At 45.7% G+C, this 287799-nt stretch overlaps 3 protein-coding genes and 3 long non-coding RNA genes across 12 annotated transcripts in view; 3 read left to right on the forward strand and 3 right to left on the reverse strand.

The window, feature by feature from the left end:
* LOC130524339 (receptor-type tyrosine-protein phosphatase gamma-like) overlaps positions 1-109777 on the reverse strand; it is a 129866-nt gene extending 20089 nt beyond the window's left edge. The window contains exons 1-13 of one of the 3 annotated variants that reach the window (XM_057030368.1): positions 109274-109777; positions 87430-87515; positions 34135-34342; positions 30252-30400; positions 18643-18738; positions 16034-16100; positions 12029-12186; positions 10006-10198; positions 8765-8949; positions 7136-7244; positions 6983-7032; positions 6064-6781; positions 543-690 (exon numbers count right to left, since the gene is read on the reverse strand). In XM_057030368.1, the coding sequence (XP_056886348.1) occupies positions 543-690; positions 6064-6781; positions 6983-7032; positions 7136-7244; positions 8765-8949; positions 10006-10198; positions 12029-12186; positions 16034-16100; positions 18643-18738; positions 30252-30400; positions 34135-34342; positions 87430-87515; positions 109274-109367 (2261 nt within the window). In that variant the 5' untranslated portion in view covers positions 109368-109777. Of the gene's footprint in view, positions 1-542; positions 691-6063; positions 6782-6982; positions 7033-7135; positions 7245-8764; positions 8950-10005; positions 10199-12028; positions 12187-16033; positions 16101-18642; positions 18739-30251; positions 30401-34134; positions 34343-87398; positions 87516-109273 lie in introns of all 3 variants that reach the window. The other 2 variants (XM_057030367.1, XM_057030369.1) reach the window with 2 other exon arrangements.
* LOC130524351 (uncharacterized) lies at positions 65362-85426 on the reverse strand. Its single transcript, XR_008950111.1, has 2 exons — positions 75541-85426; positions 65362-68337 (listed from the first exon to the last, which is right to left on the reverse strand). It is a non-coding gene; the product is annotated as an uncharacterized LOC130524351 (long non-coding RNA).
* On the forward strand, positions 94811-95718 carry LOC130524350 (uncharacterized). The gene is made up of 2 exons (XR_008950110.1): positions 94811-95483; positions 95553-95718. It is a non-coding gene; the product is annotated as an uncharacterized LOC130524350 (long non-coding RNA).
* An 8410-nt stretch (positions 109778-118187) lies between the features above and the next one.
* On the forward strand, positions 118188-241156 carry fhit (fragile histidine triad diadenosine triphosphatase). Of its 5 annotated transcripts, none has more exons than XM_057029390.1 (7): positions 118188-118313; positions 160499-160615; positions 201112-201257; positions 204277-204306; positions 213224-213292; positions 240847-240957; positions 241063-241156. In XM_057029390.1, exons 2-6 carry the CDS (start codon positions 160513-160515, stop codon positions 240952-240954), a joined length of 456 nt encoding a protein of 151 aa, XP_056885370.1. In that variant the 5' UTR covers positions 118188-118313; positions 160499-160512; the 3' UTR covers positions 240955-240957; positions 241063-241156. The 5 variants fall into 5 exon arrangements, with proteins under 5 accessions (XP_056885370.1, XP_056885369.1, XP_056885373.1 ...); XM_057029389.1 differs by lacking the exon at positions 118188-118313 and adding an exon at positions 119241-119271; XM_057029392.1 differs by lacking the exon at positions 118188-118313 and adding an exon at positions 120548-120570.
* Positions 129983-138792, forward strand: LOC130523822 (uncharacterized). The gene is made up of 3 exons (XM_057029388.1): positions 129983-133467; positions 133527-133704; positions 135258-138792. Exons 1-3 carry the CDS (start codon positions 132469-132471, stop codon positions 135302-135304), a joined length of 1224 nt encoding a protein of 407 aa, XP_056885368.1. The 5' UTR covers positions 129983-132468; the 3' UTR covers positions 135305-138792.
* LOC130523824 (uncharacterized) lies at positions 204622-208006 on the reverse strand. Its single transcript, XR_008950021.1, has 3 exons — positions 206222-208006; positions 205270-205485; positions 204622-205189 (listed from the first exon to the last, which is right to left on the reverse strand). It is a non-coding gene; the product is annotated as an uncharacterized LOC130523824 (long non-coding RNA).
* Positions 241157-287799: the final 46643 nt, after the last annotated feature.

A 287799-nucleotide genomic window follows, 5' to 3' on the forward strand; every position in this document is an offset into this window, starting at 1 on the left:
CGACCTGAGCTTTGCTCTCCAATAGGATTATAAACACCAGCACCTGCTGACACAAGTGTGCATGTGTGCGCACGTGCACATCCGCATATGTGTGTGAAAACAGCTTCTTTGGTGACTCAAACAGTACATATTTATATAGTTTAAGTTAGCCCACAGGTCATCATAAGAGAAAACTGGTCTGTATAAATAAAATACTTTGTTCTTGGTTTTTTTGTTGTTGTAATCTGAACTGGAAGAAGGTGTCTGGAGGGGGTTGAAGAGGCTCCATGGAACATCAACAAACCCAGGTTCCACAGGTACACAGCAGGAGCCTCGTGGACTCTGAAATCCTTAGCAGACACAGTCTCACTGTCCCTGAGGAATCTCATACACAAGATGGATGCTGAGGGTTTGCTTGGTTCCCTCAGTTTTCCAGCAGTCCAGAGTGGAGAAGAAAGCAGTACAGGTTTATGTGCACTGCACAGTGAAGCAACGGTCACTCACACCAGCAGTCTGCAGGGACATGAAACTGCCTCTCTTCCTTTTTTATGTCTCTTACCCACCTCCAGTAGACAATCACAGCCAGCAGGATGACGAGGCAGATGGAGGTCATGGCTGAAACCACCCCCAGCGGTAGCACCCACTGCATCAGGCCCAGTCTTGACCCAGACCCAGGTTCTGTACGCTGGTTGGTGATGGCACTGGGATGCTCTAGAGAAACACAGGTGGAAAAGTTAAACAGAACAACACACCTCAGGATAATCTGGGCCCATGCGATGCGTCTAAGAAACCCAAGTCCCAAATCCCAAAGTCTCAAATTTCTGTGTGTATGAGTGTGTGTTGGGGAGCCACATCAATTCACATCTGAAACTCTCCTGAGTGATTTAACCTTTACTGACATGGAAACAAGTGGCCTTCATCACCAAACAGAACTGGGATCAGGACCTGGCATGATCTTATAGACCTTGGTCTGAAAACAACACCAGGATAGTCAACAGCATCAGTCACCATGGTGACATAGTCCACTCACACCAATGATGGGTCGGATGAAGGCAACATACTTCAGAATTTATCCCCCAGCCCCAATGTGCTGCTCATGCCACTGTTTCACACAGGCGTGAGGAAAACTGAAGGGATCACACATCTTACATTCACATAATGTCTTGGACCATTACTGCCACAGATTCCCTGGCCTCCAACCAACTTCAGCACAAATGAACCACCAGTAAAACCAGCACAGATTGGTGTTGACAGCCAGTCTGTGTCTGTTCTGAGCCAGCACACCTGCAGAGCACCATGTCTGCACCAAAACACACCTGACTCAGGAGGTCTGTTATATAATAATGTTGAGTCCTGTCCTATCAGCACCACTTTTACTGTTAGAACCACCTACCTGCTTCAGCTGCTGCAGCCATGACGTTGCTGGAGGTGCAAGCCGTCCCCCATGGCCCTGAACCTGCAGCTTGACCTGGAGCTGAATGCTACATTAGCTGGGCCCCTGTGCCACACCGCAGCAGGCTTGCATCGCCACTAAACCAACGTCTGCAACGTTGTCACGCTAAAGAGTGCGTGCGCACACACACACACGCATGCATGCACTCACTCACACGCAAACACACACACACACACACACACACACACACACACACACACACACACACACACACACACAGAAAGACGCTGCCTACCGCCTCTTTCTGCTTTTCTCTCACGGCGGTCTGCCAAAAAACAAATAAATAAATAATCCTGTTACAGCTGCAACACACACACACACACACACACACACACACACACACACACACACACACACACACTGGTACTATAAATGGAACAGAACCTTCCTCTCCCCCTGTAGCTGAGTCTAGCCCACAAGCCTCATCTCCTCTCACCATGTTAGAAAGTAGGCCAGCACTCAGATCACAGCAAGAACGGCAGGGTGAGGTGGGGCGAAGGAAGGGTGGTGACTCAGCACCGCCACAGCTGGGAGGGGGATGGCTACCGACTTACCCCCTCACCCCCACCTCCAACACTTGAAATTTTGTCACTATAGGTGGAGGGCACTATATGTGCGGTTTCTCCGTGGTAGGATGCAAAACCTGGCTGGATTCCAGCCTTCATGGATTAGACTTGTCCATCAGAGGCAATCAAATCCAGTCCTCGAGGGTTGAATTCAAGCCGGGATTTACATCCTACCAGGCAAGAAATGCTTTCAGAATCAGAATCAGAAGAATCAGAAGAAGGTTTATTGCCATTGTTCATGTAATACACAGTATTACACAAACTAGGAATTTGTCATGGTGTGCCGCTGCGACATTCAACATAACACTAGACATCAACACCACACTAGAATAAGATAAATAAAATAAAATAAGACTTATATACAGTATATACATAAATAGTGAGTGGTAAGAAATAGTGCAGGTCCATGAGGAGTAATGTATTGTTCGTGAGTCCGACTGGCTGCTGTACATGGTGCTTAAGTGATAAGTCACTTGGTGTTCAGCAGCCTGATGGCAGAGGGGAAGAAGCTGTTTGTGTAGCGGGAGGTTCTGGTCCGAATGGACCGTAGTCTCCTGCCTGAGGGGAGGGGGGAAAACAGTCCGTGACCAGGGTGGGAAGGGTCGGCCGTGATCCGACCTGCACACCTCCGGGTCCTGGAGATATACAGGTCCTGGATGGATGGAAGCCTCACCATCACCACCCACTCACCATCATCACCACCATTCACCAAGGTAAATGAAACCCCAGGTGAAAGTGTTTACCTGTAGGACAGAAAGTCTGGCTTGGATATGGCCCTCAAGGACTGGATTTGCCCACCCCTGCCCTATGTCATTCAGGGTCTACAGCAGGAATTTACAGGTGCTACATAGCAGGAGGAAACAAATCCAGAACATCAGTGAACTGGGTCTTACCTCACAGTAATTGTGAGAAAATGTGTGCTTGATGGAGCTTGACTTCCTGGTGGGAGTTAATTGAAAGTCTTTTTTAGATCTGGGATTTGTAGCCTTCAGGTAAAGCTTGATTTCCTAACTGGCTGGTAAGAGAACTCAGCATAAAACCTTCTTCACAGAGCAGAAATACACACACATGTGACTTTCACAAAAGTCCTCCAACAGCTCTACACTTCCAGATCTCACAGAATAAAACATGTAACATGTGCCTAAGTGAGTAGATGGAGAAAGTTGTTTCCAACAAGTGCCATAAGAGCTGCCTTTCTTGTAAGAATGTTTGCATTTGTGCTGACACTATCAAAGACCTGGGAACTGGGACTTGGTGGTAGCAAAGCCCCTTTTGCATGCAGTAGGCCTGCTCTGTGCTCATACTGGAACTCTGGGATAACAACAACATCCAGCCAGTTCCTGCAGTTGGTCACTGCTCACTGCCTTCATACTCCAGGATCTCCTGTAATGTTTAAACTATTTGTTTCAGTTGGGCAAGATTCTCGAGGAAACATAACATAATACTAGCGAAAAAAAAGAGAAAAAACTGACAAAAACATCAGGATCAGCTCACCTGTCTAGCCTTTTGTATCTTCTTTTTTATATTAATCTACATTGAATATCTGTTGATCTCAGCACCTCTTGAGGAGTAACACAATGATTCCTGTGATGGGAGGTTATAGCAGTAGGTATTTCAACATCTGACAGCCTCTGTTACCAGTACTTCTGGGACTGTCTGTGTCACATTCACTACATTTGCAGGATTCTCCAATAAACAAATGATTACCTCAATCTGGTTGTAACTGGACAACCAACATGCACATTAACACATCCCACTGATATTATACCATACCTGACTAAGACACCCAGGTAATGCAATAGATCAATTTGTTCTGGCATGTTTGCTCCTTGATCAGTTGTAGATAAGGTGCGTGCTCATGGTCATTAACCTCCATGCTGGAGTATCACCCCGGAACATTCAAGAAAGCCAGGATTAGCATTACATAAGGCATTCTTGTGTGCCTCCTTAAATCACCACGAACACAAGAGAGAGCATCTTATCTCCACAATAAGTAATGGGTACCTTACGTACTAATCAGGGGTGTCAAACTCAATTGCAGGGGGGCCAAAACTCAAAGCACACTTTAGATTGTGGGCCGAACAGGATATACATTTCTTGAACACATTAAAAGTAAATGTTTTTTGATAGAAAGGGATAGAAATAAAAACAGGCAGGAATATTATTCCAGAATAAATAAACTTACATTTTATATTACTTAAAATACTTTCCTCTATATATGTTTCTTGTCAAAATGATAAAAGCTACAATTATGAACATGCTGCAAAAAAACGTGAAAAACTCTAAATATCTTTGAATACTTCTACACTCCACAAAAATGGTCCTGTCAAAATCATAAAAATCCAAAATCAATATCAGCATGGTCCAAAAAACCCCAGGACAAACAAATAAAATTAAATAAATAAAATCAAAAACCCACAAACCTGATCAGCCGCTGTGTCAAGCTTAGATTTGACATCTGCTTTTTGTCTGGACAGAAGACGTCACACACCTTGAGCTTACAGTTCTTCAGAAACTCACCCTCAGTAAATGGCCAGCCTAATTTGGCGAACTCTTCTGCCACGTCTCTTCACTTTGTGTTTTCACTCTGGTGAAAAACATCTGCTGAGATGTCAGATTCTTCTTTAACTCTTCTACTTCCTGTAGCTTCTACTCTGCATTTTGGTTTATCAGCTTGTCTTGATGCTTTCTCTTGAAATGCCTTCTTAGATTAAATTCCTTAATTACAGCCACATTAGCTCCACAAATAAGACACAGATTTACTGGCAATGTCAATAAACCGATACTCAGCCTTCCATCGGTATTGAAAGGCTCTGTTTTCAGAATCAACTTTTCTTTTCTCTATTGTTAAGGGCACGGTTTGATATTACAATTGGTTTGCAAACATTAACATACACTTGACTTGAATGAAGTGCAAATGTTCCCAGGTACGTAACCTATGCAGCTGTTGTGCTGCATTATGGGATCTGTAGTTTGTGTGTTCTCAGCGTTTCATATCGCCGGGCCATTAATAACAATAATAACAGACCTAGGAAAATGATCTTGTGGGCCGGATATGGCCCACGGGCCTTGAGTTTGACTCATATGTACTAGATGAAAAAAGCTTTTTTGATAATCCATCTTTCAGTTGTTAGACATGCTTCTCTGCTGCCTGACTCCAGTTGTTTATTGTGTGACGTAATAGGTCAAGGTCATTGGGCTGGGTCACAGAGGCAGCAGTCTAAGCAGAGATGTCACCCCATATGCTTCCTCCAGCTCTGCTGGGAGGATTCTGAGTTGCTCCTAGGCCATCAGAGAGATATAGTCTCTTTACCGTGTCCTGAGTCTTCCTTGGGGTCCCTCCCAGTGGGACATGCCCCACTGGCTCCCTGTAGAGGCATCCAGGGAACATTCAGGAGGAGCATTGGCTCTACTCTGAGCTCATCCAGGGTGACTGAGCATTTCACCCTATCTGTAAGGGAGACACCCTAAGGAGGAAACTCATTTCGGCCAATTGTGTCCGCAGTCTTGACCTCTCAGTCATTTCATGACAATAGATGAGGGTAGAAAGTGACCAGTAAATTAAGAGCTTTGCCTTTCGGCTCGGCTTCATCACAATGGTTTACATCAATTGCATCAATGCAGAGGCTGCACCAATCAAGCAGACACCCAGGTGCTTAAAACATATTGGATGATCTGGAGTTGCCCAGGCCACTGAAGGTCACTGAGGATCAGGATCATTGTGAATGACTACAGAGGAGACATTGCCTTTAGTTACAGTTACAACCGGGCAAACGTTTGGTGACATGGGTGGTTACCTGTATCAAATTACCAGGTTAAGAATGGACCCTTTAACAGGTTCTCTTTTAAAAGAAAAAAGTTTCTCCTAAAAGTAAGATATTTTTTATTTCCTGAGTGATTGAAGGGGTTCCACCTAAAACTTGACATAATGATCTGGGAACCTCTGCAGGGGATTAAAGGATAACTGTATCAGGGAGCAATAAAACAATGTTCATATGGGTGTTCTATGAAGAACAAAAGACAAAAGTCGCATCAACCTATTCCAGATCTGACCGTGATGCTCACCTCTGGCTACAGAGAAATGCCAGGATCTCTTTCGTTCACCTCCTCTGGGTCTCAGCACCACTGCCCAATCATTGATGGCTGAAAGAACTGCATTCTGATTGGTTGAACAGGTGGTAGGGTCACGATGAACTGTATTGTGGGTATAGTCCAGATGAGCCAATGTGACAGAAGACACATCTGACCCAGTTGGTTTTTTTGCCCTTCTGCTGGAGTTTTCAGTCCTTTCAGTTGGCTCGTTCAGCACTGAGCTGCTGTACTCCTGGCTCCACCCATCTAGACCTCTAGATCCCTTTGCCTTTTTCTTTTTCTTCTCATTGTTATTATCATCTTCATCATCATCATCTTCTTCTTCATCTTCTTCCTTCCCTTCATCCTCTACTTCACCAGTACAGTTTTCCACGTCTTCTCCCAGGGCATTGCCTGTCTCAGCCATACAGGAGGAGGGGTCAGTCTGGTGGCTGGTGCTGGGGCTCTGGGTGGGAGGCCTGCTGGGCCACACAGAGCTCGGGAAAGATGAAATAACTCCCCCACTGAAACCCAGTCCGGCCAGTAATGTGCTTGTCAGTACGGACGCCACCGTTGCTTGACTGCCGCTGGAGGATGGGCTGATGCCTGTTGCCATGGATACAAATGAGAACGGGATGCCTGAGGAGGTCCAGGTGGATGAGCCGGAGGATATGGGTGCCATATCGGCAGAGGAAGCAGGAGACATAGTCGGCTGAAAAAGAAAGAACTTCCTTATTAGAATCTGAATCAAAGGATTATTGATCAATTGCCGTTGTCGTCGTCGTCGTCGTCATCATCATCATCATCATCATCATCATCATCATCATCATCATCATCATCATCCCTGCTAACACCTCTGACCTCTGCAGGACAACTCATGTAAAGACAAGTGATTAACCTCTGCATCACTCACCATTCCAGTTTTCACGATCCTTGTTCCCTCAAAGATCCGGGTGGTGTTTGCTGCATCACAGGAGGAGTGACACAGCTGTCAGATAATCTGAGAGACAGCACTTTGTGTGTGTATGTGTGTGTGTGTGTGTGTGTGTGTGTGTGTGTGTGTTACCTCTGAAGAGCATGCTCTGGCTGAAGTCACTGCGCATGTCATTCATACAGACGGCCTGAACTCGGAACAGGTAGAGAACATCAGGAGAGACTGGAGAAATAATAGCCTCCTGGACCACAAAGAGAGGGACAGTTACCTAACAGACACACACTGGTTTACCTGGACAGCGAGCATGGATGGCTGGTTATACTGGGACAGAGAGGGTAAAGGACTTGTTATAGTTGGACATAGAGGGTAAATGACTGGTTATACTGGGACAGAGAGGATAAATGACTGGATATAGTGGGACAGAGAGGATAAATTACATTATTCTGGGACAGAGAGGATAAATTACATTAGTCTGCGACTGAGAGGGTAAATGACTGGTTATACTGGAACAGAGAGGATAGCTGAGCGGTTACACTGGGACAGGGAGGGTAAATGACTGGTTATACTGGAACAGAGAGGATAGATGACCAGGTATACTGGGACAGGGAGGGTAAATGGCTGGTTATACTGGGGTAAATAGTTGCATATTTGCTTGGGTTGCATTTTTGACAATGCTTCTTATAGTTTATATTCATCTATATTGTTGTTTCCCAGTTCTTTTTTGTCCCTCTGGTGGTTTATCTCAGACACATCCGAAAGTTCATGCAAAAGTTCAGGGTCCAATAAACGGTCTCCTGAGGAGATGGTGTAATAACTCCAGGAGGGCCTGAATTAGTGAGAACACTGACAGCAGATCTTTGTAATTCAGTGCTCATTTAGGTGAAACAGGATTTATATTCTGCTTCATCACAAGCTGCCGTGTGAAGAAAAGAGATCCTTTTCAAACCCTCTTTGACTGAGTTAGCAGGTCTACATGAGGGGGCGGACATGTTCCCCTGAGCTTTTACAGGCACACAGTAGGTTGGATACACAGTTATCACAGTCATAGTTATGACCAGGAACCCCTCCATTACTGAAACCACTCCCATGGTGCATCATGGGTAGACGTGAAGACAAATGTAGACAGCTCAGGAGGTAGACTCTGCCCCTCTCTCTGCCCCTCTCCCTGTCCCTTTCCAATGAGTGTGTTACAGATGCAGTGTTCTCAGGCAGGGTTAGTGCTAAGAGCCCCCTCCTTGTCCCTCAGGCCCACAGAGACCCAGACCTGGACCCTTTAGCTCCTCATTGGTATTCAGCGACCGCAGCGTGAGGAAGCAAGACTGGTGTCTGCTGGACCGACGCTCTCACAGCTCATGTCGGCCCCTGATGACATGTGAAATGGAAATGATGGCGCATATTGCTGTGTGTGTGTGTGTGTGTGTATGAACAAAGGCCCCTGATGCTTCCTGAACTTCTTTATTGAGACCTCTCTCTGCTCTTCTTCTCCTAACCCGAAAGTTGCCAAAGATATTGCTGTTTGCTCCTTGTGTCAAAAACCATTTTAATGATGCAACGTCCAAACAACTAATGAGATACTGCAATTTTCAAAATCATTTTTTTATGATGTAAAGTCATCTGTGTGTTTGAAATATTACTCAAAACCAAACAGATGAAAGCAGGTTGCCAGTCAGAGCGGCCATGGAAAGATAAACCAGCCTTGACAGAGGTGCAACACCTCAACCATTCACCCACCCAGCATCAATCCTCCTCTCCCAATCTCACCAATTTGTGTTTGGGGTCGGTCAAGTGCGTCTCCTCGTAGCTGTCTTCATGGGACGTCCAGCTGTATGACACTAGGAAGTGCAGGATGGGTGGGTGGTAGGTGACCTCAGGACGAGCCCAGCGCACCACCAGAGCGCTGGCATTCAGGTGCTGCACCTTCATGTTGATGGGAGCGCTGCTGCACACTGGGGAGACAAGGTCAGATAGTCAACACCAGTGTCATGTTGTTGTTTCTCTCCTGACCACTGTTTGACAACCAAAACACACACACACACACACACACACACACACACACACCACACACACACACACACACACACACACAGAAGCTAGTGTGAAGCTAAGACAACGGTTTGCGTTGGTGTTTCAGGCCCCTGCTGGATGTTCAACCCTTCAGCACCTCAAACACGCCCAGAACAGGGAGGGGGGGGGCTTACTGGCCAGACTTGAAGGTGTTTCTACCGCTGCAATGGTAGCTTTAAGAAGGTGTGTCTGACCTGGCTAACACATATCTGGTTCAACATCTGCTTTTCGGGAGATGGACGACATCTTGTGTCAGTGGGGCATTGGCTGCAGCTACCAACCAGCCAACAAGCTGAGAGAGAAAATGTGGTTCTTCTTCTTCTGCTACCATGTAGTGCGGCTGCTTTGATTCCTTCTGCATTAGCAGGAATGTTTGGCGATAGTGAGAAGATTCAGACAGAAACGTTGATGATCCTTAATTGAGCAACATCGGTGAATGTCTGCCTGAAGACCAGGCTGCTCCTGGTTCAATGTGAGAGTCAGTTCAGCAGCAGAAGAGAAACGAGAAACGTCAGCTGCTGCTACACAGGCATGGCTGTCCTTTAGCGTTTAGCTGTACCCAGGCCCGGCAAGCCCCTCCCCCCAAACTTCTCTTTCGACTGCTGGAGAGATGGTGACAGTCATTTGTTTAATGCTTACAAAAAAAGTCAGGAAATTGCACGCCTGCACACACACACATACACACGCACACACACACACACACACACACACACACACACACACACACACACACACACTGCTTTATGAACACCTCAATACGTCAACACGTCTGCCTTTAAATCGAGAACAAAAGACGAAGGGGGTTGAGAAAGGAGAACCTGACCCCCATCTTAGTGCTCCCAGTGCTCCTCCAGCTTTTGTCAGTTAGGTTTCCATCCTGCTGCATCTCCACATGTTTCTCTCAAAGGAAAATCACTTTTGGAACCGAGTGTTCTCACCTTTGGACGTCTCCGTGCCGTACAGTCCACCACCACCGTCCGTCAGGTCAGGCATCCAGGCGTCCTTCACCGCCGACTTAAAGACTTGGCGGTTGTCCAGGCTCTGGATGGGCCGGAAGTTGCTGCGTAGATACTCCACCGACTTGACGTGGTCCTGCTGCTCCGTGGTGAAGATGGAGTAGAAGGACTCCAACTAAAAACAGAAGAAAGCAGAACATTAGCTGCACCCATACATCCAGGACAGCAGTGTGTCTGGTTCCCTGCAGCAGTACAAAAGGGACAACAGGGAGACAAGAAAGACAAAACATGTGTCTGACAATCCTGAAACCTGATTGCACAGCTGAAATCTGCAGCGTAGAGTGAGAGGGAGCACTGTCAGCCTGATGGCCTGCCTGATACCTGCACTGTCATGGATGGACTCAACTGTGCTGCATTGCTGACACCAGGACCTGGTTCAGCTCCAGGATAGAGACAGATTGTCTGTATGTATGTTCCCACCTGCGCAGTGAGGAACCAGTAAAATGTTCAGAATCTACGATCAGGCCCAAACGCAGAGGAAGACTGAGCTTTTCCAGGCCTGGAAACACCTGGAAGTAGGAACGGTGACATGCCTCTGACAGATGGAATGACAGAAATAACCCAGTAAAGGAGATGTGGACTTGTCAAGGGCAGGTGTCCACCACAGTCCAAGGCTAACCTCTGGCATCGCCACATTCCAGGCTCCTCCTGGGCTCCACGTTAAGCTGCTGCTCCATGTTAAGGCTAAAGTTGGCGTCTTCCTGCAGGTGGTCAGAAGTGAATCTGCAGCATGTGACTGAAGTGTCCCTTGAATGCAGCATGCACAGTAGCGTGCACAGCGGCAGAGCTGAGAAGTCTCAGGGACATGAAGCCAGATAACAGCTCATTGGTCAGGTTGACTGTATATTTTAGCTCCATTAGCTTGAAGCTATAATTCAGTTAGATGAGGTGGTAAAAGTTCCTGGTCAGACCAGATCCTTCTGTTGGAACCCCCATAAAAAAACAGTGGATTTGCAAAGCTTGCTCTTTGTTCTTCCTTCGGGTTCTCAGTTTGTTTCCTTGATATATCTGATGTCACTCACTTCCTGTGTGTGACATCACATTCTCAATCAGCCAATTAGCAGCCAGCAGAGTGTGACATAATGACAGTCATCGTGCTAGCTTTACCGCAGCGGTTATCTAATGCACAGCCCTGAAACACATCAACACACATCCAGGAGGAGAAGAACCCACATAACTGCTTCTGTTCTGTCTACTGGAAATGTTGGCAAGCTTGTCCGTGGTGCCAGATGGGAAGATTATCCCATGTCCCAGTTGGAATGGCTTCTTTGGAGGCAGGTCTGACAGTGCTAACCCTTTCAGCGGCTCATGTGCGATGCTGTGTTTTCTGTCTCAGGTTTTTAGCGGAGCATCGCTCTCCTCCTGCTGCTGACCCACTGAACCAGAGCGGGAAGCACAGACCTGAATCCATGCTCCCCCCTCACCTCCTGCTTCCACCACTGAGGAGTGACTAATGTTCATGAATACTCCGGAACCAGCCGGAAGCAGCAGGGAACAGGAAGTGGTGCTCTCCTCTCATGCTAACTCTCGGTTCTGATGTTCTTTCTGCTGCAGGAGCTTTAGTAGGGGAACAATGTTTAAAATAAAAAAAACAAGTCTTCGCTGCTGAAACTGGGGCAAGATGGTGGGAAAGCTGCCCCAGAGGACACTTTATCAGCTTTTGATCGCTAGAAAGGAGGCAATTTGTCACATCATCACATTCATTTCATGGAAAGGCAACACGTGGTCACTTTACTTGGCTTCTCTCCAGTTGAAGGGCACCAATAAAATGCAACCCTTTACTTGAAAAGCAGCCATCCAGGCTCTCTACTAACCGGAACAACCCTCTGGATCATATCATATGACAGAGTGAACTCAAACACCCCCGAGGGGGCACTTCCACAGTGCAGCTTCAGCTTGTAGGGTAGAAGACGCAGCTAAACGCTATAGCTGACGTGTTTCTCACCTGTTTGTACGAAACGTAGATGGGTCGGCTGAACACGATCCAGTCCACCACCTTGCTGCAGGGTGGTGTGGTCAGAGAGCCCGTGTAGCGATAGTAGCTCGCCAGGGAGGATGGGAGCAGATCCCTCAAGACGAACGGTTCCAGAACTGTCTCTTTCTCTGTGTGGGAGAGGTCAGAAGTCAGTCAACAGTCCACACTCTGGCTAACTCCTTGTGCCTCCTCTGGTTCCTGACACCGTTATCCAACCGTAATGGCTTTTTACCTGAAAATCAATCTCTGATTATGTACCAATGGCCACCAAGGGCATTTCTGACTCAAACTGATAATGAAGCTACCCACTCATTCTGACCACATTAGCATTAGCTGCGGCTAGCTGCAGGAGGAGGACATTCAACATAACAAAAAGGGACTCAACTGATAATGTTAGCCTGGGGAGCCAAGGCAAGCTCATTAATGTACATTAAGTTTGAAACACCAAAATATGCTACCAGAGGGTTAGCGTTAGCTTCATCAGTAACTCTGTTAGACCGAGAAAGCGGTTGAGCGCTACCGACTAGATATGGTCGGCCTCTCCTCCACACATAGCGTCGGCTTGGGAACCCAAATCCTTGAGGGGGGTTGGACACTCTTCTACGCTGGAGTTGCTCAGGGTGAGAGACGGAGAGCGGGGGTGGGCTTTTTGCTTGCCCCTAGACGCTCTAGTTTGATGTTGGGGTTTGATGTTGAGCGAAAGGGTCGCTTCCCTGCGCCTTCGTGTCGGGGAACAAGTTCTGACGATTGTTTGTGCGTAGGCACCGAACAATAGTTCAGAGTACCCGCCCTTTTTGAAGAACCTAGGATGGATGCTGGACAGTGTCCCGACTGGGGACTCCATCGTTCTGCAAGGAGACTTCAACGCTCACGTGGGTAACGACAGCGTGACCTGGAAAGGCGTGATTGGGAGGAACGGTCTGCCTGATCAGAACCAGAGTGGTGTGCAGTTATTGGACTTCTGTGCTATTCGCAGTTTGGCCATAACTAACACCATATTCAAGCATAAGGTTGTTCATCGGTGCTCTTGGCACCATGACAGCCTGGGTCGTAGGTCAATGATTGACTTCATAGTCGTGTCAGCTGATCTGTGGCCATATGTTTTGGACACTCGGGTGAAGAGAGGAGCAGAGTTGTCCCACCTCCAACAGAGCTTTAATCGCATTCCGGGGGCGGTAGGGGACATTGGAGAATGGGCCATGTTCAGCTCCGCCATTGTCGAGGCGGCTGTCACAAGTTGCGGCTGCAAGGCCGCTGGTACTGGTCGTGTTGGTAATCCCCGTACCAGATGGTGGACACCAGAGATGAATGGAGCCATCAGGCTGAAGAAAGAGGCCTGCAGGTCAAGGCTGGTCTGTGGGTCCCCGGAAGCAGCTGACCGGTACAGGTTGGGTAAGCGGGCTGCGGCCGAGATGGTCGTGGAGGCAAAAATTTGGGCGTTGGAGGAATTCGGTGAGGCTATGGAGGAAGACTTTCGGTCGGCACCGGGAAGATTCTGGCAAACTGTCCGGCGCCTTAGGGGCGGTAGGCGGCAACTTGCTCACACCATGCTAGGTGTGCGTAGGGAGCTGCTGATGTCTCCCGGGGCAATTAGCCGGCGGTGGAAGGAATACTTCCTGTAGCTCCTCAATCCTACCATCACATATCCACAAGGAGGAACAGAGTCGAGAGACAAGGAGGTGGACCATCCAATTTCCAGAAGTTGCCAAGGTAGTGAAACAGCTGTCTGGCGGCAGAGCTGCGGGAGCGGATGAGATCCGCCCAGGGTATCTTAAGGCTCTGGACATCTGGCCTGGCAGACTGGGGTGGTGGTCCCTATTTTCAAGAGTGGGGACCAGAGGGTGTGTTCCAACTATAGGGTGATCACACTCCTCAGCCTCCCTGTGAAAGTATATGCCGGTGCTGGAAAAGAGGATTAGATCAATAGTCTCTGATCAGGGAGGAACAATGCGGGTTTCGACCCGGTCATGGAACCACAGATCAGCTCTTTACCCTTGCTGGGGTGCTTGAGGTGAGTTGGGAGTTTGCCCAAACAGTCCACATGTGCTTTGTGGACTTGGAAAAGGCCTATGACCGAGTTCCTAAGAACATCCTGTGGGGGGTGCTCCGAGAGTATGGGGTGGATGGTCCCTTGATAAGGGCCGTCCAGTCCCTGTACCGAAGGAGCAGGAGCTTGGTCCGGATAGCCAGTTGTAAGTTGGACTCGGAGGGTTGGACTCCACCAGGGCTGCCCTTTGTCACCGGTTCTGTTCATAACTTTTATGGACAGAATTTCTAGGCGCTCGGAGTAGAACCACTGCTTCTCCACATCGAGAGGAGTCAGCTGGGTGTCTCGGGCATCTGGCCTTCTGGACGCCTCTCTTTAGAGGTGTTCCGGACATGTCCCACCGGGAGGAGGCCTCGTGGCTGGCCCAGGACTAGGTGGAGGGATTACGTCTCTCGCCTGGCTTGGGAGCAGCTGGGGGTCCCCCCGGAGGAACTGATAAAAGTGGCCGGGGAGAGGGCTGTCTGGGCAGCAAGCTGCTGCCCCCGTGACCCAGATTCGGATAAGTGGGAGAAAATGAGACGAGACGAGACGAGACGTTCGCGGACCCATGAGACAATAATACACTTGTGAGGGAAAACTATTCCCAGCAGAAGTTTTTTTTTAATGAGACAACAATATCTTCAACAAATTCATAAGCATTAGCGCATTAACACTTTAGCTGTGGCAGAATTGAACAGAGCTCAACCACTAGCTGATCCAGCAGAGGGAGCTAATTATTCACCCGGATGGGCGGTCCAGCAAGGGTGGGAGGGGCTTTTATCCAGGCTGTATTTAATTGTCCTCTGAGTGGGAGGAGCCAGATGGCACGTTGCTCCAGGGTGTTGTGATGACGCATCAATTTAAAAGCTTGCCCATTTGTGGTGTAAATGCTGCAAATATGGAGGGACTGTTGTTCATTTTAATGAGCACATTTAACAAGCAAGTTAGCGCACTATGATAAACACCTAATGATGTTTATGTTTAACAGACATTAATTTTTTTGCGTGATAAAAAAACAACACTTTTCCCTCTGCTGTCAGATTTATCTCAGGAGTTGCTCATCAATCATGTGAAAAATCATAATCAGCACAGCTAATGCTAGCAAATGTATGGCTACTACCACTGTCTGGTGCTCACTAACACTAAATTTGATGTCTATCCTCAAGGCAGTCTGGCCGAGCCAAAATTTGCCTCATACAAATCCAACATATTAGCCACTACAAACTAGCGTCTGTCATGGCAAGAGGAAGCAGCACTCAGAGCATGCTATGTAGATCCAGCAGCACACACACGGTTTCCTCTGTGACTATGATATGATTGTAAACACATTTTTGATCAGATTAGCATTTGAAAAATGTAGCAGCTTCTCACGTAACTCGTAATTATTGGACATTTTTTGTTGTTTGGCAATTTACTTAGCATTTTAATTAGATTATTCTGGCTTCCTTCAGACCTACTGGTTGTAGCAGTTAATTAAAAGGAAAAAACCTTCAACACTCCCATAGCTCAAAGTGATAAGGTCTTCGTTTATTAATGCTAATTTGCCACGCTAATTACACACCCTGCCTGAGTACAATGACAGAATTAGCAAAGCAAATTTCAAGTTCAAACAGGACAGCCCATCCGCGTGCAGAGTGGTTGTGGACCGGGGCTGCACGTGCTCTGCTTTTCAATCCATCACGCCGACAAACCTGTGCAATGGATGGTAGATAAATGTGAGGGAATTTTGAATTTAATTTGTTTGAGTGAGAGAAGTTGAAGTCCTCACAGGAATGCAGGAATCTGGTGGGCTGTGAGATGTTGTTTCAGAGGCTAATCAGCAGGCGCAAAAACAGAATTACAGCCACAATAGCAGCACACAACTCCTGGTTGATGAAGCCTTTCTCCCAATAAATGAACTTTAGCTTTAGCCACATAGCTTAGCTCTCTGTCAGGCTAGCAACACTCACCATGATGGACCACACCTCTCAGACCGTGGATGATTGGGTCAAGGGCAGGATTGTCTTTCCCTCCCACCTGAAGAACACAGAGAACAAAGTCATTGTCATCGTCATTGTCATCGTCGTCATCATCACCATCATCATCATCATCATCATCATCATCATCATCATCATCATCATCATCATCATCATCATCATCATCATCATCATCATCATCATCATCATCATCATCATCATCATGTCAACAGAAGGTCGTTCAGTTTTGGAAGGTTGACCTTCACCTCGTCATCATGCAGACGTTAATCACGGCAAGAGTGGCCGGTCTGTAACTGGGTCACTCATGGTTTTGTGTTTGCGTTGGAAGACTGCTGTTGAGACGGTGTGGTCAAGCGTTTCTAACGGCGACACCCTCGCCAGCGCCACCTGCTAGCCACTCAAATGAAGTCCAAGTCAGTTAATTCCAAAGACAGTGTAAAAATTTTAATGTGAAAACAGAAAGAGAGGGAGTGCGGACGTGAGTGGCTGCAGAGAATTAAGAGCGAGAGACTAATTGACAGAGAGAGGCAGCATGAGAAGCAGGACAGAAGGAGTGAAGGTTTTATTATTAATGTTTGTCCGTGAAAGCCTGCGGGTGTCTCCCCAGAGACCCTCAGCCACCATCATCCCACGCTCCATCTTCATCTCTCGCTCCCTTGCTTCACTCCTTGCCACGGCTCCTTCCACTCTTTCTCTCAGGGAGAAGCTAGCACACTGATTGAAATATAATAAGGAAGAAAGCAGCTAGCACACTGCTTGTCCTCGTGGTGTCTTTCCCATCCTCACCTCAACAGGTGAAAGCTGACAAACTCTTCTGCTGATTTGGTTAGGCCTCATAGCTAACCTCAGGGTTAGCTCTCGTAGCTAACCTCATGGTTAGCTCTCATAGCTAACCTCAGGTTTAGCACTCATCGGTAACCTCCTGGAAGCTGAAGAAACAAAGTTTGAATGATTCCATAGAAGAGGGTGAGGGAGTTTTATACAAGGAGGGTCTGAAGCTATGCCTGAAGGTGAGATATCCTTTCCCTGGTCCCTGTTCTTTCAGGCTGAGAGCTACATGTGCAGTCAGCATTGACATAGCTCAGCTGCTACTAACCTGCTGCTTTGTGTTGTGATAAGCAGCAAATCAAAACCAAACTAAAATAACAGGTTTATCATTTTTCAACTCCAGTCCTGGTTTTGCTTTTGCTGCCACTGATGGAACATTTCTCTTCTCCTCCCACAGAACCAAAACAGATTTAGTGCTGATGTCAGGATGTTTTGGTGGCATCTGAGTGATGGCGTGTGATCCACAGGCCAGCAGTCATTCCCAGTGCGGCCCGGAAAATGCACCTTAATTGACGGAAAACTCACAAAATCCTCAAGAAGGACGGAAAATCACGTTCAAATGATTTGGGTTTGATACTTAGCAATTGAGGCTAACATGTTTTCATGATCTGTACCTTCTCCTGGCTTATGCAGGCTGGTTCCAGAGAGGGAAGTATCTCACTTCTCACTTCTGCTGTGCAGCTGTGCTCTGGACTAATAACTTGTGAACCACGAGGAATGGCTTTGATCTATTATTGATTTAAGATCAAAGAGAGTCCCACTGTTCAATTGACATGAACAGGACACATCCATCAAAACCATTGCAGAACAAAAAGGGTTCCGATTTGTCCCAGAAACTTTCTTCCATACACATGGGCCCCGTGGTGGAGTTAGTTCCCACCCCAGGCCCCTCGCCCTCAAATGGGTGTTGGCTAAAGGCCTCAATGTTTGTCCGTAGCCTCCATAGCACCGTGAGCGTGCTTGTTATGTTAGCAGCATCACTGTGGTGGCCGCATATGTTCTCTCCTGGAGCCCGTTTTTAACCTTCAAGGATCTGCCCACAGTACAGATCTGGGCCCCACAGCCTTTGAGCAGGGCTGCAGGACAGCTGGGGGCACGCCTCAAACTCTGGTTTGTGCGGAGGATAAAAGAGATAAGTGCAACTGTGCGACCACCATGGTCTGGAGTTCCCAGTTATTGAGTTAGAAATCGATGGCAGGTTGAGCAGAAGCGCACACCTGATCATAAATGTGAGGAGAGTGGAGACAGTGCACGTGCCGGTGCAAGTGTCGGGCAGGTCAACCTCTCGTCAGCTGTTGGACGTACATCTTTAAGATGTTTCGTCTGCGAACACTTCCTTCATCGCTGGTTTTGTGGGCTCATTAGCCAAGCTGTTAATGCACTAGAAGCGCGGTTGTTGCTGGCACGAGGCCGTTAATGCACATTAACGATCGTGGACAAACCGCTACGACGTGTGAACCCACCGCCAAACCACACAAATGTGACAACAGAGCAGCTAAGCGACTTGCCTCCGCAGGTCACCAGCTCAGGACCCTACTAACTACCTGACCAAACTGTCCCAGTTCTCAGTATTTATGTTACCATCATCCTACACACATTGCCATAGAAACAGCTGATAGATGGAGGTGTACTGTTCAAGCTCCTACCAGACTAAACTCTGCCAGCAGAAGTGGAGGAGAAAAAGTCACACATCAGTCAGTGCTCCAGCTCTTCTCACTCCTGCTCATAGAGCTCCAACAATCTAGAGTTCCCACCTGGAAAAACACCGCAATGGCCGCGATGATCCTCTTCTCCCGCAGGGCCGCGCTCAGGCTATCAAAGTCATCCGAGTTGTACGTGTAGATCTGCATCTGTTGGAGAAGCAGAGCTTTGTTAGGCCAATGTTCTGTTGCAGGCTCCAGGTCCAAGTTAGCATCAGTGCTAGCTATTTTAGCCGAGGATCAGGATCTAAATCAGGATTATTGATTTTCACGTAAAGCAAAAACGGGATGATGAGCGTAAAAACACAACACCCCCTTGTGTCCACATTTGACATTTCATCCTTAGCCTTCTTTAGCTGGGCTTTAGCTTTTTTTTTTTTTTAGCTGTGATTTAGCCTTATTTAGCTGTGCTTTAGCCTATCTTAGATGTGATTTAGCCTTATTTGGCTGTGATTTAGCCTTTTTTAAAGCTGTGATTGTCTTTGTTAGCTTTGCTTTAGCCTTCATTAGCTTTGTTTCAGCCTTCACACAGCAAAACACAGCGCCACTCAAGAACACGCACGCACGCACACACACACACACACACACACACACACACACACAACACACACACACACACACACACACGTGTGTGTGTGAGAGAGAGAGACATGACTAATACTACAGTAGCAGCAGCATCTTGTGTGTGTCGCTAATCCTTGAATAAAGCTCAGTGAGGGCTGTAGAAGCTGTTAGATGAATTTAGAGCAGAATTCAGAGCCTCAACACAGCTTCCACTAATGATGGCAGAAAAATAAGACGATGAGATGACATGCTTTGCTCAGATATAAATGTAGCATCCACACAAGAGGCGGCACCGCTTGTTTAAATCAGACAGCACTTCCTGCAGCACGATAACGAATGCTTCCATTTTATCCTGTGGCCTATCGGGACTTTTTACACCATACTGGGACTTTTTGCAGTGTACTGGGGCTTCTCATGAACCATCATACCCAGTCCTGCTCCATTTCTCTCTCCAATCTCTGACAGGAACTCTGATTGCTGAACTGGCTGAGCTAGATCACTAGTGTGCACTAGTATGTGACACGCACCTGTCCCTCCTGAGATGTTCACTCCTAAGGAGGTTTTGTTAATTGATTTTGCCAGAAAAATCTTAAAGAAAAAGATATCTTGTGGATGTTGAATGTTAACATCAACGTGAGTCGACACCAAGTAGATTTACTTGATCTGATTCAAATGTTAGTGAACCTAGTAGAGGACCTGGACAGGGCAGATGTTGATGCTAATTTTACAGTGAAGAGCAGCAGTAGCTTTTCTGCTAATACAGGGGGCTTCTGATTCACTCGTTCATTCACTGATTTACTTCATTCATCTAGTATTTGACTATGTCACCTAAGTGCTGGTTCTGACCCCCACCTGATTTACCTGCCAACAGTTAAACAAGGGACTCCCCTTGTTTGCTGGCAGTTCTCAGCTCTTTCCACTTAAAGCACTGTGTGAGAAACTATTTACTTCATAATAATACTTTATATTTCATATTTAGTTTTAGTCCTCCATTGCTAAGTTATCACCATTAAACCCAGGACATTATAAACTAATTATATCAGAGTTTGAGGTGTCGTTCTACTCAAAGCAAAGTGATCATAGCGTTTACAATCAAAACAATAAATAAGAATACACACTTCCAAGTTAGATTTATTGAAATAAAAATAATCAGTGTGCTGATATGCGCACAAGGAAATGTGGGTCCTGTAGTAGTTCATTACATAAATGCACGTGGACGCCATAGCTCCACTAGATTAAGCCCAGTTGTGATTCTACTAACGACTCACATGGACTCACATAGACTCTAGTGCACATGTGCTACATTTCTCTTATATTTCACTGTCCTAGAAGCAGAAGCAAAGGCAGTAAGCAGTTGTGACTTAGTACAGCCAAGTGTTATTGGAAGGACAGTACGTGATGCTAATGTAACTATAAGAACTCAATAATTCATGTTCATGGATTGGGCAAAACCCCAAAGCAACCGTCTGTATCCACCGCGAGCCCGTCGGAAAACATGTTTGCACCATGCTGTGGCTGCTAGCTCACTGGCTAACTTCTTATTGGACCGCTATGGTGTGGCGTAAAGGTCAACTGGTGTGGCCCAACTACAAAGTATAACTGTGCAAATTGCCACCTAGCGGGTGAGAGGTTTATCTTTGTGAACGGATTATCGGTGGCAACCTGACCACTCAGCAGTGGGCAGTCAGCTGCCGTGGCAACCTGCCGTAGCTTTAAATGTCTCTCCAGGAATAGCGGTGCTGCTTGGACAGTGATCATCAGACGTGGAGGTGGTGTCACATTAATATGAGGGAAGATTACCTGCGAGACGGACCATTTGGAAAAAGAGAGGCGATGAATCAGGGAGGTGGTGGAGACACCTTCATATATCATTATTATAGATGTTGGGAGTTCCTTCAGAGGGAGCAAAGCTGCAGTTGATCTAATGCTGACAAACTCACTGGACACATTAGCTGAATCCTTCACATATTAGCTCCCCTGGATGACCATCAAACAGTGCCGCTGTAAGGCTTGCTTTCACACACGGACAGTAGCAGCCTACCTCTAATGATCCCTCCAGCAGGATTACATTTCTGCCTCGTGACACCTCCTGACAACAGAGCTTGCATGATTCTTGTCTATCAGCTTCGAATGAGAAGGAGCCGCTAAATGCTTGGGGTGTCTGGGTGAACTCTTGCTAAACTTGTGCTCTAATAGTCGAGATTGAGGGTCCTAAAGTGAACAGGACGAGCCCCGAGGGAAAGGCGCCAACGCCTCGTTATGTCTGATTACATTGTTGAGCGTCTCCCGTGCACCAGTTTGGCAGTTCTGTGGTTTGGTCTTCTGTGAGTGAAAGTTTAGCCAGAGGCCCTGAGCCATCCCTCTTTACAACCGTCCCATCTGCAGACACATCATCTTGAACCAAATGATGGAATAACATCAATGTACCAATTCCAGCCTTTAGCCCTTGTCTCAGTCTTTTCTGTACTACTACCTACTGCCTCATAGTGAAAACATCTAGGAGAAAGCTTTCATAGGTGACAATCTGGAACCTCATCACAGCTACAACTTACAATAGCCATCATCTATGCAGGCTTGCCCCCCCAGTGAAAGTTCTAAACGCAGCATGTGTCTGTCCTGTCACTGATAAAGAAATCCACCAGATTAGGGAGCCTGGTCATTCAATGGTCCTTCTCGTCTCATGGAGAACATGCCATGTTTGTCAAAACAGTTGCACAATATTAGGTGGGCTAAATGAGGGTTTTAGTTTCCTGGGCTGGAGCTTTGTAAAGGTCCCCCCAGCAGGTGTCAGGTGTGTTTTAAAGTCGGAGGATCATTTGACTCCTCTTGACAGAGTTAAACGATGGTAAAATGGTGTGAAGGGGTCAGTACAACAGTCTAACATCTATACGCACCCACAGACACTCAGTTACTGAGCAGACTCACTTTGATGGATGCTGTTGCTATTTTCTAAACATTAGCAATTTCCCAATGCTAACATTTAAAGAAATTCAACCCAAACAGCATCATCATCAGTCAAACGTCTGAGGAGGAACATCGGCCACAGGAAATGTCACGCAAAACACATGTCCTGTCTCACGGGACAGCTTTGTAGCCTCGGGATGAAAATGTAAAAGGGGGACCGAAGCTGTCATGACCTTGCTGACAGCCCCTGGAAAAGAAGACAACCAGCAAATACCCCTGAGGTTGAGATTACAGGTGGGGTGTGTGTGTGGGTGTGTGTGTGTGAGAGAGTGAGTGGGGGGGGCTACAATGTGGGTTATAAGATATGCTTAGAGCACCTCGTCCAATCTGTCTTAAGAAGCAAATTGAAATGAATTACATGAAAAATGGGCCTGAGAGTCAGCTGTGGCTTTTTCAATTTCACCCTGGTTACGCTTTCATAAAGGCATGGGGGTGGAGGGGGTGGTGGGGGCAATGGAAATATTGCTTTTTCAACTAAAAAGAAACAAAGATGGTGAGGGCTGCCCTTATCAGCAATCCACATTATTAAAAATGGTGTGGAGCAGAATGGCCACCATGGCCTCAGGGCAGCGCTACACATTTACAGGATGACTCTGCTCTTCTGGCTGCTGCGACAACATAACCAGAAATACACCATCAGAGGGGCACCCATCCTCTGGGGAAGGGGGGGTGGGTATTGTGCCTTATATTCAGTAGAGGAAGAGGCATTTTTTACCTGTGAAGGTTGAATGGAATGTCAGTGATGTAGAGAACAAAAGAAAAGTGACACATAGGTGTAGCGGCTACACCTGCAGAGATACCCTGCAGCAGCTGCAGGTAATGGCAACAAACCCACCCTGCTTTCTAATTCTACATGCTCATGTCACAGATCATGCCACGGGGTGATTAGCCAGGGGCCACAGATCTACTGAGCCCCTTCAGAGGCAGTGGCTTCTGGCTCCCATTGCTAAAAAAGACCGTCCATGGATAAAGAGAAGGATTAACCTTCCCTGTCCTGTCACCGTCATTGGTTCCTGGAGTTAGCATGGTGGAGTCCACCAGCTGGCTTGAGGACCTTTAGTCTAGACCAGGGGTGCTTACACTTTTTCAGCATGCGAGCTACTTATCAAATTACCAAGTCAAAATGAGCAACATATCATACATTTTTTAGAAATATATTGAGGATTCTAACAATTTATGTTGATATACGTTGCATAACCACATATGTTGCACAACACAACATAATTAACTATGTCCATTTTTTGCCATTGTGATAAATGACCGCTGTCCCAAAAACTGGGACTAGTTCCTTCCCCTTTCTCAGCTCGCATGAACAGTCCAAAAATTCCGCTCCACATTTCCCTTCTTTGGTATTACGATGGAGGACTTTGAAAAGTGTGTCATCATGAATAAAAGTCCTCCTCCCATTCTGTATGAAATTTATTCTTCTTCTTATTTTTTTTTCTTAATTTGTCCAGATCCCGCACTCATTTTTATATCCTTTAAGTTTAAAAGAAAAAAAACAAACTGACTAGCTTGTTAGCAATGCTGCACTTAGAGCCGTTGTTTGCACATGCAGTGACTTAAGTGTCATAAAAATTCAGTTATCTGACTGGCTGCCCTGTATATCAATCAAGTGACGGGATGGATGATAGGCTGACGTCTATTTTTTTATTGCCATGAGATCTACCAATAGTACCTTGGCGATCGATGTATTGAGCACCCTGGTCTAGACCATAGCATGCTCCTGATGATCCATCCATCTGTCTGTTTGTCCGTCCAAGTGTAAAGGTGCTGTTTCTGGTGCTGCTGAAAAGGTCACTGAGCAGATTCAGAGGTGGACCTGTGTCCCTCTGTTGTTGGCAGGAACCAACTGATCCCAGTTTACAAGAAAACAGCAGCCGTGCTGGCAGAGCAACAGGGCAGGCAGCCACTCTTATCATCATTCATCTGCTGATTTAGGGGCCAGGATGAGCTTTCCATCTCCCATGCTGCAAAGGTTGATGGGAAATAAAATCCATTCATCAATGACACAGCTTTATCTGTGAGACCTGCACAAGAGCAATGAGAAGATACACACACACATGCACACACCCACACATGCACACAAGATGTATGACTACAAGATGACACTGAGGAACATCTACAGGGTCCTGTTGAGCCAGTCTGATCCATTGGGTTTTATTGTTCACTTCAAAACCAGTGCTACAGTCATCATCCAGCATATCTGGAAGCAGGACTTTGGATAGGATGATCTAATCGAACCCTGTCCCCTGAAGGAGCAGTGGACAGCCTGGGTGAGTGAGCTCTCTGAGCTTGACCACCTCGGACTCCCTTGGGCCCACACCCCCTTGTGTGCCAACAAACCTACTGAATCAAGGGAGCGCCATGTCATCTGTGACTCTTCGGATAGAGCATAAGGCTCTGTCGCCTACCTATGCACCCCGAGTAGCAATAGACATGTGTACGCTTCCTTTGTGATGGTCAGATCAAGGGTGGCACCCAAGAAACATCAGAACATATTTAGTCTGGAACTCAATGCTGCTCAGCTTGCTCTCAGAAGATGGTCCTCTGGTTAGACTTCACAACGGTACTCCAATGGATAAGATAACGGGGATTACGATCTGTGAAGACAGCCCTCCAGGAACAAACAGTACTGGAACCAGTGCTGAGCACCATCCTGACTAAATGCTACACCATTTGGATATGTATCTATCTATAATTATGATTTGGATGATTGAGAATCTACACAGACAATTGGATATGTCCTAGCAGACACTGCTGATCCTGACGCGGTCATGCCACACATGCTGTTCATGGAACAATATGACTCTTCATTGCCACAGGCCATATACAATCCCAACAGTGTTTTAGAGACCAACTAGCCAACAAACTTTGGTCAACCTTCATCCGACGATGCTTGCCAAGTCTACATGGCTTATTCAACTGGTGAGCCAGAGCGAACCAGCTTGCTCTGGATCAGGTAGTTCTGATAGTTGACCCACAGGTCCACGAGCACTCTTGGCAGTGGGCAGGATAATTAACACCCACTCAGGAGTGGCCGGGTGGGTTCAAACAGCCACTGTAGGGGTTAAGGACAAGTCCTATGTTCGGCCTGCTGCTCAGCTCATCCAGTTGCCCAAAAAGTGGATTTGCCTGGGGCTGAATGCTGGGCCTCTCGGACTCTCTCTCAACCTGCCAGGATGCGGCCCCCAGGATGCAGGAAAGGTGTAAGATGGGATCCAGATCTGCCTCCACAGGATCGGAGGGGAAATGGTGGGACAGGGTGTCCGGCTTTAGGTTGCGTGAGCCAGGGCGGTACGTAAGCATACACTCCTCCCGGTGTCGATGTTGATGAGCTTAATCTTTTGGCTTCACCGGGCAGTCCACAAGGAAGTGGCCCACGTGGTCGCAGTAAAGGCACAACCTCGCGGACAGCTGGCGCTTCCATTGAGAATGGGTTAGACGGGTCCGGTACAACTGCATCGGTTCGTCGTGAGGGCCTCTGGGGGTGGATCCGGAACTGGGGTTGACGGTTCCATGGGAGCTCCTCTCAGCCTGGACAAACTCCCCGAACTCCTCACTGGACGTTCGCTCATCTTCTGCTGATGTCTCTCCCGTAGCTGGTTGTCCAACCGCGTCGCCAGACTGATGAGCGTCTCCAAATTCCCCGATTCCTCCCTCGTGGCTAACTCATCCTTGTGGTCCTCGGAGAGTCCCTGTGTGAACACCCCTGAAGTGTCGCTTCATTCCACCCACTCCTGGTTGCGAGGATGCGGAAACGAATTGAATAATCCGCGACCGAGCTGGAGTCCTGATACATGGACAGGACCTGAGAGGCCGCCTCGCTGCTCTGGACCGGATGGTCGAATACCCGCTTCAGTTCGTCTGTGAAAGCCGAATAGCTGGAGGAAGTGGTTGTCCGGTTCCTCAGAACTGCCGAGTCAGAGTTACCGTGATGAGTACAAAAACACTCCGACGCTGGCAGACGGGCGCTCTGTCCTTAAACGGACAGTTGATGGAAAATTGTCGGCAGGTGCATCCGCCTGGAGCGCCAGCTGTGGAGCTCCTTCACACTCCCTGCAGGAAGAAACGAGCAACAAGTGACCCGGAACCTTGGAACCCAACAAAGCTTCCTCCCCAATCTCAACTTGGTATAAAACCCAGCCAGATCCATCTGCACCTTTCTCCAGAGGCACCCTGATTCTCCAACCGGAATCATAGTCCATAATCTACTACCTCATCCAGCAGTCACTCAAGTCTTACTGTCGAATATCGGTCATTCGATGCATCTGTTAGCCTGGCTCTAATAGCCTGGCCCCAGCTGGAGACCCAGTGTTCATCTGGGTCATTGGTCATAAAGAGCCTGCAGCAAATCATGACATCACTTTAACAACATTGAAAACTTTCATTTCGTTTCGTTTTCTCCCGATTATCCGGGTCGTTTGTTGTTTGTTGTTGTTTGTGTCCGACAATAAAGTGGTGTTCAGCCAAACTCGTGTGTCGCATTTGGGTTCTCATCTGGTCCCTGATAGTACGATCTGGCCAGTAATGAACCCAGCGCATAACCCGTCCCCACTGGACCGACTGGAATGGATTGAGGAAATCATTCAGCTGCACGAGGAGGCGGTGGCGGCTGTCACCGTGGAGACAAGACGCGCTGCGAAGGCGAACAAGCGGGCGCTCGCGGAGCTTTCCTATCTGCTCAGCCAACTGTCAGCACGCTTGGAACTGGTGGCGCCTCCCGCTTCTTCCGTACCTGTGCCAGCTCCTGTAATTCTGCAGCAGGACCCCGAACCTCGGGTTGGCTTGCCGTCAAGTTGGCCCTGGAGGAATGGCGGCACTGGCTGGAGGGTGCTACGCTGCCTTTCATCATGTGGACAGACCACCGCAACTTTGAATACATTCGAACAGCCAAGAGGCTGAACTCCCGGCAGGCTCGGTGGTCACTGTTTTTCACCCGGTTTGACTTTACCCTTTCCTACCGCCCAGGGTCACGCAACGGCAAGGCAGACGCCCTCTCCCGACAGTTTGCGGGGAAGGAGGACAAAGGCCCAGGGAGGACCCCGGAGAACATTCTTCCCTCCTCGTGCATCGTGGCAGCAGTAACCTGGGGGATCGAGGAGAGAGTCCGGAGGGCAGCTGCCAATCAACCTGGGCCTAGCACCTGCCCCAACAACCGGCTCTTCGTGCCTACCTCCCTCAGGGCTGAGGTCCTGGAGTGGGCCCACGCGTCTCAACTGGCCTGCCATCCTGGAGCACGTCGGACGACGGGCCTGCTGAAGCAGAGGTTTTCGTGGCCTTCCCTGGGGGAGGATGTCCAGGAGTTCGTCAACACCTGCCCCGTCTGCAATCAGCAGAAACAACCACACCGAGCACCTGCCGGGCTACTGCAACCTCTGCCGGTTCCTCGTCGACCCTGGACCCACATCGCCCTGGACTTCGTCACCGGGCTGCCCCAGTCTGCGGGCAACACTGTCATTCTGACCATCACCAACAGATTCAGTAAGATGGTGCACTTCGTGCCCGTGCCCAAGCTGCCGTCGGCAAAGGAGACAGCCCAACTTGTGATCCAGCACGTCTTTCAGCTTCACGGATTACCGGAGAGTGTGGTGTCAGACAGGGGGCCCTCAGTTTGCCTCTGTCTTTTGGAAGGAGTTCTGCGGGCATCTGGGAGCCACCACCTGTCTGTCCTTAGGATTCCACCCGCAGACCAACGGTCAGACGGAGAGGATTAACCAGGACCTAGAGATGGCCCTCCGGTGCATGGCGACATGGGACCCGGCCACATGGTCGACCTTTCTGGGCTGGGTCAAGTATGCCCACAACTCCCTGATCAGTTTGGTGACGGGAATGTCACCATTCCAGTGTGTTTTTGGAAATCAACCCCCTTTGTTGCCGGCACAAGCAGCAGCTTATGCCAGCCGCTACAGGCGGACGTGGGCCCAGGCTCGGGCCAATCTTCTGAAGGCAGGCGCCCGGTACGAGGCGGCGGCCAACCGGCACTGGACCCCGGCCCCCAGATACAGAGTGGGACAACGCGTGTGGCTATCTATGCGGGACCTGCCTCTTCGGGGTGAATCCAGGAAAATGGCCCCGCGGTTCGTGGGACCATTCCCCATCGTCAGAGTCATCAGCCCGGCGGCAGTCAGACTCCGGCTTCCCCGGTCAATGCGCGTGCACCCCACCTTCCACGTTTCCTCGATTAAGCCTGCCCACGAGAGCCCCTTGGTCCCAGATCGCCCGGCCCCACCTCCCCCGCTGCTAGTGGATGGGGGCCCGGCATACACCGTCAGTCGGCTCCTGCGCTCCAGACCCCGCAGCAGGGGTCTCCAATACCTGGTCAACTGGAAGGTTATGGACCTGAGGAGAGGTCCTGGGTACCGGCACGTCACATCCTGGACAAGGAGCTAATGTGACTTCCACGCCAGACACCCGGATCAGCCTTCACGACCCAGGAGAGTGGGTCATGCCAGACTTCAGAGGGACCAGACATGGAGGCGGAGGATGAGGACCGTGGGTTGGAGTCGTCAGGGTCGCAGGAATTCTGACCCCCCCCACCCTTCCCAGGAGGGTGACCCTGGACTTTCTTTGGGGACGTCGGGAGACGCCCCTGGGTGGGGGGTGTGGGTGGGGGAGGGGGGGGGGGGTGTCTGTCACAGCTGCAGGCAATCATGCCCGTGAGCCGCTTCGCCCTGCACACCTGTTGTACATCAGGACTCTATGGGTGGCTCATCTCAAACCCCGGAGGTACACCTGCTCTCTGCCAGATCGTTATTCGTTCCCGATGACTTTCCAGCGTTTTCCTGTTTGCCTGCCTGCCTGGTTCCGACCTTGCCTGTTCCTGACCATTCTGTTTAGCCTGCTCCCCTGTAAACTCTGTCTGCCTTCTGCCCGATCTCGACCTTGCCTGTCCTCGGTTATTCTGTTCTGTTCTGCTCGCTCCCCGGAGAATCCTGTCTGTTGTCTGTGTTCGACAATAAAGCGGTGTTCAGCCAAACTCGTGTGTCACATTTGGGTTCTTATCTGGTCCCTGACAGGCTGAAGATGTGAAAAAATTACAGAACCCCCTGCATGACACCACTATATTACAGTATTATGGTTTGCTAGTTTAATTACAAAGTCATGTAGTGACTAAGTTTAGTTCCAGGAACTCCTTCCTTATCTATCTCCTTGTTCTTTTTTGGTTGCTTGAAAAAACCCCAAGGCTCCCTGAAGCTTTCCCAACAGCTGGTGCAGGTTTAGCTGCACAAATGCCGCTGTGAGCTGCTGCTCACGTCTTAGTGAAAGCTGTACTACAATGACGGTTGCCATCCTTACTAGAGAAAAGTATACAAAAACATTTAAATAACATCTGTGGCTAAAGACATCTGAATATGCTGTGTGAGCAAGAAAAGAAAGTGTCAGCAGAGCGAGGTTTAGTGAGCTTGTCTACACACAAAGCATCATGGGAGTGCAAATACATGAACTCAACTGAACTGTTTGCATTTCACACAGTGAATCACATCCAAATCGGATGTTTGGCCTTCGGCTCAGGTTCACCTGAAAGCTGACAGCTCTCATCAGACTGTCTGAAAGAAAACTCAAAGTGAAGATTCAGGAGTGAAAGGAGAAGACAATATCAAGATGTACCGTCAGCAGGCTGACCGTCCAAATGTCAAACCATACATATTCATCTGTTTGTCTGAGTGCCTTAAGGAGGCGGAGCCCCAACACAGATGCTGACATTTCAGCCAGTGACAGCCGGCAGCTGCACAGGAACAACATTGAAACCAGAAAAACAGGCGCTCGCATCCACAATTTTACAAATTTTAATCCATTTTACTTTTTAAAATCAAATGACTCAGCCAACAAATCAAAGGTCAAAGGTACCACTGGTAACACTCGGTAGCACTTGGCTAATGAGTCATCCTGCCTCTCCTGCCTGCTGAGTATGGCCCCGCTAGCCTGGATGTAGCGGTGCAGTGATGGCTAAAGCTAAAGCAAACGTGTGATGAGTCGGTCGAGGTAAAACAGCCAGCGTGTTTCACTATCAGACATTGGTGACATCTTCGTCACCAATGAGGCCAACAGCCAAAGAAACTAGCTTTATGAATGAGTGGAGATCAGACTTTAGCCTACAGTTAGTTCCTGGGATGCAGAAGTTAAGGGTTTACCTCCACAGGGAACCGCCGGCCGTTGATGCTGTGCTCAGAACCTTCGGAGCCATTGCTTGGGCCCCAGTGGAACTCAACCTTTTCTGCCTTGAACCTGCCTGGCAGCCCCGCGCCGCGAATGAAGTAATCGTCCTTTAACATGATGGCCACTAGAAGAGAAAAACAGAGGAAATGCTAAGAACATCAGTCCACCTCTCAGAAATACATCTGGATTCTGAGAAACCTGGTTTACAGAACAACACAAGTCGACCATGAAGACCATCTGGATGGTTCAGTTCTAGCATCAGCAGCCGATCTGTTGGGGTGTATGTGTCAGTCTGTGTGTGTCTGTGTATGTGTATGTGTGTGTGTGTGTGTGTGTGTGTGTGTGTGCGTGTGTGTGTGTTTGCGTGCGTGTGCTTGTGTGCTAGGAGCCAACACAGGCGCTAATCCACTTTCAGCTCCTCGGCTTCAGTCCGTCGTCAAACACTTGGGAGGACTGCCGAAATGACTGCTGCCAGGTGACCTTCTCTTGAAGGTCAGCTTGTCGACAACAACAACCTACAGTCTTGAAAAAAGGGCACCTTGCAGTGCCGTACGTTCCTGCGGGCCTTTCTTCAGTCTGTGGTCTTAATGAGTCGCTGAAACCCGGGAACAAGGATGGCCAGTTTAAGAAGGCTGCTGTGAAACTCAGTGGGGTTCTTTGTTTCCTCCTTTAACACTCTCTCTTTGTTTTTCACAGCCACACAACAACATGCCTTTTTGTCGCTGGAGAACTGAGAAACACGTCTGGTGCTCTGTCCAAAAATGTGCTGGGTATTACAGAAACCTCTGAGGCTGTGGTAGCTTCCGTTTGATGGACCAGCAGCCAATCACAGCTGAGCTGCTGGCTGAAGTTCCATCCTGGTTGTCTCAGACGTAAAAAGAGAGAATATCATATCTTGTTCCATTTTTGATGATGTCTGACCTGTGGCTGCCAGACACTTTCAACCAGTCTAACTGCATAAGATGAGGCAGAGTGGAGAGGTCCTTGCTTTTTGCTACATTATTTAAAGATATTATGAGCACAAAAATCAGAATTTTATTTGATTAACCATTGTTCCAGCATCTCTGCCTCAAAGGTCAAATCCTGAAGGAACAAAAGTATTTGGGTTTTATCAACCAAAGCTGTGGTTGAGCAGCCCAGACCTCCAGTTATCAGCACTCTGTTTCCAAAGGTCAACTGATGAGCCTTCACACACCAGATGTCCCTCAGACCATCAGCAACCACCACAGCCTCAGTGGCTTTAATAACTGCTTCTCTTTCACTCCTGCAGAGGTGACCTTTCACTTCTGAGTGAAGTTGCTCCAGCTGAAGATACTTTAACTACATTATTGAATGAAGGCTCACAGCTGCAAAAATGATACTTCACACTCACAGAAAAAAACAAACAGACCCAGTTTTTCCACCAGCACATCTCCTTTTTAATGCTCTCTTTGGAAACTACAAAAAAATCAGCACAGACAGGAAATTGTCCTTGTCTTGGTACAGTTAGGATATCTAAAATGCACCAAACTTTAAGTAATGCTGAACTGTTGCCTTCATTCTGCTTCAGCAATGATTCGAGAATGTGCAGTGTTGCTATGGTGACCCCCAGTAGGGGGAACCCAAATTAATTATGTGACTGGGTGCGTGTATGTCTGTGTGTGCATGTGCGTGTGTGTTGCTGAGATCAACCAGGCATGACTGTGTTTAATGAAAGTGTTTAATGAAACTCTTGTGCACGTTTGTCAACTGTGGTGGACACACAGCTGCAACACTTTCCCTGCTGCTGTCGCCACCTGTGGCCCCTCCACTCTGTCCCTCTGTTGGGGCCACAAAAACTTCAGTCTCAATGACAACCTGGAATTATGAAGAGTCCCTGTGGCTGACAGGAAGGCTCCTCAAGAGCCACAGAAGCCTGACCCAGAGGGCCTAGCTCTGATAGTCAGCCACGGTCCTTTATGGCGTGTTTCTTAACATTAATGGGACGTAACCCAGCAAATGTTTCGTAAAACAGCAAATGTTTGACGTACACAGATAAATCCAACCTAGTCTAATCTAATCCAGCCTGGAAGCTCATACTTATAACCAATACAATAATCTACAAATGTTGTAAACGATGGTCAGGAGCCAACCAGACCTTCAGCCCAGCACATCCTGTAAATACACCAGAAACTTTTGATAAATCATGTGATCCTGTTTTGGTTGATGTTCTGAGAGGATTCAAGGCCATTGTTGCCCAAGACTGGAGGTCAGAGGGTGCCCTGATCGTCCACAGAGGAAAAGACCAGACTGAGATCTCAATCGTGTTTCTGCTCGTTCTAAACTATTATGAGATCTGCTTGAAACCAAACTGAGTCTTTTCTCTTGAGGAACAAAGTGAACAAAGTCTGAGTTCAATCTCCTTCTGAGGTCTCATGGAGCTCTACTCTGTTTGCCCTCTCTGTATGAGCTCTATCTGCTTTGCTCCAGCCTCCATCGGTGTCTCAGATGAAGGGGGTCTCCACAAACACATTATCCAAGTGGCTGTGTAGTACTGAGATATTCACACCTGACATCATGTAATGAGACCCCCTCAATATCCAGGGGGGAATGAGAAACTATAAAAATAGACAATGTTCATGGTGAATGCGGTAAGTGTGAGCCACGTTAGATAAACAGCTTGACGGCCTCCCATCGATTGGATTCCATGGACCATTTAGCTGACAACTCCTAACTACAGCTTATCGTGAAGTCCTCCAACAGTCAGTTTCTGTATTGTCACACCATCATGGTCCCCACCACAGGACTACTGACTATAGCAGCTGTTCAACGAGTGTTTATCTTCAAAGCCTTCTTAGTGTAGAACCATCCCATAACTCCCAGCTCTCCCAGCTGTCATTAACAGACATATAGCTGGTGAGATGTCACACATTGTATATAAATCTGCAGCTGTTCTGAGATCATTGTGGAGTCCAGAAATGGACCTTTGCTACCAGATCCAATTCTTTTCTAGTTTGTGAAGGAACAGCTTCTGCTCCTTTAACTCTCAGTACAGTACAGAGCCAAAAATTCATGTGTCGCTCCCTGGAGGTGACTTTTGGCTTTCGCTGTCAGATACCAGACAAGAAGTCAAACCAGTAGCCTGACTTTAGCATTTCTGTAGGTCCCCATTTAATACAGGTCTGTCTGTTCCTGCATTCCAGGTTCCTGATCTTTAAGAGATCTGCATGTTACTCCATTATTGCTTTATTGCTCATTTCCTTCTTCAGTGGAGGCACAAATGGGCTGTTAAAACCCTGAATGAAGACTTACTACGCATGCCCCTGAAGCCTCAGGTGTGATACTGTCTCACCTGCTGAATATGGGCAAGAACACTACATTAAGACACAAATGCGAGGTTGAAACCAGAATCCTGAGTTTTGGCAGTCATTCTCTTCTGGCTCCTGGAGAGCCCTATGTGTTTTCTCTCTCAGATTTTAACTCCTAGATGATTGAACTATTTTGGTTGGGGATTCAGAACAACATTGGCAGAAGAACGGATCCTGGACGTGTGTCACAATACTTCCTGCTACAATGATGGTAATCTGGCAGTTGAGACATGGTGCCCCACAAGGTTCTGTCCTCAAACTGCTGCATTTTCTTACTATAGTTTATATGTATTAAGTAGGTCTTGTGATTTTTACATTTTTTTGCAGATGCCACCTTTCTGTCTCTTTCCAGTTGAAAACCTAGGACTGGTAGGACGGTCTGGTGGGAAGGTGAAAAGCCACCAAGTGATCCCACCCCAACATACTATGGATCAAAACCATGTGTATATGTGAGAGTGAATGAAGTCTCATGTATTTTCTTGGCTCTCCGTAGATGTACAGAAACAAGCAGGGATATTTGTGTAGTTCTCACCTGTTTTTCCCGTGTTCTTCATAGATGTCTTGTTGGAGGACTCGTTATCAAAGCCCTCCAGAGTTAATTCTTGATATTCTGTGGACACTTTGGTATCCTGGTCCAAGATATTGACTGGAGACTGGTTCTTCTCTCTGCATTCTGGGTAAGCCAAAGCCCAGCCCTCATCTGGTCCATAAATACCTGAGGAAGACCAATAAAACAAAGGCTCAGAATCAGAGCTAAATGACATTTTGAACTCTCATGACATCTGAGCTCCAGTCACATGTTCACACAGCACTGAGCAAAATGTGGTCGCTACAGAAGAAAAGAGCCAGAATAGTTTCATTCATGTGGAGAGGAGAGAAAGTCATTATTCTGCCTTTGTGATATTTTCCTTTGAAAGTGAATTCTGTAGCTGGTTTTGGACTGATGGCCACCTTCCTGACTCCCCCTCAGGCACCGTTCTGCAGCCAGAACCAGTGTAACTGCATAATAAAATGACAGTGAATGTCCACAAAGCAGACAGCCTGAGGCCAGAGGACGACAGCGGGCAGGACCACTGTGAAGGAAATGTCACCGCTGTGTTTATTCACAGAACACGCTGCTACTGGGAACACTGGGAAGAGAATTTTGCCTGAGGCACCCCAGGCTCACCCAAGACAACACTAATCTTTGGAAGATGGCACCTTCACTTCATAGTCACAGTACATCCAGGTTAAAGTTCACCTGGATGTACTGTATAGTTCTTACACACCTCCAGGTTGAGGACAGGTTGATCAGATGATGTCAGCATGTTGAAATTAAACAAGCTTTGTTGCTATGAATCATTTTACATCACTTCAGACACTTGAATAACCTGTCAATTGGTTGTTTTTGTCTTTGAATGATGCAACTCAACTGTGCTGTCAAAAAATGTGTCAGCTGGAAAACAGAGCTAGCGTGAGTCCTAATCAGCAGTAATTGCTCTCTCATTCAGCTTTTACCTCCTGTCAGTTTTTCACTTCAAGGATGTTTTCCACTCAGGAACAGCCGTGAACAACCTTGTAATGGTCCCATTAACAGAAACCAATAGATCTCTCCGATGGGAGGAGACAAGGACCTCACTCTTCACCCAAGGCCAAACATCGATGGAGTAGCTAGCTACAAAACAGATATCTCTTTTATGAACCTGAATTTTAGACAACGTGAACCAGTCAGAGAAGAAGAAGCTTCTGGCCTGGACTTGATGCTGCTGAGTTTTTGGTGTGGCATTAGCATCTTCTGCCTGGTGTTTAACCTGGCTACTTAGGTTAGCTTCTGTGTCCTGGAGCTGCTTTTTACACATTAGAGAAGGCATCACTGCAGGCCTCCACCCTCTGCTGAACAGGGTGTTATCTCAGTAATAAAGTATTGGTGAAGGAAAGGAAATCGAGGTTCCAGGAACTGTAGTCTGTGGCTGATTCTGTGTGTCTTGAGGTGTCTAAAAGGCCTCTTTTTGTTCTGCAGGCTGTTCACTGTAATAACTGGAGCCAGTCTATTTTAGAGAACCAGTCATGCAAGTGTAAATGTTTTAACCTCGATGCTTCACTCCATTATCCCCCAATCTACCCATGAATCTGTATAAAGGAGGGGTCAGCCCTCAATTTATCAGTACAGCTGAGTGTCCTGTGGTCTAGCTGAGACGTTCTTGCAGCAGAGCTGATTTTCTAGAGTTGCTGCAAATGAAAACAGACCTTTTTGAGATGCATCATCTCTGATCTGTGCTCTGGTTCACCCTTTCCTGTCAGTGGGCAGAGAGGAATGAAAGGACAGGATGAAATGGAATGAACATGGCATGGTGGCAAAGAGATGACAGAAAACAGATGAGAGTATGACATAGTAAGAGGAACATCAATAAGATTTGATTTAACCACACCCAACCATAACTCCACTCCTTTCAACTGCCACTTCCTGCTTGTCATACTAATGAGACAAATTTCTATGTGACTCTTTCATCTCTTGGTGGGGGTGGGTCATGGAAAGAAGTAAATAGCTGTTGAGTCATTAGCTTTAGCCCTTTTAGAGCTAAATTTGAAGCTAGCAGCTGCCACCATAGCTTAAATAGCATTGTTGATTGGTATGTGAATTTGCATCAGCATTGAGGTATTCTAAATTTCTCTCAGCTGAAATCATCTCTGAGCTAAAGCCATTCTTGGCATTATGGGATAGAAATTAGTCTCTTTGCATCTGGATTTCAGATCAGTTGGACTCCAAAATGATTCCAGTAGCTGTGCTGAAACTCCTCTGATGCAAAATAGTGAATGTCAAGAAGAAGTGATCTGAACTGTGTCTGATGCTGTTCGGCCTACTTGTGCCCCCCCCCCCCTCTAGACCCCTCCCTTAATTGAAAGCAATACTGGGCTGCTGGGCTCCAAAATGAATTTGTCTATGATTACTCGTGCCCCGGCGCGCTGTGAGTGCCAGGTAATGTCTGTTTCATTTAATTAAGCAGCATCCTTTTCTCCTTCCACCTCCCTTCAGTGCACGTCCTTGGCCAGGGGATATTGATCGAGATGGTCCGGTTTTCATATGAGGGGTAGAGTCACCTATAGATCCAGACAGCCACAGCCTGGTGGGCAGATGTGGCTGAAGCGCTTAGTCACTGCCTTTACACAGCTAATTTCCTTTGAAAGCAGCAGCCCGGGGTGGTCAAAAGGTGGGGGCAGGTTACTGTCCAGGGTAGCGCTCACCTCAGTCAGGCCCCTGACTAGTGTGTGCTAAATCTACTTCCTGTGCACATCCTGATGGGCTGCTGGAAATTAGAAATGGAGACTATTAAAGAAGTAGCCAGTGCTGGTAAGATGGTGCACCGTGAGCACTAGCTCTGGAGCTATCATAATTCACAGCCATAAACCAAAGGGGAAAAAGGCCAGACGTTCAGACCTGGAGTGAACACCAAGTTCCAGTGAGTTCTGGTGCACACCCCTCTTCTTTGTTTAATCTTCTCTGAAGTGGAGGCAGACCATCTCCATTTTGATCTCCGCATTGATTTCTGCCATTTCCAAACTCTAATCCTGATGAATTTGGAGCAGGAAGAGAGGAGAGGCACGGCTCTCCATCACTCTTTCCCTCTCATTATTTCCACGCTTGAAGAGACCCTTTCTGATGTGAGCAGTTAATTGTGGGAGATGGACATATGGTGAGACCTTGTCTCATTTTCCTGGACGGAGGAGTGTCTGTAAAGGATGGCTCCCTGTTCTCTCCCTCGCATCCATCGTCTCATTAAGCTCACCTAGCTCTCTGTTATTTGTGCTTTTTTACTGGTAGATTCTGACAACAACTTCCTAACAAACAGGAATTGTGCTCTTTCTTTAAAGGCAGACTGTCCATAATTTCACCAGTGTTGTCCCACGGTACCGTCTCAGCTTTGTTTATGCAGGAAATTAGAATCTTGGTGAGCTTTTAATTGCGAAGCGAGTGAGATCATGGGAGAAGCATCTGCTTCAAAAGTTGCTCTTAACTGACTGAAAAGGTCAGAATCGGCATCCAGGTGTTCTGTTCAGAGGGGGTCATTGACGCAGATGCTGAGTGAGCTCCTTCTCTCCATAGTGCTGCTGACAAGCTGTGATGGAAGTGGCTCCAAAGCAGCTGGTACTCTCAGTCAAAGGGACAAAATTTATCTGCAAGAACAGCTAGTCATTAGCTCTAGCTAGCAGCTTTATTGACTGCTTCCTTCAAGAGGAACCCTGTCACTTAACATTTCCACTCATTTCTGGGTGTGTAACTGTTTTCGTCATGTGAGTCCTCCATGGTTCTATAAGACAGCATCTATAGGGACCCAGTTCAGGCTTCTTAGCCATTTTCATTAAACAAATCCACTGTTATATTTTTTCTAGTGGGACAGTCCACATACCAAACAACCCCAGGTTAATGGGAGGAGGGGATAGTGTTGTTACCCCCCCAGTAAATTAACCCTGAAGATCCATGAAAGTATGCTCCCTGTAGAGGCTCTGGTTCCTCACCATTGCCAACAGCTCCTCACACTTGGGGACCCAGTTATGTTCCCCATAAGCACCATCGGGAGAAGAGGCTCAGATTTCCACCATCTAGCCTTTAGCTCAGCTCCTGCTCTGCAGCCTTGAACGGCTTCCACAAATATCGGGTGTTGTACTCCGTGACCAGTTCTTCTCTGAGTCAGAACATCATCCTACATGTACACAACTTTAACCAAAGATGTGCACATGTTTCAGGTTTTATGTTTCATTTAGACCTATAAAGCTCAGAGTCGGTGCTAAATGTAGCGGCTAAGTGTAGCACTGACATAATGTGAAGGAAAGGATGGTAACGTAAGAATGTTACATTCTTCCTCATCCAAGGCAGTTTTCCTTAAATCTAATCTAAGTCTAATCTGCTTCTGCTTCCGGGAGTTTATTGTTTCTGATGGCTGTCTCAGTGGCTGTGATGAGTTCGACAGTCGGTACCTCTTCAGGGGTGACTGAAAAATTCAGACCTTTGACAAGCACTTTGTCTTCGGTTTGTGTAAGCTCCCTTTTTTTTTTTTACCCATTTCTCCCTCCCACTTCTCTCCTTAACCAGGTAGTCAGGACAAGTGCATCCCTACCACCAGTGCAATAGACACCATCCGCAAGCACCTTCTATTGGACAAGAATCTTCCAGAAAGAACAGCCTTAACACCAGCCCAAATCTTCACCATGCTGGACCTGTGTTTGAACACCACCTATTTCCAGTACAGAGAAGGATTCTACTGGCAGAAACATGGCTGTGCCATGGGCTCACCAGTATCCCCCATAGTTGCCAATCTATACATGGAGAAGGTGGAATCCCAGGCCCTGACATCCTTCACAGGAACTGCACCATGCCACTGGTTCAGATATGTGAAACGACACCTGGGTCAAAATGCTAACACAAGAATTGGAAGCGTTCTTGAATCACCTCAACAAAACAGACGAGCATGTAAAATTCACCTGGGAGGATGTAAAAGGAAACAGTCTGGCCTTTCTGGACTGTGCAGTCAAGATCAATGAGGACAGAAACCTCACCATCGAAGTCTACAGAAAACCTACACATACTGACCAGTACCTCCAGTTTGACTCTCACCACCCACTGGAACACAAGTTGGGAGTGATCAAAACCCTCCAACACCGGGCCAAAGAAATACCCACCATATCCCAAGGCAGGAAGAAGGAACAGGACCACATTAAGACAGCTCTCAATACATGTGGTTACCCAGACTGGTCTTTCATCAAGACCTCAAGAAAATGAGACCCCAGCAAAGAAGAGGAGAGAAACAAACGCCACAGCGTTTCGATCCCCTATCTGTCCGGGGTCTCTGAGAAGTTTAGGAGGATCCTCCAGAAACACGACATACGGGTTCAGTTTTAACCAAGCAATACTCTCAGACAGAGACTGGTACACCCAAAGGACAAGACATCAAGACACAAACAATGTAATGTTGTTTATGCTGTACAGTGCCAGGAGGAATGCAAGGAACTGTACCAAACAACCTCTCCACAGAAGAATGACACAACACAGACGTGCCACCTCTTCAGGTCAGGACTCACCAGTCCACTTACACCTAAAGGAGGGCGGGCACTCCTTGGAGGACAGCCAAGTACGAATAATGGCCAGAGAAGACTGCTGGTTTGAGAGGGGTGTCAAGGAAGCCATCCATGTCAAATTGGAAAAACCATCCTTAAACAGAGGTGGTGGGCTGAGGCATTTCCTATCACCCACGTACAATGCAGTCCTCCACTCCTTCCAACAACAAACCAAACATTCACACCATTTCAGGAGACCTGGTGACTCATCACCATGTGATCGAGCAGACAAAGGGGAGACACCTCAACCGAAACTAGGTGAATGACCCTACCAACGACCCTGCCAAAGACTCTCAAGTGATCACTCAGATCATTAACATGCCAATGGTCCACAGTGGCTATATTTTCAAGCTCAGTCCCCAGCGAGTTCAGAACTGAAGAAACTTTCTGGATAGAAGGCGAAACATCTTCACAGGGAAGAAACACAGTCCAGTTGACAGAGAAAACTACCTTGGATAACAATGACCTGGATGATTGAGAATCTACACAGATACATCGGTCCTCCCTTCTGCTTCACTCCACAGTCTATGTAATTCCATTTGTCAAATATTTTGGGATTTATTAGCGACAGCATTTAGTTGCGAGTATCCTCCCAGTGTCAATAGCCACAGGATTATCTGTTCACATTGCAGCCTGGCTCCCTGTCACAACTTTCAAAAGCAATCAGATGCAGTCAATCAACAAGAAGAGTTGAAGATGTGCTGACAGAGGAAGAGCGCCGTAGCTGAGGATTTACAGCAGATGCTGGAGGTGTTCATGTAAATTAAGTTGTCTGAACAAGGTTAAGGAAGTCATCCCATTACCTACCATCACAGCAGGACGCAGGTCTGAATGCTTTGTTCCTAATCCATTACGACCCGGCTGGGCCTTAACGTTCATCATACAGGCCTGACAGAGAGGAGCTTTCTTTCTTTTTTTTTCTTTCCTCCTGAGGTGCTCCACACAGGAAAACCCACAAACCAGAGTAGTAAACACAGTCACAAGGCTCATTCCTAATGATCAATCAGTAATCACTTAGTGATTAATATTCATGACATGTGGAATCAGTCTTCTAATAAATATACCCAGTGATCTGCCTGGTGCAGCACATAATTGTTTTAAGTGTCTGCCAGTGTTTCTCTCAAAATGGCTGCCTCATTAGCTTCTCTGAGATGTTGCTTGTCACTCAGCGTAGCCAATTACGGCGCTGCGTCAACAGCACAGCCGGAGAAACGAGCCCGCCGGCCACAATGAGGCGTGATCGGGAACATGCCTGTCAGGCGCCCCTCCCCCACCGGACTGCATTATAACTGATTAAACTGTCTTTGTGGTGAGTTTTTCTTGTGTCTCTGTTATTGTAGATGTTCTGTGGTGATGGGAATGCTGAGCTGGAGATCTTCTAACGCCAAGCCAATTTTCTTGACCTGAGCAGTGGGGTTGCTACCAGACTGGGATAGAGCTATGAAGACACTCAGCTGCATCTCTGTAGAAGTTCCAGAGAATCTTCAGTGACATCCGAGAGTTCCTGAGCCTTGATCTTGGAGGTGATGCCCTTCCATGTGTGGCAGGTGTGATGATGCTAGACCGATGTGTCTGTGTGGAAGAGCAGCTGCAGAAGGGAGGTGTCCGTCTGAGGGGGGAACAGCGCTTCACAGGGTCACTGCAACAGGATTATGGTCTATAAGGCAAGTCACTGTGCTCCTCCTTGCGAGGGGAACCACAGTGGAGGACTGGAAGGAGACTGGCACTGAGGCCTGGCCTGATGTCTGACAGCCAGGTTTCAATGAAGAAAAGAGCACAGCAATGTCTGTTTCACCTTGGGACACAGCACAATTATATATTATCATTATATTACTATTATATAAGGATAACATGTGAAAATAGACCATAACACAGTCTGTACTTCTGCTAAAATCCCATCATAGTAAATGAACATTATAAATCACTGGGAGTGATGGAGATGTGTTCAAGAGAAGTAATTAACTCACTGGGACTGAATTGATGGGGAAAATGCTGCAAAACCTAGTAATGGATGCATGATGTCATGAATGTAACAAATAAAAAGACCACACAAATGGTATTGTGTGTACTCTCTCCTGTCACCTTGAAAAAAATACAAGGTCGTGTGCAAAGAGAGACAGTGCAGGAGCTGAGAAGACACTCAATGGAAGATAAAACTCAATAGGTGTGTTTGTATGTGACTGTGTGCATGTAACTGTGTGTGTGTGTGTGTGTGTGTGTGTGTGTGTGTGTGTGTGTGAGCGAGAGATATAAAGAGAGAGAGTGCGATCATTTAAATACAATCAAGTTGACGTCCCTCTTTAGCTATCTGATGCACACTCATTCATGTTTACATCACTACGGAGGACTATGAGCCTGCGTTGAATAATAGAGGATGATGCTAAAAGCTATTTTGTGCTGTACCACAGTAACAATTTTGAATAAATACTTAAACCATTGATAATTGTGACACCTTGGATGTGGTTTTGCTAGTTGTGTGTGAGTGAGGCACAGTGAAGTGATTTCACACCCTGTACCATATCCCACAGACCCTGTTACTCTGAAGTTTGCCAACCATTCATCCCATCTGACTGTCCAACTGAGTGTAAAGAGACTGGAAAACAAGACCTACTGAAACACACACACATGCACGCACGCACGCACGCACGCACGCACGCACGCACACACAGACAGACAAGTAACAATGAAGAAATAAACTCACGGTGAATGTGATAATGCCTTTTCCACTACGTTCCCATCATCTCCCAACAGTCTCTTCTTCGGCGTGATTGCTGAGGTGTGGGCAAATTGATGCTCCTACCCTCAATCAGAGCTTATTTCTGCACTCTTAGACAGTACATTTTCTTTCTATTTAAGGATGTAATGTAATGTACATGTAAAACATGTAACACTGACAGTATTTGGGACCCACAGCTGGGTCCACTGTTAATTCAGGAGTTTCATTTGAAGAGTAAAAAACAATAAAAAGCAATAAAAACTACCCTCAAACCACAACACCTGCAGTAAAGTGGACTTATTTGCTATAGAATTGCACAACTTCAGAAGTGGACCGTGTTCTTATCTGCTGTCGGAGACGTTTGGCTTCTTTGGAGATGAAAGGTTTCCTCCTGACAGCAGCGATATGTCGCCTCCATCTGTAAACCTGTGTGTAACCTGCACATCTGCTGGTCTTCCTGATTGTGTTCTTCTATCTGTACACCAGGTAATGATGCTCAGGCTACAGGCAGAGCAGCTCAGAGGAGAAGGTGTTGTGGCAGTGTTGCCCCAGCTACTATTCAAACTGATTTGCTGGCTAAAGAAACACTGCATCCTGCTTATCAGAAAGAATTTGCATTTATCAACTTCCAGTTTTCCATCTGTAACTATCCGAGACATAACAACTCCAATAGTTTCCATGACAACAGCTGACCTCCGCAATGTCAAGTAAGTTTAAATTGTATGAAGTACAGACAATTGTGGACACGTAGACGCGGGCAGCCTGACCTCTGAACAAAGGTGAATATGCTCGTAACCCTGAGCACAGCTTGATGATGGGATCATTTATTATTAGATCTAGTTAGATGGATGCAGAGTGAATCTTTCATTCAGCCTCTGGCTTGGCAGAAACCTGCTGTTTTACACATATGCTAGTTTCTACACATGATGAATCTGTTGCTGCAGAAAAGCTGCACCCACGCTGCTGACCACCTCGCTCACCTCCACTCAGCAGGCTGCACACCACAGCATGACAACACGTGTTGTGGACGCTCATGAGGCACGTGTGCGTGGGAAGAACTGGAAGTGCTTTCAGCTGAACTGTCATCCCGTGGTTGGACTATGTAGCTCTGACTGACAGAAGGAAGCAGGTTTGTGTCCTATAGGCTCTGTGATGAAGTCGCGTCTACCTTCTGTCCATGTGTGAACTTCTAACTCAGGACGTCCTGAGGTATCCTTGTAAGTGCCTAAACCACTTTGTCATGCTGCTCAGAGAACATTGAATATAATAGCAAACATGTCTGATTGGATCCTATGACAGATCCAGGAGAAGGCCTGCATCACTCAAATCTCTTAACTGCAGCTGCTCTAGACTTGAGGAGGCTCCAGGTCTGAGTCCTCCTGAGCTACACGTGTCCAGGGTAGCTGATGGTGACCAGTATTATGAAGAAAACAAGGACAACATCTTTGCATCATATTGTCCTTCATGTGTGCAGTAGATCCTGCAGCCTTTTGTCTGCTATTAATTGTCGTCTCTGCTCAAGCACAGCTCGCTTTTGCCTGATTGGTAGAAGACGATCATGTGATTGTATATTGTTTACTATATCTACTGCCCACCTTGAATATATGAACCTGCTCGCTTTCAAGGTTTCTGCACGTTGTCACGTGCTCCTCAACGTTGACCTTACCGAACCCCTTGGTGTAGATCTGAGGCTACAAGTCTTCCTCAGATGAAGGCTGACACTTGATTTAGCTAATCAGGCTCTAGCAGCTGGTGTGATGGGGGAAAAACAAATCAATTAAAATCTCTGCTAGCACACAAACTCTGTTACTGGAACCTCTGGTGTTTTAACCAGCTGGTGGATTCTATTGTGTTTGCATCTGAACCGTGCTCGGTTCGCCATCATGTAAGTCATTTCCTCTCGGAGGAACCGCCATCTGCTGGTGATAAAACACCAGTCTTTGGAGGGTCCGCACTTTGGAGCAGAGCTAACTAGATTGTCTCGACAGTCATGTGTTTCTTCCCACACACCTCCAGAGAGACACTTCGTCCCACTCAAATAGAAGTTCAGTCTTGGAGGCATAAGTGTTTCCAGTTCTCATTCTTCTCTTTCTTATTGGAATTTTTATCATTATTTCATTTCAGATGTTCTGATTAACTTACAAACCACAACTATCCTTTCGAACATCTGCTCCTGTTTTTCCCTCTCTTTCTTGTGGTTGATCCTCATCGTCCAGACACCTCGTACTTGTGGCAGCTCTTCATTTTTTATTTTAGATGACACGACATGACACTTGCTATGGTTACTGAAACAGTCTTGTGTTGGTCTTTGGACCAAGCAGTGGACTTCAGTCTGTGGCCCCAGCAAGACCACCTCAGAAGGCTCAGACATCTTTGCTGTACATCACTCCATGAGGTGGTCCCTCCAGTCTACATGTTACTATTAAAGTTGCTCCCAAAGGTGTAAACAGGTGAACACAAAGACTCTCTGAGGAGACAAAGAGGACTAGAGAAGGAACTGTTGTATTGACCCCTTTGGCTAGTTTAATAATGGTTGGTTGGGTGGGAGGAGGGGAAAGGTACTGAGGAAGAGCCTGGACCTGGAGGTCAGCTTTAAGTAAACAGCATTACACCATAAGAAGGCCCATAAAAATAAATGGGTTCAGCGTAGCTATGAACATCTGGATAGCCACCAGGTCAGGATGGATGGATGCTTTACTACCAAAGCATCTCATTTACAAATATGTGTGAGTCAATGACAGGATGAGACAAGGCTGACACTGACCTCCGGTTTAGAGGCCAACAGGAAGTTACAGTCAGAGAAAAAAGTCATCCAGTCATTTCGCACAACAAACACAAAGTTCAGATAACATGTCAGCTGTCGCTCTTCTTCTGTCCAAACAAGACAAGACCGTTCAGCTTTGACCCTCCTTCTTAAAATGTGGACCTATTGGTCGTTCTCACATTCAAACTCAATTATGACCCCCACCCAGTTTTCATGCTGCCAAGTACGCCCCAAATTTGCAGGAAGTCTACCTGCTCTGCCCATTTTGTTACCTATAAATCAGGCATGATGTGTGTGGACTAGGGACAGTTATGTATCCTGGAGGTGATTACAGACCCGCCTCCTCCTGCCTGAAGGCCCTCTGACCATGGCAACTTTGATCGACTCAGGATCTGATGTCAACATTATCGATGCGGATGAAGCCCTGCAGCTTGGGCTTGGATGGGAGCTCTTACCACGGTCCGCTCAAGCTTAGACTTCAGATGGACATGTCCTCGGTACAGTTACGCATTGGACCTCTCCAGTTTGACTTCTGATCTCTGGGAATCATGAAATTCTTCTGTACTCTTTATCGGAACATGAAAAAAGGCCATGGATTCATTTATTAACGATTCACTGGCTGCGGGTCTCATCCATCCCTCTTCTTCTCCTGCAGGGCAGGATTTTTCTGCGTCAGTAAGGACAGGAGCCTGAGGCCTTGTATCGTCTACTGTGATTTTAACTGCATTACCATCAAAAATCGGCACCCCCCTCCCTCTAATCTAGTCTGTTTTTGAACTGCTCCAGGAATCCACCATCTTCACTAAACTAGACCTACACAACACCTACCATCTGCTCCGCACCAGAGTAGAGTGGACAGCTTTCAACACACTAGGGGCACTGCAAATACCTTGTCATGTACTTGGGCCTCACCAATGCTCCAGCTAGCTTCTAAGCCCTGATTAATGATGTTTTCTTCTTCTAAAGATAGAAGACCAACACTCACCCCTCACTTCCCCTTCTTTGGCAGGAGGGTGATGACGGCTCTGCTACAGGACAAAGGCAGGGAACTGGTGGCAAGGCTCTCATTGAATACCTCCAGGATGTCTTGAGAGAGAATGTGCAGAAGATATGTAGAAGATGACAGAAGGCCTTGCTTTGATGGACTATCCGCCATCGATGAATGGCGCCTTTTAGCCCTGCAATGTCTGTAGGGCCAGGTGCAGCTCCTGTGCTGTCAACGGGTGCTCCAGCCGGTGGCTGTTCTCCTTGGAGACCAAAATCATTTTCATAAAGTGAGGTGTAGAGTTGGACAACTCTTCCTGATCTACCCTGCGTTAAAATGGTTAAGACTCCTAGAGAAGAGGATCCCCACCCCAGCGCTGAGGGCAGGCTTTAAAACACCCTCCCCGTCCTGCACCAATCAGACTCATCACAAAAAAATCATCACAGCGAGTTTCCTGTTTCCTGTAAAAACATGACATTGATCTTTTTAAATTCATTGTTTCAAACACTAAAACTCTTTTTTTCTCCTCTCTTCCTCCATTTATGTTTAAATTCCCCAATATAAAAAGTGAGAGATGAAAACAGAGTTATAAAACAATGATGAGACTAAAAAAAGCAGATTAAAAGGTGCATTTCCTAACACCATTAACAGATTTCCCTACTAACTTTAAGAATCCTTTTTTTTCCATTCTAAAAACCTCCTGATCAGTAAAACCTGCCTCAGCCTTGTTTTTTTATGTGGTGTCTGGCTGAGGGATAATGTTCATTATTGACTCCTTTCATGTTCCTTGTTTCTTGTAAATAGGTTTTACCCTCGGCTCTGGTGAGTTGGTCAGCAAAGGCTGCTCTCCTGAGCCTGGCGGAGCCAATTAGGCTCCCTGCGGACACATCTTTATCATATGACCCATTTCACCACAGCCAAAACACTTCATGTGCTCTGATGAAGCGAACAGGACAAAATCAAAGTCCTCCACCCGGACTCTTAAACATACATTCAGATCCTCATTGCAGTTATTGAGGATCATGTAAAGCTGCTGGTGATGGGACACAATGTGCTTCAGTTGTGGAGATTTATATCCAGACATGACTTTTCTCAGAGGAGATGAAACCATGTCTGGATAAATCCCTGCACAGAAACTCATCCGTGATGAACAGGGTGCATGTTGGACAAGGTAACTTTGGTGGCCGGTTGGCTCAGAGATAACAGCACCTTGAACCTTCCACTGACACCGGCCTCCACCAGCCAGTTCACTTGCTACACCTTCTCCGCAAACAAAATCACATCCCTGTTCATCCGGGCAGCTAACTTCACAGACCCATGTCCAATCACCTACCCCACAGTCAGGACAACCTCCTCCATGGCGTACAAAGACCTAGCCAGATGAACCAGCCAGATTAACTCTGGCTGGTTACACGCAAAAAATACCGACAACTAAACTAATAAACTCACACAAGACACCACCAACACGTAAATAAACTATCCTGACAAGGACATTAATGAGAAAATCACCTAAACAGGTTGAACATTTCTCAAATGAGAATGCTCTAAGCTCACAGCACGCTCCTCAAAGAGAGAGCGATAGAGAGAGAAGGGGGGCACCCAGGGTCCAGACAAAAGAGAGGGACAATAGAGACAATAGATTTCACTTTGAAATGGGAAGTTTGTCACACCTAAATCAGGAGTGTTGGTGTGTATGATGAGTATCTACAGGATGTAGATACTCAAAGGTTGGTTTCGGCTGGAATGGTGGCAATGAAACAGCCGGTGGATGAAGAGGGGGAGGATGTCAGGGTTTTGGGGTTGTGTCGGTCATTGTGCTGTAGGGGGTGGTGTGGGGCACAATTGGTTGCAGCTGGCACTGCTGGCAGGCACACCTGTAGGCAATTTACATTGGGCTGCCTATTTAAGCAGGTGGCGCCTGCCTGTCAGGGCCAGGGTGTCTGTTTGTGTTGTGTGGCTGTTCTGTTAGTCTTGTCAGTGTGTCTGTTGGTCTCTAGGCTGTCTGTTTGTCTTCCTTCGTCGTGTGAGGGTGTTTGTTCGGGTTCCCTCGTCGTGTGTTGGATCTGCGGTCCTGGAGGACTGCTTCTGTTTCTGAGTTCTCTGCAGTCCTGGAGGACTGCTTCTGTTCCGAGTTCTCTGCGGTCCTGGAGGACTGCTGTTCCTGTTCCCGAGTTTCCTGTTGCCCTGGAGGGCCACTTTTGTTCCCGAGTTTCCTGTTGCCCTGGAGGGCCACTTCTGTTCCCGAGTTTCCTGTTGCCCTGGAGGGCCGCTTCTGTTCCCGAGTTTCCTGTTGCCCTGGAGGGCCGCTTCTGTTCCCGAGTTTCCTGTGGCCCTGGAGGGCCGCTTCTGTTCCCGAGTTTCCTGTGGCCCTGGAGGGCCGCTTCTGTTCCCGAGTTTCCTGTGGCCCTGGAGGCCGCTTCTGTTCCCTGTGCTTGGATGAGTTCTCTGTGGTCCTGGAGGACTGCTTCTGTTCCGAGTTCTCTGCGGTCCTGGAGGACTGCTTCTGTTCCGAGTTCTCTGCGGTCCTGGAGGACTGCTTCTGTTCCGAGTTCTCTGCGGTCCTGGAGGACTGCTTCTGTTCCGAGTTCTCTGCGGTCCTGGAGGACTGCTTCTGTTCCGAGTTCTCTGCGGTCCTGGAGGACTGCTTCTGTTCCGAGTTCTCTGCGGTCCTGGAGGACTGCTTCTGTTCCCGAGTTTCCGGTGGCCCTGGAGGGCCGCTTCTGTTCCCTGTGCTCGGCTGTCCTGGAGGGCCGCTTCTGTTCCCTGTGCTCGGCTGTCCTGGAGGGCCGCTTCTGTTCCCTGTGCTCGGCTGTCCTGGAGGACTGCTTCGGTTCCCGAGTTTCCGGTGGCCCTGGAGGGCCGCTTCTGTTCCCTGTGCTCGGCTGTCCTGGAGGGCTGCCTGCGTCTTCCTTGTGTTGCTCCCCTTCCCCCGTAAATAAAACCTTGTGACTATTTTACTACTGTGTCCTGGCCTGCATTCGGGTCCTGTTCACCCCCCTCCGTGACAGAGGAGGGTTGACAGGAGAAAATGAAATTCCAGATGATGGTGTCTCTACACAGAAAAGACCCCATGTCACAACTACATAAGGAGAAGTTGGCCAAGCTGCAGGCCCTTAAGGTTCGGTCCCATGGCACCATTATGAAAAAGATCAAAACAAAAGATCACATTTCCAAAGATGAAAGATGGCTCAAGAAAGACAGCAAGACCTAGACCAGTTGGTCCTCCTGTGAAGGACACATTAATGTTGCACTTTGATGAAGATGAAGCACCGGAAGATGCTGAAGACAGAACAGATGTTTCTGATGACACCATATGCTCCTAAATATTCCATCTTTCCTTTCTCTCTCACCATTTTAGCAGATCTGTTGTTTGCCCGTGTGTGATAATATTCTTGTCATTAAAATGCAAATAGGTTTCAGGGACTATATTAACATTTACATTACTTCAGAGCTTCCAGATGACCTGAGAAGATTCAGGGCAACTTCCTGCATAACTTTGCATGATAATTAGAAGAAACATTGATTTATTTTACCTGTTTAAATAAGCTCTTATAGAAACAAGCTGTGATAACTTCCTCTTGTTTGTCCATACATGTACTATAAAACTGAATTCTGGGTTTTTACTCTTTTCACTGGCTGACTTCATCTACACATGATCAGGAGAACAAAGAGTTGGATCCTCAACGCTGACATCTGAATTTGCTCTCAGAAGGTTTGAAAGGAGTTTTTCACACGGTAACACAGCCTGAGTTGAACAGGCGAGCTGTTAAAGGCTTCCTCCATTAATGAAACAGATTAATAATGCATCAGAATCGCAAGATTTCCTGTAGGTACCTGCTTTGGTGCCATCAATGATCCAGCTTCATATCTGCGAGTCGTTAATGCTTAAAAGTGCTCTGTCGATTAGTGTTCCCAGCACCTGACTAGAGGTGCTGACTTCCTGTATGGATGGAGAGCCAGGGTCACGCAGCCTAAAACACACACAGATAACCTGTTCAATGACCATTGGGGTCAACTGTTGGTTGAATCTCTTCCTCCCTGCAGATGAAGTTCCTCCTCAGCTAGTTCTGGAGATTTGCCACCAATGTCAATAAAGGACTTTTAAAAAAAAAATAATTTAACTGCAGCCTTATAAGCCTGATTTAATCATGTTAAAGTTATGTGGATGGCTTTTGCAGACAGGATGGCTTATCATGACCAGGATCCTGGCTCCGCCTCTGGCAGAGGAGCAGCGGTAGCTGGTTTCATCTGCTTTATGGAGCCGTTTGTTCTCTGCTGGGTCGAAGCGACTGTCTCTGTGACGCTCACTAAAGTAAATCTCAGTAAAGACTCTGTTAGAATGAAACGCTGCCCTCTTTTCGCCGGAGGTACTTTCATTATCTTTTATTTATAAGCAGCAAAAGAAACGGAGCCTAACAGCGATAATAACAGCAGAGCAATGCAGGAGCGGTGGCGGCGCCGAGGATTTGTGCAGAGGAAGGTCAAAGGGATTTAGGGCCGTGAAAATGAAATGTTTTTATTTCCACAATCCAGATCAATGCCGTTTGTCTTGGCCTCAAAAATAAACAAGACAAAACAAAACGTGATTGCTCCGTCACGCACGAGCGGGCGTACGACGCTACAGCGGAGCAGTGTGTACCGGTATAGAGACGAGGCCTTTGGGATGGATGCTGTTGTACAACACCAAAAAATTGGGCTCCACCTCTGAAAAGTGCCAATTGGTCACAACGAGATGTGTTCTCAACAGTGCAGCCCTGATGGCGATACGATTAGGTTGTGCTAATGTTAAAAAGCACATCTGTGTAAATGGTTTACCTTTGAAGAAATCCTGTAGTGCCCAGTAAAACCAGTTTCAGGCTGTGACTACACTTGACCCAGGTCAGAGCTGCTTCCTGTTTCTTTTGGCTGGCCCTAAACAGAACAGCTAATATAGTAACTTCCTCTCTGTTCTTCAGCGTGCTGTAGTTAAAACCCCATCAACGCTCCACACTGATTCCTTCTCCGACGTGCCCACCTTTGGTCCTCTACGCTGCACCTACCATAAATCAACACTGGCAACAAATAACATTACAATCACCTGGTAATGGATTGTACCTTTCACTAGGGGTATGTGCGATCCATTAAAATTCAATTTAGCCCCCACACTTATTTCTCCAAACAAGTAAAAGTGCCAGTCATCATTTTGAGACTCAGGCACTTCTGGGCTCCCTGAGATTGATGAGAAGAGAGATTAACACTTCATTTTCAACGCCACTGGAGATAGCCAGACCTTAACGAGATAAATGGACTGGAAAGAGAGTCAAAAGGAAGGAGGGAAAAGTGCAAAGATCCAGGAAATACTCGGGCTGTTTGAGGCCCTGCAGGCAAGAGAGAATATAGGAAGCAAACCGGAACGTGGTTTACAAGAACGTCAACCTGGCTGACATCCACCACTAACTGGTCTAAGTGGGTTTCTGGAGAAGGAAAAAAATCCAACTTTAAATGTGAATTTATACTGACACTGAAGCTCAGTCAGGTGGAACAGTTGTTGCCCGTCTTAGCTCTCTACTGTAGCATCATGTCTGTTTAATTGAGTCCAGATGTGTTGGTGACCTCAGCGAGATGACATCATCCTATCACTTTGATGTTACAGCCTTACTGGTTTTCATTATCTAAAATTCTGGAATTCTTTTTATATTCCCAAGGCATCCTTCACTCACGTGAAGAAGCAGGTGATTAGCAGGAGATGCAGCGTTGAAACGACAGTAAATTAAAGGTCTAACTGCTGGGAGTAAGATGAGGTGGGGGTGCTCAATGGGGGGTTAAGTGAGGGTGTCACCACTCAAACACCCTCTTTCATCTCACAGCAGCATTAATTAATTCAGCCTGTACACCCCACCCCCCAACACACACACACACACACACACACACACACACACACACACACACACGCAGAGTTAATGAGGCAGATCAAAAATCACAACCTGCTGGTTGTTTGTTCTGTCTGTGTGGACTGATCCACTGGTTATACTGGGACATATTCAGAGTGTAGCAACTTTGTTAGACCAGGGCATTTTTTACTTGCCTGGCTCTGGTGCAGAACTGTTGTCCAATAGGCCCCTCCCCATCTGTCAGTCAACCGGTTCATGGATTTATTATGTGTTTGAGTTTTTTTAGAGGTATTGTACAGATTGCTCTACTCACTTGCCACCTCTTTAGACTATCCTTTACTGTTCCTTCTCTGAACACAACCACTCAAACACAACCATTCTTCTCTTTTGTATTAACACCCCCCCACCCCCCTTTAGAATTCTGACCAATCACTCAATGGTTCTGAGACACCAGATGGGATAAAACATCTGTCTAGATGATGTGATGAGGAGAAGCTGAACTCCCAAACCAGGGCTGTCCTGGGAGCCAGAACACATTCCAGCTTCTTGAAGAGTATGTTAGATTCAGAGCCCAGGGGGTTATTTGAAGATTGATGTTTGGGTTCTAACTGTCCACCTGGGAAAGGGTTCAGTGTACAACTTTGCTGAGCATTTTTCCATCAGTTTGTCTTAGTCACCTCTGTATTCTGAAACTTCTGCCAACGGCAGGAAGTCTAAATGGAAATGTTGACCTCTTCCATTAGTATATCTCTCTGACCCTGAGGAAGGTTCTCAGCAGGGCACTGGGCAGCATTGGATGGACCCTAGCTGCAGATCCAGTACAGAGATGTCGCTGCAGTCAGGAGGAGATCACAAATGGGCAGACATGACTATACCAGTTAGTTTGGACTAAGGTTGGCCCAGACCAAAAAGAGGTCCAGACTAATGCCAGGTTTCCACTGAGGACCTTGGTTCTACTGTACCCTGCTCTGCTCTACTTTTTGTACATTTCCACTGAGAAAAAGTAATTTCACCGGGGTATCGAGTGGTACTTTTTTGGTACCTGCTCCTTCGAAGGTCTGAAAAAGCAGTACAGTTTTTTCAGACACTAAAAACATAGATGTAGGCACTTTGCAGACACTGCAATGCTCTGATTGGCCAGATGATTGATGTTACTGATGAGTGATGCGAGAAACAACTTTCACAAACCCCAAACCCACCATTGGGAAAACCCCAGAACAATGATGGTGTATATTTCTTAATCTTGCAAAATAAATAACAAATGCGAGGTAAGCTGACACTCTGGTAAAACAATACCTAACAATGAAAGATAGTCTGAACTATCAGTCTAAAGGTTAATCCAGTCTAAGATTAGTCTTACTCTTAAAGCCTTTAGTTCCTGCAGATGTGTTGAGTTCTGACACCAGTGTGTTTTTTGGCAACAATGTATGTAGTTTTTGCTACTAAAGCTAATCTGGCAAATCTCAGAGTCAGGCTGTGTGTGTGTTTGTGAGTGTGTGTGTGTGTGTGTGTGTGTGTGTGTGTGTGTGTCTACGCTGCATTAAATTTCCACTGCATGTGATGCAACATTCTATCACCTGGTTTTTATTTTTAGCTGCACATCTCAATGGACAAAACCTTCATATCTTCAGCTATAGTCTGAATCATTCTTTAATTCTTTGTCAGCTTCAGGCTTCGATTTGTTTTCTGCTCTCATCTCTTCTTTGCTCCCGTGCGTTCACTTCAGGGACTTATGACCTGATTTCATAGGTAACCTATTTGGATGTTCTCCCATCACCACCACGTTCCTGTATGATGCCCGTTTACACTTCTTTATTCTTCTCCTTCTGAATTCAGCAGCTGTGCAAGTCTGAACCTCTGGCCACTGTGTACGACTGGTTTAGGATCTTCACAGAATGCTACAAAGACCTGCTTAGCTGATGACTAGCAATAACTGACAGTGTGTTATCGTGTTCCACCTGAAAGATGAGCTGTCTTTCACATGCAGACGTTTGTAAAAGTTTGTGTTGTTTGAAGAAAAGCCCAGAGTGGGGAAGGCTTCACTGCCTGGTTGGCTTTAGCTATCGTTTTTGGATATGATGATGCACAGACTGTGGTTTATTGAAGTGTTCACTAGAATGTAATTTAAACACTTTTGGTGTGTCTGTTTTTGTCAGCATCAGTCTCTCTTCATGATCTTCTTCCAGAAGGCAGCATTCCACACATAGGTGGAATATGTCTTTTTACTCATCAGAGGGTGTGACTGTGTGGAGAGAGAGAGCAGGGCTGCACATGCACTCAATCATTTTTATCAGAAGGCAGCTCTGTGTTGTGGATCATCATTAGGCACTCTAATAGCTACACCCCAGTCACACTAATCCCCATAAGCATTTGCAAAGACCGGTATTATGTGAAGCTGCACATTTATACTGGCTGTTGGCTGCCATCCCCTGGAGCCTCTCACCTCGGGTACAGGCAGCCGGTTGCGAGGGGGTATCGACCCAAATCAATTACAGGCCTATTTACTTAATGAGCTCGGTCAACGTGTGTGTCTCTCAGGCCACCCACGTAGCGAGCCACTGACGACACAAGAGAAGCAGAGCTCCTGCTTTGTCTGCGTATGTCTGTCAGGAACCAACTAATCTGGAACATCTTGAATCCCTATTTGTCTCAGATCCCATTGGGCCTGAAAAGCTTCTGAGATCAAGACCTGAGTTCAGGAAGATGTTCTGCTAAATATTGGAGTGCTGGGGTCAAAGGATGGATTCTGTGTTAGTGCAGATCTTAAACCAGACTTGAAGTGGAAGTCTGGTTGGTTCAGGTCTTTCTTTACTTGTGGAAAAGTGAAGAAAAGGTGGAGACCGTGCTGGTGGACATTCCTGTGAGTGTCTGTAGTGACGGACATGGATGTACTGTAGATGCGGTTGTTGGCGTGAACCAGGGTTTCTTGGTGGGAACCCAGACAGATGAGCATCCTTAATTTATCCCTCTTCAGCCACAATACACTGCAGCACACAAGATGAACATTCCTGTGAAATGCGCATCCAAGTCTGATGTGTAACTGTAAAGCAACACTTTCAACTGCAGCTCCAGGTCATTCTGTTTGGGTGACATTATAAAAAGGTAGAATTTACATATTTCTAGACGAGTCATTTCCACAAAGGAATAGAGAACTTTAGAGCTTAAACTGCTGCCTTTCTTCACCCTGAGGCATTCACCAGCGTTAGATTCCTGCTCACTAATAGCTGCATCGACATTAGCAGCAGCAGCGGGTTACAAACACAGTCCCCAAAAATGGCTGCTAAGATAGCTATCAGCGCTTACGGGGATGATGAGGAAGCACCATCCAGGAGAAGGAGAAACTGCAACATTTCAGCAGTGATGAGAGGGAAAAAGGGATTAGAGGAAGGATGAGAAACAGAGGAAGAGGCGGGAGCACTGAGTAAGCACTAAATGGTGTGGATAATTGAGTTGGAGGTGGCAATTTAATGAGGTGAGTCACAGAGCGATCACGGGGAGGCCGAGACTCCCCAGGAGGCCGTCCCAGCAAGTCCGGCAAACATGCTGCTAATGAGAGGATTCACGCGGGAAGAAGGCGTGGAGCGAGCATTACAAATAGGGATGGATGCTCAGCCACAGCGCTCTCATACTCAGGAGCCACCTCACTGTTCAGCACAGTCTTAAATATAGATGTCCAAACCCCCTGCTGGTGGGCTGCAGCATTACTCACTGATATTCTGTATTGTCTGATTTCAGGGAATACTGCAGATTTTGGAGTAAATATAGAAAAGACTTGTTTGAGGCCAGGCTGGTTATCAGTTCTGTGACGCCAAGGCTGGCTATCAGTTCTGTAAAATGGTGATCATCAAAGCAATCCCAGGATCAAAGCGCAACATTTTGTCATCTAGCTTAAACAAGTCTTACCTGCACAGAAGAGCAGCATGAAAGAGGAGAGGAGAGAAAATGTATTAGAATGTAAAGCACAACCTCCTTCACAGATTCCAAAACTGGACGCTGCTGGTTCATCCATTACAGGAAATAATGTCATTCTCACAGGGCTCCGCTTAAACTGCAGCGTATTTTAAGAACCGGGCAGCAACAACATGATCTGTCATGTTTCACACTCGAAAGAATAACAAAAGAAGAATAAGCAAACACTGATGCCACGAGAACCTGAACCCCCACCAGGGTCTTATCCGATTAGCATGTGTAAATGTAAGCATACAGGATTTGAAGGGCTCACGTTGAAGAGGTTAATCGTGGTTCCAGAAGAGCAAAGAGAGCTCAGGTCCTGAGCTTGGTCAGACACACTGCTCTGCATTTACTCTCATATGTGAGCTCCGCGGGGGACCCAGGAGGACCTGGAGGGTTTACCTAAATGTAGAAAGGTGGCATTCTTAAGTCCTCATCTGGATCCTCCAACCCTCCGAACCTGCTGCGATCACACTTGCTGCAGCTACAATTGTGTTGCTAACAATGCTAAAGATTTAAAATGACCAACTGAGTTCCAAACTGTCACACTGCTGGTGCTTTGTGTGTGTGTGTGTGTGTGGGGGGGGGGGGCTCAGAAAGAAGGTAATTAATGTCATCCTACAGTTACACATCCTGCAGGTCTACATGGGAGATAAACTGAGCCATTCTTATTTTACCCAGGCTCTCTGCCCCCCCATAACAGAGGGAGGATAATGGGTGAGGAACAGAAAGATGAAGATGAAGCTGGTCATTGCTACCACAGCGGGCTGCTTTGGTCCTCACAGTGACACTAATTATTTCGGTGTCAGGTTTGTCCTGGCTCATAATGGATGGCATAATTATTTTAAACTGGGCAACATCAGCGGGGGCAGCTGAGCACAGATGAAGAGGCCAACAGACGTTTTTTGTCATTTTCGAACCAGCCAGTGTTTGCATGTTAGTGTGTGTGAGTGGGGGTGTTATTCTGCGTTAGTGGGTGTGTATTAGTGAGTGTGTGTTAGTGTGTGTGTAGGGGCTGCTGAGGAAAGTACATATCTCTGCTTGAAACAGAATTGATGGTGAGGTTTAAGCTCACAGCAGGGGGTGGAGCTACATCAGCCCCCCCCTTATTGACCAGTGTGGAGACGTGAAAAATAGGAGCAAAGAGTGCCAATGGTTGCCGTCACCATGATGACCTTGGGTTTAGTTGTTGACAGGCACTTCTTTTAGTTCGACTTGTGTTGGGTTTTGAAAAGAAAAACATTTAGCACAAAAAAGACATCAAAGCAGAGCCGAGTGATGAGTTGTGTCTTTAAAGCTGGCATCTGCAGGTTGCTCGGCAACGTCCTCATTAGTTGAAGGTGTTCTCTTAATCACACCTCAGCCCAGAAGAGAAGAGTGGAGCCGATGCTGGAAGAAAAGTTTATTGACAAAGCACTCAGCGCCTCTAGCGTGTTCCTGATGGTGGAACATAAAGATTAATCAAAATTAAAGGTGCTGGATGTCAAAGTGTTCTTCTCTTGGCCTTGTTTTGACTGTTGCATGCCTTTCCGATAGAAGCACCTGCTAAAGCATCCTGATTGTTATCCTGTATAGGTGTATTCTCTTCAGTTTATGGTTCAGAGGAACTTGGAGGTCTATGGGATGTGCTGAAGCTCCAGGTGTTTGGATGTGGTCATGGGGGAAAGTTTTGTGTTCTTCCTCTTCAGCCCAAAGTTTACTGTAAAAGCAGTTTCTTTGAGAACTGATTACGGGCGCAGTTTCATTTGCTCTGTCGTCCTCTGTGGTGGAACGTTCCACAGCAGAGCTCTTATTGCGCTGCAGGAGGGTGCTGGCCACAGCACCTCAATGATTTCTTCTTATTGCTCCTCTCATGATGGCATTTCCCATTTTGTCAGTTCAGCTTTTTGCTCCGTCTGATTTCTGAGGCTGATTATTCGGCATCGGCTGCCTCTGATTTGATGAGGGAGCCAACAGAGTTATTGCTTCCCTCAGTCACAGTTATTGCTCTCATAGAGCACCCGATACCAAGGAGGAGGGGAGAAGAGGAGAGGGAAGAAGAGGGGAGGGCAGAGGAGGAGAGGGGAGGGGATGGGGGAGAGGAGAGGAGAGGAGAGGAGAGGAGAGGAGAGGAGAGGAGAGGAGAGGAGAGGAGAGGAAGGGAGGAGCGGAGGAGAGGGGAAGGGAGGAGAGGGGAAGGGAGGAGGAGAGGAGAGGAAGGGAGGAGAGGGGAGGAGAGGAGAGGACAGGAGAGGGGGAAAGTAGGGCAGCATCAGGACCTGAGGACTTGGAGGGTGGCCTCAGGGATAACACAACAGGGCAGCAGGGCTTTGCAGAGGGAACACAGCAAATATGAAGCCTGTGTGTGTGTGTGTGTGTGTTGTGTGTGTGTGTGTTGTGTGTGTGTGTGTGTGTGTGTGTGTGTGTGTCCACATTCACCTTTCAGAATAAACTAACCATCTTTGTGTGATGGCTGGAAGGCCACACCCATCTGCTGCCAGTCACTGTTTAAACATTAATATATAATAACTGCGGGAAACACAGTTTGGTTTTGTACTCATTTTTAACTCTTTTTTAGATGTGAGGACCTGGCTCCAATACCCTCAGCTTTAATACATTAAATAAGAAGAGCTTAGGGCAGAAGATGTTCAAAGATATTCAAAACTAGCATCTGGGTCTCTGGATAACTCATATCATATCAAGACTAGAAAAATGTTTCCTGGATAGAAATCACAGCTTTTGACTGCAGCATCTTCACTCAGTGTCACACTTCTGTGACTGTCTATAGGTGTAATCACATTGACCAGTGTTACTTTGGCACAGTTGGCAGACTGAAAATTGAACCTACAGCTCCACTCAGCAATAAAAGAGGGTAGCAGGAACGGTCCTAGTGGTGTTTTGTGAGTGAGCTGACAGCACAGGTGTCATACAAAAGGTCATGTGACATCTGCCAGCTCAAATGCATGAGATGTTCTTCAGCATTGTTTTAAATGTTTCTATGGAAACAGAAAACAAGATGCAGCCAGTCTAGCTGTCACTTTCTTTGCTCCAATTCCTCACTCTCCATTAGGTCTCCAGCCCCGACCAAAAGAGCTAATGAGGCTAAGCTAGTGCTTCCTTCTGTGTGAATGGAGCCCACTGCAGTGTTAAAACAGATGGTGCTGTTTGTCCGCTCGTAACACATAATAAAAGACATGAGTCAACCATTAATTGGAGGCTGCCCCACTGAATAAGACCAGTTCATTTGCTGAGAGCGTTACAGGTACGACACATGAACTCCTCGCCAAACCTTGTGGATTCATGAGCTGGCAGGGGTATGAGTGAGGAGTGGTAGAGGAGTGCAGAGGAAGAAATACAGATCTCTGCTGACTTTGTGGGGTGTATATGTATGCGTGTGTGAGTGTGTTTGGAGCAGTTCAGCTGTTTAATTCATGCAGTCCCCTTCAAAGCCTCAAGGAGAAGCTGTAATTTATTCTCTGAAGCATTACTGCTACTGGCTGCGCGTGCGCGCACACACATACACACACACACACACACACACACACACACACACACGTGCTCAACAAGGCGGAGTGTTTCTTTAAGTGGCTCTACATTAATTAGTCGTTCTGAGGTCTCCACCTCTCAGGAGGCTCTGGGCCTCCACCAGAAACCCTTGTCCTGTCACCCTCCCACAATGCACCTGTGCCAGTATTTACCCAGCCTTTGTTAATTATAGGGGGCAACGCTGCAGTGCTGACCTCTGGCGTTGGATTTAACATCCTCCTATATGAATACATGTTACACAACAACAGACAGGGTGCACTATAGTGACGACAGGGTGGGCAGCAGAGTGTGTGTCTGTGTGTGGCGGGGATTAATCAAGGAGTGGTCCTGCTGCTAATTGACTAAGAGGTGTGAAGAGAAAACTGCTTGAGTCTGATGGGGAGCAGAGGAGTGTAGAAACTGTTTTCAGAAGCATTTTAATTCCATTTTATTTACAGGAAGTGACACATGACATCTGACCTCCACTGCTGCCATAAAAGTCTAATTCTGATCAAGCCGGCTCAACAAGACCTGCAGGAGAGGAGGACTCTCATTCAGAACACACCTGAGGACCCCAGAAATCCAAATCCTTCTGCTGAAGGTCAGTCTGCAGATTAGATTGGTTTCATCAGTATTGGCCAACCCCATCGAGGTCGCCACCATCCTCAGGTCTGAGCCAGGAATCCACCTGGATCAATTCCTTCATTCTGGAAATCTGGATTAAGACTGTCTAATGTGAAGAGTATGACCCAGGCCTCTGCCATGCATTCCTGACCCTTGACCTTTACCCCCAAATGTGGGGGACTATAAAACAAGTCCTCCTTTAGCCAACAGAACAGAATGTCTGCAAACGCGCTCTGACTTCCCAGCATCCTTGGTAACATGTATTGGTATCATGAAGGGAACTGCAGGTCCAAATGTCTCCAGGAAGAAGAACATCTCTGACTGGTAGTTCCCAACATGCTTTGCTGCTTCTTCATTCAATTCTTAATCTCTAATTTTAATGTGTTTTGACTGCTTTTAGAGGTGTTTAGTGTTGGATAAACACGGATCCGGACTATAGGATGAGATGGCTTCTCCTCTGGTTGGACAGAGTAAGAGGAGAATAAATCCATTACTCTCAAACAAAAGCTGAGGTCATAGCTGCTTCTGAAATCCATCATGATGGTGCTGCTGAAGTACAGGGAAGGAAATGGCGGTGGAGGAGTGAGTTCATCTCTCAGAGTAAACTGTTTTGATTCAAAGGTTGCACAATGATTGGGACTACAGCAAAGGGCAGCGGGTGCTCTGACTCAGCCTGAGGGTTAATGATGAGTTCAGTGCTGCTGCAATGAGATGGCAGGCCGCTGTCGCCGCCCCGAGCTAATTAAAGATGCACAGTGAGGAGATAAGTGTGCAAAAATGCAGCAGGAACACAGATAACTCACATCCTCACACATCAGGTTTACTTGTGGGATTGAACCAGCAGTGGCCCAAACTAGTTAGTCCTCTGGTGAAATCCCGAGTCAGAACATGACTATGATCAGAAATTAGAAGAAAATGATAACTTTGTGGGGGCTGCACCTAATTAAGATAATGGCAGAAGAAGTGATGGAAAAAAGAATTCACTCTGGGCGAGGCTGTATCTGAGTCCTCCCTCCTCACCTCCTCCCTCATTTCTCCCTCCTCCTTCCTCACTCCTCCCTCTTCACCTCCTCCTTCCTCAACTCTGCTGGATAATTACTGTTACCCGAGTCTAGCTCGTCCCTCCACCTGCTGTAGAAAACATAAATGAAGTTTGCATCCAGGCCTTCTCTGTCTAGCAGCTAGCAGCTGTCCCTCAGGTTTGACCCAGTTTGGCCAGAATGTGGTGGTGGCACTTTGTTCAGACGTACCACGAGGAGCATTAACCTGGAGGAATTTCAACACTGCACTATTTTAATTAGCTCTGCTCTTCACATTCCCTCCCTCCTGCTTACATATCTACTCTCTATTAGCCAATTAGCATCCAGTACTCTGTGTGTGTGTGTGTGTGTGTGTGTGTTATATATGTTCCACTCTCTCCTGTGTTTAGAGGGGAAGGAGAGGGCAGGAGGTGTGTTGATGATCACCATTGAGCTGGACACAACTAGAAGCACCAGACTGACCCAGGAGGGAAGGAGGAGCAGGGTGAAATAGCCCAGCAGACACATAGGCACAGGTAAGACACATGAGGGTAATCAAGCTTCAGGCAGAAACAGACAGGTTCAACAGACACTGTTCACACGAAAGAGTCCAGAATTTGAGCTGACCTGATGGTTTTATCTTACCTCTGAATAAAAGAAGTGGTTTGACTGATACTCAGGGACAGGAGTGTGGACCTCCACCCCCCCACTTCCCAGCCCATCTGAATACACGTACATGTCAAAACCTGCAGCTCTTCAGCTGCTCTGTTTGTCCAGCTCCAGACAGATCCACCACAAATCATCTCTGAGAGGAGAGTACAGCTGGATAAAGCAGCAGAACATGTCTGCTCAGGGTCTTCAGGGAACAGAGGTTAAAGGTTAAGGAAGAGCGATGCTGCTAATGAGACACCAAACTACCCCCCCCCCCCCCTTCTTGGGGCACTTCAGAGATGTGGTGCAGTAGCACCTCGTGTGGTTGCTACACAGTGCTGATGCTTTCTTGAGTTCAGCCTGCTCGCCATAAAAAGGGACCCTAAGCAAAAACTTCTGGGATAAATAATAAGAAGTGCAGATGTCAACATGGTCAACGGACAATAATACCTCCAATGATAACTATCATATCCTAAATAGAATAATTTCCACTTTTCACCAGGACAATTTAATTCCCTTCTGGCTGCCCTACTGAGGTCAACACAGGTGAAATCTGTCCAATCACAGAGCAGAAGACAGAATCTGCTGCTCGGCTTTGGCTTCCTCTTGTGGCTTGGTCACAAACAGACTGGTTCAATAAGAAGCATTAAACATGCTTCAGTAGGGCAGCAGGGTTGGTGGGGGCAACATGGCTGAACTGCTGATTTTCATTCAACAGCACACCAACGTGACCTTTTCTTGTTTCAAGGGTGGAGCTGCGATCTTCCTCGTTAGGCGAGGATATTATGGAGAAGGTCACCGTTGCACACTCAGAAAGTTTACCACCAGAGCAGAGGAAATCCATTACTGCCTGATTACGGTGCCGGGTCACCTCTGTCGTCCTCCATGCTAACATTTTCACTACATGTTGCTGTCTGATTTTGAACTCTTCCTTGAGGTTTCAACCCCTCCTTTCTCACTCTCAGAATCACCCGGATTCGCCCTTGCAGCTGCTTATCCCTGCCACCCTGATGACCGTGCTGTTGTGACAGGTCTGGGGTGAAGCCTCATGCTCTGGGTGTAGCCTGGCCAGGCCCCAGGGGCCCCACAGCAGGGTCCAGGGCAGCTTAGCAGTATTACAGGTCTCCACTGGAGTCTTTTAGAACAGCTGGTACTCCAGATTGGACACCTCCCAGGGTTAGAAGTACAGCCAGACCCTCCAGTATCAGGCAACAGGAAATGGTGACGAAAGGACTGATTTACCTGATAAATTGGCTAATTTTTAGTGCCCGAAACAATGGCGTTTATATGTTGGTCCATCTAAACTGGCTGCAGGCAACCGATGGGGCCCATGACCCTTAACAACTTAACCGTTCCAAGGTTCTTCTTCATCAAACTTCTCAAGGTCTGAAGAACTGAGTTGCAAACACCAACTGTTAGCATCTTTTGTCTGTTTTTCAAGCTAACAAAAAGGATAAGAATGACGAGCGTTGCTACCTGATGCGGCACATTCACACCTGCAAGTGTGCACCAGCATGCTGCTGTCACCTGTAACTGTAGTGAGGGCAGCAGAAGGTCACTTTTAAAAAGGTTTCTCGCAGCCAAACTCATGGCCATCACACTGCCGGTCTGGGTCAACATTTCAAAGGAATTAGGATCAGTTACTACAGTCACCGACACTGACGTGATTCCAGAACAAACAACATCAGGATGAGCTGTGTTTGCACAAATATCTCAGACACGTCAACTCATCCGGATTTACAGCGCTGCACTCTGAGGCTCCCGGCCTAAATGGGTTCTTTGTTACAGTAAATGTTTACGCAGATCTTAAAAGGTTCTGTTAAGTCCATTCGGGATCAATAAAATCCATATGGCACACTTGTAAAAGACAAATGCTGGCACCTAATGGCTGGGCCAGAAAAAGCCCTTCAGATAAGATGCATAAATAAGCCGTTGCAGAATTCAAAGGAGGCAAATGTTTCTGGAGTCTGATGGCACCTTGAAGACCACCAGAGATAAGCTGCAGGCAGCTGAATTCTGTGTAGTTCTGATTGACTATAATTTGTTCTTTTGATCAGTTTGTCCTTTTCAGCATGGCCACAAAAAGACATTCAAGCAGCTCAATGTTGCCAGACTGAAGGTCTTATCAGCAGAGGAGTGCACTCATTACCTGCTTTATTTATAGATGACGTCCCTGCTTAATGGCTTTTTATTCTGCTGCTGCTCTAGGCAGCTTCAGGTTCTGGTACTGGGTTCAGGCTGCTGTTTCTGCCTTCAAGTGGGGAGTGAAGAGACTTTTTTGTCATTTTGGAGAAAAGATGCAAGACAACCCACTGGGGTTAGGGGGTGGGGGTGTTGTGTTCGGGGCATCAAAAGGTATCAAAGGAGGTGTGATATCAAAGCGATTTATGTGAACAGCTGCAGGAGACTGATTGTGAGATTTTCCGGCCCCATCGCCCGCAGAAATCCCAGCAGCTTCTGGACTTCTGCCTCAGGGCTGCACGTGCCGAGCATCTGCATGGAGCCGAGTGCCGCTAGCGTTAGCCTTTGAAACCCAAACCCAACATAGATCCACTTTAATATGGCTCCATTGATGCGTGGTTGTTTCTCTGATCACCTGATGCTTGTTGATGAAGACAAGACTGAATCATGAAGAGCAGATGTAGCTCTTCTCACACCACCGGGCTGCTATCAGACAGTAGATGAAGACACCCAGCAAGGCGGAGGGGTTAAGGGTTACCGTATTTTCACGACCATAAGGCGCACTGTAATAAAAGGCGCAGTCTCAGTTACAGGTGCTATATCTGTACAGTGGGACCCCTACTTACGAAATTAATTGGTTCCGGAAGTTGTTTCGTAACCTGAAAATTGCATAAGTAGAGACGCGTTTTCCATGTAAATGCCCTAATCCGTTCCAAGCCCCCAAAAATTCGGACATAATATTTTTTATAAATCATAAAAATGCATCAAAACATGTAACAACATGTACTTGTTACAATTAGATTACCGCACAATTAATGTAGAAAATTAGTGCAAGGCTTCTCCAGGAACAAAATTAACTTTATTACAAGCTAATCTTACATTAGCCGTCATTACTAGCAACGAACGTTAACACTTGTGGTAACACCGCCACCTAATGGACAAACATTCGAACACCCACATTATAGATGGCGGTTGCCTTTTCGCAAATTATAGCCCTGGTCACTGTGTCACCAGCAATCTCTTTCTCCTTTATCCACATGAGTAACAACCTTTCCATCTCATCATTCACTGCTGACCTCCTCTTCGAAATGACAGAGTGCTTTGGTTCATAGCAAATAAAAGTTAAACCTGTACATATTGACGTCCCTCCTAGCCAATAGGATGACAGGAAGACGCTAGGCGATAGGCAATGGCAGAGCAGCTACAAGCATGTTTACATTCGCTAAACTCCGCGAGCTGCGAATAGCAGCGGTAGCGTATTTTTGCCTTTCATATCCTGAATTTTCATTCGTAACGAGAGGAAATATTTTCCTGTTGGGACGTGTCATAACCTGTAAATTCCGCATGTAGAGACGTTCGTAAGTAGAGGCCCCACTGTATTTAAAACATACATAAGGCGCACCGTATTATTAGGCGCATGCTAAAACATACAGTAAAAAATGACAACGGAAGTAAAACGGTGAGTTTCGACATTTATTGAACAAAATTTTCATTCTTCTGCCACAAAACCATCAAAGTGTTCATCTTCTGTATCTGATTTAAACAGCTGCGCTATTTCAATGTCCAACATCCCGAATTCCTCTTCTTCATCATCTAAATCAGACTCACCGACCGGTTCTGCTTCAGCATTGATGCCGGATTTTGTGAAAGCTCTTACAATACATGAAGACAGTATCATAGCCCTCTACAATCCACCCGCCTCCACTGGCATAACTTGCCCGCCACTGCCTCATAGATGTGGCTGGGCGGGGTTATCTTGTCGCAGCAGTAGGTGCGGAAGATGGCCGCCCTCTCCTGGTAATCCGCGGGCAGCCGCTGCACAACAGTTGTCCTTGCACGTATGGAGAGATACCGCCTCCTCATAAAGCGAAAACACCAAGACGGACCTCCTTGGAAGTGCTCAATGTCTATTTCTTCAGCAATCGCTTTGGCCTTTGGTGACAGTAGAGACGCCCCTGTCACGAATACTTAGAACCCAGTGGAATATAAAACAGAAAAGTCCAAATAGTCACAAAGAGGGAAACTCCAAACTCCTGCGGCCGTGACAAGCTCCGGGCTCATCTGACGAACTCCACTGCAGCACACCAGAGAGGACGAGAGGGGGGGCCTCCTCGACGCTCTCCAGACAGGTTTTATACCTGGACCCGTCAGGCAGCCAATCCCAGCAGATGGGCCACAGGTGAGCAGGTGAACATGCTGGGTCGACTGGAAACGCTTGGCACTCCCCCTGCAGGTCAGCCAGGGAATTGCTCTTCCAGCCAGCCCCGACAACAGTGAGGCACGACAGAGCCGTCACAGCCCCTTCCAGTTGTTTGCTGTTCCACAACCAACTGTTACACTTGGTCTTCCAGCTCAGGCCACCTTGCTTTGTTCCCACGGAAACTCAGCTTCGTCTTCCTCACTTTCATTCACTTTCTTGTTTTCTCCACTTTCTGACCATGGACTCATTTACATTAAAATGTCTTGCAGCTGCTCGATTGCCATTTTCAGCCGTATATTCGATGGCTTGTAGTTTAAAGTAAGCCTCATACGCGTGTCGCTTGACCGGCGCCATTTTAGGGGATCCTTACGCATAGGTGTGCCGCTAATCGATGGGCGGAGCCTTTAGCGTAGTGCACCCACCAAAGGCACACAGCAGATTTTGAAACTCAGTCCACACACAAGGCACACCATATTATAAGGCGCACCGTTGATTTTTGAGAAAATCTCAGTGTTTTAGGTGTGCCTTATGGTCGTGAAAATACGGTAGAAAGAAACCCTGGCTTTAAACAGGACAGAACTTGAACTGCGTGGCTTATTTGGATTTCAGGGTTTATTCATGAAATGCTGTTTGCAGAGGAGCCCATGCTAGAGACAACAGCATTTTGTCACATCTAGCATCAAACCATGCTCAAAAAGTTACTTTTGAGGAAATTTACTACCAACAAGTCCTCTTTGAAATGTATTAAACAGTTCAATGTAAATATTGAATGTTACACGCAGATCTCATTCTTTTCTTGACCTCTTTATCCCTTTCAGGGTCAGGGAGAGGGAGCTGGAGTCTATCCCAGCTGCACCCTATGTCAGCAATTGGAGGGGCGTTACTTTGCTTAAGGTTACCTTGGCAGCGCCCTGAAGGTGTCCTTGCCAGATCACCTCCCAAGTTTTGACTACATCGTGAACCCTCTGCTTCTCAGCCCAGTCACCTGTAGACTGAGTTATCATCGTCCATTAAATCTAAATCTCCCGCAGCTCACTGTGTCTGGGCGATCACGCCTGCTTTCCTGCAGGTCTGGACTGTCCTGCCTCCTCCTGATTACACTCTACCACTGCTGTAGGATTTGCAATGGTGCCCTGAAAAGCACAGTCTTTCTGCCTCCCGTATTGAGCTGAAAGGGGACACAGTTTGTCCCATGATATCGTGAGAATCAAAAATAATCCATGAAATATCAACGGGATGAATGTATAAGGGGGCGTTTATATTAAAATATACGGCAAATTAAATTAAGCCCTCTCCTAGTCTGTGACAGACGAGCTAACACGAGTAATATGAAAGAGCAGGGTGCTCAATACGTAGATGGCGATCTGCCAGTCGATCACCAAGGTACTATTGGTAGATCGCATGGCAATAAAATCATCCATCCTGTCACTTGATTGATATACAGGGCAGCCAGTCAGATGACATCTGAATTTTTTTGACTTAGGTCACTGTGCACGCGCAACCATGGGGCTCTACATGCAGCAAAGCTAACAAGCTAGTCAGTTTATTACCGCTAATTTTTCGCTTGAGCGGGGAGCAGGACCAAGTAAGAAAAATAAAATTTGTCAATTTCATACAGAATGGGAGGAGGACTTTTTTTTTCATGATGACATTTTGAAAGTGCGTTTGCCTCATCTGCAAGTCCACCGTCGCAATACCAAAGAATAGAAATGTGGGGTGGCATTTTTGGACTGTTCAAGCGAGCTAAGAAAAAGGGGAAGGAACTAGTCCCAGTTTTTGGGACAGCGCTCATTTATCACAATGGCAAAAAATGGACATAGTTAATTATGTTGTGTTGTGCAACATATGTGGTTATGCAACGTAGATCAACATAAATTGTTAGAATCCACAATATATGTCTAAAAAATATATAATAGGTTGTTCATTTTGACTTGGTCATGTCATAAGTAGCTTGCATGCTGAAAAAGTGTAAGCACCCATGGTCTAGACTAAAGGTCCTCAAGCCAGCTGGTGGACTCCCCCAAGGCTAAATCGAGGAAGCAATGATGGTGACAGGACAGGGAAGGTCCATCCTTCTCTTCTTTCATGGACGGTCTTTTTTAGCAATGGGAGCCAGAAGCCACTGCCTCTGAAGGGGCTCAGTAGATCTGTGGCCCCTGGCTAATCACCCCTGGCATGATCTGTGACATAAGGGTGTAGAATTAGAAATCAGTGTGGGTTTGTTGGCATTACCTGCAGCTGCTGCAGGATATCTCTGCACGTGTGGCCGCTACATCTCGGTGTCACTTTTTTTGTTCTCTACATCACTGACATTCCATTCAACCTTCACAGATAAAAGACAATGCCAGGAATATCCCCTCCTCTACTGAATATATAAGTAGATCACATGCTGAAAAAGTGTGAGCACCCCTTGTGATAGAGAACCCAGTTCATGTCGTTGGCTGACGACCATTGACCACAGGTCTCAGATTAGCCTGCCCCTCAAGATGCGTCTCTTTGTGCTGACAACCCATTTTGGGTCATTTTTATTATAATGAAACGGGGCAGTTCTGATCGTGGCTGCTCCATCTGTCTAGACTCACCCTCTTCTTGACCAATGCCACGGCGTTATGTTGCTTTGCCACTGTTGAGAATGCAGACCTCTTACCCAATAGAAAACATTGTCAGTGTCGCTAAGATACGCCTGCCACGCTACTTTCCCACAATTGAGATGGCAAAACAGCGTGACTGCAGGGCTGTATAAAATAACAGGAAAAAAAACAGGAATACTTTCAAAAATTATTATTATGATAGTAAATGTTAAAATGTTCATTTTCCCTGATATGTTGGGCTTAAATTTTTATGTGATCCTGGAAACAGCATCACAAGCTCCTGGACTTTTACTCTGAAACATACTGTTACTGGCAGTGTAACTTTGCATATTAGCTAAATACTGAGAGAGATAGCGATTTAAAATAAAAAAGTTAGCATTTGTATTTAAAATTTAGGTTTATATTTAGAATTCACATTTAGATTTAGGTATAAAATTGTTTAACATTTCACATTTTACATGTAACATTTAAAATTTAAACAACTTAATACATTTCTAAGATGGCAGATTTTTCAAATATCCTAAAAAAGTGACCACTCTTTTGAACATGGTTTGAAGGTAAATGTCACAAAAATTTGCTGTTTTTACTCTAATGTGAAGGGACTGAACAGCCTTAAGAAAACACTAATCAAGGCGGGTTATCAGGGGAAAGAGGCTTTGGTCTGCTGGAGAGAATAAAGACTCTGGAGTAAGGTCACGTGGTCTGATATGTCCAGATTTACCCTGTTCCAGAGTGATGGGGCATCAGGGTAAAAAGAGAGGCAGATGAACCCATGCACCCATCATATCTTGTGTCCAGCCTTCAGAGGCAGACCTCTGATCTAGGGCTGCTGCAGGTCCTCAGGTCCAGGTTTAGCAACATTATGGACCCAAAGAATGAGGTCTGCTGACTACATGAGGATCCTGAATGACCAGGTTCTTCCATCAATTGAGGTTGAAGATGTGGGCATGTTCCAATATGACAGTTTCAGGATTCGTGGGGCTCAGATAGTGAAAGAATAGTTCAGGAATAATGAGACATTGTTTCACAAATAGATGGGCCACCAGAGTCCAGAATTCACCAGTACCCCCCCCCCCCCCCCCCCCCCCCCCCCCCCAAGTACCTTTGTAATGTGTGATCATCACTACAAGATCTGTGTGGAAGATGAATACCAATGCTGGATGGACATAAATCTGTGACATTCCAGAAGCTTATGGGAACAATGTTGAAGCGAGTGTGTCCTGATCATAGCTGAAGGGGCTCCAACAAAACATAAAACTCTGATCTTTTCTTGGCCAGATGGTGTAAATGAATATACAGTATATGTGTGTCAGGGAGGAACACAGGCTGTCAGAAGGCTACACGTCAAACTGGGGCTGATTTGGGGCATTTTTAATTGTCTCCTGACACGAGCTACACTTCCTGACAGTGACATCTCAGGCAGAATCAGTGTGAACTTCGGAGTGTGAACATAAGCTAATCTCAGCTGACTGCAGGATGAAGATGGCAGCCAACAAAGCATGGGGGAGGAAAGTCACAAAAGCATCAACAAAGAATTGGGAAATTCCCAAGCCCTGAACTACAATTGCACTGACCTCCCCTAAACCTGCCAGTGTGCACGTGCAACCATTACTGGGGTGAAGGAAACAGCCGTAAATGGTGACACCACATGTCAAAAGGAGGAGCATAGTGAGGCCCCCTGCTGGCTGGCAGCTGAGCCAACGAGCGTCTAGGTATCGGGTCTGGAGAGAGTTTGATGTGCATCAAAGCTCCTTTTAGAAGAGCAGTTTGTAGATGGAGGCTGCTAGAATCAGAACTTGGCAGTAGCCTTTCACTGATCCAGGTGGGGCTGCACTATCATCATCGGCCTCATAAAATACACCAATCCTGCTAATGTTTCTCTCTTCAGCTGGAAAGGTGACCAGGAGGACGTGACATGAGGTCACCCTCCACAGCCAGGAAGTCTAGTGTGTTTGGACCAGTGCAGGAAGCAGAGCGAGCTGGGCCGGGTCTTCAAGTAGACTGGGACTCTCAATCTCTTCAGGCCATGTCCATCCAACCAGACCTTTGATGATGTCATGTGAAACAGAGCAGCATAACCTTTGACCTGTTCAGCATCGTCCCGGACACTTTGTTTAAATATTACTCAACACTCAAGAGAACAGATGAAAAATATCATTTTATGATAATTCTGGCACATTTAAAGGAATGTTAATTAATGTGTACTGTCCCAAATAATTAAATAAATAACCATTTTCTTGTGGACCCCGGTCCAACTTCTTGTGGACCCCGGTCCAACACTACTGACCACAGATGGTTGTCATGGTGATGGTTCATTGAGGCCTTTTATCAACCGCTCCCTGACAGCAAATGAATTTGCTGGTCCAACAGCTCAGATCAGCCAAAATCAATGAGTGCTACCAAAGCTCCAACAGTATTCTCCTCTGGTGGTGCCGTCAGCCGGGAAGCAGCCGCCTCAGTGCGGTGGCAACAAAGGTGGTGGTGAACACATGTGGGTCAGCAACACTCCAACAATCCCACTCATTTATTATTATGATTTATTTTGCACTGATGAGCCTGAGGTCCTAATTTATCTGCTGCTGGCAGTTCCAGAGGGAAGCTATGCTGGCTAGCTCGTGTCTCCCACATATAAAGAGCTCTGGCAAACAGAGACCTAGCCACATGCACAGCCATAATTGGCCCATGCTATTGGCATCTGAATGGAGAGAAGCCATGCATTGAAGAGAGGGCGAGAGAGAGAAAAGAAGAAGAAGGAATCAAAAATTTAGAGTCAAGAAAAGGAGATCCTCCTGGTGATCAAGGAGGTAAAGTGGACCTCTGGCTGGCTGGCCGTCAGAGCAGACACTGCTTGTTGATGGCAGTCGAGTGGTTCTGCTTCTGGTTCTACCAGAACTGCACCTTCTTGGCATCATCACAACCTTGAAAAGGTTTTCACTCAAAAGAGAACAGCTTCAGCCCCCCTCCTCCCAGCCTCACCGGTATCTTTTCTCCCCTTTCATATTGCTGCTTCCCCTGACTGGAGCAGACCCACCACACAAGACATACTAGGATCAGACCAGTTTAGCTGATGGATCACAGTCTGCTGTTTTTTTAACAGCAGTTGGTTGTTTTTTAACTAGCAAAGCTAGAACCCAGTAGCTAGAGCAGGAATTTAAACTGGGGCATCTCCAGCCTGGTTCAGAGAACAGAGGTCCAACCCAGCACTGGGCCTGAGGACAGACCACTAGAAGAATTATTTAATATAAAAGAAACCCGCATGGAAAATCAATTTTCCTGAACACACAAGTGTTCTTTTACATTGTGTTCGTCTTGAGGTGTTCTAAAGAAGAATATACCTTTAAATTCCCAGAAACACCATTTCTTTCTTAGGATGGCTTTCTTAGGATTTTCTTCCAGAACATTGAAGTTAAATTCAGATTCAGATTCAGGTCCTTTATTATCCCACACGGGGAAATTTACAGTGCAACAACAGCAGAGCACGCAGAGAAAAAAAGATAAAATCGAATAGAATAGAATTTGGAATATACAAAGAGGATGTATATTTACAATAATCCAGGTAAATGGATACTCGGCCCCTGTATACCTGTACATAGTGCAGAGGGTGAATACAATATACATATCAGAATATATAATATTCAGATTGTGCTAACGGGCGTTATTTTTATTGTGCAGTCTGACAGCGGCCGGCAGGAAAGATCTGCGATACCTCTCCTTCGCACAGCAAGGGTGGAGCAGCCGCTCACTGAAGGAGCTGCCCAGTGCTGTCAGGGTGTCCTGTAGGGGGTGGGACGTGTTGTTCAACATGGATGACAGCTTAGCCATCATCCTCCCGTTTCCCACCACCTCCACTGAGTCCAGGGGACATCCCAGGACAGAGCTGGCCCTCCTTACCAGTCTGTCCATCCTCTTCCTGTCCCTGTCCGTGATGCTACTGGACCAGCAGACAATCCCATAGAAGATGGCTGATCCCACCACAGAGTCATAGAAAGTCCTCAGGAGTGGTCCCTGCACTCCAAAAGACCTCAGCCTCCTGAGCAGGAACAGTCTGCTATTGCCCTTCTTGACAAGGGCGTCTGTGTTGTGTGTCCAGTCCAGGTTATTGTTTAGGTGAACACCCAGGTACTTGTAGGACTCCACCACGTCAACATCCGTTCCCAGGATGTTCACTGGTGCAGGCGGGGGGTTGTCTCACCTGCGGAAATCCACCACCAGCTCCTTGGTTTTGCCAGCGTTGATCTGGAGGTTGTTCCGCAGGCTCCAGTCCACAAAGTCCTGAATAAGTTCCCTGTACTCCGTAGCAGCAGAGTCGTCAGAGAACTTCTGGAGGTGACATGAAGATGTACTGTGTGAAAAGTCCGCGGTGTAGAGGGTGAACAGGAAAGGAGCCAGAACTGTTCCCTGCGGGACACCAGTGCTGCAGAGAAGCCGATCTGACTGGGAGCCCTTCACCCTCACAAACTGTGGTCTTTGTGTGAGGTAGTCCAGAATCCATGTTGTGAGGTGGTGATCCACCCCAGCTACCTGCAGCTTGTCCCCCAGCAGCCTGGGCTGGATGGTGTTGGATGGTGAACGCAATGGAGAAATCAAAAAACATGATCCTCACAGTGCTTCCAGCCTTCTCCAGGTGAGTGAGGGAGTGTGGAGGAGGTAGATGACGGCATCGTCCACCCCGATGCTCGGCTGGTAGGCGAACTGCAACAGGTCCATGAAGGAGCTCACCAGTGGGCGCAGGTGGGCGAGGATGAGTCTCTCCAGCGTCTTCATTAGATGAGACGTCAGAGCCACCGGCCTGTAGCTGTTGAGCTCCTTGGGGTGCGGTGTCTTCGGCACTGGGACGATGCAGGATGTCTTCCACAGCTGTGGCACTCTCCCCAGCTTCAGACTCAGGTTGAACATGTGACTGAAGATCCCACACAGCTGGTCTGCGCAGGACTTCAGGAGCCTGGAGCTGATGCCATCCGGACCCGTTCCTGGCTCTGTTCTTCTTCAGGCCCTTCCTCACCTGGTGTGGTGTGAGGGACAGGCTGGAGCAGGGAGGTGTTGGTGGGGGGGATGGGCATGGGCCAGAGTGTGAAGTGTCGGGAACGTGTGAGCTGAAGTTCATGAGAGAGGGGGAGGGGGGACAGGAGGAACAGTCTATTGGGGCACAGACAGTGGCGGGGGTAGCAGCAGAGGAGACTGGGCTCAGGGGAGGGGTTTTTCAAATCTATTGAAAAACAAGTTCAGGTTGTTTGCCCACCCCCGGTCACCCACAGGTTGAGACTTCTGCTCCTTGAAGCCCGAGATGGTCTTCAGTCCCTTCCATACGCCACAGATGTTGTTCTGCTGCAGCTGGTTTTCCATCTTCCTCCTGTAGTTGTCCTTCTCCTGTCTGATCTTTCTCCTCAGCTCCCTCTGCACAGTCTTCAGCTCTTGTCTCCAGACACAAAAGCCCTCTTCTTCTCCTTCAGGAGGGCCTTTATGTCTGGGGTGATCCAGGGCTTGCTGTTGGAGAAGCTCCGTACAGTTCTGGTGGGTACAGTGTTCTCCACACAAAAGTTAATATAGTCCGTGATGCAGTTGGTGAGATTGTCAATGTCCTATTCATGGGCATCGCTGAATACATCCCACAGGGTTGTGTTGAAATAGTCTTTCAGGGCCTCCTCGGCTTCTTCGGACCATTTCTTCACTGTGCGGGTGACAGCAGGCTGCCTCTGCACAAGAGGTTTGTACACAGGCTGGAGGTGTACAAGGTTGTGGTCGGCACGGCCCGGGGGAGGGAGTGGTATGCCTCCTTGGTGTTGGCATAGAAGAGGTCCAGTGTTTTATTGTCCCTGGTGTGGCATGTGAAATACTGGGTGAATTTGGGCAGAGAAGATGATGGAGAGGCATGATTGAATTCCCCAGAGATGAGGAGGAGGGCGTCAGGGTGTTGTGTCTGCAGCCTGCTCACTGCTGAGAGCAGGACATCACAGGCTGCATCAGCGTTAGCAGAGGGGGGGGGATGTACACAACCACCGTAAGGGCATGTATGAATTCCCTCGGCAGGTAGTGAGGCTTCATGCTAACGGCTAAAACTTCGATGTCCTTACAGCAGTGCTGCTCCTTGATAGTGATGTGCCCAGAGTTACACCATCTATCGTTCACAAACACTGCCAGTCCTCCTCCCTTCCTCTTACCACTCTCCCTGCTTCTGTCCGCCCGTAGAAGAGTAAATCCGTCGAGTTGTGCGGCCGTGTCCGGAGTTAGCGCGGTTAGCCAGGTCTCCGTAAACAGCAGCAGGCTGCACTCCCGGCACTCCCGCTGATGCCGGGTCAGCGCCGCCAGCTCGTCCATCTTGTTGGGGAGAGATCTGACGTTCCCCATGATGATGGAGGGCAGGGCGGGCCGATAGCGTCTCCTCCTGGTACGGCGCTCGACCCCGGCGCGGCAGCCCCGTTTCCTCCTCCTCAGCTCGGGGGGCACAGCTGATCCCTGCTGTAAAGAAGCGAGCCGCGGCTCTGCGATGGGTCTCCGGACGCAGTATCGAAAAGTGAAAAAACAAGTAGAGCCACCAGTGCAAACTCCATAAGTCTTACATACAAGATAAATGAAACAAACCGAACGCACCAAAAACAAAAGTAGTAGGTGCGGAGAAAGAAGAAAAAAAGTAAAGAAAAGCTCGAAGGTGAGCCGGAGCTGTTGTTACAGGCTGCCACTCGCGCGGCGCCAGTCATAATGTCTGTCTGTAATGTTACAGGCAGAAGCTCCAGTTGTATTAAACCTCCCAGAGGACAGAGCTGGAGACCCACAGGGAACAAATGAGGTTCTTACCTGAGGAGACGAACAGAGCAGACGAACAGCAACAGACATCAGAAAGGTGCAATGTTTCCCAGTCTGCAGCCTTAGCAAGGATGGCTTTTTTTCCTGATATAAAACCGAAACTTAAAAGAATCAACACGATTCCAATCAAAATCCACTCAGGCGTCACATAGACACGCCTGTAAGCTCCACTTGCTGGCAGCTTTTAGGTGATCCACGCCCACATCTATTCATGGCCGCTGTCTGAGTCACAGCACCTGCAGGTCTTGACATTCAATTTCTGTTTGCTTTGAGAGGAGCCTCTACGGCTCCAAATGTGATGTGATTTGCCCCAACAGGGCCGACCTCTGACCTCACTGTCCCGGTGCAGTTGCTGTGTTTATCCAGACTTCAGACTATTTAACAGCTGAGTGATTCTCCCTCCAAATCTGCTCAATTATTCAACAGCCTCTGTGTGTGTGTGTGTGTGTGTGTATGTGTGTGTGTGTGTAGATGCTTCATATTGAATCACACAATACACATTCTACTAAAAAGTGAGTCTAAAATGATTTCAGGTAGGGGAGGGGTCATTAAATGTGCCTATCACAGTTTGATGGGGGGAGGTTACAGCCCCCCCAAATAGTGTCATTTGCATCTGCAACGTGCAGGGAGGGGCGGGGTCTAGGCCTCTGCCACCGAAGTGCAGGTATGAACATGCTTCAAGCTTTATTACCCGAGAGCGTTACAGTAATAAAAGCCCGACTTTCGTCGGGGACCTCATCGCTTCTGCTGCTGCTGAAATTAGCCCTGATGTTCCAGGGTTGCTCTTCTCATCCTCGACGTACACCCGTGTAAAAGATTAAAGTCTCCCCAGAAAGGATATTAAGTGGAGCCGGGTGACCCCTTGTAATCCCAGAACAGTCTATTTAATCAAACCTGAACCAACACTTGATCTTTTTTTCCCCTTTTGAACGCTTAGAGGACCGGAACTCTGATCCGTTCACTTCCAGGTCGATCTGGATCAGACCACGTCCAAAGTCTTCTACATGTTCACAGGTCAGATTCTTACTGCCGTGAGCATCACATGTGACTTCTTCGGTTTTAGATAACGTTAGCGCTGGAACATGTCTCTAATTGTTGCTGATCCAGCCCTAAATACATAAGGCTAGTCTCTTCCTGCGTACATTAACAACATTAATCTCTGTCCGGGTGTAAGATGGCTGATGAAGAACCATGTCTTCATTTACTCTTTGGTTCATCCAGGCAGAGCCACACAGATTTCCTTAAGCCGTTACAGATATTTTTACTCTGGTAGGTTTGGTTCTAATATGAAAATCAGACAAATCCGACACTGAGCTGTGGCAGTGGTAGCACATAAAGAACTCCAGGAGCCTTTTAACTGCACATGTTTGGAGTGGAACAACTTGTGTCGCTATGTGTTATCATCCACACAGCATACACAGTTAGCTGTGATGCTAACCTGGACCTAGAGCAGATAATTTTGGATTTCTATAGAATCCAAAATCAACTGTGCTAACTGTAAAGTACATGACTTGTTTTCCAAAGCAGATCTCATATTTCTGGGGGATAAAGGCCGCCAGGTTCTCCTCCTGAAAGGTTCCTTCGGTGTGTGTGTTAGCTGGCTGGCTAACAGGAAGTCCCTGTTTCAACTACGGAGAGCAGCAAAGACCTCTGGGAAAAAAGGGGAGGGGGTGCTGGCTGACAGATCTGCTTGAGCCATAAATCACCCACAGAGCAAACCCAAACCTAGAGATGACCCTGCAGAGGACACACACACATACACACACACACACACCGGAGGATGGGTTCTGAGAGTGTTCAGACTGATTTACAAACATTTTCAGACTGTTTCAGAGGATCTGAGTCCAGCAACATAGCTCCTCTTGTGCAGGAACGGCTTAATTGATTTATTTCTGTCGGAGTTCAAAGGGAAAATTAATGCGTTTTACATTCTTTTTCTGAAATTAATTCACCATTTGATTCTGTTTTTTGTAGTCAGAACGTCTGTGGCCCTGTAGACCTTTAAGAGTCTTTTCTATGTTCCTGCAGGCCTGAATGAATAATTTCATAATGGTTGACACCATGATGGTGAACAAAGCAGAGATGACTGAAACAATCGCTCCATCTTTCTGCAGATGTGATCCACTTCTTCATTTTCTGATGCACACACACACACACACACACACACACACACACACACACACACACACACACACACACACACACACACACAGACCCTCCATCAGGCTGGAACCTACTCTACCTCTGCTGTGTGTCCTCAGGCCTTGTTTGTCCATGTCAACGCTAAGCTGCTTGTCTCGGGGTATACACTCCACGGCGTCACTGTGCGCCGTGTCGGGCATAATAAACAGTTTGCGAGCCCATAAAGCCGACTGCTGTGAGTTTTAGAAAGCAGAATAATCTGCCTTGAGCCTCTGTGAGGGATTTACTGTGTGTTTTGGTATCTCTGCCTGTTTGCGTCCCTTTTTTTGCTCTCCTTGCGGTGGAAACTGATACCACGAAGCTAATCCTCCACTCTGTTTGCTTTGTATGCAGTGTTTGAGGTGTTTAATCAAGTTGAAGCTCACCTCATTCCAGACCTCCAGTCTGGTGGACTATGCTAATAATACTGCGTCAGAGCGCTGCTATGCTCTGTGTCTCAGAACGGATCGCAGTTAGCCGTAAACAGAGTTGCAGCTTTGTATGTTTGTGTTGTGAAAGCTTCATTTGACGGCTGACAGTTCTTCTCATGTCAGTGCTAATTAATGCTAACCAAGATTAGCATGCTTATCTTTGCGGATAATCTGTGCTAACTGAGGAATAGCATTTTCACTGTGTTGATAAACAACTACAACCTGGAATATTGATTAAACTGGATCTTGTTCTTCGACTGTTGCAGCTGAATTCTCTTGAGGTCAATCACAAAAGGCTGTGACTGTCGAGTTGCAACAGAAATCCTAGCTATGTTAGCAATATGCACAGCTGTCTCACAAACACACGTGACTCAACTGACTGATTTTACTGATGTGCAGAGAGGATCTATGGAAGGCCGATGCCAGCAGAACCCTGAGCCCTGAGCCCTGACGGAACTGATCCGCTCCAGCTGCTCAGGCAGTGAAACCAAAGGCACTGTAGCAGGAACTGCTTTGATGCTAGCTGTAGCCAAAAGAGGAAAGAAGCAATTCTCCTCAAAACAAGTTACTTCCTGAGTTCCAGAAGAACCTGAGTGATATGTGATATTTCTGGAAAAAAAAACAGAGATCACTGTTGGAAAAAGAGGAAGAGGAGTGTGGCAGCAGGACCCAGGACTGGTCTTCAGCAATGCTCTGCTGACAGAAAGCCAGCAGTGGTGGAATGGACATTTGTTTTAAGCCACCTGATCTACGAGTGTCCGAGAAATGGGGGTCCAAATATTTGGTTTCCTGTTTTCAGTAAAAATTGTAAGAGCACTTCCAGTTTCCTGGACAAACAAGTCGCCCTGCCGGAGGCGCGACCTGCTAAAAGCCGGCAGCAACGCCGCAGGGATCCCTCCTGTATCTGTTCAGCGGGGACAAGAGCGCTACAATCCTAATTCAGCAGCGGATTAGCGGCACAGGGATGGAGTTAATTTACTCAACATGCAGAGGAGCTCAGGGGGGATGATCCACAATCCTGTTTGCTCTCCACATTGGGACATATGGTGGCCAGCTGGGTCATCCACACAGGGTAAACGGGGTCTGACCCCAGGCCAAGCAGGACCACACACAAACGTGCACACTCTCTCCCCCGCCGAGCGTGTTCAGGAAGCGACCCCGCCGTCCTTGCGCCAGTCCCTGGTGTAATTATGGCCCTTAAAGATGAAGGATCACTGGCTATTAACTAATCAATAGAAACCATTGAGGTGGGGGGAGTGTGGGGGGGTGGAATCCATCCATTTTCCAGAAGTAAAAATCATTATGTGATGCTGAGCGTCTTGTGTGCACCACAGCAGCAGCAGCTGTCACTTACGTGCAGTGGTGTTGGAGCTTGTGCTGTAAAACAATCTGTAGCTTCTGATTGGTTCCACGAGTCTATACGTACATATTTGGCCAGAATATGGGTGAAATATGAAGAGACTGTTGCTGTTTGACAGCCTAGTCATTGCTGGTGATCGTTAGCATGCTAACAGAGGCTATTTGATGGTGTCAGAAAGGAAAGAATAAGGAGAGCAGAACCTGGTTAGAACCAGACCAGGAAGCATGCTGGTTTCGCTGGAAACATCTGTCTTGTTGCTCAACACAGCTGCGACATTCAGGAAAACTATAACAACAAAACTAAGATGCAAGACTTCTCCGGAAATCTTCTACAATAATCTCAGTCTATCAACTAACCGCCCCAAAACGGTGGATAGAAGTAAGTTTGAGTTCGTATCGTATTCAAAGATATGGTGCAATGACTCTCCACTCCTGTGAGGGGCACTTTTGGGAATCTTCCACATGTGCGAAGCCCTGAAACAGGTTTCTAAAGTCTGAAATTGAAAAGATAGACAGAAGACTTGGCCTTCTCAAGTTTATGGTAACAATTGCTAGCTTCCTTCAACCATCAATTTCTTTGGCTAGAAGAAAGAGCTGAGTCACACATGCTTATCAGTTACGACGGTCTCCTCACACATGCGCTTCAATTAAGCTTCTTAACAGATGAACATCAGCATGCATGCATTATTACACACACACACACTCACACACAAACACGCACACACACGCGCGCATGCATTTCCGACAAAATTTCCGGCCAGCTGGCAGCTAACAGGCAGTGTGCTTTGGCTAAGCCGCCACCACTGCCATTGTCATCTATCAGTGCTAAAACAAATCCTTCAATCCCTGTCGATACAATATTTATCCTGGCTGCAATCCTGCCATGTCTACATGCTCATCTGCCGCTTTCGCATCTGCTCTTGACTTTCTTTGCAGCTAAAGCAGGATGATAGATGGTTGGACAGCTGGATGGAGGTGATTTGGCGATTTAAGGGCCAATTCTGGGCACTACAATTGGTTCCTGAGCGAGTAATACATCAAAAGGAATTAAAAGGTGATTGCACTGTGTGTGTGTGTGTGTGTGTGTGTGTGTGTGTGTGTGTGTGTGTGTGTGTGTGTGTGTGTGTGCACAAAACAAGGAAGGAAATGGGATCACGCACGTGGGAGAGACGGATTAAGATGTGGACAAAAGATGCAATTGTGAGATAAAAAAACGATAGGAATGAGAGAGGGGGAGGTGAGTTTCAGACACACACACACACAACGCACTTACATCTGCGGCCCACCCCTTCTCTGTCATTCAGCAGACCCTGGAGCTTTACCTCCTTCTAGCTGTTGGCTAGATCAGGACAGTGATGATGGGGTTTCTGCTGTTTTTTTTTACTTCTTCAGCTTTCTCGCCACCATGAGTCACCTGATCACAGCCATCACCGCCTGAAGAAACAACAATACTCTCTGCTGGACTTTGCTGCTCCTTCTGGTACCAGCAGCAGGACGAAGCAACCTCATCAACAAAATATCATTGTGAAAATGAGTGTGGTTACCTGGTAACAGATGGGAGAAACTCTGACAACACCTCAGAGGTGGGCAACACAGGCAGACATTGCTCTGCACAGGCGTGTGTGTGTGTGGGTGGGTGGGAGGGTGGTTGCTAGTTAAGCATCTATCTGTCTTGATTGCACCTTCTGCACCAGCATCGGGACTGTACAGGTCAGCAATTGAGGTCAGCAGGGGTGGGAGAAACAGCTAGCAGGAAAACACAGAAAACAGCCTAATCCATTAGGAACAGAGCTGGGGAGGTCAGGAGCACCTCAGGGCTCCAGAACACCAACACCTCCACCAGCCAGAACCACCCAGGTTCCACCCACCTTCACACAGTTGAAGTAGCAAACAGCTGCTGCAGAAAACCACAGTGACCTTAATTTATTTCCCCTACCCAAAGGTGGAATTCTGCACAGCTGAAGCTTTGCCTCTGGAGTCTTAATCAACCCCTTCCACCACAGCAGGATGCATCCTGGTTTAAGGAGACTTTAAGGTTCCTCTGGTGAGCTACTGTAGACTGTAGATGGTTTAGAATATGTCGTCTTTCATTATGTCCATGGAAGCGTTTGGTCCCTACTTAATGCCAGACTTGAATGCCAGATGCCAGGAAGCGTCCACTTTCTGATGCTACAACCTTTTTAAATGTTGCCGTATGTTTCTTACAGTTCAGCAACGACCATCAAGGACAACCAAAGCTTCCAGGAAAGCAGAAGAGAGCCTCATTGGATTCACCAACACTGCTCATATTCTGGTTCCTTTCTTCATTATATCAAACCCTACGATTATTCAAGAACCTCTTTAGTTTGAATATTTGGAATCACACCAATCACTTTATTCATAGAGATGATGATACTGATTAGGGGATTGTGGGAATTTAGGAGATAGACAGCTACAAGGAATAAAGATCTCCTCTGTGTCCTGCAGCAAAGCCTGCATCCTCGGGAGCCACAAGATGTGATGGATCCTGGAAGCTCCTGCGAGCTGTTCTGATGGTAAAAAGGACAGAGACTTAAGGTCCTATCTCTACAATGATAATAATAGTGATATAATAATGAATGAATAGAAATAATAAGAAGACTATAATTATAATAATAGAAATGGCAATATAATCTTAACATGATATGATGGTGATAAGAATAACAATAATATGCACAATGCATCAGTGCTTTAAATAAAGACCTCAGTGTGTTCTGAGTTCTTTTCATGCTATTTATTTCTGTCTATATTTGTCTGATGTTTGTAATGAACAAACTCCATGATGACAGTTTGACAACCAAGAGATTTATAATAACTTTTGTAGATGCTTCATTTCTCTTTAGACGGAATGCACTGAGGAGAGAGTAGCACTGTAGCAAGACGGCCACCCTGAAAGTAGACAGGGTGGCAGGTGGCAGCGTCTATGTACATATGTCCACGGTAACACCGAGCAATGCCAGCAAGGACCTGAGAGCAGCAACCTCTCAGTCCATCACAGCTTCTCCCTCAATTGTGCTACACACACACACATAGCATAGCCTGCCACAAGCCAACAAATGCTGGTGCCTACGGGTGTCTGCCACATCCTCCCTCCTCTGGAATTATGGGTAAATACTTCCTTCGTTCATTGCGCTGTTTATGTCTGTTAATTGACCTCCGTTTGGGGAATAAACAATAATGACAACCAAAGAACCTGTTAGCGTTCACGGGCATGATTATGTTGCAACGCCTGGACACTTTCTGATTCCATCCCTCATCAAAGAGGAGCCCAGCAACACAAAACCAGCACAACACACTGATTCCCACACCACTGGCTTCATTTGTTCACACTAATTATGCTAACGTGTGAAAGTAAATGTGCTAATGACTCATTAATGCAAAAAGCAGCGTTAACTGAAATTACCAGCTAATGTTCCTCTGAAAGCTCCTGTTTCTTTTCATCGGGAGGCAGGAGGCCAAGGTTCCTCATTGGTCTAGGCTAATAACATCACTGATGAGGAACAAAAAAGCTAAAAGTTTTCTGACACCCATAGCTTTGGCTAACAAGGTTGCTGGCACCACTTGGCCTCTCTGTTCCCTCACAGTGAAGAACTCACGGGCAGCTCCGCTTCGCAGGTACCCTGAACCTTTGTGAGGGCCAGCGATGAATTGTCACCACTGGAGCCTCAGCAGGTGATTCACTTCAAGATGAGGAGGTGGGGACCGGAAGGAAGGTTGACATTTTGAAAAGAGATGTTCTTCTCAGAATTGTTTGAAGGGACAAAGACCAGGCCAAAACCATCAGAGTGCCAGTTTAGTCTTAAGTGCTGAGAATATGTGAGATTTTGTCCCATTCTCAGGCTGCAGAGATGCAGTTTCCCAATTGCTTTGTTGTTCAGCAGCAGCAAGGCAGCATTTGTTTGATTGACAGATCTCCTCTTCTCTCCAGTTTGGTTTTTCTGTTGGATTCCGAAAGAAAAGTTTCAAGTTGGCTGCTTGATAAATTGGAAAGGTTTATTTCTGTACATGTTCTGTATTATTTGTTTAGGGTTATTGTCCAAATATGTCGGCCGTTGTCCATTGAAGTTTCCCCTGAGATGTTTCTAAGACACAAGGCCTCATCCAGTTACTGCTCATGGATGTGGGTGTGGAATCCTGTGATTGAAGTAGCTCTTAGTGATGTCGTTCGAAGGAACAACGTCCTCGACGTTTTTCTTTTCCTTTATTAAAAGTTATTCAGGAAGCATCTGAGGTCTTAAGATGCTCCTAAAGGTGGAACCTGCCAACAGGAGGACATTTAAGAGAGTCTTCAACAGAGGAGATGATGGAAGGACGGAGAGGAGGGACAGATATTCTCCTTAAGTGATTTAATAGGACGCTAGGACACTAGGGAAACCACACAGCAAGTCTGCCTCTGACCTTGAGCCTCGATCCCAGGACTGGATTTCCCTCTAGCAACTCTTTGTTGTTCACCTGTAGCTCTGCTCTTCTGCCCAGTTCAGCTCACATCAAATGCTTTTACCAAGCTGGCGGTGATTACAGTAACGGAATAATCATCAGGTTGAGGCACATTCAAACATCTGGATCTCTGTAGTGATTCATTTTGCAGTTTCATCATCATGACATTGTCAATAATTTCATGACGACTCATTTCTCTATAGGGATTCGAGTTCTCAGTCAATAGGAGAGGGTTTGTTTTTGTAACAATCACTTACAGCTTTTAGAAGACCATGTTGCCTAGCAACAGGCTCAACCACACCTCCTCACTCAGGCTTGCTCTCAGAAACTTCCTGAATTAAGCTGATTCTCCCTGGGAATGTTTAGGCTACGTTAGGAGCTCTGAGAGTACTCTGAATACTGGACTCCTGGCTAGCACAGGTTAACCGCTTTCTAGCTCAGCTGATTGTGTAGCATATGTGATGACAGGATAAAGAAGTGGTTTTACAAAGATGAGAGGTTGTTTCAGTGTAGAACCCCCAAACTGCAGCAGAAGATGCAAGCAACTAGCAACCGAAGTCCATTTGACATCAACCCCCGATGAGCATCAGCTCCGGACTCCTTCAGATTTGGAACTATCCTTTTCCTTTAAGGGCATCAAATCAATTCTTCTCTTTTTCTCTTTTTTTGGGGGGGGGGGGGGCGTGGTGAGCCAGTTTCAGCCCCCATTAGACGCACAGACACAGACGTAATCACAGAGAGTACCTGTATAATGCATCGGCCCTGACACCTCGCACGGAGCTTAGTGGGCAAGATCCATTCCATTAATCACGCAGAGGACATGCAAACATGCTAGCATGTGCAGCCGCATACGCTCATGAGGACAGGACATGATGACACTAGCAACTTTAGGCGGGAGGATGTGTTGATTGACTGCAACTTCTCACTGTCCTCTGCATCCCTCAAGGTCATGAAGGTTGTCTTTAGATGTGCTCCTCCTTCATGTCACTGCTGCCGCGGAGCGGCACGCCACTACTAATCAACTGCTCTGCTGTGTTTTTCTTCTCAGTGCAGCCAAATGGGGCCACCTGCCACGTGTGCTGGGCCAGAACATCTCTGCAGCCAGTGATGGTTCGCTGTAGCACATACTGGATAACAGGCCTCCAATCTTAACCAGCCATGACAGTACATATAATTACTCTGGGCTAATATTAGGCACAACAGCAGCATCTAGCAGTAGCAGACGGACTGAAATGATGGGCAGCTGTGGCAGATGTTACCACTAATGCTACCTTAGTTTGGTGTAACTATTATAGCTGGTAAAAATATTACGGTAAAATTTATTTAATATGTTTGGAAAATGTTTTTTTGTGCGAGCTACTCTATCACCAAGCTAGCTCATCAGTATTAGCATGAGATTGGAATTGATTGAGCTCAAGGATGCTGACAAACAGACGCTTGGGATGAGCACCGATTGCCTGGATAACCAAATGGGTTGTTGGTTCTAGAGCAGCAGAATGTCTCTCCAGTCTTCAAGGCTGCCTGGATCAGGTCTGGAACTGACCAAAAGGCCAAATGACCCCAAACTGCAGCTGATGTAATGGCCTTTCTTTGAGCTGTGACACTTTTCAGGTGAGATCAGCTGCCAGTGTTGCAGCGGGTTGGGAATATTTCCCAAATTGACTCAGCACTAAAAATAAAAACACGAAACAGGTGAAGGTGGAGAAGAAATACGTTTTCCTCTTCAAGTTGTAGCAACAAAAGACTCATCTGAGGTTAAACAGGCAACGAAAGAAAAAGCCTTCATTTGAAACCTTCATTTAAAAGTTTGCAGCAGCAGGAGTCAAAGTTTCAAGGGAGAAAAGGTCAAGACCAAAGTCTGATGAGAGATGAAAGCAGAAGGAGCCAGAAGGAGAACCTTCTGGTGTTCTCCTCAGATTGAACATGGATTGAACTGTCTCAATGTTGCACGGTCGGCTTGGACACCAGAGAAAACTAAGACTGCTTTCACAGGCGTCGGCAAAGTGCTCAGGAGTTGGCCGTCGAGACTTAAAGTGCTAGAAGCACCTTCACCACCTCCAACCTCTTCCAAGCACCAGATTCCAGACCCGGATCGGAGCACCGACTGCGGTCAGATTAGCCTGATTAAAGACCATTTGACAAGGCCATATACCCACACCAGTATAGTTCCGTGGATTTACTGGGACAGTACAAAAAAGGCTAATTGTTACATTTTTAGAGTGTAACAATATGCACCTTATTCAGGTCAATCCAACTTTAGTTAAGCAGACACTCCCGGTGGACACAAACTCCGCCTCTGTGACCGCGGAAAGTGTGAGGGACACAATGGGACCCAAAGGCATCTGAGGATCAAAGTCAGTATCAAAAGAGATGTGCTACAGTATCGCACCATTGTTTCCTGTCCTCTTGCGTGGATTCCGACGCCATTACATCAGCATCTTATGTAAGAGCTGCGATGAAAGTGGGCTGTGGGGGGGGCATCAGGAGATCGGAACATCAATGACAGCCATGCTAACTCCATTCTCTCACTTGTTTGTTTTCATCCCCACAAGCTCCAGCGCGTTTGCAGACACAAGGGCGTCCAATTGCAGGTCAGACCAGCCAGTAGAAATGTTGAAAAAAAAAAAAACTAGAGACACGTTTGGAAGCTCAGGCTGCCGGGGCTGTGAAAGATTAATGCTGCTCTTCTGAAAACACCAAAGAGGAGATGCCAGAAGTATCCCTTCTCCTCTGAAGAGCTGGCAAAGTTTGAAAAAGAAAATGAAATAAAGTGAAGAGCTCAGAGATGCTAGCGGGCTAATGGAGTGTCGACTAAAGCACTCAAGAGATCGAGAGAGAGGCAGAGGTGGGTGTAGAGAGTGCTACCAAGCCCAAACAGAGTCACTCTTCCAGGATGTTCCTGGCTCTGTTTTCGTTACTTCTCATCTGTCACAAGTCTTTAGATCATGACTCCTATGTAGTGTTGGTTGAAGACCAGTGTTAGATTTGGGGTCAGCTGGGGAACGAGTTCAACTCACAGGGTTTGATGCTTGGTGGTGGGCGCTAGAGGGCTGACTCCAAAAGAAACGTTAGCTTATGCGACGTTAGCTCCACCACACAGCTCTGCCGCTCTGACTGAACAGTTTGTCCTCTTGCACGGTTGCCAGGCAGCATCGGATGGGCTCATTAACAAATGATCAGAAAAGAAGCTGAGTTTCATCTCAGTGGGGACGAGTCTAGTGCAGCTTTTTAGGCTTTTATTCACATTTCCTTCTGCTGATCCCAACAACATGTTGCTAAAATCACTTAAACTCTCTTGCTAGTGAGAAGCTACAGAAGCTAGCAGGGCTGTGATCGCTGCAGTGAAAACCCTGTTGGGACAACTGAAGCCAGCCCACCTCTGCCCACCCTCAAACAGGAGGAACTGTGAATGCTGACAAACACCTGAGTAGGCCCAGTAGATCTCCTCGGCGACTGCTCTCCGCTGTCTCGACCCGTCGACCGCTGCTCCGTAAAGGCCCGGGATAGTGGCTCTGGACTCAGCTTTGCTTCCTGTCAGAGCTGTTGGGGAGTAGAACACACAGACGTTAGCAGAAAGACTGAGCTAGCTGCCATTCAGTTAGGTTAAGCTGCTAGTTTTTATGTTTGAATATAAAGTGTGTAATGGTATAATACCAGTTATTTTTGTGGAAGGCTTCACTTTTACCAATGATGCTAATGCAACGTTTTAAACATTGGAATTTGCTTCTTATGTGACCCAGAGAAGTTTCCTGCATTCACACCTCAAAGCTTTAGGTTAAAGTTTGAATTTTTAGCTCCAACGCAAACTTGACGTGGTGGGTTACCAGATGAGGACTGACAGCTTTCGCTACATCAGCAGCTGACATTAGCTAGCAGCAATTACATTTTTGGGACAACCACGGCTGGTGCTTTGCTAGCCTGGAATGTTACCTCAATAATTGTTCTGTGTGATGTAAATCTTTATGTAAGTGCACATTAGCATATGCTGGCAGCCACAGGAGGCACAGTTATATGTCACATCTGAACAAAGCTCAAAGAAAATATTAGTTCTCAAGCCTTTTGCAAGGCATTGTGGGGGATGATTAAAAGCCCCCCATCAGTGGTCCTGCGTCCTGTTTTTATTCTTCGGCATGTCAGCATGGCTCCTGCCTGCCAATGCTGATAGAAGCTCTATGGCCTCTCTATGAATTACATTATTGATTCCCAATACTGCCCAGAACACAAATGGAATTATGCACACCCCCCCCTCCCCCATCCTCTCCAAACACATCTCTCTTCTGTCTCCAGTTGTCTTTGACTTCTTTCATGAATTTGTCTTTGACTCTGCCCCCCCCCCCCCCCCCCCTTCAACCCTCCCATTCTCCCAAGCATCACCTGACCTCTCTTCCAAAAATGTCACAGTCACGGCACAGCGGAAATGGCAGGTGGAAAGGTCACGACCAGGTTGATCTTCATCCAGTGTCTCCTCCTCCTCAGTTGGGCTCTTAGCTGTTTAGCTGCTGCCCATGTTGGGCAGCTAACATCATCTTTATTAGCACAAATGCTAACTGTTGTGATTAGCTCTTCCCTACTGTATCCAGATGGCTTTAACAGGAGATCATCTATGTTAGCATAAGTTTTCTCCTAATCGAGATCAAGTGAAATCATTTTACTGATTTAAATACTGTAATTCTTCCTTCTTTGAGCTTTAATTGGTTATTCTTGCCAACCTGATCTGTTTATTCTTGAGTTTTATTCCTTGTTGACATTGACTAAAGTGAAAACAGAGATGAAGGACAACACAGGGGATGAGCAAAGAGAGGAGGAGGAGAAAAAATGGGATAGAAGGAGACAGCAGAATGGTGGAGGAAAACCTGGGAGCACAATGGTCCTGAAGCATGAGGATATGAGGAAGAGGAGAAGGAGGAAGAGGGGGAGTGACACTGAACTGTGATCAGAGTGAAAATGAGAATGGAGATGATTTCATGTTAGCTATAGCTATAGCTAACATGAAATGCCCCCCCCCACACACACACACACACAGACACACACAGACACACACAGTCTCACACAGCTCTTTAATGTCATGGAACTGTCCCTGCAGACAGGCCCCGCCCTTCCCTCTCACCCTGCAGATCATTGATTGGTTGTGGATTGCGGCTGCAGACTGACGCCTCTCGCGCTCTCCTGCTTGGCTAATTAATAGCCAGTGTTCGATGAGACAAGGTCAGGCAGCTCAGAGGCTAAAACACGACACCTCTGCAGGGACACCACACACATGCAGCTAATGGACTCCACCCACCAACACCCCACCAGTCCCGCTGCCATAGATCCCGCCCCTAACAGACCACGTCCCAACAGGCCACACCCCTGACAGACTCAAATTTAGCCTCGTTCAGATGAGGCATCGTTAGTCGAAAACTCTAGCGTTTGGAGCCTGGTGACACCTGACGACAGACCGACCAGAGCTGCTCCAAACCCGATTAAGGCCATTGATCGCTGCAGTCACCAGCGACTGGCATACCTTGAGTCCTGGACACTTCAGGAGGGGGCCGAGCGTTCTGATGGGGGGGTCTTTTCTGTAAGTGGGCTTGAAGGTCATCACATATGAAACAAGCTAACAGATGGTGCTTGAAGGAGTAACCGCTTTTCTCTTAATAGCTCGCCATCTCCTCATGTGACATTTCAATATTCACACACTGGTCTTCACCGTGAGGGCTGTTTTTAATGTCCAGGCTGGGTAAAATGTCAGAGCCGTGTAGCTGTTGTGAGGGAAGGAACATCATGCCAGCATGGCCCACAGTATCGCTGCGGCCCCGTTTCAGCCCCATGCCGGGTTGAGAGGCGACAGACATCGCAAAGACTGGGTGAAGTCATGGCGGTGAAGATTTAAATATCAGAAAACAGGTTTTCATTTCATCATCCAGCCAAACATCCAGATGCCGGTAGGTCTAGATGAAGGGCACAGAAGAACAAAAAGAACAACGCTAAGCAGAGGAACCGCTGGTCTTCTGTTCATGCTCAGTGGATCTCTTAAATTCGCAGATACGCGGACGCAGATGTGACCTTCTTGTTTTTGTGCTAGCTTGCCGCAGGGGCTTGGCATTTAAACTGCAGCCTAATGCCAAATGTGCATTAGAGTCGGGGCTAGGGAAAGCGGGTGTCCGGCCCCCGGGCGAACCCACGGTTCGCCACCATCCACTGCCTCGTCCCATGGACTGGACAGCTGCGGGGGTGGATGTGCTGCTCGTGTTCTTTCTACCCATGTTATGCAGGTAAACAGCAGCCCTGCAAGTTAGGCTGCTGTTGGGTGGACGAAGGAAAGTGTTGTAACAGAGTGAGTGTGTGGCACGATAGACAGACACAGAGAAGAGCGGGTCCAAGAGCACCTGAAGGAAGAGCAGAGCTCTGGACGAGGAGGATAATGGAATGCACACTTGAGCTGGTGTCACAGCCGAGATAAGCGAGGCCAAGCAGATGAGTGATCGTGAATCGATCTGCTCCGCTCGCCGTCACCAAAGGTTTGACTTAGCGGGTCAGCGCTGATTTAATGTGCCTCCAGCAGCCCAGCGCCAGCCTCGCCAGGACCAACTCTCTTCTTTCATCCCATCATTCCCACGCCATTCCTGTCAGGATCAGCCAGCAGAATTCCACAAATGGAGCTTTGTGACCTCCCACTGATCTTCCCGTAATGTCTCAGAGCACCGTAGTAATCAGAAAAGTAATAACAATAGTAATAATTATATTTTAACTCCGTTGTCCGTTTCTTCTCCCGTCACCAGCATCTCTGGTGGAAGGCAGCTTGAAGAGCTGGTTCAAGAGCTGCAGGGTGGTGAGGCGGATATTCAGCTGCTTCAGATGGGTTCACACCTTGTTTGAGACGAACCCAGAAAAAAACCCTCCTGGCCAGTGAGGGGCTAATCCGGAGATTAGGGAGTCTGAACGCCATGTACGGAGCAGAAAGAGAACTGACCAGGGTTGGCACCAAGTCCAAGGGACAGTGGGAGTGTTTGCTATCAAAGAAGCAAAGGACTCTGGGATACATGGCTGCAACTGGAAAAGGTCAGTGTTCCAAGGGGAGAAATCTGCTTCAACCTGCTTCTGACACAGTGTGTGTGTGTGTGTGTGTGTGTGTGTGTGTGTGTGTGTGTGTGTGTGTGTCTGTCTGTCTGTCTGTGCCACATATGAGACCCAGGGAGAAATGAAGACATGGTAAACCTACCACAGGACCTCGCACTCCGTTCTGGTCCCATCACCGCTGACTGAACATGTGTACAATATGATGGATCATGATGAGTCTCCCGCACACACACTTCTACCAGTGTTTAATGGTCCAATCCCATTGAACCTACATTCAATCTACACATTTCTGGTACAGCAGCACTTATTCAGCGGGTGGGTTATTACCTTCTAATGGAGTTGGTGCTGATCTGAAAGTTAAATCTGAGATGAATCAGTGAGTGAGTCAGGAGGGAAAATTGATGTATTTAACTTCATCCACTCATCCCAGTGACACTCTGAGGGAGGGAGGAACAGACAGAACAGCAGAGGAAAGGTCCCTGGAGGTCTGGACCAACACACTTCCCTCAATGCCATCCATCCATCCATCCATCCATCCATCCATCCATCCATCCATCCATCCATCCATCCATCCATCCATCCATCCATCCATCCATCCATCCATCCATCCATCCATCCATCCATCCATCCATCCATCCATCCATCACTATTTGTAATGTTACCAGAGCACCAGTCACCCGATGTATTTTCTGATGTTCTGTAATGTATGTGTGACAGCTGGTGGACCGTTGGCTCAAACTCAAACACATAGGAGCAGGAAGCACCCTGAGCCTATGTATCTCCAGGAGGACCAACCAATCTCCCGCTCACACAGCCAAGACGCAGGAGGGACGTGAAGAAGATGAGGATGGTTCTGGTAGGAATCCACATCAAAAGCCAGTCAGAGTGGGAGGAGAACAAACTGAAATGAAAGCAGGTCCTCCTTGTCCTCCTCTCTCATATCTTCTCCATCTGGCCTGAGGAATCTGGGTAGACCACCATGTGTGTTCTTTAACAACACATGGAGGCACCGGCTGTTTTTCCACCAACAGGCTGTAGAACTTACTCAGATCTGACTCACACCAGAGCTGGTTGGATCCGACCAGCAGTTCTCCTCATGCTGGTGGGTGGGTGGTCTGGATCAAACTCTGCAGGAAAGCTTCCATTTAAAGCAAACACATTCCAACTTCCTGCTAGAAGCGTCACATGGAGCGATTGTATGTTTCTGGTTTGATAGCGGGTGGCTGGCATTCTGCTCTGAGTTAACGCAGTCAAAACTGACCTCCACCAGGAAGCTGGCGCGATTTATCTCCTGAGCTCCAACTTTGAGCCTTTTTGCTAATTGATTACGGTTTATGACTATTGACTGGTCGGTTAGCTTGGTCACGTCTTGTGGCACCTTGGAAAGGTCAAAAAGGTCAGCTGATGTTGCCAACATCCATTTCTCCAGTGTTCCTCACCCTTCCAGACCCGGTCTAACCACCCTGGAACTGGAATAAACCCACATTCCCAGTGGTTGTATGAATGTGTCTTTTCACAGAATAAATGGCTTTAGCTTCTGTGCTGGCAGAGCAGTTTCCTTCACAGTAAATCCAAATATGGTTCAAAAGGAACTTATAGGCAGTAAAGCAGCCACTTTCCTCATCATTTAATGAGAGCGCCATAAAAATATTTAAAGAGCTAAAAGTTTAATTTGACTCACATTGACCTGTGCCCAGGTTATACTTGCAGCTTTGATTTGTATTTTATGGTTCTGGGAGCTCTTTAAAAGTGCTGTTAAACTGGCTGTAGTGACACTAAAGCAGAGAGTTGGAGGTGCAAATCCCAGCATTCTCAGTAAAGCCATCAACTCTAAGGCTGGTCAGAGCCTTTTAGAACAGACTTTGTTCAGGAGGTGTCGGATGCAGAACTGCGGGGATTTAAACTCCCTTCCATCTGTTTTGTTCTGTGCTGAGTGTGTGAACAGGCCGTGTGCAGACTGCAGCTCTGCCTCTTTGTTCTTGCTGCTCCGTTTGATGCCAAACATGCGTTTGAGCCCAGCAGGACCGGCGAACCCAACAGGCCGGCGGTGGAGAAGTGTAACTAAAACATCCATAAATACCACCTTCGTTTAAATACAGGAGAGATGAATGCTGGGAAAACTCTTTTTCCATCTGTGGATCTTTGAAACAGATTCAAAACTCTCCATCTGCCATGAGTGTGTCAATCAGAAGATTCCATGAGTCTAAACTGGCAACATACCCAGAAATTTGCCATTAACTTCTTTTCTGATGGCAACGAAAATGATTAACTCACTAAAGAAGTCAAACAAAGCTAAACCAGATAAAAAGCAGATCCTGACCAGCAGATCCATCTGTGCACAGGTACGACGTCCTCTCGAGATGGTCTAGGCCTGTTCCACGCTAGTGTCTTAACACATGTTAGCCTGTGTGTAACGCAAGTCACGTGGCCTAAGTTCAGTTTTTTAAAGACCAGACAGGCGCATGACCCTGACTTCCCAAAGGTCATTTACAGGCTGCTGTGCTGAATCTAAAAGTCATTTCCATACGGGCTCCAATGGGGAAAAATATCAGGGCAGGTCCAAATCCTCGGGCCATTGCTGTTATGGCTCCAGGCCAAGAGAATTCATTGTTCTCACCTGGAGTCTCTACAAAGCTTTATTGGTAAAAAGGTGAAAAACTACATGAAAAGTTGACATTTCATTAATGAGTGTTTATATCCGATGATAGAAACTGCACAGTGTTTAAAAAAAAAAGTCCCAACGCTTTGCTGAGCAATCAGCGATTACCCAGCACTGCACCTTTTAATGCTGCCTGATTTCCATAATGGCCCCATGGCGCCCCAGTATTGATTACAGCTTCCAGCAAACCCTCAAATACCAGCGGCACCAAAACTCAATTTCAGGTTATTGAGCCAATTCTCAGAGATTATGCATACGGAACCTAAGAAAAGAGCCATGAGTGAGGAAGACGGACAGCGAGAGACAAATTAGAGGACTGGGAAGAGACACGGCTGCCTGGCTAAGTGTAATGAAGGAGAACAAGTTGAGTCTGATTGGAGTGGAGCGAGTTGAAAGAGGTCCTTTCTCCTGCAGCCGTAGCAACCCACAACTCTGGTTTGAGAAGTTCTGCCCGGCCCACCGGCCCGCTTGTTCTCCCCATGCTCCCAGTTTAGCACATTTACTTTCCCAGGACTTAAAAGGACTGATGTAGAAAGCAGCATCTTAGCATCTTTTGATATTTGCACATGTGGGACAGAGGTTATGTGGGGACTCAAAGGTGCAGTTGCCATAGCGATGACGATGAAGGCCATTAGCGCGTCCACACCAGAGCAATTGAAACGAAAAGTTCAGGCATTCCTGTGTCAGAACTCCTCCCCACGGAGACGCAGGAGGAGACCTGGATGAGGTCTTTTTAAAGGATGAGGCGGTCGAAGAGCCAGAACAAGAGCAGCATCATCTCAGGTTACGTCGTAGCTTCGACCTTTTCGGCCTCCTGTGAACTATGTCCCATCACACAGCTTTTCTCCCTTAACGTGTCTCTGATCTGATATCCTCATCCAGCCTTGATGAGGCTGTTACTCCTGGGGGGATCTTGCCCTTTGCCCTGGCAACAGGTCTACAGCAGGAATCCTGGGACTCAAACTAAGATGGGAAACCCTGTGGTGAGCGCTGCATGGTTAATGAAAATGAAAACAACAACTTACATTTTTTAGTCCAGTCAGCTGGTTGCTGATGTTGGTGACATGAAATAGGCCAGCAAGTTCAGAAAATCACATGTTGGACATGCATCGATACATTTCCAATAATTATTAGTGTTATTAGTCTGTCCCAATAGATACTGGTGTCCACAAACAGCTGTGTAACCAGCAAAGTAACCCCCCCCCCACTTCTCTGGTTCAGTCCATTGCACAGTAACAATGGCTATTGACTGGATGGCACGTAGAAAAGTGGATGAGGGTTCTATACCAGTGTGTCATCATGGTTGTCTCATCTTTGGAGATGGACGCCTCTGCGATGACTCGGCGTCAATGACTGAATTTACCTGTCCGTCTTCAGCTGGAGGTTAATTCTGAAGTTTAGCAGAAATGTGCCAATTGGGAACGTGCTGATGGCATCAGTGAGTCACTTTGGCAACCATCTGACACTACAACCACGCTGGGTTGAGCTTCTGCTCTGTTTTTAAAAGAGGACTCACCCTAAAATACACAGCTGACTTGTTAGTCATTTGATGCTGATCATGCAGCCTTCTGCACCTACTAATCTCTTACACATCAACAACGTCAGACTGTTGGGGTCCAGGGTTCCAGGTTGTGTGTTGCTTGCTTTTTCCTGCAGGGGGGGTGGAGGAGCAGGTAATTTGCTCCAGCTGGCGCTGCAGGTGAATGCACCTGTCAGCAAGCTCCATCAGCCGCGTATTTAAGGATGAAGGGCCTGTCTGCCAGCTTCGGAGAGTTATTGTATTTACCATGGTAGATCTGACTCCTGTTTCTTTGTTGTTTTTTGGAACTTGTTGTAATGCCTCTCCCTGCTTTTTTGAGGTTTCCACGCTGCCCTGTTGGAGGGAAGAACATGCTAGACCTGACTCCCATGTTTGCTCCACGCTGGAGCTCTCTGTGCACCCCGGAAAGCTGGACAAGTGCTTCCTCTGTGGTCCAGGAGGACTGTTGAATTGATCTTTTAATAAAGACATTGCTTTGGACATTATTCCCACTGCATTTTGTCTGCTTTTGGGTCCAGGAAAAAGCCGAGACCTATCACAGACTTTCTAAAAAATCTCCATTCAAGATCATTGGACCTCTATATTTTTGAGATCTTTCATAGATATCACCAATCCCAGCATCTCCTTACCCTCACAATCCCAGCCAAACCCCTGAACTTGACCCTAACATTGTGCCATGTTAGAATTGAAACAGCTTTGAAGTTTTGAGACAAAATCTCCTCATTTTACTTGTAAAAAGTGCATCTTTGTCCATATTCAGTAGCATCTATATAAGAACACACACACACAGGGTTCATTATGATGTTGCTGGGGTCGCTATCTAATGTAGTCATCAGAAAAATCCCAACATACTAATTGGCCTATTAGTTTTGGCAGCAGCCGTGGGGGAGGGTCCTGCATCCATTACGTCCACTCTGACTGCTAGCCGGCCAGTCAGCTGATCAACTGGGGTGTGGAGGATGTGGGTTACAGGAATGAATCAGGCAGCAGTGGCACCATTAGCCAACGAAAAACAATCATCCACACGCTTTCTGCCTAATGGAACGCCCCCCCGCCCCTAGACAAATTACTCATAAGTGTGTGAGGAGAAAGCCGGCAGTTTGTATTCAGCTCATGGTCTTTGATGAGCGCTCAGCACCGCCTTTATGCTAAAGCGCCCTGTCACACACAGAGCAGCTGCACTGGGGTTTTGAGGCCATTTGTCAGAGAGCGTTAAGGCCTTTATTTACAGCTTAGTGTCCAGTTCCAGCCAGCCAGCCAGCAGCTGAACTCCACAGAGGACGTATTTACTGGCTGTATCCCTGATTTATATTCATTTCATGACAAGCACGACAGGGAAGAAAAAGAGGCTGCTGCTCGGATCAAAAGGCGATGATGATCTGTTAAAAGGAGTTCTAGCCTTCAGTCAATCGGTGTTATTGATTCTGGATCTGTTTGCTGTTATTCATGGATTGGGGCTGAGGTGAAGGTGAATAAAAGCAGCCCGAAATCACAACGAAAACAGGAAGTGGAGACGAGTCGCGGCACAAAGATAAATACCCATGTTTCAATAATTGAGCTGACAGTAAAGAAAAAGGATCTCCTTAGTACAGCTATGGAATATTTAACATATTAGCATATCCACTCAACTGTATTCAACATGAAAATTTGTTGAACCAATATTGAAGTTATCTATTAAATATCTCCAAAGCGGCACTTTCAACCAATGCAAGAAAGTGTCTAAAGCTGCTGTAAGGACGCCCTGAAACCAAAACCACCTGACCTTCTTGTTTCCAGATTCTTTCAGATAAATCAGTTTTTCTCCGAGGACACCACAGCAGAACAGCCCGAGATGAAGCAATTCTTCCTCTGGGGATCATGGATGTGGCACTTAATCTGCCTCACATTGACATTTGTCTAAACTTCCAGTCCGGCTGTCAGGATGGGTGAGACCCTCCAAAGAGCTCCTGGGGACTTTTCACATCTTTGCTTAATTTAACAGCCGTCTGGTCCAAAGCTCTATGCAGCTGATCCAAAAATCATCATCAGCTTCAGGTCTGATGAGCCAACAGTGGCCGCTTATCAGCCTTTATTACCAGTTTATCTCTACAAACCAAAGCATAGCTGCGTGCTGTGCTTCACCCCTTCTGGAGATCCTGTCCTCATCTCTGATGTCTTTTCTGTTCCCCTCTTCTTGGTCCTGAAACCCGTCTTTGCTTTTTGGTGTATTTACATGAGGGTTGTTACCTCTTAAGTGCTGTCTGACTAAAGGATCACTGTGTCAGGATCAGGTGTCAGGATCACTGTGTCAGGATCAGGGAGTCAGGATGAGGGTTTCAGGATCACTGTGTCAGGATCAGGGAGTCAGGATTAGCCTGTAAGGATGAGGCTGTCAAGATCAGGGTGCCAGGATAAGGTTGACAGGATGGGTGTGAAAGGATCACTGTGTCAGGATCGGGGTGTCAGGATCAGGGAGTCAGGATCAAGGTGTCAGGATCGTTGTCAGGATCAAGGTGTCAGGAATAGTTTGTCAGGATCAGGGAGTCAGGATCAGGTGTCAGGATCGCTGTCAGGATCACTGTCAGGATCACTGTCAGGATCAGGGACTCAGGATCAGGGTGTCAGGGTCAGGATCATGGGTTCGAGAGCAATCCCTCACATGTGTTATATGATATTTGGCAGATGATCACTCGGCCCAGACTTCAGTTAGTTGACCTCGTCATAGAATGAGATGTGAGGCCAGGACTCAGCTTCAGTCCCTATAACTGGCTCATCACACACTCCTCTTGCTCCAAAGCACCCGGAAACGTTACCTAATTCTACATTTATATGGCTTCAGGAGGAAGTTGACCTCTCTTCTGCACTTCCATGTGCTCCTCAGAACTTCCTGTCAGCTTTGTCAGCAGAAAGAGGTATCTGATCATGAATAATCGATCCTGCTGAATATCTCCAAGATTTTTGGACACATTTATGCATCAGCACCAAACTGTCCCAAAAACAACAGAAACAGCCCTCCCTCCAGCTCTCAGCCATGGATTCCCCTCCCAGTGAGGCTGCAGTCCATCAGGTGGCTTTGATGTTATTTTAGGATGGATCCGTTAAGGAAGCAAGTACTCTGCTCTGATTCTGCCGCAGGGCAGGAGGGAGAGTTCATCTAAAGGGGATGTGAGGAAGCATCCAGGAGTTTTACGCCCAAGTCGAGGAATCCATCTTAAGCAGGTTTAGCTCTGGTACACCAGCAGAAACAAAGATGAGGAATCATCCTTCCTCACAAATCCATCTTTCACTTTGATCTCAACTGGAATATTGGCCGATTAGAATATTCCTGAAACCACTTGAAACACAAACAGGCCCCCGTCAGGCTGAAACCCTCCTCCAGAGGCTTAAGTTTGATCTGTCCTCCTCTAGATCCCGCCATCCCCCCGTCTGTCCATGGCTCTCCTTGTCAGTCCTGTCTGCTCTATAAGCAGAGCTCAGACTCGCTGCTTTGCTGGTTGCCTAAAAAACCCAGCCAGCATGGTCCACACAGGATCAGAAGGCCCTCCATTAGCATTCCCTGCGCATGCATGCTAACACACAAATACGCAGGCATGGGTGACAGCACTGCCATCAGCAGCGCGTCAAAGCCCAACACGCTCCCAGCCTTCACAGCTCCCTTTCGTCCCTTGCTGACTGTGCACAGTTACAATTGTCCTACGTGAGTTTTGCATAGGTTCTACAAAGGTCTCTGGTACGTGTGGCGTCTCCTCAGCAGCCTTCCGTCCACTCATGCTTCTGAGTTTCAGCAGCAGCTGGGAATAACACCAGCAGAGGCGCTTGTACTGTATTAGCGTTTGTCTAACAGCAGCAACGATGTCAGTGCTATTGCTAGCTCCTTGTTGATTTTCTTGGAATTCATGTTCTTTTGTGTAAACACCAGCCAGCCTTTGACCAATAGAAACTAATATCGAGAAGACGAAGATGTTATGAAGAGTCTTTACCTACCACAGTGTAACAAAGGCTTGATCAAAGGCAAACAGCTGTCAATGCTAGCACTGGTGAGTGTGAGAGTACACTGACGGGTTTGTTCCTGTTTTACCTCCATCCTCTTCAGCTGTGCGGAAGAGTCGGGGGAGGAGACGAAGAGGGCAAACACCGATGAGGCCTAATTAGAGAGATTAGACATGGAGGAAGTGACTCACGCTACAATAGCTCTGACCTAACGGCTAATGTTCTCCACCCATCCCATTTAATCCAATTCATTCTCAATGTCTTTATCCTCTTTGTGTTGCTGCCTTCAATGGCTGAGGATCAGCCTCTGTTTGTGCTTTACATCACATCCTCTCACAGGGAGCACAATCAGGGATCCTCTGCACTGTTCCTCTTGGCTCCTCTCGTTCAAGCTATTTGCAAGTGCAACTGTAGCAAATATGGCTGCTGTCTGATTTTGCTGCTTTTCATGCTGAAGCTTTAGTTAAAATAAAAAAAACAAAAAACGAATTGACAAACTCAGCTGGATCAGGATCGCTGTTTTATCGTGATTATCCCAATCAAGTTATGTGTCATGCTCACGTGCCCCTGATTTTCTAGGAAAGGACAGACTCAGGCTGCAGTCCCGATGGTGCGCTGCATTAAAAATGCCTCAGTCGTGACTAAATAATGACGAGCTGGGATGTTTCCCGTTTACTGTGTTCGTTTATCTGAAGAATTTCAGGGACGGATGATGGTCTGTTACAAGAAAAAAACAGCAGATGTGGGATTTTTCTACTGGAGGGAAGCGAAGGGAAGTTTGTCCTCTATATCAGACAGATGATCAGGACAATCATGCCGAGCACCGCGTCAGTTACATTATCAAAGAGAGAAAAGAGGCAACGCAGGAGAAATGAAGCAGGGCTGCTTTATTACTGCGATAAATCCACCCCTCGTTGCATCACTACTGTCTCCAATGTTTGTTCAGGATTATGAATGGATCGAATTTCCCTTAAAATCAGACGGAAGCATGTCATCAATCATCAGAGATTTTGTGATCCTCAGAGAAAAATCAAAATCCATAAAAAATATGCTGTGCCTCCTCTATAGGTGCTAATTAGGATCTATTTAATGCATGAATATAGGTGGGTGGAGCTCAAGGTCATCCATGTGAAGGTCATTTCCTGCCAGACAGAGCGAGAATCAGCTGTTAGCCATATCAGCTGTTAGCAGTTGGTCGACGAGCTGAGGCTCTCCTCAGTCCCACATCAGAGAGGAGGCTTTCAAAGCACTCAGTGGTGGTCGGGGTTGGGTCACCCTGATAAGGCCTTCAGACCCGCTTCAGCCAGGAGCCCAGAGTGTGGAGTGCTCCAAGTGTCCTGTCTTTGACTCGCAGCTGCTGCTCAGGCTCAAATTCTCTCCGACTCGATCAAACGGAGGATTTCACGGTGGCTCTACTGTACAGGAAGTCTGAGGCACAACTCCACAGCCATGGCATTGAAACCCAGCCGGGAGTGTCCCACTAAAACTAGCTTAAAGATGACATTTGTATGTTCCAGTCGATAAGCACTGAGTCAGCTGCTCCACGCGATCAGCACCAGAGTAGCACCGGATTAGCTGGAGCGGTGGCACTTCCTCGGTGCTGCTATCGCTTCAGAAGATCTGAACTTCCAGCACATGACAGAATCCCAGAATGATCCCTGAAAGATGTTAAGACAGTTCGCTCTTAGAAATGGCTGCAGAAAGGTCCTTTCAGCTGAAAATCTGAGCTGAAATGTTTTTTAAAGGAACTCTTCCCCACCTTCCCCCTCTTTCCAAGCTGCAAGTTATCAGACAAACAGACTCCTGGATGAACTTTGGATGAGCTTTGGTAGTTTCATTTGGAACTTAATTTGCAATAGGGAATCACTGGACTGTCAATCTATGATGGATTGGTGACGTTGTTATTTGGGTCACTAGATGGCGCCAAATCTCACTCTGTTTCAAGAATCACAGGTGAAGCACCAATGAGCAACACTGGCTCTAACTGACTGACACTTATCGCTCACAAAGGATGTAGGGGAGGGAAAAATCATTTGGGTTACTATGGCAACTAGGAAGATGGGTAATCACGCCCCCTCATACCCATCTACTTGTTCCCTCTGTGACTCTTTTCCCTTTGGCATCAGCCTGTTTGGATTTGGATGCTGCAAGCGCGCAGATCATGTAGCCTGATGCTAGTTCATGTGTCATATACATTTATGATATCAGTAGCAACACCCTGAGCTGGCAGTGCTTTTGCCCCCTGGTGGCCACCCCAAACATGATGGTTCCAGCACCATTAAATCCAGAGTTCTTCATGAATTTACAGTGGTCAGTCCACATTATCATGCTACCATGGCTGGCAGCTGATGATTCTAACTATAAAAATAACAATGCAGGATAACACATTCCAAGCTTCCATTTTCCATCACCATTGTTTCTGTCTTTGACCATTTTTTTCCCTGCAGAGTTGACCCGTGTAGATCGACTCAACCAGACACGAACACTGTGGTTTGGGCTTTATGCTGCAAAGTTCAAAGTCTTGTTTTACCACTGAGCCGGCAAAAGTGTCAATCAGGAACGCTGGGATACACCAGAGTGTCTTTATGCCTGCATACGCAGCGCTGCGTCTTCAACCGGACCGCAGAGGACAAGGTGCAACCCAGACACAACACGTATCATAATGGAGAAAGAATGTATGACTTCCACCCCCCACCTGGGTGGTCGGTCAAAGGGGTGTCTCCCTGCTGATCTCCACCTCTTGAATCTGGAACAAAGAGAGGAGGAGTGATGATGCCTCATGGTCAGGACAGCCAAATGTCTGTGGGGATGTGTGTGTGTGTGTGTGTGTATGTGTGTGTGTGTGCGCGCATGTGTGTGTGCGAGAGAGAGGCCCTGAAATGATGATGTTGGCCATATCCGGGTCTCCCTGATTCAACATTTGCTGTCGGTCGGTTTTGGTGGCACCTGCTAGCATCATGTGACAGCAGAGGTAGGAGCTTAACAGGAACCAGCATCAAATGGAGAGAAACTTCCTTCAGTCTGTTCCACATGTCATTAGCATGTCATTGACACGTGAATCACTGAGGACTGATGATGTCATTATGCCGGTGTAAGTCACATGACCATTCTGTGTGTGCTGATAATAGAGCTGCTGAGATTCATATGTGTGACTATTACATTTATCAGGCTAAATGTGATGTCCAGAGCCCCCCATTAGGAAGGACAATGGATGGATGGATGAATTGCCATTGTGTGATTGGCTGAAATCAAAAACAACAGAGACCACACACTGTTCAGTGGTCGACTGTTACCGACTGGATTAGAGAAGCTTCCAGAACCAATACAAGACACACCCATGACAAAACGCTCTGAAGTAGCATCAAGTTGCTTTCTGACACTCTCTCTATCTCCCTCGGTCTCGCCACCATCTCTCTCTCTCTCTCTCCCTCTCTCCCACCTGTTTCCTTCTCGGGGGAGCGTCAGGCTTGGCTGGTTTCCATGTCATTTTCCCCGTGGGTCATATATCGGCCCGGGGACGTGGCGAGCAGCGGCGCTGGCCCCCGAGTGATTAAAAGAAGAAAGATGACTGCAGTTCTCAGTGTAAATCCAAAGACATTTCAGGTGGAACACTGGTGTTTGTCACCAAGTGAGGAATGGGGTAAGGTCTCCCATGTTTCAGTACTGAAGGACCAAGCCCCCCCCCCTCTCCTTCCATCTCTCTCTCCTTCTCTCCTTCCCTCCCTGCATCCCTCCATCTCCAATTCAGAGAGAAAGGAAATTAAAATGATGAAAGCCAGAGCCTTGGAAGCCACTGTGTAACCAGTGTGCTTCTGGTGCATTCCAAGGATAAACCTTCTCAACTCGAGAAGGTCCTGAAGGACATCTGGTGGAAAAATTAAACATATTTACCTGAAGTGGATTTCTGGCTGGCTTTTTGAAATATCTATTAACTGTTCCCCCCCTCCCCCCCTCCACACACACACACACACACACACACACACACACACGACCGACTTCACTGACTGAAGGTTTAATAATCCGGCACTAACCAGTCCACTCAGCAAAGAAAGGAACCTGTTGTGAGAGTTATTTAGAGATGAAGGGGGATTGATTTTAAATCTACGAAGCATCGATGCTGTCAGGAGCTGCATCGGGAGTTCTCCTCCAGGACTAGAGCGGACCCGCATTGTGGTGGAACAGGAGGACACAAGCAGTAGACGGGTCACTGACCTCAGCCACCAGGGTCCTCCTGTTGGTGGTGCTCTTCTTCCTTCTCTTCATCAGGTCAACGCTCAGAGGTGTGCTAGGAGGTCCTGCTGAAGTTGCGGCACCTTCACTACTTCTCCCATTCATCCCACATTTGTCATCTTTTACACCGTTGACATGCCAACACTCCTGTCGGCTCTAATGATAAAGGCTGCGTTCACACCTGAAGGTGGTTCAGCTCTCACTGGTTTCCGCACATTGGTTAAAGAGAGTCTTCCAACATCTGGAGAATTTTAATGTGGTGCCTGACAGAGGAGCGCACCATCGGGTCTTCCCGATCCCGATCACATGACCAAGATGAGAAATTGAGCGAAAACGCGTGGTTGGTAAAAACAGAAGAAGCGAAGACTCCTGAAGGCAAAGCAGAGCCCGAAGCAGAGAGAGGTCAGCAGGGATAAGAGTGGAGGAGGAGATACAAGCCCGCTTTAAAACACCTCCCTCTGGAACACAGACAAATTGGGTTCCACCGGCCATGTCCCCTCCCCTCCACATTCTGATCTCTCCGAGGGAGAAGCCAGCGTCTTCCAAGCATTAAAGTGGAAAAACCAACGGCGCTGCAGAACTTTAATGAGGAGGCTTCTGCTGCCCGTGACACAACAGTTCCTGGCATCTCGTTCCTCTTTATTCAGTAGCTTTGGCTCAACTGGAGGAGCAAAGTGGCTTAAAACCAGCGCAGGCCCCACTGTCCCCACTGCAGGCCCCACTTACACTGTCACAGCATCTTCTTGGTTATGCCTGTAGGTGAGCCGGGTGTGTAAAGAGACCCAAATCTGTAAGAGACACGGGCCTGTAGGTGACCTGTGCCTGTAGGTGACCTGGGTCTGCAAGAGTCCCGGATCTGTTGGTGACTCGGACCTGTAGGTGACCCAGGCCTGTACTTGACCAAGGCTTAGGTGACGCAGTTATTTAGGACCTAAATGCGACTGAAGAGCAGGAACTGGTTTGTGTTTAAGCTGTGTTTAAGATATGAGACAGGAAATCCTGATCTGTCCAGAGACCCAACATGGATGTGGATGAATGAAGGGAATGAAAAAACATCAACTTAACTTGAACTTTGAGAGAAAACGAGAGAGGGTGCGTTAGCTGGTTTGGTGTCTTCACTGACAGGAGAACCTGTGGAACCTGTGGAAATTTTTAGTTTGTTGGTTTGAACCTACATTTATTTCACACTTGTGAGGACATCTGAGGACAAACACTCGCAGCAATTATGATACTGAGTGAAAAGATGATTATTGCTGTTGGCAGCCAAGAGCTGTCTCTCTACAGCTGTTCTCTTCAGAAAATCCAAACATCCAATTCAACAGTAGAGCAGGAGAACATTCAGAGGTCCGTGGGTGTCCTCACAACTCTGCATCTTCATGTCCGCCTCCAAATTCACCAGATTTCCATTCTTGCTGCCTCATTGATGAATAAATGTGTCATTAAAAACAGCAAACAATGCTCACATTAAAATAGGCCTGTGTGTGTGCGCATGTGTGCAAGTGTGTGTGCACATTTGTGTGCATGCGTGTTGGAACTATACAAGATGAGGGAAAAGAGGGCAATAAACAACAGCAGATAACTTAAGAGTGGGATATCAGAGGTCGGATGACTGATGGCAGAACGGGGCAAGAAGACCCAAAAGAACGATGTCTTCTGAGGTTGTTGAGGATCTTCTGAGGTTGTTGAGGATCTTCTGAGGCTGGAGGAGGAGCAGAAAGGCTGAACAATCCCCTTTGTCACCGCCGTCTGGCCCCGGTCAAATCACAGCTGAGAGCGAACAGCTCATCATCTTCCTCCATGCAGGGCAGGTGGAGGCCACATTCACCACGTTTGGCCTTTTGTTTTCTCCTCTCGCTCTTGCCTCAACACACGGTTTGTTCTGCTTCACCCTCGGTTACGCTCGTCAGCTTCCACACCGTCCGACAGCCTGTCAGTCTAAGCTTCTTTTAACACTCAGCAGCTCGCAGTGACACAGGCACTCCCTCGGCATGGAGCTTAGCCAAATGGAAAGGAAAAAAGAGGATCAGGCTTGGCGGTGCACACCTCTTCAATCTCATCAGCCTCTTCTTAATTTTCCCTCCTCTGTGTGTCTGCTGCATGCAACCCAGCGTGCCAGGAATCCTGTAGCATTTATTAGCTTTAGCATAAAGCAGGAGGGAAGCAAGTGATAGAAGGAGAAGCTCTGAGCATTAACACCCTCTCCATGCTCTGCCTCAGTTTTGATTCATGGTTCCCAAAACTGTTTGAGGAATACCGACTACTTCCATAATCTGGGAAAACCACATCCCTTGGAATGAAACTCCCGACTGCAGCTGTGGCTGTACAAACAAAACAAATAGAATTTAGGTCATGAACAAGAAGAATGTTTTCTTTCAAACCCTGATTTCTATATTTTACAGAAGAAATCTGCAAAACCAAATCAACTAAAATCCAAAATGGATGTTTTTTGGGGTTTTTTTTTTTTTTACTGTTGTGCCAGAAGATGTCAAAAAGAGTGAGAAAGGTCGCTTCCACAGACAGCAAAAGGAGGGGATGAGACGGCAGCTCAAACAGGCCCGACGGGGCAAAATACGAGAGGCAGCATCCAGAAAATTAAATGGGAACACCGGCACCTCTTTTCCCACATAATCCGGATGGAGACACTGAAGTGGAACTGTGAAGAGAGACAGGTTCTTCTCGAGGTTCTACTACAACTGTCCCTAGAACACTGTCTGGTCTGACAATGCTTTTAATGCTGTGTAGTGAAATGGTCTCCAGGAACACTGAAGCAGAAGGTGGCAGATTCCTGACATCACCAGCACTTGATAACATCTTCAGCACTCTTTCCTAAAAAAAACAATCAGGAAGACAACAGATCGGGTGTTTCCAGCATTCGTCTGACATGTTGCATTTGTGCAAGTAGCCCCCCCATCAAAAGAAATCACGCTATCTTCTAATCAATCCGTTAAAGCAAGGCTAGTGTCGACAGAGCCTCAGCGCTCACTGATAAAGCCACCCCCCCAGTTGGCACATAATAGCTCAGAAAGCACCGAGACGATGACGACGATGATAACGATGGGGCCGCGGGAGGCCGCGGACCGTATCCAATTCCCTTCCACGAAATGTCATCCTTACCCACTGTAACATTGCATTGCCGGGGCAAAAATAAAGGCTGGAAGAAAAAGAGCGGCGTCAGGAATGCTGGCTGCAAATGGCTAACAAAGCGAAGCATCTCATTTGTTTCCAGGTTCAAGGGAAGCAGAAAAGGGTGCTTTACAGTCTGATGGGTATCAGATGGGAGCAACCCTGCCCACCCCCAGTGCTCCCATGGCCAATTCAGGTGGACACGGGCACCAAAGTTTACATCTTAATTGGTTTCAGGCATGGAATTGAAAATGTTAACACAGCTAAAGCAGTTCTGAAACCACCGCAACAGAAGGAAGAAGGAAAAGAGACAGAGCTGTACTGGTTCCCTCTGGGGCCAGAGCGAGGGGGCTCACATGGTTACAGCAGAAATAACAGTTCCAACCATTTTCTCAAACATGAGTGACTGAAGAATTTAGATTTGTACCCACCAACCATAGCAGTAAAAGGGTCAAGCAGGCTGAGACCTAAAATTCCCAGTTACCACAGAAGTACTGGATCCTTTCTAACGTTACAAACCAACGACACCAAGAACTCCTCCCACAGGCCAACCCTTAGGACCGATGACTTCTGCTCTCCTGATCCAGCAAAACGGAGGAGGAGCGGTTGAGGAAAATATTCACTGGTGCAGAGAACAGCAGGTACACAGCTATGAGCATCATGTTCTAAAAACAATCTGGGACAAGCACATCTATTAGCCTGCACCGCTAACAGCAGATGCTCTCAGGTACCAGGATAAATTTATGAGATGTGTGGCGGTGGCATACTGTCATGGCGAACTGTCACTAACCCACAGTGCAATGTGGCAGGACCTGCCTGTGTCATGTGCCCATCTGCAAAGAGAGTCAGTGATGTGCAAACAGGTGCTAACAGGTGGGATGATGGAACAAATGTGTTTTTATGTGGTAGGCTAGCAACTGGCTGGGAAACCAACAAATTTATCAGAGGTTGCTGCTGACATCGGTCAGTCATACGAGCAACTTCAGGCAAATGTTCACCTGTGGCCATAGAAAGAACCCATCCACAGAAGCTCAGCCCTGCTTCTCCACACTCCTCAGCGGCTCACCAGCCTCTCTGGACGCTGGTGAAGCTCAAATCAACGCCACAGTCAATTGCACACAACCGATGAAGTCCAGCAGAGAGTGACAGAGGGCTCATTCACCTTCTGAACCTGGAACTGCCCCCCTGCTGACAAGCCTTCCCCCCGATATTTGTCACGTACCCAAATCAGGACTGACTATCACTCCAGCCTACATCTGCTTGTCCTTTTGTCCCTGCTGGGATCTTCTGTTACATTAAAGCGACTTCCCTCTCAGCCAAACAACAAAGCTGCTTCAGATCGATTTCCTGTGGTGCACAATTGTGCTTCTGACATGTCTGACAAGTGATTTTGCGGGACCATCGCCTACTTTCCTGTCCTGACTATCTGTTCCTCTACTCCGCTTGGTCAGTCTAAGCTTGATTCCTAACTAACAGGAGATCTTCTCAGAGCAGAACCTATTTTCCCGGCAGCTCTGAGCACCAAAGGGTGTTTATCCTTCACTCTCTGTGATTCATGACACATCCTCCAGACTCACAAGACACACATACTGCACCTAATCCAGGCGAGGTGAAAAGTGGGCTAATACAGACCGATTGTAACCGGCTCTGCTGTAATGACTCACATCTACCGACGGCCATGGGGCTCAGAGGATCTGAGCGCGAGAGCAGCTCTCACACCTTCCACCAAGAGCAAAAGAGGATGGCTCAAAAATCAGAGAAGTCAGAGAAAAATCCCCCACCGCCCCGTTCAGCTAATGCTACAACCACACTCACAGTGCAGATACAGGCAGGTTTAGGCTAAACAGCTACAGCATGTATTGATCTTTATTTAAGGTTAAACTGGAGATACTGACATCCTGGATGGATCGAGCAAACATTGCTCTGATCTCATCACCACAACAGGAAGGAGAGATCATCAAGTAGTCAAACACCCCCCATTCAAGGTCAAACATCCAGACTGGATGCAGGTCAGAAGGATGTGACCTGTTCTTGGTGCTTCCAAGGCTCCTCCTCAGACCTTGAGAAAGGTGTCACAGGGTCAGAAGGGGAGTGTGAGAAGCAGGCTGCCTCTCAGAACATTTGAGAGGTTCACTTTAGTTATGTAATAGATGGAGATTAGCCCAATTAGAGAAATGAAAGCATTTAGGACAGCGTTACAAAGCATTATGGGTATCTGAAGTCAGATCTGATTATCAGTGCACCCCCTCTGAGGCATCTAAATGATGGGCCTGGAAAAAACCAATAGACATAGTCTTCATTTCCCCCCAGCGTGAAGTCGAGGTTGCGCTGCTGATTTGTTGTTCTGCATCGGTGGCTTTGGGGGGGAGGGCTTCACATCCATTTATCCGATCCAGAACCCCCCACCCCAGAAAAACGCATTCATAGTTTGCTGACCAGTTGCCTCACGTGGAAGGAAGATACAAGAATATAAATAAGAGGACGGTCGTTTCCTCCATCACGCATAAATCCCCCCCCCCCCCCCCCCTTTTTTTTTATTTATTTATTTATTTATTTTGGAGGGGGGTGGTTGTCTGACAGTTTTGACGTGCTGGTGTCGGGGGGAGCGCGCAGACGTGAACAGCACCAAGTATTCCCGAGCCGTTCGACTCATGATGGGATGCTGCTTGATGCTCGAGTCTGCTAAAGTCTCAGAAGCAACAGAAAGACCAAACTCACCTGGATGAAAGTCGGCCCGGGGGAACGCGGAGGCTTGCACCAGCACCCAGCAAATCCACCAGCAGCAACTCCAGGAATGCAGTAACCTCCGCATGGTGGTGGGATGCACGTCGACATGCAAATAAAAAGCTGCAACAACTGCTGAGTTTCTCCCCTTGTGAGGGCGAATCACCGACGCGGTGCAGAAAAAAGACAAGCGCGGAGTGGAGACTGTACGTGCTGTCGGCGAAGAGGGGGTTAATTTAGAGGTCCAGTGAAGAGTCTATCCGTCCCAAAATCCCTCTGATAATCCAGTTTCTGCAGCGTAACTAGCGCTGCGCTGGAGGGAGATGATGCGGTGCGGACGGATTAGCTGTGACGCGGTGTCGCTCCTGTCGCTGCGGTGGTGGCGAATGCTCTGGTCGCGGACGCGCGGAGAGAAAGGTCGGTGTCTGTGATGGAGGAGAGACGCTGGAGGCTTTCCATCCCTCCGTCCGATGTGAGCCCAAGTCTGACAGAGAGTCTGAAATAGTCTGAGAGCGAGAGGGAGGAGGGAGAGGGAGTGAGCGAGAGAAGGGGGTCATTCTTCTGGATCCTAGTGCCGACGCGAGAGTATCATAACATGTCCCATTATAACAGTAATAATAGGTAGTTTTTCTCAAAGAGGATGGGGCGTTTTGGTGATGGCAGAGGTTGGGGAGGGTTAACGAATGATGATTGCTGTCCCAGGAGGAGAACAAACTGGTCTGATGTGTCCAGCTGATTACTGAGCAATGTAGACTGGACTCTTAAGTCCAGGTGGTGTGTTGACAAATAGGCTCCACGTGGTAGACACTCTTGTCAGAGAGACATATACATGTCTAGACTTGATATCACTGGCCTGAGATCAGTAGTGTGAAATCACAATCAATCAATCTTTATTTGTATAGCGTCTGTTACAATCAAAATTGTTTCTCGGCACTTTACAGAACCCCAGGGCCTAACCCCAAACAAGCAACAGTGGCAAGGAAAAACTCCCCTTTAACAGGAAGAAACCTTGAGCAGGACCAGGCTTATGTAGGGGGACCCTCCTGCTGATTGCCTGCTGGCTAGAGAGAGAGGAGAAGGGGGGAGGACAGGTAGAGGATAGAATAGGTAGGAGAGGAGAGGTAGGAGAGGAGAGGAGAGGTAGAAGAGGAGAGGAGAGAATAGGTGTAGATCATAGAAAATACATACAGAAATACATTATATTAAGTAAAGTAAGCTGCCGGTAGAGTGTGAGATCAGTACCGTTAGAGCTGTAGTTTGAGGTCACTAGCGTGAGATCACTACTGTGACCAGTAGTCTCAGGTCAGTAGCATGAGATCACTAGTATGAGATCACTTGCGTAGGACCACTAGGGCGGGATCACTAGTGTGTGATCAGTAGAATGAGGTCAATATCATGAGATATCAAGGGTGGGATCACTAGCGTGAGGTAATTAGAATGAGATCACTAATGTGGGATCACTAGCATGAGATCGCTAGTAAGGGATCATTAGCCTGATATCACTAGTGTGAGATGACTAGCATAACATCACTAGTGTGGGATCACTAGCGTGAGACCACTAGCTTGAGGTCACCAAGATATGATCACGAGCTGATTTTACTGATCACTAATGTGATCAGTGTGTGATGGAATAGTGACATCAGGCTAGTCATCTCACACTAGTGATCTCATGCTAGTGATCCCACATTAGTGATCTCATTTTAATTATCTCACGCTCGGGATCCCACTGTCGTGATCCCACGCTAGTGACCTCATTCTACTGATCACACAATAGTGATCTCATGCTAGTGACTCCACACAAGTGAGCTCACCCTAGAAATCCCATGCTAGTGACCTCATACTAATAATCATACTAGTGATCTCACACTACTGACCTGAGACTACTGATCACAGTAGTGATCTCATGCTCATTTTACTGATCACTAATGTGATTAATGTCACTAATGTGATCAGTAAAATGAGGTCACTAGCGTGGGATCATTTGCGTGACATCATTACCCTGAGATGACTAGCGTGAAATCACTAGTGTGAGATCGCTAGTTTGATCAGTAGAATGACATCACTAGCATAAGATCACTAGTGTGTGATCACTAGTGTGATCAGTCAAATGAGGTTACTAGAGTGGGATCACTAGTGTGGGATCACTAGCATAAGATCACTAGTGTGAGATCACTATTGTGAGATCACCCGTGACAAATTTTTACATGGGTTTTTAAGCTCAAGCTTGTCTCATATTTAATACATGCAAACATGACACCCCGTTTCTGTTATCAATTTTACATTTTTTACCTGAGTGGAGCTTCATTTATGATGATTTTATTCATAAAAGATGCCAAACATCAAAATTCTTGAAGCTTCTATGAATCCCATTTATCACTCCTGTGATCTATGAATCTGCAATCATGGGAAATTGGCAGCTTTGGGGTTTCCTCCCAACTCTGTCGCAGAGATGAGGGGTGAGTTATAAAACAGGAAAAACCAATTCAAAGTGCAACAGGAAGTGGAAAATGTCAGGCAAACTGAGGAGCAGCTGGGAGACAAAGTCTGGACATACTGGGACACTGCATCTAATCTACAGGCTTTAATGGACAACAATTAATTAACTGTGATTAGCTGTGATGTGACTGTTAATTAGCTGTGATACTAAGATGTTATACAATGACCCCAGGTCCTGTTTCACTATCCAACATTTGGATTTAAAGTTGTTTGATGCGCATGACTTCACAAAGACTTTTGTTTTGACATTTGACTGGATCCCCTTTACACACGGTACAGGAAGTTATACAATAGGTGCATGTGGGAGAGGAAGCTAAACACTGGTGGCTCCAACTTCTGGCCTTCATCTCTGTGGCTCATCCACACAAGATGAAAGGGGGCCAATGCCGGTGCTGCTGAGGTGGACCTGGTCTTGAGTAGCAAAAACCTCATCAAAGATCATGAGTAAGCAGAAGGCTCCAGGGATGAGCATTTGTGGGTGATCCAGGGGAGGTGAAGTGAGACTCGATTCAAGAACCATACCAACCACAATGGACCAATCAGCTGGAAGGTTGTCACTCTTTGATTTCAATATTGAAACCACAGCGAGAACTCAGCGGTGGGGTCACCTGATGGCAAAACCTTCTGCACCAGTAACACACCACACACTGGTTAACACCAGCCGACCAGAGGGAGAACTCCTGAACCAACCCAGTTCATTGAGGAGAGCTGAATGGGGACAGAAGATCTGGAGGGATGAAGATGTGATGAGTGAGGTGTGGCTGCACGTGTGTGAAGATCCAGCCGGAGCAGCTTTCTGTGGCTTCATGATGTCTGCTTTGGTTTGAGCCTCTCAACTGTTTTTTTTCATGCAACAACAGAGAAACATCAGATGGAACCTGTTCTGAGCTCCTCACAGAGCAGCTCAGGAGAAGATGGTGGAGGTGAAGCACACGGTGTCACACACCACATCACACACTTGATTCCCCCTATAGCCCCTCCCACAGGTGGTTCAGCTCAGCCAGACTTAAAAATTGTGGTACCAGTCCTCCCCCGGTCCCAAACGAGTGCCGAGTATGATCAGAGCTTTCTGCTGCACCAGGACATGAAACTCTCTGTTCTTCATTACTGTGCAAGTCTTTTGTAATGTAGCTGAGCTAATGAACACATTACCTGAGGCCAGTCAAACCAGTAGCTCTTCTTCTATGGTGGCGTGGTGTCTGGCTGGTGTTTTATAAGGTTTTTCAGCAGTTTATTCAGCAGACACCCACAAGACTGTCAAACTCTTAGCAGCTTTTTTGCCCATTTGCTTCCTGTTTTTCTACCCTGATGGACTCGGATATTTGTTATGCTGGCCATGCAATCGTCTCTATTTGAGTGAAGTCACCTGATAGAGGATGGTGGTGGCAGTCAAAACTCACCTCAGAGTTAACAGCAAGGATGTGGCGACAGTAAACTTCTCTATAGGACTAGGTGTTAGAGTCCCGACCTATTCATGGCAAGTGAAGAAGACTTAGATGGAGCGGGATTGGCACTCATGATCCTGTGGCGTCACCAGCTCGACACATCATCAGTTGTGTGCCTTGGTATCATTAGGTGTTTCAGCCATTTAAACACAAGACACCCTCCACCAAGGTTGGCCCACCACAGGCTGATCAAACCTGGGTGTATGTGTTGCACAATGGCACCACATGGTCACTTGGCCGCCCACAATATGTCCCTCCGTTTCAACCACAGCCAGTGACTGCTTTGCTCTGCTGTGGCAGTGAGCTCTTTTACTGCCCTCCGTTGGGCCTGCCCTCTGATGCCCATTTCCTTCAGGAGCTTTGTGGTGGTTCTGGAAACAAAGCCTCTGCAGCGTACCTCCACAGGCCACACTTTTACACTCCAGCCCCGCCCCTCTGCTTCAGCTGCTAGGTTCGCATAACGTAGCCTCTTCCGTTCGTATGCCTCACCGATTGCCTCCTCCCATGGGACGGTGAGCTCCGCGATGAAGACGCGCCAACAGGATTTGGACCATAGGACCAGGTCTGGGCGCAAGTTGGTAACTGCGACTTCAGATGGAAAAATAAGCCTCTGGCTGAGGTCCACCCGCATTACCCAGTCTCGGGCAACGGTGAGTGCGCCGGCCTCCGGAGGAGCTGGCTTACTCCCTCATTTCTCCCCTCCCCGAACGAAGGACATTTTCCATGGGGCAACAGGTTGGGAATTTGGAGGCATGGAATTGATCTTTACCCTCCTTTTCTCAGGTTCAGCCGCCAAGTACTTCAATACTTGATTGTGGTGCCAGGTGTACCTTCCTTGAGTCAGGCTGATCTTACAACCCACCAAGATGTGCTTGAGGCTTGCAGATGCTGCACACTGTGGACAGGCTGGTTCTTCTCCATACCAGAGGTGTAAGTTGGTTGGAGAGGGAAGGACATCGTACACGGCTCTAATGGTGAAACTAAGCCTGCTAGACTCCATGCTCCACAACTCGCTCCATGTAATTCTCCTCTCAACACCCTCCCACTTCATCCAGCAGCCTTGCTGTGCTTGAGAGACCGCTTTGGCGCACCTAGCTGCTTCCTCCTGATGGCGCACATCCTCCACTACCATGTGCCGCCGTTCGGCTGGGGTAGCTTTTTGCCATGTAGGTGTTGTTGCTTCCATGCCAAGGCCGTTCCTGCCATGCTGGACATGCCCTACTATATCCCGGTGCCTCAGGCTGGTTTTTGCTTCTGCGACCACTGCCGATGGCTTCCATTTCCTTCCCGTTGCTAGGGTTGGAGCAGCACCTCTGACAAAGGGATCCCGGGATTCAGTAAGAGTCATTTCTAGTCTTGCTTTGGCACATTTATACTCCTCCACCAGGCTCGAGACTGGGAGGGAGAGGACTCCATTGCCGTACAAGCCTATGCTGCTAAGACATCTTGGTAGTCCGAGCCGCTTCCTCACCTGCACATTCACCTGTCTCTCCAGCCGGTTGGCATGAGATAAAGTTACCTCATAGATGGAAATTGGCCACATGAGCCAAGGTAGCAGCCCAAACTGAAAGCACTACAGTTTCAGTTTTCCAGGGAGAGCAGTACTGTTGATCTGCCTGAGGCCACTGATGGTGTCCTGCTTGAGTTGCTCCACCTGCTTTGAGTCTTTGAGCTCTGCACTGTACCAGCGGCCAAGACTTTCAATAGGCTTCTCCAAAATTGTTGGTACTGGCTCATTAATATGGAACCTCTCATTAGCAAGCTGTCCTTTGACAATAGAGATGCTGCCAGATTTGATTGGTTTAATCTCCATCCGTGCCCATTGAATGTTTTTCTGGAGTTTATCCAGTAGGCGTTTGGTGCATGCCCTTGTTGTTGTTATTGTTGTCATGTCATCCATGTACGCCCTAATTGGAGGAAGACACAATCCATTCTTCAACCGTTCCCCTCCAACCACCCAACGAGATGCTCGAATGATGAGCTCTATTGCCATGGTAAACGCTAGTGGGGAGATGGTGCAGCCCGCCATAATGCCAACCTCGAGATGCTGCCAAGCAGTTGTGCTAGCTTGTGCTTTCACACAAAACTGAAGGTCCTGGAAGTAGGCTTTGACGAGCCGTGTGATGCCCTCTGGGACTTGGAAGAAAGTGAAAGCTGTCCACAACACCTCATGAGGTACAGACCCGAAAGCATTGGCCAGATCCAGAAAAACCACATGCAGGTCTTTCTTTTCCTTCCTCGCCATCTGTATCTGATGCCAGATGATATTTGTGTGTTCCAGACAGCCTGAGAATCCACTTATGCCTGCTTTCTGCACAGAGGTGTCGACAAAGTTGTTCTGCTGCGAAAAAGCTGAAAGCCTCTGAGCCACAACACTGAAGAATATCTTTCCTTCCACATTCCAGATTGATCTGGTGAAATTGATCGATGGTTGAAGAATTCTTCTCTTTGGGAATCAGGATCCCTCCTGCCCTTCTCCATGCCTTTAGTATTATCCCTTTTTCCCATGCCATTCTCATCAGCTTCCAGAGGTGCCTTAAGACATCTGGCGTGTTCTTATGAAGCCTATAAGGGACGCCATTGGGCCCAGGGGCTGATGCTGCTCTCGCCCGCTTTACTGTGCCCTCAATTTCACTCCATGTCGGAGGCCTTGTTTCCATCTGGTGCTCAACTGGTTGGATGGGTGGCATGTCATCCGGAATTCAGGCTGGTACATGCCTCTGATTGTATGAGTAAGTCTTCCTCAGATGCTCCTCTAGTTCCCTTATGGGTGCTTTGAGGATCCCAGATTTCTCCTTGACAAAGAGGGCTTTCACAAACTTGTAGGGATCTCTGTAGAAGGAAGTCCTCACTCACTCCTTCTTCTTGTGTTGCTTTCTCAAGCACTCAGCTCTTCTCAGTGTTGCCAGACATTGCTTGAGGTCGCCTTGTAGTGCCTCAAGTCCTTTCCTCTCTGCTTCGGCGGCCTTCTTCCACTGTTTTCTCAGACATCTTCTTTCCTTCACAAGCCTTTCAATCTCTCGCTGCCTCCTGGACTTGAGATGAGCTGGTTCCTTCTGCAACTTAAGGTTCCCGCTTTTCACCCCAAATCTCTCTGCCCCATAGCTGTAGATGATTTCCCAAATCTTGTCGAGCTTCTTCTCCACACCTCCTTTCATGCCTTCCAGGAGGTGCAAAAGGTCTATGTTAATGGTTTTCCACTCCTCTTTTTGGCAGGATTTAGGCCACAAAATTTGAGGTTTTCATCCCTCCAGCTTCCTCTCTACTGCTGGCTGTGGCTGGATGGGCTCTATGCTCACGTCCATCGGTGGATCCATGCCTGGTTGAGCTTTGTCTGGGGTTCTGATACCCTGTGGACTGTGGTGATTATCCTGCCACTGGGCTTCAATCGACCGATTTGCCCTTCCTCTGAGGAAGTAGTGGTCAATGCGAGGCCCCTCACTTAGCTCTCTCAGGCACTTTTTCCTACCCTGGTGGATCTCGAGGCCTTTCTCTGATGTTATCTTTTTCCAGCCGCAGATGCAGCTCTGTAGCTTGCATCCTGCCGTTGCTCCATTACCTGCCATGCTAAGCTTTTGATTCATTGTCATTTCCGTTGCAAGTTTCTTTACCGTGTGGTCCGCCAACGAAAAACTCTAAAAACTCTACTTTCATCCAAATAGCTATTTAGTAAAAGTGTTGTGATAACACATCAAACTAAGAGTTTAACAGGGTTGTGGCAGGCTCATACACAGGCACCACCTTTGGTGTTTGCCCGATAAAGCTATTATATTTGGATTTGGCTATCATAAATGATTAACAATGATCAAAGATAATGATTTATTGTTAAGTAATTAAATCTAAGTGTATTAGACCACCTCGGGGCATCACCCTTTTGAGAAGGGAAAAGATAGATGTGTTAAATTGGTCTCATTAAATACACCAGTTTGTCAATTTAGCACTCTAACTAATAATTTACATAATTACTACAACCAAAGTTACTAGTGAGGTTTAGAGGATTTTTGAGGATTAGAGGTAGCATCTGGGGGTCCTTAGGAGCAGTGAAGAGAGTGGAGGAGGTAGGAAAGGCAAGAGCTGAGCGACAAGAGAGCTTCAGTTTGACAACAAAAGCCCCCCCCCCCCAGTTTAATGAGTTTATGACTGAGTTTTTGACTCATATATAAAAAAAAACATTTGTAGTTGCTCGTGGAAAGAGTCTCTGAGAAAATACGGCTGTTAAGGTGGCTGGAGATGACGGCACAAGGACCTTCTCCTGACTCGGTGCAACATGGTGAGGGTCATCACCTGAAATGTGGTATTGTTATTAGAAATAAATTTAAAAATGAGACTCCAAAAATATTAAACACTAGACTTTTGTGATTGTAATTCCAAAAAAAAAGTTTTTCTGAAATGATCTCACTTGGAGATAAAGCTGAATGTTCTGGGTGGAGACAAAACTTGGCAGGTGTTCTAGGTAGGTGTGGAGGTGCCAGGACACCTTCAGATAGGGATACAGCATCAACAAAACAAAAAATGAAAAGAAAAAAAGATAATATAATGGATAAATATCCAGTATAAACTAGAATTGACTGCCAAAGTCATGGAGTTTTTATTTTTGCAAATCGAACAATAGCATTACCCTTACAGGTGCACAACTTTTTGAATTTTGAAGGAAAAACACTTACCAATGCAAAATGATCTAACAAGTATTTTTACCAACACATTTATTATTAATAAAGCACCGATGTCGATTTTGGAAGGTGAAGATTGGAAGATAAATTAACCCTATCGTTGCTCTTTAAAAAATATTATAAATTTTTTTTGAAGCTTGAGATATACAGTATTAGAAATACAAACACGCTTTTTGAACCAATACAATTTTCAAAATATTTGTTGATGAGCGTGTACCGTATGTCATTTATACGATAACATCGATATACTGGATGAGCAATATTATTAATTCCGACGTACTTGAACGCAGCAGCAAGACTTTTTATGCCTTGACGGGACTTGTAGTTTTATAACTTAACGTGGTTAGTTTTGCTGCCCTGCCGCCTTGCACGTACGGCCTCATTTCCCACAATTCCAAAGTGCAACTTCTTACAGCGTATGAGGTGAGTGTTCACTGCGCCCAAGTGTGATGCGAATGTTTTGCTAGATCTACGAGAGTGATCATGTTATGCTTGAATGTGCTTTTAATGATTTTTTTTAAATGATAGTATTGACATTTTACCGAGCACGCAACATCACGCACTGGTTGGGATTGGCGACACGCGCTTTAGAAAGTCTCTTTAAATTAGCCGAGCCGGCTAACATGACAAAACACACACAGTGCAGAGTGTGTCTGTCAAAACGTTTGAAACACACACACAGACACATTACAACGTCTGTACCTGCGTGCCTCATCAAACTGTGTTACAGGTTGTATTGTGTTCTCATTTATGATTCTATTATTTTTATTATTCTACACGAATCTACACAATTGTGTGTAGATTTAGGCTCCACTGAGTGCATTTCAAATACATTTAGGTCAGAAGGTAACTTGAATTTTCTGTCAAACCTTCAGCAGCTGGACTGTCAAATTATGGAAGCCTGCACATATTTATGTTTGAAACATCAGGCTCCTAAATCTCACCCTGTCAAAATGAAATTAATAATTCAGTACCTGGTGTGGAGAAAAAGGCCTGATTTCTTGTTGGTGGCCATTTACATTGATATGCAGTGCCGTCGGCTCTGTGTATTTAAATAAAGCATTAAGGCTAGATCATTAGTTTTATGACAGTGGATCCCTCAGATCCTCTGACCTGCATCCACGTGGAGAAGCGCAGAGAGACTTATCTTCCATTTATCATGCTATGAGCATCCTGGCAAAGTTAATTTGGTTCCTCCTGCTTCACGTATAATTCCCTAAACGTGTGTCCGTGCGAGCTGCTCGCTCGACACGCAGACATGTGGGTGTATTGTTTCGCCTAATCTCTCTCCCTGACCACATTAGGTCCAGCCTTGGTAGCGGAGCAGTGTGATGCAAATGTCCTCAAGGTGAACTGGAGCCAATGATGGAGGAGCTAAAAGGTGCCTGTTTTCAGGGCAGAACTATGTTTGAATATCTTTGTTGTAGTGAGTGTGAGCATCAGGATGACAGGGAGAATAAACACTGGAGCTCCTCCTCACACAGGAAGTGCCAAATATGTTCAGTAGAGTAGAATAAAGCAAAGGTGCATGAGTGTTATTGCACATTTACGGAAAAGCAACCCAAATTCCATCAGGTATATACCCAGAGCCCATATAAACCCAGTTTGAGGACAGTCAAGTACGGGTAACTTTATGGCAATAAAAGTAGTAAAAAGTTGGAGAGTAGCTACCCAGGCTGCAAATTTTCCTGTTGGTTTGTATCTGCATGCGCAAGTATACTGCTCGGGGTCAGAATCGCAGCCAAATGATTTTTCATACCTAAGGTCCTTAGGTCAACATTATGGTGAGGAGAACTGGGCTCTGCTGCTCGTCCGGCTGAATATCAATGCTGCATTGGCTCCCTCAGCACTGCGCAAAATTCCATCAGAAATCATATCCGTCCATGGTCCTGTTCCTGCAGGCACAGAGAGAAGAACTTTGGCCCAGGTCGTTGTGTGCAGCTCAGGGTAAAGCAGGCGGTGTGCTGCAGTTGTTTCAGCTAATCATCACATTCTTCATCTCCTGAAGGCCTCAGTCTACCAGTGTTGCACATGAAGTTTCAGAGCACTCAAATAACACAAACGTCAATAAACCCCCAATCAAAGAGTGCAAATGTCCAACCAGGTTGATCACACGGTAAAAGGTCAGACTTCATATGTGCAGGTTTAGTTAAGGTGAATCAGCCATCTGGACCAATGTTCCCTCTAAGCTGCGCCCTTGCACAATCGCGCACTGCTTGCACATACTCAGCGCACAAGAAAATCTATGCAGCGCACAAAATAAAATTAAACAGAAACGTATTAATTAATATCTAATTTTAGAACTTATATAATCTAGTTAATTAGACCAGTAATATTGTTTTCTGTAGCATTTCACAACGTAACTCAATGAGCGACAGGTGTCCAGCCAATAATACGATACAGTTACGCTACGCAGCCAATCACAGTGTTTGCGTATGTGCCCTGCCTTTACTCGCCGTGCAGGTTAGCTATTTAACAACAGTGCAGCGGAGTTAAGAGATGCAAATGCTCATCCCTTATCATGGCGAAATGAACGGACAGAGACACATCCACTCATCAAGCCAAAATAAAAAAGAAATGCGGTTCTTTTAAGATCGAATGGCTGTCGGAGTATGTGCAAATAGAAGAACAAGCGGTGAAACTGAGTGAGCCAAAGCAGGACTCTCACATATAACATACGGTAGTACACATCTCATGAACAACAAGATTTTTGTCTTTTTCATTTTATGTGCTGCTGTCATTTGATTCTTTTAATAAGCCATGTAACTTGATCCAAGGTTTTGAACAAGCCTGCTATTGGTGTGTGGCCACAGCGTACCCATCTGATGTTGCTCACAGTGGTCCTCAGTGTGCTCTGGGAGCTTGTGTGTCTGCTCAGACACATGAAAAATTATAGAGAACATTGATCTGGACCACTGCTCAGTGAGCAGCATCTGACCAGGTGTAGCTTGTATGAGTCCCTTGACTGATAAAAGACAACAAACTCACAGCAACGTGGCTCCTCAGGAATGAATTTTCAGGAATGAATGAAAAAGTTTTTTCCTGATTTTCATATCTTTCCTTTTGTGATTCAGAACATTTCTTTGTAAATGGGTTCTAGTCTGTTTTTGTCTCAGCTCTCCCTCCGACTGGAACCTGCTCATGTTGATGAAGATGGGTTTACTAACACCGCACAGCATCATTCTGGGGTGAGGGTCAATGCTGACTTTGATGGTCAGTTTAGAATTCACCAAGTTGAGTTGAACATTTAGGCCTGTGTGACGGATGGAGGAGGACACTGTAGCAGAGCTGCTGGAGCTCCTCCAGCTCAACTCCCCATCAGCAGCTTGGCCCTTGACACACAGTTGACCTTGAAGCCAGTTGCTGTCTGAGTGATGGGCTGTCAGTCTGGGGATTCTCATAGCCTCTGGCTCTGTGATTTGCATTATTCCCTGTCATGTAGTGTTGTCTTAGCATTTGTGTGAGATCATCAGATGCCACTGTAATGGCAGCTGAACTGACGTGAAATGAAAAAAAGTCATGTTAAAATTTGCTAATGTGTGAGAGGGTTCTGCTGGAGGTTCGAGTTTCTCAATACTGACTACATAGTCAAATTCTGACGTAAAAATTTGCTCCGCACCCCAAAGTGCTGTAGTGCTCTCAGTTGGACTCACCTGGGTCAAAATTCAAACACAAGAATTGGAAGCGTTCTCCGATCACCTCAACAAAACAGACCAGCATGTAAAATTCAAAAGGAAACAGTCTGGCCTTTCTTGACTGCGCAGTCAAGATCACTGAGGACAGAAATCTCACCATCGAAGTCTACAGAAAACCTACACATACCGACCAGTACCATCAGTTTGACTCTCACCACCCACTGGAACACAAGCTGGGAGTGATCAGAACTCTCCAACACCGGGCCAGAGAAATACTCACCACATCCCAAGGCAGAAAGAAGGAACAGGACCACATTAAGACAGCTCTCAAAACATGCGGCTACCCAGACTGGGCCTTCACCAAAACCTCAAGAAAGCGAGACCCCAGCAAAGGAGAGGAGGAGAGAAACAAACGCCGCAGCGTTTCGATCCCCTACCTGTCCGGAGTCTCCTCCAGAAACACGACATACCGGTTCAGTTCAAACCCAGCAACACTCAGACAGAGGTTAGTACACCCAAAGGACAAGACCCAAACAAAGCTATGTTGTTTATGCTATACAGTGCCAGGAGAAATGCAAGGAACTGTACATTGGGGAAACCAAACAACCTCTCCACAGAAGAATGGCACAACACAGACGCGCCACCTCTTCAGGTCAGGATTCAGCAGTCCACTTACACTTAAAGTAGAGTGGGCACTCCTTCGAGGATAGCCAAGTACGGATGCTGGCCAGAGAAGACCGCTGGTTTGAAAGGGGTGTCAAGGAAGCTATCCATGTCAAATTGGAAAAACCATCCTTAAACAGAGGTGGTGGCCTGAGGCACTTCCTATCACCCATGTACAATGCAGTCCTCCACTCCTTCCAACAGCAAAACAAACATTCACACCATTCCAGGAGACCCAGTGACTCATCACCATGTGATCCAGCAGACAAAGGGGAGACACCTCAACAGAAACTAGGTGAACGACCCGACTAACGACCCTGCTAACGTCTCTTAGGTGACCACCCAGATCATTAGCATGCAGATGGTCCACAGGGGCTATATATTTTCAAGCTCTCTCCCCAGCGATTTCAGAACTGAAGAAGCCTTCTGGATAGAAGGCGAAACGTCTTCAAGAGAAGAAACCCAGTCCACTTGACATAGAAAACTACCTTGGATCACAGGCCATGTGTTTGTACATCAAAGGACATCCTATTGGAATGTTCAACTTGGAGCGCTTCACTCTTTAATGTGAAGGCATCTTATGCATGATGTTAAGTGATTTCTGGAAAGGTGAAGAATCCTGTGAAAACAACAAAGAAATAAAACAAGAGCCACAAAAAGAGTATCTTGTTTTTTCATCTGTCACCTTGAGATGATTCAGTACAGATTAGTCAGTATCTTAATTTGACATTGGTGAGAATCTGAAGAGCCACATGATGGTTGATGTGCAATCGCCAACATGGATGTTTTGATTGTCCAAGTTGGTTGATGATTAGTCTCAAGGATGGTTATTTTGAGTCCCCAGGATGGCTGGTGTTCAGTCTCCAAGATGGTTGTTTTGAGTCTCCAAGCTTATTCATTTCAGTCTACAGGATGGTTGATTTTGAGTCTCAAGATGGTTGATGTTCACTCTCCAGGATTGTTGATGTTCAGTCTCTTAGATGGTTGTTTTGAGTCTATATGGTAGGTAGTGTTCAGTCTCCAGGATGGTTGAAGTTTAGTCTCCAGGATGTCCAAGGCAAGATTTCTGTGTTGACTGGACTGTTTTTTCCGTTAAAGACATTTCGCCTTCTCTCCAGAAGGATTCTGCAGTTCTGAATTCACTGAGAGCAGAGCTTGAAAATATAGCCCTTGTGGACCATTAGCATGCTAATGATCTTAGTGATTTAAGGATCGTTTTCAATTTGACATGGATGACTTCTTTGACACCCCTCTCGAACCAGCAATCTTCTCTGGCCAGTACCCGTACTTGACTGTCCTCAAAGGAGTGCCCGATTTCCTTTAGGTGTACTACTGAGTCGTAACCTGAGGTGGCACGTCTGTGTTGGGCCATTCTTTTATGGTGAGGTTGTTTAGTTTCACCAATCTACAGTTTCTTGCATTCCTCCTGGCACCGTACGGCGTAGATAACATTACTTTGCCTTGGTTTTGGTTCTTATATCTAACTCCGTTACTTCTCTCTGGTCTCACCCCATAAACTTGGTTCAATTGGTTCAACATGCAACAGCCTGGGTGAACGTCGGGACACCTTCTACCCATCACATCACCCCCGTTCTCCAGCAGCTTTACTAGCTCCCACTCATGATGCATCACCTATTAAATCCTTCTCCTAACCTTCAAAGCCCTTCATACCTAACTGAACTCCTCCACATAAACACACCCAGCTAGACTATCAGGTCATCAGATCAGATTCAGGAAGAACTGCATATTGTGCTATCTAATTGTGGATCAGAATAAATAAATCATCCTCCTCACTAACCCCCCAGCAGGCTTGACCACCATGGGGTCCAGAGACTTCATATTGTATTGTTGTATCTGAAATGTTGGTCTGAATATTTTCAGACATCAGAGACCAATAAGGTGTTTTCCTTTTTTCCCTTTACTGAACTGGTGCTGATAATGACTGGCTATACTGGGGCAGAGAGGTACCATGACTGGTCATAGTGGCTGAGAATATTAACAGTCTTACATTTTATTGTTAAAAGGAAACACCTTTAGTCTGGTGGTTTTATTTAACAAATAATACATTGGACTCCTCCTCTTTACCTTCATCAGACCATCTTTTCCACATTTCATTTCAGCTCCAGCTGCTGTTTGAGGGCAGCACCTCCTAATTATTGTGTGATGTTTCCTTGGTTGGAGGGAGTAAACAACTCCTTAAAACCAGAGCTGCCCCAGTTTTCTGCTCTTTCATATATTCTAAACAATAATCCATTCCAAATAAACCCCAAAGACATGATTGTGTTTTTCTTAAAAGTCAAATCTCAGGCTATGACTGATATTGACTATGGCTCATCAGTCCAATAAAAACATCTTAACACAGGGTCTGAGTTTAGTTGGATTTTTTTAGCCCAGGGGGGAAAAAAGGGCCAATAGCTCTCCAGGCTGAGACAGAAAACACAGCTACATTTAGAATGACACATCTTTCTTTTTAATGCAAGTGTGTGAAGGCTGTCTCCAAAGTGTTGATTATTTGGATGTGATAAAAGATGTTGAAAGGTGAAGACGTATACGAGCTGATGCTGTGTGCATGAGCTTCTGTGTGACTCTGACTATTTAATTAAGGGTTAGTACAACCCCGACTTTGAGAAAAGGAAATGTGATGTCTTCAAAGTACAGAGCCAAGCCAGAGAGCAGATGTTGGCTGATGTGTGCAAAAAATTTGAGGGTTAAATTAATGTGTATGTGCTTTGATGTCTGTGTTAAATACACGTGAATGTTCTTTGTTAAATTTGTGGGAAGGTGCTTTGATGTCTGCATTAAATCTGTGGGAAGGGGCTTTGATGTCTGTGTTAAATCCACGGGAAGGTGCTTTGACGTCTGTGTTGATCCATGGGAAGTTGAAAGCAGCCATGTTCTTTTCACAGCTCTGTGTGTCATCAGTTATAAAGCAGAACCCTGAATGTGATTTGGATTTTCCTGCTGTGAGGGGAAGGTGCAGGTCACACGTTTCCATGTTACTTTTCTCAGCTTCCAACACCAAATTGTCATTGGTGTGCCATTTAAGTCACCTTTTAAATTGATTACGATTCACAAGTACTACAATTCATTATTAGAGCAATAATCGTTGCATCTTGATTCAGCTTTCCCCATATAAAATGTATTTTTTTTAATGTCCATGAATTAAAAAAAAAATGCTTATCCCTATATTATCAGATATAAACGAGGTGCCATTTTTTTTAACATAAAAATATACTGAGGAAAAATATACTTCAATGGCATCGTTAATAAAAAATAATCTCAGTTGTTGCTTGACTCGTGCTTGAAGTGTGTAGTTACCGTATCCTAAGATTTCATTGCAACTGATGTCCACCAGTCACAACTCAAGAGTCTGGCCACCGACTTTTATATTTCATTTTTGTTTTAAGAGCTACATACAGAGTCGTTTTTGTCAAGGCGCCTTTTGTCCTCATGTTTTAAAATACTGAAATGTCTCCACACTGTCTTTTTTAAACCTGACAAGTGAATTTCGCAATGCGTCACATTACAGTCTGCTATCTTTTGTACACAGGTGTTGTCAACGGGCCCACACAACTTTCACTTCTTTCCGACTGCTTCAATTCTGACATTCCATTTTTTAAACCATCGATTTTTTTTTTTAACATTTCTGAATTGAGGCGGCATCCTCAGGTATCTCGTTAAGATTCTCTGTATTGATGAATTGGGAACACCCCTACAACTTGTGAACTTGTGGAACCAATAACTCATATTACAGCAACCTAATTTAGTTTGTCTGTGTTGCAGAAGTAAATCAGTGCAATGTTGACCTGAAAATGACATCTTGAAACCAGAGGTCAAGGCTTGTCTGTACTGCAGTGGGATGCAAACATTTTTTTTCTTGAAAAGATGCTAGTTCATCCTGAGCTTGAAAAGAATCTCCTATGAGCTCCATGCTTTTCTTTATCTTCGGGAAATTAAATATGCTTTACTCCAGAAGTGTTGAAGATATCCTTACTGTAGGTTTGAACGGAAGTGTCTTTGAAAAACAACGTTTGTTCCATTAAATTGCAGATGTCGCAACAGGAAGAAGTGTGGCTAACAGTATTGTTATTGGCCTTACCTTGACAATCTCTGAGCTCCTTCTCTCACTTACTTGAAACCACCCAGTGTTTCTCATAAATCTCCCCTAAGATTTCGGACTAATTGGAGCCAAAGGGAAAAAAAAGTGTTATATATGTGTCATTTTATTTTTTCTCAGCTCTCTCTCTTGACAGAGAGTCCTGTTTTCTCCCTGGGTGTCCTCTTTCCATCACTCTAATCAGTCCTTTTAATTACTGCCTCTATCAACCACCCAGCGTCTCCCTGTCACCTCTGGGAATCTGAGAAATGGAATGGAACTGCAGGGGATGATGGCTGACAAGGGGCTCATCAGTGAGGCTACAGGGTGGCCAAGGGCTATGCTAAAGTGGGGTCTTTGCCAGTCCCAATCTAATCCAACACCAAAAATTACCAGCATGACACAACGACCAAAGGAAGAGAGGCTAAAGAGATGCTCATGGGGCTTGGTCTTACTGATGTCAAGGCAAATTTATTCATGGGATTCTTGTTAAACTTTTGATTTCACTCTTGAATAAATAATCTCCAAGTTTTCCAGCCTACTAGCTTCAGCGATATAGTGGGTAATGTTGGAAAAACACATGCATTCAGAGAACATCTCCGACTTCACTATTGAGAGAAAATCTCTCAGTGCAGAACAAATCATTAATCAGTCTTACCGATTTGGTTGTTGTGCCGATCCTATCATCTTCTGGGAACCATCAGTAACTCCTAATCTCAGGGTGGCTGAAGCCTCTCCCAGAGGTCCAACAAAGTCCACTAAAGTCCACCTACCATCCAGGTGGGTGAAGCCTTCCTGAGGCCTCGTCATCTTCTGAGCATAGAACAGCATCCATGGCCAACTCATCCCAGCAGTTCATCCATGAGTGCACACATGTTTGATGTCTGTGTAGTTGTTGTAGTCCATTCCTCAGATCAGTCCTGTCACTGGTCTAGGTCCTTCTCAGAGAAAATCCTGATGTTGATGTAGGATTCATTCTTGCAATGAGAGGTTTATATGCTGGAGTGGCTGGCTAACGAGGCGGAGGGGAAAGCTGCATAACATGTACACAGTCACAGAGTAGCATGCAGTCAAATGTCTGTTGGTGTTCTGGGTCAGGACCACTGTAGAAGTATGGACACTCCAAACTACCTCAGCTGCCTCAAATGAAAGGCAAATGCTGGCTGGCCTTGGACTGGGTCTGTTTGTGTGCACTCTGGGCCTTGAATACGGTGAGATTGAGGTATTGCAAAATGCTTGCCCTTCAGTGCTCTTTGGATGGAGGCAATGGATCCAGGTTCTTTAGCTCCTCCCTATATATATTCTCATCATTAACAGAGATGTGGCCTGCCAGAAGCATGTCATCAGTGAACTTGATGATGGAAGTTGAGGATCTAAGCAAACAGGTTGTAGTTCAGTCCTGTGTCCTTTAGCTTAGTGAAGATTCTCCCTTTTAACATAATAGATATGTTAAAAGCTGAACTGTATATCACAAACAGCATAGAGCATCCCTGCTTCCTGTCCAAATGACCAAGATGGTATGGAGAACATGTGAGATGATGTTTTCTGTTGTGTCTCTATGTGAACTGGAGGGGGTTAGTGTTGGGGTTAGTTAAAGCTTCCTAACGGTGATTATGACCAAAAAAGATAACATTCTCAAAAATCAATCATCCTGGCAGGCAGGCATCCAGAGATCTGGTCCTGGGCTCTTCCTGGTGTTAACCCACTGAAACACTCACCATCATACTCTGACATATTGACATTACCACTCCCAGCCTTTAGGCTAGTGTTAGCACGGCTGTCATCAAATGTGTGTAAAAGGCATTTAGTTTGTTGGAGTGTCAGCAGTGTCAGCACTCAGAGTCACAGTCGTTCTCCTCTGTGACTGTCCGTGATGGCGTTTATCATACCACATCCAGCAGCGCTTGTCATGATTTTGGTCTGATGGAGTCCACATGCTCCCTATACAGGTGCTTGGCTTTCTTCTCCACCTCCTTGCATTGTAAGCAGTGGCTTTGCTCATGTTACTACAAAAAAGTCCATGTGTGTGTTTCAGTGATGGACATGTTGACTAATGCTTTCTGGTTTGCATCTGCCTTAGCTGCCACTGTGAGAATGATGTCTTTCTCAAGTGTGCTGGTAAAGCTAGTCACAGTATCCTCTAGCTTGTGGTTGCCTGCTGCGCAGACCATCAAGCACACCCAAGAGTGTGGCTTCTAGTTGGACATTTCACCTTTCGCATGACTGGAACCTCCTGGTGGAGTCTTTGTTTGTCTTTGCTAATCAGTAGAATTTTGCTTATCTGGAAGGTAAGCTGTGGAGAAAAAACTTGACATGCTGGAAAAAAAACTGACTGCAATCTTGGAATCAGCATGCCAATTTTAGTTTTAATCAGCATAAAAATCTAACTTAACAGAAATTTTCACACACTAGTATGCACTTTCACATATACCGCTATACAGTTTCATACATCACAGAACTTGTGTGTGGTGTCCAAGGAGCAGAGCAGAGCAGGTCAGAACAGAACCTGAGTGAGGCCGAGTGGACCTCATCAAGCATTCCGAGCTGAAGCAATGTTGACGACACAGGACACCTGCTCCTGCATCACTAATTAAGTAGTTAATGTCTGGGCAGAGATAATTTTAATTCTAAAGAGATATATCTGTGCATAACAGACTGTGAGTCCACCTGCATTAACAGCTTTTTCTGTACTTGGCCTTTTACACTGGAGTGTGTGTTGATTGGTGCGGCGGAGCCGCTTCCTAGGACATTCCAAGTGAAACGATCGATTGCTTCGTGTCTTTATGCTTCTGACAGACAAAAGACAATCGTGATCTCCACCTGATCGATTTAGCACATTGTCTTTTGTTCTGGCAACTAACCACACACACACACTCACCCCGGCACACAAACACACACAGATGCACACACAAACACACTCATAAACACACACACACGCACACACACACTCACCCACACACAGACTGACACACACACACGCACACACCCAAACACACACAGACTCAAACACAGACAGACTCAAACACCTGAAACACTGATATCCCCAAATTCTGAAGGAAAACCCATCATGATGTCTTCTAAATCACAGAATTAATATTTTGTTGCAGGACCTTAATGTCTTTTAAAAAACATTTTTATGCCTCATAAACTCAGATTTTATTTTGTTGTGTCACCCTGACCTGTGACCTCTGTCATCCTGACCTATGACCTCTGTCATCTTGACCTGTGACCTCCGTCTTCCTGACTTTTGACTTCTGTCATTCTGACCTGTGACCTCTGTCATCCTGATCTATTGCATCTGTCATCCTGACCTATGACCTCTGTCATCCCGACTTTTGATTTCCGTCATCTTGACCTGTGACCTCTGTCATCCTGACCTGTGACCTCTGTCATCCTGACCTGCGACCTCTGTCATCCTGACCTGTGACCTCTGTCATCCTGACCTGCGACCTCTGTCCTGATCTTTGGTCTGACCAGTCTGTCTACAGTGCCAACAGGTATGAAGAATGCTTTCATTTGGCTTCTTGTTAAGAGGCAACATAACCCAGCTTGGGCCACGATCCCATGATGGTTGACAACTCTCAGAGCCTTCAGGAAGTAGTTAATCCTGTTTTCCGTCCCCGCCTCAGCCTGATCTCACCTTCCTCCATCTCTGCTGACACTGTCCTTCAGTGAGTCAGCGTAAAGTGGTAAAGTTGAATGTATTTAGAGCAGCATACTGGCTATAAAACTGGAGAAATAGATTTTCCATTTTTCTTTGGTTTTTCTTTTAATGCTTTTTTTGAGATGGATTCAGATCGTATAAACAATAGCCTCCTGTTGTTAGCGTCCTTTCTCCGGCACAAACTGAATGTGTAATGGGTACGAGCATTAATGCCTTCAGTCCTCTCATGTAACGACATGGTTATGCTAGCTATGAACTCTTTTCCTGTTGTACTCTAATGAGCTCACTAGAGACCTTTTTTTTTCTTCAAAATATTGGTTGATTTTTGATGATTATTTTAGTATCCTCACCACCAAGCCCCTCGTCTTATAGCCAGAATCTTTGAAATGTTTTAATACAAGTACAGCTGTGATAAAATGTGTCTGTGCAGGTTTTAATGGCACTGTTGTTGAGGCTGCCCCACAAGAATAAGTTGGCATTAGCGAAAGTAGCTAATGTTGATTTGTGGCTCTTTTATGATGCAAATGTTTGGATTTCACCTCTGTCCCAAACTGACATATTTCCTGTCGGAGAGAGTTTCAAGGTTCAGCTCTTGAAAACAGCATTCTAACGTCACAATAGTTATTGTAACTATAAAAGTGGATTAAATAAGAGGTCGTGTCATACATCATGTACTTTACTTAAGTGAGACTTAACCTAAGCAGAAAAGGATACTGAGTGAGTCTTGATCAAGTACTGATCCATTTCTGATGGAGAACTGAGTGGGCATGGACACACACTTTCCTGGTGAAGGTGTTTTCTGCCTGGCCTGCCTGGTTGGACAGTAACCCAGTGGAGCAGCAGGTTATGAGCAGCAGGTTCTTCTCCATCTCAGCAGGCCGCACTGACCGCAACAATGAGAAGGTTCAGTAAAGGTTAGAGAAGAGGTGGATATTGCTATGGCAACAACAGTACAAGTGGTATGTGACTTAAGTGCACAACATGGAGGAACCTGAGGTTCTTCTGCTAACTGCTGCTAATGTGCTTCCCTGGGAACCAGTCATCAGCCACAGGTCTGTTTAGATCAGTAGACCAGAATGAGCAGCGTCGCCATGCCACAATTACCTCACAGACTGTAATTATATAAAAGAAAAGCAAAAAGTTGTCTTGGATTCTCTCTAGGTTCTCTTGAAAGGTTTCAAACTTGAGCTTGTGTCTCCTGCTGATGTGGCCCAGTTGTGTTCATGTCTTTGCGTCGTTGTGCATCGGAGGATGTAAAAAGGCAGGAGCTGCAGGGTTCATGCCCTGTCAGCATTGGTTAGTGTGTGCAGCAGCTAACGGCATTCTGGCTTGTTGGGCTACATCTCTGCCCTCAGCCTCAGATATGTGTGAGGGGAGTCGACCACAGTTCCTCCGCTGATGTTTGCAGAGCCACATCTGCAGCTACTTTAGAATCACTTCAGGGTTTGTTTTTAATGTTGATGTAGATCTCATTGTCCTGGTTTTGTTGGGTTCCAAGGTTCCGTGTCGCTTGTTGCTTGTTTCTTCCTGCAGGGTGTGTGGAGGAGCCGATGATCGCACCTGCCGCACCTGCCGACAATTTTCCATCAACCGTTCCATTTAAGGACAGAGCTCCCATCTGCCAGCGTCGGAGTGTTTTCATTCTCTTCACGGTCTCCACGCCTACCTGCGGACATGAACAGCTCGGCGGACTGATCCTCAGCATTGGCTCCGCGCTGAAGCTCCCGGTGCGTACCAGAGGACCGAACGAGAGATTCTCTGAACGACCCAGCAGAACCTTGTGCATCTCGAATAAAGACTCTTTTAGGACACTATTCCCCACTTCGTGTTGCCTGCTTTCGGGTTCTGAGACAACCAAAAAACACTCCGACCTGTATGGACCCGGTGGACCAAGACGCAGTGCGGCGCACACTGGAGGCTCAGGGGAGGCTGCTGGGGAAGCACGACCAGCTCCTCAAGGACATTTGGACTTCGCTCCAGACCCTCAACGCCAGCGTGACAGACCTGCTCACTTCATGGGTGGCAGAAGTTCCGCCTCTGCCACCGATTGAGGCGCCGAGAGCTGTTCCTCAGCCGGCCGCCGCCGCACCACGGGACCCCATGTGCCCATCCCGGATCGGTATTCGGGTGAGGTGAGCAGTTGTGCCATTTTCTTGCTGCAGTGCTCATTGGTTTTTGACCTCCAGCCCCTCACCTACCCCAGCGACAGGTCGACGATCGCCTTTGTCGTTAATCTTCTCTTCACGAGAGCAGCGCAATGGGCCACGGCAGTTCTGGAGAACCAGACACCCACTTCTTCTAGTTTTCCGGGCTTCAAGGCCAAGTTGAAGCGAGTGTTTGACCACCCGGTCCCGAGTGGCGAGGCAACCTCCAAGATCCTGTCCTTGCACCAGGGCTCCAACTCCGTCGTGGACTACTCCATCCAGTTCCGCATCCTTGCGGCCAGGAGCAGCTGGGGGTGTTCACCCATCGTCAACTCCGTTCCCAGCTCCACCTCAGGAGGACGTTGCCGGCGAACCTATGCAGTTGGGACAATGCCAACTCTCCCACGCTGAGCAGAAGTGCCGGCTAGCGACAAAGGTCAGCCTTTATTGCGGCCAGGCTGGCCACTTCCTTGCCGATTGCCCGTCCCAGCCCAATGGATTAAGCTCGTTGACACACGTTGGAGTGTTGGCAAGCACTTCCTCTTCCTGCTCCACGCTGGCCCGCTTAACACTGCCATACAGTACATGCTCCTCTGGGGCCAGGAATCTGACTCTGCACCATTTTTGTTGGACTCCGGCGCAGATGACAGCTTCACCAGCCAGGACTTGGCCATGCAAGCCCGCATCCCCCATCGAGTATCTGCCCGAGCCAAGACCCATCCATCTCAATGGGGAAGTCCTGGCAATGGTGACGCACCAGTCCCATCCCCTCACTCTCAACGTGTCCGGGAACCTTTGGGAGCAAATCCCCCTGTTCCTCATCCCGCCGTCCTCTTCCCTGGGGGTTCTTGGGGCTCCTTGGCTGGCTCTCCACAACTCCCAGATCGATTGGTCGACCGGGAGAGTGGTGAGTTGGAGCATGCCCTGTTGGACCAACTGCCTTCACTCTGCACTCACTACCATGCCTGGAGGCTCGGACCTTTCCAAGAGAGTTTTTAAAGGGGTGGGGCGTTCACCCCGTGTGGCGCAGTCCAGGTGCCTGGAGTCGGTGATGGACTCTGCCGTGGGAGGAGAGCTGCTGCGGTCCAATCCAGTTGACCGGACCCCATCTTACTCCCTTCCTGCATCCTGGGGGTCCTGGCAAGTGGAGGAGAGAGTCCCAGAGGCCCAGCAATCAGTTCTAGATCCAGGTGGGGTTCCATCGAACCAGCTGTTCGTCCTGGAGGACAAGGTGGTGGCACCTTCGGTACAGACTGACGTACACCGGTGCAGGAGGGTGGGAAGGCAGGTCCGCGCTGTACTCCCAGCGCTCTCAACGGCAGGAAAAGCGGCACCCCCAGCATTTAAAATACAACCCACCTTCCATGTCTCTAAGGTAAAGCCAGTCGTGGAGTCGGATCTGGTCCCCCTGTCCTAACCTCCGCCTCCTTCCAGTGTTGTGGATGGGGGGCCCGCCCACATGGTCCGGAGTATCCTGGATGTCCGCCGACGAGGGCTGTCCAGGTTTCCAGTTCTTGGGCGACTAGGAAGGGTACGGTCTGGAGGAGCGATCATGGGTTTCCAGCCGATTCATCCCGGACGATGGCCTCCTCTGCGACTTCTACCGCACTCAGTAATGCTGTAGATGTACCTGAAGCAGCTAAGACCTAGTGGCTGATGCTCATGTGGAGCGTGAGGGGCCAACCTGATTGTACAGAGTGCAGAGATTTGGCCTTGGTCTCACCCATCAAAGCTCGGCTGCAGCTCATTCACAAGCTGCTGGGTGCCTCCTGAACCGCCAGCATGCAGTTTTCATGAGGAATGAATGAGTCCACATTTGGTTTAAGTTTGCATGGCAGAAACGTGGTGGTGCTGATGCTATCCTGGCTGAAAACCAGAGTTTTTCTGCTCCATCAGAGAGGAGAGCTGTGGCCAGTTAGGAGGTTAGGACTCCATTATGCTAAAATCAGGAAACAATGAATGGATGAAATAGAACACACAGGACTAAAGCACCATTTCTATAAACTTGTTATTTATGATCGCATGCGGAGAACATGAGACATTTCTGGGACATGGTACTGTGGTTCCAGTGTTAGTGGACATTCTGGAAGTGTCCTGGCTGTCTGCTGCATGTCGGTTCACACCCAGCAGGTTTTACAGACCTTAGCAGGTGCTAGCATGCTCTCCTGCTAATTCCCAAACAATGTCACCTCCTCATTCGGAGGAGTCCTTTTTATAGTGCCTGAACTTGGTTGGTGAGCGAGTTCTCCGGTCACCTGGTTAGGTTTATGAAGCCCCTTGACCTCCATTTTTGGTTTTGTGATGTGACTTGTAGGGCTGGGTGAATACCGATACCAGGTATCGGTGGCCTTATTTCAAAGTATTGGTACTCCTAATGGCTACCAATACCATCCACCGTTACTCAAGGCAAAAAAAATGACCACAAAAAGACAGAGTGTGCTGCTGACACCAACATGGCTGCTCCCGTCACAAATATGTTGCCGGTTTGGAAGTTCACGCAGATCACAGCAGAATTCCAACTGCAAAATGAAAGTGAAATATTGTCAAAAAAGTTCAGTAGTATTTATTATTGTGTAAACGGTAAATAAGTTACTTAAATAGACACCATGCTCCCTCACATGATCTAATCACTGAATTTAAACTCACTAATTGGCTCTAAAGATACCGCTGGTGTAAAGGCTAATAGCAGTAACTTGCTAAAACAATCAGGAACATCCCTGATAACTGGCAGTGCTGGGGGAGGATGGCGCTGATGCTTAGACCGCTGGAAGAGGAACCATTGGCAGGTCCGTCCTGGACACTCATCATACTGCAGCATCCTCTCCTCAGATTCACCTGGCCAAGAAGTGGAGATAAAGGCCGGCGAGGTGGGAACGTGCTGGGTCCTCGCACAACGATGAGGGCGATACATTATTCAGCAGCGCCCTGCAGGACCCAGCAGCCAATGAGATCTATATGATTTGACGCTAAACAGTTCTCTGCACAGAAGACTTGAGCTGTAAAATGCCTCCCAATGACGACATCATCCGATAAGCAGTCAATATTAATCCTCCTGTCCGCGGTAGAAAGAGTCCCCGGACACTTTCAGCCGAATAAGACGCTGCTAATGAATGCAAAGCACATTTAGTTTTGTCACCTGAAATATCTGCTCTGATCTCGTCACAGTTTTCCTTCAAACGGTGTCCGTGCTGCTGACTCTCCGTCGGGGATGAAAGTAACTTTTGTCTGTTTAAGTAGTTGGCCTCTGCATCGCTCAAGCTAGCGTCAGCGACAAAGCTAATGCTAGTCTCTGAGGGATAATGTGTGCTATTACTATCTATTTACAGTCTGTCAGCCGCTACTGGCTAACATCTTTGTTAGATAACGTCAGCCCCCAGAACTACTCGCTAATATTTGCTGCTATTGTCGGGTACAAAGTTAATGAATACCGTTACCAGCAACCATGACTACTAGTGCTGCACCTATTACTATTATTACTAGCTCAGCAGCTCTATTGTCCATCTCTCCTGGCTAATGTGTGTTAAACTGACTAGTGTGTTCAGAAAAGTGAATAAAACATAAAATATGTATAAAAGCTTTTACATTTATAGATTGGGAACACTGCACATTCTTTTCTAAATGAGAAAAAATCAAATGTATTATTTTACAGGGGGGGAAAAAGAAAAGGGAATATTTGGCTGCTCAAAACAATATCAGTATTTTCAGTTTCTTGCTGCTTGAGGCAACCAACATCTGCCCCTTTAACAGGTCCACCAGGAACATTTAACTGCACTGCATTTCACCCTGTCTTGTCTCAGGAACGTTTTTGACATCATCACTGTTATGCTATAACATTAATGCTGTCGGTCTGTTGCTCTTCTGACTGGTGTCTTTGGGCTCATTCTCCTGTTGAAACAGCCATTAGGGCAACATTTCCTCCATGGAATGTAGGAAATTGAGCCCTTCCAGTAATTTTACAGATTCAAATTAATGTGGGTCTCTAGCCAGTCTGTCTTTAACCATCCCAAACAGAGAATGCTAACCTTGGATACAACAGAATCAATTAGAATCTAGGGTGCTCATTACGTTGATGTGCTGTGATGGGCTCTAAAGCCTGACTGAAACATCTCAAACAGGCTGTTTCTCTGCAGGTGCTCCAGTAACTGAGTCACCACCACCTTCTCAAGAACTTTAGAGATAAAAGGAAGGTTGGACATTGGCCTATAATTTGCTAATACGTCAGGATCCAGTGATGGTTTTTTAAGCAATGGCTTAATCATTGCCACCTTGTAGGACCGGGGTACATAACCTGACACTAAAGAACCATTGATCTGGTGACCATTGATCATCACTGGTAAAACATCCTTCAACAGGTGTGTTGGGATGGGATCTAAAAGACACGTGCTGGACTTGGATTTCTGAATTAGCGATAGCTTAGCGAGAACCTGTATGTACCCACAGTCAGCATATCTGGTGATGGTCCAGTTGTTGGGATGGCCTGGTTAGCTTTTGATTGATCGCGACGTGACATTAAAAAATATCAGCCTATCATTCATCCCGTCACTTGATTGATATACAGGGCAGCCAGTTAGATGACAACTGAATTTTGACCTTGAGGCAAACAACAGCGCGAAGCGCTAAGCTATTCAGCGAATTACCTCTGATTTTAAGCCATCGCTAAAGCTTATGGTCATCAAAATGAATGAGGGAGCGGGACCAAGTAAGAAGACAAAAACATATCACTGTCATACCACGATGTCAATTTCGAAGTGCGTTGAAGATTATTAAGTATATGAATATTTTTAAGTCCAAATACCGTTCCACCTTGAGGCTGGCTGTCAGCAGCTACTGTCCGGACTATGCATCCCTGGCTGATTAAATTCAGTGCAAGTCATCAAAGTAAACTCTGGCAATTACAAAAAAAAAATGTTAATAGTTAATTATTATGTGTGTTTTGCAATATTGGCTCATTTGGTTATGCAAGGTACATCAACATACATTGTACATCTAGGTTCTAGATGGTCTGTCCCTGTAGCACTGCTTTGTCTAATGAAAGTATGGAAAATGAGATGTGGTCACTGAGAGCTCTGCAGCTCCTTCAGGGCAGTAAATGAGAGTAAAGGTCAATCTAGGACACATGAGAATGTGAAAACATCATTTTTTTCTGGTAATGAGCTTTTGGGGGTGCTCTTGACCAATAGGTCATCTTCACATCAGGGTTGTCCAGTTGTTCCAGTATTCAGAGGACACATTAGACCATCTTTGATGCCTCAGGAGCAGATCACTTGCTCAGGCTTTGCTATTTGGGCTATTATTCAATTCACTCAAATGATCGTTTTCCATTTTCTTCCACCTGCCTGGATTTGGATGCCATTTTGAAACATTTCAAATAATTTTATCTGAATAATCTGATCATTTTCTGCACATTTGTCCTTTCCTAGGCATCAGCCTCCCTCAGCGAAGCCTCACTGCTACTCTTTAGAAACTCAACTGTTTCTATTGAGACAGCTCTGTTGTAGTTGCTAATGTCTTCTGCATTTACTCTGGTGCAAAGTGAATGGCCAATAAACAGCCAGTAAATCGCCGGTAATTAGCCAGTAACTAGCAAGCCATGATGAATGTTGTGAAGCAGGATGAAGTGTGACATTGTGGATTTCTTCAAGAAGGAGGGCGGTATGAGGAACTTTTGAGGCAACGCGACAGGCTGTGCTAACACTGAGCTGAGAGCTGAGATGATTAAAAAGCAAAAACGAGTGGAAGAGCCATTTTCTGTATATGTAGAATCAAAATACGGCACGTCAGCTCATTTTGCACAGCTAACCGATCAGCGATGGCTTCAGATTAGTTGGACCCTAAACAAGACATTGTGAAAATCAACTAGCAAATGTTATCAGGGTGGGCAGAGTAGGCGGGACCTGTAATAAAATCCGAATAAAGGGTGGCGTTTGGTTGTGGTTCACTTAGAGTCCCACCTTAGCTTGTCGCCCTGTCCCTCCTAGATTCCTGTGTTCTGTCTCTGACCAACACAACTGCTGCTCTGGCCCATCAACAGTCCCACACAGCCCCTGTTGACAGGGCCTTAAGTGTTTTTCCTTTCCTGCTGTTGACTGCTTTGATGTGGGATCCTTTTTCCCCAGCACTTTCTCTCCCCCTGCAGATTGTCCAGATGGATGGCAGAGGGCGTGCGTGTGTTCCCATGCCATCTGCTCATTATCTGCATGGGTGCTTCCATGCCAGCTCCATAAATGCACACGCACCTAAATTGAGCCAGTGCCGCCGTCGTTCCCCTGGGGGGAGGATTCCTGGGGGACGCAGGCACGTGCAGCAGCATCAGCCTGAGTTATAGGACAGGAGGATGGTACATTGAGGTTAGCGCCCATCTTTTTATACGCCTTTCTTTGACTCTTCCAACGATGGATCTTTTATATTCACGTCGGACCACCGTTACCTGGGGACCTCATGCAATTTAAGAATTTACACCCCGCATCTGTTTTGCCGTAATGCATTTTCACAGGATACGCAGCATCTGTCTCACCAGCATTTCCAATTCAAATCCAGGATTTCCTCTCAATATGACTGCGGTGGTGCTGATCTCCTTGCTCAGCGCCGACACGGGGCTCCCGTGATTGAACAATAAAAGAGCGTATCTGCACACAGCCGGTGTTGCCAGACTTTCTCCTGATTTATATCAGAAAATAAAGGTGTTTGTTTTTACACTTTATTCTGCTGACTGCTAAATCCGTGCACATTACAATCGCCCGTCTCCAGCATCCTCATCTCTAAACATTAGATATCTTTAGCGAGGGACATGGATGCAGTCCAAACTCACGGCCGCAGCACACTCAGCCCGGCCCTCGTTGACATTACCTCATGACATTACCCTGGAAGAAATATGAAATATTTCATTCTCCCAGCTCATCAGGATGAGGGACAGCTACACATTAGCTCACTGTTGCTAGCACTGATGTTAGCATGCCGCCTGATCATTGTGCCACTTGAAGGTGGAGACCGTCTGGATATGGCTAGATCCACACCAAACACTAGGCTTCTGGTTGGACTTGAAAGAAAAGCTAGTTTTAGCAGATTGAAAAACAACTGTTGAGAGGGGATTTTAGCATCAGTACCTCATCTGAAGGTTTTTTTTTTTGTATTTTTCTACCAAACTCGCGTGTTTTTAAAAAAAAAGATCATCCTGACTAAATCTGGTTGTCAATGTCGAACTTTCATGTCAGAAGAGCTAGATTAGCGTGGGTAATTTTATGAACCAGGTGAAGCAACTGGATGGATGCAGTACAGTAGTAGGACAGATAAGTCCACAGGTGAAGACTAGACTCTGGACATTTTGATCGGACGCATTTACAGACCCATGTTATCTTGAAGGGTCAGATCGGCTTCCTCCACTGTGGAATCAAACCCCCTTGTAATTTCCCAGAATGCAAGGCAGAGTTAGCATTAGCACTTGTGAGTTTTTGGTTCTGGGCGTCTCCTCACTCTGCCAGTGAAGAATTCATTGTGTGGCCTCGTAGATCTGGGACAGAGGAGACACTTCTCTGTCTGATTAGCTTCTTGTACTTGGGAACTGGCTCCTAGTACTGTTAGAATTTCTGTAAACCAGCACTGGGAGAGCTAATGTGAACTGCTGAAGGACTCGTTCATTAATTCTCTTTTTAATATTTGACTATAAAAACAATGCGGTTGTGGACAGGACACTTCTATGAGCTCCAGCAGCCTAATCCATCATCTACATCATCCAGTTGGTGCTGTGACACAGGGTTCCTCAGACCAGAGCAGATCTCTGAGTCCATTAAAAGCTTGATTGGGATTGTAACAGAGGCCGAACCCCGTGCACTGTGATGGCTGGAAAACAGCTTTCAGAGCTGCAGGAAGCCATAAAACATCCAATGTATTAATAATATTCTCCTCTTTGCTTGGAAGCTAGTTTAATATTTGGATGTTCTGATGGTGTTTTTGCAGACACCCACTCTCAGTCTCAAGGCTGATGCTGGTGTGAGTGGTGACCCTGACGGTACCATGCTGCACATTAAGTCAAGTTCCACTTATGACTGCATTGTAATGCCAATTACCTCTGGGCAGTACATAAATGGATAAATGGATTTTATGTTATAGGGAAGAGCGTGGTGTTGAAGTCATTTCCAGGCCTGGAACATGTGAAACCATCAGCCTGAACATCCTCTCCACATCTTGCTGATTATATCCTGGCAGGAAGTGGCCCTGCTGGGCCCCAGCTTTGTTAATGGTGGCTGAGTGGCTCTCAGGCTGCTCATTCAATGACCTGTAATGCATAAAATCTCACCTGCTGGGTGGCTGTCATTTCCTTTAGCACTAATGTGCCTTTGAGTGTTTATTCCATTATATGGCATATGTGCATTCAGATTAGGGGGGTGAGATTAATTTAATCTGTTTAATCTTTGTTTCAATTTATTTTTTCATTTACCCGTTGCAGCATCTCGGCATGTTTCCACTAAAATTCATGTGGAAAAACAAGGTTAAATCAACTCCAAACTTTACCTAATCAAGAGGATGGGTGGGGGGGTGGGGGGGACCTATGGAACATTTGAAACGGCTTGGAGCAAATGTGCCTGTCTGTAAATGGTGGATCCAGATATTTGTAAATCTGAATCTCTATCGGTTCCAGCCTCAGCTCACAACACTGGGGAGTTGGTGACGTTGGTGACGGCCGTTGAAGATGAGTCAATATTTGGAGACAATATTGGTGATCAGCTTGTAACTGTGCACTTTGGAAAATTAGAAGCCAGTTATGCAGAGCAAGGTTTTATTACATATTTCACACCCAAATGACCAAAGTCAGTCAAAACTTTTACCGACCAGGACTCATTCTGACTGGGGCAACCTTTATAAGATGACATGTGTCTTTCTCACATGACATGACGGAACTGTCATCATCTGCCGCCTCAGATGACGCTGGATGAAGAAGCTGACCGGCTGACTCCTCTTTGGGGGTTGTCATCTCTAGACGAGCTATCATGGGGACAGCAGCCATCTTCAGCCACTCCTCATTGTCTGCAGATGAACGGCTGCTGTCAGTGTGAACAACTGCACCACTATTCTCTTCTCCTGCTTGATTATAATCAGATTGTGCAATCGTGTCTGTGAAGGTTATAAACCATCATCATGCAGTGCTGCTTAATGAAGGGTGGCTGCACCAAAGTGTTCCTAATGGAAGGAATGGTAACAGGTTTCCTGAGGGGACGTTCTCTTGTCCTCTATTGTCAAGACGTTATAATTCATCTCTAGTTGACTGTAAAGGTCAAAGAGGTGTTGATGTCAGGCCTCTTAACTGAGTGACTGAAGCGGCCGAGAAGGAGTGTGAGGGTGAGAAGGGGGAAAAAGTTTTAATTCCCGAACCAATGGAGTAGCTCTGTGAAGTGGCGTGGAGAAACTCTCCTATCACTGTCTCCGCCTCCCACTGCTCTCCTGCTTTTAATTGCCATAAACTCATCCATATTCACACAGGTGCCAGGCCCTTTGCGGGTGATAGATTGGGATATATTTGCATAGAAATTGTGCATTTGTTTTGGTTTACTGGAAGTGGCTTTCTTCTCTTCGGGGACCATCTGTCTGCCAACAGAGGATGGAAGGCAACAGCAGGAGATGATTCTTGTTTCCTTGTCCTCTTAAGCCTGATTTTGAAGGTTAGGGACAGCGTTAATGCCTGAATTAGGTTGGCGTTAATGCCTGAATTAGGTTAGGGAGTTTCCCATAGTGCAGCTGCAGAAGTAGATCTCGCTCAAAAGGGGCGAGTTCTGACCGGAAGCTTTAAAAACCACAAAGGGTCTCTTGTTTTCTGGTTGGAAGCTGTGAAAGAGTCCGGTTGTTTTCTTCTCCACATTCACGCGCACTTCTGTGAACCATCTGTGGTGAACCCGTCTCACTGTCACTGGGTTGTCTGAACACCATGTGGATTCTCCCCTGACAACTACTGGGTCCAGGTCAGGCTTTGCCACCCGTGCGCAGCAGAAATGGTCAGAGAGCTTGATGAGTGTGTCCCGTTTACAGCATTCAGGATGGGTCTAACCCTCGGAGGTTTCTCATGCAGGCTGGGAAACATCAGCGGTATCAAAGCTGAGTATGCTGGTCATGTTTAGCCTCCTCCTCCAAACTCCTCTGGAACTTGTTAATTAGTTTCAGTTTATTGGCCGCACGTTGCCTTGAACATCATTTCATACCAGCAATTTACTGTTGTAAAAACAAGAGGAAAGGAGTCAAATAAAAGCGCGGCACTCAATCTCAAACCCCTCATTTGCTCTATCAAGTGGAATATTGGACCTGGGATTGATTTGGATTTGATTATGTTTGCTTCTGCTCAGCATCGACACGTTCCGCGCTTTAATTAAGGGAGGGAGTCTGTAATTGGAGAGTAAATTGAATTATTGTATTTGTTCAGTTGTGTCGCCTTGTGGCTGCTCTACCCATTTCATTTTAGCCTTCGGAGTTGCTGAGAGCCGCGCTTCCCTTGACATGACGCACACGTGCGCACATAAAACAATATTCATTTCACTGCATTAGTGATGAGCATTTATGAAGCCCCAGGGGCAAATAAAATTAAAACCTTTCACTTTTTTATTTGCTTCACTGTAGTTTAACTGTCAGCAGCTGGAGGCAGGGCTAATTAAAGCTATAAGTTAATTAAATGCAAAAAAGGTCGGTTCTGGCTTCAACCTGATCAGCCTCCATGATCCTGGCTACTTCCACTGAGGCTGAATGAGAACGAGTTGATGAATGGCCACAGCTGGAAGCTTTATTTTCTTCTGCGTCCATCTCATTGCTGGAGCAGGAAAACCGGCTATGCTGCATATCTGCTCCGCTTCATCCACCAAATCCCAGCGGCTCTGTCTTCAGGTGCAGCTCTGATGAAGGAATTTGTGTACGATGGCGCGGAATCACTGCAGGATAGTCTATAAAACCAGCCACGTAAGACGACATCATTTAAAACATTTCCTCCATCCAAAAAAGAAGCATACACATTTGTTTTAATTCACATGTGCTTTTAATATGTGTAATTCCATCATTTCCACTCAAATATTGACTATTTATTAGGTATAATGTTTGCTTCATGCAGATACATTTTGAAAGATTTGGCGTCGTTGATGCTGATCCTCCCTAAAGAGGAGATATTTTATTTTCAAATTTTTTGGATCTTGTTTTCTCTTTGCACTGAACTTCCTATTCACTGTCACTGTATCAAATGGCTGCGAGGTGATCCACCTTTGAGGTGATCCACCTTCGAGGTAATCCACCTGCTGACAACATCGGAACACAAGCAGGCTGAGCACTATAGGGGCCAGTGAATTCAAGGTCCAACTCAAGGTTTCTTCCTGTTAGAGGGAGTTGCTCTCTGGGGGTCAGTCTCAGTCTCTGGGTCTTGATGTAGAGGAGTGGAACAGACATGTATATAACTTTATTTAAAATGAATTTTTGGGAACCTCACTGACTTGTTTCAGAACTCTGGCGACTCTGTTATTGTTCTGTTGTTGGATTTGCTCCGTTCACGAAGGCTGTTTGGAAAAATCAGTTTTAGAAGTTGCTCTTTTCTCAGTTGCTATGGAGACGTCACATCACAGATCAGCGTAAGCTGCAGCAGTATCTGCCATGTGCTATACATCTTCACCTGGGTTGACATTTAGTCTTTACAACCAGCTTTAAGTGGGACTGAACATGCTGGAACAGTAGCTGGAGCTCAGCGCTAACAGGCTCCACGAGGAGATGATGGTGGAAGTCTTGACTGTTCCCGCGTTTGTAGAGGTGCAAGGATGGAGATTCTCTGCTCCTCTCAGTGTTTATTGTAGATATTCAAACAAAGCCAGAGGTATTATTATGCACATGCACATAATTAGCACCAACAAAATATAATCCTGCCTATAAATACAGCAGAAGAGAATGTGTCAGCATGTGGCGGTGGAGTAGCATTCCTGAAGATCTCCAGAGTCCAGTCTGATCTCACCGTCATCACATCTTCTGTTTTCAGCCTGTGAACTGTTCCGACTGTGGTCGGCCTGCTGATGGCCTGGTATGTTTTATAAACACAGCTGTTCCACTGGAAATAATGGAGATTAGTCTGGATAATTCATAGGAATAAATAGTAACTGGGGAGGTGGCTCGGTGTGTCCGAGCACGTCAGTGTTCATGCTGCTGTGCTCTGATCTGCTCGTTGCTGCTGATGCATTATTAATGTGCATGTTTGTTTCAGATTATGTCTCATGGCAGTTGACAAGTTTGGAGCAGTTATCCAGGCCCTGTCCTAAATGTTTGATGAGAACAGCCGGAGAACAGGTCATCAGGCAGAGATAGGCGGACAGACTCTGTATCAGTCTCATGGAAAAGCTTATTTGCTTCCAAACATTAATTAGACTTTAATAAATGGACACCAGCAACAACCAGAAAAGCAGCATCAGGTTGAAAAGAGTGGACTGTTTATAAAGACAAACTCCTGCAGCTGGAAGTCAAGGACTTCATCCTGGGAGTTAATTTAATGTGCTGCACTTCCAGTGAATGACAATTACACAGCAAGACAAAGAAAAATTAACTAACTCTCAGCTAACCTCTAACAAGGCATACTCAAAAAGCAGACTTTGTTCATTTGAGGAGGAAAAGATTCTGAGTAAATAACAGCATAAATAACCGCTAATGGGCATTTACTTTAGGTGCTCTCGCCTGTGTTCTTGTCGGAGGGGATCTCAGTACCATTTGTAGTTGCCGAGAACAGCATGAATCCCGAACGAGCGCCACCCGTAGAATCTGACCTCCTGAAGAACACTGGAGTTTCGAGAACCCCCAAGGCCATTTTCTCCTCTCACTTGAAACAAAGCATCTTATTTTCCAGCAGGAACGTATCTCACCTGCGAGACCCCAGAGATCACAGGCTGCCAGTAAAACCTCCAACAACAAACTGAAGATCTGCAGCCATCTGCTCTCCATCGTGTAAAAGAAAAAGCTGTGTGTGTGTGTTTGTGTGTGTGTGTGTGTGTGCGTGTGTGTGTGTGCGTGTGCGTGTATGTGATTGTCTGTGTGTGTCCTAAAGAGAAACCTCATATTCCATGAACATATCGGATGACTGTTACTGATCATTTGCAGCCTGCATGTTTCATTGCTTCCTCCTTGTGTGGCTGGTTCAGGTCAACCATTAACTGACTTAATAAATATCACCAGGCTTCTGTCACAGATGGGCAAACAAATTGACTTTCCCAGTGTTTTCTTCCACCCAGCAGATGCAAATAAAGTCCGTGAGGGACTCAGGGCTGTGTGATGTACTGTGCTGAGGCTGAACAGCCCATATACGATGCAGAGCTGTCACACAGTGAATCCATCTGATGAAAGTGTGACGTCTGTGACCTCGCATCACATCAAATCCCCGTTCTTTTGTCTCTTTGATGTGAACGCTGACAGCTAAATAGCAGAAACCATAAACGCCATTTCTAAGTCGTGGAAATTCCTGTTTAAGCACGGATAACTTCTGTCCTTTTCACCGGCAGTTTGAGAGCTGACAGTCTGCCTATGGAAGTCCTCACAAAGATAGAAGTACAATGATGTGCGTGTGAGGAATCAAACGTGTGATATTACTGCTGAGATTCAGACAGGAAGTGGCCACGCGTCATTCCGCATTTACACACGAAGATTGTTGCCCCTCAGACGTGACATGTCTCTGTCAGGACTCTTCCAATTCCCTCTAGCGTAGTTCAGTGGGCCTCCTGTCAGGGTTCATTGGTCTCATTGTCCTGTGTTGTGCCGGCGGTTCTGTGTGCGTGTCCTCACCCCACGTTCACCGGGAAGAGATCAGCGTTGTAGCTGTGTTTTTCCAATGGGATGCGCCCTGGGATGTTGTCAGACGTCCTTTAGGGGCAGATGGATGCAGCATCTGAGACCATGCTGAAGAGAGATGTATCAAAGATGGAAGGATCCGCCTCAGGCAGGATTTGTCTGGAGACGGTCCAGGTCAGAGACGGACTCGAGAGAACGGGACATCCAACAGTGTGGGCCTCTTCTGTGTCTTTTAACACTTTATTGTTCTTCAAAAACACGTGATGGTGGTGCTCTTTGCATCTTCAGATGTTTCCTCTCCACAGGTAGAGAAATCTCTTTGATGATTCAGCATCAAAGTGAATTCTTATTGGGCAGAAGCCAGCTTACTTTGGTGATTTGTCAGGGCCAACGGCAGTCATTACGAATCCTTAAGCAGCCAGGAGCTGCTTCAAACTATCAGAGTTCTTTACTGGTGCTGGCATGAAAACAGATTATTGCTGCTCTCGTGGACATGAATAAGAACACCTGAGCCTCACAGGTGAAGTGGCTCAAGCTTTTAAGGTCAGTCCTGGTCTGCCAGTCCAGAACTCATCCCAGTTCTCCATCTGAACCATCTCAGTGGTCTTGTTGGAGGTTGCAGAGTCCACCTCACCTCAAGGGGCCTCCTGCTGGATCCAGGTGCCGGCTCATGTGGTGCTGCGCTCGTCTGACAGTGATTTAACATTAATTTATTAGTTACAACTATTGTTGGTTTTGTTGGTTACCAGTGTGAGTTTATAAGTGACAGCCAATGGTGTCATGGCGTCAGAAAACCATTGCAGTTTAAAAACCACGCCGTTCCATTACACAATTAACGTGGCTCCTGGACCCTCCAAGTCTTCTCCTTGGAAACCTTGGACTCTAACTGACGGCTACTGAGCGTTGTGCAGAGACAACCGAGTCCATATACGAATGGTAACTTGCGTGGGTTTGAAGCCCAGCCAGTTTCCTCTGTTGTTCTGAGCCTCTGAGCCATAAAGTCATGATTTGTTGCCGCCCCGTTATTCGCGTCAGCTCTAAGTGATAGTAAATCCTGGTGCTCGTGGTGATGCGGAAGGTGATAACTGTGCCTAATTTATGTGAGTGTTGTGCTATCAGCCATTTATTGGTGTTGTTAGTGATTGTCAGCGTTATATTGCCATGACAGCAGCAATAAAAACAAACAACTCTGAACAGTTTAGGGGGAATATTAGAAAGGAGCGGTGGCACTCTTCAACCAGCCCAGTGGCATTCTCCCTAATAAGATCTTCCAGATGTAGATGATTATCACCAGGCCAGTTTGGGGATTTTTGTAACATCTCTGAAACAATCTGAGCTCTCAGAGGATCATTTCAGGCCTTTTGTCAATCTTCCACTTTTCTCCGATGCCATTGTTCTCTCCCGGATGAGACTCCTGTGACCTTGGTGAGCATGTGCTGTCTTAATGAACATCATCGGTATTCGTCCATAGCTCGGCTTAGCTGCATTGATCTGTGGGGGATTTCTCTTGGTCTTTATTCACTGAGATCTGCATTTCAACGAGGGCTGTCCGAGGTCGGCAGATGGGGAGATGGACTTTGAAGTCAGGCTTTATCTGACTGTAGGCACAGCTGGATCCATAGTCTTCCCACATGTCCGTCACTAAAGCCTCCTCCTCCTGAGCCTCGTCCACCGGGGAGCCTTCTGGAAACGTGAGCTGTGCACTTTCCTCTGCCCTCTTTCACTCCATCGAAGTTACGTCAGATTCCATTAGAAAGAAAAGAATGATATTTCCCCTGTCTCCCTGCACTTTATCTGTCGCAGGTCTACTCTGTGCGTCCGCTCGTGGCTGACGACCATCAGTGAGCCTCACGGGCTGAGAGCATTTAGCATCACCACACTCACATTGATTGTCCTTCCAATCTGAACCCGTCCATAGTAAAGGACACAAAACATGGCACACAACGTTGGGGAGGCGGAACTTCAACAGGAGGTTCTGCCACCGGATAGTGGCGTTCTTAGCGTTGTTAGTTAGTAACTTAGCTGCCGTATTTTCACGACCATAAGGCGCACCGTACTTTAGGGTGCACCTTCAATTAACGGCCTATTTTAGAATTGTTTTCATATATAGGGTGCACCGTGTTATAAGGCGCATAGAATAGCTACAGTAGTGGCTGGGGTTGCATGACGCATTCACTAGATCGAGCTGCGCTAAAGGGAATGTCAATAAAACAGTCAGATAAGTCAGCCAAACTTTATTAATGAAACACAAACCGGCGTTCTCACAACTCCGTTCACTCCTAAAATGAATAAACAGCTGTTTTATTATTTTTCCCGAGTGAAGTAGTGTTTTCGTGTAACACAGTTCTTTTAATAACAGCAAGTTATAATAGGTAGTGCAACATTTTTATCACGTAGTGGATAGTGGAGTTTAAAAAATCTTTGATTTAGTGCAACATTTTTATCACGTAGTGGAAACACGTAAAAGAATTAGTCTGATACCGTTGCGGTAAATCAAACGTTAGTGCAAGCACAATATACGGTAACTCGAACTCGTAACTCTCGAAGTAGTGCAAAGCAATAGCAATATAACAATAACCCAACGTTGTTCTACTGTTAATGTCACAGTATGATCAGCCTTGTTCAGTTGTAAACACACAAAAAAACGTAAACAGTAAAGCTCACTTTATCAGTTCATTCCTCATCCAGGAATCCCTCAAATACTTCTTCGGTGTCCGAATTGAACAGTTGTGCGAATACGGCATCCAACATGGCCGGCTCCGTCTCGTCAAAGTCCTCATCAGGGTCAGTGTCACTGGTGTTGTCTGGCATTTCAGTTACAATCCCTGCCTTCCTGAAAGCTCGGACCATGGTTGAGACTGATATATCAGCCCAGGCATTTACGATCCACTGGCAGATAGTGGCGTATGTTGCTCGGCGTTGTCTCCCCGTCTTGGTGAACATGTGTTCGCCTTCTGTCATCCACCGCTCCCACGCAGTTCGCAGTCTAGCTTTGAATGCCCTTTTGACACCAATATCTAGCTGCTGGAGTTCCTTTGTCAATCCACCCGGAATGACGGCAAGAACTGAATTAGTGCGCTTCACTTGGTTTTTACACCATCGGTGATATGGGCGCGCATGGAGTGGCAGATCAATAGGGACGGTGCTGCGTGAAAAAAGCCACCCGGTCTCAGGATGTAAATTTCTCTCAGCCACTCACTCATCTTTTCTTCATCCATCCATCCCTTCGAGTTAGCTTTGATGGTTACGCCGGCTGGAAAGTTTTCTTTTGGCACAGTCTTCCTTTTGAAAATAACCATGGGTGGAAGTTTCTGGCCATTAGCCTGGCAGGCGAGAACTACGGTGAAGGATGCCTTCTTATTCCCTGTGGTGCGAACATTCACCACGTGCTCCCATTTTGTTCACAGTGCGGTTCACAGGACTATCAAAGGTGAGTGGAACCTCGTCCATGTTGATGATGTGTTCTGGCTGGATCTTTTTTCCAGTGATGTTGTTTCTGCAGTATGCATGGAAAGTGGCCAACTTTTCTTGGTAGTCTTCAGGCAGTTCCTAGTTCGTGTGCTGATGGAGAGGGGACGTCTTTTGATAAACCAAAAGCACCAAGAAGGACCGCCTCTAAATTCATTTATGTTCAGTTTGTCTGCTAGCGCTGTTGCCTTCATTCGAATAGTGACTGTAGAGACACTTCTACTTGCTGCTCTCTGTTCAACAACCCACTGTTTGAGTTTGTTTGCCAACTGTGGCCATCTTGCTTTGTTTCTTCGGAAGCTCCGTTGACTCTTCTTTACCTAGCGCAGGTGGTCTTGTTGCTTCCTCCACTTCCACACCATTGACTCGTTAATGTTAAATTCTCTTGTCACTGCTCTATTCCCATGTTCAACTGCTTGACTGATAGCCTTCAGTTTGAACTCTGCGTCGTAAGCGTGTCTCTTGCAAGGAGACATTTTGGGGTCTTTAGACACAGAAATGGTTTGGGACTGGACTGGAATTCTTCTTTGTAGTTCTTACTGCTGTTACTTCGGCCACGCCTACTGACTACGGTAGCCGCGATTAACCAATCTTACCGTAATCCATACAAAAGGCGCACTGTCGATTTTTTTTTTGAAAATTCTAGGCTTTTAGGTGCACCTTATAGTCGTGAAAATAAGGTAATAATGGAGAAAAATACCAGATGTACATGTGTTTGGATTCAAAGGTAGTCCAGTCTGAGTTTCCTGTTGAAGTGAAGGGATGCATCTGGATTCTGTTTTCCAATGTAGAACGTTTGTCAGGTTTGAAATCTTGGCTTATTGTGGACCTGTCAACACCATCCTGAGGACAGGCCTTCTTACCACCTCCTTTAATGGAATTGGTAAGAAGGCGGTGGTAAGACAAAAGAGAGTGACAGCAAACCTTGTGCACGTGCACACATTGGTGTGATGTCAGAAGGAGCAGAAAGAGTGGAGAAATGATCACAGATCGGAGGTCACAGAACAAATCCTCTTCAACGTAGGAGGATACATTATGATCTAAGATGACAAACTCTGACTTGCTGTTCCTGCTGCTGTTGGTTGTTGCTCTACTTCAGCATTGGGTGTTAGCTCAGGTCATTTATGATCTCAGTTCAAAGGTCACTTCAGCATTAGTTCAGTTTGAAGGTTGGAAATGAAAAAGTGATTCTGAAGATGTCCAAGGAACATCTTTACAGCTTCCTGTTGGAGTCCAGAGGAGCCTCCAGGCGTGAGCTGCTATTAGCCTAACAAACCAGTTCCCAGCTGAACTGTCGACAGTGCTCTGGAGGGGTGGGGTGTAGACAGCCAGTTAGGAGGATGCCTGATGGATTCTGGCCCTTTTCACATGAGCTAAACTAGCTTCATATATAAAACAGGTGGGGGAAATTTAGTCAATCTGGTTGTTTTTCATGTGATTGTCAGAGAGCCAAGGGAGCAGACGGTCATCCACATCAGCGTCACTGGTCCACCTTTACTGGGGCATGTGTCCCAGTATAAATGTACTGTCTCCCAGTATAAGTGAGCCGTCTCCCAATATAAATACTATGATTAATTTTCAATAATAAATGTTTATTATACAATTACTATTATACAAGATGGCACAAAATATATTTCTACTCAAATGCACAGCAACAGTGTTAACTCCAAATAGTTTCACGCGCACACTCTGTATATTCTCCTGGGTCAGGTGTGGGACACTGAACGCACACCCAAATTTGAGGTCTGCTAATGTGGCACAACAGTCAAGTTTGTTATATGTTGAAACCAGATGATGTCGTACTCACATAACTTCTGTTGATGGATATCAGGACCCCAAAGCAGAGATGAGAAAGGGGGAGGAAGGTCTAGCTCATGGTGAAAGAGGAGGAGAGATGGGCACGAGTAAAGGATGGACACTTGCAAGACATGTCCAAGTGGACGTTGTTTGTTATGGATCACACTGTGCTCCAAATTAGCAGGAAAATGGGGATTTTTCTGAGCTTATTCTTCAAGTCATTGACTGTTACAGTAAAATTTCAATGTTATTCAACAAACCTTCAATTAAAAATAGTTTTAAAAAAACAATATGAATTAAATACACCGTTGCAAATTATTTAACAGAAGACTTTCAAAACATTTTGTAGGTTGTAAAGAAGTAAAATGGGTTTTTGGGTTTTGTAAGAGAGCCGGTGCTAAAATGCTGCAACATCAAGCAAACAACTATTTGAAGCTGACTGTCATTTTCACTGATTATTCAGGAATATCAGAGAAAAATATCATTTGCACAATCATTTGGAGCTGAATCCCTCTAAAATGCTGCCTCACATCTTGGTGCCTTTGATCTGTGACTCTGCCCACACTGGATCGCTCCTCTTTGACCGGCTAATCTTGATTTATGTATCTAATGTTTGTGTTAATGATTGACGCTGCCCAATGATTCACAGAGGCAATGAGTCCCAGGATGTGCATGTGAGTACACGAGTGGGTCTGTCAGGAGCACGCCACGATGGACGCATCCCAAAACGGATGGATGTCGCTGTTGTAGATGCAGGTTATAGGCCTGTTTTGAGTTGAAGTGCTGAGGAAGAAGGAAGGAATGCTTCCCTGCTTGTTCCCAAAAAGGGCAGAATTCCAGTTTTTAGCCCCCAGCTTCTCTAAGGATGAGCAGGCAGAGAGATCGCGCTGCAGCAGATGTGGGATCGTGCTGGTGTAGCTTGTACAGCTCCTGATGGCTCCAGGTGTGTCCTGCCCCCTGTGGATGCTGTTTCAGTGGATTGCCATGTTTAATGTCTGCAGGTGTTTGATCCCAGAACAAGCCTAAATCTCCCACCTTCCAGAATTTGGTTCAGTTTGGAGGGGAGGGACAGAAAACCTGCCCAGCTCTCTCTGTTATCCTGGATGGACAAAGGCCTCCTTCCAGTAACCCTAACCTGCTGGTGAATCCAGGTCACCGATTCCATCATGGCGACCGTCTCCAGGTACAGCTGTAACTGTCACAGTAGATGGAAACAGTGTCTTAATGTAGTTCTTAGATCAACTGGTCCTGGTTCTGTCCTCCTGGCACTGGTATATACAGACCCCCCCAAGAAACGTATTGAGTCTGCATTGTTGATGGTTCTTATTGACAGTCAGGGGTCAGCAACCCAAAATGTTGAAAGAGACAAAAAACAAATCTGTCTGGAGCCACAAAAAATTAAAAGCCTTATATAAGCCTTATAATGAAGGCAACACATACTGTAAGTGTCTATATTAGCTATATTAGCCTAGTATCAAAATGATAAGTAGGCTACAAATACATAATGAGCATTCATGATTAAATGTTTATTTTCCCTGCAGCGCATCCTGGAGATAATGACAACCCATGTTACCACTCTGCTATACGATAATGCTTTAAGTTTGACTTCCATTATAATATTAATGTATTATGTTTCATTGCATTGAGTAAATTATAGAAATAATAAACAATGAGGAAAATAGGTGCTCTAATATTTTAATGAATGAATCCTTCATGTAGTCACCACCCGTGAACTGTTTTCCATGCTTAATTATCTCCCAGGTTGCAACAAAACTAGCAGCAGTAGTGGTGTTTGGAGATGCAATCCACCTCTTTGTGCTCCTCTAATTTCTCCAGAAGTAATGCAGTCTCACACTCCCAGCTGGATACTCGGCTGGAAATGTAGCATTCCTTACCTGGAAATGTCTTTTCACATTACTTTTTGTTATTTGACAACTTCTCATTACAAAGCAAACATGCAGGTAATTCTCCCGCATTGGCAATGAAAGCAAATGATTAGGTTCAAGAACAGTTGAGTCCTCTGTTTTCCTCAGCCATCTTTGTCTTTTTTCCTTTGGTATACATGGCCCATGACACACCCGCCGGTTTGTTTGCAACAGCCACCTCTCTGGCACCTCGTTGAGCTGAAAGAAATGTGTGTCGCAGGCTATGACGTACATCTATGTTGGCAGTGATGTTGAAATTAAATATTTATCGTACCCATTTTTACAGCATTGGAAAACTTTTAGAATGTTTGTCGTGTTTTTCCTCCTACAGAAATTATATTATAACCAAAAATATATTCACACCATTTTTTTTTCCATTTTCATATTTTTGAAAATTGATTTTAAAGACTTGACGACAAACAATCAGTCTAGACCAGGGGTGCTTACACTTTTTCAGCATGTGAGTTACTTAGAAAATGACCAAGTTAAAATGATCAACCCATTATATTTATTTAGAAAACTATTGAGGATTCTTACAATTTATGTTGATCTACTTTGCATAACCACATATGTTGCACAACACAACATAATTAACTATGTACATTTTTTGCCATTGTGAAAAACAACTGGGACTTTAGTTCCTTCCCCTTTCTCTTTCTCATCTCGCTTTTTGCAGGAATTTGGTGTCGTATTTTTCATGAACTGTCCGAAAATTCTGCTCCACATTTCTCTTTGGTATTGCGATGGTAGACTGGCAGATGAGGTATAAGCACTTTGAAAATGTCATAGTGAAAAAAAATCCTCCTCCCATTCCGTGTGAAAGTGATATGCTTTATTGTTCTTACCTGGTCCAGCTCCCCCACTCAAGTGAAAAAATTAGCGGTAACAAACTGACTAGCTTGTTAGCTTTGCTGCACTTAGAGCCATTGCTTTCGCATGCACAGTGACCTAAGTGTCAAAAAAATTCAAATGTTATCTGACTGGCTGCCCTGTATGTCAATCAAGTGACGTGATGGATGATTGGCTGATGTCTATTTTTTTTTTATTGTCATGCAATCTACCAATAGTAACTTGGCGACCCGAACCCTAGCAGAAGAACCCTAACAATGTATTGAGCACCCCTGGTCTAAATGATGGACTGGGCTGTAGTTTGACAACAGTACAATTAGCTCATACTGGGAACACAGTAGCTGGACCTCTGACCTTTAGATGATCAGAAAGACTGAATGGTTCTAACCTGCTCTGGATTGGCTTCGGCCTCATCTCTTCCGTTCACTATCCCTCAGCTCCACCAGTGGATGAACGAGTGAACGAAGACAAACAACCGTAAGGAGTGGATTTCGGTGGCATCGGGATTCGACTCGTTTATTAGCCCCTCGTTATCTGTCGGCGCTTCTGCTTGTAATATTCATTCTGTTCTGATTTGATAGTTGTGTGACTGATACACCATCACTATTGTACCCCCATCAGAAAATTGAATCTAAATAAGGTTTTTCCTTTTCCGCACAAGAGTTCCATATGTGTGGAGTTGGATGCAGGCGGCACAGCCAAGGTGCTGCGGCAGATGTACTTCTTTAATTAAGGCAGTGTTCATCTGCCACACTGCTGCACTCTTTTTTTCCTGCCAAAGAAATGAAGGAAGTGCTGATAGGAGGCAATTCCTCCTGCTCGGCTAAATCGAATTTGCACAGAATTCCACCCCATTTCAATGGCTGTACTCCTATTAGCTTGCCGGGCTCTTGGCTACCTGACATGGAGGTCGGCAGGTGAAATGATATGGACTTTATTTACCCTTTGTGAATTGATTTTACACTGACCCCCTTAATAAATTGCCATCTGCCATTGTAAGCGTGACCGCGGCGGCTGTTTACCGAGCTGTTATTGGATCACTTAATGTCTTATCAATAGAAGTAAAAAGGATGCCTTCCACCTGATTGACTTCACCCGCTAAACCTGCTGTGGCCGCACTCCTTCAGCACTGTGCGATCAGCGGACCAATATTTTCAGCTGTCCTCAATATTGATGAAATGGTTGTAAATCTTTATAAATTGGCACTGATTTCTAACAGCAGCTGCTCAGGGGGTCTAGAGCAAAACTGTTGCTGGATGGAGGGCAGGGGCCACCTCCACAGTCTGTTCCTGTCTCACTGCTCCAGGCCACTCAGTGATGGAGGTCCACAAGCACAGACTCAGATCTGGAGCCACAGCTGCTGTTCCTCAGCTGTCATAGGAAGAACATCCTCCACTGAGAGGGATGCGTCCAAGCTGGTGAACAGAGATACCAAGTGGAACATGGACAGAGGCACCTTTGGTGTCATTGAAAATGTCTCATGTTCACAGAGAAGATTTGTCATCATGCCAGGCCAGACACTTAATGGTGCTCACACATTCATCCATCATCCATTCATCCAGCCAGCCATCCATCCGTCTGACCGTCCATCTGTCCATCTATCCATCCATAAGTCAGTCGATCGTCCATCCATCCATCCATCCATCCATCCATCCATCCATCCATCCATCCATCCATCCATCCATCCATCCATCCATCCATCCATCCATCCATCCCAATCTTTATTTATATAGCGTCTTTTACAGTCAAAATTGTTTCAAGGCACTCTCCAGAATCCCAGGGCCTGACCCCAGACAAGCAACAGTGGCAAGGAAAAACTCCCCTTTAACAGTAAGAAACCTTGAGCAGGACCAGGCTCATGTAGGGGGACCCTCCTGCTGACGGCCGGCTGGGTAGAGAGAGAGGAGAAGGGGGAGGACAGGTAGAGGATAGAATAGAGAGGAGAGGAGAGGAGAGGATGGGCATAGAGCATAGAAATACATACAAAAATACATTATATTGAGTAAGCTGCCGGTTGAGTAGGTCAGCGGGGTCGGAGGTCATTATCCAATTTTGAAGGCGGCGATACCTGTAAATGAATACAGAAGGGGGGGGGGGGTAGCAGAAAAACTACACAAGAATCAGCATAACTAGTCTACTTGATGAGGAGGAGGAGAGGAGAGGAGAGGAAACCATGACCCAGTGTGGTGACAGAGGCCTGTCAGGTGATCATGTTTCTGGACCCTGGCAGCCTTGGCCTATGGCAGCGTGACTAAGATGTTAACCTAATGATTAGACAACCCCCTAAGCATGATAATTTGTCTGTCTATGATAGTAACTGGAACAACAGAGTTAATAACAATAAGCTTTTTCAAAGAGGTAGGTTTTTAGCCTAATTTTAAAAGTAGAGATGGAGTCAGCCTCCTGTACCTGGACAGGGAGCTGTTTCCATAGCAGGGAGGCCTGGTAGCTAAATGCTCGGCCCCCCATTCTACTCCTAGAAACTCTGGGAACCACAAGTAGACCAGCATTCTGAGAGCGGAGCGGTCTATTGGGGTGTTAAGGTGTCACTAGCTCCTTTCAGGTAGGATGGAGCTAGGCCTCTGAGGACCTTGTAGGTCAGAAGAAGGGTTTTAAAAATTATTCTGAATTTAATGGGCAGCCAATGAAGAGACACCAGTACAGGAGTTATGTGATCTCTTTTGTCAATACCTGTCAGAACTCTGGCTGCAGCATTTTGGATCACCTGGAGGCTTCTTAAAGAGTTGTTTGGACACCATGATAATAAAGAATTACAATTGTCCAGCCTGGAAGTAACAAATGCATGGATTAACTTTTCAGCATCATGCCGTGTCGGTAGCTTTCTGATCCTTGTGATGTTCCTCAGGTGAAAAAAGGCACTTCTAGAGACTATTTTAATGTGGGAGTTGAAGGAGAGATTTTGATCAAAAGTTACTCCAAGATTCCTCACAGAGAGACTAGATGTTAATGAGATACCATCTATAGTGATCATGTGATCCAGTCTATCCCTGAGAGGTTTAGGACCAAACACCATGACCTCAGTTTTTCCTGAGTTAAGGAGAAGGAAATTTGAAGACATCAAGGACTTTATGTCTTTAAGACATGTCTTAAGCCTCACTAACTTCTCTGGTTCCTCTGGTCTCCGTTTTGTTTTCTCCCGCTTATCCGGATCCGGGTCGCGGGGGCAGCAGCTTCAGGAGGGATGCCCAGACAGCCCTCTCCCCGGCCACTTCCATCAGCTCCTCCGGGGGACCCCCAGTCACTCCCAAGCCAGGCGAGAGATGTAATCTCTCCACCTAGTCCTGGGCCAGCCATGAGGCCGCCTCCCGGTGGGACTTGTCCGGAACACCTCTAAAGGGAGGCGTCCGGAAGGCATCCAAGACAGATGCCCGAGTCACCCCAACTGACTCCTCTCGATGTGGAGAAGCAGCGGTTCTACTCCGAGCTCCTCCTGGATGTCCGAGCTTCTGCGGAGGAAACTCATTTCAGCCACTTGTATCTGCGATCTCGTTATTTCGGTCATCACCCAACGTTGATGGCCATAGGTGAGGACTGGGATGTAGACCGGTAGATTGAGAGCTTTGCCTTCTGGCTCAGCTCCTTCTTCACCACAACGGATCGGTTGAGCGCCCGCATCACTGCTGATGCCGCTCCGATCCGCCTGTCGATCTCACGTTCCATCCTACCGTCACTCGTGAACAAGATCCTGAGATTCTTAAACTCCTCCACCTGGGGCAGGACCTCCTCTCCAACCCGGAGAAGGCACTCTACCTTTTTCCGAGCGAGGACCTTGGACTCTGACTTGGAGGTGCTGATCCGCATCCCTGCCGCTTCACACTCGCTCTCGAACCGTCCTAGCATTTGTTGGAGGTCCCTGTTTGATGGCACCAGAAGAACCACGTCATCCGCAAAAAGCAGCGACAAGAGCTTCCGCCCACCGAACTCGACACCCTCCACTCCCCGGCTGCGCCTTGAAATTCTGTCCGCAAACACGTGTGACATATGTACAGTACATGTAATGGTTTATCATCCCCACTGACCCCATCAATTGCAGTTCTCTCTCCTCGTTGGGGTCAGAGGTCAGTGCCTTGCTGTAATCTGTGTAAGGTTACATTAACAGGACCATCTCTCCCACCAACTGTGGAATTCTAGATTTTAACTGCGGAATTCTTAGCCGGTGTTTGGAATGTTGAGAGAGGAGGGACAGTTGGTGAGAGAGGATGTAGATGAGCTGCCTGGGAGCAAATCCAAACTGTGGAGGGGAAGGGCCTTTTCCCCAATCCCTCTCTTCCTCCCATCAGGCCAAGCATCCTAGCAGGAATGAGCCTCATAATTGTTTGTGCATTATTTAACCCCATTAAGGCAAGTCATGAACACCTTCAGTGAAGATGGGCTCCTCCACCTCCTCCTTTCTCTTTCCACAGAAATCAACATCAGATGGAAATTAATTGTTGTTGAAGATTCTCCAAATGCAGGACTTACCAAAGGTCTGGTGAACCACCATCTCATTCAAACCACTGTCTTCATGAGAGTGAGGTCCCAGCAACCTCTGAAAATAGCTGTGGGTGCAGCATCAGGTCTGCACAGCAGAACCTCTGTGGCTGTGGGAATTGAAGGGACTGGAGCACCCCCTACTGTTGTAAAGTGACTGAATATTAACATTTAAAATAACTGAGACCTGATCATGCCCATGTTCAAATCCGGACCATGTCCATGTGCAGAAAATCTGCCCCCTGTTGGCGATACCTACATTACATTTGAGGGTTGTCTTCTTCTTATCTTTATTATCTGGAGGTTAAAAAAAAAGTGTCCAGGGAGCAGCCATAATGCAGAAATTCTTATTATATAGCAGCCTTTTAGGGAATAATTCTACACTTCTGAAACCTCCAACACATCAACTACATTACAAAAACTTCCACAGTTGTGAAAATTCCCATTTGGGTTTTTTAATACATACTTTTTTGCATGCAGCCTGTATTTTACTCCTGTTGTTCCAATCCATTTCCATTACTCTGTATTCCCTATTGTGCTGTAGAAGAGCTCAGGTGGCTCCTGAGGTGTGGGGCCCTGCACTAGAGCAGCTATAGATTTAGTGTGACTTACATTATAATTACTCACCTGGGCTTCTGCATCCAAATTCCCTTTTAACTGCTAGGAAGCAGAAAGCTCAGCCCTGGTGAACCCCCTGTGGGGCCAGAAATGTTTTTTCTCAGTGGGACATGAAGCGTGTCGTGATGGAGGAGTTTGTCAGATGTGACACCATCTTTCTGGCGTGGACATACTTGAACAGAGGAATTCATCTCAGCACCACAGTGGAGTGTTACCACTGGAGAAACACCCCAGATCTTCTCTCTTCCTCCTGACTCAAGTTCCAGTTTTGCTCGTCGGCTTCCTGCAAACATTTTGGTTACATATTCAAAATGAAGCCACTTTGAGCTGCTTGGGTTCATTTATTTTTTGAGATTTTCAGGCATAGTTTAATGACAAACTTTCCCTTTTCCTCCAAGCGTTTTACCTTCTTTTTCATGCAATCTAAAAATGTAGCTTATTCCTCAGGAAATGAAAGGCTGCATGCTATTTACATCACAGGATATTTACGACACAAAGTCTCTCATCCATCCTATGAGCCGGGTCGGGCTGTGATGCTGCTCTTCTCAGTACGGTTGTTCAGTAAAATCTGCTACCCAATATACTGCATGTCAAACATCGGAGAGTTTTTTGTTTTTTTTTAGCTAATTCTTGTTTATTTCATAAGAAGATACTGTACACGCTCAGACTCGTCACCAGGTGTGGTCCACAAGTATTATTAGCATAATCTTAGTAGTAGTATTAGCATATAGTCCTAGATAATCCTACTAAAGGTTTATTATATCTGCACAGTAATGACACGCTATTCATCACATTAAAACTAATCAGCAGCTGATACGACCAGTTCTAGTAAACATCAGTCCTCATAATTCAAAGCAATAAATTACATAGAAACAATTTCATCAATATCCACCAAACACTTGAGTGTCAAATATATTAGACGTGACACTAGAAGCATCTTTCAAACCACATGTTGAATCGGAGGGCAACCTTTAATATCTCCTTTTAGTCTATGTAGAATGAGTGAAAAGGTAATAATTTTTACGACAAAAAGGCCCTCTGGGGGCCCTCCTGGGCCCTTTGCACTGTTTGAATACTTACTACTTTCATTTAGATTGCTCGTAAATATTTTTTTCGATGTTTTAGTAATAAAGAATTCATCAGAATTTAACAACACAGAGATCTCTACCATGGGAAGTGCACATTTTTTTGGGGGGGGGGGGGGTCAGACCCCCTATGGCCTCCAAAGGGTCCCTGATGGCCCCTATAGCTCCCTTATACATCCCCTATGGCCCATAGCGACAGGTAGGTGCAAACTAAATGCAAAAGCTTCTCCTTACGTCTTCTTGCCACTTTTGTGTCACCAGCTTCCTTCACTGAGGTTTATTTCTGATTGAGACCGTTTAAAACTTTGGTGTAAGTGGGACCTGGAGGGTGGCTCCTGCAGAAGAAGCCTGTGAGCTAACGTGAGGTGCTGTCATTAATAGCCTGCTGTCTTCACAGATCTACCAGTCAACATGGCCCTACGTTTCGGACAACATCTCATCAAGGCCTCAGCGGTGATCCTACAGACGGAGCTGTCCTTCGCGTTGGTCAACAGGAAGCCTGTGGTCCCCGGGCGTATCTTAAGCTAAGGTTCTTTGTTCTTTATGTGCATTTTTTGCTCCTTCAAGACCTGGTGCAGTTTGTGTTTTAGCCTGTGTAGACCTGAGGCTTGGACTCATGGTGTGCTGCAGTTTTAGCATTAGCTTTAATTCACACAACATAATCAACAGAACCACAGAAGAACTCTGCTCTTCTGCCATTGTCTGGTATTCTGTAAACATTCGTGTCACATCCATCCGTCCGTCCATCCATCCATCCATCCATCCATCCATCCATCCATCCATCCATCCATCCATCCATCCATAAGTCTGTCCTTCCATCAACCCATCCATCAACCCATCATCCATGCATCCATCCGTGCATCCATCCGTGCATCCATCCGTGCATCCATCCGTGCATCCATCCGTGCATCCATCCATCCATCCATCCATCCATCCATCCATCCATCCATCCATCCATCCATCCATTTGTACAATATTAGCAACAAAGGCTGTCTGCTGTTGCCTTGGAAACAGAGATTGATATTTTTCTTTAGCTTTTCTTCTGTTGTGACAGCCTGAAATTAGTCAGGAAATGGGGAAGATGTCCGCTTAATGATGTTCCCCAGATGGAGGAAAAGGTGGTTTTAGGTCACTGTTCCTCTCCCAACACTTTCTTTCCTCTGCTCATATCTACTTCCATCTAGAGTTAAGAAATCATTTGCATGATTTTTATCATGGATTTGTTTGAATAATGAGGTTATTTTCTTTGTGAAATGATAATCAGCTCTCAGCTTTGTGTTCAGAGTGCTGCTTGCTCCATGCCGGCTCCTCCAGGCTGAGATTAACTTGGAACTGGGAGACATCTGACACCACGTGTGACTGTCTTTGACTTCCTTTTGGTACAGAGCTGACACATTCTGAGAATATGTTAGTGCTAAATGTTCGCATCAGAAGCAGGCGGTGGGCTCCTGCAACCCAACCAGCAATAGTTGCAGTTTGAGGCCACAGTGTTACCATATGTAGAACCATAGAACCAGCGTCGGTCATTTAGTCATCGGGGTGCTTCTGGCTCTGCCGTTTTATGTTTTTTTGTTGGTGTGATGATGATGATGACACAATCACATGAGTGTGAGGTCCTCTACCCCGTCTCCCAGGGTCGCTCTGCCACTGGTCACTGGCTCTCGCTTGCCAGCAACCTCAGACAAATCCAAATCATGATGCTGCTCCACTGGGTTTTCCCTTCTTCCTCTTCTGCTTGTCTCATATACATTTTTACTAGAATCCTTCTAAATTGGGATTTTTGATGCATATTTGCTTTGAAGCTGTAATTCCCAGATCAGTCATCTGCCGGATTGCTTTGTGTGTCGCTAACACAGCGTTTGCTTTGATCTATGACTCTTTAAGATTATTCATTTTTCAGACCTGATGCATTATAGACACCACTTTGTTCTGTCTCTTTGCTTTCTAATCAATAACTCACAGATCTTACCAGCGCTCCGTCTTCATCTGTACTAAACTATTCATCTGTACCTCCAAGATTCTGCCTTTTGGAACTTGGCTGGTTTTTAAAAAAAAGCAGATTTTTCTCTTCTTTCCCTTGGTGGACGGGTACACTTGTTTTGATGCCCCTCAGGTAATATCTCCACTGCTCAGCAGAAATGGCGGTGGATGTTTCCTTTGCGTCCAGCCATGTGACATTGATGGATACGTGTGATATTCCAAATGTTACCATGGCAACAGAAGCAGCAGACTTGCTAACAGCAGGAACCCTCAGTGCGGACATACGTGTAACACGTGTAAACATGTAATCTGACCGTTCAGACTCTGTTGGTCACGGGGTGACGATGAAAGTACCATATGTATGAAATGTCAGTGCCGACTTCTGGGAAAACAGGACTTTTCAAAGAATATTTGTGACTCAAATCATTTTGTTTCACTATTACTAATAACAGTTGTCAGGTTAATTGGCTTGCCATCAGACCATCATTTTCTACTGGAAATCACTTGATTGTGGTTTGACATGTAGGGCCTCCAAATAAAATTCTGCGTAGGACCCCAATTTGACCAGTGGTCCCTTGCTTTACTCCCGCACCTGCTGCACCATTCATTATGAGCTGAGTTGGAGGGACTACAAGTTTATTAGCGCTCACCTTGGCCCTTTAAATCCTTCTAAACAAACCCGCTGTAACCTCACACTGGCAGCAACGGATTAATACCTGCAAAATTGTAAGTGTCATTACTCTTACTTCTATATTGACCTGATTAAGCGACCGGCAGCACACCCCTGTCAGCTTGATTAGCTTTGATGTGCTGAGATGAAAGGACAGCGCCAAGTCCTAAGTTTTTGAGTGAACTGGCCTGTATGTGTTTTGTGATGTGCCGGCCTCTGTCACTGTCATTACCTCTTTGTGCGCTATGTTCCAACCCCCCACCCAACACACACACACACAAACACACTCACACCATCACCCTCCTCTCCAGCTTTCAGATGGATGACGGCTCAGGTTTGCAAATGACTCAGGGAGCCCACATTGTGGGGCTGGGCCCTGGAAACGACATTAATTAATTTACAAGCTCTAACTGCATCTCTGGCACTTGCAAATTCAAACCCTACTCAACCACCCCCCATCCCCCAACCACCTTTGCTGGCTTTGATTAATATCAGAGGCTGCACACCACACGAGACACTGCTGATTATTTTACTCCTTTAAGCTTGGCTGGAGCTGCAGGCAGCTGCGGATGAATTAGACTAATGTTTTGACATGCTGCAGAACAGAAAGATGGAAGCGGGGAGGCAATGGCCCCCTCACTGATCGGCTGAAAGACTGCGGTAAGACTCCCATGGGCCATCGGCGGCCACACATCTTGTAAGGAAGCTCAGAGGATATGTCAAGTTAATGTAGCAGCATAGCATGTACAGATAATATATCTCAGCTAGTACAGCGGCTGAAGTGACCCGTGTGAATTCCAGTCATATTCATCAGGATGCTAAATTGACCCTGTTTTCTTTTGGTTTACTTTGGTTTGAATTGATTATGGTTTGGTCACAGTTTGCACCCACAGATAAGCAGGAAATCCATAACAGAAGATGGCATATTTAAACCTTGGCAGCACCGAATGGAACGGATACAAAAGTGAGACGCGGACTGTTCTTTACATCGCATCAGGTGATAAATAGCTGATCTTACATCAGAGTTTGTTTCTTGAGCAGTCTTAGAGTGAAACTGATGATCAACCTTCCTCAAGATTGCTGAAGAGTTTGTTGTGGCGTCCGTGGTGCTCTGGCAGCGGTAGGACAAATGGAGCTGATCCTCGTTGCACCGCAACTTCGATTGTTGTTAGTGTTATTGACAGGCTAATTAAATGTGTTGCTACATGGTAAGCAGCGAGGAGGCTCTGATACTGTATATTCAGCAGGTACAGCCAGCAGACGGCGCCATCTATGTGTGCGTTTACTCATAAAGCAGGAATTCAGATCTTTTTCTTGTATTAATAATTCAATGTGGAAAGTTCCTTCACGGCTCCTTCAAGTTGCTCACGGAAGTGGATCCTTTCACGGTTGGGTTCTTCTGGCCAGAGGCTGACTTCCCTTTCTCTCGCTTTACTCCTCCTGCGCCCACTGCACCATCCATTATGTGCTTGGCCAGCGCTGCCTGTTTACACCACTGCATTATTTATTCAGTCTTTTTTTAAGGTTTTCAGAATAATTGAGGAAGTGTGTTGAGCAGCTACCTCGCAGCAAACTAAATAAAAAAAAAAAAACAATCTAGAAGAGAACGGAGCAGCTCCTTTGTCATGGAAAGCAGCCATTCCCCTGCTGGATGTCTTTATTCCCAGAGGCGGTGTTTGGACCAGTCCACCAATCACCTCCCTCCTCTCCCGTCCTCCCCTTTGTGCACAGACAGTCAACATTTTCTGGCTCGCTCACATGGAAAATGTGACATTTATGAGAGGGATCATCCATCCTTCGGCGTTGCTTGTGGTCGTGGATTATTTGATTTCTTGCGATAGAAACTGCGGGTAATATGGTGTGTTGTCCCTCTTAAAGAGACAGTAATAGCTGTTGGAGCAGTTAATCAACAGCCCGTGTGAGGTTATGGAATGGTTGAGGAAGCCGCCAGGGCCTCACTCATCCTGGCAAACCAAGATTATGCTAACATATCTGATCAGCTATCTGCCCTGAGGACACTTTGTTCTACAACAGATATGAAAGATGCTGAAACAGATTACTGAACCAAAATATGGGTCTTTGTTTGAGTTGGGTAGTCTTGTGACAACAGATGAGTCTCAGTCAGAGCCGGGAGGGAGGAGGGAAATATCCCGCGCTCATTAGTTCGTCTGACGGTGAATGCTCTGTGGGGTTAAGCTGTTAGCTTGCGGAAACGGTGTCCCTTTGTCACGTGACATTTGGATTACATTGGGCTATTCAGTCCATTTCTCTACTGCTGTGCGTTTTAATTAAAAGTGACATGCTGCCCTGTTGTGTCCAGGTACTTGAGCTGTGGCTTCAATGTGCTGCTGTTATTATCCAGTCGGCATTTACCGTCACTCAAAACACCTTTCCTAATAAAGTCTAAGCCTTATTCAATGACTGGAGACAAAATAGCCCTTTAAGATAGAGATTTATGGTTTGTAGAGGCTGCAATCAGATGTGGAATTCAAAACATTGCTGCAAATATTGGAAAATCCATAGAATGCCACCGGATGTAGCTTTTTATTAAACAGACAATTACAGTGATTTGATTACAAATGAAGAGAGAATGATGGAAATGACAAATTCCCGAGACCCGTGCTGCACATTCCATTAAAGCTGCAGCCATCCTGAATAAATGCGCTTCCTGATGGGTCCCAACACCACCAGCCATTGTAATGGAGTCCCAAATTACATGTTCGTTATTCTAGTCATCGTAATGAACTGGCTGACTGGGAGTGCTCAACGAAGAATCACAAACCTGAGGTGGCCCCGCAAACACGGCCGGGTGGATAATTGGGCTTTTTAATGAGCTGGACCGGGCAGTAAACCAGCCCAAAGAAGCATCTATTATTGGAATGTAAAGCCTCAGCCGATCCACCAGAGCTACGAGTTGCTGCTGTCAGGAAAGGGGCAGAGTCAGTGGCAGAGCTGTCAGCGGCTCACAGACAGATGAGAATGGACAGAAAAATGCGAGCTGTGAGGCAGGATGTTTGAATTTGAGCCAAGCCTCCACCAGGCCATGCAGGCAGAGTGCCAGGCCACGCCCCCTGGCTCTTTATCATCAACGAGACAGTGAGCGAGCTGTCTACGTAGCATCTTTGTCAACTGTCACCGGAGGGAAGGTCCAGTCGAGCAGAAAGTCCCCGGGTCAGATATTTCTCCCGATAGTGTCAGTGCGCAGAGACCGACCCATCCGTCTGCACGGATGCAGCCCATCTGAGCAGTAGGGGCCCCGCCGGCAGGTTCCGCCTTCCTAGGAGATCGACATTGGCCTCCTTGGTCGAGCCGGCGTAGAGTTCTTCCTGAGAGTCAGAGGTCATAGGGTGGCATCAGTGATAAACACTGCTGCTGGTGGAGGTCTCACGCCTCATTTTCACATTCTCTACTTATCTACGCTGGTATCCTAATATGTCCAGTCAGTATCATGAGTCCCAAGCAGCTTGCACACAGGGTGCACACACAATATAGTCGGGATGGCTCCCCTACTCCCCAGGATGGCAAACGCCCGATTATCTAATGTCTCATAACAATAAGAAAAGCCGACCGAGCACACCAGCACACCACTCCCAGTACGGTCAAAACTGTTGTCGTCGCGTCAAAACTTCATGTGTGGGATCTCTGGCTGATACATTTTGAAAATCACGATGTCCCTACAACGCTCAAGGACCTGCTTTGTTTATTATTGTCTTACGTCCCATCTGAATACGACGTATGGATAAGCTACACCTTTTTGTTTGTTTCCACTCACAGTTTAGTTTATTGGTTGTAGGTTAATTCCCAGTACATTTACTGTTGAGCTCAAGTCGCCTTGGCTGTACTGGTGTTTTTGGCTTTTTCATCTCGGTATTGGACCATTTCTGGTTGAAATATGACCTCAGCAGCAACACTATCAAAAGCTAACTTGGCAACATGGCAACTTTGCGTTTGAAAGTACTAACCAATAAAATCCAGGGGATCAAAAATGGGCCGTCTAACATCAGGAGGCATGGCTATGCTAACAGTTGTCGTATGTAATGGACTCTGTGTCTTCCAAAACAAAGAGGACGCCATTATTTTGTAGTTTTGATAGCTCCTTTAAGCTAAACCATTGAATTGCAAAGTAGGCTAATGTAATTTAGCAACCTTCCAGATATCACAGTGCTCTCGCGAACATTATGCACTTTATATGAATATGCAAATTGTGGGCAAACAAACAGATCCAACTGAGTCAACAGGAAGTGAAAACAAGCTGCGATGACGAGCTTCACTCTGATCCGCTGGAGCCACAATCATCAGGACGCATGTCTAAAAGCATCTTTGCTTTTGGTTCGCTCCGGCGTCATTGAGCGATTCTATTGCTGCTCCCGTGCACACAGCCCCAGGTCCAGTCTTTATTAGCATCAGATATACTGTCCAGTGAGGAAGATGAAGTTGGACTGTTGGACAACCAGTTGATCGATGCCCACCAATAAAGCCGTGTCAGATAGCTGTTTTGGACCCTGAACAACGTGGTCCGAGCCACATTTAGTGTTTGAAACAGCCAGCTCTTCCAGAGTGTGACAGACGTCTCTGGTGAGGTTTTCCTCCTTAATTGTGTGTTTTTCTCCTCAGACCAAGCTGCCGTTCACTTTAATAGACCCTCAGGTCTGTTCTGATTCCTATGCTAAGATAATCCCTCACTCTCTGACAGCTGGACCAGTACAAATTTCACCCATCTGGATTGATTCACTTCTTTTAACCTTTAACATAGGTTTTTATTAATATCTTTGCTGACAGTAGTCTGTTTTTGAGCCTTTGGCCCGGAAGTCCTTAACAAAGTCTATGACTGATTTTGTCTTCCTTCCGGATTTTGTCGGTTCCTTTTAAATGGCAGAATAAAGCCAAGTCTTTGATATCTGTTTAGAAAAACATGAACATCTGGGAGACGCTAAGAAACAAAAACACCATTTGAATGCTTTTGCTTTGAAGCTCCATTCATGAGCACTTTTCAGACACCAGCCAGCCGATGCCGTCTCCAAACCTTGGACTCTGAACAACAAAGTCTGTCTGCTTTTCATTGTGAGAACAGTTACAGCTCTGATGTGTGCTAGCATCCATACACACATGTATGGTCGTCACAGCAAGAGTGAGCTTTAGCATGCTGGGAGAGACCTCGCGCCCACCCCTCTGGTCCTGAGATGGTGCAGCGATCCGACAGGAGGAGAAACGAAAGAGTGGCGCTTGTTCACTCAGCCCTTCTGTTGAAGATGACCGGCAGGTGAAAGTCAGCACCGCTCTAATCCAAAGTGACTCCTTAAAGAGATGTTTGTGTTTTTGAGGAGCGACTCAGGTGGCAGAGAGAGGGAAGAAAGCCGCGATGACAAGTACGGGGGAGGGGAGTAGTGCTGGTAGCGGCGGGAAAGGCGTTTACTTTTAAGTCTTTCTATCATCATCCATCAAACCAACTTCCGTCCATCTGCATCAGGATGGAGAGGTAGAGCAAGTGGAGTAGCACTGCCTCTGACGCAAAAGCAACAGCGGCTAAGGCTACTGCTACACTAGCATCAGTCATAGTTCTGGTGTGTTTATATCTCTTCTTCATGGCACACTTGAATGTAACTGATGTCTGGTGGTTTAATGGTAACCGGAGTTGGGTCTGGATGCGTTGGCTTTGTGTTTGTTCAACCCGACAGGAGAGTTTTTGCATATGTACCTCTGTTGCGTACAGTCGCTTAGCATGTTTCCACTCTGCCGTCTGCCCCGATAGAACCAGCTAAATCAAATCAAATCAAATTAATCTTTATTTATATAGCGTCTTATACAATCAAAATTGTTTCAAGGCGCTTTCCAGAATCCCAGGGCCTAACCCCAGACAAGCAACAGTGGCAAGGAAAAACTCCCCTTTAACAGGAAGAAACCTTGAGCAGGACCAGGCTCATGTAGGGGGACCCTCCTGCTGATGGTTGGCTGGGTAAAGAGAGGGAGAGGAGAGGAGAGGAGAGGAGAGGAGAGGAGAGGAGAGGAGAGGAGAGGAGAGGAGAGGAGAGGAGAGGAGAGGAGAGGAGAGGAGAGGAGAGGAGAGGAGAGGAGAGGAGAGGAGAGGAGAGGAGAGGAGAGGAGAGGCACAGAGCACAGAAACACACACAAAAATACACTATACAACGGGTCAGCGGGGCCAGAGGTCATCATGCAGCTCTGAAGGCGGCGATACCTGTAAATAAATAGTGGGGGGGGGGGGCAGAAAAACTACACAAGAATCAGCATAACTAGTCTGCTTGATGAGGAGGAGGAAAGGAGAGGAGAGGAGAGGAAATCATGACCCAGTGGGGTGACAGAGGCCTGTCAGGTGATCATGTTTCCGGACCCTGGCAGCCTTGGCCTATGGCAGCATAGCTAAGATGTGACCTAACGATTAGACGACCCCCTAAGTATGATAATTTGTCTGTCTATGATAGTAACTGGAACTACAGAATTAGTAACAATAAGCTTTTTCAAAGAGGTAGGTTTTAAGTCTGATCTTAAAAGTAGTGATGGAGTCAGCCTCCCGTACCTGGACAGGGAGCTGGTTCCATAGCAGGGGGGCCTGGTAGCTAAATGCTCGGCCCCCCATTCTACTCCTAGAAACTCTGGGAACCACAAGTAGACCAGCATTCTGAGAGCGGAGCGGTCTATTGGGCTGGTAAGGTGTCACTAGCTCCTCCAGGTAGGATGGAGCTAGGCCTCTGAGGACCTTGTCGGTCAAAAGAAGGGTTTTAAAAATTATTCTAAATTTAACGGGCAGCCAATGAAGCGACGCCATTACAGGAGTTATGTGATCTCTTTTGTCAATACCTGTCAGAACTCTGGCTGCAGTATTTTGGATCAACTGGAGACTTCTTAAAAAGTTGTTTGGACACCCTGATAATAAAGAATTACTTTAATAGTCCAGCCTAGAAGTAACAAATGCATGAATTAACTTTTCAGCATCATGCCGTGTCAGTAGCTTCCTAATCTTTGTGATGTTCCTCAGGAGAAAAAAGGCATTTCTAGAGACTAATTTAATGTGTGAGTTGAAGGAGAGATTTTGATCAAAATTTAAAGAAGCTGAATAGACAGAAGCATCCAAAAGATTCTGTGTTCAATCCTGTTTCACATCCTTCCTGTAGATGTGTATCTGTGTTCAGCTGTTGTTGTTTGTGTTCTGCTAATTGCTAATTATACCCCATAACTGGGCCAGATGTTTTTGGGACGCCGCCGTGCCAGCATGGGTGGGCTGTCAGCTCCGCCCATCTGCCGCCTCGGTCAGGCGTGTTTGGGCTGTGGAGCCATTTAGCAGAATGTGCAGCTGTTCCAGCGTTGGCGTGCTGGCGGCTTTTCGTGTTCGGCCTGACCTCGCTAGCCCTCTCAACCTGTACGCATGTCGATGAGGCGAGCGACGTGAGCTGCCAGGATGTGGTTGTCCCGTCATTAGGATGGAGGTCAGAGCGTGCTAATCACTTCCATGCTGAGAGAACCTGCTTCCTGACAGCAGCCCAACATCACCATCATCACCTGGGGACAATTACTGAGGCCAGACAGAGTCAGGCCAGCAGAAGAATCTGGGTATCAGACCATGAAGGCATTTGAGGAGACGCCATTCTCCATCCTGTCCTAGATGTCCCATTGGTAAACACAGACCATGTCAAGAGCTCTGGTCAAAGATTTCACTATTAAAACACCCACTAAAACCTTTTACACAGTCATTTGGTTGTCATGGACACAGACCTAGCGCTGCAGTTTCTTCCCGGTTTCTCATTAGTTGGTATCCAGTACTCATCATTGTTCCAGCATGATGGACAGGAAGTGTAAACAAGTTGCCCTTAAAGCCTCACTGTCGTTCCCAAGTGGTTTCAGCTGCACAGCCCAGAAAACTCATCACCATCACCATGTTGTTTATTTTTGCTAAATTAACTGCATCAGTAAACCACGTCCATCTTTGACATTAATGCAAATTAAATATTTTAATGAAATTTCTTGCAGCTCTGTAAATAGAATATATATCTTCTCCTCTTGAAAAAGCAATAACAAGACTGTGGAAATATTTAAAAAGAAAATAAAATCTGAAAAAGGATCAGTTATTCACATCAGTGTATAACAAACAAGTCCAGGGGCAGCTTGTGGACACAGGTGAGCTCATTGACCTGGTGGACTGTGGAAAAAGGCCTGAGGAGCATTTCCTGCTCTGTCCTCAGAGGGCGCCGTTTCTTCAGTAGCAAACTTCTGGCAGACGTCAACCTTGAACTCACCACACACTGGTTCAGTCCTCCTCGACCTTCTCAGTAAGTTCGTGTGTGTGTGTAGGTGTATGAAACTCTCCTGCAGGGGGCATTAGTATGTCCAGTATGAGATAGACTGGATTAAAACCAGTCAGGGGCTGTGTTGCTGCTCTGCGTCTGTGGTGTTATTCTCTTGCAAGTGTCCTGTGACCCCGCCACCATCAGACTGTCTGGTTGCTGCGATGTAGGGAGCAGAAAGAAAGAAGATGCCTTCTTCTTCCTGGGAGCACTATTGGGCCTCTGTGGCCCCTCCCCACCATCCTCACACCTCAATAAGCCCCTGAGTCTTCACAGCAGAACCCAGCGACCAGGTTCACGTAAAGCACGTCTGTATGTGCAAAAGGGCTTCTTTACTGCTAAGGGCCTGCAAACTTCACACAGACTTTCTGTGTCCTTGCTGCTTCTTCGTTGTGGCTAATGTGGAATATCGATCCATTAGCATAGGTGATACAGGTGATACAAACTTGTCAACAAGAAAAGAATGAATGAATCTCACCTGAGCTGCATCTAAGCAGGTGTGTGTGTGTGGGGGGGGCAACTCATCCATGTCTGCATGTTTGTGTCACACATACTAAAGCTTCCAGCGAGTGGCAGTGCTTTTGCTCACTGTCTGTGGGATTGTGGAAGCGTTTAGAAAACAGGACCCTCGGGGGGGCTCTGATCCTCATGTCCTCACCCACTGAGCACAAAAGCCTCCATCCATCTCCAATTTGCGTTCCTAATTCGGCTGATAAATCCACCTCCTCCCTGTGATCCCTAATCTCCTCACCTGATTCAACTGTGATCCCGCCCCGTGTGGAACTGTGGTGCTGCTAGCACCCTTGGCACTTGTAACCTTAAGATAGTGATCTTTAATACCTGCCAGGCATCATGTCTGCTCTCCCATCTGATAGCTCTCACAGGGCCAATAGATGTGTCAGCTCTGAATTATTAATGAGTGCCTCCGCACACGGCAGCGCTGCTAATAAACAGCGTGAATGTGGCTGTTAAAATAGCATGTGACAGCCAATGACAGCAGTGCGACACTTGTCAGGTCTCTGGGGTAGCACAGGCCTGTTAGAAGATAACGAGTGGGATCAGAAAAGCAATACTAATGATGAATTTCAAACATGATTTATTAACAGTTGCCTCTGTACATGCTTTAGTTGGCGGGAGGGGGGGTGGCTCATGCCCGTCCTGAAGATAGGAGAACTCTGGCAGCACTTTGGATCTAACCCTGCTAAATGAAGCTAAATCATTATGTATTGTTCAGCTGTGCAGGTACTCCAATACCTCCAATAGTGAATGAGTACTGTTAAAGACAATAGTTCAGGATAAAGTCATGGTTGGAGAGGTGAAAGGTTCACGCATCTCCCTCCCGGCAGCTTTTATTCAGCTTTTGTGGAGATTTCCTGCAGACAACTATGCTAACATCGCTACGCCTTGATTTGGTTACAGGCTACCCTGCATCAAGATTAGCATTGGTACTTTAACTTACCTCATTCACGTTGGCGTTACTCTTTTTGGTTCTTTAAAACGCTTCTCCATTAGCGCAACAAGCCTCAGGCCTTTCGATTAAAGTTGCAGGAAAAGGCTGCAACTCACCACATTTTTTCCACAGTCAAGGAGAAATGGAATCTGTATTTCCTGGGAGCGCCGTTGAACCTCAGGCTTTGTGTAGTCGGTGATAAATGTACATCTAAAAGGCAAAGCTGTAAACATGAGACTGTGTTTGTGGGTTTGCGTCCAGCCTCTCATTAGCATTGCTGCTCACATGTGCAGCAGCACTCAGACAGAACTCAGGAGCAGAATTATCAACACACATCTCCTGACAACTTTATCAATATTCTGTCCCATCAGAGTCAGCCAGCAATTGTGAAAGGTTAGCGTAGCTCAGCTAACAGCCTCATTAAAAAGTTAGGAGGAGCAGTGAGGGCACCTGGAGGAGACCGGAGGGACGCCTGGCTGACAGAGCTCCGAGGCTCTGAGACCCTCAAACTCCATCTCTGGAGATTGTCTCTCATCGGAGACTCTGACCCCAGCTGCCAACCTTGTCTATTTGCGCCGTGTTCAGATGAGCCAGAGAAGGATGATGGTTCTGTCGCTTTGTCTGTCTTTTCTGTCACTCTTATCTGCTCCTACCACTGGAGTTTGTTGCTCTCTGCTGGGAACCAGAACAGCCAAAACAGCAATGTTTATTCTCCAGTGCAGAATTTCAGCAGTCATTTTTAATTCAGTTCAATGTTATTCATACCGCGTCTGTTACAGTAAAGACAGGAAGAAACCTTGAGCAGGACCAGCCTCATATTAGGTCAGAGGTCAGGTGATTGTGTTTCTGTACCCCAGCAGCTTCACACTGTAGCTGCTCCTGCTCTAACTATTAGCATTAGCTTAGCATAATGGCTGTGGCTACAGAATTAATGACTGCCGACCTTCTGACAGAGGAGTGTTTTCATCCTCATCATCCTCCCGTACCTGATCAGGGAGCTGGGCCCTCATCAGGAGGCCTGATAGCTAAAGGCTAACCCCCTTCTGTTCTACTGCTAAAGGTTCTGGAACCAGCAGTAAACCCTGTTCTCTGAGACTGGAGTGCTCTACTGGGGTGATCTGGTGCTGTCAGCTTCTCCAGATATGATGGATCTGCACCTCTGAGGACCTCAAAGTTCAGGAGAAGGATTTTTGTCTGTTCTGGATTTAATGGGAAGCCAATGAAAAGAAGCCAGCATGGTCATGTGACCTTAGTGGCTGCAGCATTCTGGATCAGCTGGAGGGTTTTGACTATAATAAATCTTTGATTATCCAGAAGAAACTCAATTAACGTTAGCCTAGCATGTTAAAATCTGTTCTGTGGCTAAATTCTGCTTCATGTTTGACACTCTGAGCTAAAATGTGCTCTTCTGGTGAAAGTGAAGAGGGGCCACAGCCAAGCAGGACTACATTGAGCTAAAGAGCCTCATTTTAATTATTTAAACTCAGCAGATCTGTTGTATGTCTGCTGTCCAAGACCTTGCCACACCTGAACCATTGAGCCAGTGAATAGTAATTAGATTAATATTCAGGCACTAAGAGTTCTCTCTGCAAGCAAACCGTGAGCATGGTGACAAAAACAAAATGATGGGGGCTGAAGACATTTTGACTGTATCTGAGATCCTGTGTGTCTGTTTCTTAAGGATCAGTCCTGCTTTTGCCACCGCAACACTCAGGAAGGGTGGGTGGGGGGTGGGGGGGCGTGTGAAGTAATTCAGCACCATGCAGACCCCAGAAAGCAAATTGAATTCTAAAATGCCTTTTGTGGGCAGGAATTGTCCACTCTATGATGGACCCTGGGGCTGGCTCTGCCCGTACTGTCATAAACAAACCATAATCATAATGTGAATCTCTCCTTGCTCCATTCCTGCTGCCCTCACAAGAGCCATTTCAGAGGCATAACATCCAGCTGCTGGGGGAGAATGTTAAAGAGAGGCTGCGGAGTGGTGGAAGCTACCCAGGCAGCAGCCCAAACCACAACGTTCCGGCGCAGACCCATAAAAAACGGCGATGCAGAAGAGGAATTTTGCCGAACGTTTCCTCCTGCTCAGCTCCGCCCGCTGAGTGTTGAACAGATGGAGGATGACTGTGGATTCCTAATGAATCCACCGCCAGGAGAAGATACACCCAGCTAACTGTTCCTCAACCGTCAGAGGAGCATTCCGACTCAGGTGCGCTCCATCCTCCTCCATCTCCTCCTCCTCCTCACTGGGTCCCAGGTTTCCTGGGATGAAGCTCACCAGCAAATAATCAGCTCCCTCTTGCACTGAAGCACATCTCCAGTAACTCTGACGGGTGTGTGCTGGAGTGTGAAGCACCAGCACACATGCACGGATGTGCGTGTGTGTGGGGGGGAAGGGGCACACGGTGCTGTCAGTGGAGGCAGTATGAGTTAGGTTCTTCTTATCTGCGGATGTTTCTTGGAACTTGAACAGGTGACAGAAATCAACATCATGCTAACTATTTAGCTTAATGATTCCTTTGGGACTCCAACAGCAGGTCAGTCGCGACCATAGCAACCCTGCATGTAGTTGCTTTGAGCATCCAAGCGAAAGATTGCAGAAACTCAGCTTTATTGTTCAGTGTGCCGATGGGCTTTCACGTGCACGTGTAGAAGAGGTGGCTTGTCAGGCGTAAGGGGTGGGACATGCATCTCAGCCCTGGCAAGGAACATGTTCCTCCCGCATCGTCGGACACTGGGTTTATACACGCAATCTCCAAATTAGCTGGATCACGGCTGGGGCGAGCGCACAGACACGTCACCTGAGGGTTCAAAAGAGTTAAGCTCTGGGGGAAAAGTGGCGAGGTCATTGGGATAGTTAAGGCGTTCACTCCCTCCCGCTCGCTCCCACCTTTGCCTTGACCTCAGAGGGCCTCATGTAATATGCATGTGCTCTGGGCCAGGAATTAGAATTTAATAGAGCTGAGAAAGGAAAACACACGCACACACACACCAAAGTAACTTACCGGTAAGTTAAACCAGACTATTCGAAAGTATTTTCTTTTACACCCTGACACTCACCATCATTCAATCACAACCTCTGACAATGAAGAGGACATAAACAAAACAAGACATCTGCAACACCTTCTGGTGGTCTGTCTGCCTGTCTTTCTGCCTGTCTGTCTGCTAAGGTTGCAGTAGCTCATCAGAAGACCGCTCTAGATCACAGCATGATAGCAGGATGAATTGTGGGATTTATGTGTTCACCTTTAGCAGGATGATGACCGACAACGTCTGATTGCTTCCTACAAGTGTTCACTCTTTATTGTGAGTTTTTTCAAATTTGCTCTTTCCAGGGCCCGGGGGGTAATCCCAGTGTCTCATTAAGGCTTGAATTACAATGATAACCAGGCTGGCCTCTCTGGCATGTAGATGACGTATTAAACTTCTTCAAGGTTCAACCGCTGCGATTCAGCCTCTCTTTGATCAGTAATTGCTGGCAACTTTCCCACAGTTAATTGATTACTCCTGGGAAAGCTCTGTTTTCCCCTCACCCCTTTACTTTTGCTCTTTATCTTTGCTTTTTCTGAAGCTTGGCTCAGCTGCTCCCGGTCCTGTCGGACTTACATCTGAGCGCAACACCTTCAAATAGCTGCCGAGCTGACACAGCTTCTTGCTGAGGCTGGCCAATTCTTCTGGGAGGAGGCAGCAAAGTGCCGCCATTTTGTACAGCTTTGGTGATCTGCAGGAATCTCTTGTTTTCTCTCCGACCCGAGGCCGTCCTTGTTAAAGTGGGTCTGCTGAGAGCTGTCATCCACTTGGCAGGTGGAGGAGAGAGGACAGCAGATGATCTAAGTGGAGCTCTGTGCAACCAGACGGCTTCAGGTGAGAACTGGTCATGATGCCGTGCCTGCTGTCAGGATTCAGTCCGGCTGAACTCCTTTGTCTCCGCACTGTCACCATGATAGTATTGTGATGTTGAAAAAGCCGTTTCCTGAAGCTAAAGATCTACACCCAGAAGAGACAAATATGATCCAACATCAGGGACCACAGCATCTCCTGAGTATCAGAAGATTAGCTGGAAGCAGCACAGGATGAGCTTGGCTGAGGGACTCAGCTGGCATGATTGGATTACACAACCCACCAAATTAACAAAATTTCCGATAAGAATATGGAACCATTTGAAGCAAGGGACAACAAAGCGCACTAAAATGTGAGTAAAGCTAATCGCGGCCAACTTTACGAACGGTTAATCAGCTCCGATGGTAGCACTACGTTGGTTAAGTAGAAATAAATGTTAATTTTAGATTAATTCTCCCTCTGAGAGTCTTACCGCACAGCCCTCACAACAATTGTCTTCCCTCTAGTGAACTACATTTCCTGCTTTGTTACGTGGCTAATATGGCTGTTGTCGTTACGTAATGACACACATCCATTAGGTTAATGACTTTCTGGGTGATTGCAGGGATTGGATGGGGGGTGGTTTGGGTCACGGGGATTGATGGTAATGAGTGTGCCGGGCCAACTCTGCGTGTGAAGAAAGCGATATGTCAGCACTGATGGGCTCAAAGAGCAATCATCTTAATGCTGAACTGCCAAGCAAATGAACAGGGACCTCGGTGGCTTTGACGGAGACAGACATGTCTTTGCTTCCTGCTCCTCATGTTTCCCTTAAACCTCTCTGCCTGTTTCCTCCACATAATTACTCATCAACGTTTTCTTATGCTGCACCTAAAGCTGACGGAGACATTAGGTCAATGATGTTATCACTGTTAATGATGTTGACTTTATTCCTGAAGAACTCTCAAACTCAGCAAATCTGACTGCAACTGAGAGCTCAATATGAAATTGTGGGACCTATACCCTTTTTCCCCCCTTTCCATAAACAAAGGAATGTTTATGTCATTCTGCACCTTCACCCAGTGGCAGCATGAAGGAGCTCAGCCTCCTCAGCAGGTGGAGGCCTCTTTGGTCCATCCAGAACAACCATTTGGCCCCTGGGTGTTTAAGACCAAGGTGGCAAAGGCGGAGAACCTGTGTGATGTGTGTGCATGTGTGTATGTGTGTGAGAGCCCACCTTTAGAGGCGTGTATTAAGTGAAAAATTAGGATCATTTGACCAATGAAAATCTTTAAATTTTTACACCCAAGTCGATCTAAAATGTAAGGCAATACAAATACTGTAATAATATTATTAATTTTGGATCAGAAACTCAACAGATTGTTGTACAATGTTTGTCCTTTCATGTTGGGCCACAAAGTCTGTTCCTCACCCATAACATTTTTGAAGAACATCCTTTTGCGTCTCGGCACTGCTTCCGCCTCTGTCCATCTGCTCTCTGGGCAGGGGCAGCGCTGCAGCAGCCAGGCGTAGCTGATGGGAGACCAGCCCCAACACGGTCCCCTCAAGATTTGTGGACTCAATCAACAAAGCAAATAACAAATGGAAATCAATGGAACATGGTTTTGGCATTAATTATCAAACTATTTTGACTTTGGTTTATTTATGCCTTTGTATTTCTAAAACCCTGGAATTGAACAGCTTGTCTCTTTCCTGGAATATATTATATTTATGCATATAATAGCTAAACTGTATTAAGCTACTAATTAGCAACACCTCTATGACCGGGGGAGGGTGCACAATGAGTGAAGGCAGGTCCACCCCTGGATGAGTCGCCAGTTAATCACAGAGCCCTATATCTTGGGTTTTTGGTACAATGCTGAAGGGTACCTTGGCAGTGTTCTGAAGATGTACCCTCCCCATGACCTGAAAGCGATAAAGCAGTTAAGAAGACAAGAGACCTCTGTGACCTCCGAACTTCCGTTTAGTCTCTCAGCTAGCTAGCACCTATTCATTGTCGATTGTTTTCCTGGCCTCACACAATGACTGGTGACAATGACAAGTGTCCATATCTAATCATATGGCACGCAGTCAGGCCATTTGTGGTAAGAAGCGAGCTTGTGTTGGGAACCACTGTTCTGATTGATCCACAGGTCTCTTATTCTCATCCACCTGCCACACATAAATGAATGACAATCTGAAAACTGATTATTTTTACATCAATAATAATCTCTTCATTGTGGTGGATGAAATAACCTTTGGCTGGATGAATGTATTCAACCCGACGTCCCTCAACACCCTGTAGAGGCAACACAATCGGATTTCTAATGTGCAAGGTTGTTGGAAACCATCATTTTTCTGCCCGGTTTCAACCACGGCAATGGCCAAAGCCAGCCAGCCAGGATGCCTGCCTTTGTATGAGGTGGGGAGAGAAAGCCTGGCCCAAGCCTTGAGGTCATTCCAGTCGAGCTTATTGAGGTGAACAAGGAGTTTGGAATTCTGCACCAAAGCCTGGATGCTCACCAGTATCTTTACACAGAGTTGATGGACCTTTGTGGGTGTTGACTGATGTGATGTGACACAATGGATGGCTTACATAAGGCCATTTGTTCCCCAAAGTGAGAAAGGAATGCTCATAAATATGCAACATTTGTAGAAGAATGCAGCTAATGTTTCTCTCCGGCATTAGAGCGCTCCCATCATCCATCCCATCATACACCTACAGCCTGTCCGCATGCGGCATTAAGCCTGGTCTTTGCTAAACAGATGCCTGATCCGCAGAGCATGTGGGCAGCATCCGCTGTGAGACGCCTCTCTGTGGTAACGAGTGTTTGCAAAGCCTGTTGGAAAACAAGCGGCATGTCTCCACGTGCACGGACATGAGTGAGCAAACAGCTCTGATGGCAACGAGATGCTATGGCGGTGACAGACGGAGTCACATGTGCTGCGGCACGTTCAGAGCTGACTTCTCTGCAGGCTGCAGAAACGGTCTCCTCAGATGGAGATGTAGCAAATGGGGTCTATATAGACACAATGTACCTTACACACACACACATACACACACACACACACACACACGGAGTGTCAAACTGAGCCGTCGCCACTGGCGCCCCGTGTTAAAACATGGAGCCTCGCCTTTGTTTCCTTTTCAGAAGGCATTATATTAAAAGAGGCAGATGCTCTTCACTCAGCATTTCCATCAATGCTGGCCCTTCCTCTAGCCCCCTGTCTGGTGTGTGCCTGCGGGGCCTCTGGGGAGAAGAGAGCAGAGACGTGTCAACCGCACAGCCTACACAGCCATGGCGTGGCAGCATCCAGGCAACAAGGCTTCCTGTTCTGCTCAGACGTGCCTGCGGAGAGTTGACGGTGTTGCTGCTGAAAACAGCATTTCGGTGTTTTGACGGAGACAGAACCCATCCGGCTGTGAATCTGGACCAGTGCTGACTGGGAAGTGAAGTCTCCCCATGCACTCTTCCCTTTTGAACCCATTCACATTGGAAATAGCCACTTTGCTACCCAGGACTTAAACAGATGAGGTCGTTTCCCGTGATGCTGTGGGTGGTGCCTTTATGAGCTGATCTCCTCCTTTCGGTCTTTTCTGAAGGACTCGTTTGTATAAATGGTGGTTCGGTGCTGGTGAACGAGTCCTCATTCATCGTGATCCGCCGGGTTCAGTTATGAGGTTCCCTCTTTAACCTGCAGTCAGAACGTCACCTATTTGGTCTGTCTGGAGGGGATATTGTCCGTCTCTGAGCTGTAAGCACAAATGCTTCTTCTACAGGTGTCGTACTACAGGTGTTTGCCTGAACTGGGTCATATGGATCCAGCGCTTCTCACGAGGGCCACTCCCTAACAGGCCGGGTCCGCTGACCCACCTGCTGGATCACACCAGCCCATTTTTACAGCCCATATATCTTAGGAGGATGTCTTTCCTGACAAGAGGGATTTCCAACCTGTCCTTTTCCCCACGACTCAGCCTGCAGATGAAGAAAAGCAATGATGCCGCTCCCACCTCCACAGAACCTTGCCGCTCTGCATCACTCACTTTGACTCCGCCCCAGAACTCCTCCCACATGTTCACTGTAAACTGGCTTATCCTTGCAGATGAAGCCGGTTTTACTGACACGGGTGATGACCATGAAAGTTGCGCATGCTTGCTGTCCAGCAAACATCCGACAGGGTTGTGAGGTTGACCTCGCCGCTGCTGTGACCTTGGCTCGCCTCCTTTCACTAGATTTAAATGGGGGACTATTAAACGCAGGTTGGAGCATGTGCACTGCACTTTGGCAGCACAACATGGCCAAATTAAAAGGACATACATTTTAATAGGCGCAGCTTCATCCGTGGCAGTTACCGCTATCTGATTAATGGCCACACGCTCTCATTTCAATAATCCATGAATAATTCTGCGCTGGCACCAGAGTCTTGATTAAGTATATTCACAGAGTAGAAAATAAAGAAATGAGGGAAGCATAAATTCTTCTGCAGGCGCTGAGAACAAAAAATGTCCATTTGGTCGGCCCCATGCTGTGGAAAATCTGAGCCTACCAGGATGAGGCCCAGAGGTTTGCGGGATTAATGATGAATGTTGTAGGAACTCTGAGATCTCTGACCCAAGATGGACATCAGAAAACATTATTGGATCAATGTGGGTAGCAGAAGCTAGAAGATGATGGCTTGACGTCCCCGGCTGACCTTTGATGGTTTCCTGCTCTCTGGGTGACTGTTAGGGTCAGAACCTCCAGTTGATCCAGATTGCTGCAGCCACATAGGTCACATGACTGTGCTGGCTTCTCTTCATTGGCTGCCCGTTAATTCCAGAACAGACAAAAATCCTTCTCTTGACCTTTGAGGTCCTCAGAGGGGCAGGTCCATCATATCTGGAGAAGCTGACAGCACCAGATCATCCCAGTAGAGCACTCCATTCTCAGGGAACAGGATTTACTGCTGGTTCCAGAACCTTTAGCAGTAGAACAGGGGGGGCTGAGCCTTTAGCTATCAGGCTCCCTGATGAGGGCCCAGCTCCCTGTTCAGGTATGGGAGGATGATGAGGATAAAAACATTCCTCTGTCAGAAGGTCTACAGTCACTAATTCTGTAGATACAGCCATGCTAAGCTAATGCTAATAGTTAGCGCAGGAGCAGCTAACCCTTAGCATCACAGCAGGAGGGTAGCAGCATGTTTGCCTGGTCTTAGTTCCTTCCTGTTGGAGAGAGTTTTCCTGCCACTGTTGCTTGTTGAGAGATGTCTTGGCTGTAATCGATGCTCTACAACTAAAACTGAGTTGAACTATGAGTGTGTTTTTTTTGCTCAAGAGCAAAACCTCTGCTGAGGTTGTCTGGGTGCACGTTTAGTTTGCTCGTGCATGTATGGCTGCTGATATTCCATTGAGGAGGACTTACTAGAGAAATGGAAGCTGTATATAAATATATGTGGAAGGACAAGGAACCATCTGAGCCATCAGCCAACTGTGGGATTAAAGGAAAGAGTCAGTTAGCCTGTTTGTGTGAGACGTCAGGCCAACAAATCCGCGTCTTCAGCGCCTCAGATGATCTTTCCTCTTCCCTTTCTCTTTTTCTCTTGATTGTTTTTTGTCTTTTGCTGCATGTCAACTACTGTTGCATCAAGGTTGACGGCAGAATACGCAGTGCTATTTAAATGCTAATGCTGCTTCCGCTGCCAGAGAAAAGTTTTTCACTTTGAGGTGGTGGTAAAACAGCCGGCTTATCTCTCGTCAGGCTCCGTTTTTATGTTCCTTCACAAGAGTTAATGCTGCGTACAGCCAATTCTGTTTGCACAAATATGATGTCCTTTGTGACCTCACACACACACACACACACACACACACACACACACAAACACAGAATCTTGTTTTACCTTGTGGCTGTCACGTTTAAACCCACATGCAAAGTTTTAGCCCAGAAGATCTGACTGTCTCCTGGTGGAAGACGTGGCCATCTGCTGTGGTCTGGATCCTGCTGTTGCTAGGCATTGATGCTGTTGTAAACCTGTGCAGACATCATAGTGTTCTACTGAAGGATGGGATCTGGTAGCAGCTGGGAGCATCTGCTGGGGAGGTGTGATAATCTCTCCTGGGTTCCTTTCGATCCATCTTCGGTTTTGACAAATTTCTGTCAATATAACTTGTTTTCATTTCAGACTCCATGATAGCAGAGATTAGATTGGCTTTGTTTAGAATGTTCTGACCTCCAACCTTCCATCTGAAAGCTCTCTGTTCGGTGGACGTTTATCACTTTTGAATAAAGGAGAGAAGAGATGAGGTGTTCAGGTGATCACCTTCTGCTGGAAAGTAAACATGTAAATTAATGTGTTGCCACTGATGATACAATCCATAATATTAACATGATATCTGCATTTCTGCAGCAGGATGTGACCTCCAGCCACCAGGTGTAGGTCAAAATCTTGATGGACTTTTAAAAGCCAGAGCTTTGCTCTTCTCATGAATAATACTGAACTACCCAGATACACACACACAATCACACATGTTTACATATATACATAGCCAAACACACATGTGCACACACACAGGTTGTGTATTAGAGGCTTGTAGCTTGTGCAGCTTCATGCTTTCTCTCTTCTCTCTGGTGTGTTATGAATGAAACATCAGGTGACTGTGCTTGGAGGTAACAGCCCAATCCAGCTACTTTAATATTCACCACTCCGCACCAGTAAATGGGTCTGAAACTGGTAGCTACCAGACATGTTAGCTTAGCTTTGTGACAAGTGTTGTGGTGGTTGGCTTAGCTTAATATAGCAGACAGTGTCTGCTGCCATGACGTCAATCCTGCCGGCAGCACCAGAACAGCAGCGTTCAACAACGCATTGTTTTTAAGCAGGAGACCCTTACTGGAACCCATGTTCACCTCCACGAGATTGGAAAAGCACTCCAGGGAAATGACCATTGTACATTCCTTCTCCAGGTGTGAGAGCACTGTCTGGTAGGCACAAAGCGTGCAGCCACTGGCGCCTCATTCCCGATGGGGCCCTGAGATGGATTTGCAACCTGGAAACCCACGCTGTGGCCACTCGCTTACAAACTGAACAATTAAACTACAAGCCAAACTCTACTTTAGTGTTCCCAACTAACTGACTAACGAACAAAATAACAAGTGGCATACAGACACAACAAACTAAAATGACTAATTAACTCAATAGTTCAACCTCAACTGGATGAGCATTTATTGTTAGATCAGTATATGCTCTATTCACAATTGTGTCCACCTTCTGGAGTGAACATTGCCTGCTCTAATAAGAGGGGCGGGGCCAACAGTGGTGGTTGGTGATGACAGCTACCTCCAAACACCATTGACCTCCATCTCAGCCAACAGCAAAATCAGATTGCAACAGCTGTGTGTCTACCCATGGAGGGTGCCACTCATACATTTTAACACTAAAGTTGCCAAACTGACCCACACTGACCAAACTGTTAAGTAGAACCAGAATCAATCAGCAACACTGCTTTATACTCAGGTGTTTTTTCGCAGAAAAAGGTGGTTCTGAAGTGTAGCTACACTTTAAGAATGTATGAACACTAAAACCATCTTAAGCTGGGATTGTTATACATGGAGCTAGATCCAAAAGAGGAAACCAATGGTCTCACTGGTAACCTGTAAACCTGTAAACGTATGATCTCTCAAAATGACCGTATAGACATTTTATCAAGAAATCCACAGAGTGGACCAGTCACAGCTGCCCAGCATGATGTGTCTCGAACCAGTAGGACATCGACCAGAAACCACCAGTTTAGAACCAGAACTGGACTCTTGGGCCGAGAACCCGAATGTCTGATGGGGTGGTAGAATCTCTACCAAGTGTCTCTTCTCTTCCATTAATACTGCTAATATCACTGTCCTCTTATCCCCATAGAACAGCCAGTAGTGCCTCCCCATCCACTCCCGCATCTGTTTAATTTAATTAGCCTTTAGCATCACAGTGAAGCGCTTCTGCCCTGTTTTTTTTTTTTTTTTTAAATTTCACTCACATTTATCCCTCCTAGTGTGGACACTGGGAGATGAGTGCTGAAGGTCTTCCTGCTCACAGAAGAGGAATGTGAAGCAATTTTACTTTTGCTGCACTTTCTCCTCCTTCATACATAAAAAAAAAAAACTTCTTCAGTGGTGGACACACACATATCAGAGAGACACAGATTAGGGACTGCTCAGATAGTTGAGGAACTGCTCAGATAGTTTAGGAACAGCTCCAATAGTTGAGGAACTGTTTAGATAACAACTCCAATAGTTGAGGAACTGCTCAGATAATCGAGGAACAGCTCAGATAGCTGAGAAACTGCTCAGATAATTGAGGAACTGCTCAGATAATCGAGGAACAGTTCCAATAGTTGAGGAACTGCTCAGATAATCGAGGAACTGCTCAGATAGCTGAGAAACTGCTCAGATAGTTGAGGAACAGTTCCAATAGTTGAGGAACTGCTCAGATAGTTTAGGAACAACTCCAATAGTTGAGGAACAGCTCCAATAGATGTGGAACAGCTCAGATAGTTGAGAAACTGCTCAGATAATTGAGGGACAGCTCAGACTCAAAAATCACATGGCAATGATATGCAAATCAGGTCACAATAACTGAATATGTAATAACCCACCCAGAAATGAGCTGAAGCTGGTTCTGAAGCTCCCATGGAGAGTCTGAACCAGCTGCCATAAAAGTGCTCTGGTTGGACGTCACAGCTCCTTCGTTGCCATGGTGACAAGGAATAGTGACATTCAGATGAGTTCAAAACAAGTGAGAAATAGTTATGTTGGCCTCTTTACGCGACTGTCCAGAGACAACAGTATTATAAACTAACTGGTTAGTTTATATGACTGTTTATATGACTGACTTCATGTTCGGGGCTTGCTTTTAACCCTTTCAATCACAAATGTTTATCTCCCGAAGGCTTCATCAGAATTCAGTCAGGGAGTGTGAGGCATGGTGTCCATCAGAACACTTCATCATGGGGACAATGACCTAAATAACTGTCCTAAAAGGCTGAAGTGAAGACTTTCAGTCGTCCATTTGTCCTTCTGATTAAGTTGACTGCTTTGCCAATTAATGTGTTATTTATTATGCTCAAAATTAATCACCAGGAAGGAATCAATGCTGAACTAAAGGGGCCCTCAGATAAAATGTTATTGATCTGACGGAACATGGAGGCATCTTCAGCAGCTTTATTTGTTGATAATGGCAGAGAATGAAGCCTCGGGACCAACTTGATATTCTGATGCAGGTTGTTTGTGCTTGTCATACAGGCAATTGTTACTTGATAACAGGATTTAATACTGAGACCATGGTCCTTGAGCCATGTCTGTCTGTCATATTCAGTTTCCCTACGGGGATGAATAAAGTACATCTTGAATCTTGAATGGGACGGACTGGCCCCCTCTAGGTAATGGAGGAAGTCCTGCCCTGAGTAGACTGGTTGTCCTGAGGCTCTTGTTGCTGAGAATGTCCATGGTGATTTGACCAAGATTTCATTGTGATGATTGAAAGCTGCTGGTGAGGAAATGAGACATGAGTTTGTAGAAACAAAGCTGAAATTCAGCACGACGAGGATCAACACAGATCTCGTTCCAGCTCCGTCATGTGTTTCTATGATGTGCACAGCACCTTTGGGATTTTAATGTGAGAGCAGAAAGGACTGGTGGGAGGTTGTCAGACCGGGGCAGTTCTGTTGACGTCCTCCTACATCACGTCCTCCATCAGCATAGTGGGTGACAAAACAGAGAACTGGGAGTCATTAGTGTTTGCTGCCATGTGTGATTCAGGTGTCAAAATACATTAAAGTGAGTGACACCAAATGAGAAGGCCCTGATATCTGATTCCATAAATAATGTGTAAAAGCGGCCACTGTGTGGCAAATGATGGCGAGCTAATGAGCTAATTGTGACGGAGGGCCAGGCGGATGGTTAAATATGGGCAGTTCAACAAAAACAAGCAGCCACTGGATGGTTGGTCCCATGTGGGCCGGCTGGTTCACAGAGCCAGGCCACGCTTGTCCACATTTATTAATCTGTCAACTCACCCACTGCCGCCAGTGGTGGCCCGGCGGAGAGGAAGACAGAAATGGACAGGAACTGGTAAAGTTTCCCCATTTGTTCTAGATGTTCCCTGAAATCCAGCTGCTCTGAAGGAGACACCAACTCTGTCAGCTCGGACTCACGAACACACTAACTGCTCCTCTGGCTCTCATATGTAAAACGCGCCTGGTGTTCGATCCAGAAACTGCCAACATGACCAGCAGAGAGTTTTAATGGGTGTAATTAAAACAGTTTTATTAAAAGAGCATCATTCTGTTAACTTTTACTGCTTGGCCTTTCCCTTTCACCTTAGGCAGTAGTTATCCATGTAGATCTATTCTCATTTCACTGAATAATTGTCATCATGACACGACACTAAGCTGTCCATCAAACCCAGCATAGAGCACCCAGAGTCCCAGTCCTCTCTTTTAGTCCTTTAAAGACATGTCTCCTCAGTCCCAGCCATGAAAATCAGCCATAGGCTGGATTGAAATATTAAAATATATTTAAATTAAATTAAAATATATTGAGATGAACAGCTCTTCTGCCTGCAAGCCAAATCTCTGTGATTGCTGCAGCATTTATAAGTAGTAAATGTCCTTTCTTTGGTTCCTCTGAGGAGACGTGCACACACACCAAGGCTGGCTTAACTAACAGATGTAATTATAGTCTTTTTACTCATCTGAGAGCAGCCACATCCCAACATTAATCAGTCAATACACACCTGCCAACAACAAAGAAGGTGCTTACTCGACCCTGTAAAACACAGTAAAGAAGCCATTGGTCATCTGCAAGAGTAGATAGTACCTTTCCAGAATCCAACATGCAAATGAAGATGGCCTGGGGCTCGTTGCTGCTTGCTTCTGGATTTTGGTCTCTGGATACTGGTGAACAGTGCAGCATCAGGTACGAAGGCTGCTGATGATTTACTCATATTGCCAGTTATTGCCAGCGACATTGCTAAACTTAAGATAGATATGGCGCAAATAGTCAATCTGAACAATACAACAGGAGGAGGAACAGCACAAAGAGGCATTCAATGAGTCAGCCCACACACAAGGTAAGTACAATGCTTCCACTCCATGTACCAAAACTTTGGTTGCATGTGAAATATACTCACTCAGATGACCTGTTGGTTTTGTGATGACGGTTTAGTTGGATTGTTGCATTGTGACTGTTATATTGGTTGAGTCCAAATAAGAAGACGTCATTTTGTTATCATCAATGGCTAAAATCAAGCGTTCGCTGCAGTTGTTCCAATGACTGACAGACAGACAGATGGACGGACGGACAGGAAGGCAGGCAGGCAGAAAGGCAGAAAGGTAGGCAGGCTATCAGCGAAGCAAGCAGACAGACAGGCAGACTGAATGACAGGCAGGCAGACTGACAGACAGGAAAGCACGTAGAGAGATAGACAGGGAAGCAGGCAGGCAGGCAGAGAAGCAAGTAGACGGACAGACAGACAGACAGGCAGGCAGACAAGCAAACAGACAGATGGACAGAAAAGCAAAGAGACAGACAGACAGACAGACAGAGAGAGAAGAAAGCAGACAGGCAGGCAGACTGTCAGTGAAGGAAGCAGACAGACATATAGGTAGGCAGACTGACTGACAGGCAAGTAGAACAACAGACGGACAGCAAGGAAAGCAAGCAGACAGATAGATGGACAGACAGACAGTGAGACAGAGAAGCAAGTAGACAGACAGAGGCACGGAGAAGCAAACAGGCAGACAGATGGACAGACAGTGAAGAAAGCAGACAGACAGAAGGGCAGGCAGACAGACAGACAGACAGACAGACAGACGGAGAAGCAAGCAAGTAGACGGACGGACAGACAGACAGGCAGGTAGGCAGGCAGAACAACAGATGTATAGACAGGAAAGCAAGCAGAGCAATAGACAGAGAATCAAACAGGCAGATAGATGGACAGACAGAGAAGAAAGGCAGGCAGGCATGCAGAAAAGCAGAAAAGTAAGCAGGCAGACTGAGAGACAGACAGACAGGCAGGCAGGCAGGCAGGCAGGCAGGCCTATTTATGTTTTATTTATTCTATTTCTGTACTTTGTAAATAAAAAACCTACACTACAGTTATATTAATCCACTTTAGGCTGCTACTACAATTCAATTTCCCTACGGGGATGAATAAAGTACATCTTGAATCTTGAATAGCTACTGGTTTGTGACAAGTGACGACCCACTGGCTGACCTTGTCCAGACCAGAACCGTCTCTGTGATGAGATTATATTTCTAATTCAGATTATTTGAACTTTGGCCGCCACTTGTGGAACTTTTAATGAAAAGGTATGTTTTCTTGTACTTGACTGGCAGCTGGATTGATGATGTTCACCTTCACAGTCAGACGGAAGGTGCGTAGTTAGCATGTGCTCTCTGGTTGACCACACAATAACCATGTGGATTAATGGACTGGGGTGAGCAGCTTGATTAACTCTCCGTTCTCTGCTCTAATAAAGTCTCTAACGAGTTTATGTGGATCACATTTGTGGGGACGGTGGCCTGAAGCTGTGGTTGCTGCTGTGAAAGAAAGCTAATTTGCTGTTTTTGTCTGCAGGCCTGAGAGCTGCAGCAGCCTGTGAGACTCACTTCATTATCACTACCAAACAATTCCATTAAAGTTCACTTAACAGGAAAATAATTCAGACATTTTCCTCTAAAGCCAGACAAAGCACATTAAGGTACTGCTTTTTACTGTTGTCCTTGTCTATAGCATCTCTAATACCCCCTCTCTACCCTCGCTGAGCCAGTGTGGATTGAGCCCTGGGATGGTGGTCAGCTGACCTGAGGATGGATTACTCATGTTCACTGGTGTGACAGGTGACTGGTGTAAATCTGAATACACTGCTGAATACACATTCACTTTTCCGACGTGAGGATTGACCAGTAGGGGGCAGCGTTTTCAGCCATGAGCTAAGCGACTGTTCTCAGTTGTCAGGAAAGGTCACGTGTCTTGATCGCCCCCGGTGGTTGATCACAATAAAAGCATAAGCCTCTCCTCGAGCTAATTCAGATGGTACTTTGGCCAAAGTGTTTCCCTTTACTCTTAATTGGCCTATAAAGGAATTGTTAAAGGATATTAAAAGCGAGATCAGTGTTCGCAGACCTAACAGTCACTGTGGTGACCGCCCAGAACCTGGCACACCGTGGGCCGGCTCCTGTATCCCCAAGTGGCAGGGGTCCCTGGAACAAATCCGAATCATTTCCTGAGCAGCCAGACAGGAGTGATCATCCATGTCACATGAGCACTTCCCTCATCTCTTTGAGCCCCCCGGTGTTCGGGTGCTGTCTAGCTCATAGTCCATTTATGCCAGTTGTGGGTTTTCCGATAGTGATTTGACAACTCCAGATTTCTGTAAAGATCCTTCCAGGACAGGCTTGTCGATGGTAACGAATGTATTTTTGTACTCGCTGTGTTGACAGTGATCTTTGTCCACAGCAGCACTGAGCTAGAATATCTTTAAGAGGAACATAGTCCAGAAGTCGTCTGTAGTGCTGGTTGGCACTCCTTAGGCCCAATCCCATGACTCCAGTCAGTCGGAAGGCAAAAGCTGTTGGTTGACGTTCCGATATCCTCGTAGGAACGGAGCACAAATCACGAACCACAGCATGTTGGTACATCCAGACTACTCAAGTCAACAGGTGGGAGCCATGTTAAAATGCTAACAGCTAAAAACTGCATTTTAAATGTGTATTTACTGGTTCTAGGGGAAGTGCCCCATTGTGTTTCCCCATAAGCCCCGCCCCTTTTGAAGGAGTGACATGAACATATTAGAGGCTGGCACGCAACAAGGCCTTCCCAGCTCCGCTCACTTTATCCAGGAGGAGGCTGGTGGAAGGATCCCAATACTCAGGCATGAAAAGCAGAGTTGGGCAGCATGTCTGTGCTGTAACCGGCAACTTATCTCATTCCTCATGTTCACAACAGCCCTTTCCCCTATCTCTTCTGTCACTTCCTTCTCAACCCAGGATGGGAAATGTATATTTAAGCTCTGTTCGGAGCTAAAAGAAAATCCAGGCAAACTTGTAGCATGACAAGTGTTCTGATGAAGAATTAATCGTGCTGCCAGCCTCAGGGCATCCACTGAAAATCTTTCACTGAAAATCATTAGAAGCATCAGCAGGATAGATGTGCTGTGTGAATGGTACGTCTGAGGTTTCCGACTGTTCGGCCTCCCAGAACACAGATCTGAAGTGTTTCCACGCTGTGTGTCTCATTCCTCTGTGCCAAACGCTCCGCTGGGTTTCTGCCTTTTAGAACCTCTCAGCGCAGAGATTTTCAAAGGCATCAGGTGGCGCTTTATTTCTGCATGGATGCTGCGACAGGCCTGGCACAGCGGAAAGGGTGGATGCGCACGTTTGTGTGTGGAGTGGTTGTGTGTGGTAAAGCTCGGCTGCAAACATTAAATCAACTGGTTTCTCCACTTTATCTCTCATAGTCCAGGAAGGGTTGACAGAAGCAACAGTTAAGACCGAAGACACTCTGATGAAAACAAGACGAATCAATCGCTAATGTTGCCAACCACTGAGGAGAGAGTGTAGCGCATTCGATGATCGTGTTTCCATCAACAATTGTTTCACAGACACAAATGAAATTTGAGTTTCATTTCAAATTTGAAGCGTTTCCAACTTCAGTGGCTAAAATTGGAAGGAAGTCAAACATTTAAGCAGCACCGCAGGAAAAGAAGGAAAGAAGTATCGTGTAGCTTAGCATAGACTAGCGCAACAGGCGGTGCAATAATGCTACATGGCATGGCACAGAGAATACTGTGGATATGTCAATACAGCTGGAAATGGAAACGCTGCCCTTCACCCATCAGTGACCTGACCTGTAACCATGCCATTACTGAAATGTTAGTTAATCTATGACATGGACTGGCTTCACCTATAAGCTAGCGGCTATTAAAACGTCATTCTGGCACATTAAACGTATAAGCCTGATGACGCGCTGTGACAGACCTTCTTCTCTCTGTGACAAGACTCCGTAGAAGCTGTAGCCGTTCTGCTTTAACAGCCCGGCTCATCTGGAGCATGAACAGCTGCTGGGGGAGTCTTTGAAGTTGATACAGCGCCTCTGAAACATTATCTGGATGATGCTTTTCAGTGAGGCCCTGGACTCCAGGGGACTGGGGTCCCACCTCACGTGTGATACTTGATGATGATCTGGAGGCCTCTGAATTCCCAAGTCTTCTTCTCTCATTGTTTACCAGTGGGGGAATTCAACATGAAGTGACTCACCAAGAACCCTGCTCAGGTTTGGGGCTGTTTTGATCAGTGTTCCATTCCCTGCTGATTTATCCCATATCTTCAAGCAAAAAAAAAAAAACATGAAAGAAAAACATGTGTCCCCTTGTAGGAAAAGTGCTTCCATTAACATTGCAGAAACCTTCCACAGTGTTGTCTTCAAGACTTCAGCCAGAAACTTTCACATTTACTACTGAGTTTGGGGTTAAAGGGCCAAAATGGTTCCGGCAGTATTGCTCCATTCAGGTTCAGGCTCGGTGTGTGTGTGCATGTCACACTCTGACTGTTATTTTTAGCCTGCAGTTAGCTAGGGTAGGGCTGCAACGTGACTGAGGTCAACGTGGCCCATTTAGGGACCCAGTTCAGTCAGGTCAGTACCTGGTGCTGTGCAGGTGATGCAGCGTTGTCACTTTAAGACTGACAAGATCAAGAGAAAACAAGCTTTTCCAGTGAGGGAAGGGACCGCAGTGCTCGACGGAGCCATTAGCCCTCCAATTTCCCTGTCTTTTACAGAAAACCCAAACAAAGGCAATGGCAAAGGGCCAGCCGTGCGCAGCCTGCAGCCTCGTCTTTTGAGACAGTAATAACAGTTGATTAATGTTCTCTTCTGCCAAAAAGACTGATGATCGATGCATCTTGAGTCCACATCGTCACCGGAAGGGCTGCGGAAAAATGTCTGTTTTCTTTTTAACCTCGTCTGTCCATAAATGAGAAGATTTCAATGGAGACAATTAAGACATCAAACCATTTTCTAGTTGGGGTTTGGATATTTGAATGAGCTGAAGTGGTGCTGAGAATGTAATTGTGTCTATTTAAGCTATCAGGCATGAATGTTCCTTGGTTGTTGGTTGGTTCTTCATTCAGCATGCTCCTGTTCTACTCTCAAACAGAACCTTTTTTTCCCCACCTTCAGAATTGAGTTCAAACCGAGGCGATAACGAAAAGATGCCCAAAAGAAGTCTTGACATCGGATCTTTATGCCGTCCTCTCTGAGTCCTCCTGGTGAGAAGGGCCAACTCTTCTCGTCACTGACGGACATCAGGTTCTGTGTTCTGGTCAAGACAGTAAAGAATTGACGTCATCAGCTGTTGTTGTGTCTATCAGAGAGCGGAGTTGAGGGATAACTGCTGACAACTGAGGGTTTTTTAGCTAATGTCATGTTGCTTCCTACCCCCTTCCTCCAGAGCAGCTGGGACAAATGTTCCAACTGCAGCGTGGATGGATCGAGTTGCACGAGCTGGCCAAAATGAGCCATCTTTCATGGTGATAGAGATTTATGGATTGTCACCTTGGCACGTTCCCTCCACGTTGCCGTTCTCCCTAAAAGCTTGTTGTGCACCAGATGCCAGATGGGGCTTAAAACAAAAACGGTATTTTGTCATCCCTCATACATGGCACCTCCAGGACAAACAATGGCTTCAGGTGTTTGCGTTCAAAGAATAACCACAGAAGGTGATTGGTTTCCAGCGAGGGTTCAGCTCTAAAGAAAGCGGCAATAAAACCCCTGTCCAATGCTGTTGTTCAACCTGGGGAACAGACAGTTGCTGAAATACCTCCAGGCTGCCCTGATGAGGTCTGTCAAATGGGCCTTCACAGAGTTCCATTCTAGCATGGCTGGCTCATGATTTGAGGAGAGAAGGAAACAGTGACGGTGCTTTGTTAGGGAAAGAAAACAATTGTTTTTTGAGAAGCAACATTGGGTTAAGTTCTAAAGACCAAACATCCCAACAACCCCTGGTGTGACCCAAAGGTAACGAGACTGGTTCCAGACTTGGGCCATCAAATCATGGACGCGGAGTGTGTGTTTTCCCCTGACGTTGCTCCTTCAGTGTGAAGGCCAGAAAGGCGCGAGCAGAGGGCCAGAACTCTGCGCCTTCCTTGGAAACATTTACCACAAATATTGATTTCTGTGCCCCCCCCATCCCTTTCGCTTAATCATATCAAATTCAGGAGCTGGTTCAACATCGATGGAATTGATTGTTAGACACAAAGCTGCCAATTTCTATCTGGGGCCTTTTCTTTTTCAGCTGAGTTTTAGTCTGTGGGGTCCTTGACTTTAAAGTCTTCTGACTGAATCAATGAGATTTGAGGACAAACCTGAAAGAGAAATGAAAAATGCTCTGACTTGAGGTCCAGGCGGCTTTAATAAGGCAACTCATTATGCTGCTGATCTATTTATTCATTGGCTTTTTGCCAGCCAAAATCAATTTGTCCTTTTTAGAGTTCCCCCTCTGTAATTTAATTTCTTTTTTTGGCTTTTACCCAAAATTGCCAAACCATGTTTTCCCAAGACGCCCTGGTTAATTAGACCTATCATCCAGTTCAGAATTATCAGGATGTGGTCTGACTGTGGAGGTCTTCAAAATCCTCCCGTCAGGGTTTGCTCCTGGTTGGGACTGAGGTTTGTGTAGAACATCAGGAGCTCTCCATCTCATGGTTGTTGCATCAAAACCCGTGACGCTCACAAGAACATGAACTGGGTTTACCTGGATGCTTCCCATATAGTTTGTAGCTCTTGAGATTTCCTGGATCAGGAAGTATAAATGGACCGTACCTCAGTGGAGAGTGCTAATCTCCAGCTGATGAAGTAGTGCATTATTGAAGGCCGCAGGGCCATCTCTGCTCTGCTCTGAGCTCTGCACTGATCCAGCTGAGATGAGGATTTGGATTTGGAGAAGGCTGTTGTATCTGTTATCCCTTATGATGCCTTGTGGGTTTTGTCTTCCGTTCTCTGCTCTCTCCATCCAGATGCTGTAGGCCTGGTGCTGGAGGTGTCGCTGCTGCTTTTTTCTTTTTCTTTTTCCTGAGCTTGTGGATTTGCTCAGCGTATCTTAAATCCGTCTAATCCTGGTTGACAGTTAAGTAATTATTGTGGAGGTTGGCTTTGCCCAAGACACAGCGTATTGAATGAGAGCTGCGCTGGCTATTGACAGAAGACGTGGGAATTCTATTTTTAACTGTGCGAAGCGGCTTTGGTAGCGTGAGAAATTGGACATTTCAAGATTATCCCACCTTCACCCACTTTAAAGTTTCTGTTGATCAAGGCTGCAATAATTCAGAGGTCCTGAAAGTTCCAATGGCCCTGAAGTGAGGAAATCTGTCCGGAATGAATAGACAACCTATAATTTAACATAAACAGCATTTCGAAAAGATTGTTTATTTCAGATTTTATATATATATATATATATATACAGTATATATATATATATATATATATATACAGTATATATATAATATGGCTGGGTAGACCGGTTAGCATGCTAATGCAACTGAGCATTTTTCAAATATATGTGCTATTTCTATCATAAATCATGAAGCAAGCAGATGTTCTGAATAACTTCATCCAGCAGAGACTCTGTATCTCTAATGGAGACACATCACAGCCGGCTCGTTTGCCCTTGTGTTCAGGTAAACCTTCCCGTATCATGGATCACTTAAATGGCCGGATGCACTCGGCAGCTAAACAGCTTTGTGTCCCCCCCCTCTTACCCCCAGGCCCCATGTGGGCGCAGACACGTCTGTTTAACCTGACTGATTGTTTTGAGGTGACTTGATTTTACTGTCCTACAGACGGAGGTGGGTGTTGTTCATTATCATGTGTTTATATGGTGAGTCAACGTCACCTTGGTGGAGCTGAAGTTGGGGTGCGTGCTTTTCTCAGTGGAGGTCATCCACTGGCTCATTTTCATGAGGAGAACTTCTAACTAATCTACGGTTCCAACAGAGGCACACGATTCCTCAACAAAACCTGTCAGGTCCCTTAAGACAACTATGTTTCAATTTTCTGTCTTTCCCTCTCAATCACTTCCCACTTTTGCTTTGTCCTCGGGAGTGATATGTGATTTAGGCTGGAGCGGACAGGCATTTCTGAGCTGGAGGCCATTGTTCCTCTGAAAGAACATGATGGCGAGCGCTGCATCTCTTCCTACTTCATCCTTTGTCCCTGCTAAAGTATTTCCTGCTTTGTCTCCAGAATCATCTGAATGCCTGCAACAAGGAAAAAAAAACCTTGAATGGAGATGATGTGGACAAGCTGCAGGAGTCCTCAGCTGCTGTTAATCTCCCAACAGGCTAGACCTCTATTCAGCCATGATGAACTCTCTGTGTGTCTCCTCAGGAATATGAAACAGTACTGGTGTCAATTACACACCACCCAAACACACTGGAATAATGGCTGCATCATCTCATCTCATCTTCTTAACTGCTTTATCCCTTTTCACTGGGAGGGTCTACAATGTGCAAAGGCAGGTCCACCCCTGGATGAGTCGCCAGGTCATCACAGGCCCAATGTGAGCATTCATTCATGTATCTTGCTCCAGGGTACCTGGGTAGTGCTCTGAAGGTGTTCTGGCACCTCCCACCTCCCATGTTTTGTCTGCCCTGGGGCCCGAACCAAGAACCCTCCACTTCTCAGCCCAGTTCCCAACAGACTGAACTATCACCGCTGCATTGTTATAACACTATTATAATCGTTTTTAATGACGGAAACTGTCTGTCTCATCACATTATTACAATATGAGTATTGACCTCAGCCTTTGTGACAGTATTGAGTTACCTTTTTCTTAAAGGCCGCCAATCTTTGTGGGATAATTTTGTGGCTCTTATTTGGGGTCACCAGCGATGGCTCAAGGTTGACCTGTTTTATCCTGACGTAAGTCGGCCTGTTGTATTGCTGTGGCTACCTTCTCCTTGAAGAATCTGTTGAAGACTCTGCTGTTGTGGATTAGATGCATCACTGATGGTTGACAGGGCCAAAGGCAGCCTCCAACCAGAGGCTCTGGTCTGATGAAATGGGCCTTCACTTCTCCAGGCTACTTCACTCCATCGGGCCTCAATCAATCAATCAGTCAGTCAGTCAGTCAGTCAGTCAGTCCGTCAGTCCATCTGTCTGTCTGTCCATACTGCTCAGAAAAATTAAAGGAGCACTTTAAAGAAACACATTAGATACTTGAGATCTCAATATGAAGTTGGATATCTATACAAATAACGACAGGGCAGTGTTTGTGGAACAAAAGGATGCCAAGTCTTTTAATGGAAATAAAAGTTTTCAGCCTACAGAGGGCTCAATTATATAGACACCATAAAATCAGAGTGAAATGAAGATGTGGCAGGCTAGTCCATTTTTTCCAAAACTTAATTTCTGCAACTCAAAATGCTTTTCAGTATCTTGTGTGGCCCCCACGAGCTTGTATGCATGCTTGACAACGTCGCGGCATGCTCCTAATGAGACGACGGATGGTGTCTTGTGGCATTTCCTGCCAGATCTGTGTGAGGGCATCTCTGAGCTGTTGTACAGTCTGAGGAGCAACCTGGCGGCGCCTAATGGACCGAAACATAATGTCCCAGAGATGTTCTATTGGGTTTAAGTCAGGGGATCGTGAAGGCCATTCAATTGTTTCAATTCCTTCATCCTCCAGGTACTGCCTGCATACTCTTGCCACGTGAGGCCGGGCATTGTCGTGCATTAGGAGGAAACCAGGACCTACTGCACCAGCGTGGGGTCTGACAATGGGTTCAAGGATTTCATCTCGATACCTTATGGCAGTCAGAGCACCATTTCCTAGGCAATAGAGGTCTGTGCGTCCCTCCATGGATATGCCCCCCCAGACCATCACTGACCCACCACCAAACCTGTCATGTTGAACGGCATTGCAGGCAGCATAACGTTCTCCTTGTCTTCTCCAGACTCTCTCACGTCTATCACAGGTGCTCAGGGTGAACCAGCTCTCGTCTGTGAAAAGTACAGGGCACCATTGGCGGACTTGCCAATTCTGGTGTTCTTGAGCAAATGCCAATCGAGCTCCACGGTGCTGGGCAGTGAGCACAGGGCCCACTACAGGACGCCGGGCCCTCAGGCCACCTTCATAAAGTCTGTTCCTGATTATTTGGGTAGAGACATTCACACCAGTGGCCCTCTGGAGGTCATTCTGTAGGGCACGAGCAGTGCTCAGCCTGTTCCGCCTTGCACAAAGGAGCAGGTATCGGTCCTGCTGAGGGGTTGAGGACCTTCTACGGCCCTGTCCAGCTCTCCGAGAATAACCACCAGTCTCCTGAAATCTCCTCCATGTTGTGGAGATTGTGCTGGGAGACACATTAAACCTTCTTGCTGCAGTACGTGTGGATGTGCCATCCTGGAGAAGTTGGACAACCTGTGCAACTTCTGTAGGGTTAAGGAATTGCCTCATACTGCCAGTAGAGATAATTACGCAAGCCAAAATCAGCATGAGTGGAAAACCAGCCAAAAAAGATCAAGAGGGAGAAACTTGAAATGACCTCCACATGTAAAACCAGTCCTGTTTTGAGGGTTTTCTAATTGTTGCCACTGAAGTGCAGAAAAACTACATAAGAAATAACAAGTGATGTTATTTAGTTAGTTTAGGTGGAGAGGAGAGGAGAGGAGAGGAGAGGAGAGGAGAGGAGAGGAGAGGAGAGGAGACCATTTCCCAGTGGGGTGACAGAGGCCTGTCAGGTGATCATGTTTCTGAACCCCGGCAGCCTCGGCCTATAGCAGCATAACTAAGATGTTAACCTAATGATTAGACGACCCCCTAAGTATGATAATTTTTCTGTCTATGGTAGTAACTGGAACTACACAATTAGTGATAATAAGCTTTTTCAAAGAAGAAGGTATTAAGCCTTATCTTGAAAGTAGAGATGGAGTCAGCCTCCCGTACCTGGACAGGGAGCTGGTTCCACAGCAGGGGGGCCCAGTAGCTAAATGCTCGGCCCCCATTCTACCTCTAGAGACTCTGGTGACCACAAGTAGACCAGCATTCTGAGAGCGGAGCGGTCTATTTGGATGATAAGGTGTCACTTAGCTCCTCCAGGTAGGAGGAATGTGTCCTCATGCAGGCCATGTGAAAGATGGACCAACTAAGATCTTTTTTAGGGAGAAGACGATGTTCTCTGTATTGTTAATGACTGATCAACATGGAGAGGTTCATTCATGAGGGATAATTCAGCTGAAGCTACCCAGCTTCATCTCATCTCAGAGCATCTCTCTTTTTCCTGGAGAAGGGGAAAAAAGTGGCACCCAGAGGCTCTTCTTTGTAGAGGGCTTGCACTAGTGCTTCAGCCAGTGCATGTATGGAGGACCGGAGGTGGGCACGTCCCTCTCCAAGAAGCTTCAGTATTAGCAGTAATTCTTTCTTCTGAAGATGCTGAGTAGCTGAAGAGTCTGACGTAATTTCCTTCATCACAGTCAGGCACACAAACACTGACACTAGTGAGTGTTATCAAGCCCTCTGGTATTTGTTGTGCCTTTTCCAGCAGCTCTCTGTCATTGTCCCCAGGCGTGAGCAGTGATGGAAGCCATTTTAGACCAGCTGTAATCGAGCCACAAGAGCCAATTCTTGCCGTGGCGATGATGGATGTCTTTGTTTTGGCCTTCAGAGTAAGGCCAATTTGTTTCATTTGAATCATGTCATGGTGCCTTTATAACAGCCTGTTTTACTGGCTGGTCAGAGACAGCCGGTAAGACTGCAACAGTTTCTAATAATGAGCATATCTGTCCCTTTGGTGAAGCTGCTTGATGCTGTGGCTCTCTCCCTTTTTTTGGACTTTATTCACATATGTTGGAGTATGAAGATGGGCTGTATTCGAAGTCCTTTCCAGCCTGAACAACCCACAGAACCAAACGACATTATGAATCAGCATAAAATGGGAAATTGGTGTGATACACGAGGGAGGGAGCGGCGGAGGTGGGGTCACAGAGCGGAAAAGTTCAAATAGTGTCTGGGGGTTGGTGGGTGCTACAGCTACAGCTGTTTTCCTTCAAAGAAATGATTGCATTTGCAATGTAAAACCAATCTGCAATGCCTTGTTCTTATTACACGCACCGCAACCTCAGAGCCAATCAGACGAAGGCAGTCAAATAAGTGCTGTGACAGATAATAATGGCATGTGAACAGATGGTTTCTGCACTGTATGAAAATGTTCCATCAAACCTCCCCCCTGACTGGAACAGCCAGCCAGAGATGAGATTGGCCCTGGCAGAAACATACAGGGTAAAGGTGAAGGTGTGTACATTAGTCATTTCTGTGTGTTGGCACACATTGAATGAAAGGACAGAACGGCCCCTTGAAGAAGGCCCCTGATGAGCGACTACAGAGGGGGCCAGGAATGGTTTTGATTGGCTCCCTGGTCAGGGTCACCAGAAGCATTGATGTAGACCGCTGTATTTCTCATCTCTGTCACCTTTTTATCTGTACAAAACAAGAAGCAGATGCTGCACCTCTGGGTCTGGATTTCAGGTCTTTCTCCAACTAGACCTCCACCAAAAAGCTGAAACCCTGATGATGTTTGAAGACTTTGGCAGTGTGAGAAAAGGTAAATTAACAGTGGAAGGAGAAGATGATGGCTGCAGTGGCGCTCACCATGCCTCATCGCTCACATAGGTAAGCTCCGGCTCCGCAGCGACACCCAGTAAAGAAGGGTATCAGCCCGGTTGGCGTCTAATTTCAGCACATATACCTGGAGTTGATGATATCATAATGTGCCATGTGCAGCGCTCGAGATGAATGCTTCCCACTAGGTCACCGTGGTGTGAAAAGCTACAGCAGGGCCTCACAACAGCGGTTAATTCTTTATCTGTGTTGTCTCCTCTACTATTATTCAGACTTGCGAAATCCTTCACTACCAGAAGATAAATTCAAGCAAATACGGGTGATGTGAAAAATTAGTAAATTTGTGTTGAAAAATGTCAAATGAAACCATGACCCAATGAAATAACATTTTCTGTAGCTTTTTTTTTTTAGGCTGTAAAACACTGCTTTTTGCTAGCTTTTTCATGCTTAGATGACCCGTGAAAGAACGGCACAGGTTTCTGAAGCCTTCTGGCAGGATGCATCCCGCTGCGGTCGCCAGACCACTCGCCAAATTGCGTCTTTACATCTGTCAGTGAGCGTGATTACCGTAATTTCCGGACTACAGCGCGCACCTGATTAAAAGCCAGAGTCAGCTCGATTTCCTTCTTCAGCCGCCAGAGTGATCACTTTTAACTTAAAAGTCGCATCATATGCTTTTCTTCTAGTATTTTCCACGTTGATGAGGGTTAGTAAAAATGACTGATTCACTATAGTTGTGTGCCACAAAAAAAACCATAAATAAGCTGCACTGTAGAATAAGCCGCAGTGTTTAAAGTGTAGAAAAAAAGTAGCGGCTTATAGTCCGGAAATTACGGTACTTTTCCGGCTCTGCTGTATGATGGGAGCTTTCCTCGCAATATGTTCTGTGACCTTTTGGACTTGAATGAAATGGATGGTTTTTTTTTCTTGAATGTGTTTAAGGCCAATGATTTTAAACAGAGTTAAGATGTTTCGTTAAAAATCCAATGTTGATGGATGCGTCTCTTGCGGCCCTCAACATCACACATACGGAGTCAGGAGTGGTGCGGTTTCAGGTGATCACAGCTCTGTCAGTGCCTGTAGCCGCTGGCAGTTTTCAGGTGTGGAAATATTTAAATGTGTCCTCAACAAGAGAGAAGTTTCCTTAATGTTGGCTCTTCAGATGTGCTGGTGTGTCCTCTGAGACCAGTGGAACGGTTTGGTGATCTTCAACCAGATGAGTTGGCAGATTTATTCACCACCACTCAGAGGGTGGCTAACCTTGTGGAGAGGCACTTTGGCGCCACCTCGCTCACGATAGCCATCCAGGTAAAACGCATTTGCTCACACTGACAATCATATCTACCTCAGTTAGCTGACAGTTGTTGCATGCTAGCTCCATCAGAAGGAAATGAAGAGTTCAAAGTCCCAGTGAGGGTTGTTGCAAATCAGTCATGAGTACCACATCAAGGCTGGGGATGCTGGTAGGGGGTTACTGCTAAGGCTGGAATATGTCCAGCCTTAGCACTAAGTTGGAAAAAGTAACATCTTTTTAAAAAATACAAAAACATATGTCCACTGAACATCTCTGCTCAGCATTAGAAACTACTTTATTTATATTAAACTAGACCAAAACACGCACATGTGTATGGGCCACATCCTTGTTTTTTTCCCCACACATTTGAAGCAAACAAGATTATGAAAGCTTCATAAAAAACAAATGATGCAAAAGTCTCGAGTCAGCAACCTTAAGGAATGGTGTTTTCAGTGCGCATCGGCTGTGCCGTCGTCCGATGCCTCTAAAGAGTGAGCGGTCCCTGAAACCTGAGCTTCTCAGACAGACTGAGTGATGGCCTGTTCTGCATAACTGCTTATATATATGCTAATATCAAAGTAGCACATATCTGGCTCAACTGCCCTGTCAGGGAAAATTGTTTCACAGGTTAGGAAGGAGAAGAAGGAGAAGACGAGGAAAAGGCAGAATGCTCAGCTGGCTATGATTTCCTTGGACTAGGGAGGTGACAATAGGAAGACCAGCTTTGACAGCTCTGATGTCACATTTAACAGTGAAGTCGAAGCGTGGACCGGCCACGATCAACCCAAGCAGTAGCAAAAACAGTGTGTTTAGGTTGATGGCACAAATGCTGGAGTCCTCTCTGCGTCAATGCCATCAGATTTTCTTTAGTCTCTCGCCACTCAGACTCTTGATGTGTGTCAGCCCTTTTTATACTGTCCAATTAGCAGTCCAGCAGAGCTGTCAACTGATCACCACCTGGTGGTGAGTTGGCTCTGATGGTGGGGAAGGATGCCGGACAGACCCGGCAAACCCAAATGTATTGTGAGGGTCTGCTGGGAACGCCTGGCAGAGTGTCCTGTCAGAAGGAGCTTCAACTCACACCTCCGGCAGAGCTTTGACCATGTCCCAGGGGAGGCGGGGGACATTGAGTCCGAGTGGACCGTGTTCCGTGCCTCCATTGTTGAGGCGGCTGACCGTTGCTGTGGCCACAAGGTGGTTGGTGCCTGTCGTGGCGGCAATGCCCGATCCCGCTGGTGGACACCAACAGTGAGGAATGCTGTCAGGCTGAAGGAAGAGTCGTATCGGGCCTTACTGGCCTGTGGGACTCCTGAGGCAACAGATAGGTACCGGCAGGCCAAGCGGAATGCAGCTACGGCGGTTGCCGAGGCAAAGACCTGAGCATGGGAAGAGTTGGGCCATGGAGAATGACTTCCGGACGGCTTCGAAAAGGTTCTGGACCACCATCCGGCGTCTGAGGAAGGGGAAGCAGTGCACTGTCAACACTGTGTATAGTGGCAATGGTGTGCTGCTGGCCTCACCTTGGGATGTTGTGGATCGGTGGAAGGAATACTTTGAAGACCTCCTTAATCCAATCAATGCACCTTCCAGTGAGGAAGCAGGGCGCAGGGACCTGAGGACACTCCTTGGTGGCAGAGCTATTGTAGGGATGTCGTGGTTGACACGACTCTGCAACATCGCGTGGACATCAGGGGCGACATCCTCCGAGAGTATGGGGTGTCGGGCCCCCTGATACGGGCTGTCCGCTCCCTGTACGATCGGTGTCAGAGTTTGGTCCGCATTGCTGGCAGTAAGTCGGCAGTGCTGGCAGTGAGGGTTGGTCTCCGCCAGGGCTGCCCTTTGTCACCAATTCTGTTCATAACTTTTATGGACAGAATTTCTAGGTGCAGTCATGGTGTTTAGGGGGTCCGGTTTGGTAACCTCAGGTTTGGGTCTCTGCTCTTTGCAGATGATGTGGTCCTGTTGGTGTGATCGGCCCATGACCTCCAACTATCGCTGGATCGGTCTGCCGCTGAGTGTGAAGCGGCTGGGATGAGAATCAGCACCTCCAAATCCGAGGGCATGGTTCTTAACCGGAAAAAGGTGGAGTGCCTTCTCCGGGTCAAGGAGGAGATCCTGCCCCAAGTGGAGGAGTTCAAGTACCTCGGGGTCTTGTTCACGAGTGAGGGAAGAATGGAGCAGGAGATCGACAGGTGTATTGGTGCAGCGTACGCAGTTATGGTCCGTAGTGGTGAAGAGAGAGCTGAGCTGAAAGGCGAAGCTCTCGATTTACCGGTCGATCTTCGTTCCTACCCTCACCTATGGTCATGAGCTTTGGGTAATGACCGAAAGAACAAGATCACGGGTACAAGCGGCCGAAATGAGCTTCCTCCGTAGGGTGGCTGGGCTCTCCCTTAGAGATAGGGTGAGAAGCTCTACCATCCAGGAGGAGCTCGGAGTAGAGCCGCTGCTCCTCCGCGTTGAGAGGAGCCAGATGAGGTGGCTTGGGCATCTAGTCAGGATGCTCCCTGGAAGTGTCACTGGTGAGGTGTTCAGGGCGTATCCCTCCGGTAGGAGCCTTCTCGGGAAGACCCAGGACACGCTGGAGAGACTATGTTTCTCGACGGGTTTGGGAATGCCTGGGGATTCCCCCGGACGAGCTGGAAGAAGTAGCTGGGGAGAGGGAAGTCTGGGCCTCTCTTCTTAGACCCGACCCCGGATAAGTGGCGGAAGATGGATGGATGGATGGATTATCTTTGCCATCACGCCCCCTAGTGGTCACCTCTGTATTTGGATATTGTACAACCAACTGAGGGCCACATATTGACCTTCGTTTCCTCTTTATGTTGTGAATGTTTTATTTGAGGGCATGAAGAGTGTAATGAATAAAAATGTGTTGCAGAGAAGGATGTAAAGATCAGGGAAAAGAGAAGGGAAACTGTTTTGTGATTGGAGGAAGGAAGTGAGGTCATCTGAAATTCAAATTCTGTCAATGAATTATTAATGTAAATATTTTTCCAGCTCTCACTAACTACCTCTTTCTGTCCCCACTAGGACGGCCCTGAAGCCGGACAAACTGTGAAGGTGAGCACTTAATATTTAAGCACCTTTAAATATGTCATGAGGCCTTCACAACAGTTAAACACCATGAAATAATAATTGCGTTTGCACTGCTAAACTCTTGGCACAGCTGAATAATTTACACATCTCTTTCGAGGAGGTTTGAATATTTTTTGCTTTGCTTGGAGCCTCCGTATAACGCCTCCACTGGCTGCCTGGGGGTTGCAGGTTAATACGCAGAGGCGACACAATGTTACCAGTCTTTCACTACAAAATCATTTCCCTCATCTCTACAGACAACACAGGTATTTCTCCATTTTAAACCCTAGTTCATTTCTTTTGTACACACTACAAACAAATGATCGATAAAAATCCCATTTGACCTTTGACCAGAGCTGCATGTGTGGTCATAGTGTTTGTGCCACCATCGTCCATATCAGGCGCCTTTGATGGAGGTTTGAGGGCCACAGAAAGAGCATGTTGTCTCTCCACAACAGCTGAAGTCAAATTCACTGTTTTAATATTTCATGTCAGGAGGCGACGCTCAGCATCCTGAAGCAAAGCACAACCTTGTTTGCTGGAATCATATTTTATTGAGTGTCTGATGAGTCAAGACAAAGATAAAAAGCTGATGGGATTAAATACAGGTAAAGCTGGGTCCACCCGCTCATTCATGCCTTCAAGCATTTATATTGCTGGAACATTTCAGAGCTGTATTGAAAGGGGTCCCATCCCAGCTGGTCACACACATGTCAGGCGGCATCATCTTGAGGTTGGTTGCTGCTACGATAGTTGTGTTTGACAGGGGCTCGGTTCCCTGAATGATGCTTTATTCAGCTGGTCTGAGCTGGTCGTTCAGCTGGTCTGAGTGAGCAAAGGGTCTGGAAGCAGAACAGAACTACACAAGCTGCGTAGTTTTGACGGTTGTGTGATCTCATGTGGTCTCACAGGATGTAGACACCCTCCCATGGATGTAATTTACTTTACCTAAGTGGACCTGGGTTCTTCAGCAATGCTCACATCATTCAGACTGGTTATCAGGCCGGCTTGGCTGTTCCAGGCCCCTAAATCAGCTCCAAACTGCATTAACTCACGGGTCAGTTAGCACCACAGGCAGCCTATTCCTCCATCCGGCAGACCGTTCTCTGCCCTCCACCTCCTGTTAAAACGTAATCTTCAGCGTGTGCCCTGAGAGAACAATATCTGAGAGAACAAAGATCTTTAATCTTCTATTTTCACTACAGCCTCCATTTTTCTTCTGCACATTGTTGGGATGAAATGGCTTCTCATCGGCGGTAAAAACAAGGTCAATGGCTGATGCTTTTTGGTTTTGCTTCAGCTCCTCACTTTAGCATTAGCATAATATCGGCTGCTCGGAAAGGTTCCGGTTAAAGAGTTCTCCTGGAGGACAGTGAGTGGAGGCAGTAACATTTCCCACCCAACCTTAACTCACTGGAACAATTTACATATTTTATCAAGTCCTTCTAACACAAAGCAGCTCTATATATGGAGAGCTGTCTGCTCTCTTTATGAAAACAGATTATCTTGGAGCATAAAGCACACCTGCTACAGTAGCAACCCACCCCCATCGATCAACTGGGTTATTGCAATCAGTTGCCTCAACGCCAGCAATAAAAATGGCCCTCTGATTGAATGAAAGAGGCAAATGCACTCTTATAAACTCACTGCCTGGAGTCTCACAGACACAAGACAAATCTCTGTGCTTTGAATGACGGGATTGGATTTTATTTGTGTCTTATGGAAAATACAGGCTGATTATAGCGATTCATCATGTGCAGAGCTCTGTATACATCTGGCTGTTAAGTTGTTCGGTGACTTTCTGGCTCACAAAGGTGAGAACGTGTAATATCCATAGATAATGTGGAAGAAAGGGGAATTTTCTGTCTGAGAAATGAGCCGTCTTGGAAAAGTCACATACCCTGTGAAAGGATTCTTCTCTTTAGCTTCAAATAGGTCCAGTGGACATCTGCTCTCATCCAGGAGGCTCCAGTTGAAACTAAATCCCTGGTTTTTATGTCCTGTGCCGTTCAATGGACGCTATGATTAGTGGTCATTTGCATTGTTAAGGGGCGTGGTCAGTGCATTGCTTTCAAGTCTTCTGCAGGTGTTGGCCACTGTAGGAGACACCGAGACATCCACGGTTCTGACACTGATCACCTCCAGGACTTTTTTAGCCGTAGAGCCAACAGCAAGTGATCGATCAATCAATCAATCAATCAATCAATCAATCAATCAATCAATCAATTTGTTAGGGTCTGGGTTTTAACAGGACCCGAACGCAGGCAAGAACGCAGGGATGGAAAGTCCAAAAATTTAACCAACACAAAAACAGCAGTCCTCCTGGACTGCAGGGAAGCACAAGTCCAAACCTCTGGTGCCCACAGAGAGCTCCAGCATGGAGCCAACACAGGAGTCAGGTTCTGCTCGTTTCAGAGATCCAGCCGGATGGCATGAAGACCTCAAACAGGCAGGGGAACGCGCCAAAGACAAAAGACCAAAATATTCCAAGTCCAACAAAGTCACCAAAAACACCAAAATACTCCGACACTAGTAGGCAGGCGTTTAGTCCTTAAATAAGCGGCTAGATTGCTGAATGACTGCAGGTGCATCAGCCTTTGGCAGGAGCATGGCTCCACCACGCCCCCTGCAGAAAAAACCAAACAACCCGAAATCCTGGACCCCAACAGTTTTAAGTCTAATCTTAAAAGTAGAGATGTAATCAGCCTCCCGTGATTACTGGTCATTGTTGCTACGGTTATTTTAACAGTTATTTTGCTCAAGAAGAAAAGGTTTAGGAGAAGACTAAAGGTCCTCCATGACATGATCCCACCTCATGGAGATCTTTCCATCTTCTGTTCAACACTCTTGATCCCTTATTGGAGTAGCAAGACAGAAGGAAAAACATATTTCCATTCTTACCCGCAAGCACTGATCAGCTGAACTTTTTTTTCTTTAAACTGTAATTCATCCAGGAAGGATTAAACAAAAGAAAAGCAAGAGAAAAATACCAATTAACATTTAGGTCGAGCATTGCCATCCCTTAGCTCAGTCCTCATAAGAGGAACATTGAATCTCAGCCAACTGTGGGCTCTAAAGTTATGTGTAAACCCTGAGCAGATGTATGAAGGCAGCTCACCTAGAAGAGCCTTTTAAATGAAAATAAACCAGTGATGTTACCTCCAGCTAAGGATGGATCTTGAAGGCTGGACCTGTTATGAACCTCAAAGCAGCTTGCTAAATGGGGTCCAGTTTGGCTAGGCTGGACCAGAAGGGAGTACTATAAATAGTGTCTCCAAAGTCAAGCTGTGATAAAAATAAACTGGTGAATAGACACTTATGGGCAATAAAAGAAATCATGTGTTGAATTTGTAAAAAAAAGCTAACTGGAAATTGTAGAGACGTGATGTTTGAAATGTAGGCCCATTTCTATCCAGATGCCCAGATATGTGTTTATTTCTTTGCTTTAACTGCAGTGTGGACATGGAATTATGGTTAAAAATCATAATTTTGTTGTTGTTTTGTTGTCCAGATGTATGTCATCAGCATACATCTGGCAAGAGGAAAACTTCAACTGATCACAGATATTGTTGCCCAGTGTGAGGGTGAAGTTTTGTCACCCGTGCTGTTCTTCACTCTTATGTTATGACTCAGACAAACCACGCAAACAACTGGAGTGCTTGCAAGGGAGAGTCGAGCAGCAGTTCAGGCTTCCTCTGTCAACTCTGCTCGTCTGCTGCTCGCTCGCCTCTTTTATTGGTGCAAACAGGGTATGTGTGAAACAGGATCTCACGACTCCTTATCTTTTAACTACTTCTCCCATCTTAACGAACAGGATAACTTCCCCCATCTTTACAACTTCTCTTATCTTAACAAACAGGATACATCTGAGTGCTGGTTTCAGTTGTAAGCAGCTCCAGCACTTCTGTTAAACATTCACATGTTCCTCTTTTATGACCTCAAACACTTAAAATCTACACATCATAGCATTTAAACAATAATAGTAATGACAATAATTCTTCTCACACCAGAGAGGAAAAATAAGTTTGTGCTTTTTTGGAAATTTCTGTGAGGAAATTAAAACTAGACAAATTAAAACTAGCTGTTGCTGTCTGTGCAGGGTTGCTGATTTGAGAAGCCCTACAGATTTCTTTAGGTCCAGTGTTAGCCCGAAAAATGTTAGAGTAAAGCTAAACCCAGGCTTTGAGACAGGCAGAGCTAATGATTCACATGATTCCATCACCAGCCACCTGAGCTGAATCAAAAATGTGGTAGTTTTGAAATGAATATTAAATAACTTGGATAATTCCTTTTTAATAGCACAAAAAATATTATTTTGCTTTCATTTTTGAGAGACACTAGCCAAGTCTTGGTTTGTCTTTCATTACAAACAGAATGTCCCTGGCAAATAATCACTCATGAGAAGAGTTTTTGAGCCATATTTCATTGCGGTGAGATCAAAAACAGCTGAAGCAACAAGTGCTTCCTCACGCTCAGTGTCAACACGGCACAGCTTGACTCGACAGCACTCTTGGTGGTTCTACATCAGTATCGAGCACCACTTCCAGGTGGGTGGGGTTGTCAGAGCAATGTAGTTCACACCTAAGGTAGCAGCAGTTGTTCATCTGGTCAATCGTAGCTTTGACAGACCAACATCAACATGATAGTTCCTACTGGGAATGCTTAGACGCCCTAGTAGGTACCAAAGACAAGTACCTACTCCCCCTTGGTACCGTGTTGGAAAAGCTTTCTAACTGTATCGAGTCGAGTTACGCCAATTAGGTCATAGTGGACTCTGAGAGAGCAGGATGGAGAAGATGGAGGTGCAGCTCTGCATACAAAAAGTTCAGTTTAAGTGTTCATAACCTTAACTAGAGGAATATTGGACCAATTAAGAACAGGATGTCCAGTCTAAAAGGTGTCTACCTGAAGCTGGACTACCGCAGCAACTCACTATCTTCACAGTAACAAGGACAGACAAGATGGGACAAAGACACATCATCTGGAGCAATACTGAGCAGCTACAGAGAGGAACTGACTGATTTTTGACATTCTGCTGGTATTATCATCAAGTTTTATCAGCCAGAGTTTGAACCTTATCCAGCTCTGCAGGAAATGCTAAGTTTTGATTATAATGAGCCGCAGCGGCTTTGCTGCGTTCCTTCCCTCAATGAAGCTCAACCACATTGATTATTTGCTTCTCTGCATGGGTCAAAGATGAAAAGTAGACAATCAAAAATTACATTTTACTTAATCAGCAATTGCTTACAATTACAACAAGGTGATGCCATAATTATAAGATCCAGCCATCATTTAGTTAATTAATAATTGATGCTCAGCTGCAGTTCAAAGTACTAAAAAACCTGGAGATGAAGTGTTTGCTGTGAGCAAGGTTAAGGTTCATCAGCACTAAAGAATTTAGATATTATAATGACATTAATATAATGTTTACATTGTTTTATAAAGTTTAGTGATAAAAGGATGCATCAAGTATCCAAACAGAATTGGGGGCCCCTGTTGGCTCATATTTACCACCAAAGAGACATTAAAAACGAATGCAGGTTGGGCTTAAATGCATTGCCTGAGTATTGACTAAGAATGGATCTTTGATATCAGCCATTACTGGCATACTGTGCCACGCATGCACGGGCACCCTCACGCACACACACACACACACAGGAACATACGCACACACACACTCTCTCTCTCTCTCTTGCTCTCTCTCTCTTTCTCTTTTGAATACATCCATTTAGTTTCTTTCAGTCTTAATACCTGCAGGAGATGTGCCCTCCTGCTGGGGTATCATCTTGTTCTTCCTTTCATTTTGATTGTGCAAAAGTTGCAGTGAAGTGTACCAGGAACACCCGACGTATGTTTTGGACCCAAAGACTACAGGCGGAGTAGGTTTACTCCAAAGTTTACAGCATTGCGAGGGAAACCAGAAAGGTTCCAAAGTGGCAACAACCTGAAAGAGAAGTGGAGTCAAAAACTAAGGATGAAATGGAACAACCCCACTCCTGCAGAAGAAACCTGACCAGAAGAAGACCAGTGAAAATGTGGCTGCAACAATTATATAACTCGGTTATTATCCTGATAAATCCGTAAATTATCGATTTTAGCAACAATTTCTGCTGCAGAAGAAGTAGAGAGGACTCTTCTCCCACAACCAACCAGCAGCCATGCAGTGAGGACCCAGCCTTCAGAAATCCCAAGATGATCAGAATGATCTGTGGCGATATGCATCTTTGACTTGTCCAACAAATTTCCAGTTTCTTGAAGAGCAGTTTTTAGCTAACATTACAAGTGGATGCTTCCAAGAAAATAAAAGGAAAGCTCCTCTTTCCACCAGCCAGGCTGTAAGTCCGTCCTCCTCATGTAATAGTTTTTACAGCATTGGAAGTGAACCTGAACAACTTTGTTACTTTGTGGGATAAGCACCTCAACCCTTCACCCTGAAGTCTCCATTTTGAGCCTGAGGACCTCCTCATTTTAGTAAACTATCAATGTGCTCAACTCCTGCATCAGCTGCTCCTGTCAGAGTCCTGACAAACGTTAGTCCTGAAGGTGATTTGAGTGTATGTTTCACTTTTCTTCCTTTCAGTCAGTTTTGTCATTTTACTAGCACCATTTTTTTATGGTAGAATGTTGATTTGAACCTGTGAGGTTTTGTCTGCCTGTCTGTCTGTCTGCCTGCCTGTCTGTCTGTCTGTCTGTCTGTCTGTCTGTCTGTCTGTGTTGTATCTTTTATCTCTGACCGACTAGAGGTCAGAGACAAGTCTCCTTTACTGGAGACAGTTTTGTTTGGGACGTGAATTTGGGTCCTGTAGACATTTCCACACATGCTTTGCAGCACCTGTAGCGTTCTGCAGTCCTCATTAATGCCAGAGTTTAGCACCCTCTTCTGGTCTAGAGAAGTCCAGTGAACAGACGGCAAATGGAGGAATTTGCTTCATTGGCTTCACTGCCTGTGTCCACAACATTAGTTGTTTCTGCAAGGACTGACAACATCTGTAGATGGAACACGTGCAACAAACCTAAAATAGAAATCAGTTACACGTTTTGGTAATTTTCTTTAATTAACATTAAGACTTCCTCCCACTGTGTCATCGTCAAATTATAATACGTTCTAAAATTACCCTTAGATAGAAATAGAACTTGTCGCTAGGGAGTCATTCACATGGTCCATTTTATTCAAATATCATTTGGAAGTTGTGAGATAAACAGGCTCTGCTGCTTTTGTTCACCTTCAGAAATTCTCTGACAGCTACACTAACCTGGTAAAGCTGATGTAACATTACAGTATGTAAACTACCTCAATGCGTACAAAAGCCATACAAGAAGGAGCAGATGGAGTATCCTCATCCATCAGGGAGGGAGGAGGGGTGTGCTGGAGTCTTGGCTGGTCCCTGGGTGAGTGGGGGAAACACACTCCAAACTAGTCATCAATCATTCAAGTTCCTGAACTTTCAAACAACTGAATAAATTGAGTTTGAACCCACTGACCAAAAGAGGTGAAAGCCGACCCAAATCGGAATAAATCCGTGTGGCGTGATGATTCTATCACTCTAAAGCAGCAGCACATGTGGACACAGGTGGTGAACTGGAGCTACCCATCTCCACAGGTGAGCCCATCAAAGCTGGTCTTTGCCTCAGACTTTAAAATCAGTCTATTGCTGCTACACTCAGTGCTACACTCAGCACTGAACCTTAGTCAAGCCTTTAGCACCCTCGGGGAATCCTACTGTAGCAGGACCCTTAGCAGTGAGCTAAATTAGCTGCACAAAAGGTGTTGAAAGCTAATATGCCCTTTATTTTTGATTCACAATGGCTGACTTCTCATCAAACCAGACCACACCAACAGGGTTCACTTACAGGGAGGAACCGCATCCTGAGGGGATTCCCCCATATGAGCTGATCCTCCTGCTGATGGACAAATGGGTAAAGGAGGGGGAGAGAAGGAAAGAAAAGAACAACAAACACACATGTCATACATGTAACTACATTAACTGTAAAATTGCAGAATTAAAACTGAGGTGGTCAGTAGGTCAGAGGTCAGAACCCCCCCCCCCCACACACACACACACACAGACACAGACACAGACGTTACAAACACACACTCAAGCACAGAACTACACTAAATAAGGTGTTAATCACAGCAATAACTGACCTATAAAATGCAACCATGAACCCAACAGCCTCATTAATAATGTGGTCGCTCAAGGTTAGCGGCTCCTGTTCTGCCTATTAGCATTAGCTTAGCATAATGAATTAGTGACCCCAAACTTTACCACAGAGGAAGCTATTCATCTTCCTCTTAATATAGAGGGGGCGTCATCCTCCTGCACCTTGACAGGGAGTCAATTCCACAGCAGGGGTGCTGACAGCTGAAGGCTCAAAGACACACTTGAGGCTAAAGAATAGATCATCCAGATCATACTCCTACAAATCTGCATTTCCTTAGCAGAGGTAGATCTTTCTCTTCAGTTGTCGGTGGACTCTGATGACCTGATAGGTTCATTGTGTACAACATTGTGTCCATCATTCATTGCCTTTGAAAGGTTTTCCCCATAAGTGCCTGTGCAGGTTTGTAGCTCGGAGCAGCTCCACCTCATGCTTGTCTTTATGTGTTGACAGCTGTTTGGAAAATGGTCAAGGTTTACATTCTTCTTGCAAACGAACTATCAACACCACTAAACTATGCTGCCCAGTTTTATGATGGGTAAATGATTATATTATCCCTAACATCTAAACTAATTCTAATATAAAACAGGAACATATACAAAAAACAGAAAAATATTTGGAAGAGCAAGTCAAAGTTAACCATAAGGACAGTAGCGGGTGGGGAGAGTCAGATGACTCCCTGGTGTTGAAAGTGTCCTCAAATGCAGCGCTACTAAACTGTTACCTTGTCTTGTTTTTACAGCACCTCCATGTTCATGTACTCCCCAGGAAGGTGGGCGACTTTGAGCGGAACGACAGCGTGTACGACGAGGTCAGTGGCTCCACATGCATCTCTTAAGAGCAGTGCATAACAATCAAGGATTAATCTAGAAGCAGAAAAGGAAATATTCAGTGTAGAAGATTCATTGATAGTGCTGCAAGCAACAACCTGTCCAAACAATCACTGGTTGTACCACCAAGTGGAAAGCTGTCATGCTACAATTCCCAACAATAATGGTGCAAGTAGCATCATCTGCATCATCTTCTTTATCGTAGACTTCTTTCCACAAGGGATGTTTAACATAGCATTTAAGCTCTTTTATTCTGAGAGGATTAATCTTCCTCTTTCACTGTTCAGTCCATTTTCTGAAAGGTGATGCCACCATATCTACCCCAGATGTGTTAGCTGCTTCATTTCTGCCCATCTAAGGTGTCCCTCCCATTTAGCTCTGATACATTTTTATTAAAAGTTTTACCAAAATATCTTATATTTCACAACAGGCACATTTTTGACCTGGTTGAATGTTGAATGACTCTTCTGCCATCACTTATTCCTCTTCATTCTGCCTGGTTGGTGAATAAATGAACACAATGGTTGGAAGTTGGAGGCTTCAGCTTGTCATACTGGATCACCTGGTGTCTGTTTCTGTAGAAATTCCAGCACAGCAGTAGTTCACCTGTGGCTCCCTAGAAACTTTTATGAATCTGAGCTTGTATCAGAGGGCTCTGTCGGCCCCACGAGCAGCAAATCTCTGATCCAAAGAACTCTTTAATAAGGAAATAATGAACATGCCATTCAAGCTGTTTTAAATTTCACTGTGACATTTAGCATTTGAAACGTGAGCAAATGAATATCAGTAACCGTGAATTTGATATGAATATTCTAATAAGAATGTTTAATAACAAAAAGGAACTTGGCTACACATCCTTCGGCTGCCCGAGGGAAGGAATAAAACCCGGCAGCTCCGCAGCAGAGTCCTAACTGCCAAATATAAATAAGTTTGTTTTTAATTTGCATGTGATCATGAGGGTTATTGGGCGAGCAGCTCTGCCGCCAACCTTCATATTTCCCATGTTACACTCTGCAAATGAGAACAGGATTCTCTTTGCAATGTCTAATCACAGTGTTTCCTGCCCTCGTACCTTAACTTCTTTAAGTGTTTTAAAGTGCTGGTAAAGCAGGTGAAGCTTTATTCCCTACCCTTTTGTTCAAAAATTGAGGATTCACAGAACCAACTGATTCCTAGCATTTCGACCGCTTTACTGTTGAGAATTGTGACTTGCACACCCTTTAGTTGAAGGTTTCACATTCAAGCCTTTCTTCATTCCCATATTTGCTGTATTGAACTAGAGGTCTAGCTAAAACGGCACCACCTGGTGGCCAAATATACTGTCCGAAAATGTTGAATTCTGTTCCGCAGCCATTCCAGAACTTTATAAGAAGTTGGCCCTATATTTGAATGTGGGAAATCTCTGCAACCCTCTCAATCATTTGTTTATCTGTACTTTTAACATTGTCGTTGCGAAAGGAGATGCCACCAAAGGGAATTTTTTTCTTGTACAATAAAGCTTCTTAAATCTTAAAAACATTTAATCATAACTGTGATCGACAGACAAGACTAGAATCAATCACCAGTCAGGTAAAACTCACCTGGTGGGAGGGGAGGTGTGGGATGTCTGGCTGAATGGACGACAGCTTCAGATAGTCATCTGGCTCAGCATCCGATTTATTCCTGAACTCAGTCTTTAAAGTCACAAGTGCTGAAAACACAGTTTTATACAAGTATGTTATGGATCCAGCTGAGCTGCTCATTCAGCAGAGGTATGCTTTCTATGAGCTGTGTTCTCAGGTTTTGCAGGTGCGCTCTGATGACTCCTGACATGGTGGTCAAGATGCACCTCAACTAAAAGAGGCAGTTGAAAGATTCTGAGTTTTTCTGAGTCCCACAACAGGAGCTTCTTTATAGTGAACTATTTTGCCATGGACATGAAACATAGTAACTGTTTTTCTGTTTCAGCAATAGATTTAATCCATTTAAGTAACTGAAAATATCAGCTAAATATGCTAACTTGCACAGTCACTCAATGTCACAGAATCAATTTGACAGTTCAAATAGAAGTGAATGCAAGTCACAAAGTCGACACACCCCGGTTTGCCGGAGAAGCTGTCGGTTGTCTCTCTCTACACTATGGCAAACAAACATGACTGCAATGGGAAACTTGATGAAATTTATTGTTTCATGTCACATCCTTTACTTGTTTTGGCGAGTTTTCCAATCATGGCCGGAGCTCTGTCAGTGCTGAATCCCTCACTTTTTCCAGTGTATTTTATTATAAACCATAAATCCATTCAAAGTTTCAAATATTTTCTCCACTGTGAGTGTAAAGGTTTGCGAAAGAGAAAATCTTTATGCCGTCATATCCATATCAAATGCAAACTCATTTGACGGGCTTGCGATGTCTGTGGACTCATATTCTTCCCACTAGCTGCTTCTATGCGACTTCAGCCATGTCGTTAAAACTCTGTTTCACTGTGTTGTCTGGCAAAGAAATTGCTTTTGCTTGTTCTGCTGCCTACTCACCGATCACCACTCGAACCGTCTCTTTGGCAGCAGGAACAATTAGTTCTTCTCCTGTGTGTTTTGCCCCCATTTTCTACTATACGTTTTGCTGCTCGGTCTCACCTCCTCAATGTTTTGATATTCTCATTGCCAGTGACACATGTTGATTCAATTTATTTCCTTTGGCACTGATACTCTGTGTAATTTTTAAAATGTCTTCAGATTTGGTGGAATACCCTCCATGTTCAGTTTCCAGGAGGCTGTGAGGCTTCCACTATTTGAGGGCACACAGACAGTTTGATGATTGTTCTCTGGTCCAACTCAGAGTGGACCAGAGTTGATCAAAAGTTACTCCAAGATTCCTCACAGAGAGACTAGATGCTAAAGAGATACCATCTGGGGTGATAATGTGATCTAATCTATCCCTGGGAAGTTCAGGAACAAACACCATGACCTTGGTTTTGTCCTGAATTAAGGAGAAGAAAATTTGTGGACATCCACAAATTTGTTCTTAAGACAGGTCTAAAACTGCTCTGTCTCCTCTGGTTTCATGGATAAAGAAAGCTGAGTGTCATCAGCATAGCAATGAAAATTGATTCCATGCTGCCGAATAATGTTTCCTAAAGGAAGCATGTACCGTATTTTCACGACTATAAGGCGCACCTAACACACTGAGATTTTCTCAAAAATCGACGGTGCGCCTTATAATATGGTGTGCCTTGTGTGTGGACTGAGTTCCAAAATCTGCTGTGTGCCTTTGGTAGGTGTACTACGGTAAACGCTCCGCCCATCGATTAGCGGCACACCTACACGTAAGGATCCCCTAAAATAGCACCAGTCAAGCGACACGCGTATGAGGCTTACTTTAAAATACAGGCCATCGAATATGCGGCTGAAAATGGCAATCGAGCAGCTGCAAGACATTTTAATGTAAATGAGTCCATGGTCAGAAAGTGGAGAAAACAAGAAAGTGAACGAAAGTGAGGAAGACGAAGCTGAGTTTCCACGGGAACAAAGCAAGGTGGCCTGAGCTGGAAGACCGAGTGGAACAGTTGGTTGTGGAACAGTGAACAACTGGAAGGGGTGTCTCTACTGTCACCAAAGGCCAAAGTGATTGCTGAAGAAATGGACGTTGACCACTTCCAAGGAGGTCGTTTTTTTTACAACTGTTGCGCAGCGGCTGCCCGCGGATTACCAGGAGAGGGTGTCCATATTCCGCACCTACTGCCGTGACAAGATAACTGCACCCAGCCACATCTATGAGGCAGCGGCGGGCAAGTTATGCCACCATATGCGGGTGGATTGTAGACGCAATGGGCTATGATACCATCTTCATGTATTGTAAGAGCTTTCACAAAAGCCGGCATCAACGCTGGAACCGGTCAGTGAGTCTGATTCAGATGATGAAGAAGAGGAATTTGGGATGTTGGACATTGAAATAGCGCAGCTGTTTAATTCAGATACAGAAGATGAAAACTTCGATGGTTTTGTGGCAGAAGAATGAATATTTTCTTCGTGTCAAAACTCACTGTTTTACTTCCGTTGTCATTTTGTACTGTATGTTTTAGCATGCGCCTAATAATACAGTGCGCCTTATGTATGTTTTAAATATAGATATAGCACCCATAACTGAGACTGTGCCTTTTATTACAGTGCGCCTTATGGTCGTGAAAATACGGTAAAAAGTTAAAGGATTGGTCCAAGTACAGAACCTTGTGGAACTCCATGGCTACCCTACTGTATAAAGAGGGAACACCGTGGAGATGAGCAAACTGGTATCTATCGGATAGATATGATCTAAACCAGTCTAGTGCTGTCCCTCTAATCCCAATCACATGTTCAAGTCTCTGTAACAGGATGCTATGATCAGCTCTATCAAAACCAGCACTGAGGTCCAGCAGAACCAGCATAGAAACCAGTCCATGATCTGAAGCTGATGCGGATGTGGTGGGATCCACTTGCAACACAGCAGTTCCGGACAGTTTTACCAAACTGCTTTATTGAATACTTGAAGGTAACAGCAAACAAGTAAGCACAGGTCTCCGTGGAATGGAGAAAACACTCCACAGTTCCAGGCGGGAAACAGTCTGAATAAACGCAGAGCAAAACTGTTAGTTGGGAACAGAAGGTTATCAGATTTACAAGGGCAGGGACGAGGAGGAAAAGTTCTAGACAGGCAGGGTCAAAACCAATAACTCCAATCAAACAATGTGCTGGAAAGTCAGGCATGGAGCAATAACAATCTTGCAAGGCATTAATGTCCAACAGTGGCTTAAATAGGCCTAAGAGGGAGCAACAGGTGAAAATGATGAAAGCTGATCAGATGGGTGTGGAGGAGCGACGTGGCAGAGTGAGTGGAATTATCCGCCTCAGCACGAGAGCAGAAGAGCAGGCAGTGACAGAAGCTTTAAGAAGATTATTAGTAACTTTAATAAGTGCAGTTTCTGTGCTGTGGTGAGCTCTAAAGCCTGACTGAAACAGGCTGTTCCTCTGCAGGTGCTCCAGTAGCTGAGTCATCACCACCTTCTGAAGAATTTTTGTCCAACGTGATTTTTGTAGTAGTTACACACGTAGTTACACATGACTCTATATTTACTTTGTTGACCTTTGACTGACAAAGCCGGGTGTGAATAATAACATTACCAAATTTTTTCCATACCTGCCAACACTCCCATGGCAGGAGTCTCCCAATTTTAAACCACAATAACGCTCTGTCAATGCTGCATTGAAAAGCTGAAAATGAAAACACTTTCTGAAGGCTGTGTCCTGAGAGTTAACAAAAATCTTATCAAGGTTGTGAACATGTGTAGGATTTCAGGGCACCACTGAGGTACTTCAAAATGAAGTTAGTGTTTTGGACTTGGATGAGTGTAGGAAACAGGCTGAGTAAGAGTAACACAATAAAAAACCTTGTCTTTCAGTAACAGCAGATAATTCTGTTTTTTTTCCTCCTATGTAATCAAGGGACACATATTTTTCTCCTGAGAAGAGAGTTGCTCCATTGTTGGTCTATAAAATGCACAAAAACAATGTGGTGCAGAATCAACCTGGGGGCACAACAGAGATGTAATAAAGATACAAGAGAAGAAAATTTGACTCTCTAAATCACAGAGAGCTCTGAGCATTGGAACTTGTCCTACAGTGTTCCACATGCAGTTTGTCGGATCTGTGTCAGTGAGACTTTCGTAACAAACTAAATAAAGTTAAAAATGAGTTTAGAATTATTTATTTATGAATTGAAAACTTCAGAAGCTTGTTAGTTTCCTCCTGCAGGTGTTTTTATGCAGAGACTCTCAGCCTTGTTTGCAGACCTTCTGGTCGGTAACCTTTTGTTGCTCTGTTGAGGTTAAGGTCAGCTGATCGAGTGTGTGACCAAATCTTCATCATTTTGCTCATCGTCCATCCCTTCTCTCAAGTCTGGGTCATTTGAGTGACTGAGAGCACATAGCAGTCCACATTTGTCTCAGGCAAAGCTGAGCATGACAAGAGGGCCAGAAATGACCTACAACAGTCCATCAGAGAAGTGTCAGAGTTCAACATAAGCCCCTTTCGCTCTGCATTAAAACTCTAAGTTGTCCGGGAATCCACAATGAAGCAGCAATTCTGCGAGAGCTGCTCACTCAGAGCTCAAAACAGAACACAGTTTTGGTCCACTCCCATAATACACACACACACACACACACACACACTGAACAGGATTCACTTCACCAGATCACTTTATTCTCACGTACTACTCCTGTGTACAATTGTGTACAGGGCATTTCACGATAGCTTCTGTCAGTCTGGGTGTGTTACTGCTTGAGCTATTAAAAGTTATTTTTCATTTATTAAATACTCAGACAGAATGGAGGACTTACAAAGCATAAATGTTTATGCAGTGTAACCCAACTGTGCAGTATAACCAAGTGTACACATGACAATCAAACATCCTCATCTTAATGTTCAACATCTATTTATCCTACCTCATCGCTGCACTTGCAGCATTTTTTTATCAGCTCCTGGAAGTGGAGCCACTCTGAATGCCTTTATTGCTGTAACATGAAGGAATTGGAATCATGAGACTCATTGTGGTGTCAGTTTATTTAGACGAAGAGCAGCAGGAGGGGCCCCCGCTGTCGCCACTGCTCAGGTGACGCGGAGGACTGACAGCAGCTATGTGATTGAAACTAGTCAGCAGCTCAACACCATTGCAGCTATCTGTACCAGTGTTTCCGTCTCACACTGGGCTGGTGTTTCTGTCTCCCTCGTATGTGCCACATGGCACAGTTGATTCCATTTATGGTGTCAGCTTGCCCGAAGAGAGCTGCCATTGTTCATCACACTTGCCTCCTTTATTTGCCTTTGCTTTATTTATTTTATTCTTTTGAAGCAACAGAGGCAAACATGGCTAACTGAGGCTGCTCAGTCATCTCCCCACTAAGCCCCCAGTCTGACCTCTTCTGCCTTGTTAACCCAACACTATTGCATCTAAAGTGACGAGGACCCGCTCATGGTGCTTCAGCAGATAGTAAATATCAGGAGATAGTTCTCAAGGGGAACATGAGGGCTGTTCTTACACTGGTGAATCAGGATAAACAAGAAAGCAAACACAATACAAATAAATATTAATGGAAGGCTGGGACTTCTTTCTGCAAAATCTTTGTGCTGTGTAAAATTAGAGAAAAACAACCTTTTACATGCCAACAGCTGCTTCAGCAAGCAACCGAGGACTCAGAATGCAGATCAGACTGCTGGGGGGGGGGGGGGGGGGGTGTCCGTCTCCTCAGGGTGAAAAACCCACCATGTTTGTTCTTGCTAACCAAAGGCCAAATTCAGTGTGGAGCAAAGTGACAAATATGACTTTTGATTCCAGAGGCATCTCAGAAGCTTCAAAAACCAAATGGCTGTCAGGCATTGTGAGAGCATATCAACATAAAAGTGTGCACGTGGCACATTCCTCATGACATGGCTTCATGTGTTAAGCTAATTTAATCAGCTTCTGCTGCAGCAAATTCTGTATGATTGTACACTGTCTACACTGAACAGCTTGTGATTCTTTTTTGCACATCCAGAGTCCCAACAGTCATACAGGTCTGGGTCAGTCTGTGAACAGGAACCAGACCAGCATTCTCAGCTCTCTGCTATCTATCAGCTTTCTATATTCACTCTCAGGCCTCAAAAAAACTTCACATATCTAATGTCAGGGCAATTGCATGTGTACGTTTGAAGAAAACCATTTTGTTTGTTGTTTTTTTTAATATAGCAGAAGCTTTAAGATGGTTAACATTTAAATATTTCATTTATGACTTTTATTGTCACTCTACATCACACATTGTCACGCTTCACTCTATGTGTAAAAGATAAAGATGAAGCAAAATGTTGTTTCACACTTGTCTTAAAAAGTTATTACTATTTTGGCCATAGCAAGAAAAGTAAAATATATAAGGTAACTCAATTAAAAATATACAAATAAGATATTGGTTGACTTTTTACAGAGAGTATGAGTGCATAATATATTATATGTACAAACCTGAACTGAAGAAAGCATCAGTTACAATATAATGTAGTTAAAATAAAATATAGAATAAAACAAAACTACAGAAAAGACATAAGACTGATTATAATGTGCAATATTACAGTTGCAGATTGTCTGTTTTGTGTCCTCTTGTGCAAAGTTTATGCGAGCCCATATATTTTGTGGCCCCCCTCTGATCAAAAGTCAAGTGCCAAGTTACACATAGAGGTCTAAACTCCCAGTTGTCTGCTTGTGTTAGATTAGCATTGAAACACGCATCTGCTCAACATAGGCGCTCATGATTGTGTAACTGGAGGACTTCTTTTGATCAGCAAACTACTGTTGCAGAATAATCACTGTTGTGGGCGTCATGGAGAAATGGTGCTTCTTACTGCCTTAATTGTTGTGGCGTCTCCGTGGTGTGAGCCAGTGTTGACAGACACCCTCTTGCTGTGGACAACAGAGGATTAATCCTTGAAGAACCATCGGTGGCTCCGCTCACAACAATCTTCCTGTGGAAATACAGAGAGCTCAGTTCCATCTGTCTCACATGGGAAAGTTAACTCATGACCTCATATTTGTATTTGTGTTCCTCCATAGTTTTTTTTCTCAGTGCTTGCACTTCTTCTTGTCCTAAACTGTGTCCTTCAGGTCCAGACAGACCGACAGCCAGATGGATGGAGGGACAGCCACCACCCTTTGGTGTTGAAAAATAATGCACACATGACATAAGACACAGAGAGAGAACTTGCATCAACTGTCATTATGTTTAGTCATCTGTTGTCATGGTGTCCACTCTGTTGTCATGGTTTCAGCTCTGTCGTCACTGTAATCTTATAGAACACCTAGCAGATCATTGAATTCATCCAAGTTGAAAAGATTTCAAAGTAAAGATTATGAGCAGAACAAACCACATCTGCTTCCTGAAATCCTTCTGTCTTCTCACCAGAATGAGCTTAATTTTTGCTACTTTCTTGGCTCCGTGAGCAGATTTGATCTGACCCACATTCTCCAGAATTAAGATGGAACCACAGCAGTGACCTGTATGTTATGCTTGAACAAACAGTCCAGAATCTGGGACAGAGGAGATGTGTTTGAACCCCTCAATGATAAGGGCACTGATAGTGGGGTGGTGGTCTCCTGTTGCTTCTTTGTACACATACAGAAGGTGCTGCATGAAGGAAGACTGTGATTGTTTTCAGCCATTTCATTGCTGTCCATCATTTCTGTCTGCAGACATCATTTGTCTCAACGTAAGGACGCTGAGACCTATCTACATGATTGTGCTCAGTAAAAGCCCAGATCCATTGGACTGGACCCAGCACTTTAGTACCATTGGACTGACACCGTATCTCCCTGCAGAGGTCTCAACCTTCATGGTAGCACCGTTGTGTAGTAAATTGCTATTAAGTTGCGAGATTCAGTTTTTGTCTTCAGTTGAGGAAAAGTTGTAAGGTTGAGTCCTTGACTGAAGAACACCTGATGAGTCTGCCGTGAGCTGTCGGCAAGACTGAATTTTATTTGCTTTATGCAGATGTTTGCCACATCCTGATGGATTTGCTCTCCAGCACTATCCATTCTATTCTCTGCTGCCACATCTCAGCGCATCAGCGATGCTTTGCCAGCAATAAAATGTGGTGTCTGAGTTTGACGCCCCTCTGTCTCCACCCCAGAGGCCTTCTGCTCATACGCTCCTCTTCAGATCTTTATCATTCTCCCCACAGCTGAGCCATCACATTCAGCGAGTTTCTTTTCATTACCTTTGATTTATCGTCAGGCGACAGGTGTCATTACCAGGTTCGGTTTTCAGATTTTTCTGCACAGTCCAGCTGCAGGGACTCATCAGAAGGTCTTCACGTCTGTGGCTACAATGACAGGCTCTTATTTGTCTTTTGGTTCTGCACATTCATAGGGAAAAAAAACCCTTTTCGTCATTTGTCATCTTTGCACTCCTATCTGATTGCAAGAGTTATGGTGGGAGTTATGGACCTGATTTCCTGGCCATGGACACCCGCACCCTGTTTTTCCCCTTTCAATCTATTTCCTTGCAAACGTGAGCATATCAACAGAAGACCAAGACAACAGTTAAAAGAATATTAATTGTCCTTCAAAATCATTAAGAAAGGACAGAACTCAGAAAAGGAGTTGTATCTAGTTCCTGTGTAGCAACAACAGACGGCAAAATTAAATAAACGCAACACTCAAAGACCCGATACATAAACACACTAGTTGTGTTGTCTGTCACTATAATATACAAGAGATCATGTTAATGCAGATGAATAGGATGTATTTGCAGAGTTCTGCACAGACTGGATCACATCGCCTGTCTCTTTTTGCACATGCTTTTGTACCTTCCCCATGTTTTTGTCAGACACATTTTGACATCTCACCATTTTCCATATGCTAATTTTGCTATAATCACCCCAGACCTGTGGCAAATTGGTCGATGAAGACGAGACCATCTGACGTGTTGCTGTATACTTCAGCAGTTACAGACTGAACTCAATTTTCATTTCTCATCCAAGTGTGAGTGGAGATCAGAGGATGTCAGGAAAGTGTTGATTTAGTCCTCATTTCCAATGCTAATGCCTGGGTGAAACTTAAGCTTTGATTGGCGTCACATTCTGAATAACCTCAGCTTTCTTGCTGCCTGTTATTGTTTGTTTAATTAAATGAGGCTATATATATAAAATTATCGCCTGCTTGTAGTTCGTTCCTTTGGTCTTACCATAATAACTGTGGGGTCATCTGCAAAATTTCTCCAACAGGCTTGAAATCCCTGATGAAGTGAGAGGAATGGGGAACAGGTCTGGTGGGGACACTAGTGTTCATGGTGACTGTTTTTACTGTAAAGAGTTTGAGCTAACTGGCCGCTATGCTAATAGTTTGGCCTTGTTACACAAGTCCTGCTGGATCTCAACAACCTCTTGGACTTTCCTTAAAGTTATTTTGTCTGTAGTGAATCTCCAGATGACTTTTGATGGAGCACAAAGTCTTTTAATCGTATGTATTTAGGACAATTTCACGAGATGGAATTGAATAATATTCTTCTCTCTTGTGATACAATGTGATGAAATATAATGTGAAAATCCAAGGGGATGGGGCTGCTCTTGTTGGAACATTCCTTCTTTAGGCTTTGAGAAGCTGCACAGAAATTCCCAGCTCCAAATGTCTCATCTTGATGTGTTTGGACTGAGCAAAATGGAATTAAGCTGACGGCCCAGTTCGCTTATTTTGTGTCATGTTTGTCTTGCTACAGATGTAAAAACCGTTGAAAGACGGTCATTTTTAACACATGCTGCACAAGTCAGAAACATTAAAGGTGTTAATGAGCTGTCTGACACCAGGGAGGTTTGAGAAGATTCACTTCATGCTGATTCATTTTGAAAATAAATTTGCAAAATTGGAGGCAGCATGGAAAGCTCGGTGAAAAATGATAATCTGAGTGGTGAGGAAGCTAGAGAACTGCTAGAATATTTAGAATCGACTCGTCCTCGATGCTTTTCTGGCGATGCCAGATTCAACACATTCCAAAGGTTGGGACAAAGTCATAATGAATTTCCACAAAAAAGTTCAGAAATGACTGTACAGTCAAAAAGACATGTCCTTGTCTCAGCGCTAATGTTGCGTTGTGAGTGGTTTTAACATGCGTCGTGTCACGGACCAGACGAGAACCCAAATGCGACATCAGAGTTTGACTGAACACCGCTTTATTGTCGGAAACAGACAACAGACAGGATTCACCGGGGAGCGAGCAGAATAGAAAAGTCATGGACGGGCAAGGTCGAGATCGGGCAGAAGGCAGACGGAATTTACCAGGAAGCAGGTAAAACAGAATAGTCAGGAACAGGCAAGGTCGGAACCGGGCAGGCAGGCAAACAGGAAAACTCTGGAAAGTCATCTGAACACGAATAACAATCTGGCAGGGAGCAGGTGTGCCTCCGGGGACTAAAAAGGGGGCTAATTAGTGTCCTGATGCACAACAGGTGCGCGGGGCGAAGCGACTCATTGGCACGATTGCCTGCAGCTGTGACAGCGTCATTGATTTCACTGGTCTGTAGGCTTCAGCAAAGTCCAAGACATAGATGCCCAGTAAGAAGTGAACTGCATTGCTGCAGGCAGCATTACTGCTCTGTAGCCTCCAGATTTACACACTGATGGACATCTCTGAAATAATTGATACCATAGAAGGAGAGAGAATCGATATGAAGTCAGATTATCAGCAGCGACGTGAGATCCTTTTCATATTCCACTTCCGGGTTACTCTGCCCATTGTCCATGACCTCCTTCTTTGTTAACTCTCAGCATTACAGGTTAGACATTCAGATGAAATTCCCACCTGCTCTCTCTTAAGAATAATGAACACACAGCAGAGCTCACCACTCACTAATCTCTGAGAATCTGCGATAAAAATCAGTCACTGATGCTGAGTAGAAAAGGAGGACAGTTATCTTTATTACTTGCATTACCGGCTTATCTGGAGAAGCAGGTGGTCACAAAGACAGAGCACCAGCCGACCTTTCGTAGAAGTCATTTCTCATTTTCTTCAGATTAATGTGGGCTCAGGAGCCCAAGAGCCACCTCCGACCTGCTCACCATTAGGCAAATGTGCTTTGAACAAGCTGCTGGTCCAATACAGCCATGACTCCATAATTGTGTTGTGTTACCTTACAGTCTTCCTCTAAAGATGTTAAAGGAACCATAGCCGTTGAGTGGCAGTTTGACACTACCCAGAAAGTGAGAGGTGGGCAGCGTCTCAATTATATCAGTAGTCCATGATCATGCTCCGAGGGAGGACAGTCTCTGTGTGTTGTGCTCTGCTGAGTGTTTGTGAGGCTTCCGCAGAAGCGTGAAACCGCAGTAATGTTAAAGCTAATTGCTCATCTGGAACACATATAGGAACAGACTTTTGTCAAAGAAATGGTTAAAAAAAATCACCGGAAAGTTCATTTGAAGGAGACATTTTCACACCACAGGCAGCTGTCTAACTTTTTACAATGAGAGATTGATTTTCTTTTTTCCAAAGAGTGCAGCCCCTTCAGTTTCTCCCTAAAGATCTTCCTCCATTATTCTATTTTCCCCCTTTCTACCACTCCAATTTCTCATGAGATCTCTCTTTTCCATCCCTCCATCAGAAGATCTGTGAACTTAAAAAGCACCCATGTATGTTAGTGTCCAGTGGGGACTGTCACAAATGTGTAGGAGCACGAACGAGGACGTGATAGAACCACCCCCCAGCTTGGATGTTTTTAATTTCTTCAGGGAATGCCAATGCTCAAACTGCGATATATTAAACACGCCTTCCCAATTTCCTAACATGTCTCAGTAGTGCAAATGACTTTAGTCTCATGGAGAGAGGAGCTGAGGGGAAGGCAGTGAAGGTGGTATCTGTCTGTGGGCCCCTGTGGTCCCCATATTGTCTGACTATTTCCTCTGCTTCAATTAAGAGAATTTAAAGTAAAACCAAAATGTCACAGTGAAGGGCACCATGTAGCGTGAAGACACCCGACACATCCTCTGACCACAGAAGCTGAACCTTTACTGCCCTGCAGCTAATTAATGCATTGCTAACCTAACAGAAACTCACAATGTTGGCGAGACAGTCAGCAATCAACTGAATGTAGTCAAAGTAGTCACATATTTCACACCTACCTTTTGTTTGTAAGTGTATTTGTGAGCTCTCAGCTCTTTTCTGATGCTCAGAGAGTCAATGACGAATGTCAATGACGAAAATAGTCCTTGCAAGCATTTGATTTGATTATCGGTGGCGGTATCTTTTTTTTTTCTTTGGCACACAAAGGCAGGCTGTAAAACCACAAAAATATCAAATCAATAATTAATAACTAAACATAAATGTATTCGTATATAGACACTAAAGGGCTGAAAACATAGAGACAGATGCACGCATGTTTATTTTACGTGTCAACACATGGTTGTGTCTGCTGTTTGCATTTATCAGGGCTGTTGTAAAAACTGTCCCTTAGTCTGTCAGGTGCTGCTATGAATCATTCATTTGAGGGCTAGAATTTAAAGAATGCAGTCAAGGAAAAGTTTTATTTAGTGATTTTAGTAAAAAATAAAGCAGTAAAGTTCAGGGTGGAGCGGAGGCCTGAGGAGCCTGAGGAGGTCTCTGGTGGTGGCTTTACCTGTAAAATGTCTTGTCTGCCTTGTGGACATACACACAGGTGTCTGCAGGCTTGGATCAGGTCCACTCCACAAAAAGAAAGAAGTGCAGCAACATTGCGTTAATCAGATGTTGGACAACATGAAGATGTTTTAGTTTTACTAAAGGACTTAAAAATCCCTGAGTATATGGATGAAATCTCTTATTTAATTATTAACAGTCTGAATCATTCCACCTGAGCTTGCAACATGTTTGCCTGAGCAAGCCTGTGAAAAATCAGTGTTTCAAATGCCAGGAAACATCTCCTTCCTCTGCATGTTCCTGGTTAATGGAGTCTAAATATTCAATAACAAATGTGCATCCTTCTGAAACAGCCTTGATTTTTGCCTGACCTGGGAGGAATTTTGCTTCACTCATTTAGTAACATTGTAAATACAAGGACACGGGGAGTCTGCACCATCTTCACAAAACCTCCATGCCAGCTCTGGGAAATGAAGGCTGGACTTACTTGCTGTTTTTATCATGGCAGGTCCACACTGGTGAGGAGGAGAGAGGGTCAGTCAGGGACCTGCCAGTGAGGAGAACATAATATGATCCAAACCCAGAAATGGCTAAGGAGGAATCAGAGAGCCAAGCCAAGGCCTGAGGCTGCCCTTACTTTTATTTCAAGTATGGGGATCATTCAGGTCTCCTTCCCCAACTGAGAACAATTGCGAAGGACAGTTTTTCTTGCACCGGAGTTTAGAACAAGACGAAAAGATGAGGCAACTATTTTAGTACTTTTTAATACTAAATTTTCATTCATTGAACGACAAACCAACAAAAGACCTTGAACCATGAACCTCAGTTGTAGGTGCCAACCATCATGTTTATTTTTAGCATCATTCAGACGACAATGTAGAGTAGTCACTGCCATCACAGCCATTATTTATTGCTTTCAGAAAGCAACAGGTCAAAGCACAAATGACTTTGAGTCAGGTGAGAAAGCATTATATTATGGCTCTGAAAAGTCTGAATTTACAGGAATAATTCTGAACATTCTGACAGGATGGTGCCGGGTTTACTGCCTGATTTCAGTCTTTCATCTTGTGTCTTTGATGTGCACTTTCTGTGAATGAAATCACATCCTCCAGAGATGTGCACTGCCATTTGCTTGTTTAAAGATATTGTGATTTCACAGGTCAGGGTCGACTTTGTGGTGGGGTGGCTCTACTTGGCATCACCTTCTCACGATAGAGTTTTGATCTGACACCATATCTGTCAGAAACCATTCCCCCCTTCAATCCGGAGGGGCAGAAACAGCTTGTGTTGCTCCTCGTCGGCGCTTGTGGCATTGCGGATGTGGACTGATAAAATCCCGTCTGGACGGATGTCAGTCAGGGGGCTGGGCTCTGCTCTCCTGTTGGAGATCATTAGATACCCAAAGTCGCTGAAACACACCCACAATGTGAGACACTCTTCTTTCTTAGGGAGGAAAACATCATCTGCTCAGACATCTGGTGTTTGTGACATGTTGTCATCAGGACAGTTATTCAAGCATGTCATTGACAAAATGAACGGTGAGCTCATATGTCAATCTTAATGATGGGTCCTTATCGCCATCTCACTGTGCAAAACGTAGCATCTGGGGCCTATTGGGGGGGCATTGTGCAAGAAAACCAAACAGTTTTGATCAGGACACAAGAGGAGAGTCGCAAATATTGCACCTACTCAGCTACTTGCTCCCTTCAACAACAGACATCAAATGACAAAAATGGTGGGTTCGAGTTAGGGATTCCATTTCACGACCAGTTTGGTTGTGTATCGGTCCTCTGATAGCATTAGAGGAGAAGCAGACGTGACTACGGACAGCTGAGCTCCACAGCCATGTGGACAGATGTCATGATCCAATCATCTGGACCTCCAAGCACATTTGCTTTGTACATCCCAATCAGCTGAAACTGAGCGCACATTTGAGTGCCAGTCTTCTCCCTCGCCACGCTCTTAAATAAATTTGCAAATAAGCATAAACTGAGGGGGGTTTCCACTCTCTTTGTCTCATTGCTTGTTTCCTTTATCTGATTGCAAGAAGAGGAACCTTGTAAGTTAGAGGAGCTTGTCTTTTTTTTGGCATAGCGCCCCCTCTGGTATTAATGATAAACAGAAGATGATTAATATGCTGTAAAAAATGAAATTGGTTACAATTTGGGAGTGTGGTACCCCGCCAACATGGTTTAAATCCTTTAAACAGAGATACTAAGGGTCTTGTTTTGTCTTCTGTAGTATAGTGCAAAAAACAGCAAGTCACTAACTTTAGCCACTAATAGTAATAATGCTGAATCCAGGCTTATATTCAGGAGAGTACATCAAATCAAATCAAATCAAATCAATCTTTATTTATATAGCGTCAATCAAAATTGTTTCAAGGCGTTTTCCAGAATCCCAGGGCCTAACCCCAGACAAGCAACAGTGGCAAGGAAAAACTCCCCTTTAACAGGAAGAAACCTTGAGCAGGACCAGTCTCATGTAGGGGGACCCTCCTGCTGATGGCCGGCTGGGTAAAGGGAGAGGAGAGGAGAGGAAGAGGAAGAGGAGAGGAGGTCGGAGGTCGGAGGTCATCATGCAGCTCCGAAGGCGGCGATACCTGTAAATGGGGGGGGGGGGGGGGGGGCAGAAAAACTACACAGGAATCAGCATAACTAGTCTGCTTGAGGAGGAGAGGAGAGGAGAGGAGAGGAGAGGAGAGGAGAGGAGAGGAGATTTGTCTGAGGGGAAGGCAGTCATTTGTCTATCTATGTAGTAACTGGAACTACAGAATTAGCAACAATAAGCTTTTTCAAAGAGGTAGGTTTTAAGTCTGATCTTAAAAGTAGAGATGGAGTCAGCCTCCCGTACCTGGACAGGGAGCTGGTTCCATAGCAGGGGGGCCTGGTAGCTAAATGCTCGGCCCCCCATTCTACTCCTAGAAACTCTGGGAACCACAAGTAGACCAGCATTCTGAGAGCGGAGCGGTCTATTGGGCTGATAAGGTATCACTAGCTCCTCCAGGTAGGATGGAGCTAGGCCTCTGAGGACCTTGTAGGTCAAAAGAAAGGTTTTAAAAATGATTCTAAATTTAACGGGCAGCCTATGAAGCGACGCCATTACAGGAGTTATGTGATTTATTTTGTCAATACCTGTCAGAACTCTGGCTGCAGCATTTTGGATCAACTGGAGGCTTCTTAAAGAGTTGTTTGGACACCCTGAACTTTTCAGCATCAGTAGCTTCCTAATCTTTGTGATTGTCCTCAGGTGAAAAAAAATGCTCAATACCTGTCAGGGGGATTCATTTTAGGACAATTAAATTGTTTATTTAACAAGAAGTCATTGACCAAATGAAAATGCTTCCTGTTTACATGAACAAATTCATCTTGTGATGGTGACTTTGTAGCAACATGTGTGCAGTCGATAGCTCCAACTAGGAAACCCGGCTCTTGCTGCAAATGGTGCTTTTCTGTTGGCCTGTCCAACTACAACGTTTTTAGGAATTTGATAATTGTGGCCGACATGTGGATTATTCCATCCCACACAGCCACCATGGCTTGGCTCATTCCGGGCTCAGTCCCAATGGGTTGGCCAACTTGCTGAAATGAGCCTGTGTCTGGGAAGCCCTGTGTGGTCAGCACCAGTATGGGCACAGGAAAGACCTGGCTCCTGGCCCTGTCACATCCAAGTGTGGCCCTAGCTGCACAGTTCAATGAGGATAGTTCTTGGGAACCTGAATAAGCTGATGAGCCAGTCCTGCTCTTTCTCTGCTCACTGCTCCATTAGCAACAGCTTCTATAGCACCAATGCTGCCATAGTTATTGACGGTGTTTCTGCTCCATTTCGCACTTTTGTATTCACTCCTGTCATCACAAAAACTTGGGTGTGTTCACTGTTTATCAGTTATCACCCTCAGGAATACCCTTTTGGACATTATTAACAGTTAACCAGCATCACCTTTCAGGGTGACCAACAGCTGCAACCACCAAGTTGTTGTGGAGCACCGCACACTTCCACACTCAGTTCACTCCTGATAAATCGGAAAATGAGCATGGAAAAGTGCATTTGCAACGTTTTTGTATGTACTCACTATTTGTACAAGAGACTCCTGGGCTGAAGTTGTATCGATTCTACCCTTCCTGTGTTTCTGGGAATGTCAGTGATACATTCGTTATTGTCATGAGACAACTTTGTTCACTGTGTGAAGTATTGTTTGAGTAACAGTGATGGCCCCAACCTCAGCCAGATTAGCTCAGAACTCTCACCAGGCTTATTTCGCTTTTGAATCAGCACTAAAATCTAGATGGAGGAAAATGTCATTTGCATTTCTTCTCTGAAGTGATTCTTTCTGTAAGATTTACAGACTGCTGTCGAGCCCAAAGCTTTGCCGGCTGTAACTTTCTCATTTCTCAGGTCTCTTTTTTTTTAAAGTCAGAATGGAAAAGAGTTTTAAGACACAAAGTTTATTTCAAGTGTTCTTGTAGAGACAGTGCACAACAGTTGTAATGCAAAGTGACTGGAAGAGAAGAGCAAAGACGAGCATCACACCCACGTGCACACCTCAGTGATGCTTCTGCATGCCTGAGCGCCGTTGACAAAACAATTGATATTCTTGCGCAATAGGCTAACAGATTTTACACTAGAAGGACACTTTAGAGTTGACTTGCAAGACATTAGTCAGGCTGAAGTCAGGATAAGGAAATAATGAGGTGGTGCTGTGAGCATGTGAGTTATTTAAATCCAGCTAACCATCAGCAGCTCATTTTATGTGAGTGCTCGTATATGTAGAGATCTGGTACTTATGCCAATAGATCTTGATGGGCAGTAAAATGCTGCCATTTTCTTTTGATCTTGTTGTCTTTTTGCTCTTTTGATGTAACCACAAATGAATAGCCACCCCCTGCCACAGCTCATGGCTGTATGTAGAGGAAGTCAGGTACAAAACCACCCTCGTCCTGCCTGCACGAAAGAACCGTTAGTATATAGTGTCACGTTGGCCAGACGTGCTCTTTTAGATGCTGATGATTTTACTTTGGTTTTCATTCCCATCTGGGGATGGTCCACAAACGCTGATTAAAAGCCCTTTGGTAAAATGTTTGATGACTGACCATAATATCTCTATCATTTCAGAAAAACATCGCTAATGATGTAAATGTGCATGAATTACAGTTAAAAAAACAACAACACAGGACCATCTTAAACAAATTAAAAATAGCATTGCGGTAATGATCAGAAATCAAAATCTTGTCTTTCTGTCCCATCCATATCTGTGGTCAGCAGCTCCGACATAACATAAGAGGTTATTTTTATAGGCAGCCGCTGTCTTTGGGAATCACAGAAACAAGCGTGGAGGCTCAAAGCTGTCCCTCTGGAACTTAAGCCACGTGACAGTTTGGGTTTTAATTGACACAATTTTTCAGTTCCAGGATGAATGTCTACAGATTTCACTGTGGTTGAGGAAGAAAAGTCTCATCTTGACATTAATCTTAGCCCACAACAATGGAGATATGCAATATGGAACCTGTATGAATTGATCTGTTGACAGAATTTCTGTTGATGGAGGAATCTTTTAATAGGTGCATGTGTATCTCTACTGAGACACAGCCAGTTCATCATTCAGTAGAATATTAAGACTTAATTAGTCTTAATGGGGATTCTGGAGTCGATCCCAGCAGAGCAGTCACTGTTTACTACTGCGGAGCAGGTCAGAGTTGCAGGACTAAAACCAGGCTCAAAGTGGTGAAGCCATCACAAAGTGATGCAGGAGCTAGGCTACGTCCTGCCATCATCCAGCCCATATGTGGATTTCCTTCCAGGCTTACACGTGAGAATATAATGGCTACAACTGTAGGCTAATGGGATGAGAATATTGATGCGCCAAGACTAGGATGACCTCTCTGTCACCTTGGGAGGTCACTATTTAATGAAAGGGTGTTCAGCAGGACATATGAGGTCGTTGCTGCCCAACACCCATTCGCCACAGGAGAAAATGGGGTTGCTGAAGGTTAATCAAGTGTTTTTCTCTCACTCTCGCTCACTTTGCTGCTAAATACTTCCTGGCTATGTGCGTAGTAAACGGCCCTTCAGCACCTACCTACAGAGATCTGAAGTCCTTGTTTTTAACGGAAGTAAAAGCTTTTTTTTTTTTTTTTTTTTAAATCAACCTAGCTTGACTGAAGGAAGCTACATTTTTTGTAGTTATACTACTATTTTAATAAATCAGTGTTATTTTGCCAAAACAATACCTCAGCATTTCTTTGAGTGTTAGCTAAGATGCTACACATGGGAAGTTAACTGTGTTTCTTATACACATATATTTACAGACAATTTGCTCTCCACCTGTGACACAAATATGTAACTACATTCTGACATGTTCTTCCTCCTAATGTTTAGTATTCCAACGAAGACTTAAGTAGTAGCCACATTTTTTTTACTGAGCATATTTTAGCATTGCTTACTTGGTTGATTATATTGAGATCCTGTCCAAGCTAGTGGCTGAGAGTTTGCATGTTTTTCCTCCCACAGGGGGTAATGGTGAATTGGCTGATCTGTGAATGTTTGTATAGTATCCCCTTCATGAGGTGGTGACTGGTCCATGGTCTACTCTACCTCCCACTAGGCTCAAGATTAGCATCACCAACATTTCTGGTGTTTATGAAAAGCTCTTCATCAGCAGAATCTTGAAGAACAAGGTGAATCAGGTGAAACAGCAAGGTAGAATCAGGTGAAACAACAAGGCACACACAGATGTATACAGCAGGGCAGAATTGGGTAAAACATCCAGGCAGAATTAGGTGAAATATCAAGGCAGAAAGAGGTGAAACAACCAAGCACACACAGGTGAAACAGCTAGACACACACAGATGAAACAACCAGGCAGAAACAGGTGAAGCAGCCATGCAGATACATTGGAGAAAAAAAAACAAGCTCTACAAGGAAGTTCACTTAAATGTGGGCCTTTGACCAGCTGACAACCCTCAGCAACAGCTGTACATGAAATCCAGTCCACAATAACAGCCATTCAGCCCTGTAGCACTAATAGTCTCAACTCCCACCAAACTAGTCAGAAGTGAAGAAGCCTCTCAGATAAGAGGAGAAACATCTTCCAGTTTCTTTCAACAATCAGTCTCTGCTAGACCATAAAGGAAGATGGATGAATGGAACTTGTCTGCGTGGAACAAAGCTGAGCACAGCTTTGACACAAAGAGATATGGTGGTACCAGGCCAACTCCAGGTCTGTCTGTCTGGTACTGAAGTCAGTGGCACATGTTCATACCAAGATAAAAGCTCAAATTTGAAAGTCCATCTGAAATCTGAGACTATGAAAGAGACTAGAATAGGAACACTGGTCTTTACAACAGCCTCTCCTCACTGTTAGCTGTAGCCAGCTACCCAGATACAGCGCATTAGTATTCATGATGAATTCATCACTGTCATGGCGAGCGGGCCTCTGTGTCCATGCTGTCAGCACTGTAACAGAGAAGAGAAGCTGTGCTAAAGAGGTTTAAAGCAGCTCACCGCACACAGACCAGCTGCAGGACAGGAACTCGGCTGCTAAAACACTCTTCTCCCACAACCAGACAAAACAGCTGCACAGGTTCTCGTGCAGCCTCCTGTAATCTGAGTAGATGCCACAGCTCTGGTGAACTCTGTACACACTTCAGTAATATGTGACACTTTTAACTAAATTTTTTGCTAACAAATTGTGTTTATGAGTGCAGGGTTTCGTCCTGCAGTTACTCCTCCTCACCACAGGGTGAAACAAGGTCATGCAGTGAATAGTGCAACATATTTAAACATGTCTGTGTAGATTCTCAATCATCCAGGTCATTGTATCCAAGGTAGTTTTCTCTGTCAACTGGACTGGGTTTCTTCTCTTGAAGACGTTTCGCCTTCTATCCAGAACGTCTTCAAGAGAAGAAACCCAGTCCAGTTGACAGAGAAAACTACCTTGGATATTTAAACATGTTTACAAAAATTAGCTGTGCTACTCATGAACAATTAGCAGTTGACAAATCTGCTGAGGAGAGGCAGGAGAAGCAATCACAGTGCTAACTTATTTAGCCAAAAAATAAAAAAATAAAAATGGTTGGTTAGGTAGAGAAGAATGATATGCTGGCTGGTAAATTTAAAATGTTAGCATTTTAAGTCTTATCTGAGATTGGTTCCTGTTCCTGGCAAATGTATCTGCAGGACTGGAATTCTGGGATGTCATTGGTTGTATCAGGTTGTATCATTGATTGCTGTTACTGTTTTGCTTTCTTACAAATAGCTATAATATCAGAGCGTATGATGAAGGCAACAAATTGGTGCTCATCTGCTCTTTGATTTCTGTTGTACAGTTTGAGTGATGTGCTGAGACCCTACAATAACTCAAGAGCCCTTCTGCGAACACTGTAACTCCTGGAAAAGGTCTTGATGGGTCCCGGCTTGTAGGACCTCAACCGGCTTTTATAACAAGATGTACGTAATAATTTGCTCTGGACAGAGTGTATTAAGAGGCCGTGTCAAATAAATAATTACAAGCAGGGTACTCGACTCGGACATGCAGGACAACAACAGTTTTCTGTAAAGGAAATTAGGAACAGCATTGTCCTCCTTTTGCTTCTGTCAGACTCTTTATTTGGAAGCCCTAAAGGCAGACCTCAATATTACTACCTCAATATAAGCTTTAAAATCTGCCAGCACAGCATTAATTTATTTATACATAGGGATAGGACACTGGCGTTGTTTAGTTTTTTTCACCAAACTTCGAAAATAGTCTCAGTACTTAATTACTCTTGTCACTAATCTCCGTGAGCTGTTAATCTGTCTGTATCCAAGGTAGTTTTCTCTGTCAACTGGACTGGGTTTCTTCTCTTGAAGACATTTCGCCTTCTATCCAGAAGGCTTCTTCAGTTCTGAAATCGCTGGGGAGAGAGCTTGAAAATATATAGCCCCTGTGGACCATTAGCATGCTAATGATCTGGGTGGTCACCTGAGAGTCGTTAGCAGGGTCGTTCGTCGGGTCGTTCACCTAGTTTCTGTTGAGGTGTCTCCCCTTTGTCTGCTGGATCACATGGTGATGAGTCACTGGGTCTCCTGGAATGGTGTGAATGTTTGTTTTGTTGTTGGAAGGAGTGGAGGACTGCATTGTATGTGGGTGACAGGAAGTGCCTCAGGCCACCACCTCTGTTTAAGGATGGTTTTTCCAATTTAACATGGATAGCTTCCTTGACCCCCCTTTCAAACCAGCGGTCTTCTCTGGCCAGTATCCTTACTTGGCTGTCCTCGAAGGAGTGCCCACTCTCCTTTAGGTGTAAGTGTTGTGCCATTCTTCTGTGGAGAGGTTGTTTGGTTTCCCCAATGTACAGTTCCTTGCATTTCTCCTGGCACTGTACAGCATAAACAACATTACTTTGTTTGGTGTCTTGGTGTCTTGTCCTTTGGGTGTACTAACCTCTGATCCACAAACCAGGGACCCCTCTCAGACCCATAGTAAGCAGCATCAATTCTGTAACCTACAACATTTCCAAATACTTGGCCTCCATCTTGTCGCCCATGGTTGGCAACACCCCACACCACATCAAAAACTCCCAAGACTTTGCTCAAAAAGTCAGTGGACTCACACTACTTCCAGAAGAGACTATGGTATCCTATGATGTCACGTCACTCTTCACGTGCATCCCCACCGCCAGCGCCATAGACACCATCCACAAGCACCTTCTATTGGACAAGAAAGAACAACCTTAACACCGGCCCAAATCTGCACCATGCTGGACCTGTGTTTGAACACCACCTATTTCCAGTACAGAGAAGGCTTCTACAGGCAGAAACATGGCTGTGCCATGGGCTCACCAGTATCCCCCATAGTTGCCAACCTATACATGGAGAAGGTGGAATCCCAGGCCCTGACATCCTTCACAGGAACTGCACCAAGCCACTGGTTCAGGTATGTGGATGACACCTGGGTCAAAATTCAAACACAAGAATTGGAAGCGTTCTCTGATCACCTCAACAAAACAGACGAGCATGTAAAATTCACCCGGGAAGATGTAAAAGGAAACAGTCTGGCCTTTCTGGACTGCGCAGTCAAGATCACTGAGGACAGAAGTCTCACCATCGAAGTCTACAGAAAACCTACACATACCGACCAGTACCTCCAGTTTGACTCTCACCACCCACTGGAACACAAGTTGGGAGTGATCAGAACTCTCCAACACCGGGCCAGAGAAATACCCACCACATCCCAAGGCAGAAAGAAGGAACAGGACCACATTAAGACAGCTCTCAAAACATGTGGCTACCCAGACTGGGCCTTCACCAGGACCTCAAGAAAGCGAGACCTCAGCAAAGGAGAGGAGCAGAGAAACAAACGCCGCAGCGTTTCCATCCCCTACCTGTCTGGAGTCTCAGAGAAGTTTAGGAGGATCCTCCAGAAACACGACATACCGGTTCATTTCAAACCCAGCAACACTCTCAGACAGAGGTTAGTACACCCAAAGGACAAGACACCAAGACCCAAACAAAGTAATGTTGTTTATGCTGTACAGTGCCAGGAGAAATGCAAGGAACTGTACATTGGGGAAACCAAACAACCTCTCCACAGAAGAATGGCACAACACAGACGTGCCACCTCTTCGGGTCAGGATTCAGCAGTCAACTTACACCTAAAGGAGAGTGGGCACTCCTTCGAGGACAGCCAAGTAAGGATACTGGCCAGAGAAGACCGCTGGTTTGAAAGGGGGGTCAAGGAAGCTATCCATGTTAAATTGGAAAAACCATCCTTAAACAGAGGTGGTGGCCTGAGGCACTTCCTGTCACCCACATACAATGCAGTCCTCCACTCCTTCCAACAACAAAACAAACATTCACACCATTCCAGGAGACCCAGTGACTCATCACCATGTGATCCAGCAGACAAAGGGGAGACACCTCAACAGAAACTAGGTGAACGACCCGACGAACGATCCTGCTAACGACTCTCAGGTGACCACCCAGATCATTAGCATGCTAATGGTCCACAGGGGCTATATATTTTCAAGCTCTCTCCCCAGCGATTTCAGAACTGAAGAAGCCTTCTGGATAGAAGGCGAAACGTCTTCAAGAGAAGAAACCCAGTCCAGTTGACAGAGAAAACTACCTTGGATACAATGACCTGGATGACTGATAATTTACACAGACGTTAATCTGTCTGTAAACTAAAATGATTAATTGCCATGTTGGTGCACAGATATGACCAACTCTGGATACTTCTCTATCCATGCAGAGCCTGTTAGCATATGACTACTCTTGCCTCCAATAAACCTGCAGATCAGGTCATGGTGGTGGCTGCTAATTGCCCCTCCCTGATCTAGGGCTGGCTGATATGGCAAAAAAATGTTATAAGCTTTTTTTTGCCAAATTGATCGATCTCAACCTAGATATGTACAGTCTACTTTCAACCGTCTCTTCAACTCTCTCCAACATTAACATCTGCTTGGAGTTTTTAATATTTACATTCCTTCAGCTATTGCAATATTTAAGCCTCGGGCAACAGGTTGATTTTCCCACAAACAGCATGGGGAACATTCTTGATCTGGTTATCACTGGCTCAGCCCCTGTAAACACACCATCTATGCATCATACAGGCGTGTGTGACAATAAGTAATGTCTGTGGAGTTACATCTTTTATCATTATAAATATCAATTACAAGGGTAGAGTTTGTTTCAAAAACCTAAAAAAACACTGACAAAAATCTGGCCTCTGACCTCTAACATATTCACTTTGTGCACACATCCTCACTTGCTGAACTTCATGGACTTTTCCACAAGCAAATTTGATATATCTCACTCCTCTATCTATGTTCCTGCTTCCGATGAAACCCAGATGAAATCCTCCACTTCTTGCCTCAAATTGGTTGAACTGGTTTGAGTACTACCTCCCTGACAGGTCAGGATTTGTTGCCACGGGAGGAGCAAGGTCTCACTCACATGCTGTTGGCTCTGTGGTTTCACAAAGGTCAGAGGGACCCCATTCTATTCACCCTCTAAATGAAAAGGTCATCAGTGGCTTTGGGATATCTTTTTATTTATTCCCCTGCATCAGACCTGAAAGTCCCTCATAGCCTGCATTACTTTGTCTGACAAGGACATCATTTTACAAATATTCATTGTAACTGGTGATGTTTGTAGAAGTCACCCGGCTGATGCAATGGGTTAAACTGGGGGGGGGGGGGGGGGGGGGGTACAGAGGCTGAGCTATGAAAAACTCAAATGTGAGATGTTCGTGTTTGAAACTCAAAACAGAATAAAGAAGCTGAGCACTTGCCTTACCTATGCACTTACCTATGAGCACTTGTGGGTTGAGTACCTTGCTCAAGTGTACCTGGGCAGTGCTCTGAAGGTATTCTGACACCTTCCCCTACTACCAGAACACCTTACTTTTGTCTGCCCTGGGGCTCAAACCAGAAACTCTCCAATTCTCAGCCCAGTCCCGAGCCAGCACCACCCATCTGTGTTTCCTGTCTTTCTTTGCTAACATTTTACCTTCACTTTGTTTTGTAGCTTATTGAGATTTTTTGTGACAGTATGAAGTGTGTTACAAACAAAAAAAATCATAATTACTTAACCTGGGAACCACTTGGATAATTCACTGTAATTCAAAAGAAAATTAAAGGTTATATTAAAGCTTTGAAGATAACAATGTAAAGTAGATGTAACAAAATGGCATTTGGGCCACAAGGTGACACCAATTTGTCTCAGATGTATGCTGGCTGATAGAGAGGCGGAGACCAATGTTCTGAAAGCTAGCAGAGACAAAATTATTTTAGTCTTGGTCACAGCAGAATGAATAAACCATCTAAAATTTTTGGTTTATACACATTTTAATTAATGACACATCAGGGATTCACCGTATTTCCAAGTTCGAGTGATTGGGCAAGGGACCTTGAACTAAATAAATTGTAATTTTAAATGTCTCCTCACCACAACAGAACAAAACAGAGATGTCACCAAACTTAATCCAATAGCATATTAGCCCTCCATTATCAAAGACATTCCTGAACAAACACCACACTGAGGACATGAAAAAGTGAGATGTCCAATTGGGACACCTTAGATGCATTTTAAATTGGCTGATATGAAACTCTACAGCAATCCATGTTAAGATTAGTGAACAATGAAGCCTTCCAAGACCTTTGAAAAGTTGTTAGCCAGATATCAGAGATGGATCATAAAGCGAACATTGAACCAATTAAATGCTGAGAAGCTAAGCAGGGAAAAACTTTACCTGCAGGACCTGTTGGTTGTTCAATAATTATCTCCTGATTACTGATTTGTGTATATTTACTATTTCTACAATTGCAAGCAGCAAATGTTCCCACAGTGTGTAAAAACAGCAAATATATTCCAAGAGAATATCCCCTGCATTCATGTGACAAAAATTTGCTTTTATTTTTGGGCAGTTGCAAAAACATGATCAAGAAGATGAGGACATCCCATCCAAGTGGAGGTCAGAGGCAGAAATGGCAGCTGAAGCTTCTGATCTCAGAGACAGACTGAAGAATCTCTGAGTGGTAAGATTCTCCATAAATGTCAAAAAGCCAATGCGTAGACATTTGCTATGGGATATAAATGTAAATAAACTTTGATTATTTTATTCTTTTTTTTTAAAATTCCAGGAATGTCCATACTAAGGGACTGCAACTTGTTATTGCAACAGTTTGAAGATGACAAGCTCTTAAAATTCAAATAAAAAGCTTTTGACTGCTAGAAGATCATCATCAAATGATTGTTTATGATCATTTACTAACGATGTAAGCTAAGCTAGCTAATATTCACATCAGTATCAGTTTTTAGTTTTCAATTTAATAACAGTTTTCTTGACGATATCAATGCTGATGAGTCAATTTCAATATATCACTGAGTGAGAACAATGATACCAGCTAGCATTCTTGTAACGGTTGATTTGTAGTTCAGAGCTATGGCCAATTCCACTTCAACTCCTCCTTCTTTAGGATATCAGACAGCTGTACTAGGGTATAAGAAAAAAGGTGGCCTCTGTTGCAACCGTGTATTAGATTACCATATTTTCACGACTATAATATAATATGGTGTGCCTTGTGTGTGGACTGAGTTCCAAAATCTGCTGTGTGCCTTTGGTAGGTGCACTACGGTAAATGCTACCCATTGATTAGCGTCACACCTACGCGTAAGGATCCCCTAAAATGGCACCGGTCAAGCGACACACATATGAGGCTTACTTTAAACTACAGGCCATCGAATATGCGGCTGAAAATGGCAATCGAGCAGCTGCAAGACATTTTAATGTAAATGAGTCCATGGTCAGAAAGTGGAGAAAACAAGAAAGTGAACGAAAGTGAGGAAGACGAAGCTGAGTTTCCGTGGGAACAAAGCAAGGTGGCCCGAGCTGGAAGACCGAGTGGAACAGTTGGTTGTGGAACAGTGAACAACTGGAAGGGGTGTCTCTACTGTCACCAAAGGCCAAAGTGATTGCTGAAGAAATGGACATTGAGCACTTCCAAGGAGGTCCGTCTTGGTGTTTTCGCTTTATGAGGAGGCAGCATCTCTCCATACACGCAAGGACAACTGTTGCGCAGCGGCTGCCTGCGGATTACCAGGAGAGGGTGTCCATATTCCGCACCTACTGCCGCGACAAGATAACTGCACCCAGCCACATCTATGAGGCAGCGGCGGGCAAGTTATGCCACCATATGCGGGTGGATTGTAGACGCAATGGGATATGATACCGTCTTCATGTATTGTAAGAGCTTTCACGGAGCCGGTCAGTAAGTCTGATTCAGATGATGAAGAAGAGGAATTCGGGATGTTGGATATTAAATAGCGCAGTTCTTTGATTCAGATACAGAAGATGAAAACTTTGATGGTTTTGTTGCAGAAGAATGAATACTTTGTTCAATAAATGTGTCGAGACTCACTGTTTTACGTCCGTTGTCATTTTTTACCGTTTGTTTTAGCATACGCCTATTAATACTTATGTCTGTTTAAAATACAGATATAGCACCCATAACTGAGACTGTGCCTTTTATTACAGTGTGCCTTATGGTCGTGAAAATATGGTACATTTTCTGAATGAGTCCAGTTCTAATGGGCAGTGATAGCTCAGGCTGTTGGAACCTAGGCTGAGAAGCGGAGGGTTCTTGGTTTGAGCCCCAGGGCAGGGAAACCATAAAAGCTATTCTGATAGTAGAGAAAGGTTCCACAACACCTTCAGAGCACTGCCCAGGAACTCTTGAGAAAGGTACCGAATTCACAAATGCTCAAATAGGGCCCTGCAATGAACTGGCGACACATCCAGCGGTGGACCTGCCTTCACCCTGTGTGTACCCTCCCTGTGACCTGAAAGGGATAAAGTGGAAGAAGATGAGACAAGTGCAGTTCTGTGTATGGCTGAAAGAGTGGCTCAGCCTAGAAATCAATCAATCAATCAATCAATCAATCAATCAATCAATCAATCAATCATCAATCAATCAATCAATCAATCAATCAATCAATCTTTATTTATTTTTACCGTCCTTTCACAGAAAAATAGTTTTATCTGCTTACGCAGATGACATAATAATAATGGTGCGCAGCCAGATGGACGTAGATGTTTCATCTAATTTAACGGTTTTATTCAACCGCCTGTCTGCAGCCAAGGTCAACTGGCACAAGAGTGAAGCCCTGGCCGTTGGCAGGTGGGAAAATGGTCTGCCGGTCCTTCCCCAGGATCTTGCCTGGCAGAGGGACGGCCTAAAATACCTAGGTGTTTTTGTTGGAGATGAATAAACCGAAAAAAGGAATTGGCTGGACACATTAGCAAAAGTAGAGGGGAAAATTCAGAAGTGGAAATGGCTCCTCCCCCGCATGTCTTACAGAGGCAGGACTCTTGTCCTGAATAACCCGGTGGCCTCTGTGCTTTGGCATCGGCTAAATTGCATGGAGCCCCCCTCGGGGTTGCTAGAACAACTTCAGGCATGAGTTCTGTCTTTCTTCTGGGACGGCATGCATTGGGTCCAGCAGTGGGTGTCGTACCTGCCTAGAGAGGAGGGAGGACAGGGCCTCATCCACCTGGCCAGCAGAACCGCCACTTTTAGTCCAGTTTATACAAAGGTTTTTAACAGGGCCGGCAGACCTAATGTGGAGAGATGTGGCCAGATGTGTCTTCAGACAGGTGAGTAACTTGGGGCTGGATGACGCTCTGTTTTTTAACTGACTTGATATTTGCTAAATTAAATGGGCTACCAAATTTTTATAAAAGTGTTACGGCATGGGGCCTTTTTAAAGTTGAAAAAAGAACTGGCTCTGACTCTCTGTACTGGCTGCTAAGGGAACACGCTGCACGGAGCCGTTGCCCTCAACGCTCTCCTCTCAAGGATGAAGACTGCTGTGTCGGACCAGTGCCCGTTTTGTCCCGGGCGGGAAACTGTCTTCCACACTTACAGTGAGTGTGAGAGACTCACTGTGCTTTTTAATGTGATGAAAGGTATTTTTAATGGTTTTAATGAAACTTTTTCAATTAGATCATTTATTTTCGGTGAGGGGTACAGAAAGGCTGCTCGAAACAAGTGGCAGCTTTTAAATTTTATTTGCGGTGAAGCCAAGATGGCAATTTACATCTCACAAAAGAATAAAATAGCCAAATCTGGAGATTGGGAGGCCGCCTCTGTGTGGCGCTGTAATGGTCTAGGCTGAGATGGGAGTTTGATTTCTACAAAATGATAAATGACCTCAGCCAATTTCAAGAAATATGGTGCCACAAGAATGTATTATGCACAGGGCATTTTGCATCCCTGTGTGAATTGTTGATAAAATGTTTTTGTAAAAATCAAATCTCCTCTCCTCTCCTCTCCTCCTCACCAAGTAGACCAGCATTGTTATTTCTTGTGTTGTTTTTCTTTCGCCCCTCCCGTATTCATCTACAGGTATCGCCGCCTTCAGAGCTGCATGCTGACCTACTGACCTCCGACCCTGCTGACCCACTCAACTCGACTCTACCGGCAGCTTATTTTAATTTATATGTTGTATTTCTGTATGTATTTCTGTATGTTCTACCTGTTGTGACTCCTACTCTGGCCCCACCTCCTCCTGTGCAATCAGCTCAACCACCACCACCCGTGCCCTCTCCTCCAGCTGCACCCAATCCGCCCAAACGACTCTGCACCCATAAAAGGCCCCTCTGCACTCAGGCCAGTGCTTGATCTAACTGGTGTTTTGGCAACACGTACCGTCGACCCAGCATCTCTCCAGGCTCCCCAGCGCCTCTCTGTGTCTCCCAGCGACTCCCTGCGACTCCCAGCATTCTCCAGCGTCTCCCCCTGCTCCTCTGCAACCTTCTGTTGTGCTAGCCCCTCTTCCTCTTCCCCTTCCTCGGACGGATTTCCCCTGGCCTCTGGACACTTGGATTCCCCCATGGACTCTCGCCCCCGGATCTCGGACTTGGTTCGTCTGCCGCATCATGCACATGTACAACACCCCCTCCACTGATATTTCATACACGCACTCACGCATTCACACACACACCCTCACGATTCACACTTCATTTACATCCAACATCTGAATCCAAGACATTCCCCCACGCCCCCTATAGTTTGTCTCGGCCTCCCTCCTCATTTAGTTTCTTCCCTCCTGTCCTTTTTTTTGTTTCATTAAAATCGTCTGAGTTACTTTTAATTCCCGTGTCTGTCTGCCTTCTTTGGGGTTCCGCCACACTTGACCGCCAGTCCTCTTGAGCTTAACACTACCTATTCTCTCCTCTACCTGTCCTCCCCCTCTCCTCTCTCTCTACCCAGCTGACCATCAGCAGGAGGGTCCCCCTACATGAGCCTGGTTCTGCTCAAAGTTTCTTCCTGTTAAAGGGGAGTTTTTCCTTGCCACTATTGCTTGTTTGGAGTCAGGCCCTGGGATTCTGTAAAGAGCCTAGAAATAATTTTGATTGTAACAGACACTATATAAATATTGATTGATTGGACTTAAGACCTTCTATTTAAAAAAGCTTATTGTCAGTAATTCTGTAGTTCCAGTTATTATTCTAGACAGACTAATTATCATATTTAGAGGGTCATCTAATTATTACGTTAACATTCTAGTTATGCTGCTATAGGCCAAGGCTGCCAGGGTCCATTAATGTGATCACCTGACAGGCATCTGTCACCCATTCACGGCCTCCTCTCCTCTCCTGCTCACCAAGTAGATCGGTGATGATGTTATTTCCTAAGTACTTTTTCTGCTTCATTCTTCCTCTCTCTGTGTCCATCCACAGGCAAATCAAATGTTAAATTTAAATTAAATGTTAAATTTAAATGCTGAATCTAAACCTCTTGGGTGAAATTGGATGTTTAGCTATTATGCAGATTTACACCGCTGGAAACAGGACGTAACAAAATACAAGCCCAGGAGCTTGTGCTACATTTACAGAAACACATAATCAATTAAATCCAACATATCGGGGGAAATGAACGCCTACATTTGTGATATATGTTTTTGCAGCTGCACGATCAGTCTAGATCAAAGCTCTTTTCCACTGTCTTACATGTTCCACCTGAAAATGTGCACTCTAAACTCCTCTGGCCTGATGCAAGAACACAAATTGTACGTTTTTTGCTGGATTCCACCGGTTGACACTGACATCCATTGACGTAATGGCTTTCTGGGTTCGGTTGATGAGTCTCACTGTTGGAGAATTATTTCCCTTTGAATTGAATCAACAAAGTCCCTTTGAGTGTCTTTGTTAGCACATGTAGTGAATGAGAATTTTGTGCACTACCTATAAAAATAGAAAATGTATTTAGAACTCAATAGATGCAACATGGTTAAAATATCGGTTATTGGTGGTCAAGCCTCCTCCGCTGCCACAGCATTTTAAATACATTTAGCCATTATCTTTTGATCTGCATTAGCAGATTTGGCTCTAAGTGCTTTACAGTCAAAGATACAGCTTTTAGCAGCAACAGACAGTGGTTATAAGGCACATTTCTTATTTCTGTTAAAGAAAAAAGGAACTTTAAAAGTGCAATGGCTCTTAATTGGTTTTGAAAAGCACAAGGGGTCATCTTACTCTATATCTCTCTTCAAACTCATAACGTTGGGGAACGATTAAGGATGTGCCGCTTCAGTCAGGAATACTTTGACACACCTGGGCTTGGATGTGCACTCACACATGAGATTGGATTGACAGGGACTATAGAGATAAACTGGTACCCTGCTGCCATGCTTTGAAGAAATAAATCCCATTGATCACATTTGTTGGATAGCCGTTCATAAATGGAATAAATTGGTGTGTGAAAAAGAAAGCAAATATCGATTAACATGAAAGCTTCGGTTATTTCGCATTTAAATACTGAAAGTGTATTGGTTCTTGTTTAACCCTTCTTTCGTTGTTCCTGTGTGACTCAGCGACAGTGTGAGTTCAACTCTTGACAAAGTGAAGAGGAAGTCTCTGTTTCACTTTGCGTAAATAGACTGACATAATGAATCTGCACAAGAGTTTTTTTTAAACCAACAAAAACTTGGAGCCTGTTTTCTCTGATCCCCATCGACAAATTAAATCCCGGATTGTCCAGTAAGTGCTGAGACAACCCTAAATGATGGGCAGGAGGTCCAATCTATAGAGTGTTTATTTCAGATAAAAATCCAACCTTCACCCGGACCTCTGGAAGACCCGCAGCTACCAATGAAAGTTTTTGGTGGAGATCGTCTCTGTTGTTGAGTAATGGCATCAAAAAACAGCCTGAGTTAATGACCAAGTTTATTGTATTTAGAGTCCAAAATTACAATGTTTTGTCTTGGAGGGTTTTACAAGCTGCACAGTGACATCCTCTGTCAGCAGGTTAGCCTGGAAACATTCCTATTTAGACTGAAATGTGGTTATTAACTCAGCCTTCTGCTGAATGTGTGTATTCATTGTGAGGTAATTCCACATGTAGACAGAGCCTAGCTGATCCCAGAATATGTTTCCGGTCATATCACTCCAGCACCTCTGCGGCTTCAAGTTCACCTACAAAGTTTGCACACTTTACAGTTTCTCCCCTGAATCCAACTTGGAGTAGTCCTTTGTGTTATGATGCTGGCTGAGAGTCACACGGCATGGAATTACCCTCTGTTCATCCACCCGTAGACCTCATATGGATAACATGAAAGCAAACCAGCCTCCCCTCTGAACTCTGCCAGTTTTCTGAAGTCCAGAAGACTCATTGGTGGTTAGAGGTGGAAAGAAGGGTCACTTCTGATGGGCCTATTAAACAACCCATAATTTTGACTTAACAGTCTGAACATTATATCAGCTGTATGAACCCATCCATGGGGTAGCATTAATCCAATGATAAAAACCCAATTTCAGATCCTGAACAAAGTAAATTCTGCACATCAACTGACAGTTAATTACCATTTGTTATAACAAACAATGAAGGGTTTGGCAGGAAACAGCTCCCCCTGAGGGAGTCAGTGGAGTCGTAACAATTAAGACAGAGAGCATTTGGTGCCATCCATCCTTAGTTTGCTGACTGTACACACAGGCCACTGCTGGTTGCTTCAACATTAGGTGTTTCATTTGTGTACTTTGCTTGGTGTATGTGTGCAGACAATTCCTACAGCCAGAACAAGTGGAAATAGGACAACAAAATGAGCTCACCAGTATGAAAGATTTCATTCACAAGCATAACATCCCAGCAGACGTGATCAGGAGCACCAGCGGCCTGTTGATTAACATCCCATGGAGAAGGAGACAGAGGCAACTTAGTGAGGGATGGAGAAAGAGCGGCCATGTTATTAAGGCGTCTCAGAATATATATAAAACTTTTTTTTACTATCAAACTACTTTTTTATATGCTGTTGTATTGGGGCCTTGTCTAAGAACAGTAGCAACACAATGTCTGAATTTAGTTCACTCAGAAGTTATTCAGTTCTGATCCTGACTTTATCACCATTGTTATTTTTGATCTTCCTTATGATGCTCTGCCATTGTCTCCTTTGATGTATAGTCTACTGTGGCAGATGAGAAGGATTTGAATGGATGTGTATCATCCCGGCATAAAATCCCCCCAAAAATGAAGATATAAAAAAACAAACCCACAAGAGGTTTCAGATTCAGGTCCTTTATTGTCCCACATGGGGAAATTTACAGTGCAACAAGAGCAGAGCACGTAGAGAAAAATAAGATAAAATTGAATAGAATAGAATTTGGAATATACAAAGAGGATGTATATTTATAATAATCCAGGTAAATGGATACTCGGCCCCTGTATACCTGTACATAGTACAGAGGGTGAATACAATATACATATCAGAATATATAATAATCAGATTGTGCTAGCGGGCGTTATTTTTATTGTGCAGTCTGACAGCAGCCGGCAGGAAAGATCTGCGATACCTTAAAATGGTAAAATGGTAACCATTAGTTGATGGGCTAAGAATGAGAAAGGGTTTCTTTATTCACCTCTCACTTAACTGCAGCCTTTCAGTCCTTTCTCCTGTAATACCGAAATGACAGATACTCTGAAATCCATGGAAATTACTCATTTTGATCATAAAAATGCAATAAACACAAATAGTCTACATCTACTTGTCTTCAACTACACAACAATGATTTACCCTTTTTTTTTTTTTTCTTGACCGCTTTATCCCTTTCAAGGAGAAGGGCGCTGGAGCCAATCAGCTGCATATGGGTGAAGGCACATACACCCCTGAATGTGTTGCCAGCTCATTGCAGGTCCCAATGTGAGCATGTGGGGGTACCTTCCTCAAGGGTATCTTGGCAGTGCAACTGGCACCTCCCCCTACTTCCAGAATACCTTTCATATTTTATCCATACTGGAGTTAAACCAAGGACCCTTCACTTCTCAGTCCTACAGACAGCTACAGCAGCAGCAGAAGACACAATGGTGTCCCTCCTGTCTGCTAAGAACAGTAACTGAGGCTATGATTCACACAGACCCACGAAAAACAGACAATAGAAGACCGTGAGTTTCGACTTCAGCTGCCACATCCAGACGATTGGGTCAGAATTTAGGGTAAATAACATGAAAGCATGAATCAATCCTGCTTTGTGTCAACGCTTCAGGCTGCTGCTGGTGGTGTAATGGTGGTAGTGGGGATTTTCGTGATGTTCAATGGTTGTACAGCTAAGACCCAAACCACAGCAAAAGCAACCAAAACATGTTTATAATCAAAGTTTTCTTTTCAAAGCCATTATATAAATATCAGATCAAAGCCTACTGTAGTGCCCTAGTAATACACCTGAAATTAATTTAGTGTACCTAAATAGGATTTAAGATAAAAACTGGCCGCAATGGAAGTCAACCCTAAAAATAGAAAGAAAATGTTCACACCGGGGGTTTTGGAAACTATCAAACTTTTTGAAGAGGCAGGGAGACATATGAGCATGGAGAAGTTTTGTGTTGAGATGAAAAAGTTATATGGTCTTTCCGTTAACCATGAAGAAGTCGTTAATGTCTACAGGAATATTAAGGCCAGTTGGAAAAACACTGTCCATCCCAGAGAATTAAGCGACTATCTTTTTAACAAATTCATTGCAAACCAAAAGATGAAAAAGAAAAGGAGACTCTTTCCAAAGCCCTTTAAAACCATAAAACTCGATCATTCTCACTCCATTATTGGCTTGTCCTTCAGTCCATCAGAAGATCTCCAGAGCCCTGTGACTGATGATTTTTCTCAGGAACAATTAAAACCTTACCAGCGAGGACATTACTTGTCAATCCCATCCAATGGCCAGTTAACCACATGGTCAGACAATTTTGAACAGAAGAATCACGTCGATTTAACAAGAGTAGGAAATCTATATTCTAAGTGTATGGACCTACACATTAATGGCTCAGTATACTTGGCAGAACTCGGACAGCTGGCAATATCCACTGATAAGAAAGAATTGATATTCTATGACTGCAGTCAGTTTCTTGACAGTTTTACACTGAAGCATGTTTTCATTGCAGAGAAAAACTCGATCAATACATTGAACTACTGGTCGGATGGGACCAAAGCCATCTTTTCATTTGGAGATGAAGGAGGCTGTCTGACTTTGTTAATCTCCTACAATGTCAAAAAAAATGGGCTCTTCTGCAGTGACACGTGCGCCAGCTCCTGCACAAAGGATTATCCTCCTATTTCAACGCTGTTTACAAAGAATTCAACGAGATATATGTCTTTTGAAATCCCCATCTTTTTTGATGCATGCAGACAGATTCAATACTGTCCATCCATTAATACATTTGCTGTGTGTGGCACTTCATCAATGAAAATGGGGGTGGTGTTAATGCCCCCATCAGGAGCAAGCAATTTTGTTAAAATAGTTCTCGAATCTGATGGCTTATTGGGGTTTTTCAGCTGTGTTGCATATTCCCATTCAACCAAACGCCTTCTGACTGGTGGTAAAGATGGTTCAATCCGAGTATGGATTCCCGAAGAAAGGACCCCTGAAAACACATTGGTGGGGCATTTCAAACCTGTTACCCATGTCATGAGTCACCCACAAGAGAAAATCTTTGTTAGTTTATCTGAGGACATGACTGTACGTGTCTGGTCGGAGAATACTTGGGTATGTTTACAAAGATTAAAGGTTAAAGACATGGGGTCGGATCGGATCTCCTGTATGTATTACAATCTCCACAACAATGAGCTAGTGCTGGCTAACTCAAATATTGCAAAATGTTTGGGAAAAGGAACAGATCTTTTTAAAGAGTCACTTACTTCCCATGAGGATCCTATACAAGTACTTTGCTATCACAGCTTCTTCAAACTGGTCATATCTGCTTGCCGAAATGGCACGGTGACAGTGTGGGACATCGACACAGGAAGATCTGTTATTGAATTTAATGCCTGTGTAGATTGCATGAGACTGACTGCCCTGTCAATTGATGGCTCCCATCGCAGACTAATTACAGCAACTGACGATGGGCAATTAAGAGTATGGAACTTTAGCAGTGGAACTGAACTAGCAGTTCTGCCCGTTACTGTGCCCGGCACAGTTACAGCTCTTGTCTGCAAAAATAGCAGGGTTTTTGTATCTCAAAAGAAGTCGAAGGTAATCTATAACCTTGGCATCAATGGACATGAAAACCGATACTTGGAGCATGATTACTTGAGAGACATTTTTTCCATGGATGTGCACAAAAAAACACTAGTAACAGCCTCCACAAATGGAAATGTTGTTGTCTGGGATGTCTTGACTTCTGCGGCTCTCTTCTGGTTCAGTCCCACCAGAAGCCCACGAATGTACAGGTTGCCCAAAACAGATCAAGGGCGCACGGGTGCTGTGCCTGCTGCGAAGGGTGGCTTAAATAGAGGAACAGCATATAAAACCTCCGTAACTTGGGCACATACTGTTAGCAATAATGGCCTTCTTGTCAAAGTTCTGAAGAGCAGGAAGGCCAGCGACAACACTGCCACTGTGTTGACTTCGACACATGGCTACATCTACGCTTGGTCAGTTGTCAGAGAGGGAGGTCTGTTAGGAAAGTTTAGAGCATTAAAAGATGAGGGTGAGTTCATTACTGCCATGTCCACTGATGTTGATGAGCGAACGTTATTGACTGGAGACAATGCCGGAAGGATATATCTGTGGGACATTACATCATTTGGGTTTAAGATAGATGAAAACTGGCCATTTGAGAACATAGAGGGATGGCATGTGCCAATGTACTCGTCTATTTTGTTGGCATCCTGGGGAGGTCACAGCTCAGATGTGTTGGATGTTTACTGTGACAACTCTGGTAAATTCATAGTCAGTGCAGGGTTGGACTACAATGTCAAACTGTGGACAAAAACAGGCCATCTCTTGGGACTCTTTGGGCAAGGAGAATGGGGTATTAACAAAAAATCCAATCAAATGCAGACCTCTATGGCTCCAGAAACATCTCCAAATTTCTGCCTACCATGTAATGATGACATAGATGAGAATGCTGATGAATCATTAAGTCAAGAAGATGCCGTATCAGAGTCAAAGGCAAAGCCAGATCTGAAATCTGAACAAAAGACAAAGTTAAGGAAGGAATCAGGTGGGTTATCGTTTTCTCATGGGGAATTATTTGCACTCTGCAGAGTGTTACTGCCCTATAGGCCCTTAACCTACCAACTGGCAAAAAAGAAAAAACAGATGAAGCGAAAACCCCTTTGGAAGTTATATAATCTCAAACTGAGTTTGGAAACACCTGTGCAACGGGATAGTGCAGCTCATTTGCAGGTTAAAAGGAGCAAGAAGCGTCCAGCAAAGCCTGCACGTGGACCTGTGTTTCATACCACTGTTCGGACCTACCAAAAAGAATTTGAGAATGCTGAACAAACACCCATTGAAATTCTGACAAGACATTTACAATCAAGACATGAGCTACTTCAGTATTCTTGGCCAACAAGAATCAATTACAGAAGACATTCAGTCAGAAGATTTGGCCAAAGGGAGCACCTTAGCCTATCCCAGCTGCTTTCAGGCAAGAGTCATCAGTTTATTGCAGGGCCAAAATACACAATGACAGATATTAATAAAATGCTCACATCAATCTGCAAACAGCTTGAGCTACAGTTAGAAATTGATCGTGAGGCTTTTAGCCTTCTGGAGTCAGAGTCTCCTGATTTGGCCCAGGATGAGTCCGAAAAAGAAACTGTCCACAAGAAGACAGAAGAAGTGAAAGACAGAATTGCTGAAATCCAAGACACACCCAAGAAAACCAAGGTCAAGAAACATCGACGTCGACAAAGCTCTTTACAGTTGGGTGGTTCCAAACTCTTTAAACCCCATATTCTGAAATTGGACCCGGCAGAAAAGACCAGTGCCAAAAGAATTTCAACTCCGGCATCAGGGCTTCCAGTTACTGAGGAAAAAGAACATTATAAGATGTCAGACATTGAGGCATTTCTTGTGATGTACCACCGTTCAAGTAATAAGACAAAGACAGATTGATGTGTGTAAAGCTGCTGCATGCACAGAGAAGATGGACTAGAGGATAATGATGACGTTTCCTTCAATGGAATGTACATTGCCTTCAATAGAATCAAGGCCTTCCTAACAAACCCTGAGTTTATAGTTACATGTTCTGGTTCTCTGAACTACTATTAAAGTACACAGTGAATTATGAAAAAACTTTCTCATTCTTTGTAAAACCATTTTCACTTTTCACGAACCCTAACTCTAATAAATCACAATTGTTCACTAATCCCTCTGTCTTTACACAAACACCATGTCTTCTCATACTCACTCTGCAACTATTCTTCCAGGTGTAAAATGTTTAGCTGTTCCTGTGCTTAGCATGTTTTTGTGCTTTTATGCTTTGGAGAGACTTGCTTAGCCATTGCTGACCAGTCTAGCATAGCTTCAATTACCATGCAGCTGACAAGCCAAGGCAACTGGGTGACAGTTTGGCCATTTATCTCAAAACAAAAGCCCTGGGGACATCTGTTAAATCCCTATTAAGGGAAAACATGGATGAAAAGCACATTCATTGTTAACTTTACGTACAAATTTTCAACCAAAATCGAAAGGGGGTAATGATACCGTGATGATACAAGTTACTTTTGTCTTGAGAGACCATTTTTACATCATTTGGCATTGAGAAAATTCCTTCTAAAGTTGTGTTGGGCATAATGTACATCATGGCATGTTTGTGACATGTTAAGAATAAGAAATTCATGAAAATATTTGAATCGGTGTCCTTCCTACCACCAAGACACCCTGGAAAGGTGTCCCGGGTTTGCAAGAGGATGTATGGCCCCTCGTTCCAATTGATGGTCCTGCTACTGTACTTCCTTATCTCTATGGATTCCTTGATCCACCTTCTAAGTTTGTAAGTTTCAGTTACGTTAAACCCTCTTGAATAACTAGGAACACTATCATTCAATTGTGGCAGGGGGAGGTGGACGGACAGGGTTGGGCCGGGGAACTTGACAAATGTTCTCAGCCCAGTCAGCTGTTCTTAGATGTGAGCACAGAAATGAAGAAGGCTGAAGCTAGAACTGAAACTTGTCAGCAGTGAAAATGAACACTGTTATTATGTATACTCCACCTGTCTCCAAAAAGAAACTCAAGTAATATTTGAAATAAAGAAGACAGACTGAGCGTATTTTATTTTCCCATTGTGCTTCAAAGTGTTTGCAGAAAAAAAAAAAGCACTACGACCATTCCACTGGCATCAGCTTTGAGTGTCCCCAATATGTTCTTTACCTCGAGTCTCCAACAACTCTGACGTCACCCTGGGAGGATATGAAGGGTGGTTGTCCTCCCTCAGCCTGTCCAATTAGCCTCCATCTACATATTTAGCATGAAGAGCAAGTAAACAAATCAGCTCAGCTGTCACAAAGCAAACTCCAGGCTTATGTGTCTGACAGCCTTCTTCATGCCTCTACTGATAATGCTGATGAATGCAGCAGTTAAAATGTTAGCGCAGCACTGAGAAGGCTTTCCGATTTATTTTGTCTATGAGATAACTGATTCCCCACCTAATGTAAAGGTCAACGAGAATTAATCAGTGTTTCCAATTTCTTTAAATGGGGATCAAATGACCTTTATGCAACATCAAATTGATTATCATAGTGTCTGCAGGTGGTTCTTGAAGGAGACGTTAATCCCAGAGACCTAGTTCAGAAGTGTGCCTGCATGTCTAGAGGAGAGATTATGCTGGTGTATCGACTAAATGAACTCTTACTTGTGGTTTGTTTGTTTTGTTTATTGAAGAAAGGCGGGGGGAGGGCTGATTTTTATCATAAAACAGATGGGGTCTATTAATGATTAGGATGGGTGGAAGATGAGTGTGTGTCTGCAGGGATTAATTGGGTGGATAAAACAATGAATGAAGAAGGGCAGCTCATGGCTGAGAGGAATGAAATTGTTCTCATGGCCTGGGGTGCCACTGAGCAAGGCATCCAATCCTCTTGCTTATTGGGGGTAGTGAAGTGCTGTCCAGTGCTCCTGTGCCTGGCTTTGTGCTCACTACTGGTGTGTAAATGATGGCTTAAATGCAAAGGTAAAATATACTAGTGCTAATTGGTACTAATTAACAATTAAACTTAATTTCATTTTAGATTCTGTCCATCTGAAAGTTTTTATAGAAGGGTGCAGAGGTGACAGCTACCAAGATGATTGAAGCCTGTAACCTGAGAAAAGTTCCTGACCTTTCCATCTTCTGACCTATATTTGTTTGGCAAATGGGTTTACATGGAATAATACATTTATTTATATGAGTGTTCAGCCAAAGAGCAGCTGCGGACCCAGCTCAAAGCAGGATTTGTCATATTTCCTTACCTTGTCTGATGTGCTACAAGGCTCATGTTGGAAAAACTGGTGTGGACATGGGGAATAAGAAATGCTCTTGGACCTATACTGGGCTCAACATAGATACATTTGCAGACAGGGAGCAGTCATTTTAGACAAACATTGTGTCTGTTTTCAATGAGAGAACTATGTTGCTCTGATTTCCTCTTTAAGTAAATATATTGCTTGTTTCCTTGAGGACAGCAAATTCTTAAGACCATCAACAGCATGTTATTACATGTTAATATCATCAAAGACCATCAAAGACATCAGAGATTAAGACAGCACCAACGTTTGAGTATTTCATTATTTAATTTTTTGTTTGGTAATTGTTAAAGTAATTTCAGAAATTGCCACAGGAACAAGAAGACAATTCAATTTATTTTCTTCATTCTTCTGCAGTGATAATCAACTGCTCAGCAACTTCAGAAGCATTCAAGATGCTGAAATATAACAAAAACAAGGTTTCTATGAGGCACACTTTCCCTCAAGGTCACTTTCTTTAAGCAGTTTACTAAAGAAAATTTTACACAATTTTATTTGCACTTTATAGCATTGATGCAACTTGTTTGGCAAAAAGCCTTAACAACTGAGTGATAATTTAAACAAGATGCATTGTAGTTAATGCCACTGAGGCTGATTGCTATTCTAGTTTCCACAGTTCTAATTTCTACTGCTGAATGGAACGGAGTGGCCCAAGTTGACTAAATGGAAATAAATAATAAAAGGTTTTTAGATTTGAATAAATGAATAGAGTGGAACTAATTAGCATATGCATTTTGAAAATAGCTTAGCATGATAATGATAGATGAATGAATACCAAAAACAGAGAGAACTGAATAGATTATGTGACATGCGACCTTGTCTGGGGCTTAGTGAGGAAATGGCACATATTTGTGACTAAGTGTCTCTTTTCCTGTTACAGGGGGAGGTGAAGGAGGTAAAATGGAATATAGCTGTAATCCTGCCGGCTTTCTCTACAAATACAAATCAAGGACAGCACTCTTGCCTCGGGATTTCCGGTAACATATTGCGTCACTTCCTGTCTTCTCAATCGTTCGTTGGTTGCTCTGTACACCGTGTGTTGTATTCACTTTACTTATAATTCAATTTAATTAAAATTTAACACTTGAGACATTCTAGTCACCTGATAACAGTGAGAAACAACCCATATTAAACAAACACAGGGCTCCGCCGATTATCAGCGTTAGCATGGCCTCACCGTTTGTTTCACCCGGTGTCTTTGTCTGTTCAGCGTGTGAAATGTTTAGTTACCCCTCTGCCTCCTTTAGTGAAGGGAATAGGTTTAGAAAGTGTAGTTTATTTACGACTATGGAGGCTAGACTTAGTGAGCTTGAGACGCGGTTCCACAGCTTGGAGTTAGCTGGAGTTGCGTCAGGTAGCCAGGAGAAGCTAGCTGCTGTGGAGCCACCTAGCGTAGCTACAGCTAGCGGTCCCCTGGCAGCAGCCGAGCAGCCGGCTAGCCAGGGCGGCTGGGTGATGGTTCACAGGAAGCGTAGCCCAAACCAAAGGCCCACGGTGCACCACCACCCGCTTCCCGTGGCTAATTGTTTTTCCCCACTCAGCGACACACCTGCTGAGAAACCGACCCTGGTAATAGGCGACTAATTGGCTAACCGGACGGATTGCTAACCGGACGGATTGCTAACATCGCGTCCGACAGGAGGAACATCAGAGAACATCATACCGTGAGTTACCATTTTAGGCGGAACACAGATCACTTTGAAGAGCAGACATCGGTGCGAAGGATCTTAGAATTTTAAGTTTTATCGATCTCGCGGAATCACCTGCCCGCTGCTAGCGCCGGCTTGTTTTTAGCCACGGTGCTAACCTGGACTCACCTCCGTGTGCTGGCACAGTGCTTAGTGTGGCTGTCCCCCGGCTCAGGCTGCAGGCATGCTGGCGGTGTGTGAGTCCTGCCTCCCCACGTTCTCCAAACTGAGGGAGAGCATCTCCGGGCTCCAGTCCGAACTCAAGGAGAGGGACAAAATCATACTGGAGTCATCTGCTGTCGCCTCGACCCAGGAGAAACATATCGCCCTTTTGAGGTCCGAGGGACAGGGTCTGCGGGTCGACCTGCTGGACCTCTCCACTGTTGCTATGTCCCAGGCGAAACATATCGCCCTCCTGAAGGCATCCGGCGCTGGTGACCGGAGCACGACGGCCACGAATGACACCACCCTGCCATGGACCGGGTCCATCAACGCTGAAATTCCAGCAACAGCACCGGCGGAGTCCTGCTGGCACCGCCAGGGAGCCAAGCCCAAGAGAGCGGCTCCTTCCACCTCCTTCCTGGAGGGACGGAGCAGGAGCCCTATTGAGCTCAACACCGCTCAAACCAAGGGAACCCTGGTCGGTGGTGGCCAGGGGCGCTGGGGCTCATCCATCTCCCCCTCCTCCGCACCCGTATCTGCCACTGGATAACAGGTATGATATCCTAAGCCTGCAGGACTTCCCTCCCGTGGGCGCTTGTTCCAGCTCGCCTCCTGGTTCTGTCCGTCCAGCTGGCTCTCACCAGACGAGGAACCAGGGTCAGCTCGCTCGACCTGGCCCCCCGCTACCATCCTGGTCAGGAGCAGCTATGACCCGGCGCCACCATCCCCAGGCTCCTCGCCGCCACCGCCACACCTCCAGACGGTCAGAGGCAGCCACTCAGGTGCAGCGCACCCCCGCGGTGCTGGTGGTCGGGACCTCAATGGTCAGGCATGTGGCGGTGCACGATGGCCGGACCTTCTGTCACCCTGGTGCCCATGTTGCGGAGGTTACATCCTCGGCCCTGCAGCTGAGTGCACAGCACCCCTCGGCCTCCACGCTGGTTCTGGAAGCTGGCATCAACGACCTCAAATTTCAGCAGTTGGAGGTTCTGAAGCAGGACTTCATCTCCCTGGTGGACCGTCTGCTGGACACGGGGAAGCGGCTAATTATCTCGGGCCCACTTCCCCCACCTCGCTACGGTGACGTCATCACCAGCCACCTTCGCCAGCTGCACCTGTGGCTGAAGGGGTACTGCTTGGGCAACAGTATCCCCTTCGTTGACAATTTTGCTGCCTTTTTAAATAGACCCCATCTTCTACATCCCCCTCCTGACTATCGGTTAAAGCACATGCACGCCAACACTCTGCCCCTCACTCGCACTCACATATACGCTCACCCACCCCACGCTGCACCATACATGCCTCTCCACCACTACTCCCATGTCTGCCATCAGGATCACAGGTCATTCACTCCATTGACACCATCATTTCATACGGACAGAAACCCAGGACTGTTCCCAGACGCAACAGTGCTTTTATTGTTCCCATAAAAAGACATGATGAGGCTGTGCTGAATGTGCGCTTTCTTTTAAACAAATCTTTTATAGTAAACGACTTAATTTTAGACAGAAACCTCGATGCCAAGCCATGTCTCCTTACTGAGACATGGCTTGGCACTGATGCACCTGCTGTTCTCACAGAGGCTTGCCCCCCAGATTTTAACTTTTTATTTTCTACAAGGGGGGGCAGGAAAGGAGGTGGAACCGCTTCAATAACAAGGACCGAAATGTCATCAAGTGAGGTCTCTTTTAATAGGTTTCCATCATTTGAGCATCATGCCTTTGTTTTTAGCAGCCCTCCTATTTTATGCATGCATACAGTTTACAGACCACCCCAATACTCCACCTCTTTTATCAGTCAGTTCTCGGAATTTTTATCAATCATTTACGCTAAATACAACAGGATTTTAATAACTGGTGATTTTAATCTACACATCAACAATGCCTCAGACCCAGTTTCCAGAGAATTTTTAAACCTCCTTCACAGTTTGGATTTTAAACAACATGTCAAGCAGCCGACCTACAGCAGAGGGCGCACCCTGGACCTGGTCATAACCTATGGCCTGTCCGTGGGTGGGTCCTCGGTTGTGGATCTGGCCGTGTCGGACCACTTTTGTGTGTTTTTTAACATCACCAGTTTTAACCAGCAGAGGGCCCCCGTGAGAACGGTGAGGAGACGCTGCCTGACTTCTGAAGTGGCAGCAAATTTTATCCAGATCTTACAGAGCACTCCTGCAGAAGTTTTACCAGCATCGTGTGAATTTTATTGTTGACACTTTTAATAATAAATTAAAGTCAATGCTGGATTCTGTGGCTCCACTTGCCACAAAAACAGTAAGAACAAAACTTGCACCACAGTGGCGAAATGAAGAAATTAGAAAACTGAAAAGAACCTGCAGGAGTGCTGAGAGGAGGTGGAGGAAATCCAAGCTGACCATTCATGAAGAAATATTTTATCAACACCTCAAAACCTACAATAACACAATCAAGCAAGCAAGAACCTCTCATTTCAAAAAACTAATCTCTGACAATAAAAACAACCCCAAATTTCTATTCCACACAATTGAGCTTTTAACCAATGGTAATTTTAACAGGTGTCCCACAACAACAACTGACACCCTCTGCGAGACCTTTGCAGACCACTTCAGGAGTAAAATCGATGCTATTAGATCCAGTCTTTCATCACAACAAATTTTAATCACCAACACTCCTGGATCATTGCTTTCACCTGAGGAGACACTGGAGAGTTTTGTCCTGGTTGATGCGAGGACACTTGGTCGAGTTTTCTCCCAAGTAAGGCCCACAACCTGCCTTTTAGACCCAATTCCCACACCGTTTTTTAAAACATTTTATGGATTCTTTGAGGAACATCTTCTATATATGGTGAATTGCTCTCTTCAGACGGGTGTCTTCCCCACCTCCTTTAAAACGGCGGTGGTGAAGCCCCTTCTGAAGAAGAGCAATCTAGACCACAGCGTTTTAAATAATTATCGGCCTGTATCCAACTTACCATTTTTAAGTAAAATTTTAGAAAAACTTGTTTTTAACAAAGTGAATGATTTTTTAAACTCAAACGACATTTTAGAGAGGCATCAGTCTGGTTTTAGGATGAACCACAGTACAGAGACAGTCCTTTTAAAGATTTTAAATGACATCAGGTGTAACCTAGATAACAAAAGCTCACGGTGTTGGTTCTTCTGGATCTGACCGCCGCCTTTGATACAGTAGACCACCATATTTTATTGAATAGACTGAAGAACCTGGTCGGCCTCTCTGGTACTGTTCTTACCTGGTTCACCTCCTACCTTACTGATCGAAGCTTCTTTGTAAGTATGGATACATGCTCCTCGAGAATCCATGAGACAAAATGTGGGGTTCCCCAAGGGTCAATCTTAGGTCCAACCCTTTTTAATCTTTACATGCTTCCTCTTGGGGACGTCATCAGGAGCCACGGCATCAGCTTCCACAGCTATGCTGATGATACGCAGCTGTACATCGCCGTGGCTCCTGATGACACAGGGCCAGTTGATGCCCTTTTTAACTGTATTCTAGATATCCAATCATGGATGGCAGAAAACTTCCTACAGCTCAACCAGGACAAAACAGAAGTCTTAGTCATTGGTCCTGAAGGTCAGAGAGAGAAACTTGTACCAAAATCAAAGGATTTTAAGACATCTCAATCTGTAAAAAATCTGGGTGTGATCTTTGACTCTGAGCTTAGCTTTATCCCACACATCAAAAACATAACAAAGGTAGGTTTTTACCACCTGAAGAATATAGCCAGAGTCCGCCCGTTTCTCTCTCAGGCCAGCACGGAGGTGCTGATGCACGCTTTTATCTCTTGTCATTTAGATTATTGTAATGCCCTGCTCCCTGGTCTTCCAAAAAAGAGCATTTCTAACCTACAATTATTACAAAACTCAGCTGCACGGGTGCTGACGAGGACCAGAGGGCGGGAGCACATCACACCGGTTTTAGAATCGCTGCATTGGCTACCCATGCGTTTCAGGATCGATTTTGTCTTAATGTCTTAATGGTCTTGGCCCAACTTATTTATCCGACCTGCTTTTATTCTATCAACCCTCGCGGACTCTGAGGTCCTCCGGCTTTTAACCATTCCACATGTAAGCTCTAAAACGCACAGGGAAGCGGCCTTCAGTTATTATGGTCCCCGATTGTGGAACAGCCTGCCAGAGAACCTCAGGGCCGCAGAGACTTGATACTTGATACTTTTACTGTTTTACTCCCTCAGTTCTTATTTTCTCAGTTTTTAGTTTTTACACCTTTTATCCCATTTACTGTTTTAGTCCTTCAGTTTTTAGCTCCAGTGTTTCCTCATGGTGTTTCCTCATGGGGGCCTGCCAGGCTGGGAGATGTTTCCGGTCTACCACTGGGGGTGCTGTCCCGTTGTCGACTCTGGCCTGGGTGGTTAGGGGGCTCTGTGCCTTGGTGTGGAGCCTCCGGTCTGCCTGGGTCGGGGTGGTCTTTGTGGCGGTACCACCTGTGGCCTCCAAAGGTGGCGTCTCCTTCGCCTCAGGTCTCGGTGCACAGCCATGTCTCAGCTTGTTTGTGTGTGTAAGTGTGTTGTATGCATGTGTGTGTGTATCTGTGTGTGTGTCCTTTTTCTTGATTCTCTTGTTTCTCTTTGCTGTTTTTATCCTTTGTGAGGCACTTTGTGCTACCCAGTGTATGAAAAGTGCCATATAAATAAAGATTGAATTGAATTGAATTGAATTGAATTGAATTGAATTGAATTGACTCTGTTTTGTGCTACGTGAAGCCGACTCCAGTGACCATAGTTAAGTGCATTCCGGGGGCCAGAGCGGGCGACATAGAAGCCAATCTAAAGCTCCTGATGAGAAGTAAATGTAAATTTGGCAAAGTTATTATTCACGTCGGCGCAAACGACACCCGGCTCCGTCAGTCGGAGGTCACCAAAATTAACATACATTCGGTGTGCAACTACGCAAAAACGATGTCGGACTCCATAGCATTTTCTCATCCCCTCCCCAATCTGGCCAGCGATGAAATGTTTAGTCGCATGTCGTCACTTTGTCACTGGCTGTCACGGTGGTGCCCTGAAAACCAGATGGACTTTGTAGACAATTGGAGCACTTTTTGGGAAAAACCTGGTCTGATCAGGAGAGACGGTGTCCATCCCACACGGGATGGTGCCTCTCTCATTTCTAGTAACTTGGCTAATTTTATTAGACCAAAAGTGACCTAACAATCCAGGGTCCACGCCAGGATGCAGAGTTGTAGTCTTACACACCTCTCTGCTGCTTCCATAGAACCCTCATCCACCAACAATAATATATTTAACACTATAGAGGTAGTCTGTGTTCCACGGTTAAAAGTTCACCAAGTGTAACTGGTGGAACTCCGCGTTGTGTTTTAATGAGACTCTCGTGTCCAGGATTATCTTATTATTCTGACAGCAACAAATAAAAATACGAATAAACAGTTAACAGCCCGCTTCCGTTCCTAGACACACACAAGGCGGGAAGACATACATTAGCGAAACTCGTCATGGCAAGTAAGCTAACGGTCGAAACTGTTTAAACTTCATATTTAAGTGCTGGTATGTTCTATTGTATGAATGAATAAACAAACATATTAAACAATCAATTAGAATACATAAATGTATGAACAGAGAACCAAACGTAACTAATCCAAATTGATGTGATGGAAAATGAGACACCCACCTCTCCCACAAGAGTATATTACAAAAGGGGAGAGGTGGAAGGATCACCATCACTTTTATAGGGGACACCACAGAAGAAGAAATGCAGGACACCGGAAATTCTGTATGGACCATATTTTATGTAATTAAACGCCCCATAACATATCATGACACAAAGGCCCTATTACACAAGCACAGAGCAGGGGAGCGGTCAATCACCATAATCTTATTAAAATTAATACCAAAGTACAAGTTGGAGAAACTAATATCACAATTAAGTGTGGACTGTTAAATATTAGATCTCTTTTGTGTAAATCCTTGTTAGTGCACTACCTGATAGCGGATCATCACATTATTTTGTCTTACTGAGACCTGGCTTCAGGAGGAGGAGTATCTTAGCTTAAATGAATCTACTCCTCCTACCCATCTTAATTATCATATTCCTCGTGTTGCTGGTCGAGGAGGGGGGGGTGGCACCAATCTATTACTCCAAGTTATTAAATAATCCTAGACCAAAACATGGCTCCAGTTCATTTGAAAGCCTGATTCTTGGCATCACCCATTTAAACTGGAAGACAGAAAATCCACTTTTGTTTGTAGTTGTATATCGGCCTCCTGCTGCGCCACATTCAGAGTTCCTTTCTGAGTTCTCATCTGACTTGGTCCTTAGAACGGACAAAGTCATTATCATTAGAGACTTTAATATCCATGTAGACATTGTAAATGGCAGCTTTAGAAATGGCTTCATTTCATTACTTGAGTCAGTTGGTTTCCTCCAGCAGATAAACCAATTGACTCATAGCTTCAACCACACCTTCAATCTAGTTCTGACTTATGCTGTTGAGGTAGAACATGTGTCAGTGTTCCCTCAGAACCCACTCCTGTCAGATCATTCATTGATCACTTTTACATTAATGATTAAGGATTCTTCTATCCTCAGAACACATTCTTACTATAGCAGATGTCTTTCAGATAATACTGTTGCTAAGTTTAAGGAAGCAATCCCTGCGATGATCCCAGGACCACTGTGTTTCCCCAGGGATCAATCATTATAATCTTAGCCCTGCTGAGGTTGACTATTGCTGAAGGTGCAGCAACCTCACTGAGAATCATGCTGAAAAAAAATAGTAAATCAGAGGAGGTGTGCCCCCTGGTATAATTCACATATCAGGGCCCTCAAGCAGAAAGTGCGAATACTGGAAAGGAAGTGGCATTCTTGTAAAATAGACAGTTATCATTTAGCCTGGAATGACTGTCTATTAGTTTACAAAAAGGCCCTCCATAAGGCTAAAACAGCTTATTTTTCTTCTTTAAATGAGGAAAATAAGAACAACCCCAGGTTTCTTTTCAGCACTGTGGCCAAATTACAAATCACAGTGTTTTAGATCCACGTATCCCTTCTTCTTTTAGTGGTGAAGACTTCATGAGCTTCTTCACTGATAAAGTTCTAGCTATCAGAGAAAAAGCTAATCAGGCCATCCCAACAACTGGACCATCACCAGATGTGCTGACTGTGGGAACATACAGGTTCTCCAACGAGCCCTTAAACTCCTTCAGCCCTATATATTTTTCTGAGGCGTCATCGCTAATTCAGAAATCCAAGACCACCACGTGTCTTCTAGATCTCATCCCAACACACCTGTTGAAGGATGTTTTACCATTGATAGGCAGCTCTATCCTGGACCAGATCAATTGTTCTTTAGTGACAGGTTATGTACCCCGGTCCTACAAGGTGGCAGTGATTAAGCCGTTGCTTAAAAAAACATCACTGGATCCTGATGTCTTGGCAAATTACAGGCCAATATCCAACCTTCCGTTTATCTCTAAAATTCTTGAGAAGGTGGTGGTGACTCAGTTACTGGAGCACCTGCAGAGTCAGGATTTAGAGCTCACAGAGCACAGAAATGGCACTTCTTAAAGTTACTAATGAGCTTCTCATAGCTTCAGATCATGGACTGGTCTCTATGCTGGTTCTGCTGGACCTCAGTGCTGCCTTTGATACAGTTGATCACAGCATCCTGTTACAGAGACTGGAACATGTGATTGGGATTAAAGGGACAGCACTAGACTGGTTTAGATCATATTTATCTGAGAGATACCAGTTTGCTCATGTCCATGGCATTCCCTCCTCATACAGTAGAGTTAGCCATGGAGTTCCACAAGGTTCTGTACTTGGACCAATCCTTTTCACGTTGTACATGCTTCCCTGAGGGAACATTATTCGGCAGCATGGGATAAATTTTCATTGTTATGCTGATGACACTCAGCTTTATTTATCCATGAAACCAGAGGAGACAGAGAAGTTAGTGAAGCTTCAGACCTGTCTTAAAGATATAAAGTCCTGGATGTCTTCAAATTTCCTCCCCCTTAACTCAGGAAAAACTGAGGTCATGGTTTTTAGTCCTGAACCTCTCAGGGATAGATTAGATCACGTGATCACTCTAGATGGCATCTCATTAACATCTAATCTTTCTGTGAGGAATCTTGGAGTAACTTTTGACCAAAATTTCTCCTTCAACTCACACATCAAAACTCTCTAGAAGTGCCTTTTTTTTTACTTGAGGAACATCACAAAGATCAGGAAACTACTGACGCGGCATGATGCTGAAAAGTTAGTCCATGCATTTGTTACTTCCAGGCTAGACTATTGTAATTCTTTATTATCAGGGTGTCCAAACAACTCTTTAAGAAGCCTCCAGTTGATCCAAAATGCTGCAGCCAGAGTTCTGACAAGAGATCACATAACTCCTGTACTGGCGTCTCTTCATTGGCTGCCCGTTAAATTTAGAATAATTTTTAAAACCCTTCTTTTGACCTACAAGGTCCTCAGAGGCCTAGCTCCATCCTACCTGGAGGAGCTAGTGATACCTTATCAGCCCAATAGACCGCTCCGCTCTCAGAATACTGGTCTACTTGTGGTTCCCAGAGTCTCTGGGAGTAGAATGAGGGGCCGAGCATTTAGCTACCAGGCCCCCCTGCTATGGAACCAGCTCCCTGTCCAGGTACGGGAGGCTGACTCCATCGCTACTTTTAAGATCAGACTTAAAACCTACCTCTTTAAAAAAGCTAATTGTTACTAAATCTGCAGTTCCAGTTACTACCATTGACAGACAAACTGTCATACTTAGGGGGTCATCTAATCATTAGGTTAACATCTTAGCTATGCTGTTATAGGCCAAGGCTGCCAGGGTCCAGAAAGATGATCACCTGACAGGCCTCTGTCACCCCACTGGGTCATGGTTTCCTTTCCTCTCCTCTCCTCTCCTCTCCTCTCCTCTCCTCTCCTCTCCTCATCAAGCAGACTAGTTATGCTGATTCCTGTGTAGTTTTTCTGCCCCCCCCCCCTTCTCTATTCATTTACAGGTATCGCCGCCTTCGGAGCTGCATGACGACCTCCGGCCCCGCCGTATAAATAGTGTATTTTTCTGTGGGTTTCTGTGCCCATCCTCTCCTCTCCTCTTCTCTTCTCTTCACTGGGTGAGACGTGTGTGAGCGGAGGAACGAGCTAGCGAGCGAGCGAAAACTGCGTGAAAGCGCTTTTTTTCCTATTCTTTCTTTGTGTGTGAGTGAATGCTGGGTAATATAGTTTAATTTATTGTGGTGTTTGCGAGTTTATATTAGTTTATCGAGTGTTTGTGTGAGTATGTGGGGCGGCCGACCGCCTGCGGCCGTCATGGGGCCAACGCCGGTTTAACCGACTTGAGTCGGAAGCACGGAGTCAAGGTGGGTGCGGGCTCCGTGCTTAATGTGGAGGAGGTGGCGCTGGCTGTGGGCCAAAAAATTGGCCACAGCTCAATCAAATCCGCCGCCCGCATTAATAGGGCGGTGGTGTTGTTCCTGGCCAAGGTGGAGCAGGTAAACATGTTAGTGGAGACAGGGATCACGGTGGGCGGACAGTTCGTCCAGGTAACTCCGCTAACACAGCCGGCGGCACGGATTACCCTGTCCAATGTGCCGCCGTTCATTAGCGACGAGTTCCTGGTACGGGAACTGTCTCGGCATGGGAAAGTGGTGTCTCCCATCCGCAAAATGTTGTCGGGCTGTAAGTCACCGCTGCTGAGACACGTAGTGTCTCACCGCAGGCAGGTGCACATGGTCCTCAACAATAGGGCGGAGGAGTTTAATTATTGTTTCATCATTTGGGTAGATGATTTTGATTATACCCTTTTCGCAACCTCCTCCGCCCTCAAGTGCTTTAATTGTAATGAGGAGGGTCATCTCACCAGGGCTTGTCCGAGCTGCGTGGCCTCGGACGCGCCGGTGGCAGAGCCCGCCGCTACCGCGCCCGTGGTGCCCCCGGCCTGTTCCGGCGGCGAGGTGTCGGTGGCTCAGTGCGGAGGGAGGCTCCGCTGCCCCGGACGGAGCGACAGCAGAGTTGCAGATGGAGGAGAAGCGGGACGAGTGTGTGCGTGAGACTGAGGTGAGTGGAGGGAGCGAGATTGTGGAGATGGTGGTAGAAATGAATGGTGAGAGTGGTGAATCGGGGGGAAGGTGGATTTAACTGGGGAGGTGGGTGATCTGAGTGGTGTGATGAGTGAGGTGGTGTGTGATTCAAATGAACTGGGGAAAAATGGTGAGGTGATGGGTGAAACAGTTGAACTGGGTGAGGCAGGAGAGACTGGAGACAGGATCCAAACGGGTGAGCAGGGTACAGTGGGTCAGGTGATGGGTGAACTCGATGGGCCAGGGATAGCGGCTGGTAAACGGGGTGAAGGAGAAGTGAGCACAGGTGAGCAGGACGAGGGAGCAGTGAGCACAGCTGAGCGGGGTGAGGGAGCAGTGAGCACAGGGGAGCGTGGTGAGGAAGCAGTGAGCGCAGGTGAGGGCACGAGTGGTGCGTCCGAGTGGTGGCTTGTTCCCGCAAAGCGGCGGAACAAGCGGAAAAGCGCCATAAAGGACAAGGGGGGCAAGACCGGAAGGCTGGACGGCAGCGAACTGTCCGGCACAATGCCAGACGGGCAGGAAATTGACCTGTACCCCTCAAGCTTGTTTAAAAAGTTCCTTACCCAGACCAAGGGCATGAAAGGCCTTGATCTGGGAACATATTTTCCTGACTTTCCAGCTAAATTGAAAAAAAAAAACCAACATTTACCATGTTTTCTTGTACTTATTTTTTACTGTCTTTGATTTTAATCTTTCCCCTCGGCATGAACACATTCAAAATTGGAACGTTCATTCAGGCCGCAGTAATCAATGCAGGGCTGAAAGGTCTTATCCTTCTCTTCGACAAAGAAGAAAGCTGCTCCTGCTGGTGATGATTAGGGCCGGATGATGCCTGCCGCCAGTGAGTCATTGATGTAGTCCTCCATAGCCTTCCTTTCGGGAGCCGGCAGGGAGTACAAACGACCCCATGGGAAAGAGGTGCTGTGCTGAAGGTCTATGGCACAGTCGTAAGTCCGGTGTGGTGGAAGAGACGTAGCTTTTGTCTTGCTGAACCCCTCAGCGAAGTCCCAATATTCGGCAGGCACTTCCTTTGGGTCCCGAGAGACACTGGAGTTGAGAGATGGTCGGGGAACTACAGCATGGCGCAGACAAACCTGATGGCAGGAACGGCCCCACCCCAGGATCGCTCCCGTGACCCAGTCTACATGCGGATTGTGTCTCCGCAACCACGGATAACCCAGGATCAGGGGTAGATGGGGAGAATGCAGGATGTGAAATTGGATGGTCTTGTGGTGGTTTCTGGACAGCAACAAGTGGATGGGCTCCCTCAGGTGGGTGACCGTCCCCAGCAAATGGCCATCCAGGGCACTGGCAGAGAGAACATTGGACAGAGGATCCGATTGATTGCTGGGCTAAATCCTCATCAATGAGTTTGGCATCAGCATCAGAGTCAATGAACGTAGCCAAGCTTGGCATGACAGAGAGGGCGTTGTGGAGGAAGAAGCACATGGGAATGACTCACCAGTACTTCCCACTCTACTGGTGAGTGCCCTATTGCTGGGCACTGGGAGATGAAGTGACCTACTTCACCACAGTAGAGGCAGAGGTTCCTTTGTCGACATCGAGTACATTCCTATGGGCTTAGTTGGGTATGTCCAACCTGCATGGGCTCTGGCTCCCTCATCTGGCCGCTGGTGGTTGTCCCCTTAATGGCAGAGGGTGGGTCCAGTCGAAAACAGGGCGACTGAAGATTTATCACACACCCTCTCAATTTCACCAGTCCATCGAAAGAAGAGGGGAGATTGTATAACACCAGCTTCTCCTTCAAATAGTCAACTACTCCTCTTAGGGAAGGCATCGCACCGGGCCGGCTCATTCCAATCACATTGCATCTATGGTGTAGAAGTCTATGGCATAATCCTGGGTGGTCCTCTTCCCCTGGCTAATGTTTAGTAAGCCTCCTGTGGCATTGGGCCTTAGATGTGACTCGCCAAAAACCTTGCGGAGCTCTGTGGCGAAGGCGTGAAAAGACGCGCAGGCGGGAGACGTCAGGTGATTCACCGCAAAGGGCAATCTAGCCCGCTCCAAGGCAAAGGTCTGGGGCTGCAGAGCATAGATGATGGAGTAGTTCGCAATGAAAGGATTGCTGCCCTCCGGGTCTCTGGTGTACCACTCGGGATCGCCTACCTGGTGCTCCGGACCGGAGCCGAGAACCGGAGGCAATGGTGTCGCAGTCAGAGCTGGAGCTGGGGCTGGAGGAGGCGGAAGTCACCACAGTGACTGTGGTGAATGCCACCATAAGCTGTTGGACCTGAGACGTTAACGCGGCCAATCCCTCGGCTTGTGACATCATGGCCTATTGGATCTCCGTGGCGGCCCTAGCGAAACAAGCTTCGCATTCCCACATCATCTTCTCAATGAATTCCAGACGAGTCTTTGGCGATGAGGCATGTGCTGGATCCATTTTAAATGGCCATAATGTACAGTAATGCGCAGAGCAATTGGACCCAAATGCAGCACGCTTGGAAAGGTGAGCCGGCGAAGCGACAGAGCAGTCGAAGACTGGCTGGCGCGCAAACAGAACCCAGAGGAGATTCACACGGACTCGGGTTCAGAGAGGGGAAGGAGGTCTTTACTGGGACAGAGGCGAGGCAGGATGGTCAAAAACAGGCAGGGTCGATACTGGGTGATCAGTCCATAAGAAAACGCTGGAATGACTTGCATGAATGCTGAAGACAATCTGGCAGAGAGAGAACGGGAGGCAGGAGCTTAAATACCCGGCTGATTACTGATTCTGAGCAGGTGAGTGAAATGATTCCTAGAAGACAGACTGTAACAGAGTGTATTTCAGCTCCCACTGAAGTTTACCTATGGAACTGAAATCAACTGTAATTTTTGAGAAACCCCATTAAAAGAGCAATAACATCAATGTAACTATAAACCTTAAACAAGTTTCTAATGCATGAATGCTACAGCCCAAAAATGAATTAGACTTACTAAAAATGCAATATAGGTTATTATAAGTGGTGGGCCGTCAGGGCCTGGAAGGCCTTCTCTGCTGGCCTAAAAATGTCTGAATCACAGACTGATGTTAATTATATTTTCAAAATATAATTAACATCAGTCAAATAATATTTTGTCCATGAATATGTATTAAATAATTCCATATGTATTAAATAATTCCAAATGGTCTGTCCGCTTCTTTTCATTGCCAGCCCCCTGGTTGCGCTGCCTCCAGATGTGTATTTTCATATTCAAGCATTTAACCAATCACATTTTAGCCACTATTTGTTGCCAGGGTCAGAGAAATCTGCCTGGAGGCCTTCACAATCAGTTCTGCAGGCCCTGTAACATTAAAAAAATGTCGATCAAACTGTTGCTTCAACCAATCAGATTTTGAGTTGGCGAGACCAAGGCCTTCTAGCAGGCGTAAGAAACGTCAGCGTATTCACACACTTTGATTGGATAGTCAGAGAGTGTACGAGCCAGAGCTAGCAAACTGCATCTGTAGCGAGCTGCACAAGCAAAGATATTGTTGTGTTGATTTAATAGCTGTTTTGTCAACCCACGATGGCTGAAGTAGGAAAAGAAATGGATTTGGTCGCAGATTTACTGTCAAAGCCATTTCCAAGACGGACTTTTTAAGAAAAGCTGGACATCGTTAAGCAAGGTCGGGCAACTCCGAAGCTAGCAAGCCTGTCACAACCGGGAAAAGGATTTGTCCGCCACTTTCAGTCCACTAACTACGAGCGGTACTCCTGGCTCACAGGCTCCGAGGAACGCTGCAAATTGTATTACTGGGAGTGCTTGTTATTTGCCACTGATCGACATGGTGTTCGGAGCCACACTGGATTTGTACATTTGGCTTGCCTAACCAAGGCAGCAACGAGGCATCAAAGCACTGCCGGACACTTACAAGCAACGGTGCTTTCCAAAACTTTTGGGGAAACCAGAGTGGATCTACAGCTGAGCGAGCAAGTGCGCAGGGAACTGGAGCTCCACAACGAAAAGGTGAAGAAAAATAGGGAAATCTTAAAAAGACTGATAGACTGTGTTTGGCGGTGACCATCCCCGTGTCTACTGCTTCTGTTGAACGGACATTCTCAGCCCTAAAGCGAATTAAAACTTATGCCAGAAATACAACAGGGCAGGCTCGACTGCATTAGCTTTGATGGCGATAGAAAAGGACTTCTTGATGGAACTGAAACGCACGGATAATCTGCACAATTGTAATTGTAATTGAAATCTTCTTGAGGAAAGGAGGATGGATTTTGTGTCCAAATAATCAGGATTTTTGGTGAGTAAAATCAAAAATCCTGATTATTATACTAAAATGTTGCTATATTCCTAAATAATTTAGCGTGTTGGGGAGGGTCAGTTTGGGAATTTCCCAGCATGCTTTGTGGCAGTGTGTCTGTGGGTTCAGGTTGGTGTTAACCCTGTTTTTGTTCGTTGTAAATGTTATCTTTTGCAACTTTAAATGTTAATGTTCTATTTATTGAGTTCTGGTTGTTGATGTATTTAATTACTGTTTGTACTTGCACACCATAAGCCAGGTAATGTGTGTGATTGAAGACCTTCCTTCCTTCATGTGTCTTCAGTTCCATGTTTAATAAAGTGATGCTTTTCTGCAGTTGAACTGCAGAATAAGCTGGCAGAAGTCTGTGTCTGAGTTCTTCTGCAACCTAAAACCCTAACTCACCACAATAATATTGCAATTTTATCAGGTTATTTTTGATGATTTTTTTATGTGTGTTGCAGCTGTACCTGCAGTGGAAGTTTTATAGCCATAAAATGGTTATTGAGGGTTGGATTGATTCAGACAGAGCACTACTGAAGGCCTAGGTGTGAAATGCACGGCCCGCCACTGGTTGTTATGATACATATTATGACAGATACCTAACAATCAGGATGATAAACCTGATGAGATCTCACTTCATGGTGGAACAGATTTTAGTGCTATTGCCCCACAGTAAGAAGAGGTTGTGGGTTTGATTTCAGTGTTGTGCTATGATCTGTCCATGACTCTGGGTGTTCCAGTTCCTCCACCACCAGAAACATAGAAGGTAGCTTGGCATGTGCTCCAACGTTACAGTGGCACAGGAGTGACCCTCTGTCTGTCCTTGTCAATAATGACAGAACGTTCCAGCATCCAAACTTCACACATGAGGCAGAGAAGAAAACAGGTCTTGGTTTTGGGCAAATATGTGCTCATAAATTATAAAATCTTCTACCATTGCTCTAAATGAGCTGCAAATCACTGGGGAAACTCCTCATCCAGAATCATGCCAAGCTTTCCAATAACACAGCAGCCAACAGAGGAAGAAGGTCATTAAGATGCTAATTAGCGAACAACATGTGAGCCATATTAGATACACAGTTGATTTTAATCTTGCTATGAGTTAACTAATTAATGAAGAGAGGCAGAATAATGGGACTCTGTTTAGATAAGTGCCCACAGCAGCAGGTTCCTGTAACTCCAGTGAATGACCCTGGTGAAGTGGAGTGCCCAGCTGCTGCAAGTGTTGCTGAGGAGGAAAACTGCTAAAACAGAGATATAAATGTGATACAAAATTTGGCACTGCTCTATTTTCATTTGTATCTTTAGCCAGAAATCAAATCTGATGATGACCAACATATTTTAGCAAACAAATCAGTCAGGGAGAAAAACACAGCACTGTCCCCAAGAGGTGACTAATCTTCATCAGGCCAAACCCACTTCAGGCAAATGTAAAAACATTTTCTCTTTTGGTAAATGAAGGAGAAAAATATTCAAAATTCTTCAGAAATTCTTGTAAATTTCTTCAGCAATTGAATTGAACACCCCAGATACCTGGAACACCCCAAAACTTCAGTCAGGCACCTGTTTGCTCACTTCTCTTCAGCATTCAATGCCCTGCAGCCAGAACTCCTAGCCACAAATCTTTCCTCCCATATTTACCTGGATGGCCAGCTATTCCTGGGGATCCTGGACTTTCTGACCAGCAGCTCACAAAGAGCTATGGCAAACCAGACTTTTCCAGACCTCCAGCGCCCCAGGGCTGTGCGCTTACAAGTCTAATCTTTATCCTTTACACTGCGGACTGCAGATCCATACAGCCCAACTGTTACCTGATCAAACATGCTAATGATACAATTCTTCTGTCTGGAACTTGTTGGATCGCAATACCTTTGTGTGTAGCTGCTAATCCGCGTGTTCTTTGAATGAAGACTTAAAGAAGAAAAATACCAATTTCAAAATGTATTTTAACAATAGAACCAATTCGAGATACAAATATTACAGACCTCCGGGCCAGTTCATAACCCTAGCAACAACAGAGTCAATTGCCAGGGCACGAAGTCTGACAACCTAACTATCCCTTGGCCCAGTCTTTTATAGAAACACACATGCAAATTCTCAATGTTCATGCAATCCAATCCAGTTCCTCTGCTGGGATGACCTCGTCCTCTTCTTCCAGTCTCCTTTGGTGTTGATACAGTCCTTCTTCTCCATTATCTTCCCCGGTGGCCAGATCAAAGTTCCCATTCTTTATGCAAATAAGATCACCAACCCCACCATGATGTCCCATTTACAATGAGTGTTTGACACCCCCTGCCTGACTGGTCCTGAGATTACAGTGGAACAAACAACAATCCTGTGAATGGAATGTCTCTATTCTTTATTACATTTGCTAATGAGTCTACCTTGCCTAACTTCTAAGAGAAGACAGGAACATATGGTGAAACACATAACAACAAGATAAAGACAATTCTCAACAAACTGTACATCAGTAAAACCAAAGAGATGGATGTCACATCCATCTCTTTGTTCCCTAAGGGACCACCATCATCCACTGAAACCCAATGAGGGTAGAAGAGGACTACAAATACCTGGGTACCATCTTCAAGCACCTGTTAAAAATCTGTAATATTCTGTAAAATACTTCCTCTTTTCTTTGGAGTAATAAAAACATCTTATCAGTCCTTTATAGAAATTGTAATAACATTTCCCTTTACCAGTTGGTTGCACTCCACCAGCCTCAAGAATATAATTTGATTACTGTCACTTCTCTAAGATCATTGGAGTACCTGCGAGGACCTTGCTCAACATTTGTGAGTGCAGACAGCTACCAGGTCCATTAATGACCTCTCACACCTCCCCACTCAGCTTTTGAATGGCTTCCCTGTGGACTTGGGCTCTATCACCCAGGACTAAAGAAGGAGAGACACCTTTGCTCCCACAGCTGTTCTCCTCAATTCCTAATGCCCCCCCCCCCCCCCCCCCCCCCCTTCCCCACCAACATACACACAATAAACACATACTCCTTAAGCTTGTTTACATGTACTGAAGGAAACCGAATTCCTGCAATAGTTTGATTACGTAAATGCATGTAGTTGCCAAAGCTCAACTAGAATTGGCTCATAGTGGTCCAAATGTAGCTGGGGTACCTCTCCCATATAGACTGATTGTGAGTTGACTTACAGGAAAATGTGGACGGTAAGCTGGCCTCTGAGCATGTGCGATGTTTCGATGGTATTTCACTGACCTGGAAGCAGGTCAGTGAAAGCTAGTGGTACTAAATTAGTTTGGTCAATTACTGGAACAAAACAAGGATGCCGCAATGCTGGTGTATCTGAAACATTTCAATATATTAATATCATGGACAGGCAAAAAATCCAAAATAGAGATATATTTTAAAAATCCGTGGAGCGACTGGCTGAATTCTCTGCGAGCCCGCTGCAATACACATTTGCCACATGCATCAGCATTAACAAAGTGCTTATGGTTGCTCTCAGTTGCTCCCAAAGAAGAACATACAAATAGTACTGACTCATAAAGTTGTTCATCAATATCAATAATTTAGCTGTAGCTGCTAGCTCACCAACTAACTTTTTATTGATTGTTGTGGTGTAATGTAAATGCTCAATTGCAATTCGTCACCTAGCTGGACTTGAAACCAACCATAAACTCCCTGTCGCAAGGTAGTTCTTAGACAACTCTAGTTGCATAAATTATGCAATTATTTTCCAATTTTGTTGTACATCTAAATGCACCGCTCCCGGAACTTTTCCCAGCTTACACAACACCACTGATTTTTTAATTTTTAAAAATTCTCCTAACCCCCCATAGACTGATTTTTAGGTCAATGGATTTCACCATGTAATATTCATTAATTTTTCATATTATGTAAATTATCTACCCCAGTTGGACTCTATACATTAATACTTAGTGAATACTTTTTCTTTTTCTGCTTTTTATGTCTTTTCCTCCTCATCTCTGGAGACTTCAATCATGCCTCTCCATCCTTCTCTCTGCACAAATTCCCCCAGTACGTCACTTGCCACTCCAGGGACAATAAAACACTGGACCTGTTTTATGCCAACACCAATGAGGCATACCACGCTCTCCCTCTTCCTCCCCTGGGCCGTGCCGACCACAACCTTGTGCACCTCCAGCCTGTGTATGAACCTCTTGTGCAGAGGCAGCCTGCTGTCACCCGCACAGTGAAAAAATAGTCTGAAGAAGCCGAGGAGGCCCTGAAAGACTGTTTCAAATCTGAGGGATATATTCAACGAAGCCCATGGGGAGGATATTGACAATCTCACGCACTGAATCACTGATTAAATTTTTGTGTGCAGGACACCGTACCCACCAGGACTGTACGAAGCTTCTCCAACAGTAAGCCCTGAATCACCCCAGACACAAAGGCCCTCCTGAAGGAGGAGAAGAGGGCTTTTGTGTCTGGAGACAAAGAGGAGCTGAAGTGTGTGCAGAGGGGGAGGGAGATCAGGCAGGAGAAAGACAGCTACAAGAGGAAAATGGAGAACCAGCTGCAGCAGAAAGACATCTGCGGGGTCTGGAAGGGACTGAAGACCATCTCGGGTTTCAAGAAGCAGAAGTCCCAGCCTGTGGGAGACCGGGAGTGGGCAAACAACCTGAACTCTTCAACAGATTTGATCAGGCACCCACCTCTCCCCCAGCTCAGTCTCCTCGCCTGCAACCCCCATCACTGACCGTGCCCCCAGTCCACTGGTCCTCTTGTCCCCCTCCCTCTCTCATGACCTTCAGCTCACACCTGCCTGACACTTCAGACTCTGGTCCGTGCCTATCCACCCCTACCAACACCTCCCTGCTCCAGTCTGTTCCTCACAACACACCAGGTGAGGAAGGCCCTGAAAAACAACAAGGCCAGGAAAGCGACAGGTCCAGATGGCATCAGCTCCAGGCTCCTAAAGTCCTGCACAGACCAGCTGTGTGGGATTTTCAGTTACCTGTTCAACCTGAGCCTGAAGCTGGGGAGAGTGCCACAGCCATGGAAGATGTCCTGCATCGTCCCAGTGCCAAAGACACCGCACCCCAAGGAGCTCAACAGCTACAGGCCGGTATCTCTGACGTCTCATCTGATGAAGATGCTGGAGAGACTCATCCTCGTCCATCTGCGCCCACTGGTGAGCTCCTTCATGGACCCACTGCAGTTTGCCTACCAACCCAAAATCGGGGTGGATGATGCCGTCATCTATCTCCTTCACACCTCCCTCACTCTGGAGAAGGCTGGAAGCATTGTGAGGATCATGTTTTTTGATTTCTCCAGTTCATTCAACACCATCGAGCCCAGGTTGCTGGGGAACAAGCTGCAGGTAGCTGGGGTGGATCACCACCTCACAACATGGATTTTGGACTACCTCACACAAAGACCACAATTTATGAGGGTGAAGGGCTCTGAGTTAGTTTGGCTTCTCTGCAGCACCGGTGTCCCGCAGGGAACAATTCTGGCTCCTTTCCTGTTCACCCTCTAAACCGCAGACTTTTCATACAGTACATCATCATGTCACCTCCAGAAGTTCTCTGAGAACTCCGCTGCTGTCGGCCTCTGATGGGGACAATATGGAGTATAGAGGACATATTCAGGACTGTGGACTGGAGCCTGCGGAATAACCTCCAGATCAACGCCAGTAAAACCAAGAAGCTGGTGGTGGCTTTCCGCAGGCACAAAAACCTCCCCGCCTGCACCTTCCTGCTGGTAACGTATTGCGTCACTCCTTGTCTTCTCAATCGTTCGTTGGTTGCATTGTGCACGGGGTGTTGTATTCACTTAATATTGAACACTTTGTGTGTTGTATTCACTTTGATTAAAATTTGAACACTTGGGACATTCTAGTCGCCTGATAACAACAGTGAGAAATAACCCATATTAAACAAATACAGGGCTTCGCCGATTATTAGCGCTAGCATGGCCTCACCGTCTGTTTCACCCGGTGTCTTTGTCTGTTCAGCGTGTGAAATGTTTAGTTACTCCTCTGCCTCCCTTAGTGAAGGGAATAGGTGCAGAAAGTGTAGTTTATTTACGGCTATGGAGGCGAGACTTAGTGAGCTTGAGACGCGATTCCGCAGCTTGGAGTTAGCTGGAGCTGCGTCAGGTAGCCAGGATAAGCTAGCTGCTGCGGAGCCGCCTAGCGTAGCTACAGCTAGTGGTCCCCCAGCAGCAGCCGAGCAGCCGGCTAGCCAGGGCGGCTGGGTGACAATTCGTAGGAAGCGTAGCCCAAAACAAAGGCCGACGGTGCACCACCACCCGCTTCCCGTGGCTAACCGCTTTTCCCCACTCGGCGACACAACCGCTGAGAAACCGACCCTGGTAATTGGCGACTCTGTTTTGCGCTACGTGAAGCCGACTCCAGCGACCATAGTCAAGTGCATTCCGGGGGCCAGAGCGGGCGACATAGAAGCAAATTTATGGCTGCTGGCGAGACGTAAACGTAAATCTGGTAAAGTTATTATTCACGTCGGAGCCAACGACACCCGTCTTCGTCAGTCGGAGGTCACTAAAATTAACTTGGAGTCGGTGTGTAACTACGCAAAAACAATGTCGGACTCCGTAGCATTCTCTGGTCCCCTCCCCAATCTGGCCAGCGATGAGATGTTTAGCCGCATGCCGTCGCTTCGTCGCTGGCTGTCACGGTGGTGCCCCAAAAACCAGGTGGCCTTTATAGACAATTGGAGCACTTTTTGGGGAAAATCTGGTCTGATCAGGAGAGACGGTGTCCATCCCACATGGCATGGTGCCTCTCTCATTTCAAGTAATTTGGCTAATTTTATTAGACCCAAAGTGACCTGACAAACCAGGGTCCAGACCAGGATGCAGAGTTGTAGTCTTACACATATCTCTGCTGCTTCCATAGAACCCTCATCCACCTACAATAACATATTTAACACTATAGAGGTAGTCTCTGTTCCACGGTTAAAAGTTCACCAAGCACAGAGCAGGGGAGTGGTCAATCACCATAATCTTATTAAAATTAATACTAAACCACAAGTTGGAGAAACTAATATCACAATTAAGTGTGGACTGTTAAATATTAGATCTCTTTTGTGTAAATCCCTGTTAGTGCACAACCTGATAGCGGATCATCACATTGATCTATTTTGTCTTACTGAGACCTGGCTTCAGGAGGAGGAGTATGTTAGCTTAAATGAATCTACTCCTCCTACCCATCTTAATTATCATATTCCACGTGTTACTGGTCGAGGAGGGGGAGTGGCAGCAATCTATCACTCCAAGTTATTAATTAATCCTAGACCAAAATATGGCTCCAGTTCATTTGAAAGCCTGACTCTTGGCATCACCCATCTGAACTGGAAGGCAGAAAAGCCACTTCTGTTTGTAGTTGTATATTGGCCCCCTGCTGGGCCACATTCAGAGTTCCTGTCTGAATTCTCTGATTTCTTATCTGACTTGGTCCTTAGAACAGACAAAGTCATTATCATTGGAGACTTTAATATCCATGTAGACGTTGTAAATGACAGCTTTAGAAATGGCTTCATCTCATTACTGGAGTCAGTTGGTTTCCTCCAGCAGATAAACCAACCAACTCATAGCTTCAACCACACCTTAGATCTAGACTTATGGTGTTGAGGTAGAACATGTGTCAGTGTTCCCTCAGAACCCACTCCTGTCAGACCATTCTTTGATCACTTTCACATTAATGATTAAGGATTCTTCTATCCTCAGAACAAAGTCTTACTATAGCAGATGTCTTTCAGATAATGCTGTAGCTAAGTTTAAGGAAGTGATCCCTGTACTAATCCCAGGACCACCGTGTGTTTCCCCAGGGATCAATCATAATCTTAGCCCTGCTGAGGTTGACTCTGTTGCTGGAGGTGCAGCAACCTCACTGAGAATCATGCTTGATTCTGTTGCCCCCCTGAAAAAGAAAATAGTAAATCAGAGGAGGTGTGCCCCCTGGTATAATTCACATATCAGGACCCTCAAGCAGAAAGTGCGAAGACTGGAAAGGAAGTGGCATTCTTGTAAAATAGACAGCTATCATGTAGCCTGGAAAGACTGTCTATCAGTTTATAAAAAGGCCCTCCGTAAGGCTAGAACAGCTTATTTTTCTTCTTTAATTGAGGAAAATAAGAGCAACCCCAGGTTTCTTTTCAGCACTGTGGCCAAATTAACTAAAAGTCACAGTGTTTTAGATCCACGTATCCCTTCTTCCCTTAGTGGTGAAGACTTCATGAGCTTCTTCACTGATAAAGTTCTAGCTATCAGAGAAAAAGCTAACCAGGCCATCCCAACAACTGGACCATCACCGGATGTGCTGACTGTGGGAACATACAGGTTCTCCAACGAGCCCTTAAGCTCCTTCAGCCCTATATATTTTTCTGAGGCGTCTTCGCTAATTCAGAAATCCAAGACCACCACGTGTCTTTTAGATCCCATCCCAACACACCTGTTGAAGGATGTTTTACCAGTGATAGGCACTTCTATCCTGGACCAGATCAATGGTTCTTTCGTGTCAGGTTATGTACCCTGGTCCTACAAGGTGGTAGTGATTAAGCCGTCGCTTAAAAAACCATCACTGGATCCTGATGTCTGAGCAAATTATAGGCCGATATCCAACCTTCCTTTTATCTCTCAAGTTCTTGAGAAGGTTGTGGTGACTCAGTTACTGCAGCACCTGCAGAGGAACAGCCTGTTTGAGATGTTTCAGTCAGGCTTTAGAGCTCATCACAGCACAGAAACAGCACTTCTTAAAGTTACTAATGATCTTCTCATAGCTTCCGATCATGGACTGGTCTCTATGCTGGTTCTGCTGGACCTCAGTGCTGCTTTTGATACAGTTGATCACAGCATCCTGCTAAATAGACTGGAACATGTGATTGGGATTAAAGGGACAGCACTAGACTGGTTTAGATCATATTTATCTGATAGATACCAGTTTGCTCATGTCCATGGTGTTCCCTCCTCATACAGTAGGGTTAGCCATGGGGTTTCTCAAGGTTCTGTACTTGGACCAATCCTCTTCACCTTGTACATGCTTCCCTTAGGGAACATTATTCGGCAGCATGGGATAAATTTTCATTGTTATGCTGATGACACTCAGCTTTATTTATCCATGAAACCAGAGGAGACAGAGAATTTAGTGAAGCTCCAGACCTGTCTTAAAGACATAAAGTCGTGGATGTCTTCAAATTTCCTCCTCCTTAACTCAGGAAAAACTGAGGTCATGGTGTTTGGTCCTGAACCTCTCAGGGATAGATTAGATCACATGATCACTCTAGATGGTATCTCATTAACATCTAGTCTCTCTGTGAGGAATCTAGGAGTAACTTTTGACCAAAATCTCTCCTTCAACTCACACATTAAATTAGTCTCTAGAAGTGCCTTTTTTCACCTGAGGAACATCTCAAAGATCAGGAAACTACTGACGCAGCCTGATGCTGAAAAGTTAATTCATGCTTTTGTTACTTCTAGGCTGGACTATTGTAATTCTTTATTATCAGGGTGTCCAAACAACTCTTTAAGAAGCCTCCAGCTGATCCAAAATGCTGCAGCCAGAGTTCTGACAGGTATTGACAAAAGAGATCACATAACTCCTGTACTGCCGTTGCTTCATTGGCTGCCCGTTAAATTTAGAATAATTTTTAAAACCCTTCTTCTGACCTACAAGGTCCTCAGAGGCCTAGCTCCATCCTACCTGGAGAATGGAGCATTTAGCTACCAGGCCCCCCTGCTATGGAACCAGCTCCCTGTCCAGGTACGGGAGGCTGACTCCATCGCTAGATTTAAGATCAGACTTAAAACCTACCTCTTTGAAAAAGCCTTTTGTTGTTAATTTTGTAGTTCCAGTTACTATCATAGATAGAAAAATTATCATACTTAGGGGTCGTCCAATCATTAGGTCACATTCTAGCTATGCTGTTATAGGCCAAGGCTGCCTGGGTCCGGAAACATGATCACCTGACAGGCCTCTGTCACCCCACTAGGTCATGGTCATGGTCATGGTCTCCTCTCCTCTCCTCTCCTCTCCTCTCCTCTCCTCTCCTCATCAAGCAGACTAGTTATGATGATTCCTGTGTAGTTTTTCTGCTTCTCCCCCCCCTCCCCTCTCTGTTTATTTACAGGTATCGCCGCCTTTCGGATCTGCATGATGACCTCCGGCCCCGCTAAACCGTTGTATAGTGTATTTTTGTGTGTGTTTCTGTGCTCTGTTCCTCTCCTCTCCCTCTCCCTCTCCCTCTACCCAGCCGGCCATCAGCAGGAGGGTCCCCCTACATGAGCCTGGTCCTGCTCAAGGTTTCTTCCTGTTAAAGGGGAGTTTTTCCTTGCCACTGTTGCTTGTCTGGGGTTAGGCCCTGGGATTCTGGAAAGCGCCTTGAAACAATTTTGACTGTATAAGACGCTACAGTGAGAGTAAAAAGTATTTGATCACTTGCTGATTTTGTTGGTTTGTCCACTAATAAAGACATGATCATTCTATACTTTTAATGGTAGATGTATTCTAACATGGAGACAGAATATCAAAAAGAAAATCCAGAAAATAACTTTAAAGAATTTATTTTAATTTATTTGTTTTTCATTGAGGGTAATAAATATTTGATCCCTCTATCCAAAAGCACTTAATATTTGGTGGCAAAGCCATTGTTTGCAAGCACAGCGGTCAAACGTTTGTTGTAGTTAACCACAAGGTTAGCACACATATCAGGGGGAATTTTGGCCCACTCTTCCTTGCAGATCCTCTCTAAATCATTAAGTTTGGTGGGCTGTCGCTTGGCAACTCGGACCTTCAGCTCTCTCCATAGATTTTCAATTGGATTGAGGTCCGGAGACTGGCTGGGCCACTTCATGACCTTAATATGGTTCTTCTTGAGCCACTCCTTTGTTGCCTTTGCTGTATGCTTTGGGTCGTTGTCATGTTGGAAGACCCAGCCACGGCCCATTTTCAGCTTCCTAGCAGAGGGGAGGAGGTTGTCCCTCAGCACTGCACGGTACATGGCTCCGTCCATCTTCCCAGTGATGCGGTGAAGTAGCCCTGTGCCCTTGGCAGAGAAACACCCCCAAAACATAATGTTTCCACCTCCATGCTTGACGGTGGGCACAGTGTTCCTGGGATCATAGGCAGCATTTTTCTTCCTCCACACATGACGAGTAGAGTTTAGGCCAAATAGTTCAATTTTGGTCTCGTCTGACCACAGAACCTTCTCCCAATCACTTTGTGCATCTTTGAGGTGATCATTGGCATACTTTAGGCGAGCCTCCACATGTGCCTTCTTAAGCAGGGGTACCTTTCGGGCACTGCAGGATTTTAATCCATTGCCAATTGTGTTGCCAGTTGTTTTCCTGGTAACTTTGGTCCCAGCTGCCTGGAGGTCATTTACTAACTCCTGCTGTGTGGTTGCAGGCCGATTTCTCACTGTTCTCATGATCATTGCCACCCCACGAGGTGAAATCTTCTGTGGAGCACCAGACCGAGGTCTATTGATCGTCATGTTATACTTCTTAAATTTTCTCACAATTGCACCAATAGTTGTTACTTTAATACCCAGCAATTTGGTAATGACAACAATAAGATACACCAAAGATATTTGGAAGAAACTAAAGTCCTTTTATCCAGCTATATTTGAATATTTCTTCTTGTTCTCTGAACAATATGGGCAGTATATATAGCCTGTGTGTGTGTGTGTGTGTGTGTGTGTGTGTGTTTATTCCCTGCTGATTTTCAAATAAACCTCAAAACTCTCTTTTGCTTAACAACACCTGACAAATCATTTGATATCCAGGAGAGTTCCCTCAATTTCCTTCCCCCTTTAGGAATATTTCCTGTGTTGCCAATACCCAACAGGTCTCATGAATCAAACATTTAGGGCTCAGTCAGCAACTGAATTACAAGGAAGGAGGAGTCAGGGGCCACATCCCATCCATCACTGTCAAATAGCACCCAAGTGGGAGGGAAAAGGGGGCATTTCAGGAAGAAACTTGATGGGAAACACTGTCACTGTCAGCAACACTGACACACAGAGAAACAGGCTGAATGCTGAGCAACAGTCCAGCCTGTTCTGCAAAGTGTCTTCTAAAATGTGTGTATGTTTGATAGATCTGTGAATTCAAACCATACAAACTGAACCCCAAATGCAGACAGGATAAAACCGATCATTTTTAAAGTCTCCTTTATTGAGCAAAAATCAACACTTGTAGATGAAGTTACATTTGAGCCAGACTTTTACAACTTGTGGTTACATAAATCAAATCAATCTTTATTTATATAGCGTCTTTGTCAGAAACCAGATGAGAACCCAAATGTGACACAGGAGTTTGGCTGAACACTAGTGATGGGCAAATGATACCAAGGCTTCGGAGCTTGTGTCACTCTACCCGAAGCGGAGTGATTTGAAAACACTGTGTCGGAGCTTGTATCAAAACAAAAGTGTCACGTGACCGATGACGTTCGAAAGTTCGAACGTCATCACTGTTTCGCTTCGCGCTTCATTGCTTCAAAATGTTTCGAAGCCTTTCAATAGCTCAGCCTTTCAGTGTGTGTCATTGGCTCATGGCGTTTCAATGCATTCTGAGACAGATTTGAGTGGTTTGATGGCATATCAGCTATATAAGATGCATTAATATGCTTCAAAATTGTTGGGTTGTGAGGAGATAGAGATTTGGAGAGTGAGAGTTAGAGTTAGAGTATTTTGGCAAGTTTCATGGCGAGTACACCAATAAGCGACGTTCTAGAGTCTGTGAGGACAAATAACTTTTCTGCTTCTGTGAAAAATCATTCCAAATCAAACATATGACAAATGACAAACCATTATCTTTAAAGGTTTTCCTTAAAAACACTTCACACACACAAAAATAATGTTTCTGAATTCAAAAACCATGATGAATTGCAAAGTAGGAAGGATCTCTAATCCTGTTAGGGACTTTTAGTAGTTTTTAAATAAATCTCAAAGTGTTCAATGAACCCTTAACCAACACTGAACCCTTAGTATAATTTGCATTTATTCTTTGGGTTAATCTTGAATGTATTTGAGTAAGGGGGAGAGCATCTGCATATTTTATTGTAAAGACGAAATAATCATTTGGTATGAATGAACAAAACCCCTGGATGAGCACACAATGAACTTTTATTCGTGTCATGGGATTGAAACAGTGCCAGTGCTTCAGTCGTGCTCTTTGGAGGTTGCTATGGCTTCAGTTGTCCACCAGATGTCACCGTCACTGAAGTCTTGAAGCTTTGAATCTTTTTCAACACAATTGTTAGGAAAGCCTCAGTGCTTCATGAGGCTTCACTTTCCCACCCCTACTGAACACCGGGGAGCAGGCAAAACAGAATGGTCAGGAACAGGCAAGGTCGGAACCGGACAGGAAGGCAAACAGGAAACCGCTGGAAAGTCATCGGGAACGAATAACGATCTGGCAGAGAGCAGGTGTGCCTCCCGGGGTTTAAGAAGAGTGCTCATTAGAGTCCTGATTCACAACAGGTGTACGGGCAAAGTGACTCACGGGCATGATTGCCCGCAGCTGTGACAGTCTTTTACAATCAAAATTCTTTCAAGGCACTTTCCAGAATCCCAGGGCCTAACCCCAGACAAGCAACAGTGGCAAGGAAAAACTCCCCTTTAACAGGAAGAAACCTTGAGCAGGACCAGGCTCATGTAGGGGGAACGTCCTGCTGATGGCCGCCTGGGTAGAGAGAGAGGGGGGAGCACAGGTAGAGGATAGAATGGAGAGGAGAGGAGAGGACAGGTAGAGGATAGAATGGAGAGGAGAGGACAGGTAGAGGATAGAAAGGAGAGGAGAGGAGAGGAGAGGAGAGGAGAGGAGAGGAGAGGAGAGAGGAGAGGAGAGGAGAGGAGAGGAGAGGAGAGGAGAGGAAGCCATGACCCAGTGGGGTGACAGAGGCCTGTCAGGTGATCATGTTTCTGGACCCCGGCAGCCGCGGCCTATAGCAGCATAACTAAGATGTTAACCTAATAATTAGACAACCCTCTAAGTATGATAATTTGTCTGTCTATGATAGTAACTGGAACTACAGAGTTAGTAACAATAAGCTTTTTCAAAAAGGTAGGTTTTAAGTCTGAACTTAAAAGTAGCGATGGAGTCAGCCTCCCCTACCTGGACAGGGAGCTGGTTCCATAGCAGGGGGGCCTGGTAGCTAAATGCTCGGCCCCTCATTCTACTCCCAGAGACTCTGGGAACCACAAGTAGACCAGCATTCTGAGAGCGGAGCGGTCTATTGGGATGGTAAGGTGTCACCAGCTCCTCCAGGTAGGATGGAGCTAGGCCTCTGAGGACCTTGTAGGTCAAAAGAAGGGTTTTAAAAATTATTCTAAATTTAACTGGCAGCCATTGAAGAGATGCCAGTACAGGAGTTATGTGATCTCTTTTGTCAATACCTGTCAGAACTCTGGCTGCAGCATTTTGGATCAGCTGGAGGCTTCTTAAAGAGTTGTTTGAACACCCTGATCATAAAGAATTACAATAGTCCAGCCTGGAAGTAACAAATGCATGGACTAACTTTTCAGCATCATGGCGCGTCAGTAGTTTCCTGATCTTTGTGATGTTTCTCAGGAGAAAAAAGGCACTTCTAGCGACTGTTTTAATGTGTGAGTTGAAGGAGAGATTTTGGTCAAAAGTTACTCCTAGATTCCTCACAGAGAGACTAGATGTTAATGAGATACCATCTAGAGTGATCATGTGATCTAATCTATTCCTGAGAGGTTCAGGACCAAACATCATGACCTCAGTTTTTCCTGAGTTGAGGAGGAGGAAATTTGAAGACATCCAGGACTTTATGTCTTTAAGACAGGTCTGAAGCTTCACTAAATTCTCTGTCTCCTCTGGTTTCATGGATAAATAAAGCTGAGTGTCATCAGCATAACAATGAAAATTTATCCCATGCTGCCGAATAATGTTCCCTAAGGGAAGCATGTACAAGGTGAAGAGGATTGGTCCAAGTACAGAACCTTGAGGAACTCCATGGCTAACCCTACTGTATGAGGAGGGAACACCATGGACATGAGCGAACTGGTATCTATCAGATAGATACGATCTAAACCAGTCTAGTGCTGTCCCTTTAATCCCAATCACATGTTTCAGTCTATGTAACAGGATGCTTTGATCAACTGTATCAAAAGCAGCACTGAGGTCCAGCAGAACCAGCATATAGACCAGTGCATGATCTGAAGCTATGAGAAGATCATTAGTAACTTTAAGAAGTGCTGTTTCTGTAACATGGCATACAACATGGCAATGAGTGGATGAATAAAATGGTCTTTTTTCACTGATGGGGGATGTAGGTTAGCCTGGAATGAGCTGCAGCTGTGTAGTGAAAACTAAGGCTCCTCCCAGCCTGGATGTAAATAAACACAGGTACAGACAAGACACAGAAGAGCAGAAGAGGGAACCCTAACACGAGGGAACCCTAAACACTGTTTACCTACAGGAACTTGTTGAACCTGCTAAAATTTGACAAAATAGTTTTTGATTAGGCCAGTCAATCAATCAATCAATCAATCAATCAATCAATCAATCAATCAATCAATCAATCAATCAATCAATCAATCATCAGTCAGTCAGTCAGTCAGTCAGTCAGTCAGTCAGTCAGTCAGTCAATCTATCAACCAGCCAATCAATCTTTATTAATATAGCATCTGTCAAAATTGAAATTGTCTCTTGGGGATTGACAGAATCCCAGGGCCTGAACCCCAACAAGCAACAGTGGCAAGGAAAAACCTATAACAGGAACAAACTTTAGGCAGGATAATATGGGGAGACCCTCGTGCTGATGGCCGGCTGGGTAGAGAGGGAGAAGATGGGGTGGGATAGGCAGAGATGCAAGTACATTTATTATAACAAACTGCTGGTATTAGAGTTGAGTGGGTGCTTGAACAAACTATAAAGGAAACATTGAAACCATATTTAACTGAAATAAGATCATGTCATCAGTATGTTTTGTGTAAGTGTAAGAAATTAACAATGGAAATGGTC

Source organism: Takifugu flavidus, chromosome 4, assembly GCF_003711565.1.
Source record: "Takifugu flavidus isolate HTHZ2018 chromosome 4, ASM371156v2, whole genome shotgun sequence".
Classification (NCBI taxonomy): Eukaryota; Metazoa; Chordata; class Actinopteri; order Tetraodontiformes; family Tetraodontidae; genus Takifugu; species Takifugu flavidus.

Bases quoted from the DNA above. Each gene is read 5' to 3' on its own strand.
- fhit (XM_057029389.1), top strand. The intron at 204,307-213,223 runs GTGAGCACTTAA...TTGTTTTTACAG, and splicing joins AAGCCGGACAAACTGTGAAG to CACCTCCATGTTCATGTACT. The intron at 213,293-240,846 runs GTCAGTGGCTCC...ATTTTTGGGCAG, and splicing joins ACGACAGCGTGTACGACGAG to TTGCAAAAACATGATCAAGA.
- LOC130523822 (XM_057029388.1), top strand. From the start codon at position 132,469: ATGCAGTTGGGACAATGCCAACTCTCCCACGCTGAGCAGAAGTGCCGG. The intron at 133,468-133,526 runs GTAAAGCCAGTC...GCCTCCTTCCAG, and splicing joins CCACCTTCCATGTCTCTAAG to TGTTGTGGATGGGGGGCCCG. The intron at 133,705-135,257 runs GTAATGCTGTAG...ATCTCGTCACAG, and splicing joins TGCGACTTCTACCGCACTCA to TTTTCCTTCAAACGGTGTCC.